This window comes from Pelophylax lessonae, assembly GCF_965119305.1.
Source record: "Pelophylax lessonae genome assembly, chromosome: 4".
NCBI classification, from domain to species: Eukaryota; Metazoa; Chordata; class Amphibia; order Anura; family Ranidae; genus Pelophylax; species Pelophylax lessonae.
The window spans coordinates 131,221,099-131,449,995 of NC_138771.1; the positions used below are offsets into that span (position 1 = coordinate 131,221,099).

Genomic DNA, 228,897 nt, shown 5'->3' on the forward strand with positions numbered 1-228,897 from the left:
TTTGCCAGTCAAAACCTCCATCTAGTAGGATCCATCAATGCGGAAACTGCTTTGAGAATTAAAGGTGGTGGTAAGTAGATAAAGTCTGTAGAGTAAGGTTTGTAGTCGATCCAATAGAACCACTTTGTCTAAATTGTTTATGACAATCCTACAAAGAAGATGTAAGCTCCTCCATTGTCATGATTTCATCAGTTTTGTGAACCACTGTGCAACTGTTGCAGGTAAGGGACAGTAGTACAGCTATTGACCAAGGCTTGGTAATACCTGTTGCCAACACATCAGAAAGCATGTTATATGTGTAGCACCCTCCTAGACAGGTGCTAGGTAAAGCATTTGTTATGCTCCGTGTGCTTATCAGGGGAACCTGATCTTTTAGTTAGGCCTGTTCTCTGTGCTCAGTGAGGTCTGAGGGAGTGTCCCCACTGTGTCGGGATTCGAACCCGTGACCAGCCACATCCCAGGCGGTAGCCCTGCTTACTAGGCTACCGTCCTCTCTGGACATTCCTCTTTGGACATTCCTCTCTGGACATTCCTCTCTGGACATTCCTCCCTGAAGCCTATTATTTCAACCTTAGTCTTGCCAAGCCTTGCTCATCACCCTTGATTCCCCACACCTGGTACTTCCCTATATAAGTCCAGCCCCTTGCACTCAAGCTTGCTGATTATTGAGCTCCTGAGCCTTGATCAAGCTTCTCCTCACCTGCTGCTCTTGTCTACTACCACAAATCCACTGCTGACCAGGAATTGACTACCGACTACTCTAACGACTGTTTACTGACTGAGCCAAGAATCTAAAGTACTAGTAATTTACAAGTCATTGCTATGGGTAACCCAGGGGATTTGGCTTTAAGCAGCTCCCATGGGAGTAGTGCTACATATGCAATTTGATGCACTGTCATTGACTTCTGTGGACCACCCAATGCACTAAAAAAGAAAAAATACAGACATGTCGAATTTTTCAAAATGCACTGTAGCACTGAGATAGGAACAATTTTTATTATGGCAAAAATTGCAACAGGTGCATTAAAGTGGTCGTAAACCCTTACATATACCCAGTGAAGTGACTGTTCTTAGGTGATACACAGACACAGAGATGAAACAAATCCTCCTACATAAGATGTACCTGTTTATCTGCAGTCCTCTCTTCTCTACATCCTCTCAAAGTGCTGAAATATAAAGCTTGTCTGAGAGTTGACGAAAAGGGCTTGGAGAGCTGAAGTTACACTTTGCAGAGCTCAGTGAGAGCTCTGTGAGCTGATTGGAGGGAAGGGGCACACCACCTTCAAACAGCAAATCGAAACGGGTCTGAGGCTGTAAATCAGCTGGAGGTCCCTCCACTGTCACCTTTTTTCTCTTGCTGTCAGGAAAACCTGTCAGAAATGAGGGATGCTGATAGCAGAGCAACAAAGCAGCAGACAGAAATGACACAAGAAATAAGACAAGTAAACACTATATATGGATATGCTTTGTTTATATGTCGTGTTTGAGGTTTACAACTACTTTAAAACACAGCAGTATAAATGGGCCTTTAATCTTTACAATCCTACCTAGCAGGATAACCATTCCTTATTATAAAACTGGCATACTATTTCTAAACAGACAAGAAAATACATTTGTCCAACCTCATTGTTTTTGCACAACATTGCCAGGATTCAAATATTGATCACACAGGGGTTGAAAATTCTGTTAGAATCCTATTGTTCCCTTGTGATAAGATCGTGTCTGTCTGCTCAAATGAGCGTTAATGTTTAGATGCAACCAAGCCAAGAGACGTGCCTCAGGGTTTGTTGGATTGCGCTTTTATGTCCAACAGTATCCTTTTACTATATTTAACCAGCTTAAAGTATAACTAAAGGCAAAACTTTTTTTTAAGTTTTGGATAGAGTGGAGATGGATTAGAACACCTGCCAATTTTTATTGCTATCTGTTCCCCCGCTAAGGAGATTCATCCTCTCTATATGCCCTGTTTACTATTATTATTAAAAGTGAAAGTAAAAGAAAATCCCAAATTTTGAGCTGTCCCCAGAAAAACAATAAAATGGAAATCTTCCAATGGGGACACTAGTTCTGGTGACCTGGGGGTCCCCAAGGAATTCCTTTCATTTGAAGGGATTTCCTCTCACTTCCTGTTTGGCTATGGCTAGGAAGTAAAGCGAAATCTCTGCAGTGGGACAAAAGTTTTGTCCATAGTTAAACTTTTAAGTCTAGTTCACACCACAATTTCAGTATTCCGGATGTGCTTCTGCATGCGTGTTTTAGATGCAATTCGATGCGCTTCTCCCCCTCTTTTTTCTTTCATCTTACTTTAGAACATGGGTTTCCAACCTTTTGGCTTCTCTGGGCCACATTGAGTGTAGAGAAATTTTCTTGGGCCGCATAAAAAATATATACTATAGTTAAGGTATGTAAGTAAAAAAACGCAGCCGCGCCCTTCCCGTGCTGCTGTGCCCCTCCCAACACTAATTTAACACAATTAGTGGATGATCCTAATTGGCAGCCTCTGCCTACAGTTAGTTGGAAGCCGCTGAGGCCATGCCCCAGACTCGACTTCTTTCCTCCCCAGCAAAAAAATAAAAATTGTCAGGGGGCAGTGGGCCGCATTGCCTGCGGTTCCAGTCGGCATGCAGCCCCCGGGCCACAGGTTGGACATGCCTGCTTTAGAATGTGTGTGTTCCAGTGGGTTTTGATGCATTTTCCTGTGTTCCAGATGCTTTCCATGCAGAAAAAAATGTAGCATGTTCTAGTTTTGTTGACTGCATTGGAACACACTGCACTGGTGTGATCTAGGACCATACATGAAATACATAGAAAACACAATGCATACATTTTTGATTCAGATTAAAAATGCACTGGACTGCATTTGGTGTCAACCAGCTATAACAATCACAGCTTCAATACATATTTCATGATACAGAATGGCTGCAAAGCACAGGTAATCTCCAATGAGCTCTTTCTGCTTGTAGGCAGGTGCAGTTTTCTTCCTCTGCTGCAGGTTGCACCCAACTGCAGCAGCTCTGCAGCTAAAGAGGATATCAGAAGGAACCTGGTTTCTCTATGGTTTCCTGGGTCACTGGGGAAGTTATTTGGTTGGATGATGTTGCCCCATGTGACTCCCGTAGCCTTCTTGGGTGAGGCAGAGCCTATTTAAGGCCCTGGCTCCTGGGATTGGGCAGCTTTATGCAAGTGGATAGTGCAGGGAAAAGTACCCCATCTGTTAGGGAAAGGTTCCTGGAGATGAAGGAAAGCGTAGAGTTGCATCTCTTCTGAACATATTCTTGTTTGGGCACGATACAGCCGGGCCGCATTCTGCCCCTCTCTACAGAAGCTGTCAATCTGGCTGGAAACTGTTCTATTTCCGTTGCTGTAACTGTGAGTGCACCTGCTTGGGCAGTCTTCCCACAGGATTGTTGTGAACGGTTGCTGCATTACTTCAATAAGTATTTATTATTGCACCTGACTGTGTAAATTATTGTCGCTGCACCACGCTGCACCCCACCTACTTACTTGACCTGGCCCCTTGTAAAACCATGCCAATAAGACTGAGGGTAGACTTCTGATAATCTCCTGTGAAGCAGTACCTAGCTATGGTCATGGGCAGAGAAGTGCTCTCCTGGATTTAATGAGGATTTATATGATAAAAGTACAATTTCTTATTGATTTGCTCTCCCACTCACCACCTGCGCTGTAGCCGAAAGACAGCTACAGTGTGGCTCTCTAGTTCTGGGAGGGCGTCATTGGACTTCCTCCCAGAATAACACCTCCTGTTTGCCCCCTGGGGCGTGCATCCAGGATGCTCTGTGACCACTGTGTCCTTTGGACACAGCTGATCACAGATCGTGGTAAAGGGCCAATCACAGCGGCCATGTGATCAGCTGTGTCCAATCACAGCTGGTCACATGTACACAGAGTTGCCGGTTATCGGCACTCTTTTCCTCATATGCTGTCTCCGTGTGAGGAAAGGAGAGCATCCTGGTTGAAAATTCTGTTAGAATCCTATTGTTCCCTTGTGATAAGATCGTGTCTGTCTGCTCAAATGAGCGTTAATGTTTAGATGCAACCAAGCCAAGAGACGTGCCTCAGGGTTTGTTGGATTGCGCTTTTATGTCCAACAGTATCCTTTTACTATATTTAACCAGCTTAAAGTATAACTAAAGGCAAAACTTTTTTTTAAGTTTTGGATAGAGTGGAGATGGATTAGAACACCTGCCAATTTTTATTGCTATCTGTTCCCCCGCTAAGGAGATTCATCCTCTCTATATGCCCTGTTTACTATTATTATTAAAAGTGAAAGTAAAAGAAAATCCCAAATTTTGAGCTGTCCCCAGAAAAACAATAAAATGGAAATCTTCCAATGGGGACACTAGTTCTGGTGACCTGGGGGTCCCCAAGGAATTCCTTTCATTTGAAGGGATTTCCTCTCACTTCCTGTTTGGCTATGGCTAGGAAGTAAAGCGAAATCTCTGCAGTGGGACAAAAGTTTTGTCCATAGTTAAACTTTTAAGTCTAGTTCACACCACAATTTCAGTATTCCGGATGTGCTTCTGCATGCGTGTTTTAGATGCAATTCGATGCGCTTCTCCCCCTCTTTTTTCTTTCATCTTACTTTAGAACGTGGGTTTCCAACCTTTTGGCTTCTCTGGGCCACATTGAGTGTAGAGAAATTTTCTTGGGCCGCATAAAAAATATATACTATAGTTAAGGTATGTAAGTAAAAAAACGCAGCCGCGCCCTTCCCGTGCTGCTGTGCCCCTCCCAACACTAATTTAACACAATTAGTGGATGATCCTAATTGGCAGCCACCTACTTACTTGACCTGGCCCCTTGTAAAACCATGCCAATAAGACTGAGGGTAGACTTCTGATAATCTCCTGTGAAGCAGTACCTAGCTATGGTCATGGGCAGAGAAGTGCTCTCCTGGATTTAATGAGGATTTATATGATAAAAGTACAATTTCTTATTGATTTGCTCTCCCACTCACCACCTGCGCTGTAGCCGAAAGACAGCTACAGTGTGGCTCTCTAGTTCTGGGAGGGCGTCATTGGACTTCCTCCCAGAATAACACCTCCTGTTTGCCCCCTGGGGCGTGCATCCAGGATGCTCTGTGACCACTGTGTCCTTTGGACACAGCTGATCACAGATCGTGGTAAAGGGCCAATCACAGCGGCCATGTGATCAGCTGTGTCCAATCACAGCTGGTCACATGTACACAGAGTTGCCGGTTATCGGCACTCTTTTCCTCATATGCTGTCTCCGTGTGAGGAAAGGAGAGCCGGTAACTGGCAAGGCAGAGAAGGCACAGTGAATACATTCTTTACACTAATAATCAGGGCAGTGATCATTAGTGCCCAGATTATCACTTCAGCCCCATCAGTGCTCATCAGTGCAGCTTATCAGTGCCCATCAGTGCTGCCTATGAGTGCCCATCAGTGCTACCTATCAGTGACCATCGGTGCAGCCTAATCAGTGCCTACTCATCAGTTCCCTTCAGTGCAGCTTATCTGTGCCCATCAGTGCAGCCTCATCAGTGCCCATCAGTGCAGCCTCATCAATGTCCATCAGTGCAGCCTCATCAGTGAAGAAGAAAAATTGCTTATCTGCAAAATTTTATAACAGAAACTAATAAAAATGTTTTTGTTTTTTTGATATTTTGTTGTTTATTTAGCAAAAAAAAACATAAAAAAACATTGGTGTTTAAATACTACAAAAAGAAAGATATGTCCATCTCAAAAAAGGAAAAAAAAAACGAATTTGGATATGGTGTTGCATGACCGTGTTATTGTCATTCAAAGTGCAACAGTGTAGAAAGCTGAAAATTGGCCTGGGCAGGAAAGAGGTGAAAGCACCCAGGATTGAAGTGGTTAAACTGTTAATGCACTATTCCAGCCAAACTTTAGGTTTTAACTATAGATCTGCTCTAACCTTTTTTCAGGGACTACCAAACCCTGCAAAAATAGAAAGTGGGTGGAGAAAATGTCTACCTATGGCTCCATGTCTCCGACTGAGCTAAAGCCAACCCCGAAGTATTCCCTGATGCTCCGTCCACCTACACGGTCCTCTGCAGCCATCTGGTAAGAACATCTATCACCCCTTATTGTTACTATGGATTATCCATTTATAGGCCAGAATTTCTATTTTCAATGGATATAATCTCTCCACTAACTGTAGACTGTGAGCCACACTTGCTTTTTGAGAATATTTAGATTGCTGGGAGGGGGGGGGGAGGGGTGCTGACTGTTTATTACAATGCTATTCGTATTCAATTAACTCTTGATGCATTACCGACTTCCAACAAAAGTTCATAATTCTGCATTCTGCTCATGTATTGCCCAATATAGTCATTAATATGGATATTGTTTGGTGTCCCTTTGGTTGCAGCACTATATAACATTTCTGGGTACAGAGACTAAACATCAGAGTACACTTAATTAGTGTTTAGGCAGATGATGTTTAATCCCCAGTGTTCAGCCAGTGCATTGGGATAAATGAAATCTTTTACACTTGGACTACATATATTCAACCTCTAAAATCTGTCTGAGTGAGATAAGAATGGTAATGTGATTGGATGTCCTGCTGGAAGATGAGGAATCCTGTACTTTGAACAAAAAGTTTGATTAGCTAAATCCTCCTTACATAAATGTTAACGCTAAAAAGTTCAGATATTCCTATGCTGTTAACTCTATCCTTCAGTGGAATGGCTCAGGCTGTATTTAGATAGTATTGATGGGAAGATGTTGAGGGCATGGCGCTAATTTCTATTGTTTCATTTATATGTGTATGTTACAATATTCTTTTTCTAGATCCAATATGTCATCATTGAGTTCAGAACTGCAATAATCATTGGTCTAGATCAATAAACAAATATTATTCCACAGACTTTTAACACTGAAGCCTCCCAATTATCTTTTTTTTTTACCGATTACCTACTAACACAATTGTGCCCATTGGTGAACATCAAAAATTGGGCTAGAATTGTGGTAGGATAACAGGATATACACTGCCTTCTCACTGGGTTATTTGTGAACTGTTTTTGCATTATTTCATTGCAATTTATTCAATTGCACTAGGACTGAGTGAGTTATTCAGTCGCACCGCGCTGCACATAACCTACATGCCAGACAGAATTTTTAAAACCTTTTATTTGTTTGCTTTGGCACTTGTCCCCCATAGCAGTACCACTACCCAGCCTATGCTATTTGTTTTGACAATTCCTTACCCTTTGTAGGCAGGTGCAGTCTATTTTCTCCACTGTAGGTTGCGGTCGACTGCAGCAACTTTGCAGTTGAAGGGGAAGTCAAGAGGAATATACAGTGCATTGCGAACGTATTCGAACCCCTTGAACTTTTCTACCTTTTGCCACATTTCAGGCGAAATTTATTGGATATTTCAAACTTTTTTAACAAATAAAAAACTGAAAAATTGGGCATGCAAAATTATTCAGTGCAGCAAACTCTCTTCAGAAGTTCAGTGAGGATCTCTGAATGATCCAATGTTGACCCAAATGACTAATGATGATAAATAGAATCCACCTGTGTGTAATCAAGTCTCCGTATAAATGCACCTGCACTGTGATAGTCTCAGAGGTCCGTTTAAAGCGCATAGAGCATCATGAAGAACAAGGAACACACCAGGCAGGTCCGAGATACTGTTGTGGAGAAGTTTAAAGCCGGATTTGGATACAAAAAGATTTCTCAAGCTTTAAACATCCCAAGGAGCACTGTGCAAGCGATAATATTGAAATGGAAGGAGTATCAGACCACTGCAAATCTACGAAGACCTGGCCGTCACTCTAAACTTTCAGCTCATACAAGGAGAAGACTGATAAATTATTAATAAATTTTGTTCCACTTTATGATTGTGTCCCACTTGTTGTTGATTCTTCAAAAAAAATTACAGTTTTATACCTTTATGTTTGAAGCCTGAAATGTGGCAAAAGGTTGAAAAGTTCAAGGGGGCTGAATACTTTCGCAATGCACTGTAGGGGAACCTATCCGATTAGATGCTGCCATCTTATATGACTCTGGCAGCCATCTTGTGTCAAGCAGAGCCCATTTAAGGCCCTGGCTTCCAGGCTTGGTGTGCATTTCGTATGTAAATAGTGCAGGGACAGCTCACACGGCTGACAGGGACAGTGATTGACGATAGGGAGAGGTTCCAGATGAGTAGGGAAAGGATAGGGACTCACCACCCTTCCTGTAGATCACCCCATTTGGGCATGGACGCATTCTGCCCCTCAAGACAGATGCTGCTGGCATATCTGAGATATGCTTTACTACACGTTGCTGTTGTATTCTGTGAGAGTTCCTGGATGGTTGTCTTCTGGACTTGCGAATTGCCAAACTTTAACTTTAATACAAGTTCTGCTTTCTGCAACTGGACTTCGAGTGTTTGCTGCTGAGGCACCGCACTGCATCTCCCCACATATCAGCCTAGAAAATGTGCATTACTATTTTTGGCCCGCAAGGTTTAGTCGTGTTCCCTTAGCTGAGCCCATGTACATGCGGGCCATCACTGGTCAAGTTTTTCTTATTGCCTGAATGTTCTGTACAATATGTAAAATGTTCATATAAAACCAATAAATTGAGATTATAGTCACAAAAAAGTGTAGCGCTCTCCTTCAATAAAGTGCATTCAAATTATAGTGCACAAATAATTTTCTATAAACCGTGTAAAAATCATCTATGTATAATAAATTATTTAATAACGTGAGTCCATCTTTTCATTTATTTATGCATACAATCCATCATTGATGGGTTGTATATATATTTATTTGTAGTACCCTACAAGGTAGGTGCTAGGCAAAAGTATAGTGGGCCTTGGCTGCCTAACAGCAGGGCCATGATTTTCAGCTGGGCTGTCATGTCTCCCAGGTGTTGCTATTGAGACTGGGGAGTCTCCCCACTGGCTCCATAAGAGGGTTCTTATTGGGCAGTGGAGAAAACCCAATCAGTGGCACATTAGGCTTGTATCTACTTTAGAAAGGCAGATTCTGACGCACAGGACCTGGGAGTGGGTATACGTTTGAGGGAAGCGCATGACACAGCATCTTTGGTGGTTAGCAGAGTCCCAGGAGGGAGAGTATGGCTGTCTCTCCTCCTGTCAGAAGGATCGAGTGTCCCGGGCGGCTTGCCTGAGAGTACAGAGAGAGCTGAGCTGAGCTGCAGAGAGGATCTGGTGTGCCGAGGACCAAGTTCGTGAGTACTGTAACTGCCCCTGGGGGTCTGCCTAGCTGTGAGGGACCGCTCCTGTGAAGGTCCAAGGGATCCAGGAGCTAGCTAGCGGTAAAGGGGGTGCCAGTGTGACCCTGAAGTGTCAGAGGGGGTTCCTAGTGAGAGGACCCTGAAGTGTCAGAGGGGGTGCCTAGTGAGAGTATGCTGAAAATGTAAAGGGGGCGCCAGCGGTTGGGCCCTGAAGAGTTGTGTACAGCATGCAGTGTGCAGTGTACAGTGTTGAGAGTTGCAGCAGCACAAGCAGTTATATGGAGCTACCTCAGCCAGTGAAGGGCTGGAGGCAGCTGTTCACAGTAATTTGAGCTAAATGCAGTGTTAAGAGTCAAGTCTTACTACAGTCCAGGATCTTTTGAGTTAACCAGAGGGCTAAAAGCCAAGTTCTAGTACAGTCCAGCAGGACAGCATTTTTCAAGCGCCAGTAAGCCTTGGTCGGCATTGAGCTGGCGTCAAGACAGCGCTGACAGGCATTTTTCTGCAAAGCGTCCCAGTAGTTTACCTAGTTGAGCCAGAGGAGTACCTAGTTGAGCCAGAGGAGTATCCCACTCATTCCCTTCTCCCATCCCCAATATAAAATAACCAAAACAAACCAAAGATGCTGGACTGGTCTTTGACTCAAATCTCACACTTGGGTATTCACCTAAATGGGCTGAAGGTGTTACTGATGACAATGGCAGACCCAAATCCTGCTACATATTTAAAAGAAAAGATAATTTATTATACATAGATGATTTTTACACTGTTTTCAGATATTTATTTATGCACTATAATTTGAATGCACTTTATTGAAGGAGAGCGCTGCACTTTTTTGTGACTATATATATTTATTGCATTTTTTACACGTGGTTGGATGCATAGTAGTGCTAGCTGCTTCCTTTAGCATACAGAGTTGAGTAATAGGTGGTTAATACACAGGGATAGCGTGGAATTTTTTTTCACATTTATAAATAAATTCAGATTGATCGCTCCAATGAGTTTATTTTTTTCTCCTGTGCCCCGTTGTAGAGTTTTTTAAATAGAAAGGTTAAAACTTTCCAGTGCGGACTAGGTTATTCATATACCAAAATGAATAGGCTGTCCACAATTGAGTTTTTATTTTAATTTATGTGTACACGGGACGTTTTAAAAAGTCCTTTGAACATTGGAATTTTACAGCTATGTAAAGGACGTTTAAAACATCTGTTGTGTCGCGATTGCAGCCGCGTTTAGCGGGCGTTTGCGCTCAGATACGTTTTTAGAGGTCAAAAAATCATTCCCCTTTAAAATGGAAAAACACAAACGCTAAACGCAGGTGATCGCGTTCGGTCGCATTCGGTCACGTTTTGCGTTTGAAACGCCGGTAAACACATGTTCTGAACATCCTGAGCGCAAATAATTGCTTTCCAGAAAACGACACTGAACTCAACTGCCTCTAAATGACTGTAAACGACCCTGTGTACATGGACAGATAAGAGAACATAGAGGAGGGTTCAGGGGCTTCTGAAAAAAACGCCCAACTGCTCCAAAACGTCCGTTTACAAGTAGCAGTGTACATGAGGCCTAAATGTATTATTATATAAATTCATAATGCAATTGGTACTAGAAAAAACGATTAGATACACAATGATCAGAATGCATGCTAAATTAGAAAGTTCTACATTTGGTGCTATTTATAAAGATTTGCTGCAGATGTAGCTAAAAATGACTTTGCTGTGCTCTACATTACACATTAATAATGCTAAGAGCACATTTCACATTCAGCAAATGGACATAAATTGCACATAGGTCTTTATATATGCGCTCCAAGTGACACCTTGTAATACACCACCGGTCATAGATGACATGAACTATTTGGTTGCAAAGTATAAATCAGCTTGCTATTGTGTAGATCTGGTATAGCGTTTTACAAAAAAGGGGGAAGTGATTTTCCTAACATTTCTTTCTTGAAGGGACAGGACAGATAGACATTTATTCAGTTCATTGACTGTGCCTTAGGTCACCAGGTAACCTAGTTTGTCCCAAACAAACAGCATCCAGGTGAATGTGATCCTTCCCTCACTACCACTCCCTGCAGGTGTACAAACTTTTAGCAAGAACAGAAAAAAAAGGGAGGGGGGAGCAATGAGAAGCGCATACAGACAGAAGACTGTATAGAAAAGGAGCAAGTGAATATGAAATGTATGGAACTGTGATTTTCTATTTCAAACATGCCGGTTCCAGCTGCACCACCTGCTGTCCCACCTGGGCCCCCTCGCCTGCGGTTAGAGGACAAGCTATTATCGTTAGAGTTCCGGCTCCTGGATGCCCAATTTAACGAGCCAGGACAGTACCAACTGCACCTTCGTGTAGAGAACCCTTTGCTAGATAACTCAGTGGAAGGGGTCACAGTGAGAGTCAACAATGGAGACATGATTCAGAGTAACCAGGCTGAGACAGACATTGCAGAGCAAGGAGATCTCACAGACACACTCGCATTTGAAAAGAATATCTTCTTCTTTGTCCTGCCGAAAGGTAATGTATTCAAACAATGATCTGATTCCTTTGTATATAAAAATAATGGGCATGCAAGCATTTCTAGGCCTCTTACACAAAAAAAAAAGCAGTGTTTGTAGCCATGTAGCATTTTTTTTTTATGGATCCGAACACAGGTGCATTGTTGTCTATGGGACAGTGCACATAGCTGTTATGCAGCAGTGCATTCAGAGCTATAAAAAAGCATTGAAAATGTTATTTTTGAATGCTAGAATTAATACGTTTATGGATGTACATTTGAGTTTATACATGTAGATTGAAACACTGGCAGCTAGAAGAGGATGAAAAAGAATTTGTGTGCATGGACACACATACACATGTTTTTTGCACCTGTATGTGTGTATGTGCAAGGTCTTTCACCACTTCAGCCCTGGAAGATTTTACCCCCTTTTTGACCAGGCCATTTTTTGCGATACGACACTGCGTTATTTTAACCACTTTACCACCGGAGGATTTTTCTGTCTTACGTCCAGGCCACTTTTTGCGATTCGGCACTGTGCGACTTTAACTGACAATTGCACAGTCGTGCGACACCGTACCCAAACAAAATTTACGTCCTTTTTTTCCCACAAATAGAGCTTTCTTTTGGTGGTATTTGATCACCTGTGCGATTTTTACTTTTTGCACTATAAACAAAAAATAGCGTAAATTTTGAAAAAATAACAATATTTTTCACATTTTTTTTATATGAAATTCCCCCCCAAAAAAATGTAAAAATCTAATTTTTTTAAAATTTTTGGCCAATTTGTTTTCTGCTACCTATGTTTGGTAAAAAAAATCACAATTAGCGTATTTTGATTGGTTTGCGCAAAAGTTATTGCGTTTGCTACCTAAGGGAAAGATTTCTGTCATTTTTGGTGTTTTATTTTTTAACGAGTAATGGCGGCGATCTGCGTTTTTTTTCGCGGGACTGCGACATTGCGGCAGACAGATCGGACCCCTGACTGACATTTATGACACTTTTGGGGGTACCAGTGACATTACTGCAGTAATCAGTGCTATGCATATGCACTGTTACTGTAAAAAATGACACTGGCAGGGAAGGGGTTAATTTTATTGGAGAGGGATGGGTTAATGTATGCCTGGTGCTTACTAATGTGTGTGGGGGGAGGTGACTGAGTGACACAGGGACAGATCGCAGGTTCAGCTATGCTGAACCCTGCAATCTGACCCTGCCTGTCACTCAGGAGATCCGCCCGCTTTGTTTACAGACTCGATTCCCCGATGATCGCCCCTCCTCCCCTGGCCCGACTCCCACTGTGACTGAAAACAGCGTGAGCGAGCCTCCGGCGGCACCCGCGCGCCGCCCACAAGGGGAGGAGTCCAGCGACGTAGGTTTACGTCGCTGGACGGGAACGAGCCACTTTGCCGCAGTACAGTCAACGTGACTGGTCGGCAAGTAGTTAAAGAGGTTGTAAACCCAATTTTTCTTTTTTTTTTTGCAACCTGAAAGAGAAACCCATAATGAGCTAGTATGCATCGCATACTAGCTCATTATGAAATACTTACCTTAGAACGAGCCCCCGCCATGCCGCCTGTCTTCCGGGATCGCGCACGGGAGCCGATGGTCACGGTACGGGGCTCTGAAGGAACGGCAACAGCGGCCGTTCCTTCAGAGCGCATGCGCCAGTGATGTCACTGGCTGCATGTAAGGTAAATATCTCCTAAAAGGTACATGTTTAGGAGATATTTACAGTACCTATAGGTAAGCCTTATCATAGGCTTACCTATAGGTACAACTTGCTTTAACTGACCATTGCACAGACGTGCGACGCTGTACCCAAATAAAATGTATGTCTTTTTTTCCCCACAAATAGGGCTTTCTTTTGGTGGTATTTGATCTGCGGTTTTTATTTTTTGCGATATAAACAAAAAAGGCTGACAGTTTTGAAAAAAAATATATATTTTTTACTTTATGCTATAAAACATACCCCAAAAAAATGTGCAAATCAAAATTATTTATCAATGTAGGTCAATATGTATTCTGCTACATTTTTGTAAAAAAAAAAAAAAAATACCAATAAGTGTATATTGATTAGTTTGTGCTAAAGTTAAAGCGTCTACAAACTATGAGATAGGTTTACGGAATTTTTTTTTTTTTTTACCAGTAATGGCAGCGATCAGCAATTTTTAGCGGGACTGGGACATTGTGGCAGACAAATCTGACACTAAGTGACGCTTTTTGGAGACCAGTGACACCAATACAGTGATCAGTGCTAAATAAAAGGGAACTGTCACTGTACTAATGATACTGGCAGCGAAGGGGTTAAGATCAGGTGGCGATCAAAGGATTAAGTGTACTCCTAGGGAGTGATTACTAACTGTGTGGGGGGTGGCCTAACTGGAGGAAGACGGAGATCCATGTTTCTGCTTAGCAGAAACACAACATTTCCATCTTCCTTTTTGACAGAACAGTGGTCTGCCTCTCCTCCGAAGGATCAGCAAGTCCCAGCGGACATCGCATCCGCCAGACCCGCTGTTTGGCTCCTGCTGTGTCCAATGAGTGGGGCAATCCTCAAGTGGTTAAGGAACATTGCTTGTATATTTTTTTCAGGAACTTGCTGCCAGCCTCTGCCAGGGAGATCCTAGGCATAAACATCACAAAGGCTTCATGCACATGGGCACTTGTACCTGTTCATCGTAAAAATGCTTCTTGCGCAAAGGGGTCCTGCATTCTGGACATTGTGGGGTTTATTTACTAAAAGCAAATAAACTGCAAAGTGCAGTTGCTCCAGAGCTTACAAAATGAGCTGAAGCTTTGCTGTCTTCCATCATCCAATCATGTGCAAGCAAAAATGCTGTTTTTTTTTTTCCTTGCATGCGATTGGTTATTCTTTGCAAAGCAAAGTTTTACCTCATTTACTAAGCTCTGCAGCAACTGCACTTGCATGGTGCAGCTGTACTTTGCAAAGTGGACAGCCGATTTGCCTTCAGTAAATCTACCCCAGTGTCTGTCACATGTGCTACTTTACGCAAGTAGCGCCACATAGCTGTGCACAGCCGCCTTCACCCATTTATGTCTGTGGGCGGCTGCACGCAGCACCAAGATGTCCCGGGCACAAAAATATACAGCCGAGTGTAGGCAAATGTTCTCCTCTGCATGGATGGAGTAAACTTTATAATATTTTTACCTAGTTCTGTAATACAGAGGCCGAATACGATTTCTGCAACCATTAAACAAAACAGAGGGTGCACCGGCCTAGTGCATTATCCTCAGATATCCTTTATTAATAAAATTAAAAATTGTAATATATACTCACAAACATGTGTACAAGCTGGTCAGAACATATCCAGGTACAGACAGCCATGAATCCTTACTATTAATATTATTGTATGAATATAAAAGGGTAACAATGGAATAAAAATAAAAATAATAATAATGTCTATTTAATAATAAAAAATGAATAATAAATACTAATAATAATGGAGTAAAAAGGTTTTTTTCAATGGGCTAATGCAATATAAAAGGTATAATAAATAATAGGAGGCGCTCTAGGGGTGCATCTATATATTATGCCATTTGGATATTTAAGTGTGGCTCTAAGCCACAGGTCTTTTGGCTCTGAGGAAGAGGGCCATTCCCTCGAAATGCATTAGCCTTCCAGACTCGTATTGTTCCTCTATGTGGTGTGCTATAAACATATGGAAGCCTGGCGGTCTGTACCTAGATTTGTTTTGACAAGCTTGTGCACAAGTTTGTTTGTGAGTATATATTACATTTTTTTATTTTATTATTAAAGGATTTTTAATGATAATGCACTAGGCTGGTACGCCCTCTCTTTTGTTTTATCGTTGCAGTTTATATTGGCTACCTTATTCTTAAGAGGGCAGAAATGCTTGGCTTTTCAATGAGAGTCAATATGACAACAAGAGATTAAGAGCCAGTACCACTTTATTTTTTTTCTTATTTATTTATTTTAATAGAAAGCTTTTATTGAAAATTCTGCGCAAATATTAAAAAAGTTGGTATAAAATGTATAAGTTTAACAAAATATTTAGGTCATAGACATAGGAGCAACAATCATCCAATGCAACTACAAGAAACGTTGCAAAGGAGTACGGGGTAACACCCGACGTACAGATTCAGATAATAACAACCCTTAGAAGTCTATGATCAGTTACATTGACATTTATATATATTGATGAGGTGTGGTCCCAAGAGAGGACCAACCCCACCAGTTGGCCAAAGGGGCCAATAAGGAAAGGGTATATAGAGCATAGAAGTAGAAAGAAATGAAGGAAAGGGGGGTAGAGTGGGGGGATAAGCATGAATAAATTCACATTAAACATTTATTAAGAAACACAAGATATACTCAATGTTTGGGAATAGCATATCAGTAATTACCGTCGAGATAGTCTAATTTGTTATTAATTTTGGATAATCATCAGAGAGCGTAAATATCGACCATGGTCTCCACATTTTGTGGAAAGATATGTAATTTTCCTTTTTGATAGCGATAATCTCCTCCATTTCATAAACTGAGTTCACCTTGTCAGCCCATTCTTTAGTAGAAGGAATGTTTTGCGTATTCCAGTGTAGGGGAATGTCAGTTGGGCATAATGTATGCCTGAACGGCATGGGAGTGTGGCTGCTAACACTTTTGTTTTATTTAAGCTAACCGCTTTTTGTTTCAGCGTAATCGCCGCTATTAAATTAGTATAGCGGCTTTTTGAACTGGGTTTTTAGGCGGGAAGCGCTTGGATTGGTTGATTCAATTCAAGCGTGGCAGGAAAGTCACGCGTCAGCCGGTTCGGAAACACGTGAGGCACGTGCGGCTACGTCATGGGAATAGGCCTATATAAAGGGCTGCGCGGCCTCAGTCTCCTCAGTGTCTCTGAGCGGCTTGGCGAGCTCCCCACCCCCCCACCCTGTCGTGGCACGTTTATGTGGTCTGTCACCCTTGGATCAAGGGGGGACTTATTTGAATCTTTTAAATATATATTTTGACTGGTCATCACTCGAGTCCTACGGCTGAGTGATATGGTTTGCTGGTTTTTTGAATTCATGAATATTTATGGATTATTTATTTATATTTATTAATATTTATGATTATTTATTTGATGATTATTAAAGTGGTTGAATTAATTTAATGAAACCAATAAATGTGCCGCGGTCAATTTTAATCCATCTATGAGTGGTCTGTTAATTATTGAGTGGTCTGGTTTATTTTAAATATTTTAATAGTTAAGTTTTAGAAATGGTATCATAGCAGTCTACAATCCCATGACAACTTTGGCTGCGTTAAGCAGATGTCTCGTTAAGGATTGTTTGTATTTTTTGTATGAAAAATTGTTGACATGCAATAAACAACTAGTAGCATTCAGCTCTAAGGAAGTGTCTGTAATAAGTTTTATCAGACTTGCCAGTACCACTATCAAGCGTAGGAGGTTGTTTTGTGTGGAATAAAATTCTGCCTGTGTTTGATATAATGTAAAGTTGCTTAACAAAATTTCCTGCAATGGAACGAACAAGTGGGGTAATATTAGAAATGGCATTATATGATTTAAAGCGGAGTTCCACCCTAAAATTAAACCTTCCTCCATCTTCTCGCTCCTGGTCACCTGAAAAACAAATGGATAATCGCAATTTTTTTTTTTTTTTACTTACCTTGTTTAGAAGATAATATACTTACCTTACTTCCTCTTCCTCCCCTTGCCGGCCACGGCGATTCGTCACTTTCTGGCTTTGCAATGATTCCTGGGAGCTGAACGTCATCCCTCCCAGGAATCAATGCGCCTGCACCGGCCCAGACGTCAGTTCCGGTGCAAGCGCCGTCATACCTTGCTAAACAGCTTCTGGGCATGCCCAGAAGCTGTGCAGGGATGACGCTGTGGCACCGGAAATGACGGCGGGGCCGGTGCAGTTCATCGTGGGACCGAAGAAGACGGAAGAGGACACAGAAGAGGATCGCACTGGCTTCAAGCTGCCCACACCTGAGATGGCAGCGCTGGACAATACATTTTCAAGGTAAGTATTTCTTCTTGCAGGTAAGTGCAACCTGGGACAGATCAGAGGCTAGCCATTGTGGAATGCACTATCCCTGACTGTCCCGGGGGTATTTTTATTAAAAAAAATGTCCCAGGGTGGAACTCTGCTTTAAAAAAACTAAGCTAAGAATGGAGTTAATAGTACGTAGTGGTTACTAAGCACCTAAAATTTTGTTTTAAAAAATAAAATTTTTTTTTACTAATCTACAAATACAAGACTGTAGCCTTCATTTATAAATGAATGAAGAGCATGTGGGCAGGGTCCCTCATGGGTACCTCTCCTCTCCTCTTGTGTAGACGCTCATCAATGCCTGGTACCAGGAGTGGGTCCACATGTAAAGTCAATGTTAAGGTGGAACTGCAGCTTAGAGATGAGCCATATACTGTGTGTAGATGCGAAATATACAGAGTTCCTCTGTGAGCATCGCGTCCATGTCACTACACACCTTCCTCATTGTATATCACATTCAGGAGGGACACCGCTGAGCCTATGTACACAATGTACACATTTGTATGTTTATGTGCTTTTGTATGGTTTAGTGTTTGCATAGCTTCAGTGGTTTTCATTTCATTATTTGTTGCCCTTCACGGTTAACTGATTAGCTTATTGCACCAGATGGAGATGAATCACTCTGCTATTTATTGTTCTGTTTCTGTTTGTAATAATTGTTATGAGTAAGGCAGATTAGGGTTGAAACACGTTAACTTACTGTACTAAGGTTGTGTTATTGTGGAGTAGCTAATAAAGTGAAGATTTTCTTAAGAGCAAAACACAGTTGCCTATCATCTATCCAGACTGTATTGAAACAGCTGTCAACTGTAGATCATGTACTCATTTGCTCAGAGGATTTTTTCAATTTACTTGGTTGCAGCGCTACATTTTACAAGCATACCACAGAGCCTATGCCCTCTCCACCAATGCAGCATAAATTTGCCACTTCACTTCCAGTGACAGAATGGGATTCCACCATGCACTATCGTGGACCTCATGCGTGCACTTCATTAACTCCTTCAGCTCTTCTGTACCATATGGCTAGGTACAGTATATGGGGTCTCCATACAATGGGTTTGGTCCCAGTTATATTTGGGGAACCGACCACTAGGGAGAGAGAAAGATCACCAACCCCCTTGCTGCCGGAGGACCTGTGACCTACACTAGGTACTATGCTTCTTGACTGGCTGCTATACATTCCCACCAGTTCATGGTTACCTGTTGCAACTACTCTCTTGATCTGACTTTTCTGCTGAGTTAATCCTTCGTAGTGACTTTTCACCTGTACCACGTGAGTGTATTACTATCCCTGTTCTTCTGATATGCCATGTTCCACCATGCACCCCTCCTAAATGACTTCAGACCAGGCTTAAGAACAGTTAATAAGATTTTTCTTAACGCTTAAAGAACACTACAGTTCAAAGTGAAAGCACAGTCCAGCTCCTATCAAACTATTCTGTGGCTGTCCAGGCATATCTGAAAAGGTGTGATTCTATTATTGGTTGTGCCCATGGCTGGTGAGTTCCCTTGGGACAGCAGACAAAGCTTACATCCTACCAGATGATATGGACCTTCCATCTTCTTTGCAGTCCTGTTCAGAGGCTCTCACTGGGCCCGGCCTTACTCCATCTTATATATATATATGGATCGGGAAGGAAGATAGGAGCCAAAAAAGCCTAAGAAACCAGCGATCAAGAACTTAACCCTTCCCTAACCTGGGCAGTCTAAGTTTGCTTGCAGTCATAGAATATTCCCCTTGTAGGCACCCGCCAACAAGCAGAATTAAAATGACGTTGATAGCCCAGCACAATACACGGGAAGAGCACAATTCTAGGGGAGAGAACAAGAGAATAATAATGCAAACATTCAGATGTGGAACTTTCACTTTAATGAGCCTTGACCCCCTGACATGCCACATCTTTGGGGGGGGGGGGGGGGGAGCGGGTATCTAGTTTTGACAGGTACCCGCTCCCACTTCCGCTCGGAGTGCCACTGCGCCTGGAGCGGAAGTTCTCCACTCCCCTTCCCTCCCTGCAAACTTCTAGGACACATCAGAGGTCCCAGAAGATTGCTCGGCCATTCAGGACACGCAGTGCACCTCGCACATATGCAGTGCTCCCCCAGCTATCAAGCCGAAAGCTGTTACAGCCAGGTGTCCACACTAGAGATGCCGGCACCGCAGAGAGGAGAAAGAGAGGAGCGAGGCTTCGGGTGGATTGTGGGATAGGTGAGTGTGTTTATTGAAAGTCAGCAGCTACAGTTTTTGTAGCTGCTGACTTTTTTAAAAAAAACACAGAAACCACTGGAACTCAGCTTTAACATACTGTAAAACTTGAAAGCCACTACTGGTGTCTGTAAGATGTCACAGAAGACAGTCCAAGAGTCTATATTAAGAGGGAAAGGCAGCAACATGCTCCAGTACTTCTTACCTCTCTTTGAAACAACTTGTTGGTTTAGAAGACCAATTCTCCTCCTTTGGCAAAAGAAGTACCAGTTTATCGATATTCCTGAGGTACAGTCACAACCCTCCTTAATTACCTTGACTTCTACCTATCTAATCTTTCCAGTTCAGTCTTTGTAAAAAGACCCATAGGCCAATGGTTGCGTTGGGCTTCCTTTTCTTTCAAGAGAACCACTTGTAAATTGGGTTTGCTAGTTTACCTTTTGCCACAACTTGAAGGTTGTAAAAGTATTCCTTTTTCCTACTCCAAAAAACACTGGATGCTGAACTTGCCTGTTGACACAGCAGTGCAGTGATGTTGACCTGAAACAATAAGGGGATTCTGTTCCTCAGTGAACAGATTGGACTTCCCTATGCAACCTACAACTCAAATCATTGGGTTTAATTCATAGAGTGTACTAGCCTTAAGCTGGCCATGCATTATACAATTTTCTTGTTTAATTTTCTTAAGATTTACCTTCCAACTATGTAGTGCATTTAAATATAAAGGAAAATTGTACATGAAAATTGTATAATGTATGGCCAGCCTTAGAGAGGTTGAGTCCCTTTGAAATGTTATCAGCCTCCTGTGAATACACTTCATATTGAACACATTATATACTGACCTCTTCCGCTTGTGAGTTTTTCTTGATGGGGCAGGCGCTTTATAGATGTGCCATCCACATCAATCTTTATGGTTCTCAGTATTGATTGCAAATTAATTAGCGACATGGATAAGCTCGTACAACAGAAGACCACGTCAAAAAGCATTCAAAACGGTTTGACTTCACCGAGGTGTTGAGTGTAAAAGTATTAGCTCTGATTTCATTATCAGACTCAAGATTAACCAGTTAAAATGTAGAATCAGTGTGAATTATGATGGGTTCATCATTCTTTCAATACCATCGAAACCTGCAGAAGTTTCTGTTGTCTCCTCAAACAATGAAACAGTGGAACGTTTGCTGAATGATGGCCATAATGGCAACTGGTTCTTGTCTGAAGTGGAACAAAACTCTTATAAGGTTGTTGTTCAGATTAAGCCTGGTGAGAGGAACATAATTGAACATTTGAGTCAAAGATCATTCTGATCTTATCTGGCTTGTGAGGATGGTACATGGCAAAACATGGGAGCTACCAACATTCCTCTCCTTCCTTGAGAGGTGGTGCAGGCTCAGCATGATCTCTCACCAACACCTTCTGCATAAAGTCAACAAAGTGTTTTTTTCATCTGAGGTTTTCTGTTCAGGGTGCGTTGTAAATTAGTGCTTCTAATTTGTGCTTCTGCATGATGAACATTTTTTGTAGTTTCTTTCTTGATGCATGAAATGGTAGTGGTGCCGACCCAGGTCTTGGAATAGTCCTGATTGAACTCTTTGCTCATAGTTTTTAGGAACTCCTTGTCTTCCATGGTGGCTGCCAGCTCATTATCTTTAGTTGTCACATCAAACACTGTGGTGCTGACCTTATCATTCCAGAAATGAAGGGCATTGTTATCGCCTTGTATAAAGTACTGTTGCATGCCTTTACTGCAGTCTTTCTTTGACATGGTATTTATGTGTGTACTATTTGAAACAAATAATGTGACCATTTGGCAGGACACATGTCTTGAAAGAAGAAACTGTTGAAGAACTCTTGACAGATGTTGCTTATGATGACCCACCCTAGATCCAGACATTAGACATATTGTACATTGATTTTTTGTGTACCCTTGGGATGTCTCCCCAAGAAGCAGAAGAATATAAGCATTTCTGTCAAGAGCTGGTATGTGGTCAATTTTGCCTCTCGAGTGAGAGTGGTGAGAGGCAGCTGCAATAGTTGGGATCTTCTTTTGTTGGTTGGAATTTAGGTGCACTCGATGAAAGTAGGCGATGGCATTTCTACGCTGCCATTCAGGGGGGCTACTACAAGACCAGTGGCTCTTCTGCCTGAAAATTCTGTGTTGCCACCATTGGTACACAGGGTGTATGGTTAGGCATCTCTTGTTATGTTTAACAGATCAAAAAGCTTTGATCTTGCAAGAGACCTAACCATCTAGAATAATATACAGTCTTAAAGCTTTTTTAGATTGATCTTTGAGATATACACAAGCTAAGCATATTTTGGTATGGGATTTGTCACAGAGTCCTTCTCCACAGACATCTGTGCATGTAGAGAAAATTGAAGTATGAGGAACTGTTTGATGTGTGCTCTACCCGCCATGCTTTGCCATTGGAGGATTACCTGTCAACAGAGTGGGACTGTACTGAAATGAATAAAGCACTTGCACGTGAACATTACTGTGCATTCTTTTAATAGTAGCCTTACGGTTTTTAGCATGGTGTCTTATGGAAGCATCGCCAACACCAACTTTCTTTAAAAGCTCTTTGCATTCTTACAAGGGTTTCTATCTGGAGCCAGTACACTTCCTAAGCGAGTGTGGTTTGTTATGTATATGACTTTGGTGATTTGGGGGTCACAATTTTCTTGTTCTGATCAGGCTTTCAGGTAAAATATCAGTAATTTTCACAGACACTGTACCTCTGTGGTTAATATGTGGAATGTGTGGAAATGCAGGCCTTGGAGAAGGGAGACCAAGAAAAAAAATGAGATAGAGAAAGATGGGGCTTTGCGGGCCAGTGGGAGTAGAAGGATCAGACACAAAACCAATTTATAAAACAATTAACCATTTTATTAAGTTAGAGGTAAAAAACATGGGCAACCATGCACATGTTCACAAGGACAAACTAACATGAAAGGAAATTCCTATAAAATCAATCGATATGAGTCATTTGCAATATAGAAATACATCCCGTGAGGGAAAAGAACCAAAAGCCTGTGTAGGATGGAAGGTAGGTCTCAGAGTGGAATGCGGTCAATGTAGGTCCCCAGCAAGCCGACGCATTTCGCTCAAGGCTTCCTCAGGGCCTGAGAGACCATAACAGACCGGTATTTCCTTGTTTGAAATGACTCAGGAGGTGGCAAGTTGTAGCGACACACAGACTGGTAAATATCACTGCTTCAGTATTCATATACAGCCTCCATGTTGTACCTACATTCATATGTTTCCATGTTTTTTACCTCTAACTTAATAAAATGGTTAATTGTTTTATAAATTGGTTTTGTGTCTGATCCTTCTACTCCCACTGGCCGCAAAGCCCCATCTTTCTCTATTTCATTTTTTTCTGTTATTCATATTAGGGGTAAGGGCCTACTTACACGGCAACTTTTTGTGTGTGTCAAGGTAGACCAAGAGGGATCTTCTCCCAAAGTAGAAACATGGATCGTTTTTAATATCTGCAGTTCTCCTAATGAACTCACTGTAATTGGAAAAGTGAGGAAAGGAAACTTTCTTCCTAGTACATTGATCCAAATGATGCCCATTTTTCCTTTATACCACAAGGAAACTTGGGCTTACTCTACGAGCGGTTTCTAGATGACTAAGGCCAGGTGAGTGAGTATCAACTTTGGTGAGTTGATGCTCCAAAAAGAAGGTCTCTGAGCTCTTGAAACTTTAGAATGTCTATGCCAGATATTTGTGGGACGTTTGGCAACCTTTTAAATTAAGCATCCTCAATGACAGCAACTTCTGGGCTGCTGAAGCTATGCTCAAGTCTGTCAATGTTAACAGCTTTGAGTCTTTTGATACATTCAGCAGACTTAGGACCTAGCCACTTGAAAAGCAGATCTAGTTCTTCTGTAGTTGTGATATCCAGTTCACTGATTGTGGCTGTGATGGTGGTTTTCCAGCCTCTATGGTTTTCAAGTTTGTAATCGAACTCAGTGAGACATGTCTTGGCAAGCTCTTTGTGGAGCAAACTGTGTGGATGCACAGCTGCCTGTGGAACAAAGTCATTTACATTGGCTGGTGTGCTGAGATTGACTGACTTTGGGAAGAATGGTGGTTCAAAAGCATTCATTGTGGTCTTGTGCTTTGACCATGAAACAGTATACTTGATAGGAGGTAATTGACTAGCCTCATGGTAGGATGCATTGTTGATTATCTGCATCCTGGTGTCTACAGTTTGCTTTGGTGAAAAAGTGTGGTGTACTGAGTGATAAGTAGGGAAATTGTCTTAAGAGGTGGTAGGCGCGATGTACTGATCTTGGTTGGGGGATACAGATGCTGTGGCCTGGGAGCTGACGTTTTGGGAAAGAGTGTGAGGAATATGATGCATATCGTTCAACTGTCTGCTGCAGTTACCTCCTTCATTTTCCCAAGCAGCTTACTTTAGAATCTTTACCCTTCCCATGGCTGTATTGTGCTCACATTGTTTCTCCAAAACGTCAATCTCTGCTTTTGCCCCTTCTTGCTGGCAGCTCCTGCTTCTGCCTCCACCTCGGTGCTTGCTTGCGTGCAGTTGCAGCGTCATCTGCTTCTATCTCTGCTTTCTTTTGGGCAAAGGTTGCCTGAATTTTAGATGCTTCAACATCAGCACAGGCCTAAATAAATTATTGTCTGAGAGTGGAAGATCTTGATTGTAGAAACTTGACAGATTTGGAGGAGTTAAGACAAAAAAGAAGGATGGCGCTCTGTTGTGCACATATAGTTAATCACTATATAAGTAATGGACCAAAAATAGTCTCAAGATAAGCCATAAAAGTTTAGTAACATAAGTCAAATTAAAATAAATAAGTGATCTTCCAAACCAGTCCTGGAACTTCCGGATCTCCTTGGGGTGCTGTAGGGATCCCTGATGGTAAATAGGGGAATCCAATGGCATCGGGTAACCCAAGATGAAAGAAGGTAATCCTGGATGATATACCTCAGCACCACGGTTGCAGCAACCAGAAGCTATTAGAAGCTTACGTGACATCTCCACAATCCAGCCCGGCTTCCTGTCAACCTCCTCGTCGTCACATCCGGTGACATCACTTACGTGCCACTTCTGGTCCCTATGGAGGACCTGGCTACGGAGGTCGCATCGGCTCTGGTTCGGTGTAGCGGCCGCACACAGGACCGAGTGAGCCTTCACCACCGTGGTGCTGAGGTATATCATCCGGGATTACCTTCTTTCATCTTGGGTTACCCGATGCCATTGGATTCCCCTATTTACCACCAGGGATCCCTACAGCACCCCAAGGAGATCCGGAAGCTCCAGGACTGGTTTGGAAAATCACTTATTTATTTTAATTTGGCTTATGTTATTAAACTTTTATGGCTTATCTTGAGACTATTTTTGGTCTATTACTTATATAGTGATTAACTATATGTGCACAATAGAGCGCCATCCTTCTTTTTTGTCTTAACTGTTTCTGAACACCATCCCGTGTTAAGGATTGGGCAGCCCAGGTGCAATCGATGAACATTTACCATAGCACAATAACATCTGGGTTTATGATTTAGCAGGAATCTGCATCAAGGACTAGCGCTTGAACCTTCTTTGTGTTTTTACAGATTTGGAGGAGTGTCTCATAGATGCAGAGCGATAAGATTTAGATTTATAATGTTGTGTGATTCTCACCTCTGCCTTATCTTTGTTTGAAATATTGAAATGCTGTCTCTCCCTAGATTATGCTCATCAAATCTCTAGTGCTTTTGATACAGAGCGGGCAAATGTCACGCTGACAGCAAAGACAGCTCTCTGCTGATTACAGTGAGAGAGTTGCTCTCCCAGAGTAACCTGCAGGACTGTGATACAAGTTTTACAGGTTGATATTTCACATTGCAGAAGATATCTGGGCGATATGGCCCAGAAGAGGCTTCTGCCCTAGCTACACCCCACCCAGCACAGAGCTCCTGGGCAAGCGCCTTTCCTGTCTCTGCTTTGGTCTGCACTGAATACAGATAAGTGATTTGTCACCACAAAATAAAATAGGAGTTTAAACGAAATGACAAGAGGACTATAATCCTTAGGTTTGTATGTTCTCCTTAATTGCGCTTGGATTTCCTGAGTTATTCAGTGTACTTTTACAGGCCTTCAACAAGCTGTAATAGTAAGGGAAGGTCCACTGGATGCGAAAGAGACTTTTTTGGTATGTATTCTTAGTGATCTGCCCTGTTGGGTATTTTCAGTACAGTACTTTGTATGAGCCTAGGGTGTCAGAGAATGCTCGGCAATTGCATGAAACATTTGTTGAGTGCCCACATTTAAAACTGTACATGAGGCATAAAAGTATTCTGATTGTGCCAAGTATGTCTCCATGGCTGGATTTGCCAGGAATTAATGTGAGAGGGTTGGTGTACTAAAAACTGTTATTGATATTAAGGCATACAGCTAAGAAATATGTTAGAATCTTTATCTTGAAAATGTCAAGACGTTAACCTTCTGATATTGGATCTCACATGTATATAATAATCAGGTCGAAGCAAACACAACCATCAGATATTATTTTATACTTAATTATGTCACTTCAGCTCTTATTTATTTATTTATTTTTTATTTTTTTTGCATCTAGGACTGTGTAAAAATGATAAACACCATGATGTCAGACTGTCTATTGATGTGCTCAAGTTTGGAACTGGTCTTCTTAAGTCAAGCAAAATTGTTGGACAAGCATTATTTGCCATCTACCCTCGAACAAATCAGCCTCGCATTAATCTGCGTGCAGCACCCTTTGAGCCACTCTACAATTATCAGGGAGTGCTTGCACTTCTAAGAGTTGGTGGTGATCATTTGGCAATGCATTGTGGACGTCTAGCATATAATGTATGCTTTAGGGAATACCAACCTCCAAAAATTGAGGAAATTCCAGAATCAGCCTCTCCACCTGTCATAAGAACTGGGAACTCGCATCCTGGAACCCCTAGAACTGAGCGACTCCAGCAAAGCACTCATCAAAATGTCACACCTAGAGTACCTAGTCCTAAATCCAGCATATCTAAGCCAGAAACTACCAGGTCAATCCCTACGCAAATTGATACTCCAACTCCAAGGTCACATCACAATATTCCTGCAATTTCTGTAGATCAAGAATCTGAGGAGTATGAATCTTCTGATGAAGAAGGACAGGGCAGTGTGTCACTCCAAAGGGGCCATTCACAGAAAGATCAGGTAAGAGCTGACCAGTCTATTTTGGTATATGTGAGGGTTGTGCAAGTCTTGCTCTACTGCAGATATCAAAAGACATTGGCTATTACCACTATTAGCCAGTAAAGTCTCCTCAGTGCCTCTCTCTGATTTAGTTTAACCCCAATACTGGGAATTCTTGACTTCATTGAATCAGGAAAAATAGCATTTCTGGTTGATAATACCAATTGCATAATTTGCAAAATAGAGTACAGGTTCGCTATAAGATTTGAAAACACTCTAACTGCACTTTTTGGATGGGCATATTTCAACAGGGTGGAAAATCCTTTATTTTGACATTTGAAAGGACATTCACAGAGTTGTCCATTAGCAACTCCTGTTATCTTGGCTATGTGGTTAGGGTCATTGTCCTGTTGGAAGATGAACCTTTGCCCCAGTCTGAGGAGCAGGTTTTCTTCAAGGATGTTTCTGTACATTGCTGCATTCATTTCCCTTTTGATCCTGACCAGTCTCCCAGTTCCTGCCACTGAAAAACAGGGATGCTATTGGCCAGGTAATGAGCGGTGCCTGGTCTCCTCCAAACATCCAAACATGATGCTTACCAATAAGGCCAAATAGTTTAATCTCTATTTCATCAGACCAGAGAATTTTGTTTCTCATGGTCTGAGAGTCTTCAGGTGCCTTTTGGCAAACTGCAGGTGGGCTATTGTGTCTTTTACTGAGGAGTGGCTTCCGTCTGGCAACTCTACCATAAAGGTCCAATTGGTGGAGTGCTGCAGAGATTGTTGTTCTTTTGGAAGGTTGTCCTCTCGCCGCAGAGAAATGCTGGAGCTCTGTCAGAGTGACCATCGGGTTCTTGGTCACCTCCCTGACTAAGGCCCTTCTCCCCCAATCGCTCAGTTTGGCCAGACGTCCCACTCTAGGAAGAGTCCTGGAGTTTCCAAACTTCTTCCATTTGCGGATGATGCGGGTCACTTTGCTCATTGTGACCTTCAATGCTGCAGAAATGTTTCTGAACCCTTCCCCAGATCTGTGCCTTGATACAATCTTGTCTCAGAGGTCTACAGATAATTCACTGTTAGCTGTGGGACCTTATATAGACAGGTGTGTGCCTTTCCAAACCATGTCCAGTCAACTGAATTTATTACAGGTTGACTCCAATCAGGATGTAGAAACATCTCAAGGATGATCAGTGGAAACAGGATGCATCCCAGCTCAATTTTGAGTGTCATGGCGAAGGCTGTGAATACTTATGTACATGTGGTTTTTTTTTGTTTTGTTTTTATTTTTAATAAATTTGCAAAAATTTCAAACAAACTTCTTACACATTGTTATAATGGGGTATTGTTTGTAGAATTTTGAGGAAAAAAATTAATTGAATCCATTTTGGAATAAGGCTGTAACATGACAAAATGTGGAAAAAGTGAAGCGCTGTGAATACTTTCTGGATGCACTGTGTATCTTCAGACACAGAGGTACAGAGATCAGTTTTATAAACTTTCATCCCAGCTAAAAGCATAAACTGCATTAATGGTCTAGCAAAGATGTCTTTTTTGGTACTCAGATTGTTGGCCAAACCTCTTGCAATCATGAATGTTGATTGATGGGTGATGTGTACTCTGACTTTTAAAGAGGTTGTAAACCTCAGAATTTAAAAAAAAAAAAACAAACACCTGAAAGATAAACACATAATGAGCTAGTATGCATCGCATACTAGCTCATTATAAAATACTTTTAGAACGAAGCCCCGCAAGCCGACCACTCACCTCTCTCACGGGTGACATGTTCGGTCGCCCTTCTTCCGGGTTTGCGGCATCCGGCCATCTCATTGGCACGCGCGCGGGAGCCAACGTTTACGGCACAGGGCTCTGAAGGTACGGCCCGAGCGGCCGTTCCTTCAGAACGCATGCGCCAGTGATGTCACTGGCTGCATGCAAAGTAAATATCTCCTAAACGGTGCATGTTTAGGAGATATTTACAGTACCTATAGGTAAGTCTTATCATAGACTTACCTATAGGTACAAGTTGCAGAGGAGGGTTTACTTCCTCTTTAAAGAACCTGTTCTGTGGAAGCTGGGTCCAAAAAAAAGCAAGCAGAGGACAAACTATTAGCCACCAGTATTTTTTTTTCAAATCCTGATCTTTTTCCCATTACTGACTTACAATGCCTTGTGTCATGCCATGCCTTGAAACTGTCCATCTTGGTAAAGGAACATAGCACTGCATCTTCATATCAGAGCTGCCCCAATGATGAGGAAGCAACAGGAAGTACAGAAAGTCAGATCCAGGGAATAGAGGAAGCAGAAGCAGAGAGATGCTGGACTTCAGGTCTTCCTGTACAGCTTTCTCTCCAGCAAGAAGAACAGTGAACAGCATAGTAGTGGCAGCACCAAATCTCACTCTGAACCCAGGAGCTGCCAATGCCTTAGATCAGGGGTGCAAACTTAATTTCATTGCGGGCCGCATCAGCAATAACCGGTTGCCGACTGCTCACTGTATATTTACTGCGGCAGTCAGCCCCGGCCAGGCAGAGTGACGTAGGTCTACGTCGCTCGCCTGTCACCCCTTTTAGAGCCTGTCACCCCAATTTAGAGCCTTTTAGGTGCGCGCCCGCCTCGGCTCGTTCACAAAGGAGTGTGGGCGTGTGACCGGCGGACCCGATGTCCGCCGGTCACACTACGATCGCCGGTACAGCGGGAGAAAGACAGAGCGGCTTATGTAAACAAGCTGCCTGTCATTCTCCCCTGTGTAAAAATGAAGATCAGACGGTTCTACTATGTAGAACCGTTGATCTTTGTTTTTACACTAGGAGACCTGTCCCCCTACAGTTAGAATCATGCCCCTAGGACACACTTAACCCCTCCCTGTCCAATACAGTAAACCCCTTCCCTGCCAGTGTCATTTTTGCAGTAACAGTGCATATATATAGCACTGATTACTGCAGTAATGTCACTGGTACCCCCAAAAGTGTCAAAAATGTCAGTCAAGGGTCCGATCTGTCCGCCGCAATGTCGCAGTACCGCAAAAAAAATCACAGATCGCCGCCATTACTCGTTAAAAAAAAAAACACCAAAAATGACAAAAATCTTTCCCTTTGTTAGTAAACGCGATAACTTTTGCGCAAACCAATCAAAATACGCTTTTTGCAATTTTTTTTACCAAACATATGTAGCGTAAAACAATTTGGCCGAAAATGTTAACAAATTTTGATTTTTACATTTTTTTGGGGGGGAATTTCATATATAAAAAAAGTGAAAAATATTGTTATTTTTGCAAAAATTAAGCTCTTTTTTTGTTTATAGCGCATGATCAAAAAATCGCACAGGTGATCAAATACCACCAAAAGAAAGCTCTGTTTGTGGGAAAAAAAGGACGTGAAATTTGTTTAGGTACAGCGTCGCACGACCGCGCAATTGTCCATCAAAGTCACGCAGTAAAAAAATCGCAAAAAACCCCCTGGTCAGGAAGGGGGTAAAATCTTCCGGGGCTTAAGTGGTTAAGGTTGCCTTAAAAGGTCCATTTGTATCTGTACTACTAGATTTCCAGAGCATACCGTCAAGAGTCCTCCACCGTCCCTTACATCACAGTACACACCCCCTTGCCTTGCGCTGCTGCTGGGAAGAACCTGGAAAGCAGAAAGTGCAGGGTCAGGAGGAGGACCAAAGGATGGCTGGAATCAGCTGCTGAGGTCTGCTAAATGCTGACACCAGGGGAGCCGGAGATGAGAGGTGCTGCGGCTGCACAGAGAGGCTTAGGACCTGTAGAAGATGTTCTGTCCACCTCTCTGCTGCCAACTGCTGAGATGGGGAAAGGGGGCAGAGACCAGCTTCTCACGGCTGTACAGAGAAGCACAGGATCTGGCGGATGAGCTCTTTCCTCCTCTCTTCTGCCGCCGACTGCTGAGACAAGGTGGGGGTGGAGACTAGAGGTGTGCCGCAGCTGCAGTAGAGATGCGAGGGCCACATGAAATGGCCTGGAGGGCCGCATTCGGCCCACGGGCCTTATGTTTGACACATGTGCCTTAGATAATCTCACACTGCCTAATATACAGTTATTAGGCTCTGGAACAATCACATGTCAGGAATGGAATAGCACCGTTAATTTTCAGCAGGATTTTAAAGCAAGGGGTAGATTTTCCAAGATATTGCGTACAACTTAATTTAGAAATGTCCTCTAAGATAGGAAATGTTCTCTTTTTAAATTTAGATCTATTTTAAAAGAGTGGTATGGCCAAAGTTGCTTTTGGCTATAGTTCTCCTATGGGTCATATGAGTGCATTTAGTTCTGCACTCCTGTGACATATTTTCAGCCGACAGAGGGCTTAGGTCTGCTGTCGGCTGACAACACTCATCCGGTCCAGGCTCTGAATTTATCTTGACTTTAACCACTTGCTGACTGTTCACACTGACAGTACTGCGGTAAAGTGTCTCGTTAAGGTCTGGCGACATAGACCTACGTCACCAGATTCTCCCCTCTCTCAGGGGCGAGCGCGCGCCGCCGGAGGCTCGCTCCCGCTGTATACAGACACAGCGGGAGGCGGGCCAGGGGAGGAGAGGCAGTGATCAATGTAAACAAAGCGGGCGGATCTCCTCTGTGACAGACAGTGACAGATTACAGGATTCAGCATAGCTGAACATGCGATCTGTGTCTCTGTCACACAACCCCCTCCCCCCACACACGTCAGTAAGCATGAGGCATACATTTAACCTCTTTATCACCAACAGTGTTAACCCCTTCCCTGCCAGTGTCATTATTACAGTAACAGTGCATATTTATAGCACTGATTACTGTATTAATGTCACTGGTACCCCCAAAAGTGTCAAAAATGTCAGTTAGGGGTCCGCCGCAATGTCGCAGTCCCGCAAAAAAAATTGCAGATTGCCGCCATTACTAGTAAAAAAAAATAGACAATAAAAATGACAAATCTTTCCCGTAGTTAGTAAACGCAACAACTTTTGCGCAAACCAACCAAAATACGCTTATTGTGATTTTTTTTTACCAAAATTATGTAGCAGAAAACAAATTGGCCTAAAATGTTAAAAAATTTTAATTTATAAATTTTTTTTGGGAATGTTATATATCAGAATGAAAAAAAATGTTTTGTAAATTGTCGCTCTTTTTTTCAAAAATTAAAAATTGCACAGGTGATCAAATACCATCAAAAGAAAGCTCTTTTTGTGGGGGAAAAAGAACACAAATTTAATTTGGGTACAGCATCGCATGACCGCGCAATTGTCCGTTAAAATAACGCAGTGCCGAATCACAAAATATAGCCTGGTCAGGAATGGGGTAAAATCTTCTGGTCTTAAAGCAGTTAAAAATACGCTCATAGAGAATTTTTTTGTCAAAGACATGTAGCTAAATACATTTTGGCCTAAATATATGACAAAAATTGAATATATATCTGATATTTTTTAACTGTCAAAGTAGAAAATATTTTCACAAAATTTTCGCTCTTTTTTTATTAATATCGCAAAAAATGAAAAGTGCAGAGGTGATCAAATACCACCAAAAGGAAGCTCTGTTTGTGGGGAAAAAATGACGTAAATTTTGTTTGGGTACGGCGTTGCATGACTGCGCAATTGTCAGTTAAAGTTGCGCAGTGCCAAGTTGCAAAAAGTGGCCTGGACGTTAAGCAGGAATCCCCCAGGGCTAAAGTGGTAATGTCGGGATCCACTTAGATGCCTGACTGGGAACTGGCTCTGCCTCTCAGCAAGCCACTAAAAGCCTGAGCCAGTCACTTCCATCCCCTAAAGAGCCCATCGTTCCAATGACCACTGGAGGGGTAGAGCAGAGAGCTGGTGTAACGTTAAAAAACCCTACCTCGTGAAAATTCCTTACCCTCGTCACTTCCGGTGCACATACGTCATGGAACAGCTGAGCAGCTTACCAGTGCGCATGCTCACAACTCCGGAGGGTAGGAAATTTTCACGGGGTAGTGATGTGTAACGTTACACCGCATCAGCTGTTGCTGCGGCTACATTAAATCATCACCGCTGCCACATTAAATCATCTCCACTCGTACTCCTGTGACTTCCCTTATCTCTGCTCCTTGTTATGGTATCGTGGGTTGGCACCCTAGTTTGTCAGGCCGCCATTTCGTTCAAACGCTGTCGCAAGCATCCATCTTGTGTTTCGAACTTAGTTGACAGTATTACAAACCAAATGGGTCATTTCTTACCAGCCTCATCCCCCAGCCTTTTGGCAGTGTTAATCACCCCCTGGATCACTGAATGCCAGGTTCCTGCGCAGCTGACACTTTTCACACCTTTAATATAAACAAGCAGACTGACCGCCCAGCCATTCCATCTCCTTGTGCTCTAGAGTTAATTGGTAATCTGAACACAGCCATATGGCTCCTAGTTCTAGGACACAGTAACCACAAACTTCATAATTTCATACACAAGCAAGATATGTATTTGAATGCCAGGTAAAATACCGATCGAATTAAGATCAAACTTGATCACTGTCGTTGCTAGGGGAGACAAGCTAGCGATCAGATGCCATACAGGTCAGAGGTTATTCCGAGATAACCCATGTTTAGTGTCTGTGAATAGGAGATTCAAAACCGTACAATCCAATGTCAGTTTCAAGCATGTAACCATTACATATTTCCAGAGTTATTTTAATAATCTGTCTAAAAGGGATGTGTCTTAGCATGTGTGAGCCTCCAGGGAAACTCACAGGGAAACTCCAGGGAAACCGCCTCTGGACCCAGAGCCTATTGGCCAAGTCCTTCTGGTGACACCCCCTGGAGGATCAGAGAAAAAGACAGGCACTGATAGAGAGTTCAGTCTTCAGTTAACATCCAGCAATAACATCGCTTTAAGAGAAGGACCTATCACATGTTCAGCTTCTGAAACTAAGGTAATACCAGGACCGTTTTAATGCAAGTATTTTCACTCTTTATATTCATAGTTCTAAATTGCTGTTTTGTGTTTCTATTTCTTTGTAACCCATTTTTCTGTAAATAATTTTATTCGCACCAAAGTGTTAACTTTGTCTCTAAGCTCTTAAACCCAAACTTACCCAAAAGAACCTGCCTCCTGAAAGCGCGCTACTGTTTAGGCTAACCTATCTGAAACATTCTTGTCTGAGGTGAGAGTGTGTGTTACAGACGGTTATTCTAAAGTCATAATTGATATTTGTAAAATCACGAGCGTCCTCTAGGCTCATTATAACGTAGAGGTGGTGGCAGAGAAAGGGTTAATTGTTTAATTAGCCCGGTGACAATCGCTCTCAGTCTGCTGGCATCTAGATTGTGGTCCCGCAAGCTGGACAATCTGTGTGCCGGGTGCAGGTGAGAGTGGCATTGTTACGCAAGTGACGGAAGGGTGTGAGATTGCTTGGTCTTTGGTCACGAGGTGGATGAGAAGGCCAGGGGTCTGATACCCGCCACCGTCACACTCCTAAATGTAAAAGCGGCGGGTGTATGAAAATATAAATCACGGAGATCTCGGCTCCGTGATTTATAATGTCATAGACCCGCCGCCACTTTTACATTTCGTAGCCAAGATCAGGGAAGTCACAGGGATAGGAGTGGAGATGATGTAATGTAGCCGCGGCAACAGCTGATGCGGTGTCACGTTAGAAAACCCTACCCCGTGAGAATTCCCTACCCTCCGCAGCTATGAGCATGCGCAGTGGTAAGCTGCTCAGCTGTTCCATGACGTAGGTGAAGAGGAAGTGACAAGGGTAGGGAATTTTCACGGGTATGGTTTTTTCACGGAACACCGGTGACTGATAGTCACCGGCTCTCTGCTCACTAAAGACCAAGAACAAATCAATTAGTGGTCATGTCTTGGTGTAGAGAAAGCGGGAAACAAGGTGCAGCTGGGATCAATGCTGCAGTCATCTATGTCAGTATAATTCTTTCCTTTTTTTTAGATTCCTAAACTTCTCTTTTAACACAGCATGTCTTATCAAATACAAACAATAATAGAGGCAGAAGAAACCAAAATACTTCTGAAACAAAGTAAAATAGTAGTAAAATAAGTGAATATCATGCTTTAAAAATCAGTGAGAACCAATTAATTCCATATTGTTTTCCAGGTTCAGTATCAGAAACACAATAGTAAAACAGAAAGAATTCTAAAAATGCAGGAAACAATGAGTCATCTTTGGGAGCAATCAAGATAGAATTGTATTTGCACTGAAAGAGGACCAAAGATAAAATGCAACAGGTTATTTTAAATGATTTCCTGTATACACTGGAATACATTTTACTTGTTAACAGCTCCATTTATTTCAAAGTAAAAAAAAAAAGTTAACCTTCATTGTTCAAACAAAATATATTATTTTGTTGTTATTCCTTTGTTGATGTGGATAGTTTTTGAGCTATAGCAACCATTTTTCATAGGAAGTAGAAATGTAGCCTGATTAAAGTATTTCGCTAAGCAATCCACAAGGAAAACCTGAGATGATGATTTGATACCCTCAGACAGGTACTCCCTAAACTGCCCAAGTTTTTGGCTCTTTTTCTCAAATGATACTTAAATCAAGTTTATTGGTTTGTATAGACACCCTAAGACCCCTTTCACACAGGCGGACCGTTCAGATCCGCCTGTTCGTTTTTTTGGCGGATCTGAACTGTCCCCCCATGCATTCCTATGGGGCATCGGATGTCAGTGGAGACATGTCCGCTGACATCCGACCCGATCCGATCCGTCAAATCTGGACGGATGGAAACCCTATTTTCCATCCGTCCAGCGGATCGGATGGGATCGGATGAGAACGGACCGACGGTCTTTTCCCATCCGATTTCCCCCATAGAGATGCATGGGGAACTGACAGCTGTGTCATCCCCCTGCTGAGAAAAGCAGAGTCCGTTTGACGGACACAGTGTGTGAAAGAGCCCTAACAGTTAAAGTGTATGTAAAGCCATAGATTTTCTGTAGCATGAAGAAGTGTTAAAATCCCTGTCAGGTTCATATTATTTCAGATGTGTCCTAGCTGCAGAGATTTACAGATTATATTTGTACAGGTGACCATTGTCTCCAGTGCAGGAAGGGATTGGAAATCCAACATTTTAGGCCCCATTTACACCTCAGGGTTTTGTAGCTTGAAGCTCGAAGCTCCAAAACACTGGAGGAGAAAAAAATCTATTATTCTCTATGGAGATGGTTCAAATCTCCACTTCAATTCGCCTGAAGCCAAAATCCCGAAGTTTCAAAAAAGTTCTGGAGCTTTTTTTTAAAGCTCGAATCAGGCAGATTTGAGTGTTTTTGGCACGGTTTAATTTCCATAGAAGTTATTAAAAATACACCATTTGTGCGTTTTTGTGTGCATTTGCCCGTTTTTGCTAAAAATCAGCATAAATAAATATTAAATAAATAAAATGAATAATAGGTTATAAATAAATAACAATTAACCCCTAACCTTAAAAATTTAAACCAATTATTATTATTATTAAAAAATTTTTGACAAACTGAAAGAATAAATTTAAGGTGTATGGTGTGCGGCCCACTTTACAATGTGCTTTAATAGCGTATCCACCCAATGCTTCCATATTAAAATGTTATAAATACAGTGTCTATTATATGATTCCACGTACATGTTTGTACAATTCTGTCCACACTCAATAGACTGCGCCATCAGATTGTGACTTGTGTGGCCAGGCTGTAAACATTATGGACATTCATTGTTCATCTGTTCCATGGAAAAAGGCTCCAACCTAACAGGCAGCCAGAAAGGAGATCCCGGCGCCATCTAGTGGTTATTGGGCTGCAGGGCCTTATTTTAGCATTTGTTCAATGTAGTGCACCACTGCTAAGTATAGACAGATTCCTGCACAGTGTTCACTGCATACAGCTTTTTAAGAACACATATAAAAACGGGATGCCCTACAAAAACCCTGCACTTGTATTCACATATAAGAAACGATGAGCACATGAGTCTGAATAGTGTTAATAGAATATCTTGAATTTACAGTAAATGGGAATGGGTCCACACAGGGGCAGATTCTGAATACAGTGGGCCTATGTGCAAGATCATAAGGTGGGCGATCTATGAGCCCACAACAAGGCAGAGCCATGGTATACCCCCCCCTTTTTCAGACAAACACCTCCCATACAAGTGCTCCGTGCTGAATTGTGGGTGTTGCCAGATTGCACTAACAGTGGGAGGGTCTTAAAGGGGCACAGTTAAACATCAATCTAACAGACACATACTACAGCCACCATGTTTTTTAGAAAATGAAACTCTTCCATCACGCTTTTCGGCCTACCTTAATAATACTCATAATAAAAAAAATCATCAAAAGTATTGGTGGTCAGGTGCTGCAAAAATGGCTCCCTCTCAGCATTGGTGGTCAGTGGTTGGCTGTAAAGACACATCTACAGCATTTGAGGTCAGTGGCTGGCTGTAAATATACCCCCCCATCATTATTGGTCATTAGCTGGCTGAAATAATAAACCCCCTTCTAAGTACCCGTGATCAGTAGTTGGCTAGAACAGCCTTTTTCAACCAGGGTGCCCAGGCACCCTGGTGTGCCTTGAGGTTTCTTCAGGGGTGCCTTAGCAAAATGCCCCAAAAATGTACCAAAAGTTGTATACAAGGCAGCGGGTGGATGAAGCCTGCCTTTTACGTTACACAAAGGCACAGGTTTTCATTGTGCACCCTTACAACCCTCTAGCTGCCAACCTGCTAACGACTTATGACATCATCAGTTGATAAGGACAATGTCAGTCTCCTGCGTAGCATCCTTGTTTGACTCTCCCCTGCTTCTCTCCATAAGTTTTGGGGTCCTATTAGATGAGTGATGGAGAAAACTGAGGAAAAAGAGAAACATTGGCATACTAGTCAGTACCAACTTGTACCTCTAACGTTGGGTGTCCTACGTGTGTGTATGTTGCTGCATTATGTAAAACGATTAGAATCATTTTTACATTTTAAGATGGGGTGCCTCAAAACTGTCCATAATTTTAACCGGTTGCCGACCGCCGCACGACTATATACTGCGGCGGTCAGCCCCGGCCAGGCAGAGTGACGTATCGGTACGTCACTCGCCTGTCACTGACTTGCGAGCCGCCGCGGCTCGTTCACAGGCAAGTCAGTGCGTGTGACCGGCGGACTCGATGTCCGCCAGTCACACTGCGATCGCTCCTGTGAAGGGAGAAAGACAGAGCAGCTTGTGTAAACAAGCTGCCTGTCAGTTCTCCCTGTGTAAAAGTGAAGATCTGACCGTTCTACTATGTAGAACGGTTGATCTTTGCTTTTACACCAATAGGAATGTCCCTACACAGTTAGAATCACGCCCCTAGGACACACTTAACCCCTCCCTGTCCAATAAAGTTAACCCCTTCCCTGCCAGTGTCATTTTTGCAGTAACAGTGCATATGTATAGCACTGATTACTGCAGTAATGTCACTGGTAACCCCAAAAGTGTCAAAAATGTCAGTCAAGGGTCCGATCTGTCCGCCGCAATGTCGCAGTACCGAAAAAAAAATCGCAGATCGCCGCCATTACGCGTTAAAAAAAAAACCACCAAAAATGACAAAAATCTTTCCCTTTGTTAGTAAACGCGATAACTTTTGCGCAAACCAATCAAAATACGGTTTTTGCGATTTTTTTTATCAAACATAGGTAGAATAAAACAAATTGGCCGAAAAATGTTAAAAAATTTTGATTTTTACTTTTTTTTTTGGGGAATTTCATATAAAAAAATGTGAAAAATATTGTTATTTTTGCAAAATTTACGCTCTTTTTTTGTTTATAGCGCGTGATCAAAAAATCGCACAGGTGATCAAATACCACCAAAAGAAAGCTCTGTTTGTGGGAAAAAAAGGACGTCAAATTCGTTTAGGTACAGCGTCGCACAACCGCGCATTTGTCCGTTAAAGTCACGCAGTAAAAAAGCGCAAAAAAACCCCTGGTCCTTTAGCAGCCAAATCCTCCGGGGCTTAAGTGGTTAAAGGTTGCCTCAAGACTGTCCATAATTTCTGGGGTGTGCTTCGACTGAAAAAAGGTTGAGAAACACTGGGCTAGAATAATAAACCCCACTGCCATTGGCGGTCAGTGGCTGACTGTAAAGACACATCCCCAGAATTGGTGGTCAGTGGCTGGTTGTAAATATACCCCCCCCCCCCCCCAATAGAATAATAAACCCCACAGGCATTGGTTGTCACTTGTCAGTAGCTGGCTGAAACAATAAACTCCCCTTCAAAGAATTAGTGTTCAGTGGCTGGCAGGAACAATAAACCCCTTTTCCCAATACTGGTGGTCAGAGGTTGGTTGGAACAATAAACCCCATCAGCATTTGTGGTCAATGTCTGAAAAGAATAGTAGCCCCCTCCCCCCCCAGCATTGGTGGTCAGTGGCTGGCTGTAAAAAATACCCCCCCCCCCCCGCATTGGTGGTCAGTAGCTGGCTGGAACAAGAACCCCCCTTTCTAGCATTGGTGGTCAGTGGCTGGTTGGAGGGGGTCCCTAATATTCCCTTATGGTACTCCTCTCTGATACCTGGAAGTCTCTACTGTGTATCAGAGGGAGACTGCAGCAATTCTGATGATTGAGCTGCAATCTGTCCAATGGGACACCTCACAGCACAGAGCTGCCTACGCCTGTCTCCCTCTGCAAGCATCTAATTGGGAACTGGACAGAGATTTCTTTCTTTCAGAGCATTCCAGTAACTGGCACACCACTGCCGCTATGCATATTGGTGCAAACAGCACCCATAATGTTTGCAGTGAGTGCACATTGGGAGACACCCCCCTTGGGGCTCATGTGTACTGCACACACCGCACACATTATTGATATGCCATTGGGTCTACACCCATATTTTCTCTGCACACAAAACTACTTGTAGGATTAAACATTGTAGTTTGGTTTGATGCTGCTGTAGACTATTGGTAGATATATACTATGTTACCAAAAGTATTGGGATGCCTGCCTTTACATGCACATGAACTGTAATGGCATCCCAGTCTTAGTCCATAGGGTTGAATATTGAGTTGTTCCACCCTTTGCAGCTATACCAGCTTCAACTCTCCTGGGAAGGCTGTACACAAGGTTTAGGAGTCTCTATGGGCATGTTTGACCATTCTTCCAGAAGCGCATTTGTGAGGTCAGACAAAGTTATTTTATAGGGTTGAGGTCAGGACTCTGTGCAGGCCAGTCAAGTTCCTCTACCCAAACTCGCTGATCTATGTCTTTAATGAGCTTTCTTTGTGCACTGGTCCAAATCATTTGGTGGAGGGGGGAATTATGGTGTGGGGTTGTTTTTCAGGGGTTGGGCTTGGCCCCTTAGTTTCAGTAAAGGGAACTCTTAAGGAGTCAGCTTACCAAGACATTTTGGACAATTTCACACTCCTAACATTGGGAAAACAGTTTGGGGATGCCCCCTTTTTGTTCCAACATAACTGCGCACCAGTGCAAAAAGCAAGGTCCATATCTATCTACATGTGAGTGATTCTTCCCATTGACCACAAATGCAAGAAACAATCTTCCCACCGATGAAATGTAGTCTGTAGTAAATCGGAGATAAAAATCTTCTGTCACTCGCTACACTGACCTTTCTAATGATGACAATGTAAATTTGCTTTGCGTCTTTATGTTCTTTGCTATATTACCAAACATTTTGGGCTAAAGAGGTTTATCAGGTGCAGTTCATTACTGTTATTATTATACAGGATTTATATAGTGCCAACTGTTTGTGCAGTGCTTCACAAAATAAAAAGAGGCGAGGCAGAACATCTACATTACAATTGCAACACAAGAGGATTAGGATGGCCTGCTCATGGGAGCTTACAATCTAAAAGGGAGGGGCAAGTGGAAGAAAGGGTAATAACTGTGAGGGATAAGCTGATGAATAAGGTAGAAGTACAGTTTATTGGGTGGAGGTGGGATAGGCTTCCCTGAAGAGATGAGTTTTCAGACATCGTCTAAAAGGAGAAAGCTTAACAAATAGATTTGGGGGTTCTAAAGGATGTAAGAGGCGCTGGAGAAGTCCCGGAGACAAGCATGGAAGGAGGTGATGAGGGGGGTTGAAAGCAGGAGGTTTTGGGAGGAGAGAATTATACAGTCTGGGTGATATTTGGATATGAGGTTGGTGATGTAGCTGGGGGTATAATTGAAAATGGCTTTGCATGTTGCTAATATTTTTTATGCTGGGGCACGTAGAAGGCAGTCTGGGGATTGGAAGTGAAGGGCAGGTGGATGAGTCTGGCAGCAGCAACTCATGATAGACTAAGGAGGGCATAGTCTATATAGAGATAGGCCAACTAGAAGGGTATTGCAATAAGTGAGGCAGGAGATTTTCAGAGAGTGAATAATAATAATAATGGTCGTGGGGTGTTTAACAAGTTTTTTATAAAAAAAAAAAAAAAAAAACTTTACAATTACTTTACCACAGCATGGCAGAGGCATGGGTATCCACTCCTGGGTCTCCCACCCAGCTGCCTCTGTCAGTCTCACAACAGGGCAGGGGCAGGAGGTGGGCCAGGTCTGAACAAAGGGTGAGAGATGCCCAACCTATTATGTTAACAAGTGGGTCATTACCTCTTGTTAATTTAAACTCCCCTGTGCAGATCTGCAGCACCCCCTGCCCTTTTTCCTGCTGTGAGGATGACAGCGGTGGCCGGGTGGGGTACCTGAGAGAGGACACTCAGCTGCTAAGTGGCAGGGCCGTGGTCCGGTCAGGACTTTCACTCGGTCCCGGTCCAGACCATTGATCTCGATGGTTAAGTTGGGGGAGCCAGGAGGGAGGATATCACAAGCTCAGTTTTTGACAAATTAAGTTTGAGGAAGTTGTATGATATTCATACTAATATGTCAGTTAGTAAATCAGCGATATGTAAGCGATTGAAGGGTGAGCTGATAAGTTGAGAGATAGATGTGGGTGTCATCAGTGTACAGATGATATTGAAAGTCATACAAGGTTATCAACTGGCCCAGGGAGGAAGTATAGAGAGAGAAGAGAGTAGTTTTTTTTTTATTTTGATTGAGAGTTGATTGCAGATGTAGCTGTAAGCTCTTTGTACTCTGGAATACTCCTACCGTGTTTCCCCGAAAATAAGACCGGGTCTTATATTAATTTTGGCTTCAAAAACCACACTAGGGCTTATTTTCAGGGGATGTCTTATTTACGGTTTTTACAATGACTATCTTCAAATGATTGTAACCCGAAAATAAATATCCTGATCCTTTAAAGCATGATAGACAGCACAGTGCTTGTGCTGTGTCATTTAACCCTCTCTATGTTCTAAAAAGCCTAGAATAAAACAATAAAATGTTAAAAAAAAGTTCTCCCCCTGTCAGCTCAGAAGTCAGCAATTATGACATTCTGTAATCCCAAAAATAAACCTTGGATAAAGTCATTGTAAAATTATGTAATCGATTTTGTAAAAAGATTATATAATGTGCAGTGTGTCTCCTTTTGTAACTTTATTGTGGAAAATACCTTATTTACAGTGCCGCTGGGCGCTCACGTGACCCTCTGGAGCTCTACTTTCCCTCTCTGAATACTGCAGAGGTAGGGGCTGAGATCAAGGATTTTACTAGGGCTTATTTTGCAGCCATCCCTGAAAATCATGCTAGGTCTTATTTTCGGGGTAGCTCTTATTTTCAGGGAAACGGGGTATTTAGATTGGAAGCTCCATGAGTAGGGCCCTGCTATTCCTTCTGTATTGAACTGTGTTGTGATTGTACTGTCCCCATTTATACTGTTAAGCACTGAACAAACTCTTGGCAATATATAAATCCTGTATAATAATAATAAAAATGTGTACTTCAATAAATGGAAGTTAGTGATCATGTCCTATATGAATTGCTATTGAATACAGGGCATGAAGGCTGGATATCGAATATCTGTGTGGAGTCTTTCCTTCTGATTGACTGTGGAGATTGTAGCTCTTCTGGTATTTTGCATTAATTTATAATGTTGCAAATTCCTTTATTTTAAACAAGATATTTTAAACATTATCTGCTAATGTTATATGACCCACCTCATAATTTATGATTAGTATCCTTTCAATATGTGCGTATTTTTTTCTTTTTATCGCATTTAACTCCATTTGCGTACAGGTTCATTAGAATATGAAATCTTTATGTTCTCATTGGTTACCATATAGACCTGAATTACAATTACCTGTTAAAATCAAGGGTAACATAAATCACTATCTATAAATTACAGGAATTAATTTATTTATGTGTGTTTTCCTTTTGTCATTGTATTCTACATACTGTATTATCTTTGTATACTTTCTGTTAACATTTGCCACTTTTCTCTCAAAGGATGATCATAAAGATGAAACTCATAGGACTTTGCCTCCTTCCGTGGTGCATCCGGTATCCCATAAGGCATCCCATGATGCTCCTTTGCTCCTCCCTTCTCCTCCAAAAACACCAGCCTCCGTCCGAAAAACACACGTGAGTATGCACTTTTCAAGGGCAAATTACAGCATCGATAAAAGGTGGGGACAGATAACTTTTGACAGTTATAGTCCAAAATGAGCTTACTCATACCCTATATGTATAGTTACTTGTCACTATAATGTAAGATAAATTTAGGAACTGCAAATCCCTTTCCATTTATTTGCGAAGTATGACTTTTCTATGATAACAAATTACCAGCTACCTATTTGTTGCCCTGTTTTTATTAGAGTAAAACTACTCTCTAAATGGGAGTAGCAATGGACATACATAACTACATAATATTTTGTTCTTTTTTTTTTAATATTGTAACTCTACATGTAAAAGGTAGCCATGCATGTCTCCATCTTCTGAGCGTCCATCACATAGTGTTGAGCAGCACAGAAGCTAGAAGCTGATCAATAGGCTACTTTTAGTTTCATGCCAACGCACACCCAACAAGCAGTCCACACGTCCTAGGGTGGCACTGCTGCTCCTGTAGAGGCGCAGGCCCTATCAGTGTTGTCATCCGAGGACAGGCCTTACTGGCACCATCAATGGTTTCAAAGTGAATAAATAAATGTGTGTGTGTGTAAGGAAGGTTATACATATTCTTTGAAAACAACAAAGACTAACAGCGCTCAGGGGCTCATAGGAACTGGTTGTAGAGAATGTATAAAAGCAAATAAACTGCGCTCCCTTAACAATGTGCAAAACCACTCAATATGCAAGTGAATAGGATTATCTTAGTGCATAAAATTGTCCATTAAACCAAAGTGCTCCAACTGTGCAATAAACGGGTTTGCAGGGACCTACTCTAAATCCTCCATGCAATGAACCGTGGCATTTGTGCTCTCACCCACCACCATCGAGCAAAGATTCTACTCACTAGAAGCAAGCATGGCTACTGGATGTAGAAATACTGAGAGATAAATCCCTCATATCAATAGATGCTCCCCTCTAGCAATCCACTCCAATCTGACTCCAAAGAGGGTAAACCATAAGATCAGGGAAAACAGAACAACAGACCCTTCATAGTGCAGTATTTTGTTATTTATTAATAGCATAGATAGCGCAAAGATAAAAAATCACTTACGATGTTGTAAATCAAATAAAGATTCTATATCATCTAGCAGGGACGCCGATATGAGTTCAACCTGTGCTCCAAGAAGGCAGAAGTGACTTGTCACGTTGATCCCACCCTACCCGTTTCGTCAAAGGCGTCTGACGTCATCAGGGGTCACCATATCACCAGTTTTTTCATTACACATTGACTGTGGATCATTGCAGCTATTTTCTACAACCAGTTCCTATTAGCCCCTGAGTGCTGTCAGTCTCTGTCACTTACATCTCTCTAGTATTTGATCCAATGCTACTGGACAGCAGCACAGTTGAGCTCTGACTATATTTTTGTGCTTTGTACTGCACACATTATATATAATCTTTTTTTTTTTTTTTAATGTTGATAAAACATGCAAATATCATTGAAAGTAATGGTTAAAACCAATTGAACTATAATTTTATCTCTAAAAGGCCACAATTGCAGGTGTCTTCAATGTGCCGCCCTGCTTCTCTCCAAACAAGACTGCCTGTGAGAAAAGGGTCTAAAGCCTGGTACACACTTATCATTTTTTTCAATTGCACCCATTGGATTGAATAAAAAAACTGTCAGCTCTGGTCGGAGCCGCTGTACTAATGATCTGACGTTAGTACAGCAATCTCCCCCACTGAGCTGTTGTGTTCTGACAGGGGGTGGCCCCCTCGCCAGAACACTCTGATCAGCGTTCTCAGCCATTGGCTGAGAGCGCTGATCTGGAGCCGGTCAGCTGCTGGTTTTCCAGCATGCTCGATCAGGAAACGGCCGGTTTCTGTCGGACTGGCTGGCATACACACGGCTGAATGTCAGATGGCATTTGGCCTGTGTGTACAGGGCCTAAGGCTTTGCTCACACCTATGCAGTTTGCTTTTGATCTGTTTCTGCAATGCTTTTTGCTGTGCATTCTGCGTTTTTGCACACATGTTTTTGACGCGTTTTTCACACGTTTTTTAAAGCATTTTGCGTTTTGCATTTTTTATGGCCAATTTTGTGTTAGGTGGATTAAAAAATGCAAACCACGGCAAAAACGCACTACATGCTTTTCTGCAGCTTCTTATTGAAGTCTATTGAACCAAAAACGCAATGTCCCTGAGCCCTAGTTCATACTAATGTAATGCGAGAAACGCACAAGATTTGCTGCGTTTCCCAGAATTGCATCACACTCCAAAGCAAGCACGCAGCATCCATGTGATCTGCTGTGGGTGTCAATGTTAGATTAACTACACCACGAAACAGATCCCAAAATGCAGTGCGATTGCCAAAATCGCATCGCATGGGTGTGAAAAAAGGGTCCTGCACCATTTCCGTGCGGATGCAATGCGATTTGAGCAATACAAAATGTCACTGCACAGACCTCGCATGTGATGTGCACAGGCATGCAGTGCGATTCCTGTGCAAGTCACATGCAGTGTTTTTCACGCACCAATGTGAACCCAGGCTCACCCAAAAATGCAGCGGCTGAAAAAAGCATAGATGTGAACGTGTCCCATAGGAAACCATGTTAAATGGCCTGTAGTGCATTTCTGCAAAAAGCATTAAAAAACACATAGATGTGAACCGAGCCTTAGGGTGGGCAGAAAGGGGCTAGATGTCACTACAGTCAGGAAATGAATAAGGAACTTTCTGGCTTACTGCACCTTCTAATGCACACTGTGTACAGCTCACAGTGTACAGTGAAATCAGAATTTGTATTTTTAGTACAAGAGAGGAACCTGTAAATTTGTGCAAGACTGAAGGAAAGGCTGGACATTAGCCTTCTTTGTAAGAAAAATACATTAACCACTTGCCGACCGCTCGTCGCAGTTTTAGTGCGGCAGGCTAGCGCTACTGTGCGAAACGACATAGAGGTATGTCAGTTTGCGCTAGTGGTGCTGGGGGGAGAGCGCATGACCACTAGGCAGCAGGGATGCCGATGCACAGGACCGGCAGTCGTGATTGCCGCCGGGCACCCACAATCGCTCCCCACTGAGAGAGAAGGATGGGCAGCTGTTGTAAACACAGCTGACCGTTGTTCTCTCTGAAATGATCACAGGGCGCCTGTGATCCTTCTTTATAGGATCACAGGTCTCTTTGATCATTTCACAAGCCCATCCCCCATACAGTTAGAAAACACTCCCCTAGGCTCACACCTAGCCCTTTGATCACCCCTAGGTTAACCCCTTCCATGCCAGTGTCATTATTACAGTAACAGTGCATATTTTTAGCACTGATTACTGTAGTAATGTCACTGGTACCCCCAAAAGTGTCAAAAATGTCAGTTAGGAGTCCGATTTGTCTGCCACAATGTCGCAGTCCCGGTAAAAATTGCAGATCGCCGCCATTACTAGAAATAAATAAATAAATAAAAATGACATAAATTTTTCCCCTAGCTGTAGACTTGATAACTTTTGTGCAAACCAATCAAAATATGCTTATTGCAATTTTTTTTTACCATAAATATGTAGCAGGATACCAATTGGCCTAAAAGGATGAAAAAAATAGATTTTTACATTTTTTTTTGGTAATGTTTTGTGAAAAATATTATTATTATTTTTTTTTCAGAATTGTCACTGTTTTTTGTTTATAGGGTAAAAAATAAAAATCACACAGGCGATCATATACCACCAAAAGAAAGCTCTATTTGTGGGGATAAAAATAAATTAATTTTATTTAGGTACATCATTGCATGACCACGCAATTGTCCATTAACCACTTTACCACCGGAGGATTTTGCTGTCTTCCGTCCAGGCCACTTTTTGCGATTCGGCGCTGTGCGACTTCAACTGACAATTGCGCGGTCGTGCGACGCCGTACCCAAACGAAATTTACGTCCTTTTTTTCCCACAAACAGAGCTTTCTTTTGGTGGTATTTGATCACCTGTGCGATTTTTACTTTTTGCGCTATAAACAAAAAAAGAGCGTTTATTTTGAAAAAATAACAATATTTTTAACATTTTTTTATATGAAATTCCCCCCAAAAAAGATGTAAAAACCAATTTTTTTAAAAATTTTTGGCCAATTTGTTTTATGCTACATATGTTTGGTAAAAAAAATCTCAAAAAGCGTATTTTGATTGGTTTGCGCAAAAGTTATTGCGTTTACTAACAAAGGGAAAGATTTCTGTCATTTTTGGTGTTTTTTTTTTAACGCGTAATGGCGGCGATCTGCGATTTTTTTTGCGGGACTGCGACATTGCGGCGGACAGACCGGACCCCTGACTGACATTTTTGACACTTTTGGGGGTACCAGTGACATTACTGCAGTAATCAGTGCTATAAATATGCACTGTTACTGTAAAAATGACACTGGCAGGGAAGGGGTTAATTTTATTGGAGAGGGAGGGGTTAATGTATGCCTGGTGCTTACTGACATGTAGGGGGGGAGGTGACTGTGTGAGTCATGGACAGATCGGATGTCCAGCTATGCTGAACAGTCCGATCTGTCACTCCCTGTCACTATGGAGATCCGCCCGCTGTGTTTACACACAGCGGGCGGATCTCCAGACTCGATCCCCGACGATCGGGTAAGAGCAGCGGCGATCGCCGCTGCTCCTCCCCTGGCCCGACTCCCGCTGTGAATGAAAACAGCGGGAGCGAGCCTCCGGCGGCGCGCAAGCGCCGCCCAGAAGGGGGAGTGTCCAGTCACGTTAATACTACGTGGCTGGACGATAACGAACCACTCTGCCGCAGTAGTATTACTGTGAGCGGTTGCAGAGTGGTTAACCGGTTGCTGACCGCCGCAAGTACATATACTGCGGTGGTCAGCCCCGGCCAGGCAAAGTGACGTACCGGTACGTCACTAGCCTGTCACTGACTTGTGAGCCAATAGCGTCTCGTTCCCTAACAAGTCAGTGCGTGTGACCGGCGGACCCGATGTCCGCTGGTCACTCGCGATCATTTGCTGGGAAGGGAGAAAGGCAGGCGGCTAATGTAAACAAGCCGCCTGTCATTCTCCCCTGTGTAAAAATGGAGATCAGACGGTTCTACTATATAGAACCGTTGATCTCTGTTTTTACAGTAGTAGCCATGTCCCATCACAGTTAGAAACACGCCCCTAGGACACACTTAACCCCTCCCTCTCCAATACAGTTAACCCCTTCCCTGCCAGTGTCATTTTTGCAGTAACAGTGCATATGTATAGCACTGATTACTGCAGTAATGTCACTGGTAACCCCAAAAGTGTCAAAAATGTCAGTCAAGGGTCCGATCTGTCCGCCGCAATGTCGCAGTCCCGCAAAAAAAATCGCAGATCGCCGCCATTACTCGTTAAAAAAAAACCACCAAAAATGACAAAAATCTTTCCCTTTGTTAGTAAACGCGATAACTTTTGTGCAAACCCATCAAAATACACTTTTTGCGATTTTTTTTTTTTTTTACCAAACATATGTAGCATAAAACAAATTGGCCGAAAATGTTAAAAAATTTTGATTTTTACATTTTTTTTTTTATATTTCATATAAAAAATATGAAAAATATTGTTATTTTTGCAAAATTGATGCTCTTTTTTTGTTTATAGTTCATGATCAAAAATAGCGCATGATCAAAAAATCGCACAGGTGATCAAATACCACCAAAAGAAAGCTCTGTTTGTGGGGAAAAAAAAGGACGTCAAATTAGTTTAGGTACAGCGTTGCACGACCGCGCAATTGTCCGTTAAAATCACGCAGTAAAAAATCACAAAAAAAACCCTGGTCAAGAAGGGGGTAAAATCTTCCGGGGCTTAAGTGGTTAAAGTAACACAGTGCCACACAGGTGATCAAATACCACCAAAAGAAAGCTCTATTTGTGGGGAAAAAAAGGACATCAATTTTGTTTGGGTACAGCATTGCACGTCCCCGCAATTGTCTGTTAAAGTAATGAAGTTCCGAATCGCAAAAAATGGCCTGGTCATTAAGGGGGCAAATCCTTTCCAGTCCAGAACTGGTTAATGCAGTGCACATGCATGGCAAACTAGTACTGCAACATCATTGTACTGTCCAATCAGCTGGATAAATTCTGGGATCGCTATCGCTATGCACCATGCAAGTAAATCAGACACCATGTGAATAATTACACTGCAAATAGATTGGGCAGAGCAGTCCATTTAAATTCCTAAGTGCCGAAGAAAGGAAGCCATTCCCATAAGGAACGTGTTGAAATGACGTAGAAGGACACATATCCCAACAAATGTGTAGGGGAAAGTGCACTGTGTATTCAGATAAAGGAAAGTACAAGATGTCCAAGGAACCGGCCTTTGTAACAGTGCTCATGATGAAAGATTAGATCGAAATGCAGATTGTAGCAAAGTATGAAACAGATCAAAAGAGAAATAACTCTAGAGAAAAAAAGAAAATTTATCACGCATTTGTAACTACCGGTATTTTTTTGGGGGGGGGTTTAAATAAAGTGGATAAAGATTACAACCCACAGCAGGTTCTGTTAGTGTCTGAGGCTCCAGTAAAGAGACTTCCCCTGACATCCTGTGCCAGGGACAATACTTTTACCAGATAGGAAATGAAGGAAAATCTCCGACAACACAGAAAGTTCTTGTTTTTTAAAGATTTTTAAGTTATGTGATGTCCTTATTCTCCCAAAATAATCCATACACGTGATTGTAAAGGCTGTTTTTTTTTTAACCACTTGATCTCCGGAAGATTTACCTCTCTTCCTGATCAGGCCTTTTTTAGCGATACGGCACTGTGTTATTTTAACTGACAATTGCGCAGTCATGCGACTCTGTACCAAAATAAAATGTATGTCCTATTTTTCCCACAAATCTAACTTTTTTTTGGTAGTATTTGTGCCGGTTCATACATATGCGAGGTCAGACATCACATGTGATTCTCACCGCACTGCTGTGCAAATCACATGCGATGTCTGTGCGATACGAATTCAGCCATGCATTCGCATCGCATTCAGACCAAAGTCGCACAGGACCCTTTTTTTGGTCCACACCAGAATCAGATCGCATTGGTGTTCACCCCTATGCGATCCGATTCCTGCCCGAACTGACAGTTCGCACTGCGATATGTGAACTAATCTGAGGGTGTCGTTAACTTTGTATTGACACCCCCAGCAGTTCCCATATGGCAGTGTGAGCTGCCTGCGAGTCGGGTGCAATGCGGGAATCCGCAGTGGATTCCCAGGGTTCCCGAAACGCACCAATGTGAACCGGCACTTTAACCAGTTCTGGACCGGAAAGGATTTGCCCCCTTAATGACTAGGCCATTTTTTACGATTCTACTCTGCGTTAATTTAACGGAAAGTTGCACGGCCGTTCGACACTGTACTCAAACAAAATTGATGTCCTCTTTTTCCCCACAAACAGAGCTTTCTTTTGGTGGTATTTGATCACCTGTGTGATTTTTATTTTTTGCGCTATAAACATAAAAATAGCCACAATTCTGAAAAAAAAAAAAAAAAACAATATTTTTCACATTCTGCTATATAACATTCCCAAATGAAAAATGTTTAATTTTGGTAAAAAATTGCAATAACCGTATTTTGATTGGTTTGCGCAAAAGTTATGGCAGTTTTTTTTACTAGTAATGGCGGCGATCTGCGATTTTTAGCGGGACTCCGACATTGAGGTGGACAGATCGGACCCTTGACATTTTTTACACTTTTGGGGGGACCAGTGACATTGCTACAGTAATTAGTGCTAAAAATATGCACTGTTACTGTAATAATGACATTGTGGGTAATCAAGGGATTAAATGTAAGCCTAGGGGAGCTTTTCTAACTGTGGGGGGGTTGGGCTTTTGAAATGATCTCAGAGACCTGTGATCCTATATAGAAGGATCACAGGCACTCTGTGATCATTCCAGAGAGAAGAACGGTCAGCTGTGTTTACAACAGCTGACCGTCCTCTCTCTGTGGGGAGCGATCGTGGGTGGCCGGCGGCAACCAAGACACGGCGTGACCCTGATCTTGGTAAAGAGCTAATGACGCCGCTCTTTACCCATGTGATCAGCTGTGTCCAATCACAGCCAGTCACATGAAAATGCAAAAGTGCTGTTTATTGGCGCTTCTCGCCTCACACTGTCAGACGAGGAGAGCCGATCAGCGGATCCTCCTCGAAGGTGAGTCCAGGACAAGTAATCAAGGCACTGATCATCAATGCCCTGATTACAGTAAAGGAAGAGCAGTGCCCATCAGTGACACCAAACAGTGCCCATCAATGACACCAATCAATGCCCATCAATGACACCAATCAGTGCCCATCAGTGACCCCAATCAGTGCCCATTAGTGATGCCAGTCAGTGCCCATCAGTGCCTGCTCATCTGTGCTGCACATCAATGCCCATCAGTGCTGCCCACCAGTGCCACCTATCAGTGCCCACCAGTGACACATATCAGAGCCACCTATCAGTGCCCATCAGTGCGGCATAATAATGCCTCCTCATCAGTGCCACCTTATCAGTGCCCATGAGTGCAGCCTATTAGTGCCCATCAGTGCCACCTCATCAGTGCACATCAGTGAAGGAGAAAAATTACTAATTTACTAAATGCATTGACAGAAACTAAGAAAACTTTTTTTTTCAACCTTTTCTGTCTTTTTTCTTTTTTTTAATAAAAAATAAAAAACCCAGCGGTGATTAAATACCACCAAAATAAATCTCTATTTGTGTAAAAAAAAATGATAAAACTTTCATATGGGTACAGTGTTGCATGACCGTGCAATTGTCATCCAAAGTGTGAGAGCGCTGAAAGCTGAAAATTGGCCTGGGCAGGAAGGGGGTGAAAGTGCCCTGTATTGAAGTGGTAATGGCCCTGTAATCCATTTTTCATTAAATCATTTCTTACTGTGTTTTTCTGCCTCCGTGTAATGTGAGCTCCTGAACCTCTCCTTTTCCCTCTCAGCTCCATTTGTTTGGAACAATCGGTGCATTGCTTATTGCACATTACAAGTGAGGGTCGCTACATTTCTGCGGGACCATGGAGAGTAAATGTAGCCACTTTCTAACAGGAATTCAGATCATAGCTTTTAAAAATACAATTTGGAGGAGGCTGAGAGCAAAAAAAATATTTTTTTTTAACCAAAGTTTAGTGTCACTTAACCGGTTGCCGACTGCCCACAGTATATTTACTGCGGCAGTCAGCCCCGGCCAGGCAGAGTGACGTAGGTCTACGTCACTCGCCTGTCATCCGCTTTAGAGCCAATAGCCGGCGAGCGCGCGCCCGCTGAGGCTCGTTCACGGAGGAGTGCAGGAGTGTGACCGGCGGACCCGATGTCCGCCGGTCACACTACGATCGTCGGTAGAGCGGGAGAAAGGCGGGCGGCTTATGTAAACAAGCCGCCTGTCATTCTCCCCTGTGTAAAAATGCAGATCAGACGGTTCTACTATGTAGAACCGTTGATCTCTGTTTTTACAATAGGAGACCTGTCCCATCACAGTTAGAAGCACGCCCCTAGGACACACTTAACCCCTCCCTGTCCAATATAGTTAACCCCTTCCCTGCCAGTGTCATTTTTGCAGTAACAATGCATATATATAGCACTGATTACTGCAGTAATGTCACTGGTACCCCCAAAAGTGTCAAAAATGTCAGCCAAGGGTCCGATCTGTCCGCCGCAATGTCGCAGTACCGCAAAAAAATCGCAGATCGCCGCCATTACTCGTTAAAAAAAAAACACCAAAAATGACAAAAATCTTTCCCTTTGTTAGTAAACGCGATAACTTTTGCGCAAACCAATCAAAATACGCTTTTTACGATTTTTTTTACCAAACATAGGTAGTATAAAACATTGTTTATAGCGCATGATCAAAAAATCGCACAGGTGATCAAATACCACCAAAAGAAAGCTCTGTTTGTGGGAAAAAAAGGACGTGAAAATCGTTTAGGTACAGCGTCGCACAACCGCGCAATTGTCCATTAAAGTCACGCAGTAAAAAATCGCAAAAAAAACCCTGGTCAGGAAGGGGGTAAAATCTTCCGGGGCTTAAGTGGTTAAAGAAAGGGGTGCTAGAACCCCTGTCAGCTCTTTATATTTCTCTGTTTTCCTGTGGCAGATTTTCCCTCATTTCCTTCCTGGTAAAAGGTTGTGCCTAGAACAGACAGGGAGGGAACTGTTTAATGGAACCCTGGATAGTAGTAAAACCTGACAGGGGCTCAAACCCTTCCCCACCATATGCCAAACTAAAAAAAGGTTTTGGATGTAGATACACTTTAAAGTATATTATAGCAGTCATAGTGAGTGATGTAGTGTTAAGGTAACCCTATGACCAGATATTTCACCATATTTGCCCCATCACAGTATGCTAGCCCACCTGGACGCCTCTTCACCAACCCACTTGGCTGCCTCTTCACCAGCCCACCTGGCTGCCTCTTCACCAGCCCACCTGGCTGCCTCTTCACCAGCCCACCTGGCTGCCTCTTCACCAGCCCACCCGAATGACTCTCTGGAGATCTCCAAGGACAAGGCCAAAGACTTAAGCACAATACTGTCTTCAAGAGACTTGCTACATGTGGCAGTCTCCCCCTTGTCAACCCCTGCACCGTGCTGAATGACTCACTCTGTCTTCTTGCTCCCACTGCCTCCCACTGCCCCCTTCTTTGCTGGAATGGCCCATATCTATTTATGAGATTTTCTCAGTCCCCTGTCAGCCCACTCCTGGGGATTGGCTGAGGTCCCATAACGATTCAAGGCAGCATCTCCTCAACCCCTCCCACTAACCCTGACCCAGTTAACCACTTCCCACCTGCCATATAGCAGAATGATGGCCACAAAGGGGTTAAGTTATCCTGACTGGGCGTCATATGACATCCAGCAGGATAAGCCACGCCGAGTGTCAGATTCACTCTGATACACCTCATCTCCGATCCCGGTAAAGAGCCTTTGACGTAGGCTCTTTACCATGTGATCAGCTGTGACTAATCCCACTAGTCACAACGTAACCAGGAAGTGCCGTTTATCAGCTTTCCTCCATTCATGCTGACTAGGCACGAGTAGAGGAGAGCCCATCGGGGGCTCTCCTGACAGGGGGGGGGGGGGGGGAATCAGCGCATTGATTATCTGTGCAGACCCATCAAGGATGCCCACTAGAGCCCACCAGGGATGCCAACCCGTGGCCACCAGGGATGCCAATCAGCAATCAGTGTTAATTAAAGATGCCAAAATATGCCAATCAGTGCCTATTAGGAATTCCAATCAGTGCCCATTAGTAATGCCTGTCAGTGCCTCATCAGTGCCGCCTATCAGTGCCCATCAGTGCCACCTAAAAATGCCCATCAGTTCCGCCTATCAGAACCACCAACAGTGCCCATTAGTGCTGCCTATGAGTGCCCATCAGTGCCCATCAATGTTGCATATCAGTGCCACCTATCAGTGCCCATCAGTGCTGCATATCAGTGCCGCCTTTTAGTGCCCATCAGTGTTACATATTAGTGCCTCATCATCAGTGACACCTAATCAGTGACTATCAGTGCCGCATCATCAGTGCCCCTCAGTGCAGCCTCATCAGTGCTCGTCAGTGCAGGAGAAAACTTACTTATTTACAACATTTGTAAGATAAACAAAGAAAAACTTTTTTTTCAATATTTTCGTTTTTTGTTTTTTTTTATTTGTTTAGCAAAAAAGAAAAAATCCTGAGGTGATCAAATACCACCAAAAGAAAGCTCTGTTTGTAGGGAAAAAATTTGTTTGGATACAGCATTGCATGGCCGTACAATTATCATTCAAAATATGACAGCGCTAAAAGCTGAAAATAGGCCTGGCCAGGAAGGGAGCGAAAGTGTCCTGTATTGAAGTGGTTGTAAAGCCCTAAGGTTTTTCACCTTAATGCATTATTTTTCTTACCTGAGCTTGATCCAACCCAGCAATGTGCATGAGTGCAGCGGCTCCAGCCGCTGTCTCTCTCCTGATTGGACAGATTGATAGCAGGGGGAGGCATTGGCTCCCACAGCTGTCAATCAAAAGCTGTAACACAGGAGCAGGGGGGTAGGGCCAAGTCCCGCTGTCTGTGTCAATAGACGCAGCAGCCGGATCCAGCAGCGAGCCCGCACAGGTGCCCCTATGGAAATTGGCTTTCCCTGGGGGCACCCGATGGAGAGGAGGGGCCTGGAGCACTGGCGGGGCAACCCCAGAAAAAGAGGAATCGGGACTGCTCTGTGCAAACCCATTGCACAGAGCAGGTAAGTAAAGCCATGTTTGTTATTTTTTTTTAAAAAGGAATATTTACAACCTCTTTAAGATTCACAAATTTACAGCAGGAGTCAGAGTTGGATTTTCTTACACTACACTACTAGTAGCACACACTAGAGGGTGCTATATTTGCATACCTTCTCCCAATAGCCAATCCACTGCTTGCATCAAGGCTGAAGGATCCCTCAGAGAATGTGAGGCTTGATGTTTTCAGGAAGCTATGTATAGCACCCTGTCATACTCTCCTATTGGTCATGATCTGTCTGCAATGCATAGAGAAGCACAGAGACCCAATGATAATATCTTGAATAAGGTATGTAATGAAAAGGGAAAGGTTTTATTTACAAATGTCATTAGCATGTTAATAGGGACGGGGGGCCAGGGAAGGTAAAAATAATCAGATTAAACTTTGGTATTAACATATTTTCTAAACTAGCTCTTTCTCATGCTAAGCATTTGTAAGAAGAACCTGCTGCTGCAGCTCTACTGTGTGTTTATACTTACATATACTTGGTTTATGTAAGTATATAGTGGTTCAAAGTGCAAATTTTAGTTGGAAAGCAGGCAATGACTGCTGGTCTTTTTCACCTACCCATTTCAATTTCTTTTATTTTTTTTAGGTTTCAGAGAAACCTCCAGCACAAGGGGACCTCGTACTTGGGGCTGATAGAGAGAACAAACTCTTACCCTTACCTGGAATGGAGAAGATTGTTGTTACACTCCACTCAGCCAGACAGATCCCATTAAATAGTGCTGGTTCTGTGCCATCCCCATTTGTCAGTCTGTAAGTATGAGGTCATCATCTCAGGAGCCCCCTGGGAGATTACATTTACAGCTTCATTTCCAAATTACTGGCTGCGGTGTTCTAATTTGTTATCATTCTGAAAATCTCTATTGTATCAAGGCTTTCTGGCAAATACCTAATCAGAAAAAGTCATTTGGAAAAACTTTAATTCAGTTAGATGAGTTTCACAGTTTATGTTTTATATTCCCTTTGTACTTGGAACCACACCGCAAGTAGATCAATAGCCAGCAGTAAATGTCATTGTCAGGACCCAGGTCCGAACCTGCAAACTCTGCTGTGTCTGGCGATGTCCCTTTTAGCTGAGCCACCTAGAATGCTGGACAGCTTCATAGGTAATTCCTTGAATGATCTTGCCTTGAACCCTGTTTTTCCTTTGCTCCTCTAATGAACTTCCTGATTTAAGTCATGTCTCGGCACTTCCTGTTTGCCAGTTTTTTGCGCTCTCTCCAGCCAAAATTTCACTCTTGTCAGTCCTCCTGCCATCCATATCTTTGCTACCACTCGTTGCCAACCTTTTTTTTTTTTTAATACTTTATTTTTACTGTATTTATAAACAAGTACTGTACAGATTATGCAGTATTTTATATACAAGTAACAAGCAGATTGTAAAAATAACAGACATTTCACAGGAGAGTGTAGTAATGCCATTAAAAGAAACATCTTCTGAAAAATGTAGCCCCACGTGCAGCTGTACATCATGGAACCAACATTCGTTGCTGACCTTTGGCTTGTTCCTTGACTACGCTTCTGCTTGATCCCAACCTGCAACCACTTGTTACTGACCTTTGGCTTGTTTACTGACTACACTTCTTCTTATCCTTACCTGCTATACCTGTTACTGGACTGACCTCTTGCTCTTGGTGGGGTGATCTTGACGACTGCGACCTGGTACTAACACGGAGCAAAACCGGCTCCACCATCAGGAGCTCTGCTGAACACTGGTTAGTATTTAGACTCCACAACTCTACACCAGGGTGACCTGCTTCTGTACTTATCCAGCTGGTCATTGGGTGCCTCTCTACTGCTATAGATACTGACCTCTGAGCTTGACTCCAGACTGTGAAAGTCATGGTTCTAACATTTTTACTTACTAGGGTTGCCACCTCATCCCTTTAAAACCAAACATGAACACATATTAATTACACCAATCTGCACTTAAATATCAGAAGTTGATATCGCAGCACTTTGTCCTGGCAGCAGTACAAACAACTTCCCATTTGCTGCCAGAACAAAATCAAGTTTTGTCTGAATGCTTCTCTGCCATGAATTGGAAGCCTTGTATTTTTATCAATGAATACAAGGCTTCCCGTGATTGGCCAAGGTGAAGAGGCAGGCAGATCACATTACAACGTCTAACTTCTGCCAATCATAGAAAGCCTTGTATTCATTGGTAAAAATGCAAGTATTCCCCTGAATGGAGAAGAAGCATTCATGCCAACTCGATTTTGTTCCTGCAGCAGATGGGAACTCGTCTGTACTGCTCCTGGAACACAGTACATAGTTACATAGTTGTTGAGGTTGAATAAAGACAATAGTCCATCCAGTTCAACTTGTGTAGGTGTGTGTGGCCGTAATCATCTCTCATACCCCTGAATGTTCTAATCCTTGAGATGTACGTCTAAGAGTCTTTTGAAAGTAGCCATACTTCCCGCAGAAACTACCTCTTGTGGTAGAGAATTCCACAATCGTGTAGCCCTAACAGTAAAGAACCCCCCACGTTGCCTGAGGTTAAAACGCTTCTCCTCCAGTCGCACTGTATGCCCTCGAGTCCTCATGCAATCCTTTCGACTGAATAGCTTTTTTTCTTTGCTGAGATCACCATTGAGGTATTTATAAATTGCTATCAAGTCCCCTCTCAGGCATCTCTTCTCCAGGGAGAATAAATCAAGAGATTGCAGACGCTCTTCATAATTAATTAATTAGTACTCTATGTAGCTAATTCTACAATATGATACAACGCACACAGCAGCTACATAGTTTGTAATAGAAATAGTTTGTTTGGGCCAGCTTGGCCCAAACTATCTATTTAGGCCTTGTTCACATAGGACGTATAAATCCATGCCCTTTGTGACAGATTTTCCACGCATCCAAGTGCTGGCAGTCCCATTGCTGTCAACTGGGACACAACTGCTGCTCCCAACATGGACCTGCACTTGCATGGTAGTCACATTGCAAGCAATGGATGTGATTGTGCACGCACTGCATCAGAGCTGACAGCTATGGGACTGCCTGCACAGGACACACCCATGTAAACCAGGTTTTAAGGTCAAACTAAAAAATTGAATTCTTCTTTAAGCATGCGGTATACAGCGTAAACTTTGCTCAAAATTACTTCTGAATTGGTCAAAATTTAAGCCAAGGGTGGCCTATAGGCACCACCTGTCTTAACAAATTTCAGTTGAACAATTAAAGGACCTGGGTGTGTAGACAGTTGCAGTTTACATTCCCCACTGCATGTGGCACTCAACTGCAGTGGCATTGCAGAGAGAGAAGAAATCAAGCGGAACTCTATTATTTTCTGGACCACAGAGAGTAGCTATCTGATTCGATGCTGGCATCCCATGTTAGTGTGGCAGCCATCTTTGGTCAGGCAGAGTCTGTTTAACTACGCTGTCGTTTTCCTATATGACGGGTGGGATCTCCTCTCATTCTGGGCCGATGTCATATGATGGGGTGCACAGTGCAGCGATCACAGTCGCGCCGTGTTCCTAGGACATGGCGCAACCCTGATCCCGGTAAAGAGCCGATCTTTAGAGCCAATGATGCTGCTCTTTAGAGCCGATTCTGCGGCTCTTTACCCATTTGATCAGCTGTGTGCAATCACAGCCGGTCACATGTAAACACAGAAGTGCCGTTTTTTGGCTCTCCTCGCCTCTCACACACTGAGAAGAGCCGATCAGTGACATCTCCTTACAGGGGAGACCTTTACAGGTAACCAGTGCCCTGATTATCAGTGCAGCCCCAGTCAGTACCCATCAATGACACCAGTCAGTGCCCATCAGTGACACCAATCAGTGCCCATCAGTGATGCCAGTCTGTGCTGTCTTTTAGTGCTTATCAGTGCTGCCCCTCAGTGCCACCCATCATTGCTGCCCATCAGTGCCGCCCATTAGTGCCCATCAGTGCCGCTTATCCATGCCACCTATCATTGCCATAAGTGCTACCTTTTTAGTGCCTATAAGTGCCACCTATCAGTGCCCATTAGTGCCACCTATAAGTGCTCATCAGTGCCACATATCGGTGAGTCGCCATCAGTGCCGCATATTAGTGCCACCTACCAGAGCCCATCAGTGCAACATATTAGTGCCTCTTCATCAGTGCCACCTAATCAGTGCCCTTCAGTGCTGCCTCATCAGTGCCCTTCAGTACCGCCTCATCAGTGCCCATAAGTGATGCCTCATCAGTGCAGGCTATTACTGCCCATCAGTGCAGCCTCATCAGGGCATATCAGTGAAGTAGAAAAATTACTTATTTACAAAATTTACCGACAGAACAAACAAAAAATAAAAACCCAGCAGTGATTAAATACCACCAAAAGAAAGCTCTACTTGTGTGAACATTATAAAAATGTATTTTGGGTACGGTGTTACATGACCAGGCAATCATCATTCAAAGTGAAAATTGGCAGGGAAAGTGTTTAGTGTCAGTGAGAGGTTCCAAAGGAGTAGGGACTATGCATGGACACGCCATCCTATCTGGAATCCTTCACCCTTGGGTACCAGGCCACATTCCACTCCTCAAAACAGAAGCTGTCGTCACACCTGAGGCCTACTTCTACTGTTACGTTGTTGTTACATGCTATGAATGCTCATTGTTAGGTTGCCTCACCGCAGTTCCTGTTCTGTAGTGCCAAACTTCATTTACAATATATTCCTGTTTCTCTGCACTGGGACTGTGTGTTTTCTGCCTCCGTACCATGCTACCTATCCCCAGGTGGAAAATTGTTGGCTGAACAGGGACTGCATCCCATTAGATCCTATCAGAAAACAAAAATAATACTAAATGGGTGGTGTTCAGTATTTCAATTCTCTTTACAAAGCTCATATTTTTTTGAAATTTAAAAAAATACTTTTTTTATTTGTCTTATGTTGCAGTGTTTAATAGCCTTTTTTCATTGTAATCTCTAATTATTATATCCTCGGACATTTTTTGGCACTACCATGTTTTATGCCAACATACAAAATGTGGGCAATGTGCCATATACAAAAGAAAGCTGTTCACCCTGATTTTATGTATATACAGTGAAGACTCCCTATCCTCATGTATGCTCACCATATCCTTATAAGCAGTTCCGCAGCAGGAAAATCACATTTGTCTACATGACCTTTTTCTCTATTTGTATATTACATTATGGTGCAGTTTACATGTACAAAGCATTTCCTAGTTTCCTGATGCCCTTTGTCACCATCTTTTTACTCGTTTCATGTTTTCTTTGCCCTTTTTTTCCTCCACCCTCCCCCACCTATGCTATTCAATTCTCTCCCTAGCACAGCGGTCGTCTCATAGGCCCGAAGCCTTAAAAACATTTCCTTCAACAGCAGCTAATCCACACAGAAAATTGTTTGTGTGGTGCTGCTAATGGGATATAGCTGCCCCTCCTTGTCTTCTCAAGGGGTTCAGTTGGCATTAATATTTCATCATGTTGGTCCACAGCATGCAGATCACATGGCAAGGACCCCAATCCAATACCTCCCCCACTCATTTGTCAGTCTCAACCTGATGATTGACAGCATGGACAAAAATAGAAGAAATGCATGATTTGCTGTTATAAAAATGAATGCTTACATGCGATAAAAAATTAGAAAAGGCAAGATAGGAAAATACCACTTCATTGCATGCCTGGCCATAAATGTTTGAAAAATCGTATGACCAATAATTGTTCATTTTTGATGATCACTAAAGTGTGAAACAATAACAGTCATATCTTAAAATGTAAGCAAAACACGGCATGAAATAACTTATAAATGTGTGATTTACAGAATGAGCAGCATTGATGAGAAGACACAAAGTCCAGCACAAAGTGTATCACATGTTGCCCTCACTTCAACTAACCACCCTGTGTGGGGGGAGACCCTAACTATGACAGTAAAGGAGGAAGAGGCAGACCAAGAAGGTACCCATCTATGCTCCTTCCTGACGTTGTTTATTTCAAAATCACTATTTTTCAGAAATGTAATTATTCTAGTAACTTTAAGGGCAGTCTACATGGAAGTGTTTTTTAGTTATTGGTGAATCTTGATGGGTTCAGCCCATGGATTTTTGGATAGTTGAAAAGTAAGCTTGTAAGCAGGTGTTGGGCTGTGGTTTGTCCTCCAGGCTGAAGGTGGTGCTGTTTCACTGTCTGAGACTGGCCGGAACTTGATTGGGACCAAGATATCCCTTATTATGGGCTTCAGGCAGTTTCCTTTTGGGGGAGACCGGTGTCTGTGCGAGAGTAGGTCAAGGACAGATCCTGCTGGGTAGGAAGAGAGTAGGAGCAGCATTAGGGAAAGGTACCTGATGAGAAGGGAAAGGACAGGTTTCTCCTTACAGGGCATCTCTTCTGCCAGCTTCTTGGAATGGTCTATTTAGGCAGAGGGGCTGTACAGTGTAGTAAAGTGTATTACACTTTTGCAGCCAAACTGGGATAACACCTACCTTATATTTGCTATATGTCCCCATTCACATAGCACAACTTAAAAGAAAATATTTAAAAATATCACTTTTTTAGGTGTTTTTTTCTGGAACGTCCAGCAAGGAAAATCCCACTTAGTTCTCTTTGTTAAGATGGGGCTGGGAAGCTGTGTTTGTCATAGCTAACACTATCTGTACTGCATAGCCAGATCTTCATTATTAAATAGATTTGAAGACTCAGTCCTAACAAAGAGTTAAGGGTTTTAGAGGCTGGGCTTTTTGCAATGTATGTTAATGAGGACAGACTAAAGGGCCGTACACACTTGATGAAAATCGGACGAAATATCCTCCGATTTTTCTCTCTCATGCTCACGTTCACAACCGTTTTTTGTAGAAAGTGCATAAATGTTCACAAAATTTCTCGTCCGATTTTTTTTTTTTTTTGGGACATTTGTTCCTAGACTTCTGGGTCGTCAGCAACTTCAGATCATGCGCGGCATTTCGTATCCGATTTTTCACGGACGTACTGCATACACATTAAACGAAAATTGGTTGTCTGGGGACGGACGATAAAAATTTTGGTGTTTGTCCCTCCGTTTTTTTTTGTTGAAAATGTTGGGATCGGCTGCTGAAGGTTGTGTACACACTAGCTGAAAATCCAACGATTTTACCTCGGGCGGGAATTTTTGGCAGATTTTCTACTAGTGTGTACCCCACTTTAGGACAGACTCACTCTGACATTTTTCTTGTAATAAGCCATGACACCTTCTATTATGTTCTTTTATAAATATATAACTATATTATCAATCTGTTCTAAAATCTTATAAGGCTTTACTATTAGTATGTCCACCAGCATCAAGTGTGTTACTACAAAAACAAGCAAAAAATGGAGCCATTTCAGATAAGGAGTTGCAGACTATACATTTAAGACAAGGATATCTAAAATGTTGATCAAATGTAAACAAATAAAATGTTATTTAAAGGTGAAGTGGGGCCAAAGCTCTTGTGGCCCTACTTCTCCTCTGGGTCACAGGATTGCCTTTCATTCTGCACTCCTGTGACCCACAAGAAAAATATTAGGGCCTAAAGGGCTAAAGCCCATTGTTGGCTGACATCACTCAGCTGGTACAGGCTCTGGATCGACCCCCAGCTGCAATGTATCACAGTGCTGAGGGGCTGAGCCAGCTGCTCCCACCCCCTTCACAGCCCGGCTTTCCAGTAAGCTCTCGAGGGGCAGAGCAGAGAGCTGGTGTCTGATGGTTACCGTCTCACTGAAGACCGAGAGCTGAGCATTCTGCGGTCTTTGATTGTTTAGTTCTCAGTGCAGAGGAGGCAGGGGACAGATGCAGCATTGTACCGATGATGCATCCACCTGGATGAGTATGTATGGTTTTTTTTTTTTAATACCACTCTTCTCTTTTGAATAGATTGTTCCTGTGATCACATACTGTAAATATATATATATATATATATAATATTTATCGTTTTTTATGTAGATCTTATACTGACTGTGGCTGATAATCCTTCCCAAGAATTTCTCCTTGACTACCGACTGCCTATACATATGCTGCAACCTTTCCACCCATATCATCTATGTCTGGTGCAGGTACTACAGGAGTGTGAGATTATCTGCAGTTACATATTCAGACCTAGTCTAAAATCCCCGATTACACACACAAAAAAAAAAAACAGATCAAAAGGTTCCAAAATTAAAATACTTTCAAGAGTACTTGTTATTTATGCTCTAAAATACATCAAAAGGATGATTGCTTCACAAGAAATAAAAATTTATTTTACATGACAAAAAGTCAGTCAAATGTTTTGGGGCCTCCAAACTCTTGTTTTTCTCAGGGCTTGAATACTGGTACTGGTAATAGATGCAAAGAGATACTGGGCAATATGGAATGCCTAAAATGGAAGCCACAGCACACAGGTTGATTTACTAAAACCGGAGAGGGAAAAACCTGGTGCAGCTGAAGCTGCTGCCTGTTCACTTCCAGGATTTACAGATACACAAAGCACACAGACGCATATACACCTACACATATATAAAGACACTCACACACGCTCACACACATATACAGACAGGCAGACACACTCACACCACTGCTTGCCTGCACAATTCTCCTCTCTTTCGATGAATACACATGGATCTCTGCAGTCTCCTCCTATCTCCACCCTTATGCTCTGCAGCTCTCCTTGGCTCTCCTATGACTCATCCCTCCTCCACCCCCCTGCTGGCAAACTCCCACGAGAATGAGAGAGAGAGCTGTGCATTATATCATTAGCCTAGGCTAATACAATGAATAAATAGTATTGCTCATTAATCGCACATAGTACATATATATATACACTAAGACATATTGCCACACCAGCATGTTGTGGGTGTTATAAATTGACCTAGACTTCGCTGTCAAGATGCATTGATAAATAATGGTTGTATGAACAAGTAATATAACAGATAGTGATAATTGCGTAGCATCGAAAAGGTCTCTACGTGTTTCGTGGGTTCTTTCCACTCATCAGGAGCCGATGCAGGGTAAATAGGCTTGTACCTGCAATAAAGTATATTTGTAGTCTAGTATTAAATGCAAAAAACAAGGGGGGGGGAAGTAAAAAGGGGGAGGGAGGAGCCTCCCCTGGTTACTCACAGGTCAGCTAAAGGTTCCAAATGAGGTGCTGGAGGCCGAAGACATAGTGGGGGACTCATCTCCGGGAGCTGTGGCAGTGGCCAGCGGCATGAAACCAACACAAACAAGGGTGGATAGACTGCCATGGGAGTGGGATCCCCATTAAAAATCAAAAATGGTGCTGAATGTGCCTAAAAGGACATTCTGTGGAGAGTAATAAAATATATATCAATGTAAATAATGCACATCTGATGATATATAGTGAGGACTGAAGCCCAAAAGCAAGGTGTCAGAAGGAGTAGACCCAGGTGAGAAATAAAAGTAGATAGTGACATGAAATGGAAACATATAGCTCTCACCAAAGGAATGAATGATATGAGAAAACCACCAAGAGACCAGTGAAAACAAAACAGCCAGAGTGAACAATGTAATCAAGTGATACCTGAATCCTGGGTGAGAGAGCATGATCCAAACAGGTGTGTAGTATAGCAGAGCAAGAAGCAGGAAGTGAATGCTTCACCTGGAAGTGATATTTGTAGTGAGGTCATGCCACTAAACCACTCCCAACGCCACGCTATTGGTGTGCTTGGCAAGGGGGGCGGCAACAGTTCCCAAGCAGCCATCTTTACTTGGCACCAAGGAGCGCTCCCCCCCCCCCCCCCCACACTACACAACATAGCACGCAGATGGCAAAGAGTACGCCAGCGCCAAAAGTGGTGCCATGCGCACAAGGTGAAGGCGAGGCGTCGATGCACATCGAGAGCCCACCAGTCCCCCCGCGCAAAAGTAAAGCGGAGGGGGGAAAAAGGAAGGCCCCAGGTGGGCATCGCAGCTCCCGGATATATGCGAAAACCCCAAAGTCTCCAGCAATCAGTCTCACCTGGAAGAAACAGCCAATGCAAGCAACTGCCACAGCTCCCGGAGATGAGTCCCCCACTATGTCTTCGGCCTCCAGCACCTCATTTGTAACCTTTACAAGCAGGATAAGAGTTGGCGCATCACACATACCTATATAGCATCAAGGGGTATGCAGTTCATGTATAGTCATTAGTCTGGTGTAGTTGATGGCTGAAATAGATTACACTCAGGGCCAGCTCAGCTGCAGAGAGAAGTCAGCTCTGAAAGTGAAAATAAAAACAAAAAGCAGAGCGCCTCTAAGTGTTATCAGTTTAATTAAAAGGGTAATGCAGGTACAGGAAAACTGCTCACATTTAAAACAGTATAAAATAGCTCATCTGTTAGGTGGTCTGCAGGAACACAGGGGTCCACGGCTGGATGTTAATAGCTCCAAGAGGTGGTGCAGGGGATGGTGAAGGAGGGAGATGTCTGGAGAGCCAAGAGACCAGATAGTAGGATGGTCAGCAGCTTCAGGAAGGTGTTCTGTTCCTCAGGGAGACACCTGGTGAGCCGAGAGACCGTTAGGTAGGATGGCTGTCGGCTTCAGAAGGGCACCCTGCTCCTCAGTACATCCGGTGCCAACAGATAGGGGAGCCCAGCGTGACAGATCCAGCAGCCAAACGCACAACGCGTTTCCGAGCGTGCGCAGTAGCCTCACAGGGCGTGCGTGCTCCTTTCTCAAGTGCAGTGGCATGACACAGAAGAGCTGAACAAGTTTATAGGAAGCCAGCACTCAAGCTGAGTGGATACAGATGGATTTAAAGTGGCCATCGTAAATGGGCTGGACAGTGGGACCCCAATACTTAAAGCGGCAATAAGAAAATAAACACAAGGGAAAAAAAAAAAAAAAATCGCATACAAATAAAATCGCATTAAAAAAAATAAATAAATGGTTATTTAACAAGGTAAAAAGACATACATCGGCTCTAATCATAATATGGTGTTAACATCTAGCTCTTCGTTTAAACCCTTGGGTGAAAGTGAATCCAGGGTATAGATCCAAAATGTCTCTCGTTGGCATAATTTGGCAAATCGTTCGGCCTCAGATGAAAGTTTGGGGATAGACTCTATTACCCAAACCTCCAATTTTTTCTTAAAAAGGAATACTACCATACACCTTATTTCTATCACCTTCAATAAATAGTATTGCTCATTAATCGCACATAGTACATATATACACACACTAAGACATATCGCCACACCAGCATGTTGTGGGTGTTATAAATTGACCTAGACTTCGTTGTCAAGATGCATTAATAAATAATGGTTGTATGAACAAGTAATATAACAGATAGTGATAATTGTGTAGCATCGAAAAGGGCTCTACGCGTTTCGTGGGTCCTTTCCACTCATCAGGAGCCGATGCAGGGTAAATAGGCTTGTACCTGCAATAAAGTATATTTGTAGTCTAGTATTAAATGCAAAAAACAAGGGGGGGGGAGTAAAAAGGGGGAGGGAGGAGCCTCCCCTGGTTACTCACAGGTCAGCTAAAGGTTCCAAACTAAAATAAAAACAAAAAGCAGAGCGCCTCTAAGTGTTATCAGTTTAATTAAAAGGGTAATGCAGGTACAGGAAAACTGCTCACTAGGTGGTCTGCAGGAACACAGGGGTCCACGGCTGGATGTTAATAGCTCCAAGAGGTGGTGCAGGGGATGGTGAAGGAGGGAGATGTCTGGAGAGCCAAGAGACCAGATAGTAGGATGGTCAGCAGCTTCAGGAAGGTGTTCTGTTCCTCAGGGAGACACCTGGTGAGCCGAGAGACCGTTAGGTAGGATGGCTGTCGGCTTCAGAAGGGCGCCCTGCTCCTCAGTACATCCGGTGCCAACAGATAGGGGAGCCCAGCGTGACAGATCCAGCAGCCAAACGCACTAATGACTCAATATGTGTATATGTACCAATAAACGTTTTTTACATTGATTTTCTACATCACGTTATAGCTGTGTGCTTCATTCAAAGTCCCAAACCTCCCTCCTCTTTTATTACAACTAGATCTCTACAACTAAGCCCTATTCTGTTAAACTCATTAGTCTGTGAGCAGGGCAGCTTGTATTGCCCCCAGCACCTGGGTTTCAGTGGCAGTGGAGAGCAGCAGCTTGAAGCAGAGCATATTTAAGTCCAAAGGATACTGGGCAATAGTTGAAAATCAAGTGGATAATGTGGTGGTGTATTTGAGTGCCAGTCTGATATGCAGACTGGACTCATTCAAGTTCTTGTGGCACTCCCATCCATTTGTACTTTTGACTACTCCAGGGACCCTCTGGGACACCCTAGTTGACAGAGAAGTGCCTCTAAACATTAGACTCTAATTTTAAGATTTGATCACTTTCGGCTTTAGTGCTCCATCAAGGCTTTTACTATTTGTATTCATGCTTAGCAGAGATACAAGTTTATTGGCTAGCAACAATTCCAAAAGGATATTCTTTGTAGTGGTTCTGAACTTAATTACATAATGAGACCGCCTATGATATCAGATATTTTCAACACACCCCTGGCATATGTCATAGTAGTTCTCAAAGTCTGTACACTGTTTATAGTGTTCTCTGTGTTCACCTATTCTTTTCTATTTTTTGTAGTTTTTTAAAATACACCTTCATAGAAGGCATAATAATGGCAAAAAATGTAAACAGGTAGAGGTGTCCTTTCACCTTTCCCAATACTCTTACCGCTAGATGAGAATTTATGCTGTAGGGCAATTAAAATGTTATCCCTTTCATGTGGTAAGATGGACGTTCTTTACATGCTCATAAGCACAAAATGATTAATTCCCTACTGATAAATAAATTATTCAAAATCTCATGTATGATTTCTGTGATCCTGATATGTTATATTCACTTCTCAGCCACATGATCAGGGTGCCGGTGAATGCCATCTTTTTGTCAGCATTGAACGCAGAAGTAGCTCTATAGCTCAGCAGAGAGGGTTCACTTATAGCGCTTTACAGGTAAGTTTAACAGGTCAAAACCATTCTGTGTATTGTGATTTACTCTATATATAAAACCTCTTTGGTTTCCCCACTAGGTTCTTCTTGTCGGGATAGAGTCTCCACTTCAGGGACATTCTCAATCTCTTTTGGCAGTAGCACGAATTGTTCCCAACTACAAAGATTACAGGTATTGATATACATATATATACAGATATTGTACATGGTACATCACATATGCAAACATTCCAATTCCCTTTTTCACTGTCTATATCTGCCATACTCAGAGTATTGTGGCACTATAGTGATCTTCCAGAGGTTGCCAGGAGTCCCTTGAGCTGTGGCTGAATGCCCTCCTATCTGATGCTGCCTGCATGCCTCTGGATCCAAAACCAGCATCATTATGACACCACTGATCTTTTTAGCTATTATTAAGAGTGGCATTATGACCACCACTGTAAAGGGATATTCTTCCCACTGGCCACCAATGTATAGGGCATGCTTTCCACTGACCTTTGAAAAATTTATTTTGACAGGGATTCCCCGAGACCTGAAAATTAATTCAAGGATTCCTTAGGGTTTAAAGTTTGAGAAATGCTGGTCTAGGTAAATAAGGAAAATAAAAGCATCATAAAGGTAAAATGTGTTGTCCTGACAAAACCAGATATGGGAATATTTATATAGTCTCAAGTCTACAAAGCTCAGTTATTCCATCAAATATTGCCTATATTCTACAAGTGAAATGTTAATCTCATATAAGCAATTCAAGTATAGGATTTAGACCTGAAGCCTTTAAAAGTCCCTGTAGGAAAGCAGAGAAAAATCAAGTATTTAACATGTTTACCTGCATTAAACAACCAATAGGTAGAGATTATAAATGATACCTCTAGAAAATAGGGGACTTTCAAGAAAGTGGCGTCATCATTGAGGTGAGCATATACACAAAAGTTTTCTTTCAAAAGGAAAAATTTTATTTATATAAACATGATAAAAGTAGTCTTCAAATAGACATAAAAACATATACAGTATACAGCTAAGGGGCAGCACAGCTCAGACTGTAGTGCATTAACATTGATATCCGTAGGTATACACAGGTCCAACGCATTTCGCAAAACACTTTCTCTGCTTCTTCAGGGAACTTGATTATGCATCTACATTATTGTAAATTTCAAAAATAGAAAACAACATATTATACACCATAACTACTTAAGTGTCTCATATGTGCACTTGCCATATAAATAACAAAAGAAGGTTTAAATCTGTGCTAATCAAAATCATCCACATTATATTGTTTATGTCTCCAGACAGCATGGCATAACCCCGGTCATATGACGACCAACTGACACCTGGTAATATACCAGGGTCAGGTCTGAAGGACACTGGACCATATCTAGCACATTCAAAATAGGCCACAATTATATCTTGACAGCTGAAAGAATCAGAGTAGAGCTATGCGTGGAACACCCGCACCTCAACACAATCACCAAATCAATTGTCACAACCAGAGAGAGTCCCTCACATATCCCACAACCAGGCACACCAACAAACAAACCCACACCAATACAGGCATCCCACCCCAACATATGTCACCGCAATTCACACCATCCTCCACACGACAGGAACATACTTCGCCCATCGTACCATAGATAACAACAGGCAAACTTATCAACCACAACACACCATCCAACCCACATCCCAACACATCATCACCACACATACAAAACACCACCACCTCATCAACAAACAACCACATTCATACAAAAGGCCACTAACAGTCCATTCTGCCCTCACCCCAAACACGTAATTCCAAGCAACTGATATCAACCACCGAAAATTACAAAACAAACACAATGGCGCACCGGCCTAGTGCATTATCCTTTGAAAGATTTATTTAAATAAAAGGTATAAGAATACTCACAAACGAGTTCTTGATAAAAGCAAGATCGAGATCCAAGGGTGTACCGTCAATTGAAGCTGTAAAGGCTTATGCGTTTTGAGGCTTAGCCTCTTCCTCAGAGGCTCTGAGGAAGAGGCTACCAAGAACTCGTTTGTGACGAAGAACTCGTTTGTGAGTATTTTTATACCTTTTATTTAAATAAATCTTTCAAAGGATAATGCACTAGGCTGGTGCGCCCTTGTGTTTTTTTTTGTCATTTTCAGTGGTCCCAGACTACCCTGGTCTTGTAAGGGGCTGCAAGGCTGAAGTTAACCAGAGTTGCCATGTCATTAGTTCTCAACAGCTGCAAGACTGAGGTGGATAGAGGAATACACCACTCAGAGCGCAAGGGATAGGGTCTTTGCACCAACGTTTTGTTAGTGACATCAACCACCACCAATTTATCACCCCCTTTAGAGAACCCCAGCACAACCTTCCGACCCTCTTCCAAACATCCCAACAACAACCCCTAGAACACATCCAGTCAACCTGGCCAGCCAGAGTCCAAATTCTCCCCCTCGCCAAGAACATCACACACCCGCCAGCCTCCAGCGTACATCCAAGTAGTAGTGTTACACTAGTAATTATGGCCTAAAGTATAGCTACAGCCTGTGGTCCTGTGTAAATCACTGTGGGATGGCGTGACATGAGAGGCTACCACACCGCATCGTGCCCCATTTCCTGCTGCTCCCACACTAAATACGGTCTCACCAGAAATTACAGGGCTGCACGTCGGCCCCTATGTCACATCTGGTGAGGGCGCCAAGGTCGGTGCGCATGCACGTGGCACCCGACACAGCCTTAGGACGGATACACCCAACAATTTCACTACAAATTCTGCTGGTGGCCAGCTGGATCTGTCCTGTTCCTGAAGGAAAGTGGAGACTACTTCCACTCCCTTATGATGTGGTATAGATGAATATAATACCTCAATATCAATGGCCATTAGCAGTGCTCCCTCAGGGATGGTAAGCCCCTCAACTGCCGTCAAAAGCTCCAATGTATCTTTGAGGTATGAAGGTAATCTAAGTAAATGTGGTCTGAGCTGGCTATCAACAAATCTGCTAGCAAACTCAGTCTGACAGCCAATTCCTGACCTGATGGAATTGCCATAAGGTTACACAACTGCCCAGAGGTGGTATTCTGTAGATCACAGTCAGTCAGGGATAAACTGGTTCACAGCCATTATCTCCCCTTGGAGAACTCTGAGGAAGCTGTGGGAGGGGTAGGCATCTTTCGGTGTGGGGAATGTGATCAATTTCCATGGGTCAGAGAGGGGAATATATTCCCACTTCCTAGGGGGGGGCAGGTTGACTGGATGTGTTTTAGGGGTTGTTGTTGGGATGTTTGGAGGGGGGTCAAAAGTTTGTCCTCGGGGGTCCTCTGATGGGGGTTATGTAGTGGTGGTGGTTGATGTCAGTTGCTTGGAAATACGTGTTTGGGGTGGGGGGAGGATGGACTGTTAGTGACCTTGTGTATATAGGAGGTTTGGTTTGGAGCCTTATTGTGGAGAGAGTAAATTAGTTTTTTTGTTGATGAGGTGGTGGTGTGTTGTATGTGTGGTAATGACATGTGTTGGGGTGTGGGTTGGGTGGTTTTGGTGGATGGTGTGTTGTGGTTGATGGGTTTGCCTGTTGTTGTCTGTGGTAGGAGAAGTGTGTTCCTGTCATGTGGAGGATGGTGTGCATTGCGGTGAGATATGTTGGTGTGGGATGCATGTATTGGCGCTGGCTTGTTTGTGTGCCTGGTTGGGGGGCAATGTGAGGGATCGTCTGGTTGTGACGATTGATTTGGTGATTGTGCTGCAGGGAGTGGATGTTCCACGTATAGCTCTACTCTGATTCTTTGAAATAATTTTTACTTCAGCAGTCCGGATATAATTGTTGCCTATTTTGAATGTGCTAGATGCGGTCCAGTGTCCTTCAGACCTGACCCTGGTATGCTACCAGATGTCAGTTGGTTGTCATATGGCCAGGGTTACATTTTTTTTTTTTTTATTTAAATACATTTTTTTTTTTATTGGGAATGTTATATAGCAGAAATAAAAATATATAGTTTGTTGGTGATCAAATACCACCAAAAGAAAGCTCTATTTGTGGGGGAAAAAAGACATCAATTTTATTTGGGTACGTATGACTGCGCAGTTGTCAGTTAACCACTTGCCGACCGCCGCACGACTATCTACGTCGGCGGTCAGCCCCTCACAGGCAAACTAACGTAGGGCTACGTTGCTTGCTTGTGAGGGTCTAGGGAGCGAGCGCGCGCCCCCGGGGGCGCGCTCCCGCTCCCGCGTGGTCACGGACCCCCCCGCGCGTGTGACCAGCGGACCCGATGTCCGCCGGTCACTCGGCGATCGGCGGGGGAGAGGGAGAATGTCAGGCAGCTTGTGTAAACAAACTGCCTGTCATTCTCCTCGCTGCAAAGACACTGATAAAACGGATCTGGTATGTAGATCCGTTGATCAGTGTCCTTACAGCTAGAGCCACAGCCAATCACAGTAGAAACCACGCCCCTAGGGACACACACAGCCCCTCCCTTCCAAATAAAGTTAACCCCTTCACTACCAGTGTATTTTTACAGTAACAGTGCATATGTATAGCACTGATTACTGTAGAAATGTCACTGGTAACCCCAAAAGTGTCAAAAATGTCAGTCAAGGGTCCGATCTGTCCGCCGCAATGTCGCAGTACCGCAAAAAAAATCGCAGATCGCCGCCATTACGCGTTAAAAAAAAAAAACAACAAAAATGACAAAAATCTTTCCCTTTGTTAGTAAACGCGATAACTTTTGCGCAAACCAATCAAAATACGCTTTTTGCGATTTTTTTTTACCAAACATAGGTAGCATAAAACAAATTGGCCGAAAATTTTTAAAAATTTAGATTTTTACATTTTTTTTGGGGGAATTTCATATAAAAAAATGTGAAAAATATTGCTATTTTTGCAAAATTGACGCTCTTTTTTTGTTTATAGCGCGTGATCAAAAAATCGCACAGGTGATCAAATACCACCAAAAGAAAGCTCTGTTTATGGGAAAAAAAGGACGTCAAATTCGTTTAGGTACAGCGTCGCACGACCGCGCAATTGTGCGTTAAATTCACGCAGTGCCGAATCGCAAAATACCCCCTGGTCGGAATGGGGGTAAAATCTTCCGGGGCTTAAGTGGTTAAAGTAATGTAGGGCTGTATCGCAAATAATTACCTAACCATTAAGGGGGGAAACCTTCCGGCCCAGAAGTGGTTAAGGAGGGAGTAAATCCATTAGGATTGCGAAAACAGATCTGTCTGTCATTTGAAGTAACAGGTAATGGTTTTCGGGACCAATGGGAAAGTAACCTAACCCAATGCTCCATGAAAATTATGGAAATGTTGAGAGATAAATATAAACAAGATATGATAGATTTGGATAAAGAGATTGATGTTACATGTTCTATTGGTAAGGATTTGCTTCAAACCCCAGATTTCAGAAGAAAGGAACAGGACTTAATGCAACATTTAGAAAGCTACAACAAACACCTGGTAGTTAGAAAGGACCAAAAGTTTTATAAGGACAAATTGGCCTTTACGGATGGATATGCATAAAGATAGCAAAAAGGATCTGGATCTAGGAAAATGAGATCACAAAGATATAATTTAGGATATGAGGAACAGTTACAGTATATTGATCTGAATCTGACTCATCTATGTTCTCATCTATTTACTCTCAGAAATCAAACACAACAACACAGAAAGGAAAATCTGGAAGAGGGCGTTCACGGAAATGTGGTAATGGTGAAGGGTATGACTCACAAGGCAATAGTAACAAAAAACGTATTGTCTCACCTCAAAATCCTCCAGTAAATTCAACTAAAAAAGTTGCAATAGAAAATTTGCGAAGCACACGCGGTGAACAGGTGATGGGACCCACACAAATATCTCTAATTAAGGACTATCACTTCTAATACACATTGGGAACTGGGTGCAGTTTCGAAAACATGTCAGGGATCACAGTCTATCAATTTGACTGGATCCCCTTTAGGCCACCAGCTTTGTCTCCACATGCACAAATATCACTATGAGACAAATAAATGGGAACATTAATGGGTGCATAATCAAGCACATGTAGAATCTGTATCCTTGGATGTAAATTGGGTCTAAGCTTTTGTCCCCTAGAAAAGTTAAATAATTTTTAATTAGTGAAGGACTTGCACTTATATTCGAGGAATTTAACCTTTAAATATATTTTTGATAAGGAACGGGGAACAGCTGGAACCCGCGTTGAGGACAGATATAAAGATTTTAGGGCTCAGGATTTTCGTACAATAAAAATATTGATCCAACTGCTGGATGAAAAAGCAAACTGGGGTGCATTGGGAGTCTAGATCCTCCTTCTCCAGTGACAAGGACTCTGACTCCCAATCAAGTCCCCCTAAATTCAGGACTAAATCCCAGAAATTCTCTAAACTTCAAAAATGCCCAGCAGTAAGGGCTTTTCTCAAACAAACAGTAAATGAAATTGAAAATCTATCTTTAAGAGCTGATCCTACCCCCAACGTTACACACTACCAACATAGGGCTTTGGACGACCTTGTCTGAAATGACCGGATTGTCATTAAGCCCTCCGATAAGGGGGGCAATATTACAGTAATGGACAGTAATTATTATGAAGATATCTGCTTAAGAATTCTATCAAATTCGGAATAGTATAGTGTAGTATCGCAAGATCTAATTAATGCCTTGGGAATACAGTTTAAATCCTTGATATGTGATGTATATCATTCACATATATATGACAGGAATCTTTTTGAGTATTTGAATGTAAAATGGCCTGTAACTCCTACCTTCAATGCCCGTCCGAAGGTGCATAAATGTCTAGAAAAACCTCCTGGCTGTCCCCTCATGTCAAGAATTGGGTGTCAGACTGAGATGGCTAGCAGATTTGTTGATAGCCAACTCAGACCACATGTACTTAGATTACCTTCATATCTCAAAGATTCATTGGAGCTTTTAAAGGTTGTGGAGGGCTTACCATCCCTGAGGGAGCATGGCTAGTGGACATTGATATACAGGCATTATATGTATCTATACCACACCATAAGGGAGTGGAAATAGTTTCCTCTTTCCTGTCGGAACAGGACAGATCCAGCTGGTCACTAGCAGAGTTTGTAGTGAAATTGTTGAACCATATTCTCACATCCAATATATTTGTGTTTAATGGGACAACTTACCTCCAGCTACAGGGGGTTCGATGGTGACATGCTGGGCCCCATCTTATGCCAACCTGTATCTGGGGGGTTGGGAGAGATCCCTATTTTTAGACGACGCTGCATCGATCTATCTGCACCACATTTTATTGTGGTGTTGCTACATTGACGATGTGCTGGTCGTCTGAATGGGGACTGCAATTGATCTGACACAATTTATGTCGTTTATATCTCACAATGACTATAACCTCAAATTTACCAAGCAGTTTGACACCCATAGCATTCCTTTCTTGGTTGTGTGAATATATCTACAATCAAATGGTTCTCTATATGCTACCTTATACCGAAAGGAGACGGCAGGAAACACAATACTGCATTCAACCAGTGCTCACCCTTGTTCCCTGGTTCGCAGTATTCCCTATAGCCAATATTTGAGGTTACAAAGGAACTGTGCCAGGGAAGATGATTTTGAATGGGAAGAAAAAGCTCTACATAATCGACTACGTAATCAGGGATATAGTAAAAAGATATTAAACAAAGCCTACCATAAAGCCAAACTTAATCAAAGAGAAGATCTGATCTTTGCACCCAAAATTCTGGAAAAAAAAAACGATACTGCTAAAGTGAATACAAGGTTTAGTGCCCCACCAGTTATGTAGTCATTTACAAACATCATTAATTGTTATAAAAAAAACCGAACTGTTCTGTGTGATGCTTATCACCAGATCACAATGTAAAGTGTAATTTTAACAATGGTAACAAAGACAGCATTTGTAACTATATAAGGCCTGTGCAGTTTTTCTTCCCTGCTATAGGTGGCGCTGTTTAGTTGGCCTCTGTGCAGAAGAAAATAGAGGTTGAGCAGAGCTTTGTTCCTCTGAAGCCTCCATAGGTGTCATCAGGGGAGCGCCCATCCAATTTGACTCTGCTGCACTGAATGACCTCAATGGTCATCGTTAGCGAGAGCAATGCTAATAAATAGCACTGCCCCACTGCTGTTGGCGTGCATTTGTGACTTGGATAGTGTGGGGACAGGAATCCTACTGCCTAAGGACAGTGCAGTTAGCACTAGGGAGAGGTTCTGGTCAGGTAGGAATAGTCCAGGGATACAATGCCTAGCTCTGCTATCCGGGAACTCTAGAAGGATCTTCCTATCTGGTTACTGCCTGCACCGCTGTTGTGCCTATCAGTCATACCCTTCATCAGATACTGTTTTGGTAACGTAGCCTATCAAATTGTCCTCTCAAGTACAAAGATTGTGTTAATTGTGCTGATATACCTGGGTTGCCTGTAATACTGAGGCTTTGTTGCCAAAAATTTTGGAATTGTAAGTGAGCAGCTTGCCGCTGTCTTTCACATGTCAATTGTTATTTTTTCTTTACACAATAATAATTGTGCCAACGTCCTTGGTCTCTGTGTGCCTTTAATCCATCTCGGGTACAAATCAACTAGCCCTGCCTACAGGGTTCTAACCTTTCTCCATATTAGAAGAATGGTCATAAAGCCAGTTTTGGGTAACCTTGTAGAAGTTTCACTTCCCTTCCTGTTCTGTCTGACAGCTATCAAATAGAAGTTAAAAAAATAAGTTAGAAAAACAAAGAAAAGCTTTATAAACAAAAAAAAGGTTCATAATATCCTTCCAACCCGTACCTTGTTTTTCACCTGCAGAAGATGTGCATTGATCATGGTGTCACTTGTTGCCCCAGTCATATTTTTTATCAGAAGTTTTTCTTTGTGTTTAAATGTGAGGCATGGTGCATGGCACCACATGGGTTAATTCATGACTTTTGACTGTAGTCTAAGAACTGACACTTGCTTTGAAGAAACTATATGTAGCAAGTTTTCCAGGCCTATGGCCTGATGTGGGCCTGACAGGTCGCCCCAGTGTAACCGGGGGCTAAAGGTCCCCAGGATCAGTGGGAAGAGCCTCAGGCTTGAAAGCCAGGGGTCCGGGGGGCCCTCCATGGTTTCTTGCACCGGGGCCCTGAAGGTTCTAGTTACGCCTCTGGTAGCAGCACTGAAAATGTGAAAAGCATGGCTTGTATTAGAACCTAATAAGACCTTTTTGCAGTGCAGATATGCTGACAGTAAAGATGTTTAGAGTAGGAGAGAGCAAGGTGAGCAGAGGGGCAACCTCATCAGTATCCTGCTGTTGCTATACTGTCAAGCTGGCAAATGTTCTGGACTATCCTGCATTGTGCTGGGGCTTAGGCATAGGACAGGATAAATGGCATTACAGCATACAAAAACGTTTAGCGCACACTGCTGCGTATATGGTCAATCCACCTAACCACAATGTCACAGTGTGAATCCAGTCTTAAAGTAACAAATAACATATTATATAATATCTTTTAACCAACAGCCAGACCCCCAAGCCTCCTGGTATGAGTGGGGTACCTCAGGTCACAGCTACGTTTCCAGATCCTTCTCCATCTTCATTCCTCGTGCCACAAAGAGCCACACAAGGACACCCACAGGTAATATTAATGTGCATAATCTGTTAAAATATTATTATTATATCGCTGTCTCTTCTGAGGCCTGGGTATTATTAGTCATGCTTTGATTATCTGTCACAGAACTCCGCTCTCTGCATCTGTTGGCATAGAACACATAGTTACAGATTTCAGAACATCCCACACATCAAAGGAATTGTTTATATTGTAAAATATTAATGGAAACCTGTGCCTGTCCTTCAATCCATATTTGTAAGCAGCTACTTTTCACCATCTGGGAATCCTAACACATTGGTAGATAATGATTTTTGGGAGCATGCATTAAGTATTGTTTGTCCTAAAAAGAACTGGGATGATCGCACTGACTCCTGCTCCATCCAAGTCTGGTACACTGAGGGTAATTTGCTAAGACTGGAGCAGCCAAAATCTGGAGTAGTTTTGCATGGCAAGTAATCAGCGTCTAGCTTTCATTTTCAAAGCTTAAAGTGGTTATAAATTCTAAGTGTTTATTACCTTACTGTATTTTATTTAAAAAATAGTCCACCACCCATCCTTAAACACTTACCTGCCTCCCATGACTATTCCAGCACTGTCCCTGCTGCATCACCCCTTCTTCTCTTCATGGTCTCACAGGAGACATAGGCAGCAATATGAGCGTTTGGCATCTGCTGCTGTCAGTCAAATCCTGTGAGGAGGGAGTAGGAGGCAAAGCCAAGCCACGCTGTGTGTGTCTGTGGATGCACACAACCTAGCTCGGGAGTGAGCTAAGGGGACACTCGTACAAAGGTGGAGAAGGGGGGGGGGAGCCAGCAGAGGACTCCAAAAAATGAGGTAAGGTGCCACACTGTGCAATACTACAGCACAGAGCAGGTAAGTATAACATCTTTTTTTATTTTAAATGAAAAAAATATAATTAACAATCTTAACTAAACAGGCTGAATATAGAATCTGATTGGTTACTACCCGGCTGCTTCAGATTCTGTCTGCTGCAATTTTAGGAAATCCCCCCTATTGCTTTTGAAGATATACATAGCAAACAAAATGAGATCTCTTTGTAATGCAATTACAGTATTCTTTAGTTCAAAAATCCATCTTCATGTACAAATGTACAAATATTTGATTCAACAAGCGACTGTACAGTTTTAAGCAACACTCCATGGCTTGAAAAAGAGCAGAGTGTTGCTTAAAACTGTACAGTTGCTTGTTGGATCAATAGATTGAATATTTGTACATTTGTATATAAAGATGGATTTTTGAAGTAAAGATTAATTGCGTTCCACAGAGATCTCATCCTCTTTTTTTGCTGTATGTCATCGGTGGATTGATTGGGAACTCATGGGGACCTCAGGGGTGAGAGGTGTATAACACGGCAGGAGTGACTTGCTCTACCTTAAGTATATATATATATATATATATTAGCTAACCAGCGTTGCTGAACTTGACAAATTAAATCTTTAGAGTCTCAACTCTCAACATCTCCACAGTGATTGTCTCCAGATTTCTTCAAGATCTCCCTGAGACAATACTTCCCTGAAACAAAAGAATGTCCACACTGGAGGAGACGTGCTCAAATCAGGATTCCTTAAAGAATTATGATGTTTCCAATATACAGATTTTCAGTTTTCAATGCTGCTCTGCCACAGGCAAAATCTACCTACAATTTTACTAGGAGAAACTTAGTGCCCATCAAAGTTGGCACAGTTGCCTTCTATTATTCTAGACACCTCATCCCAGAGAACAGAGCCCCTCCTAGGTCTGCTTCCCTCTTCCAACAAGCAACCAGTGGAGACAGCGCTATCCAGATATAGGTGATGTAAATAAAGCCTCCAAATGGTAAAGAGCCAGTGAAAAGTCTGAAAGTATTTATTAAACAAGCAGTTATTGGTATAAGGTAAAGGTAAAATACAATACCAGGCCAGCCTGGCTAGATGAAGCTGGGTCAATATCTGCTTATTCCCGTGGATGAGATGGAAAAGGCCTCTGTGGCATGGTGTCATACCGCTGAGTAAAGTCCAGGGGTGGACTGACAACTCATGGGGCCCCCGGGCAATCAGAGATCATGGGGCCCCCGTGTCCACACTCAAGCCACACAAAGCCCCACCTACAAATTGCAGCTCAGCCACATAGAGTGGGCATTTAAATCTACCACAGTATAGCTTGCATGGAAGTTCCTGGCTTCTTTCTGTAGTGTGTAGCCTCTCATGGGGCCCCCTACTGACCCTGGGCCCTCGGGCAGTGCCCTAATCCCTGAATGGTCAGTCCGCCCCTGGTAAAGTCACAGTCGTTCAGGAGCTGGGCCAGGCCTGGAGCTCCCCTTTGCGTTCCAGGCTGGTCACATCGGCTTCCTGCATCCGGGTATTGGCACTTCCACTTTTGAGTCTCTGGTCGCGGTGACGTCACAAAAGAGTGCCAGACTTAGCAGATATTGGCCCAGCTCCATATGGCCAGGCTGGCCTGGTATCGTATTTTACCTTTACCTTATACCAATAACTACTTATTCAATAAATACTTTCAGACTTTTCACTGGCTCTTTACCATTTGGAGGCTTTAGTTACATCACCTACAGTATCTCACAAAAATGAGTTCACCCCTCACATTTTTGTAAATATTTTATTATATCTTTTCATGTGACAACACCGAAGAAATGACACTTTGCTACAATGTAAAGTAGTGAGTGTACAGCTTGTATAACAGTGTAAATTTGCTGTCCCCTCAAAATAACTCAACACACAGCCATTAATGTCTATACATCTGGCAACAAAAGTGAGTACACCCCCAATTAAAAATGTCAAAATTAGGCCCAATTAGCCATTTTCCCTCCCTGGTGTCATGTAACTCATTAGTATTACATGGGGAGCAGGTGTGTTAAATTGTGTGTTATCGCTCTGACTCTCTCATACTGGCCACTGGAAGTTCAACATGGCACCTCATGGCAAAGAACTCTTTGAGGATCTGAAAAAAAGAATAGTTGCTCTGCATAAAGATGGCCTAAGCTATAAGAAAATTACCAAGATCCTGAAACTGAGCTGCAGCACGACGGCCAAGACCATAGAGTGGTTTAACAGGACATGTTCCACTCAGAACAGGCCCCGCCATGATTGACCAAAGAAGTTAAGTGCACTTGCTCAGCGTCATATACAGAGGTTGTCTTTGGAAAAAAGAAGTATGAATGCTGCCAGCATTGCTGCAGAGGTTGACGGGGTGGGGGGGGTCAGCCTGTCAGTCATAGGCGTGCGCACGGGGTGTGCCTGGGCACACCCTAATCACCCTGTGTCTGTTAGTGTAGGGCCGGCTGCCTCCCGAGATCTCCATCTTTGGCACTGAGGGTAGTGAGATACTCGGTGGAGAGGCAGCTGTGCTGTTGGCTCCAGCAGACAGTGAGGCTTGCCATGTGTGTGACACTGTCAGGTAATGTTACTGCTTGCAGGGAGAAAGGCAAGCTGTCAAAACTCAGCGGTGATGTCGGGGATGGGCGGGACCGAACAGCTATCAAACACCAGCCAATGGGATGGGGTCTGGGCGGCTGCTTCATTTATGTGGCTCCGCCCCTTTCTTAAGCAGCCCAATCATTGGCTGGTGTTTGACAGCTGCTTGATCCCGCCCACCCCCGACATCACCGCTAAGTTTTGACAGCTGGTCTTTCTCCCTGCAAGCAGCTACATGACAGTGACTGTGTCACACACACAGTGGGGTACCAATAGGGGGGCGCACTGGGGGGTATCAGCCAGCGTCCTCTGAGAGATCCTGTATGGCAGTGTGAAGGCAGCTGCAGTGGCAGCTCCTTCAATCCATGCTGCAAGCGGGGGGCGGAGACGCGGTGGGATGAAGGGGGCGGAGCCGCGGTGGGAAGAAAGGGGCAGGGCCTCAGCGGGAAGGAGGGGGCGAAGCCTCGACGGGAAGAAGGGGGCGGAGCCTCGTGGGAAGAAGGTGAGTGCCCATTGCCCAAGTGTGTGTGCTCTGTGTTGGATAGGAGGAGGATGGGGAAGCTGCATATAGAGGAATTCATCCTTCCCTATTCTTCCTGCAGCTGCTGAATAACTGATTGTCCTCCTCTCCCTCCTGCAGGAAGAATGGTGAAAGATCAATTCCTGTATATGCAGCTGCCCCATCCCCCTCCTATACAACTTCCTTTGCTGGCCCCCCAGTGCTCTCTTAACCCCCCTTCAGTGTTCTTATCCCCCCTCAGTGCTCTTAACCCCCCCCCCAGTGCACTAGACCCCCTGTTCTTTAGCCCCCCATGCTCTTCAGCTCCCCACAGTGCTTTTTATCTCCCCCCCCTATGCTCCCTGTCCCCCCCCCAGTGCTCTCCACCCCCCTGGTTTTCCCTGCCCGCCCCCCCAAGTGCTCCCTGTCCCCCCCAGTGCTCTCCACCCCCCTGGTTTTCCCTGCTCGCCCCCCAGGTGCTCTCCACCCCCTGCACCTTCCAACCCCCCTACAATGCTTTGCAAACCCCCTCTTAATTCTCTCCTGTCCCCCCCGCCCACCGTGCCCTTCACCTCCTCCAGTGCTCTCTGCTTCCCCTGTGCTCTCCGGCCCCCCTAGTGCTCTTCTATCTTCTATCATGTCCTCAGTCTCTGAGCATCTTCTGTATAACGTCTGTAGTCTCTGACCATCTCCTGTATCATGTCTGCAGTCTCTGACCATCTCCTGTATCACATCTGCAGTCTCTGACCATCTATTGTATCACGTCTGCAGTCTCTGACCATCTCCTGTATCATGTCTGCAGTCTCTGACCGTCTCATGCCAAGGTTCGCCATCACTGCTCTATATATATATATCGTACTGACGAAACGTACGTCGGGAAGGGAAACGTGAGACCGTAGCCACTTCCGGGTTAGAGGAGCGCTGTACGATCGGCAGTGCTCTCAACCCCGCTGTATACTCTGATGAGAAAGGCGATTCTTTTATGGTGATTCTAGTAAGTGCATTTCCTTTTAAATAAAGCGACATGTTTTGATTTACTGCACCATGAGAGTCTCTTTTCATTCCACCCATGTTTGCCACCTGATCCGAGATATGCTCTAAAGACTTATTGCTGGAACCTATTGTGTGACAGAGGAGCTGAGGATCGTGCATTGAGTTGGAGAAAATGTCTATGTGACCCCCTATAATCAAGGGGTCATATATTTCCGGTAAGGAGTACCTTACTAGATCACTGGGTGAAGTGTGGAGGTGAAGGCTTAATCTGCACTAACTATCAAGTCCCTGCCACATTGTGTGACACCAATGATATGTGGACTGGTTGATGCTGCATATGGACTGTTTGCACTTTACATTAATGTTGGGCACAGATTGATTGATGTTTTGAATTTTGATTGGTATTAATTATGAATTGTTGATTTAATATCTGCACAGGCACTTTATATTTATGTTTGAGCGCGACACTTTCCTTCTTTTAAACAATCGTTCAGCACATTTGCTTTTTTGTTGCTGCTCACTATAAGGAAGCAATTCCTTTAAATTAATAATAATAATTAATTAATTATTTATTAAATTATTTATTTATTCACATATATACATATATAATTTTTCTTATATACACGGTTGAACCATTTGCGCAGGTTTTTGGTTACACCAAACCCCTTTTTGATATATATATATACACACATGTGTGTTTGAGCTTTGGGGTGCACACCCTAATGCAATAGGCTGCGCACGCCTATGCTGTCAGTGCTCAGATCATACGTCGCACACTGCATCCAATTGGTCTGCGTGGCTGTCTTGATGCACAAGAAAGCACGCAAACAGTGCTGAAGACAAGAGGACAAGGATTGGATTACTGGAACCTTGTCCTGTGGTCTGATGAGACCAAGATAAAATGATTTGGTTCAGATGGTGTCAAGCATGTGTGGCTGCAACCAGGTGAGGAGTACAAAGACAAGTGTGTCATGTCTACAGTCAAGCATGGTGGTGAGAGTGTCAGGGTCTGGGCTGCATGAGTGCTGCCAGCACTGGGGAGCTACAGTTCATTGAGGGAACCATGAATGCAAACATATACTGTGACATACTGAAGCAGAGCATGATCCCCCTCCCTTCAGAGACTGGGCCGCAGGGCAGTATTCCAACATGATAATGACCCCAAACACACCTCCAAGACAACCACTGCCTTGCTAAAGAAGCTGAGGGTAAAGGTGATGGACTGGCCAAGCATGTCTCCAGACCTAAACCCTATTGAGCATCTGTGGGGCATCTTCAAATGGAAGGTGGAGAAGCGCAAGGTCTCTAACATCCACCAGTTCCGTGATGTTGTCATGGAGGAGTATAAGAGGACTCCAGTAGCAACCTGTGAAGCTCTGGTGAACTCCATGCCCAAGGGGGTTACAGCACTGCTGGAAAATAATGGTGGCCACACCACAAAAGTTTGACACTTTGGGCCCTAATATTGACATTTTCACTTAGTGATGTACTCGCTTTTGTTGCCAGCGGTTTAGACATTAATGGCTGTGTGTTGAGTTATTTTGAGGGGACAGCAAATTTACACTGTTAGGGCCGGTTCACACTTTTGCAAATGCGGCGATCGCATGTAATTTGGAGCGCACTGCTCCTTCATTACATGTGATCGAATGTGCGGATGCAAATTCAGCCATACACTTTGTATGGCTGAAATTCGCACTGCACCCGCACAAAAGACGCACAGGACCCTTTTTTCCAGCCGCATCAGGATCGGATAGCACAATGGTTCACACTTGTGCGATCTGATCCTGTGCGAACTGTCAGATCGCACTGGGATATGCGATCAAACTGGGGGTGTCGTTAACATTTAATTGACACCCCCTGCGTATCGCATATGGCAGTGTGAACTGCCAGATGTGCGTTTGCGATGCGGGAACAAGCTGCGAATTCGCAGCCTTCCCGCGTCGCACAAATGTGACCCAGCACTTATACAAGCTTTACACTCACTACTTTACATTGTAGCAAAGTGTATTTTCTTCAGTGTTGTCATATGAAAAGATATGATAAAATATTTTCAAAATTGTGAGGGGTGTACTCACTTTCGTGAGATACTGTATATCCGCAGAGCGCTGTCTCCACTGGTTGCTTGTTGTATGGTCATTTTGTACTCATTTCTGATGGCTGCACTGGATTAGTTGGGGACAGTATACAATGTGGATTGTCAGAGAGACAAACGCTTGGGACCATTTGCTGTCTCCTTCTTCCAACCACTAACTAGCTGCACCCCTCTCACCTTATATACCCTCAGTCTCAAGCCCAAGCACCTTGAGGGCAAGACATCAATTAAGAGGGAACTACACTGTCCTGCGTGTTTTAATAGTGAATTTCTATAGTCACATTATCAGTGTAATGGAGATAAACAAAATGTAACATTATTCAGTGCTTTAATAAGACCGAAATGTATTAAATTAATATAATCACTGACCTTTTTTTTTTTCTTTCCTTCAGATTTCCTCTCCTGGACTGCCGCCATCCCAACCTATATGGAACTCCTCCTATCTGTTTCAGGGAAGAGATGGGGTGACCCTCTTCAGTGAAGGTGCAGCACTAGTCCTGGAATATTACCCTGTCACTTCCGGTAAATCTGATGTGCTACTATATCATGTATACCAAAGAAAGCTTGAAAATATAAATAATTGCTGATGTTTATTAAAAAGGTGGTGTACACATTGCAAGGCCCATATACAAGATGACATCCTGATACATGTTGGGGCCTACAACACCCTTGTCACTATTAGAGCACAGCACCTTCCATACTGCATCATAGTACAGTTGGCCACTCTCTGTTAGTCAATTCATGTTAGGCTGTGCCCTTTGTAGCTACACAATTTTAAAAACAGACGATATCTTAGGGCTTGTTTACACCATATGTGTTGGGCTGCACATGCCTGTCACAAAGTACAGACATGGCAATTTGCCTTGAGTCCTATGAGTTTACTACACACAACTGTACTGCAGTGTTGTGCACTGAAAAAAAAGTAGGACATGCACTATCTTTTTTCAGTACAGTGTGTTGAGATGCAGTACACCGCATCACAATCCTCTGCAGTGAATAAGGATGCATGAATTGTTACTTTGTGACATTTTAATAAAGTTAAAAAAAAAAACAAAAAAAACGAAACAGTGCAATGTGTCTTAGATGCAGTCACTTATGTGAAAGAGCTCTAAAGGAAAACTATAAGGACTCTAAAACAATTGTATTGTTATTTTTCATTTTTTAATCTGATACTTGATACCCTTTTTAGTGTATACAGAATATACACATTTTTTGGTTACAAAAAAACATTTAACCACTTTAGCCCCGGAGGATTTGGCTGCTATATGACCAGGCCACTTTTTTTCAACTTGGCATTGCACGACTTTAACTGACAATTGCGTGGTCATGCAATGCTGTACCCAAACGCAATTTCCATCCTTTTTTTCCCCCACAAGCAGAGCTTTCTTTTGGTGGTATTTGATCACCTCTGCGCTTTTTATGTTTTGCGATATTAATAAAAAAAGAGCAAAAATTTTGCGAAAAATTTACATTTTCTACTTTGACTGTTAAAAAATATCGAATAAATTAAATTTTTGGCATATATTTAGGCCAAAATGTATTTAGCTACATGTCTTCGACAAAAAAATTCTCAATGAGCGTATTTTTATCCACTTTAAGACCGGAAGATTTTACCCCCTTCCTGACCGGGCCATATTTTGTGATTTTGCACTGCGTTAATTTAACGGACAATTGCGTGGTCATGCGACACTGTACCCAAATTAAATTTACATCCTTTTTTTCCCACAAATAGAGCTTTCTTTTGGTGGTATTTGAACACCTGTGCGATTTTCAATTTTTGAAAATAAGAGCGCCAATTTTGAAAAAAAAAACACGTATTTTTCACATTCTGATATATAACATTCCCAAAAAAAGAATTAAAAAATCTAAATTTTTAACATTTTAGGCCAATTTGTTTTCTGTTACATATTTTTGGTAAAAAAATCGCAATAAGCACATTTTGATTTATTTGCGCAAAAGTTATTGCGTTTACTAATTACGGGAAAGATTTATGTCATTTTTATTGTTTTTAATTTTTTTTTCTAGTAATGGCGGCGATCTGCGATTTTCTGCGTGACTGTGACATTGCGGCGGACAGATCGGACCCCTAACTGACATTTTTGACACTTTTGGGGGGACCAGTGACATTACTACAGTAATCGGTGCTAAAAATATGCACTGTTACTGTAATAATGACACTGGCAGGGAAGGGGTTAACACTGTTAGTGATCAAGGGGTTAAATGTATGCCTGATGCTTACTGATGTGTGTGGGGGGAGGGGGGGTTCTGTGACACAGACAGAGATCGCAGGTTCAGCTATGCTTAATCCTGTGATCTCTCCCTGTATGTCACAGAGAAGATCCGTCTGCTTTGTTTACACAAGCGGGCGGATCTCCTCACACTTTCCCCGACAATCGGGGAAGAGAGGCGGCAATCGCCGCCCCTCCTCCTCCGACCCGACTCCCGTTGTGTCTTACCAGAGATGTATAGTAACGAAGTAGAACTACTTAAGTACTGTACTTAAGTACCGAAATGCGGTATCTGTACTTTCCTAGAGTAGAATTTTTTTCTCCTACTTCTACTTTTACTTCACTACATTTTTTCGATGATTTCGATACTTCTACTCAAGTATTTTTTTTTTTGTGCTGCATAGTTACTCGTTACTTTTAAAAAAATTACCACTGCCAGAACAGTAGATGGTAGGTTGCATAAAGCTCAAAAAAATGTGTATAATGTCATTTGTAAATCAGCGCATACGAAAATAAAGGCTGTGTATAATAAAAGCTGCTATACCAAATCTTTCCAATAAAAAGAAAATATGAAACAAACAAATAAATGGTGCTACAGCACTTAAAGTGCATCAAGAAACTACTAACAAACACAGGTTAATCATTTAAATAAATCATTTGAAATAATAAAAACAATATGATGTTCAAACTTTTGACTTATTTCTTTAATAACTACATAACACAGTACTTGTACTTCTACTTTCAGTACTTGAGTAGAATTTTTTTTTCAAAACTACTTGTACTTTTTACTTTTAGTACTTAAGTAGCAAATTTTTTGAAAAAACTACTTGCAATACTTAAGTAAAAAAAATGTTGAATACTTTAGTACTTCTACTTAACCACTTTACAACCGGAGGATTTTGCTGTCTTCCGTCCAGGCCACTTTTTGCGATTCGGCGCTGTGCGACTTCAACTGACAATTGCGCGGTCGTGCGACGCCGTACCCAAACGAAATTTACGTCCTTTTTTTCCCACAAACAGAACTTTCTTTTGGTGGTATTTGATCACCTGTGCGATTTTTACTTTTTGCGCTATAAACAAAAAAAGAGCGTTTATTTTGAAAAAATAACAATATTTTTCACATTTTTTTATATGAAATTCCCCCCAAAAAAGATGTAAAAACCAATTTTTTTAAAAGTTTTTGGCCAATTTGTTTTATGCTACATATGTTTGGTAAAAAAAATCGCAATAAGCGTATTTTGATTGGTTTGCGCAAAAGTTATTGCGTTTACTAACAAAGGGAAAGATTTCTGTCATTTTTGGTGTTTTTTTTTTAACGCGTAATGGCGGCGATCTGCGATTTTTTTTGCGGGACTGCGACATTGCGGCGGACAGACCGGACCCCTGACTGACATTTTTGACACTTTTGGGGGTACCAGTGACATTACTGCAGTAATCAGTGCTATATATATGCACTGTTACTGTAAAAATGACACTGGCAGGGAAGGGGTTAATTTTATTGGAGAGGGAGGGGTTAATGTATGCCTGGTGCTTACTGACGTGTAGGGGGGGAGGTGACTATGTGATTCATGGACAGATCGGATGTCCAGCTATGCTGAACAGTCCGATCTGTCACTCCCTGTCACTATGGAGATCCGCCCGCTGTGTTTACACACAGCGGGCGGATCTCCAGACTCGATCCCCGACGATCGGGTAAGAGCAGCGGCGATCGCCGCTGCTCCTCCCCTGGCCCGACTCCCGCTGTGAATGAAAACAGCGGGAGCGAGCCTCCGGCGGCGCGCAAGCGCCGCCCAGAAGGGGAGGAGTCCAGTCACGTTAATACTACGTGACTGGACGGGAACGAGCCACTCTGCCGCAGTAGTATTACTGTGAGCGGTAGTAGAGTGGTTAAGTAACTTTTTCTGCAAGCACTTCCACTTCTACTCAAGTAATTTTTTGATCGAGCACTTGTACTTTTACTCAAGTAGAAATTTCGAGTACTTTATACAAGTCTGTGTCTTACACACCTCCGGTGGCGCACACACGTCGCCGAGACCACTAGGAGTCCAGCAACATAGGTCTACGTCGCTGAACCCAGGGGAGCCGCTGTGCCGCAGTAGCAGCACAGTGAATGGTCCTAAAGTGGTTGATACATGACTAAATATTTTCTAAATATTTCTGACTAAATATTGTGGCTAAGCTGAAAGAGATAGCACGACAAATGTAGCTCCCTTTTAGGCTGGCCCTATCTGAATTAAACTTAACACTAAATCGCCCTATAGGGACAAATTCTGTTAAGAGTGTAAGTTTCAGACTGAGCTGTTGATCTCCATAAACAACATCAGGTGGTAGGGAGAAACATGCTAAAACCAATATAAACTCCAGATAATACATTTGTTCTATATGGAATACTACTTACTAAAACTAAATTATAGCATTGCCTTTTCAGAACAGAAGGTATTTACATGTCCTCCTCACTTCCAGCACAAAACCCCAAAACAAGGAGCTTAGTCTTTGCTTATGGGTCAGTGGTGTGGAGTCATGCAAATCATTCCTTTTTGCCCCTTTTAGCCATCTGTGTCTCCAGCATAGCTGATGTATAATATCCATATAGCCACATGCATACAGCTGTTTCAGGCTTCTTAAGATTTTGCTGACCTCTGCAAGTTCAATGCTTGGTAAAAAGGGTGTGTTAATGATCTTAGACACTTTTATCTCACTGCATAGTCCTAACTACAAGATCTATTAGCTAGAGGTCAGGTAGTGTCCTGCCATAGTTTACGGCTGTCACTATGTGCCTAAAGAAAACTGTTAATTATTATAATAATGGCCACAGCAGGAAATGGACAAAGAATTCCATTCATGGATGTTGTCTCTAGAATTATGTCTTGGAAATGTTTTTAATACACCATATAATGCTTAACAGTGATTATTTGGGGATCAGTAAAATCAGTGTATTGATATGAAATGCCGTTTGTCTGCACTGAATACAAGCATATGCTTGAAGGAAGCAGCTTAAGGCTTTTAGTCAGTTGTTTGAGAAATAAAGCACACTTTTAGTTATTCATTAGGCATCCCTGAAAACCAATATACAATCGCACAGTGAAATGGAAGGGTAATTAAAGGTCATCTTTAAATAACCTCATTACAGATCAATCAATCTGTTCCCATAAAGATGCACTCCTGGTCACAAGGTTAATAGCTGCACTAACAAAGAGATGAAGAAATTAAAAAATTACACTTTTTGCATAACTCTATAGATATTTTAATCACATTTTTCTTTTGATTAGAATCCAGACGTGTTCCATGGCATCTTTCTCATTATTGTGGCTTCTCAGTTATCCCTTTGGACACAGAGATCTATCACAAGTTGATGTTGGGCAGTAGTAACAATGCTCTCACTTTAACTAGCGTGCCGATTCAGGTAAGTCTGGGTGAAATCAGTGAAATGGTCAAGAACTGTTAGTGTTAACAGGTGTTTGTTATTAAACTTGGTGCTGTTAAAGAAGATTTGCTCTATTTGGCAAGTATACTTCAAAGACATGCTGGTAGGTTAATTGGATCCTGTATAAAAAATTGGCCCTACTGTGTATGTATGTGAGTTAGGGACCTTAGATTGTAAGCAACTTGAGGGCAGGGACTGATGTGAATGTGCAATGTATATGTAAAGCGCTGCGTAAATTGACAGCGCTATATAAGTACCTGAAATAAATAAATACGTATATTAATTGCACAAAAGTGGAGCTGTTGTCTTTAGCACCCCATAAAGTATCATATGAAAGCTAAATTTAACATATGCCCTCAAAATGAGTACCAGTGTATCCAGACGATAGCATCTAAAATTATAACTGCCACCCCATATAAAAGTGTTTAAAGGAGCATTTGACTCTTTGCAATAAATAATAAATACACCCATACTACAAAAAAAAAGAAAGGGGGAATCTAAGTATTTTTTGCAAGCACTGCATCTGCGATTAGTCGATTGCGGGTGCATTAGTCTGGCTCCTACAGACTTTCAGTTATGGAGCTGGAGGAAGTATCAATAAACTACAAGTGCGGTGACATCATTGCATTTGTGCTGCATTGAAAACTAAAGGCCCTCTAATGTTTTTTAGTACGTAGACTTTGAAATAAATGAATACCGCCAAATTCAAATATGAAAAGTGCAGGCAGGGAAAACGGCCACCGTATTCTGTAAAAGGGGTTGGAGGGGTGGTTTTGAGATGGAGGGGGCTGCATTGTTTCATATAACACCCTAACATGTGTAACATGAAAATCGGTCAGAAAGATAGACATTATATGTGTGATGTTGGGATTCTTAGTATATATCAGCCTTCATCCATGTGCAAGACTTCTGCCCCTTTGACCCCTCCACCTCCCCTCTTAAACAATTGTAAAAACAAATTTTTTAAACAAGAAGTACCTTTTTTTGGGTTTCACCTTTCTGGATCCCCACCTAGATGAGAATGATGTATCCAGCTTGATTTCTCAGCATATCCCGCACATGCATGCTTCCTAATGCCCACTAGTGTAATGCCCACTAGGTCTTTCTACCACTGACCACAAATTTAAGAAGTTCTTTCTTTTTATCAATGTAATCCACTGACCACCATGTGAGGGAACATTACAATTTTCACTGTTTCTTTTCTGGTGAATATTATTTTTTCATTTCATTATTATTACTAAACTCATTTTCTTGAAATAAAACATCCCTGGGTGTCAAATATGCAAAATTGATTTTATATATTCTTATATCCAAAACATTCTGTTCTTTAATGTAACACGAGGCATAGATATAATAATTATCAGCAGGGGTTTCCTGAGATCGGAAAATTATTTCATGAGTTCTTCCATGTTAAAAATGTTGGAAAAGCACTAAGGCCATGATTCCAGCGAAAATTAAAGCAATCCTCTTGAACAAGGTTGAGAGATTTGACAAACTTTGGCAACCTTGGGTAGACCATTTTCTTCCCCTGAATTTTGATCTTTCCCTCCTATTGCCCTGAGCAACATTTTACGATGCTTGTAATTATCAGTGCTAGTCCTGTTCCCCCCCCCGGCGACTCTTTTTTCCTCCCCCCTCTGCCTTCCTACCTTTCCACCCTATACCTTTTTTTACTCCCCCCCCCCCCCGTTTTGTCCCCCCCCCCTCCTTCCCCCCTTCTTCCCTGTCCCTACCACTCTCCAATACTTATCTATGAAACTGTATATGCAACGCTCTGGCTATTAACCCTCCTAAAGGTGGTTACATCTACCCTCTCTCACTGAACTACCATATCCTCTCTTAGTTACTATTGGTTCCTTTTATCTCATTGCCTAGGTCATTGTCCTTACTGTATTTCCTTCAGTTCTCTTGGTTATGTTTTGTGACATCAGGTGACATAATTCGTACGCCTACTGTATAGACCACTGATGGCGCCACCACATGCAGGCACAGCAGGTTCCCTTTTTGGGGTGCCCGGGTGTTGACTGCGCCGGCGAGGTCCCTCCTTTGGGTCACCACCCCCATTGTTTAATTCCCGTATCCATTGCCATTGTTTGCATTGTTATTGTAACCAGTTCACCTTTGTTACCACTGATACGTCTGTACCCTCTATTACTTGTGTTGTACATGATGTGTTGTACTCATTTCCCTTTGTTTTCTCAATAAAATGTTTGAACAAGAAAAATGTTGGAAAAGTTTGGAATAGACTTACTAAGCTAATACCCCATCTTACAACTCTTTAGGGAACAGAATTAAAGACTGTATCAGGTGGGACTCCCACTGTGTCATTGCAGCTGTTGCTACTGAAGTCTGAGGTAAGAAGTGGAATGTTCAATTATTTATATAATTATTTCTATGTATTTTCACTGTTTATTTCATGTTATTTTCTTGGTTTGTATTTTCGTCTGTAATGTTAATCAGGTTACCAATTTAACAGTTAAATACTTAAATACAGTAGCTACCTTGCTGCCAGTTCATGCATGATCCAGTGGTTGGATCATTAAAGTGACACCAAAAAATAAGGCATACACATCCACTACTTAATTGTAATCTATATTTTATTTAATTGTTTCTTACTGTGTTTTTTTGCCTCGTTGTAATGTCCTCAGTGAGTTCCTTAAGCTCTCATTTTCCCCCTTCACTTTAAAATGTATAGAACAAGCAGTGTACGTCAAGTGGAGTAATGTGCACTGCACTATGCACTTACAAACACCATAGTTCCTAGTCAATCTTAGGAGTGAGCAAGAGAGGGTGACTACATTCCTACATATACTTGAACCAAGGAGAACAAACACAGCCACCCTGTAACAGGAAGTTTTATCAAATAGAACAAAGTTGGAGGTTTGGAGGAGGTTGAGCACAATAGAAAGTACTGTTTAAGTTAAGAATACATACTTGAATATAATATATATTTTTTTACCCTGAGTTTAGTGTGACTCTATTGTCCCAGTAAGCACTGTAAAAACAAGCTTAAATGCTTGTTCCTATGGAGATGGAATGGGAGAGTGACCAGGAACCAGCCTATCATGGTGACAAACCAAAGTGGTTGGACATGCATATTCCATCCCCAATGACTGACTTTCCATCTAAGAAGTCATGGCTAATGGGTGTCAAAGATAGCCTACAGACCTACAGAAATGTCCCAATGCAACCATAAACACCTGGTCAGGTTGTGATCTCTATTGTTTGTAGGAACCTTTACTGATACTTAAATTATGTGGAAGCTTGGCCAGAAATGTTTAAAAAAAAGTGCCCAGAACAACTGGTGACAGTATGGAATCTAACCACCTGTCAATCTCCTCTTCTCCCCTCCTTATGTTCCTTAGCTTTTCTCTCTTGTCTCATTTATAATCTGAACTAACAAGCTGTCGATATCTTTTCATATCACCCCTCAGGGCTAGTGGGAGGTGGACAAGGGGAAGCTTCTGCCTAATTTCCCCCATGAGACAGTACAGAGAAAAAAAGGAGGGGTCCTGTTGAATAATTCAAGGAGTTTCCTCCCCTTGAGCTGCAATAAATAACATCCCTCCTGCTCTAATGTCAGGCACTGAATTAATTCAGAGACACGCCACTTAAACTCAATTTTTATCATAGTGGAAGATAAAATGAGAGTCTGTGAAGAAATGTCTATACATTTGGGATATTTATAAAGCTAGTGGGATGGATAAGGGGGTTATACTTCTGAGTGTTCCTGTAGTCATTATGGTATGTATGGTGAGGCTAGGATCTCGTTCATAATAAGAGAAGGAACCCAGGTAGACAGGGTATGTTGTATACAAGGGAGGGATGGGTTACCGTGAGCAATCCGCAGACTTGAGAAAGAATTCATTGTGAATATATAAAAAGTGAATGCTGGTAAATATTATTTCTTTTTGTCCCTGTAGTACTCTGCCGTGAGCTTCCAAGTTAACCACTATCTAATGAGCGGAGCTCATGCAGGCACACACTGTGATCTGCACACAGACAAATACACTCCAGATGTCTGTCATTAGCTTCTGTTACCAACTAATGTTCCCATTTTAAGGGAAATCACAAAATATAGAAGAGCAAGATTGATCATTTTACTGTTGCAACACTAAACCTGTACAGACCAAGTATTTTCAATAAAAATAGCTTATTTTTAAACTATAGAAAATGATCAACATCTAATCAAGTTATGCATTCAATAAAAAAATCTTAAAACTATTTATAAATAGTAATGCAACCAGTTTTTATATCAGCCTGCTGTAATTCCCTGTGGAGCAGGATTGGGAGAGAAAGGGGCAGCAAGGTAAGCCAACACTGAACACTGCTGTCAGTCTAGCACAGAAAGCTTGGTAGTAGCAGGAGGAAGCACAGGGATGATTTCAGAAATGTGCTGCTGTTCTTTAGCTGTCCAATTACTAGCTGGGACAAATCATTTACAAATTGCATCACTTTACCTGCAGTGGAGAAAAGCGAAGTTAATGAACTGACTATGCTGTCTGACAGAATTTGGTGAATCTTAACAATTACCAATCTTCTGGTGCATAAAAGGTGCATATGTGTATTTCAGTTGTGCATGTACATAACTGCTAGCCTATGGTTATGCTGGTATTAGGACAATATCCCCCCGGAAAACATCCCCCTGGACAACATCCCCCCGGATAATATCCCCCCGGGACAACATCCCCCGGGTAATATGCACCAGGACATAGGGTTAGGGTTAGAGGGTTAGGGTAAGAGGGGGGATATTGTCTAGGGGGATAATGTCCAGGGAGGATATTGTCTGGGGGGATGTTGTTCCGGGGGGATATTGTCCGGGGGGATATTGTCCTAGAATCGGTTATGCTTTAGGTGCAGTAACTCATAGTGTCCAATCAGAACTACAAACATTCCAATTAGTTGCTGTGAGCTCCTGCACTTAAGAATTGCCACCAAAGAGCTAGATTTATTTATTGAACTAAGCCATTCATGCATATCTAGGTGGTCTACATTAACAAATTCATTGATTTTCTTAGCATCCAGAGGTTTTTTTGAGTCCATCAGAAGTGCAGTCTTCTATTGAACAACACCCTACAAACAACACACATGAGACCCTTAGAAATGCAAGCAGGGGAGAGGTGAGTGTGTGCCAGAAAAAAAAAAAAAAAAGACATATTATGTGTATATATAATGAAAAACCAATATTAAGGAAAAATAGAGATATTACATATTATATTTTTGTGGTCAGTATAACTGGTGCTGTGTCTGGCGCGTATCCTTTGCCTACATAGAGTGTACTAAAAGATGTCCAACCCCAAATTCAAAATGATCATTCAATGGGCCATGATGTGTTATGTGTGGTTCCTATTACACAATGGATTTTGTATTGTTTACTGCTATTCTATAAAATCACAATGTACAGTAGCTGTGTATTGTGAGATGATTCAATGAGTGCAAGACTACAGTCAACATCATAGCAGCCCCCCTCTAAAAGTGCACCAAATGCACAGTTTTCTTTTAACAATGATTGCAGCTGCACCAACGTTTCTATCACAGAAACCACATCAATTGAAACATTCAACTTTTTATTAGATTAACATAATATATTCTAGCAAAAGATACAAATTACATATTCATATAAACATATTGTTGTTCTTACAATCTATAGACACACCTGCCATGCTATATAACCAAAAGATAACATTTCTATCCAGTCTCAGCAACTCTGCAACTTCCTGTGTCATCTACTGGGATGTTACTGGCATATGGAGCTGTTAAAAGATCTATGGTCACAGCATACACTTTCATTTCATAGCATGGGCATTGTAATGACAATACAAATAATAGTTATATTTGACAATCCATTATAAGCTTACTTGAAAAATCTCAGTTCACTTTGTAAGTGCTGCCTACCTGTTGGCCATCTCTTTCCACAACTTACTGGATCCTCTGAAAGCTTTGCAACTTCTCCTCTGCTGTTTATTTTCAATTTCTAAGGACTACATATCCCATGGTACCTTGCTACCTGCAAGCTGATTTCTGTACCGACTCCGCCTCCTGAAACTCCCCCTCTCAGCTCCTTTGTAGTTCAGAAGGCAGGCTCCGTCAAATATGTGACACAACAGTGCCTACCCATAGGGCATAATAAACACAATACATTACAAAATTCAAAGAAGTGGGTATCTTCACAAAGTAAGTTTACATACTTCAAGATCATTCAGATTAGTAGGTGTAGGCTAAAAATGATAGAAATAGAACGTGGAAATGAATATATGGTTTTAATTTTTGACCGTAAATGCGCTTTAAATTTGGAAGCAGTATTGATATTCCCATCGCACACTTTCCTGGATAAGGCTTTAGGAGTAGCAGGTGCTGTAGAAACAACCAGCTGGAACTGGAAACGTCACAGATCAAATGTACATATTTTCCAGCACACCACGGATCACCAATTACGTCCAAATTTTTATTGAAGAATGATCACATCACAAAAGACATAGTGCAACGTTTCAAAACCACGCAGGACCCCTTCGTCAGGCACATGCCTGACGAAGGGGTCCTACGTGGCTCCTATGTGGCACATGCCTGATGAAGGGGTCCTATGCGGCTCCTACTTGGCACATGCCTGATGAAGGGGTCCAATGCGGCTCCTACGTGGCACATGCCTGATGAAGGGGTCCTATGCGGCTCCTATGTGGCACATGCCTGATGAAGGGGTCCTACGAGGCTCCTACGTGACACAGGCCTGACAAAGGGGTCCTACGCGGCTCCAAAACATTGCACTATGTCTTCTGTGATGTGATCATTCTTCAATAAAAATTTGGACGCAATTGACGATCCGTGGTGTGCTGGCGAATATGTACATTAAATTTGGAAGCAGCACCTGTGCAGGAGAAAACTATTTCCCACTTTAACCTCTTTTCATTTGCCTCACTATAATTCTAGCCCATCACTAACCCTCATACTGACCCCCATGTAGTCCTCTTTTGGGGGGTTATGAGAAATGGCCTTCCCCAAACAGAATAGTGTGCTAAATGTATAGGTAAGTAAGAGAACCAGAACCTTCTGTAAGTGAAAGAGTGGGGTTCATAATAAAGTTGGCAGCGCCTCAACCCAGGACAGTGAACAGAGGGATTTCCTTCCTTAGAAATTATTCAGTAATCTAATCAAAGTATTTGGAAGCAGAAGAACTACTGAAACCAGCATATACAATTAAGGTTATCCCATTTACAGTCACATATAAAAACTTAAATTTTTATCTAAGTCCAGTCCTGCATTAATCCCCATTAAATTCTGATTTGTCATGCAACAGGTTGAGTCTGAAGTATTAAAGTTAGTATACAGTAGACCCCGCATTATGCAGTAGAGAAATAATAATGGGAAAGAAAGTCGTATCCACCATCTCAATTGGCCAAAAATGTATTTTCACTACGCCCTTTTTGATATATAATGAATTCTAATGCTAAGGAGTAATCAACTGTTTCTCCCTATTTCAGCCCCCCCCCCCCATTCTTTTCCCTGCAGACTTTTGCCAGGCTCCATGCCAGTGGCCCTCTCTTGCCAGTGGCCCTCTCTCATATGTTACTTGTATGCTATGGGCTAAACCTCAGGTTGAAATGTTAAAGTACAAATTACAAAGCTATAATCAAATAAGGCATTACAATGAATACAGTTAAAAAAGGTGCTGCTGACCCACAGGAAACAAATGAAATCCCTATAGCTGGCCACACACTAGTACAATTTAATTTAAAAATGTTTGTTTCAAGAACATTTATTCCGTTTTCTGAGGGGTCAAATCAACATTTGTTTTCAATCGCAGCTGTGAAAAAAAAATTCTGGAACAAATAAATTGTTGTTTTTATTCAGGAAAAATAATTTATTCCAAAATCAAATGTTAAAAGCAAACATGTTTCAAAGTACCTAATGTGTAAACGAAAATCTATTAGTGTATGCCCAGCTAGATACTGTATGGTCCAATTTACTGCAACAGAAAAATAAAAATCCTTCCTGTTACTTAAAAGCAATCAGATAACTCCATAGATAAACAATGCATATTGCTATTTCTTTTTGTGCTTTTAGAAATGCATCCAGCCTGCTACAGCAGGTGCTCTGAAAGACTATGGCTGATTTTTCTTGCTCTTACAGTAAAGATCCCTTTCCATGCTTTAGTCCAATTGGTGCCTTTACTTCTAGTTCCTCAAAGAAAATCAATGGATCAATGTTCTATAATATTCTTTGTTCTAAATATCTTTTTCACATTTTTTTTTCTGCATAAATGTATTTTGCCATATTTGGATTGTACCATGCAGTTTACAGTTGCAAATATTATTTAAGCCAGTGAAGGTATGCTGTTCTTACACTGTCTATCTTACTTTAATGTGTGTCTATATCGAAGCTGTCAATTCAAAAAACAAACAGCAGAATTATGTTCTCTTTATACCCCTGACCGGTGAATTTACATGTTTGAACCCAGTATTTTTCTTTATCTACTGTAAAGCCGGTTATGCACATCGAGTTTTTTTTTTTTTTTTTCTTCAGCCAGATCCCTGCAGCAACACAAACAATGTTGATGCAAGGATCGCTCCTGCTGTTCTGTTGTATTTTAACAGATCAGCGCTTGCGGCCATTGGCTGCGAGTGCTGATGGAATGCTGGTTTTCCATCATGCCTGTTTGACAAAAGCTGGTCATTAGTCCAGATTCTGTTGAATAGAGAGCTGTATACACATACCAAAAGTTGGCCGGTTCCTGCTGAACCGGCTGACTTTTGTTGCTTGTGTACCTGGCTTTACTGTGCAATTTATTTTCTGAACAGTGGCAGCACAGTAACATTATCTGGATGCTTTGTAGGGAGCTCTTTATAATTGCAATGGTAACAAGAATGTTATAGTTACAAGACCCTCTATGGACCACACTGGTTGTGTTTCCGGATTTAATAAATGTGTGCACAGTAATGGCACTAAAAACACAGTGGGGGTGATTTATGAAAGGCAAACAGGCTGTTCACTTTAAAGGGAATTTTCACTTTGCAAGTGAATTTACACTTAAAAAAGATTTCCAGGTATGACATTTTTTGCACAGCTGCATTGGTTCAGCTTGGACCAATATAACTATGCATATACCATACCTGTGGGATCCCTCTAGAACAGGGTTTCCCAATAAACTTTTCTCGTGGAACCCTTTGACATGGTATAGCAAAAATTTGGAACCTCAACCAAAAAATGTGTGCAGTAGAGTAGCGTGGCGCAGTGCATACCTTTCAATGAGCAGAGTGTAATGTTCTCTTTTGCTGGCAAATTCTTTTTATATCTGGTTTAATTGTTAACAATTATATTTGCATGTCTGCAGTTGCGTTAAGTCGATTTCCCTCCTTCACCCCCTGTCTCCATCCTTCCATCACCCCCTGTCTCCATCCCTCCATCACCCCCTGTCTCCATCCCTTCATCACCCCCTGTCTCCATCCCTCCTTCACCCCCTGTCTCCATCCCTTCATCACCCCCTATCTCCATCCCTCCATCACCCTCTGCCTCCATCCCTCCATCACCCCCTGTCTCCATCCCTCCACCCCCCCCCCATTCTTCATCTCTCGTCTCCATCCCTCCATCACCCCCTGTCTCCATCCCTCCCTGTCTACATCCCTCCATCACCCCCTGTCTCTATTCCCCCTTAACCCCTTGTCTCCATCCCTCCATCACCCCCTGTCTCCATCCCTCCCTGTCTTCATCCCTCCATCACCCCCTGTCTCCATCACCCCCTGTCTCCATCCCTCCATCGCCCCCTGTCTCCATCCCTTCCTCCCTCCATTAAACTGTCCATTCAACCATCCCTCCATTAAACTGTCCATTCAACCATCCCTCCATTAAACTGTCCATTCAACCATTTCTCTGTTGTAGGTCCCTCCAACTACTTCACCCTCCATCATTTTCATCTTTCCATAACTCCTTTTATCTCTTGCCACATCCTACTTTCATGTCTGTCCTTCTCTGCTGTGGTGGCGAGGTGCCGCCGAGAACGAGTGCCTTTGATTTCAAAATGGCGCCAGGTAGCGCCATTATGTGACTGCGCATGCGTCCGCCTTGCCAAGATTTACAAGTTTTCTGGCAGGCGACGGAACGACGCATGCACCGTTACAATTTCAGCCCCACAACCATCTTCTTTATGGAAGGTTGGAATCACAGCGGGGAACCCCAATTTTGTTCTCTGTTCTGCAGGACACCAATTGGGAAACGCTGCTCTAGAAGTGGACATCGGTACTCCATTATTCTCCACTTGCTTCTGGATCCCATGCTGTGTGGCTGCTCTGCTGCACTCTCAACACAGGACTTTGGCTGCTCGGTATTGGCACCATTAAGAGTATATGCATATGCTTTCCATTTTCCTAATGAATGCAAAGAATTTTCTGATTAGTTGGGGAATGTTGCATCACTGCTCCTCCTCTCGACCTCATCCAATCAGAGAATGCTTTGCATTTATTGATAAAATGAATAGCATTCTCTGAATGGCATTCTTACTGAGCAGCCAACCTCCTGTGTTCAGTAAGCAGCAAGGCAGCAACTCGGCACGATACCCACAAAGTAGGGGAAATCATTGTAGTAGTTGTGCCTATTACAGTGATTTCCAGCTTCTAGAGGGATCCCGCAGGTATAGAAACATAGAAAGTTAAAGGCAGAAAAGGACAGAGTAGTCCATTGAGTCTGCCCATTTTTTTTTTTTTTTTTAAGGTATAGTATATGTATAGTTATGCTGGTGCATGCTGGACCAATGTAAAAATGCCATACCTGAAATTCTTCTATAGCTTGGCAAATGAGGTAAAAGTTCACTTTGCAAAGAATACAGTATTTGCGCTTGCAGGTTGAATGATGGAAGTCAGTAGAGCTTCATTTCATTTACTAAGCTAAGAGAATTTCCTCTGCAGAGTGAAAAGCCTATTTGTCAATGTAAACCTCAATGTGTACATGCATATCCTGTCACTTTAAGATCTTCGCCAACACATTGTACTATATATTGTGAGAATGGTTTACTCCTGCTTGCTCTTATAATATGCAGTTATTTTCCTGTATATCTGTAGCCTTGTACATTAGATCTTAAGCTATTAATGCTGAATTGCGGCAAGTCAGTGATGTGTGTCGCAGAACATACTGAGAAATAATTGTTGTGTTCTCAGACACTGCTTCATAGCCCAAAGCTGAAGTCTGTGAGATTACTTTACCAGTTAATGCTGTATTTTCCAATAGATGCTCTTTCCAGTGATATGGACAGAGATTGGCGCATGATGTATACGAAGAAATAGCTGCTTAGCTTTGTGTTCTTAACAGATTTTCAATGACATTGACAAAACACACAGGAAATTATCACTGAATTAGAAGTCGGATGATGGGGGAAAAAGAATGTCACAGTTGGGATGAGCTGAGGAAAGGGAGAAGAGAGGACAGGGACCATGCTTTACTAAGCTCCATCTTCTCTTCCTTGGGGTGTCTCCACATTTGGATTAGTTCACATAAACAAAGGATGAAAGGAAGGGATGAAAGGCAAACAGCAGCTTTACTGCTTATCGCTGGTGTACAGAGTAGAAAGTATATTCCTGCAGAGACCACTGAGACTTCTCATCTAGGCCTGCGTCTTTGAGGAAACTGCTGAGTCTGGTCTGTTGGGGCTGTTTAGCGTTCCTCTCTAATCCAGCTTCTCTATTTGGGCACATCCTATTGATATGACACTATTTAGGCTTAGATCGGTGTCGGTACACACATTCTGTTTGCTGTTAAACAAGATTTTCTGTGTATTTATATGCCTTTATTATGGGCTGCCACAGAATTACAGGCACAGTCACACTTGCATTTCCTTCCTGCTTCCATTCATAGTGTAAAGGTTTTTTACAGCAGAGTTCCGGCCACATTTTACACTTCCCATTATGTATAGCTTTTTTACATGCCCAATTTTGTTTTGTTTTTTCGGTTCCATTGCCTTATTTCTGCTGAAAAATCTCATCTCCTTATTGCGCCGCAGCCACCTACGCCATTTCCTGCTTTGCATTGGCTTCTGGGAGATGAGTGTCTTCAATCCTGCCAGAAACTCCAACTCATCGAAATCTCCAACCACGTCACTTCTAGTGACTGTACAGCAGGAATAATTGAAGATTTTGACCACTTGGTGTTTTCACAGAACACCCACACTCCAGTACATGCTATAATGAGTAAACATTGTTAGCCTGCCTGCAAATTGTCGCCGCCTTGGAGGCGGCCATGTTGTTGGTTACTAGAGGGCAGACGAAAAATGTCCACTCATTTTGGCGTGTACAGGAGTGTATACGCTGCTGCCTGTTCTGTGAAAACACCAAGTGGTCAAAATCTCCAATTATTCCTGCTGTACAGTCACCAGAACTGAAGTGGTTGGAGTTCTCAAGAAGTTGGAGTTTTCGGCAGAACATTGGCTGGTATCAAGCTGTGGGACTCACTTGGAATGCACTACACATGCGCGAGAATGGCAGGTGAATGCTGGGTAGCCAGCATGCACAGAATCCCGGAAGAAGAACGGTGTGGCTTCAGATGCCCAGACTGCAAATGGTCGAGCTGTACAGGAGAAGAATAAAGTAAGTGAGACATTGCTGCACAAAAACAAAAGAGGGGACAGTTTACAGGATAACAGTGTAAATGCACGGGCCCTAAATATACTAGGGTTGTTTTCATTAAAAAAAAAAAATTGGCGGAACGCCGCTTTAAGCTGCCCATCCATTCATGTGATGTTTTGAATATGAGTGTCTCATACCCAAGAATACACTGGGCTTTCATGAACAAAAGATGAAAAAAGATACTGGTTGCCGCAGTTGTAGGAGAAATTTTCCTTTTTATTATACATAAACAGCTGTGCATGTTTCAAACTTTCGCCATAAGTGACAAAACAAATAAGCTGCTTTATGCAATGTATATTACCACGTGGCATAGTGTATGTAAATGTGTGCGTATTAACGCACTGCACAGGTGTGACCTTAAACAAGTCCTCATTCACCTCTGTAACTATAGGCAATATGGAGAAAATAATCTTTTAAGTTCACAACAGAGGCACTAAAATCACTGCTTTCTTTGCTTTTATTTTGTATGGAGAACAGAGTTTTGCCAGCCTGCCAGCTTTCTAAAATAAACAAACACTGGGTGGTGTAGAAATCTACTGAAATCGAACTTCAGAGTCTTTTTCAGAACCTTCAATTTGAGGATGAATTATTTCACAGTGCACACAGCTAAAAAGCTCAAGAGTGGCTTGTTGTAAAAGTCTTTTAGACCTCATTCACATGAGTGTGTTGTTCCATACATCCGTGCAGAGGGCCATGTTTACCTGCAAGGCAGGTTCAGGTGTTCTGTACAGTTGTGGGCAGGGAGCATATTAAAATCAATGACAGGCAGGCGGCTGTACAGATTTTCATGGCTCTCCCAGTGCATCCATGAGTGTATGTTTATGCAGGACTGATGCACAAATCAGAACACATACAGACTGTTAGTGTTTGGCTGACTTTTTTCTGCCCAGCTTCTTTGATTTCTCAAATGAAGTTTGAAGAATCAGCCATAGTTCAACCTGTGTATGCCCAGCTTTAGCCACCAGAAATTCAAAGGTTACCCAAGTACTAACACATGTCTCATTCAGAAATTTGTGGAAAGACATTCTCAAATGCCCTGCCATGGTCTTCTAACCAATTCAAATGGCATACCTACTCATTCCCTTTTCTTCAAAGGAAAGAGAATGATTGGCATCCAATTATTTACAAAAAAATGAATAAAAAGAGAGAGGTATGTATGGCGCTGCCAAATACTGGTGTATGGTGTATAAAAAAATATAAATTCCCGTGCACTGTCCCTTTAAATTGAGTGGAACACAAACCTGAATGTTCCAACTGATTGTGCCCCCTTTTTTAAATGATGTGACTCTAAAATAAAATAAATATGTTGTACCTGCTACCCCTATTAATAAGTGCAAAGTGAAAGACATATGTTATTGTTGAAAATGAATAATATCACCTATCACATACACTATATTACCAAAAGTATTGGGATGCCTGCCTTTACACGCACATGAACTTTAATGACATCCCAGTTTTAGTCTGTAGGGTTCAATATTAAATTGGCCCACCCTTTGCAGCTATAACAGCTTCAACTCTTCTAGGAAGGCTGTCTACAAGGTTTAGGAATGAGTTTTCGGGAATGTTTGACCATTCTTCCAGAAGCGCATTTGTAAGGTTAGGCACTGATGTTGGAGAGAAGGCCTGGCTCGCAGTCTGCACTCTAATTCATCCCAAAGGTGTTCTATCAGGTTAAGGTTAAACTCACTCATTCATGTCTTTATTGACCTTGCTTTGTGCAGGGGTGCGCAGTCATGTTGGAACAGGAAGGGGCCAACCACAAACTGTTCCCACAAAGTTAGGAGCCTTAAACTGCCCAAAATGTCTTGGTATGCTGACGCTTTAAGAGTTCCCTTCACTGGAACTAAGGGGCCAAGCCCAACCCCTGAAAAATAACCCCACACCATAATCCCCCCTCCGCCAAATGATTTGGACCAGTGCACAAAGCAAGGTCCATAAAGACATGGCTGAGCGAGTTTGGGGGTGGAAGAACTTGACTGGCCTGCACAGAATCCTGACCTCAGCCTGATAGAACACCTTTGGGATAAATTAGAGCAGAGACTGTGAGCCAGGCCTTTTCGTCCACGTCCAGCGCCTGACCTCACAAATGCGCTTCTCGAAGAATGGTTAAACATTCCCATAGACACGCTCCTAAACCTTGTGGACAGCCTTCCCAGGAGAGTTGAACCTGTTATAGCTGCAAAGGGTGGGCCAACTCAATAGTGAACCCAGCAGGCTAAGACTGTATTGCAACTAATGTTCATGTGTGTGTAAAGGTAGGCGTCCCAATATTTTTGGTAATATAGTGTATATGCATAAATACATTTAGTCCTATAACATTGCAAATAAACTGCTAGTGTGCTGATAAATGAAAAATCACATGTGCAACCAAGCAAATTATGAGTCCACAAATATTTAAGAATAAAGGAATATCAGAGGTCCATATAAACTCCCCCAATCCAAAGTGACTTGTGCTTAAATATTTGTGCAGATGTAGCAGGCTGGTGAATGGGTGATAGGTGATATTATTCATTTTCAACAATAACATATATCTTTCACTTAGCACTTTTTAATAGGAGCAGCACATACAACATATTTATTTGATTTTAGAGTCACATCATGCTTTAACCACTTGCCGACTGTCGCACGACTATTTACGTCGGCAGTCAGCCCCTCACAGGCAGAGTAACGTAGGGCTACGTCGCTAGCCTGTGAGGGTTTTGGGAGCGAGCGCGCCGCCGGAGGTGCGCTCCCGCTCCCACGCGGTCACGGACCGCGCGTGTGCCCGGCGGTCGCGATCGTCCGTGACAGCGGGAGAAAGGCAGGCGGCTAGTGTAAACAAAGCCGTCTGTCAGTTCTCCCTGTGTAAGAATGATGATCAAACGGTTCTACTATGTAGGACCGTTGATCACTCTTCTTACACATCAAGCCACAGCCAATCACAGTTAGAAGCACGCCCCTAGGACACACTTAACCCCTCCCTCTCCAATACAGTTAACTCCTTCACTGCCAGTGTCATTTTTACAGTAAGCGTGCATATATATATATAGCACTGATTACTGTAGTAATGTCACTGGTAACCCCGAAAGTGTCAAAAATGTCAGTTAGGGGTCCAATCTATCTGCCACAATGTCGCAGTCCTGCTAAAAATCGCAGATTGCCGCCATTACACGCTAAAAAAAAAAACAACAAAAATGACAAAAATCTTTCCCTTTGTTAGTAAACGCAATAACTTTTGCGCAAACCAATCAAAATACGCTTTTTGCGTTTTTTTTTTACCAAACATATGGTAAAAAAAATTGGCCTAAAATGTTAAAAAATTTCGATTTTTAATTTTTTTTGGGGGAATTTCATATAAAAATATGTGAAAAATATTGTTATTTTTGCAAAATTGACGCTCTTTTTTTGTTTATAGCGCATGATCAAAAAATCACACAGGTGATCAAATACCACCAAAAGAAAGCTCTGTTTGTGGGAAAAAAAGGACGCCAAATTAGTTTAGGTACAGCGTCGCACAACCGCGCAATTGTCCGTTAAAGTCACGCAGTGCCGAATCGCAAAATAGGCCCTGGTCAGGAAGGGAGTAAAATCTTCTGGGGCTTAAGTGGTTAAGGAGGTGGCACAATCAGTTGGAACAAAGAGATTTGTTAAAGGGACAGTGCACGAGAATTTATATTTTTTATACACCATACACAAGTATTTGGCAGCACATACATACCTCTCTCTTTTTATTCACTTTTATATACTCCACCTTGGTGGGGGACTAGGGTAAGGCAGTAGCCAGACTAGAGATCCTTACTGTGGAATTTAATACTTTTTCTTAATTTACAAAAAAATGTTTGGGTGTGATAATATGTAATTCTGACAGTAACAAGCTTACATGTTTGTTCTCTAACTGGTATACAGACCAAACTTTATTTCATTGGTTGGGTGATCTAATCAAGCAATTGGCTTGCAAGGATTGAGCATGTATGGCGTTACCACATGGTAGCCTTCCATGCCTTCAATCAGGGGCAAACGCCATTGTAAAGCTTCCCTTCTCCAGAGAGAATTCAGTGCAACAATTCCCGTATTGTACATCCTTAAGGGCAAGCAGGGTCTTACCTCAAATCAGATACTATGTATGTACATGGCTGTCTGTAGCTAGTGCATCTCGAGAACAGATTTATGGTCCCCAGGGGAGATTCTGATTAAAAGCCGATTCTTAGTTTGTAAATACAGAGAGGAATAATTAAAGAGAGAGATTTATAGTGATGAAGGCAGGGGAAAGCCAGAGGAAGAGGTACAAGGGAGGGGTGCTGGTTTAGAAGAAAGGAAAAGCTACAGTGACAAAATATACATACTAAAGCAAGAGAACTTATTTATCTGTTTTTGATATGTTTCTGTTCCATTGAGTTAGTTCAATGTGTTTTAATGTCTTACAGACCAACCTGTTAAATATTCCATTTGTCTAGCTTTTATTAGCTTTTATTGCAAATATTTTATACTTTAATGTATTACTGGGCCTTTCCTGCCCCATATTTCTCATTATCAAAACAGAACTGATTTAAGATGTTGATAAGCCCTAGGCAAAGTTTAAATTACTGAGCCGCCTTCGATAATATATTCATCCACTCCTTTTTTTTTTCAGCTCTTCTGCTTCTCTTCCAGCAAAAAGAATATTTGCACTAAAGGCCTCACAGAGCAGCTTCATGCTGTGCGCCCAGGTCATGGGAGAGAGAGCTAGCACCATATAAATTGTAAAATGTCTTAAATGACTGAGGTATAAAAGTCATTATAATGGAGGACATTTAGTAATAAAAAAGGATGTATATATATCAATAAAACCATACATTTAACAACCAAGGTCTGAAAATATGTTTTGCAAACAACTGACTTCTAGTTGTGCAGACAGTGGATCAGCAAGAAACCAATTGTAGCCATGTCTGTAAGTAGGTTCAAATTAGATAAACCCTTATTGAACACACTCTAAACACTCGTGTGAGGGGTCAGCTTACAAGTCTAGAAACCACTTAACCCAGCTTAAATTGTATAGGTATTATAGACACAATATATTAATAATAAATTCAAATGTTAACACCATTGGTTATTACAACGAAATACTTCATATCCTTCCAATCTTTAAATAATATTACATCAATGTCCAAGTCCATCAAATGTGTCCTCCAAGATAAGGCTGACAGGGTGTAGAGGCCCATCTGATGATTCTTAAAGTCTGGCGATGTCCTTGGCGTTGTGCCTTGAGGTGTTGACTTTGTTGACTTTTCCAGACTTCTTCTCTAAAATATACTGTATGTATTGCTTTAAAAAGGAGACATCTCTAAAACGGCTGACATTGTTACCAGATAGCGGATGATGAGGTGATTTATCAAGGATCATCTATAATTTTCCTTCATAACAGTTAAAATATGATCAGACATCCCCGTCCCCATTCTCCCTTCCTCAATTTCTGCCCTCTGGTAATATTTCTTGATTCCCTCCCCTCTTTTCTACTGTTCCCTTTTCTCTACAAGTTTTCACCATAACCTGCCCTTTTCCACCCATTCTTCTCTTGCCCTGGCCTATATGCTCAACTAGCGGTCAAGACCACCTATTCCTGATTGTGGGCCCATTGTGTAGCAGCAATCTATGATAGATCCTGAAAGTTTACTGATCTATTCCTGATTGTGGGCCCATTGTGTAGCAGCAATCTCTGCTAGATCCTGAAAGTTTACTGATGCAAACATTTATTCACATTGCATGGGCATGACTGATATTATCCCTTCAAGAACCAAAAAAACAATTGTAACAGAAAAGAGATCAAACATATTTACTAGAACCAGTATCAGTTTCATAATATTCCCATTTGCTCAGTTGACATTTTTTCAGACAGTTTTTTTGAAAATCTAAATAAATATAAAGTGCAGAGTTAAACATAATAAATAAATAGCTAAAATTCATGCAATAAATCAAATAAAATAAAATACAATAATAATTCATCAATATATTATTAACTATTCATACCTAAATACCAATTCATACACAAATAAAACAGTCTGTGCAAAAAAGTATAGTACTATAGTAAAGTATAGTGAATCCACCAGTTCATAAAAGTAAAGAGCAGTGCTCCTCCTTTAATCACATCTGGGTTTTTAAAGTGATCTGCAAGTTTTCTCTGCTATTACCACAACCAGCATCCCGGACTCACGGAAACATAGGGCTGCATGTATTATAAGCAGCAAAAGCGTTCAGCGAAGTCACACAAACAGTAACACCACTCTTCTGGATGTGGTCCCTTTAAGTGGATCTCTCACTGGTTATGGCACTAACCGGGTTACCTTTGCCCAGGACAAGCAGGTAAGTAGCAGAGCTGAATGAGAAAAATGCTCATCAGCAGGAGCCAAACTTTTTATAATGTAGTATTTATTTAAAACCATCCAGGATACATAGAGCTAAAGCTCCATGCATTATCATTGGTGCTTGTATATATTATTATTATTATACAGGATTTATATAGCGCCAACAGTTTGCGCAGCGCTTTACAATGTGGGGGAAGACAATACAGTTACAGTACAATTCAATACAGGAGGAATCAGATGGCCCTGCTTGTTAGAGCTTACAATCTAGAAGGGAGGGTCAAGTGAAACAAAAGGCAGTATATATGTTTGGCATGTACGTCAATTGGCACTCTTTGACCCCTGATAATGCACTAGATCGCAAAACATGTTGGACAGAGTTAGAGTGCATACATTTTTTGCAGCAGCCATTCTTGCAAGTGCTGGTGACTTTTTTATCTTTATATGTTCTATACACCACTAAAAGGGACTGCATACAGAACAGAGGTGTTACTATTTTTGCTTTTGCTGCTTATGAAATTTATGCAGCCACATGTCCTGGTGAGTTCCGAGTGCTGATGGTGGTGATAGCACAGAGAAAACTTGCAGATCACTTCATAGACCCAGATGGGTTTAAAGGAGAAGCACTACACTTTACTTTTATGAACTGGTGGATTCACTAATCACTATACTTTACTATACTCTACTTTTTTGCACAGCCTGTTGGATTAATTTGTTTATGAATTAGATTTCATGTAGATTATTTAATCATATATTGATAAATTGTTATTATATTTTATTTCATTTATTGCATGAATTATATTTAATCATTTTTAGCATTATTCTTAGGCACTGCACTTTATATTTATTTAATACTCACTCAGGGGTATTTGGCGTATTGACCTCTGGTGCTAGCTGCTACTGTCCTCCACTGAGCGCTGACTGAACATATTTATATTTTTTGAAAATCTGGTGTCCCTTCTCATTCTCCCCGTGCACTTACCTTCCCTTTCTAACAAAACAGTTTATGAAAACAGAAACATACATATGTTTCCCACAGAATGAACAAGAAAAAATCCAATAAACTCCCCCATCCACCCTATACAGCACGGGTGGACAAATCCTCTATGAGGTTATTCATTTCATAGTGGCTGTCAGAATACCCAAACCGCCACTGCATGTGATTAAACGCAGGCGCAGTTTGGATGCCAATTTTCTGCCTACCTCCTTCGATTGGAAAAGTTAGGCAGGAGAGGGCTAACAATGCCACCTACTAATTGATATTTGGCTGGTTTATCAGGAACCAGACAAAATACACATAGTGTATAGCCCGCTTAAGGCTCCCATACACTGCTCCAAGTTTGGCTGGTTGAAGCTCAATAATCCTCCACAAAAATATAGAGTCACACACCCACCTAAAGCAACAGCTTATATGTACATCCCAAAAAAAAAAAATGGTTGTAGTTAACTTCATAATATCACAAATGGCTTCTACTGGCATGTAGGATCATATTATTACTGACTACTGTTTGGAACATCTCTATCTATATAGTATCTGTTCTGTGACATTCAGAGTCTCCCACCCTAAGTAAAATACTGGATTTAAAGTGATTGTAACCAAACAAAAATAAAAAAGTGATCCTGTTCCTTTAAAGCATGATATACAGAATAGCGTTTGTGCGGAGTCAATTGTCCTACTATAGGCTGTAAAATACTTGGTTGATCCTGCCTGATCCTGTATCCTCCTATGTGTGCTGACTACGGTAATCATGGCTGCTGAGCCATGATACTGCGGTCAGTTTACGTGCCTCTGTCATCCCGCAGTCTCTCCCTCTCCTTCTCCCTCCTTTCCTGTCAGCTATTTAGTCAGTGTCGATCTGCTCCCCTCCCCTCCTGCTGCTATTCTTTGTAAAATATCTCTGCCTAATTACTAGAATCCCCTCTGTTATATGAAGCTATGTTGCACAGTGTCTTTGTTTTATAAACATTATGCAGCTCAATATCTTATTGCAGAGCGTTGCAGGGAAGTCACATGACCACCCACCGCTCTGCTCCTGGCTGACATCAGAGGGGAATCTCAGTTCCTCCCGCTGTAGTTCTCAGATCAGGGAAGAAGAGTGGTGGGACATCAGGTGACTGCACACTGGTACTCGTAAATAAGGTATTGTGCTGCATAATTTTTATAAAACAAAGAAACTGTGCAACATAGCTTCCAATAACAGAGGGGATTCCAGTAAGAAGAGAGAGACTTTACAACCACTTTAATGACTTGGTAATTCTTAAGCCATTTTGAAATATGCTATTAGTTTGAACTAAATGCCTCCTGCTATGAATTATGCGTGCTTGCAGAACAGGCCATTGTTAAAGTATGAGGATTGGACATGTTCTCCTTGTAAATAAGCTTGTCCAGATATTATTTTGTTCAAGCAATGCATTCACTTGTGATGGTGTGACACGGCCCATATTTTCTTTAATTGTTTCTAAACTTGTCCTCTAATACCATTATTAGTAGTATGTAGCAGATCCCACACTGAGACAAGTTGGGAACTTTGTCTTATATGGTGTGGAATAATGGCCCCCACACTGCGTCCTGCACTGATGACCACCAGCCCTGGAGACAACTGACATTGGCTCTGGCTACTACACTCATTGGGTCCCCTATCAACAAAGTACTTTTGTTATGAACAATATTAATGATAAAACCATAATCCTTCAATTGATTAATAAATATTAAATTCATTTGAAAAGTAATTTGCCATTAATTTAATAAAAATGAATTTTCCCAAGTACATCTGAATTTCTGATCACTTTCCAGCCCACATTATTTAACTTATTTTACTAGTTTTGAATGTGAAGGATTTATTTTTCTATTGAGGAATGGGCAATGAGCTACTACCCAGGTTGCTTGAACTGAAATCTACTTTGAAAAATCTGCATCTGTGTTTTTCAGTCTGTCCTATCAAAAGCAACTGAAAGTTCGAGGATGCGGCTAATGCTTCAGGTAGCGTTAAAGCTTATCTTCATCTTTTGGTGAAGTTTAAACAGTTTATTTGGACCAAGCTGGTCCACCCTTCAATGCCTTCCATGAATTTTACAATGGGCACCACACAGTGCAGTACACACAGTAACGGTAGTGTTGCGCTGTGTTAAAAATTGGGCAACCTGTCACTGCCGTGGGAGATCAGCTGAGTGGCGCAGTATCGAAGGTATTTCACACAATTATAATACAGAAACACACACTGGACATTATATAAAACAGAAATAGAGTTGATTCTAGGATTTTACAAACATTTTTACTAGGTTCACACAAGGGATTCCTGACAGGCAGGGAGGGAGAGAAGACAGCACATTACACAATAAGATCTACCCCGAAAATAAGCCCTACTGTGTCTTTTGGTACCGAAATTAATATAAGACCCGGTCTTATTTTTGGGGAAACACGGTAGCTGGGCCTAGGGGGAGAGAGGCAGTGGAGGTTCCTGTATTCCAGAATGCCCTTTGAATAATAGAAAATAGCTACGGCCACTTCCTGTTTGTAGAGAGCAGCCATGTGGTTGCAATTTATGGTAAAGAGTATGGAAATGCCCCTTGTAAATGTTCTGCGAAACTATGGGATGCACCAAGTACCATCCCAACACCCTCCTCTTTGTCGCTGGGCCAATCTTTTCATGATCATCTTGAGATGGACCAAGCCAAGTGTCAGAGAGATCAATCATGCAAATCCATCTTGCTGAGAATTCACAAAAATTAGATGATTTCCTATATCTCGTTTCCCCTTTAAGCAATTATTAATGCTTCAAAAACTCAACAAAAATGGGTCAAAATGCTTTAGGCACTTTAAGCACTTCAGCTCTTGAAGATCTACCCCCCTTCACGACCAGGCCATTTTTTGCGATACGGCATTGCGTTACTTTGACTGACAATTGCATGGTCGTTTGACACTGTTCTTAAAGAGGAAGTAAACCCTCCTCAGGAAGTTGTACCTATAGGTAAGCCTATATTAAGGCTTACCTATAGGTACTGTAAATATCTCCTAAACATGTACGGTTTAGGAGATATTTACCTTTAATGCAGCCAGTGACGTCACTGGCGCATGCGCTCTGAAGGAACGGCTGATCGTGCCGTTCCTTCAGAGCCCCGTGCCGTGACCGTCGGCTCCCGCGCGCGTGCGCGGGAGTGACGTCACCGCGGCTCCGGCCAATCAGATGACCGGATGCCGCGATCCCGGAAGACGAGCGACATGTCATGTCGCCCGTCATACAGGTAAGCGGACGGCACGGCGGGGGCTCGTTCTAAGGTAAGTATTTCATAATGAGCTAGTATGCGATGCATACTAGCTCATTATGTCTTTCTCTTGCAGGTTGTAAAAAAAAAAAAAATTTTTTAAACAAGTTTACAACCTCTTTAAGTAAAATTGTCCTTTTTTTCCCCCACAAATATAGCTTTTTGTTGGTGGTGATCACCTCTGTCTTTTTTATAATTTTTGCACTATAAATAAAAGTCTAACAATTTTGGAAAAAATATATATTTTGTTTTTCTGCTATAAAGCCTATCCATTAAAAAAGTAAAAAAAAAAAATGAATTTCTTCATAAATTTAGGCAAAAATGTATTCTGCTACATATTTTTGGTAAAATAAATCCCAATAAGCGTATATTGATTGGTTTGTGCAAAAGTTATAGTCTACAAACTATGGGATATTTTTATGGAATTTTTATTTATTTATATTCGCTAGTAATGGTGATGATCAGCGACTTATAGGCAAACTGCCGCTCTGCCTCTGTACCACATGATTGGTGGGTGCCGGTGGACATAATTACAGCAGGAGCGAGCTGCCAGTGGCGTGCATTGGCTCCAGAAGAGCCGCATCACGTATATATACCGGATCCATTACACAGTTGCTGCTCTGTAGCAGTAAAACTGCTATGGGGCGGACAGCAAATTAATGAGCATTGTTTAACTCTTCATATTCAACACGCGTGTGAACAAGCACTAGAAAATAATTATATCTATATTTTACAGTATATTGTATAGTAACAATTTTATATAAATATACACTGCTCAAAAAAATTAAAGGAACACTTGGAAAACACATCAGATCTCAATGGGGAAAAATCTCATGCTGGATACCTATACTGATATAGACTGGGTAATGTGTTAGGGATGAAAGGATGCCACATCATTTGATGTAAATGAAAATTATCAACCTACAGAGGGCTGAATTCATAGACACCCTGGAAAATCAAAGTGAAAAAAAAATGATGCAGCAGGCTGGTCTATTTTGCTGAAATTTCATTGCAGCAACTCAAAATGGTACACGTGCTTGTGTGCATGCATGACAACATCGGATCATGCTCCTAATGAGGCAAAGGATGGTGTCCTAGGGTATTTCCTCCCAGATCTGGACCAGGATTACTGAGCTCTTGAACAGACAGAGGTGCAGCCTGGCAGCATTGGATGGACCGAAACATAATGTCCCAAATGTTCTATTGGATTTAGTTCAGGGGAGCGTGGGGGCCATTCAATAATATCAATTCCTCTGTCCTGGCTGCATACTCTCACCACATGAGGCTGGGCCTTGTCGTGAACCAGAAGGAACCCAGGACCCACTGCTCCAGCATAGAGTCTGAAAATGGGTCCAAGGAGTTCATCCCGATACCTAATGGCAGTCAGGGTGCCATTGGCTAGCCTGTAGAGGTCAATGCCCCCCCCCCCCCCCCAGCAATGGATATGCTTTCCCACCACCAAACCTGTCATGCTGAACAATTTTACAGGCAGCATAACGTTCCCACGACTTCTCCAGACCCTTCCATGTCTGTCACATGTGCTCAGGGTGAACCTGCTCTCATCTGTGAAAATAATAAATAAAAAGTGCAGCGCCTAATGAAAAAGTTCTATATGCATACAGACATGATATACATAAACCATAAAAACATGTATTGAGGTATCCAATGATGGACACAACCTAGGTGAATGAATGAATCAAATAAACTGAAAATGATACCGTTTTTGAATCGTAAAAGGAAGTCTCTGAGGAAAAAGGAAAAGAGTGATGACAGTAAGCCGCTCCCACTGAAGACTGATATCCACCAACACAATGTGAATGCCAAGGTACTCTTACCAGATCAAAGGCCAAACAGACATGTATGACAGAGATCAGCTTATGGTCATCAAACAGGCATAGGTGGTAGTGATCAGTAGCCCGGTCATCAGCCTCCAGAACCTCTCCAGAATCAGGGACCAGAATGTAGGTGAATGCGCTAGTAACATATGAGCTCCCCTCTGTTAATCCACCAGTCACAGGGCAGCATGAACCTCATGAGGAAAACAGAGGGCATCCGATTGTGTAATATGTTCAAATAATCAAGTTTATTAAAAGGTATAAGACAGGTACTCACAAAATTACTTGCATGAATACAGCATTGGAAATCCAAGATGGCCACGGCGGCAGCGTGCGTCATACGTGGCTGACACGTTTCGTCATCATAGACGTTGTCAAAGGCGTGGTTAACGTCTGCAAGCACGCCCTTATATGTACATCTGACCATCAATCAAAACTGCTACAGCCAATCGTTCGACTCCCGGAAATGCTAACTCCCGGAAGTGAACCAACATCGTGAGCTTGCACTCCACCAACTCTAAACCCGGAATTGATAATCAGAAAAACAGACCAGACAGCGGAAAACGGAAAAAAAATGCTACTAAGATATATAAAAAAAAAACTGATATCACAATCCTTATGAAGTTAACATATGGGTAGATTGGCTGATCGGTTGATAAGAGGGTCATAGGTGAGCATAGATAAAAAAAAGGCTGAAAGCCTTTATTCACCAGAAGAGTGAGTTCGCACTTGTATTTGGAGGTGGGATTGGCATTCAAAGGTGAATGTGTGTCCCGATCTGAGAGTATCTTAGACATCTCTTTTAGATAGGTCCCTTTATCAAAAATGACAATCCTACCACCCTTGTCCGCTGGTCTCACTACAATATCATTTCTGGCCTGTAGAGTCTCAAGGCCTCTCTTGAAGCTCTGATCAATATAAAACCTTTTAACATTGAGAGCATCCAGATCTTTAATGACTAGGTCTCTAAAGACTCCCAATGAAGGGGCTATAGATCCAGGGGGATTAAATAGGGAGGCATTCGAAAGACCAGAATGTCTTATACCCTCCCTAGGCACCACATTATCTGTGATGGGGTTGGAGAGAAGGTATCGTTTTAGATTTAATTTTCGGATATATTTATGGATGTCCATAAATGTTCTGAATTTATTAAGGAGTCTGGTGGGTGCATGTTTGAGGCCCCTATCCAAAACCACTAGCTCGTCATTGGTAAGAATGGAGCTACTCAGATTGAAAATACCAGCCCCTTTTAGACCCTTTTCCTTTTTTTTGTCTGATCCTCCTCCCCCCTCTGGTGCCTCTCTCGTATCCGTAATGGTCCTCCTGGTGCTGGTTCACTTCCAGGAGTTAGCATTTCCAGGAGTCGGACGATTGGCTGTAGCAGTTTTGATTGATGGTCAGATGTACATATAAGGGCGTGCTTGTGGACGTTAACCACGCCTTTGACAACATCTATGATGATGAAACGCGTCAGCCACATATAACGCACGCAAGCACGCTGCCGCCGTGGCCATCTTGGATTTCCAATGCTGTATTCATGCAAGTAATTTTGTGAGTACCTGTCTTATACCTTTTAATAAACTTGATTATTTGAACGTACAGTGGGTACGGAAAGTATTCAGACCCCCTTAAATTTTTCACTCTTTGTTATATTGCAGCCATTTAAGTTCATTCTTCTTCCTCATGAATGTACACATAGCACCCCATACTGACAGAAAAAACACAGAATTGTTGACATTGTTGCAGATTTATTAAAAAAGAAAAACTGAAATATCACATGGTCCTAAGTATTCAGACCCTTTGCTCAGTATTTAGTAGAAGCCCCCTTTTGATCTAATACAGCCAGGAGTCTTTTTGGGAAAGATGCAACAAGTCTTTCACACCTGGATTTGGGGATTCTCTGCCATTCCTCCTTGCAGATCCTCTGCAGTTCTGTCAGGTTGGATGGTAAACGTTGGTGGACAGCCATTTTTAGGTCTCTCCAGAGATGCTCAATTGGGTTTAAGTCAGAGCTCTGGTTGGGCCATTCAAGAACAGTCACGGAGTTGTTGTGAAGCCACTCCTTCGTTATTTTAGCTGTGTGCTTAGGGTCATTGTCTTGTTGGAAGGTAAACCTTCGGCCCAGTCTGAGGTCCAGAGCACTCTGGAGAAGGTTTTTGTCCAGGATATCCCTGTACTTGGCCGCTTTCATCTTTCCCTCGATTGCAACCAGTCGTCCTGTCCCTGCAGCTGAAAAACACCCCCACAGCATGATGCTGCCACCACCATGCTTCACTGTTGGGACTGTATTGGACAGGTGATGAGCAGTGCCTGGTTTTCTCCACACATACCGCTTAGAATTAAGGCCAAAAAGTTCTATTTTGGTCTCATCAGACCAGAGAACCTTATTTCTCACCATCTTGGAGTCCTTCAGGTGTTTTTTAGCAAACCCCATGCGTGCTTTCATGTGTCTTACACTGAGGAGAGGCTTCCGTTGGGCCACTCTGCCATAAAGCCCCGACTGGTGGAGGGCTGCAGTGATGGTTGACTTTCTACAACTTTCTCCCATCTCCTGACTGCCTCTCTGGAGCTCAGCCACAGTGATCTTTGGGTTCTTCTTTACCTCTCTCACCAAGGCTCTTCTCCCCCGATAGCTCAGTTTGGCCGGACGGCCAGCTCTAGGAAGGGTTCTGGTCGTCCCAAACGTCTTCCATTTGAGGATTATGGAAGCCACTGTGCTCTTAGGAACCTTAAGTGCAGCAGAAATCTTTTTGTAACCTTGGCCAGATCTGTGCCTTGCCACAATTCTGTCTCTGAGCTCTTCAGGCAGTTCCTTTGACCTCATGATTCTCATTTGCTCTGACATGCATTGTGATCTGGAAGATCTTATATAGACAGGTGTGTGGCTTTCCTAATCAAGTCCAATCAGTATAATCAAACACAGCTGGACTCAAATGAAGGTGTAGAACCATCTCAAGGATGATCAAAAGAAATGGAAAGCACCTGAGTTAAATATATGAGTGTCACAGCAAAGGGTCTGAATACTTAGGACCATGTGATATTTCAGTTTTTCTTTTTTAATAAATCTGTAACAATGTCAACAATTCTGTGTTTTTCCGTCAATATGGGGAGCTATGTGTACATTCATGAGGAAGAAGAATGAACTTAAATGATTTTAGCAAATGGCTGCAATATAACAAAGAGTGAAAAATTTAAGGGGGTCTGAATACTTTCCGTACCCACTGTATTACACGATAGGATGCCCTCTGTTTTCCTCATGAGGTTCATGCTGCCCTGTGACTGGTGGATTAACAGAGGGGAGCTCATATGTTACTAGTGCATTCACCTACATTCTGGTCCCTGATTCTGGAGAGGTTCTGGAGGCTGATGACCGGGCTCCTGATCACTACCACCTATGCCTGTTTGATGACCATAAGCTGATCTCTGTCATACATGTCTGTTTGGCCTTTGATCTGGTAAGAGTACCCTGGCATTCACATTGTGTTGGTGTATATCAGTCTTCAGTGGGATCGGCTTCCTGTCATCACTCTTTTCCTTTTTCCTCAGAGACTGCCTTACGATTCAAAAACTGTATCATTTTCAGTTCATTTGATTCATTCATTCACATAGGTTGTGTCCATCATTGGATGCCTCAATCCATGTTTTTATGGTTTATGTATATTATGTCTGTATGCATATAGAACTTTTTCATTAGGCGCTGCACTTTGTATTTATTATTTTGCTTATTGGATTTGTACTCCTGTTGTTCTGGCTGCCGTACCTATTGGTATTTAGTATATGCTGAGCGTTCATTTGTTTGGTTTTGGACATTACATTGGTCCATTTTCTTAGAGACTAGCGCAACTTTATCCACACATCTCATCTGTGAAAAGCACAGGGCACCAGTGGCAGACAGGGCAATTCTGGTGTTCAAAAGCAAATGCCAATTAAGCTCCATGGTGCCAGGCAATGAGCACAGAGCCCACTAAGGGACGTCAAAGGCTCAGACATTTACACCAGTGCCCTGCTGGAGGTAATTTTGTAGGGCTCTGGCAGTGCTCACCCTGTTCCTCCTTGCACCAAGGAGCAGATACCGGTCCTGCTGATGGGTTAAGGACCTTCTACAGCCCTGTACAGCTCTCCTAGAGTAACTGCCTGTCTCCTGGAATCTCCTCCATGCTCTTAAGACTGTGCTGGGAGAATCAGCAAACCTTCTGGCAATGGCATGTATTGATGTGCCATCCTGGAGGAGTTGGACTGCCTGTGCAACCTCTTTAGGGTCCGGTATTGCCTCATGCTACCAGTAGTGACACTGACCCTAGCCACATGCAAAACTAGTGAAAACAGTCAGAAAAGATTAGTAGGGGAAGAAAATGTCAGTGGCCTCCACCTGTAAAACCATTCCTGTTTCGGAGGTTGTCTCATTGTTGCCCATTTAGTGCACCTGTTGCTAATTTCATTAACACAGAAGCAGCTGAAACCAAACCCCTCTGCTACTTACCTGACCAGATGAATATCCCAGGAGTTTAATTGACTTGATGCTATACTCTGATAAAAAATAGTTCCTTAATTTTTTTTTGAACAGTGTATTTATATTTTTATTATATATATATATTTATATTAATATATAGTAATAATGATATATAATGATATATATGTTTAAATATTTAAAGCATCTATATTACAACCCAGAAGACATTCTGCAGGTGGTAGTTTAGGAAAAGGTTTTTTAATGCGCTGCCCTAGTTCAACTCCACATAAAAGGATAATTCCACATGGAAATCACCGTGTAAAAATATGTAGACAAGGGTGTGGAGAGGAGCAAAAAGAATCACATCATTTTTCATGCCTTCAATTCTCATCAGACCCATTGTAATACATTTGTTTATGGAAACATTGGCTTTTAAATCACCCTAAATTGTATTATTTCTTATAATAAAGGATTGCTTTTTCACTCAACATAAGGTGTTATCTTTACTAGGACCTGCCCCTGTTATTTAAATGATTTAATGTCTGCAATAATATTAAGGCTCTTACTGTTGAATATTGCACTGATGATTGATATGCAGCATGCAAGCTTCTAAACTAAAATCCTCTGATGGACATTGGGATCCAACAATTAGATGTTTTTCATGTCTGATGGCTTAGCACAGCTCAAGAAAAATCAAATCAGTAAACTATGTTCAGACAAAAACACTAATATGAGGTTGTATGTGGATGCCCTAAAGCTCACCACACACATTACAACTGATTGTACAATCTCCTTTAGATTTATCAAGAACTAACTAGTACAAAGGTCTGTCTGATTGAATACACATTGATACTGTAGCTTAGATAGGGCCTTATATTACATAATTTTGGTAAATCTAGGGTTAATTGTACAAAGATTGCATGGCCAGTTTTCTTTTTTTTTTGCATAAACATTTTATTACATTTTTAGAAGAGATAAAACAAAAATAAACTCCACATACAATACACAATTATGTAAATAGAAAAAGACAAACCAAATAAGTCAAGAAATCAACAAAGCCTACCACAAGGTAGGAGAAGGGTCTCAAACCAAAAAGACCAATAAGAGTATGGCAAACTTATACCAACATTACTAACATTTGACCCATATTATTGAGATGATCGGTAATTGACCACTATATAAAAGTGGGAAGCATATTTATTTTTCAAAGGTAGGTTGGTCAACTAGTGGTAAAATACATGAATATAGTAGGCGGCTATCTCAGTTCCTTCTCAACCCTGCTATTTACACCCACCGGGGCCAAGCTATGGGTCCAAAAAAAAGGGAGAAAACCAAAAAGAACAAAAAAAAGGGGGTGTGGGAGGAAAGAGGAGGGGAGAAAGAAGAGGCAAGAAACAAAAGCTAAAAAATGGGGAGGGGGTGGGGCCACCACCAACAACTGCCCTCTTCATCTATCTCTGATGAGAATGTGTAGGAATATCACGTCATAGGTGACATTCAGTTGAAACTACCACAATTCAGAATCATATAAATGTGACCAGATATCAATTGGTATCCTGTATTAGCTCCTGATATGAACGCGAACCTCGATAGGTTGTCCAGAGTGCCCAGATATCGGAATATTTGGAAACTTTATCAAGAGTGGGATAGATCAGCTCCTCCATCTCTGCTATGCGATTAATACACTTGAACCACTCCTTCATCGAAGGGGCTTATGGACCTCTAATGTACTGGGACGCATAGTCTAGCAACGTTAACCTTCCTAGCGGTATTCCCGAGCGTGGCTCGGGGTTAAATTTCAGAGCCGAAAGCGGTAACCCCGAGCTACACTCAGGGTACCGCCAGAAGCATAGCTGGATCCTGTAAAAGAGGTTACTTACCTTGTCACCGGGATCCAGCGATGTGACCGGCGGTGTGTAGAGGCGGTTCTTCCTCCCGATCCTCTCCATGCCCCGGCTTCCGTCTCCAGCGACGTGACGTTGACAGGGGGGTGGAACCGGCGGCAAATCCAAATGTAAAAACACACCAAACACACTGATACCATTCAAAATAAAATAAAATAAACATTGCCCCCCAGTGCCCTTTCCTGCAGTTTTACTGTACTTTTTATGTAAATATATATATATATATATATATATATACACAGTATATATATATATATATATATATATAGTATATATATATATATATATATGTATATACATATACATATATCTATATATATATATATATATATATATATATATATATATATATATATATATATATATATAATATATATATAATAAATGTATACAGTTGGTTTGGGCTGCTCATTCACAAGAATTACATGCAAAATACTGGTACCGCTTTCAGCACCTAAAATCCAAAAGAATCATACCGCCAGGGAGGTTAATGAGATACATAGCAACCGATTTGTAGTAGCGCTTGTTAGATATCTTGGAGAAATTAAGATGGTACTGTGCTGGAGAGAACTCCAACGGGAGCGAAGAAACCACCAATGTTGTATCATGCACCTTACGCCAAAAAGACTGAATTATTGATCATTTCCACCAAATATGGAGGGATGTGCTGTCTCTTTGCCACATTTCCAACATCTCTCAGGGACAGATGGGGCAAATTTATGAATCAGATCCGATGTTCTGTACCACCGCATTTTTAATTTATTTATTATAGAGAGATGTTCAGGGATCCCTTGTAAATATATAAGTAGATGCGCTTCCAGCCGACCTCATCTATCTCAATTTCGAATGCGTTATCCCAAAATGTGTCATCGGAGCAGAAAAGAGAAGCTGAATCCTCGAACATAGCTGCATAAAGCGCTGAGATCACATGATTTTGGGTGGAAGACCAGCAGCAGAGTGACTCTACTGTAGGTGCCTTGGTGAAACCTGCCCTAAGAGATGGACAATGCAGATAATGTTGGAGGTGGATATAGGGCCAGAAGAGAAATGAGTCTGTGTTAGATAACTCGGCAAGCTCAGTACGCCGCATAAATGGGCCTCTACAGAAAAAGTGTTTAGCCAGCATTTCTTGTATATGGTGGCCATTCCGCCGCTAGGAAGGTCCTAGAAAGACCTGGAGGAAAGTCTGGATTGTTTCACACTGGAGTGAGCGGACATAATTTCGCATACACTGCATGGAACATGTATCAAAGGCGTAAAGGGTAGCCCCAATAAGCGGGTGAGAGAATAGATTTGTCAACAAGCGTTCCTGGGGAAGTGAAGGGGTCCCCCGCAAATCAAAGTCCGAGACCAGATGTTCCAGAGTCACCCATTCTTTTCATCGGGCATAAAGCCTCCAGTCGGTCACCCGGCCAAGGTGAACTGCCCAATAGTATCGCTGCAAGTCCGGGTGTCCTATTCCGCCCCTAGTCCTAGGCATTACACGTTTCAACCAACGTATCCATGCAGGTTTATTACACCATAGAAAAGCTCTACACATGGATTTGTACAATGCAAAAAAGGATGGCGGCAAGTGGATAGGTATAGTCTGTAATTTATAGAGTAAGTGTGGGAGAATCGTCATCTTTATGATGGAATGCGCGACTGAACCAGGAAATAGTGGGTGCATCCCACACTTGGAGATCCCAATGTATGATTTGCAGTTCCGATGAAAAGTTCCTGCTATAAAGTTCTGATAGGTCCGCCAGGAGTTGTATATCTAGATAGGTGATGGCATCTGTTTTCCATTGAAAGGGGAAGTTAGTCTGACATTGCTTGGCTTGCGCTTTTGGGAGTGAGACATTCAATGCAAAAGACTTGGAGTAGTTGATTTTTAAATTTGAAAGAAATTTAAAGTGGTCGAGGACTTTCTTAAGGTTAGGGAGGGACGTCAACGGGGAGGAAAGGAAGAGTAGAACATCATCTGCAAAAGCTGCGACCTTGTATTCCTGATTGCGTACACCTATGCCTTTGATGTTGGGATTTGCTTGAATACAGCAGAGAAGGGGCTCAAGTGTGAGAATGTAGAGCAAGGGGGAGAGAGGGCACCCTTGTCTGGTCCCATTATGGATGAAAAAGGTTGCCATTGACTTTGGCTCTGTGGTTGGCATACAAAGAGAATATGAAGGTTCTCCTGTGTCTTAATCCCTAAAGCTCCTATAACTGCATCCATAAAGTCCCAGGCCACTCTGTTGAATGCCTTCTCTGCATTCATTGCAAGAAACAAACCCTCCTGCTGGCTAGAGGTAAGCCAGTGGTGAAGATTCAGGGCTTTAAAAGTATTGTCTCTGAATTCTCTTCCAGGGACAAACCCTACTTGATCTAAACCAACCCATGCTGGAACATGGTAGAACAAGCGGGTCGCCAAGATCTTAGAGAACAGCTTGATGTCCACCTTAAGGAGAGAAATCAGATGATAGTTGGCGACATTGGTAGGTTCTTTCCGTTCTTTAGGAATAACCAAGATATAGGCCTCAAGGAGGCTCTCTAAAGTGCAGGGTATAGTGGACAATGAATTAAAGGCCTTAAGAAAGCCCAAGACCAGTGAGTCGGAGAGCACTTCATAGTAATGTGCCAGAAAGCCATGCCCGGTTTTGTAGCCTTCAATGTCACTTTCCATTCTTCTGCCGTCAGAGGGGCTTCCAGAGCCTTTGAGTCTTCTACAGATTAGGCAGGGAACCATATTGTCGCAAGAACTCACGTATCAGAGCAGCACGGTTACCCGCTAGTGCCGGACCTGGCTCACTGGACTTTAGGTCATACAGTCTACTATAGAAACTTTGAAACTGATGAGAAAAATCCAAATTTTTAGACTGTATCACACCCGAGGCATCTATAATATGGTGGCTCGTGTAAGCAAGCGTGCGCTGATGAGTTGCCCTGGTCAGGACTAGAGCCTACCTGGTTTATTCCACCACTCATAGAACAGTTTCTGAGATAAAATATTACAGCGGCACGCCCTTCTAAAAAGTTCTTCTAGTAAAAGCATGCATGTTTCCTCTAATTCCTGCACCTGCAAACGTTTGTGTTGGACTTCCAATCTACTAATCTTGTCGGAAAGTTCCAATATTAGAGTTTGGCTTTCTTTTTTCTTCTGAGCTGCTATGGAAAGCAGGGGACCTCTTATGACACATTTTTGTGCCTCCCACTGTGTCATATAAGAAACGTCAGGGGTGTAGTTTTGGCGATTTAATTTGACACTCTCTCATCTAATAGATTGCAGATCAATTGGATACGAAAGGAGAGATGCATCCATTCTCCAAATTTTGAGTTGACTCTGTCTGGGAAAATCAAAGTTATAGTTACCATTCACCATGTTCTCTATAGTGCTATGTAGGTAGGACAGATCTGTTTGTGTAATGAAATATTGAATACCGATTATGCAGGTAAGAGAAGAAAGTATGATCTCTAGGGTAGAGGGTTCGCCAAGAATCGTACAATGTTAGAGAGGTCAACCGATTTTTTGACCTGACAAAGATCAGAAAAGAGGAAAGAAAGAGGAGAGTGTCTGCAAGAGGATTCAGGGGAACATTAATTACTTAGGAACCAGAAGGTTTTACCCCCTTAATGATCAGGCCATTTTTTTACGATACGGCACTGGGTTACTTTAACTGACAATTGCGCGGTCATGCAGCGCTGTATCCAAATAAAATTGAGTCCTTTTTTTCCCACAAATAGAGCTTTCTTTTGGTGGTATTTGGTATTGTTTTTTTATTTTTTGCGCTATAAACAAAAAAAGAGCGACAATGAAACATGAGACATTGTTTTTAATACTATCCATGTGAATGTGGAATCCATCATCAGTACAAACTATGCAAGTTTCTTTGAAAAAATTTGAAATGTTGAATTTTTTTGATTACTATCTATGTATGATCATGTATGTCCATTGACAGGCCTGTGTTCATGGGCTTTTAATCCTATCAGAATTTAATTCCCCCCTATACAGGTCTATAGGAATGCAAAAGCAGCTTGACACATTCTAGAATAATGTTAAATGCAGGTCAAAAGAAGATCAAATGCATATGTAAATTTATCATTAACTGATCTCAAATTTAATTTCTCCTGAAAGCATGCTGCATTTTACTATCCACACAAACCCACTGAAATAGGGCACAATTTAAAAAAAATCCTGGCACCCTAAGGCCCTTTTACATCGATAAGCCAACCCGGGGGTACACTGTGCTACACCCGTAGTGCAGTCGAAACGCACAGCATAAGTGTGAAAGGGGCCTTAGGGCTTGTGTTGTCTGTGCAAAGCGATCCATGGTGGCACACAATGGTAAGGGGTCAGCTGATAGGCAGTCAGTAGGTGACACTGCCACCTCCCAAATGCCTTTTTTTTTGTTACCACTTAATGGCCTTTTTGAATAGGAAAACTCATCCTTAACTGCAAGCTGCTTTTGGCTCACAGTTGTGGCGCAGCTTTATTTACGTAAATCATTTGTGGGGGTACTGTCTGCTGAACACAATCAGAGGGGTAATTTTTGCCACACCACGATGCAAAGGATCATGGCCACGGTGCATTGTATCACAGCCGTGGCATGTGTGCACCCCCATCCATCTGCGTTTGCAGGTTAAGGGGGGCAGTAAAACAAGGGTCAACCACAAGTGTAAACTAAGCCTTAAAAAGTAATTCCACGTTATGTACATTGCAAAGATTTTAACAAACTTTGTTTCAGATTCCTACCTTCTGTTATTTTGAATCAATCTGTGTATGTTTGTCTGTGTCCATGTGGTAAGTAAATCTAATCGGAGTGGTTTCTTATCAACCAGCTGCTGCACTTGCAGGGCTCTAGTGTGAAAAATTGCAAGGTCTGCATCCCTTTAGCTGTGATTTCCTATTGGGAGTATCTTACCAAAAATTACATTTTTGTTGCAGGGGATGCCAGAAATCTGACTTGTATTTTAGTGCAGACTTCTGGGAAAATCAGTGACCCAATCACACAAGCAGAAAATTATTTTTCTGGGGAGCGTTCTGTACACATTCTGTGTACAGAACACCTCCCGGGAGCCATATTGCATTGCATTTTACAGAAGATACAGAGTTGCAGATTGAAAAAGAAATGTCATTTTTTTCACGATATTCAAATTCTGTATGACTTGTGTCCAAATTGTATACGCTATAATATTTTTTTTATTTGCTATTTTTTCCCCACGAAAATGGAGTTACCCTTTAAGTTGCTTGTGTAACACTTAATAACAAGTGAAGATTATCAATATTTAGGAACTGCTGTGTCTGTACTCAATACTATACATACACACTATGCTTTATTGTCTGCATTACCACAGTTTATGTTGTACAAGGCAGAGATACTACAGTGTTTCCGTATTTTATATAAAGCTCAAATCAGTTGAACATATCTACAGAGCACTACGAAACAACGCGTTTCCACCGTAAATTTATGACCACCTGTTATAGAGCTACTAGAACTGATAATGCTATCTATAATTTGCAACGGTGCTAATGACCTCTCCCAGGTAACAAGGTGCTTTATGGCAAAGTTTATTTCCTAACTCCAAACTAACTGATCTCCTAACTTGGGATGTATGTATAGTAGTCTGTTTCAAATGGAACTTTATGCATTGACATACTTCTGTAGACCCAGTTTTTCTGGACAGTATAGTTACCCATTGATTTGGCAACATCCACGGGCAGCTTAACTCTTCAGTAAGACACAGAATTTTAATCCAACTTTTTGACTTCAGCTAATTGCAGTACAGAAGATGTTTTTCCAGTCTTTTTAAGTGTAAGAAGACAATGACTTTCCTAAGCCCTGTCTCTGTGAAGTACTAACACTGACTGAAGGAACAATAAAGATATGGGGAAGGTCTAGCTAGGACTGGACAAACCAAACACATCAGAGGCAGAATTCAGTATTAACCACCACAGACTGGTTTTACATGCGTACATCTATAACAAAATAAAATCTTGGATTGTAAGGGCTATGGAACTTTGGTGGATATTCTCTCAAAGATACAATACAAGATGCATACAGATTATTTATTTTCATCCTGAACATTTTTGTTAGTTTTTCTAAAAAGGTGATTTTTAAAAAAAATCTATATGCATCTTGTACTGTAGCTTTGAGAGACTATCTACCTTAAAAGTCATATATCTATTACAATCTCAGTTTTTTTTTATAGTTGTACGTATGACTGTACTAACTAGTACTATACAGAAGGGGAGACAAAGGGAGAAACCAAAATCACATAGTAAACAAATTTAACCACACCGACCAGCCACTGCAGATATACAGCGGCAGGTCGGCAGGAATGTTATATAGCAGATTGTGAAAAATATTGTTCTTTTTTCAGAATTGTCGCTCTTTTCATGTTTATAGCACAAAAAATAAAAATCACACAGGTGATCAAATACCACCAAAAGAAAGCTCTATTTGTAGGAAAAAAAGGACATCAATTTTATTTGGGTACAGCATCGCACGACCGCGCAATAGTCCGTTAAAATAATGCAGGGCCGAATCACAAAAATTGGCCTGGTCATTAAGGGGTCAAATCCTTTCAGTCCAGAAGTGGTTAAGATATATTATATACTGTATATGCCCAGCATCATGTCCTCAAAGCAGAGCTCCACCCTAAAAATGAACTTTGGACCGTCCGCTAGCTTAACCACTTAAGCCCCGGAAGATTTGGCTGCTCAAAGACCAGGCCCAATTTTGTGATTCGGCACTGCATGAATTTAACGGACAGTTGCGCGGTTGTGCAACGCTATACCAAAACAAAATTGACGTCCTTTTTTTCCCCACAAACAGAGCTTTCTTTTGGTGGTATTTGATCACCTGTACGATTTTTATTTTTTGCACTATAAACAAAAAAATAGCAAAAATAACAATATTTTTCAACATTTTTTATATGAAATTCTCAAAAAAAAATTTAAAAATCAAAATTTTTTAACCTTTTAGGCCAATTTGTTTTCTGCTACATATATTTGGTAAAAAAAATTACAATAAGCGTATTTTGATTGGTTTGCGCAAAAGTTATTGCGTTTACTAACTACAGGAAAGATTTATGTAATTTTGTTGGTTTTTTACTAGTAATGGCGCGATCTGCGATTTTTTTTGCGGGACTGCGACATTGCGGCAGACAGATCGGACCCCTGACTGACATTTTTGACACTTTTGGGAGTACCAGGGACATTATTACAGTAATCAGTGCTATAAATATGCACTGTTACTGTAAAACTGACACTGGCAGGAAAGGGGTTAACTTTATTGGTGATCAGTGGGCTAAATGTATCCCTAGGGGCATGATTCTAGCTGTGGGGGGAGCATGGCTTGTGATGTAACCACAGAGACATACGATCCTACATAGCAGGATCGCATAGCCTCTGTACTTACATCAGGGAGAATGACAGACGGCTGTGTTTACATCAGCCGTCTGCCTTTCTTCCTCTCCTGCGGAAGAATCGGGGACAATCGGAGCCGCCGATCACTCGCACAGGGATCTCAGTGAACAAGCGGGGGCGGGACGCCCCTCCGGCGGCGCGCGCTCGCCCCCCACAGGCGGCTGAGCGAGTGACGTACCCCAGTATATCTGCGGTGGGCGGTCGTTATGTGGTTAAAAAAAACCTGAAAAAGAATTGGATAATTACATTTTTTTTTTTGTTTCACTTACCTTGTTTTTAATGAAAATAAATGTACCTTCCTTCCACTTCCTCCCTCTGCGGCCACGGCCCCTGACATCATTTCCTCCTTGCATTGACTCCTGGGAGATGAGCGTCATCAATCCCAGGAACCAATGCGTCTGCACCGGTGTCCCTCGTCACTTCCAGTGCAGGCGCGTCATTCCCTGCTGAACAGCTTCTGGGCTTCTGGGCATGCGCAGAACCAGCTGCAGTATGGCGCCTGCCCCGGTGACGAGCAGGGCATTATGGGACTCCGACATCACCGAAGAGGAAACGAAGAGGACGCTCAAGCTTCAGCTGCCCACACTTGAGATGGCAGCGCTGGACAAAACATTTTCAAGGTAAGTATTTCTTCTTACAGGTAAGTGAAACAGGGGACAGTTCAGAGGCTATCATTGCTTAATTGCACTAGCCCTGACTGTCCCGGGGGTATTTTTAGCTAAACAAAATTTTTTTAGGGTGAAACTCCGCTTTAACCACTTCAGCTCTCGCACTTACCCTTTATGGATTATAGTATTTATTACATTTTAGCTTTGGGTCTATTCGTTTGCAAATAACTTTGTCATTATGTATTAATTAGCATAACAAAAAACAATGATTTTGGGCAAAATTTTCTTGCAAAAATTATTTTATTTACTATGCAATCCATAGACAAAAGATGTAGCAATATTTTCAAAATATGTGATTTTTCTATTTTGATCATAGTTACATAGTTAAAGGTGTTGTAAAGTCAGAAGGTTTTTTATCTTAACCACTTCCCGACCACCCACCGCCTATTGTCCAAAAGAACTTCATGTAATCTTTTGGCATGTTTAGTCTATGCCACAGCTTCCTATGCGTGATTTTTATTTAGATTTATGCTGGGTTCACATATATGTAAATTGGAATGCAGGTTTCCCTGCATCCAATTCGCATGACAGGCGAGTGTGACTGGCTCTCAATGGAGCTGGTGTTCCGTGAAAAAACCATACCTGTGAAAATTCCCTACCCTCGTCACTTCCGGTGCACCTACGTCATGGAACAGCTGAGCAGGTTACCATTGCGCATGCTCAGAGGTCCGGAGAGTAGGGAATTCTCACGGGGTAGTGTGTTGTAACATCACACCGCATCAGCTGTTGCCGCGGTAACATTAAAACATGTTGTCTGCAAGATGAAATCATCTCCGCTCCTACCCCTGTCACTTCCCTGATCTCGGCTACTAAATGTAAAAGCGGCGGGTGTATGAAAATATAAATCACGGAGATCTCGGCTCTGTGATTTATATTTTCATAGACCCGCCTCCGCTTTTACATTTAGTAGCCGAGATCAGGGAAGTGACAGGGGTAGGAGCGGAGATGATTCATGTTGCAGCCGACATGTTTTAATGTTACCGCGGCAACAGCTGATGCGGTGTAATGTTACAACACACTACCCCGTGAGAATTCCCTACTCTCTGGACCTCTGAGCATGCGCAATGGTAACCTGCTCAGCTGTTCCATGACGTAGGTGCACCGGAAGTGACGAGGGTAGGGAATTTTCACGGGTATGGTTTTTTCACGGAACACCAGCTCCATTGAGAGCCAGTCACACTCGCCTGTCATGCGAATTGGATGCAGGGAAACCTGCATTCCAATTTACATATATGTGAACCCAGCATAAATCTAAATAAAAATCACACATAGGAAGCTGTGGCGTAGACTAAACATGCCAAAAGATTACATGAAGTTCTTTTGGACATGTATAGCACCCCGAAAGTCCACACCAAAACCAAAATCTCAAAAAGTTATTTTTAGTTTTGGATGCTGTGGGCAAGGAATGGAAATGATAACTTTATTCCTGTTGGGCAGACTTTCTATCAAATTTTAAATGTTGTCTGTATATGATGTATGTCTTGAAATTTCCTTCACCTTCTGCTCTGACACCTATCAGCTGGACATGAAATGAGGTGAAAACCCCATCATGGAGACATGGACATAATCCAGACAGAGGTTCAAAATGATTGCCACCTGTGTCCTCTTTGGGAGTAATTACTATAATTTACTGTTCTAACTCAAAACAAAAACACAAAGGAGAATTTCCCAAATAGGGACACAGACAGCAATACAAAGTTGACAAAAGTTCTTGTTCAACCTTTCCTCACCGTAATTAAAGTCCACCTTTTGCAAAAAAAAAAAAAAATTACATCCACATACTGTATACTTACAGAAAAAAAATGTGCACATGAGCCTGCAAAGCATTGCAGATCAGTGAATTGCAAGTGCAATGCCAGGCTCCTGCATTCTTTTCCTCTAGCTCCATGTCTGTACCCGACTTTCAGTTAGAGAGCTGGAGGGTGCCAGTGGACTACAAGTGCAAGTGTATTTCACTGAGAACTAGTCTTGTCTGCCCAGTGGAAGATGGGACTTAAAGTTTATTCATTTACAGATATCTGTGAATAAATGAGGTGGATGTATGGGCGGAGCTTCAAAACTGACAGCTGTCGCATGGGGAAAGAACTCCCACATGCTGTCAGGGGGGGGGGGGGTGATTTGGGGTGGGGGTCCACTTGGCACCATGTCCACCCTGGAAAGTCTTTAACCCATTTTGCTGCTGCCGCTGTAGGTCATATGTCAGTGGCAGCAGGGGGGAAGGGAAGGTTTATACACCAAGAATGCTACATGCCAACTGTGGGCTTTCTGTGATCCCAGGAACTGTGCCCCACCCCACACTACCCTGGGCTTCCAGGTGTTTCTGGGTGGAGGTGGAAGGGAAGGGAGACCAGTGAACATCTCTTCACTGATCTCTTCTAGCTCTAAAGAACCCAGAAGCATAACGTCATTTCTCTTTTCTGTTGTCTCTTTCCCTGGCCAGTGTGGGAAGAAATTAAGCTAATGGAGTACTGGTATACAAATGGGCCAAACGCCCCCCAGTTCGGTTTGTGGCAGAACGTTCAAACATCGCAAAACGTTCGGAACCGAATGACGCACCCCATTGAAGTCTATGGGACTTGAACTGGAAAAACCAAATGTGTCCATTTTGAAGGCTTATATGCAAATAATTGGGCATACAAAGGGTATGAGGGTCCAGGTAATGCCCTGGGGGACATGTATCAATGCCTTTAACAATCAATCTAACATCAAATAACTATTTAACATCTATCATCTATCTAATTAGCATATATCAATCACTTTATCTTGAGTACTCACTACACAGATACACTCCACTGACACAATACAGAATACTGCAGTAAAACTGCACCGGCACACTGCAATAAACTGCAGCAAATGTGCACTAACACACTGAAATATACTGCACTGAAATATACTGCGTTAAACGTGCAATAACGCACTGAAAAATACTGTGTTAAACGGCACCAACACACTGCAATATACTACAGTAAACCTGCAAAAACGCACTGAAATATACTGCAGTAAACCTGCAATAATGCACTGAAATATACTGCAGGAAATCTGCCCTGACAAAATAAAATTACACTAAAGTAAAAATGAACAGTCCCACTACACTCACATTGCAATATCACTAGATTCACACTAAACACTCACAATCGAATCGCAATAGTACACTATAGCACATTAACTTGCTAGTAGCACTAAACAGAGCCTTGTACTATCTTCACGCCAATATCACACTGCAAATGGCCGCAATGGGAAAAATATTTTTATAGTGTGGGGTGGGACTAAGAACAATGAGACAAGATTGGATAGAGTCATCAGAACAGTGTCCAATCATGGCTCTCACAGTGCTATGTGCCCTGGTTGGGAAAATCTTTCATTGCTTCAGCCAATTAGCCAATCAGGGCTTCCAATGCAGTGTGTGGTGGTGATAATTCGGGTGTTGGTTGACTGGGTGAACAGCCAATGCTTGGCCCGCACTCATGCTCGGCCCAACTCTATACTGGTTCTGAAGTTTGTCATCGTTTTACGAGCTTTACATGTTGGGTATCTATTTTACAGCATCATCTTTTATATTTTAATTGGGTTATATATTGTGTTTGTGTGCTCTAAAATAAACTTAAGTGTGAAAATGTGTATTTGATAAATCAATGCACAAATATTATGTGACATAAAACATTGGAACTACCACCATTTTATTTTTCAGGGTATCTGTTTATATAAAATTTTGGGGGTTTTACCTAATCTTCAGGCCTAAAATTACTTTTTAAACTTGTGCAAAAAAAAAAAAAAAAAAACACAAATATGACTCTTGCCATGAACTGGTTAAAACTACAAAAAGGTTTTGGCTGGAGTTGAAACTTAATTTATCATTTTTTATAAATATTTCATGTATAAGAAAAAAAAAAAGCTATTTGATAACATTTTTTTGGCATGGACCTATAAAATATCAGGGGGGGGGGGGGTTTATGTGTTGGTATTCTTGTACCTGTTTTAGGCATTTCAGCTACACTTTTGAAAGGCCCTTTTGCTATCACCTCATGTTGCAGCCTGATTTGGTACAAATATTGTTATTAAATATGGACATGCTTGGTAATTTTCTCGATAAAATCAGACTCCTGTTCTTTCTTTGAATACAGGAACGAGCATGCATAGAAATAAATGGCTGAGCTTGACAAGGCTTGATTGCAGTGCTGTGAGCTTATTACAGGCTTGTGGCCCGGGCCCTGCCCTTTTCCTCTTGGTCACGGTTTCTAGGGAAACTCAATGTTGTGACAACCTGCATTCATAGCGAGATGTCTCTAAAGAATTAGACGACAGGAGAAAGCAGATATAGAGAAAAATATGAAAATATGTAGAAAGACAGGGTAAAAAATGATCTAGTGTTGACAAATTTAGGGACCAGACTACAAGGGAAGGAAAGCGAGCAGGAAGGATTGATCTTTTAACAGCAGAAACTAGATACATAGCCTAAGGCAGGGGGCGGTGGATCAGGTAAGCCTGACAAGGTATGAAGTAAACAGCCAAGAACTCCAGATAAAAGGTAGTAAAAGTAAATAAAGAACGGAACAGAAGGTGTGTATGTTTGCCTGTCCTCCTAATTCTGCCCTTAAGCATACTGACTGCACATCTTAACCACACTGGCTACTTTACAAAAGGTGAGTTGGATGGCTGAAGTTAAGCTGTGGTTGCTATTTGGTGTAAGGCGGAGGGTGTGTGTTTGGATGGGAAGGTAACTGTGCAACCCTTATCTCTCTAGGATACTGTGCAGGGTTGGGTGCTGTTATCCATTAGTCTATGACAGGTACACTGTATAGTCTAGGGGAAACATCTTCTATCATACGCACAGCATAGCACACACTTTAACTCATAATAACAGAAAGGCTAAACTACCTACAAGGTGACCTAATCTAGATATACACATATAGAGCAGCAGTGTGCTAGCTTGGACCTTAGAAGAAGGGGGTTCTAGTCTCAAAATACATTCATATCTGGGTTGAGAGTAAAGATTTTCAACAGGTAATGGATACACCTGTAAACAAAGCCTTTTAGATCTGTGAACAAGGCTAATTCTTACTATTTAGACCTGTGAGCAATATTATTTCTTACTATTTGGCTATTTGTTACTGATATTGCTTGGGATAGGCTCATTACGTGTAGAGGATCTGCTAACTCTCATGGATGGACAGTTTTTATAGACCATATTCCTCCTCTGTAAGTAATATTGTTATCAATGTTTTGTTCTATATGACTTGGTGTTTGAATGCTCATATTTTTTTTCCTTTTCTTTTTAGTTACAAAAAGATGGACCTTCTTTTCCTTCCTACAATGCACTGGCGGATATTCTTCCAGACCCATGGATTCAGCAGACACCAAGAGAACAGAAGCCTGCAGACGCTGCGGGGCTTCCAGAACTTTCCAACACAAGCCTTCCTCAACAACACCTGAGGTAGGATCAGCTTCATAACTTTACTCAATATATGACATAGGAAAAACATTCCTTTTAGCATTATAGTTTCAGAGTATGTTTAGAGACAGAAAATGTGTCTAGGAATGTCTTTTGTTAATCAAAATTCACATAGTGTCAGAACTGTGTTTTCCATAATAGCGCTCCTGGGGCCGTGCCTTAGGCAGTATGGCAGGGGCACAGAAATAGTAGAATTTAGTTAGAAATTTTTAATTTTAAGAATATTCAGTTGATTTTATAATTGTTAGTGGGGTCAAATCAATGCTTGTTTTCAAACACAGTGACAAGAAAATTCAAAGAAGCAGGATGAGAATTTGATTTGAACAGACACATTTTAATAGTACATGCAGTTTTTATTTTGGAAAGTCCATTCATTCCAAATTCGAATGTTAAAAGCAAATGAGGTTTTGAAGTCATTTTAAATGATTTTCATCAAATCATTGAATGTACTGAGGATTTTCATACAAATTATCATACAAACATTTGTTTGAATATCTATTAGCATCTATTAGCATATGGACAGCTATGTAGACGGGACTGTATTTACCAGAATGGTAATCCTGGGGCAGCGCCTAGGCAGTATGGTAGGGACTCAGCACTAAGCCTGAAATATATTAATTGCGATATTCCTTTTACTTATTTTGCCTCCTTCTGACCATCTCTGGACGTTTGTGGCCAAGGAAATATAGCAGGGAGTGTGCGGAGGAGATGCTGCACAAGTTAGAAGTTTCACTATAGTTAAGAAACATGAAACCATCTCTCCTTTAGCTTGTGCTGTTCTGTATATTTATTAGGTAGCTGGAAATATATGGCAGACAGCAGGTTTTTGATACAAGTTTTGTATCTAGGGCAGCATGAAGTATATATACTGTACATAAACTGTTAAGAGAACCATATAAAACTCACAATAAAGAATGACGAGAATAAACAAAATGTCCATCCTCCCTGATTGAATTTTTGAAGAGGTCCAGTTCTTATGTGAATATAGAAGTAAATATTTCTCTGTCGCTCATTGACAGACGCAGACTTCTTGATTAATATCAGTAGGGTTATACTGCCCCCTACAGGAGTAGGACACTAGGCAGAAAAAAAGTTCTGGCCACACCTATGGGCAGTCCCAGGGGGTATATCCTCTCTCTCCCTGCTATAGGATGTCAGTTTTTTTCTGCCTAGTCAGGAGTAAGGACCTAAGTTCCTTGCTGGGATCTCTGGTCCTGGCAAGCTTTTTTAGATAAATCTTTTTTTTTTAGTTAGCTTTTTTCTCCAGTTGTTCCTGTGAAATCTTCAAGCAATTATGCTGGATCTGGGCGACGGGCTGGATGTTGAGATCCAGTGGTCACCCCAGCCGGCCTACGAGCGCGTGCAGGCCCTAGCTCCGCGCTGGGTCGGCCGCGACATAGTCCCACTGGACAGGGACTGGCCCCACGAGTTAAACGTCTTGCCAGGTCGCCTACGACCAGTCGGAATCTGAGTCGCGGCGTCCGCAGTGGTGGGATTCAAAAATTTTAGTAACCAGTTCCGACTTTCAGTAAAGGTGTCCGATCTGTCCGCCGAAAATGTCGCAGTCCCGCTAAAAATCGCAGATCGCCGCCATTACTAGTAAAAAAAAAAAGACATAAATCCTTCCCGTAGTTAGTAGACGTGATAATTTTGGGCAAACCAATCAAAATACGCTTATTGCGATTTTTTTTAACCAAAAAGATTTAGCAGATAACAAATTGGCCTAAAATGATAAAAAAATTGATTTGTGTGAGTTTCACCTCAGGGGTCTCATCATCCCCGTCGGGCAGCAGTAGGTCCCCCAGAACCCCCTGTAGGGAAGGAGCTCCTGGTGGGAGATGGCCACGGAGAAGCCTTAAGGTGAGAAGGGGTCCCTGTCCAGGCCCCTGTCTCCAGGGGAGAAGGGGTCCCTGTCTCCAAGGGAGAAGGGGTCCCTGTCTCCAGGGGAGAAGGGGTCCCTGACTCCAAGGGAGAAGGGGTCCCTGACTCCAGGGGAGAAGGGGTCCCTGACTCCAGGGGAGAAGAGGTCCCTGACTCCAAGGGAGAAGGGGTCCCTGACTCCAGGGGAGGAGGGGTCCCTGACTCCAAGGGAGAAGGGGTCCCTGACTCCAAGGGGAGAAGGGGTCCCTGACTCCAAGGGAGAAGGGGTCCTTGACTCCAGGGGAGAAGGGGTCCCTGACTCCAAGGGGAGAAGGGGTCCCTGACTCCAAGGGGAGAAGGGGCCCCTGACTCCAAGGGGAGAAGGGGTCCCTGACTCCAAGGGGAGAAGGGGTCCCTGACTCCAGGGGAGAAGGGGTCCCTGTCTCCAAGGGAGAAGGGGTCCCTGTCTCCAGGGGAGAAGGGGTCCTTGTCTCCAGGGGAGAAGGGGTCCCTGTCTCCAAGGGAGAAGGGGTACCTGTCTCCAGGGGAGAAGGGGTCCCTGACTCCAAGGGAGAAGGGGTCCTTGACTCCAGGGGAGAAGGGGTCCTTGACTCCAGGGGAGAAGGGGTCCCTGACTCCAAGGGGAGAAGGGGTCCCTGACTCCAAGGGGAGAAGGGGCCCCTGACTCCAAGGGGAGAAGGGGTCCCTGACTCCAAGGGGAGAAGGGGTCCCTGTCTCCAAGGGAGAAGGGGTCCCTGTCTCCAGGGGAGAAGGGGTCCTTGTCTCCAGGGGAGAAGGGGTCCCTTTTCCCAGGTTAGAAGGGGTCCCTGTCCCCAGGGGAGATAGCGTGGGGTATAGGATGGTGTGTGGGGGATGGGGTCATCTCATTCACCTTTACCAAGCTGCAGGACACTCATCCACAGTCACCGACCTGGGCTTCTTCCAGCAGCAGCATGGATGGGCAATCAGCTCCGAGGGTGACCTGTGTATGACAGGGGGGAGGAGGGGGGCTGGCCTTGCAGACATCCTTGCTGTGTCCTCCGGCTCTCTTAGTGCACCTGGCTGTGTGCTTCAGTTCATTCACTTGCGCGGGAGCCAACCTGGGAGGAGGGAGAGGGGGAGCGAGGTCGGGACTCTGGCTGGGGAGGAGAGGAGACTGTGCTGCTTAGTGGAGCAGGAAGGGGGGGGGGGGACTCAAGACAAGGAGCAGCCAGCGCGGAGGTGAGCAGGAAGCTTTGCTGTCCACCCCCAGAGACGGCTCTTTAATCAGCAACTGCCTATTTAAAGAGTCGTCTCTGCCGCTGCTCTCGGCTTCCACCGGTTCCACGAACTTGTAAAATGTTAGTAACAGGTTCGGTGGAACCGGTGAGAACCGACTGAATCCCACCACTGGGCGTCCGTATTGGCGACAGCCCCCCCAACTCGGTGGAGAGGGGTTCTGTCAGGAGTTGGTGCCCGCCTGTTCCGGTATGGTGAGTAGAATGTTCCCCCTCTCCCCCTGTCGGGTTTTGGAGTAGACGCGGGCCCCTCTGTGGGATGGTCGGACCCTCATGATCCCGGGTTCCCCTCTATCCGGTGACACACTCCACCTATCTCCCCCTCGCTAGTATGAAATGGTGAGTAAGGTATACCACTCCAGGAGGCTTGGTTTGGGAGCTGACAATCTGTATGAGTCTGTCGCTGCAAGGAAAGACTGCATTGTAAAAAGGACTGAGGAATCCATGACTGATGCCTGTCAAGGATGGAGGCATGGCGCCGCTGGCGTTACTATTTAAACAATCGTGCAGAGGGGTGATATTATCAGGCACCTACCTATCGCACGGGAGTCCTCTGTTAGCTCTGAAGCCGCACGGAGGCGCCATCCTTCCGCGGGCCGCGCGGGGCCGCCATTTTGGCATAGCCTAATGTCTCCTGTATGGCGGCGGCCATTTTGATACACCCAGCTTCGCTGGCTTGAGTGCTGAGCAGCAGTGGGAGTGCCGGAAGGTATGTAAAGGGGCGGAGCCCCTCCCTTTACTCGGGTAAATCGATCCACAAGACTTCCTGTCCTGTAAAGACAGCGCTGACAGCAGTCCTGTAGGAACTTCGGTGCATCAGGTGGTGAGCCTTTGGGGGTCTCTCTTCTCTCTCTGTGGGGGTTCCAAAGCACATGGTCACTGAGGAGCGCTGTTGCGCTGGGGGATTACTTAAAAAAAAAAAAAAGTTTTTCTTTTTTCAATTTTGTCATTTGTTTGCTGACAGGTTTTCCTGGCTTTGCCATGGACCCTGCTACACATGTGTCCCCACCTGATCCCCTCGAGGTGACCACGGGACCCTCCAATTCTCCCCTTGCTATCAATGCACTTTCAGCGGTTTTGGAGTCTTTTGTATCCCGGATGGAGGTGGCCTGTCAGGGACGGGGGGCTAAAAAGCGACCCCCGCCTACCCCTATCTCGTCTGACACATCAGATACGGATTCTGAGCCTGTCGCTGCTGCTGCAGGTCCCTCCTCTGGGGCTGTTGTGTCGGGTCCCGTCTCCTCGGATAGTGAGGATGACGTTTCTGCCTCCGCCATAGCGCAAGACGAAGCGCTGGTGGATGCACTGATTGTGTCTGTCCGGGAGACCTTAAGACTTGAGGTTACACCGGAGGATGCAGTTTATACTGAAATTGCTTTTGGTACCCGCAAGCCTTCCAAAATGGCGAAGGTGTTTCCTTTGCCCAAATGTTTTGATGATATAATTAAAGAGGAGTGGGTCCGTCCAAAACGAACCCCTGGTATTTCCAAACGGATTGCTAGGCGCTACCCGTTTGAAGAATCCCTCCTTAAAAAATGGACGGTACCACTGTCGGTGGATTCGCCGATTTCCAGACTAAATAAAGCTACTGTTATCCCGTTGGAGGACTCTCCGTCCTTTCGGGATCCGGTGGATCGTAAGGCGGAATCTATATCCCGCTCCATATTCTCCCTGGCAGGGTCGGCCTTTAGGCCAGTGTTTACCATTGCTCTGGTTTCACAAACATTGACAGAATGGACCAAGTTGTTACGCCGTGACCTGGAGGGGAGAAGTCTCCCCCCTGCAGTAGCGGACTTGCTGGAGCAGATGGTACAAGGGCTACAGTTTGTCTGTGACGCCGCCCTGGACACCGCTCCATTGTTGGGGCGTGTATCGAGATCGGCGGTGGTCCTCCGGCGCACGTTATGGTTAAAGTGCTGGTCGGCGAATCAAGCTTCCAAAAGAGCTTTGGCTGATCTCCCTTTTCAAGGGGATCGCCTGTTCGGTGCTACCTTGGATGAGATTATCAAGGGTCTCACTGGAGGTCAGAGCACCTTTCTACCACAGGCTACTAAGGGTAAGGGACCTCGTCGCAGACGGGGACCTTCCTTTTCCGCTCATAAAAAGTTTTTTCGTTCCTCTGGGGCGGGTGATAAGGCAAAGTCCTCCAAAGCCCCCCCAGGGGGTTTCAAAGGGTGCTGGTCGGGTAAACAGAGGTCCGGCCCTTCCAGACCTGAAAATAAGACCACTACAGCCTGAAGGTGCGCCCCCACCCAGATCAAGGGTGGGGGGGCGTCTTCGCCGGTTCCCGGACCCGTGGCTTTCCAGAATTCAAGACAAATGGGTTTGCGAGGTCATACGGTCGGGATACAAGATCGAGTTTCTAACACTTCCACCGGTGCGGTTCTTCCCTTCCAAGATGCGACTATCCCCGAATCGCTTAAAGGCTCTGCTGGGGGCAGTGACGGACTTGATGCAACAAGGAGTGGTGGTTCCGGTTCCTTGGGGAGAACGTTTTCAGGGGCTCTACTCAAACCTGTTCACAATACCCAGGAAAGAGGGCAAGGTGCGTCCAATTCTGGACTTGAGGGCGCTCAATTGTTTTGTCCGGGTGCAAAAATTCAAAATGGAGTCCATTCGCACAGTGGTGGCCTCCCTGCATCAGGGGGATTTTTTGGCGTCCATAGACATCAAGGATGCCTATCTTCACATTCCCATTTACACCAGCGCTTCCTTCGCTTTGCTGTGGGAGAGAACCATTATCAGTTTGTGGCATTACCCTTTGGTCTCGCCTCTGCTCCCCGGGTCTTCACAAAAGTTTTGGCCCCGGTTTTGGCGCTGTTGCGACAGCGGGGCATATCGGTTCTAGGCTACCTGGACGACCTTCTTCTCCGTGCGGAGTCTCCGCAGGCTCTGTTGCTGAACTTGGAGATCACCAGGATCTCTTTGGAAGAGTTTGGGTGGCTGGTGAACCTGCAGAAGTCATGCCTGGTCCCCACCAAGAGGCTGGACTATCTGGGCTTAACTTTAGACACATCCTTGGCAAAAGTGTTTCTCCCTGCGGAGAAACTCCAGAAGATTCAGTCGACGACTCAATTGTTATTGTCCATCAACTGGCCTTCCCTTCAGACTTGCATGAGGGTTCTGGGACTGATGGTGGCTTCCTTCGAGGCAGTACCGTTTGCTCAGTTTCATACCCGAATTCTCCAAAAGGAGATTCTTCTCAAATGGAACCGGAATCCCGATTCCCTGGACAATCGGATCCGGCTGAGCGAGCGGACCAGGGAGTCCCTGGTTTGGTGGCTTCGGTCTCCGATGCTCAGTCAGGGGAAGTCATTTCTCCCGATCTATTGGACGATTGTCACCAAGGATGCCAGTCTATCCGGGTGGGGTGGGGTTCTCCGCAGGCTATCTGCTCAAGGGCTCTGGTCCCTGGAAGAATCCAGGTTACCGATAAATGTATTGTAACTGAGAGCGATCAGACTTTGTCTAGTTCACTGGACCGAGCAGCTCCGGGGCGGCCCTGTTCGGATCCAGTCGGACAATGCCACGGCCGTGGCTTACGTCAATCACCAGGGGGGCACCAAGAGTGTTCTGGCGGCCATAGAAGTGGCCGACATCCTTCGTTGGGCGGAAAGATTTGTTCCAGCTCTCTCCGCGGTTTTCATTCCGGGGGTGGAAAATTGGCAGGCAGACTTTCTCAGCCGTCAGATTCTGGATCAAGGGGAATGGTCCCTTCACCCAGAGGTATTTCACCAGTTCTGCCTTCGTTGGGGCACCCCGGATGTGGATCTGTTGGCATCTCGGTTCAACAGGAAGGTGCGGAGGTTTGTAGCCCGCTCCCGCGATCCTCTGGCGGACGCCGCAGACGCGCTGGTCGCTCCGTGGGGGCTGTTTCAGCTACTGTATGCCTTCCCTCCTCTCAAGTTGCTGCCGAAACTTCTTCGCAGGATAGAGGTGGAGGGAATTCCAGTCATCCTTGTGGCTCCGGACTTGGCCTCGCCGACTTGGTCAGGCTGGTCGCGGATGCTCCTTGGCGACTTCCTCTCAGGGAGGATCTGCTGTCTCAGGGACCGATCTTCCATCCTGCTTTACGATCGCTGGCTTTAACGGCTTGGCTGTTGAGACCCAGGTGCTGAAGGACAGGGGTTTGTCGGCTTCAGTTATTCCTACTCTGATTAAAGCGAGGAAAGCGACTTCCAGAAAGGTCTATCATCGCACATGGAAGTCTTACATCGCGTGGTGTGAATCCCTTGGGTTTCCTCCACGTTCTTACTCGGTGGCTCGGATATTGGCCTTTCTGCAACGGGGGGTTGAGCAGAAACTGGCCTTGAGCACTATCAAGGGTCAGGTCTCAGCATTGGCAATCTTCTTCCAGAGACCACTGGCTACTCAGTCCTTGGTGCGGAATTTCATCCAGGGGGTGCGGCACCTGGCTCCTCAGGTGCGCGCGCCCTTGCCACCCTGGGATCTTAATTTGGTGTTGTCGGTTCTCCAGAAACCTCCCTTTGAAAATATTAGGGAGATTCCCTTACTTACCTTATCCCAGAAGGTGGCCTTTTTGGTGGCTATCACTTCTGCACGCAGGGTGTCGGAACTGGCCGCATTGTCCTGTCATTCCCCATATCTGGTGGTTCATAGGGATAAGGTGGTTCTTCGTCTGAATCCATCCTTCCTTCCTAAGGTGGTTTCAGAGTTTCATTTGAATGAGGATGTTGTATTGCCTTCCCTGTGTCCTAAGCCCAGTCATCCTCGGGAGTTTGCGTTACACTCCTTGGATGTGGTTCGGGCGATCAGGGTGTACTTGGCTACTACTGACTCTTTTCGTAAGGCCGATTCACTTTTTGTGATCACGGATGGCCCGAGAAAGGGGTTGCCTGCGTCTGCCGCGACTATCTCCAGATGGATCAGACAGACGGTGGTACAGGCTTATTCTATTAAGGGTCGGGTTTCTCCGTTCCCTGTTAAGGCACACTCTACTCGGGCTCTTAGTGCTTCCTGGGCCTTCCGCCATCAGGCGTCTGTGCTTCAGGTTTGCAAGGCGGCTACCTGGTCGTCAGTTCATACCTTTACAAAATTTTATAAAGTTGATCTGCTGGCATCGGCGGATGCCTCTTTTGGCCGCAAGGTTCTGCAGGCCGCTGTTTGAGGGTACCGTTGGTCTACCTCGAGGGTTTTTTTGGGTTTTTCAGTTAGGTCTCATCCTTTTGTTCGATGAGTCCTTGATGCTTCTGGTTGGCTCCGGTTGGGCCTTCTGGATTGGATTTTTATTTCTGTTATCCCACCCCTCATTTGTGGCACTGCTTTGGGACGTCCCTACTGATATTAATCAAGAAGTCTGCGTCTGTCAATGAGCGACAGAGAAAATTGGATTTTTGACTTACCGTAAAATACTTTTCTCTTAAGCTCATTGACAGACGCAGGACTCGCCCCTCTATTTTTGAGTTGGGTTGGGTTGAATTCTCTGACACTGCTTTGTTACATAACTGACATCCTATAGCAGGGAGAGAGAGGATATACCCCCTGGGACTGCCCATAGGTGTGGCCAGAACTTTTTTTCTGCCTAGTGTCCTACTCCTGTAGGGGGCAGCATAACCCTACTGATATTAATCAAGAAGTCTGCATCTGTCAATGAGCTTAAAGGAAAGGATTTTACGGTAAGTCAAAAATCCAATTTTGCCCATGAAATTGAGTGCTCTACAAAGACATTTCCAGAATAATAGATCTAACGTTACTCTCACCTCTTCTGCTTTCTAGTAATAATGTGGAACTGCCAGCTGACCCTGTGATGGAGCATCAGGAGCAGGTGTGTGCTATACACTATGTGTGATGTGCATGTGTGCATATATCATCGTGTGTATATGTGTTTATGTATCTCTTTTCATTTTTTTAATTCCATATTTACAGCACAAGGCACAGCATAGAGCATTAGTCTGAGGTAGTAAACGGTTATTCCTTACCAGCCTGAGGGTTTAGCTGACCTTTCTTCTAGTGAAATGTGTGAGGTTTATATGAAAAGTTAATAGCTGAAAACAAATATTAAGCACGCAATGCATGTTAACCATGCACCCTCTTCTAGCTGCATAAGGTTTGCTATGTGGGATTTCATGTGTGCATTTGTTTATGTGTATGTGTGTGAACGTGTGTAAATATACAAGGTGTGACATTTACTGACCGGAATGGACTGTAAAAAACAAAAGTAAAAACAAATGTTTATGCAAGACAATTGTTATGTTGGACAATCCACTTGTCAATCCAAAGTTCTGATCTTTTGCTCCGAACAGATTCCCATAAACTTTTGAGAATTTTCAAAAAACAATGTTGGCTGACCGTCCTTGTATATAGATAGATAATGTAGCAAATACCTTGATCTTGCATGTCTGCCACCTGTTCCCACCTTCTTATGATGATGATTAAACAGTGGTTAGGAGGACTGGCACTGCCCAAATTGCAAACTCAATCTTTCTGACAAGGCTTTTGCAACATGCATAGAAGTTGTAGCTCCTGCATACATGCCAGGCTTACTGTACCAAAATTAAGAACATTCCAATGGATCTCATATGGTGTTTTGACGAAGGCTGTGGCTTTCCAAGGCTGCAAGTGGCAACCCTTAGACCCCTCACATGGGCATTCCGATCAAGTCTTTTTTAGGTGGATGTGATCAGAAGGCCCATGGAGCCCTGTGGACAGGCAGATGTAAATGTTCTTGTTTCTGTTTACACTCCCTACCCCCCCCGTGTATCCAATCAAATAGAATCAGACTGTGTCCTTTTCCATTTTGTGCAGACCAGATCAAAGGTAACCTGATGCAAATGGATAGCAGAGTCCATTTACACCTGGATGCCCTTCGAGCTGACAGGGGTCTGCCTGTTTCTGCCAGGCAGAAACTGAACAGGCATGGGTGTGACATCTATCCCATTCGGCTCCAATCAGCAGGGGATCTGCTATTAGGGCTGGTTCCCACCAGATACGTTGGAACTGCGTTGGGTGGCTATTTCAGTGCAGTCCCACCAAATGGACGAGGCCAAATGCCTTGCCTCTTATGTGCCCGGTTCACACCGCTGTGCTGCGGTGGTGTGTGGCTACTACGAGCTGAAAAAATATACTGCATGCAGTACTTTTATTTAAAGCGCAGCAAAGTGTAAGGCAATCCACTGCCTCATACAGCACGGCCAGCGATTGAACTTTATGAGATGTTTTTGTGACATCTCAACAAAGTTAGTTTGAAAAAAAAAAAGGGGAACAGTGCAATTTACCGAGCTCAGCACAATATTACTGCACTGAGCTCAGTCAGATCACACCACACAGTGCAGCAGAACCAGCCCTCAGATCCCCTGCTGATCGGAGGAGACACTGCTATGTGTAAAAGGAGCCTTAGGCTAGCCAGACATGGCTTTAGGTGAATTAGACCCTAATGCAGCCACCTCTTTTTTTTCTAATCGAAACCTTCCCTTTCTTTCTGCTACTCAAATGGCACTGATGGAGGCTCCCATTACGCAGGGTGAAATTCTGAAGGTCATTAAAACTTTAAAATGTAACTAGAAAAAAAAGTTTGAGACAAACTTTAAGTTGGCTTGAGAAAGCCTGACCAGAAAGTTTGAAAAGTTTAGATCGATCGATCGATAGATAGAAAAGGTTTGAAGATCGATCGATAGATAGAAAAGGTTTGAAGATCGATCGATAGAAAGAAAAGGTTTGAAGATCGATCGATAGAAAGAAAAGGTTTGAAGATCGATCGATCGAAAAGGTTTGAAGTTTGAGCGATCGATCGAAAAGGTTTGAAGATCGATCGAAAAGGTTTGAAGATCGATCGATCGAAAAGGTTTGAAGATCGATCGATCGAAAAGGTTTGAAGATCGATCGATAGAAAAGGTTTGAAGATTGATCGATCGATAGAAAAGGTTTGAAGATCGATCGATAGATAGAAAAGGTTTGAAGATAGATAGATAGATAGATAGATAGATAGATAGATAGATAGATAGATCGATCGATAGATAGATAGATAGATAGATAGATAGATAGATAGATAGATAGATAGATAGATAGATAGATAGACAGATAGATAGACAGATAGATAGACAGATAGATAGATAGATAGATAGATAGATAGATAGATAGATAGATAGATAGATAGATAGATAGATAGATAGATAGATAGATAGATAGATAGATAGATAGATAGATAGATAGATAGATAGATAGATAGATAGATAGATAGATTAGATGAGTTTGAATGAGTTTACATTGATTAGCATCAAAGCTTGATTGAGTCTAATGGGATTTGGAGCTTGGGTCATCTGAACATCCTGTCAATGAAAGTCTATGGGCATTTTTTGGGTTTTTAATTTTAATTTTTAGGAAAACCGTAACTCAAACCAGTCTGAAAAGATAGAGCACACCGAGTCAGAACAGTATGAAGGTCTGTGCCGAGTTTGGAGTATGTAGCTTGAACGGTCTAGGAGGAGTTAGTGTCCAAAAATTTTGCGGCCAGAAAAATAAGAAGAAGAAGAAGAAGAAGAATAATAAGTTTAAATACAATATTAGTAAGTTGGCTGTTCCAAGCCAACTTAATAAGAGACCAGGCCCTGATGGGTTCTCTGCACTCTACTACCAAACTTTTTCATTTGTTTTAGCCCCTCTTCTATCCAATGCTTTTAACTCTCTTCTTCATGGTACTTCTCTAGGTAGGGACTCCCTCACAGCTACTATCTGTATGATTCCTAAACCTCATGTAGACAATTCCATCTGGTATAATTATCGACCTATCTCCTTATTGAATTTGGATATTAAAATCCTGGCTAAAATCTTTGCTCAGAGACTAAATAACTTTATTGGTGAGATCATTCATCATGATCAAACGGGCTTTATACCCAGGCGCCAAACAGGTGACAATATTCGGCGTGCTATCTAATTGTCTCACATTGTTAAAAAACGGCGTATCCTTATATGTTTTCTATCATTGGATTTCAAAAAAGCATTTGATACTATCTCTTGGTCCTACATGAATTGTACCACCCTTTGTAAGTGGGGCTTTGGACCCCATTTCTTGACCTGGGTGGCTGCCTTATACAATAAACCTAGAGCCTACATTAAATATGCATGCTTTAAATCGGATACTTTTCTTGTACAATGGGGAACATATCAACGTTGTCCTTTATCGCCTCTACTTTTTGCCCTACTCATTGAACTGTTGGCCCAACATATTAGAATAAATACCTCCATCAAAGGTATTGAGCTGGGGGGGGGGGGTCCCCACCACAAGTTATGTCTATTTGCTGACAATGTGCTTGCATTTCTCTCCTCCCCACACATTTCTGCACCCAATCTTATTAAAACTCTTAATGAGTTTGCCCACATTTCAGGCCTACAGGTACATTTTCACAATTCTTCAGCTTTGAACATCTCATTATCTGGCAGTGAGCTTAGTCCTGCTCAATCAGCTTTACCCTTTTCATGGTCCCCACACCACCTTTCGTATCTTGGCATTAAACTCACAGGTAACACTTCTACCTTATTTTCATCCGATTACACCCCTTTGTTGAAGAAAATAACTGACCTTTTGAAGTTCTGGGCCTCTCTCCCACTTTCTTGGATTGGAAAGATTAGCGCTATCAAAATGTAAATTCTTCCCAAACTCCTTTATTTGTTTAGAGTTCTCCTGATCTCGGTACAGGCCCACGTTTTCCACGTCTTGGAGCGCAGAGCTTTCTCATTTACATGGGATTGCACCCAATGTGCGCGGCGGACTAGGTTTTCCTAACTTTTTTTTTTGTATTACAGGGCTGCCCAGATTGCCCCCGTTACAAAATATTATGCCACTAAAGAAATTCCACTTTGGATAGCTATTAAATCTACCGAACTTGATCCCTATTCAGTATTAAACCTCCTCTGGTTGGATCCTAAATCTCATCCACCTGCTCTGAACCCAATTACTAAACACACCCTTTCAATATGGGATCATGTGAAACCACATATGGACTTCAGACTGCACACAACCCCCTTCTTTCCTTCTTACAAAATCCATTATTCTATCCTGCCTGGGCTTCCCCAAGATCTTTCCGCAATTGGACCACCACCGGTCTAACTCACTTGTATAACATGGCCTCTCCCTCAGGCCTATTACCATTCCCGGATCTATGTGAAACCTTTCACTTGCCCAACTCTGAAATATTCCGTTATTTGCAAATCAAAAATTTTTATTTTTACGCACACGTCTAGAGATGTCCCTTTGAATCAGCTATCGCCCTTTGAACATATATGCTATACAGAGCCTCATGCCCAGGGGTCGGCAAGGTGTCCGCTCACGGACACTGGTGTCCGTGAGCGGTCCTTGGTGAGTCCGCCGCACCGCCGCTGACTTTTGGAGACTCACGTCAGGAGTCACAAGTCCAATCCCCGAGTCCCCGACCCGATGCGATGGCTCGGGGGCGGGGCCTCGCTCCCTTTGGTCTCCCTCGGCTCGGCCTTTTCCGAGTCCTGCCGAGTCCCTCCTTCAGCTCGGCTCTATCTCTGGCCGGCGCCGCCCACAAGTGGATTGATCTCGCGAGAGACACCTGTTGCCTGCGCGGCTGCGGAGTGATCTCTCTGTCTGGGCTCTGTCTGGGCCCTGGCTGGGGGGGGGGGGGGAGGGAGGGACTGTCTGTGAGAGTCTCTCTGTGCACTGTGTGCAGCGCGGGAGAACACTGGGATTCAGAATATATTCTTCCTAAAGCAGGGGGGACTGGAGTCTGGACTGGGGAATGGACTGGAGAGGCTGGAGGACTCGAGACAGTGGCAGCCTAAGGTAGGAAAAGTAATAAGAACTGTATTAAAGTCAAGTGATTTATTAAGAGGATTCTATGGGGGAGGAAGGGACCTGCCCTGCTTTAAGGGGATCTATAATGGGAGTGGGACCCTGGCCTGTTCTAAAGGGGGGGTCTATGGGGACCCTGCTCTAAAAGGGGATTTATGCCAAAGATCCCCCTTTAGAGCAGGCCAAGGTCCCCATAGATCCACTTTAGAGAAGGGGCCTCATAGAACCTCCTTTAGAGCAGGGTCGGACACTTCTCTAAAGGGGGTTCGATGGGGACCCTTCTCTAAAGGGGATGTATGGGGACCCTGCTCTAAAAGGGTGATCTATGGGGACTTTAGCCTGCTCTATTGCGGGATCTATGGGGACCCTGTTTTAAAGGGGGATCTATGGCATAGAACCCCCTTAGAGCAGGGTCCCCATAGATCCCCCTTTAGAGCAGGGTCCCCATAGATCCCCTTTAGAGCAGGGTCCCCATAGATCCTCCTTTAGAGCAGGCTAGGCTAGGGTCCCCATAGATCCCCTTTAGAGCAGGGTTCCCCATAGATTCCCTTTAGAGCAGACAAGGGTCCCCATAGATCCCCTTTAGAGAAGGGTCCCCATAGATTCTATAGGGACCCTTCTCTAAAGGGGCATCTATGGGCACCCTGCTCTAATGGGGCAACTATGGGGACTCTGCTCTAAAGGGGGATCTATGGGGACCCTTCTCTAAAAGGGGATCTATGGGGACCCTGGCCTGCTCTAAAGGCAGCTCTATGGGGGAACCCTGCTCTAAAGGGAGATCTATGGGGGATCCTGCTCTAAGGAGGGATTTATGGGGACCCTGGCCTGCTCTAAATGGAATTTTTGGGGACTTCAGAGCAGGGTCCCCATAGATCCCCCTTTAGAGCAGGCCAGGGTCCCCATAGATCCCCCTTTAGAGCAGGCCAGGGTTCCCATAGATCCACCTTTAGAGAAGTACCTTAACCCTAGTAGAGAGTAGTGTTTTTTGGTGGTTTTATTATGAAATGTACCTTGGTGTCCTTCACTAAGGTCTGTACTTTGGAAAATGTCCGCCACAGCCTTTGCCCGTGCCTATCCCTGCTCATGCCAGAGGCCTAATTTCAAAATTGTACTTGCAATTACTTACCAAACCTGATATTGGTCCCCCAACATAAGTGGCAAAATGGGAATCCGATTTAGGTCGCACCTTTAATGACACAATATGGTTTGACATCTGGACTAATACCAAATCCTCCTCCACCAACACTGTTGCGGTTGAAGCCTCCTATAAGGTCCTTATGTGCTGGTATCTGGTTCTTGCCAGGATTGCCAAATTTGCTCCTGACCATTCGGGACTCTGCTTTCGCAGCTGTACAGAGTTAGGCACACACCTGAATACTTGGTAGCATTGTCCGATTGTCACCTCATTTTGGGGTAAGATCTTTGATCTTGCATCCACAATGTTTGACACCCAAATTCTACCTGACCTGGTAACGGCTCTTTTGAATGCTAAATCGGATTGTCTTTCAACAATTTAGACTTTTTATCCAACTCCTCACAGCTGCAAAGCAGACGATAGTCAAAGCATGGAAATTCCCTTCTTTAAATTTCCTTGAAACCAAGCACCGTATGAATTGTGCCATGTTACATGGCTTTGGATAACGCAACCTTGAACAAATTTGACTCCATCTGGAGACCGTGGATTTCTAAAATTCTTCCTCCAGATTTTAATGAATCTGTGCTACTTTTTTGGTAGTGCCCTTATCCACACCGGCTCATGCGTCATGTGGATTCCTGCCCTATTCTCGAGACCTACTTTCTACCTTTCTTTCCTTCCTTTTCTTGACTCTGCAGCCTCTTGTCTCTATTCTTATTCGGCTCGCCCCTCCTTCTTTCTTTTTCTCTTTTCTCTTTCCTACACCCTTATTATATGGTTTTCTTTAAATACAATTATTTTTAGCTACAGTCATCTATTTTCGAAATACTTGGGTCCTATCTTATGGTGTCTACACTTTTCTGATTATCTTATTGCTCCAAAAGGAACATAATTATTCTTGATGCCCTATAATTCTCACGTTATTTTAGTTTGTATGTTGATTTTTTTACTGTATGGTCTCCCTCCGGGCCACAGTTTGATCCCTTTTGGGGTTTCCTGGAGGAGATCATGACCTTGCTCTCTCTTTCCCTTACCCCTTTGCAATATAGTTCTATACTTCAAACTTGATAGATATGTTTTGTTCCTGTTTGGACCCTATGCTATGCAATTTTCATGTATTTGGGAAATTACTTCCATATCCTTATCTATTTGTTATATGCTCTTAAACAAATAAAACATTTTGAACAAGGAAAAATGGACAAATGGAACGTCCTAAAGCTGGCCATATACTAGTAGATTTCAAACAAATATACATGTGAACATTTGCGAGAAAATTCTCATCAGTACATTTGATACCTTCATGAATGTACTTCAACATTTCCTTTGTGTTTATTATTTGATTTTGGTATTAATAAACTTTCTCAAACAAAACTACATTCAGAAAAAAATTTAATCGTGCTCATTTTGATATTAATTGTCACTGCGGTCAAAAATAAACATCGATTTGACCCCACTTATAATTCAAAAATTGAGCAAACATTCCTGAAATTAAAGTTTTCAAACCCTTCTAGGGTATGGCCAGCTTAAGTTGTGTTATAGGACCAGTGTGCTGAGCAATTAGTATGCTGATGACTATGTCCTAAGACAGTGATGGCAAACCTTGGCACCCCAGATGTTTTGGAACTACATTTTCCATGATGCTCAACTACAATGCAGAGTACATGAACATCATGGGAAATGTAGTTCCAAAACAACTGGGGTGCCAAGGTTCACCATCACTGCCCTAAGGCATTGCTTTATCTTTTGTTGTAAAAAAAAAAAAAAATGCAATTTTTTCCAAAAGAGCCACGAAAACTATGTGAGTGAATCAGTTATGTGCCTGAGTTTGCTAGGCTGGTGTTATTTGTGGAACAATGCATTTCTAATTTATATTTTATTATTTTCAAAATGTTTTTTGCATTGATTATCAGTAGATCAAAGGTAGATTGGAGTAAATTTGCAAATCTTCTTAAGTGACTCATCCCAAGACAATCGATCTAGTATTCTTAAGTGTTTACTGAAAATACACTATAAGTTCCCTTAAGAATTCTGGTTGGCTTTAGTCTCTCTGCAGGGGGTCTAGGGGCTTTGTCCATTAATGGCCGCTTGATTTTTCCCTTGTGAAATCAGATAGTATCCTTTGTCACCGCAATATTCAAAACTATGGTTCACCTCCAGTGCTGAACATAGATACAAATTCTGTATGAAAACAAGATAAAAAATTCAGCCTCTCATAATTCAACCTTTGGTCATATGGATAGGAAAACATCACAAGCAAACATTTCTAAAGGCCTTAACTATTGCAGTCAGTAACACAACAAGCTGAAAATACTGTATAAAATAAAATTATTCATGTAAATCACTGGCTTTTGCCAAACTATTTCTTCTTCTCTGGACGTGAATGACAGAAAATGTGTGCCTGGAAAATTGGGACATGCCAGAATTAAATGACTGTTGTGTCCATATGGCTCTTTGTGATTATTTGGAGAAAGAACAAATATCTTATCATTCTTTATATTAGACAAACTATCTCTGTATATTTGCCCAATGTAACAGTGCCAAGATTTTTTGTCAGGTGGTCACTGGTCACCGTTTCATTAAAGTGTAAACACTAACAATAATTTCGTTTTCTCCCTTTTTATCTGTTATATTTAGGCCTCATGCGCACTGGGCGTTATCAAAACACCAGTAGAAATCTGTAGCTATAGAATTCGTTTTTCAGCATTTTTGCAGTAGCCTTTTTTTAGGGTTTTTCAGCTGTAGCGGTTTTTAGCTTTTTTTAGCAAAAATATACTTCCTAAAAACTTATGGGTCGAAAAAATGCTAATGAACGCCGAATAGCTGCATTTTTCTGAATTTTTTTGGCGTTTTTCAGCGTTTTTTTAGCTTTTATCAAAGTTAGAGCATTTTTACAGCTGAAAAACTCCTCTCAAAACCCACTAGTTCTGGGGGGGTTTTTCCAGACAGAAAACGCTCCTGCCAAAAACTGCTGATAACAGCCTATGTGTGCATGGACACATAGGATAACATACTGGGGAGCTTATTGCTGAGGCCTTACCACTAAAAGCGTTTTAGTTTATCTGTTTAGTAAGTGAAAAATAAAAAATAGATGTTTATCCAGCTAGACATCCAGTGACCTAATAACTTCCTGTATTCTCTGCCTCAAGACTGTTATCAGTAAGCATTGTTCCTAGCTATCTACGTGGACTATATGTAGCACCCACCTAGTTGCTAGATGAGGTAAATTCAGTAAGCTCCTTTGTAGACAGAGGAGCAGGGGTTAATTTGTTTTTGGCTGGGCAGTGCTTCAGGTCTGTTGCTCTGTTACCGCACCCCCCCCCCCGGCTTCTAGAACTCACTGGATATTTCTAGAACGTAGAGGGTGGAGGAACAGAGGCTGCAGCCTGGATATTTATGGCGTTTCCATCAATCCCTGGAGATGCAAGGCTCAGTAGGTGGGGGAACAGTTCCACAAATACTCAGAAGCCTGGTAGTCTGGATGCAGAGTCCAGGGTTCAGTTGCCTGAAGGGGACCATTGTGCTGGGGGGGCTCTGAAGCAGGAGAAAGTGGGGGGAAGAGAGAAGGTGCTGCTGGAAGCCTCACCCTATTTGCCAGTTTCAGCTAGGTTTAGCTGGAGCCATCCTGACAGACAACATTCGGCCTGTATAGCAGAAAGCTTGTACAGCAGCCCCTTGGACTCCATTATTCACCAAAAAGGGACTGAGTAAGCCATTTCCTTGTCATCCCACCCCAAGCCTGTATAGAGAGCACATCAAGGTGCAATATTTTGCTCGGCTGTGACCAAGATACAGCTTAGTGCCAGTGCAAAGCAACCAGAAGCAACCCTACATCTCTAGCTTGGGACAGAAGAAGCCAAGTGCTTTAGCATTCCTGCAAAGAGCAGCACCTGCATTCTTCAGTTGGAACTCTTTGTTGTTATTTTAGCTGAGCCATCAATCCCACGGGTAGGCAGCACTGTTGAAGTTAGTACTTAGCAGACAGAGAAATTAGCAAGTCCTCTCAAGAGCTCATTCAAGTTCTACAATTCTGGGCATCCCATGCCTCCCAATTCCCTATCCAAGTTTATCCCTTAAATAAACAAAAACAAAACTGAAATCCCCTCGACTAAATATTTAGCCTGTTAAAAAGTTGCTAAATTCCCATTGCCTCTTTGTTTGTAAGGTGAGGACCTTAAAAAACCAGCAGCTCCTGCGGGGGTAGCTACATATACAACACCCCCCCTGTTATAGCGAAGAGAGGGAGGTGTTATGTAGTCCAAACACTGTCCTGTGCTGGAGTGATAACGCTGCTCAGTATGGTGCATACTCAAGGACAGGAAGTGTGTTAATGGCAGGATTACCAGATGAAAATTAAAAAAAAATAGTGTGAAAAGAAAATGATTGCAGCCACCGCATCTAAAGCTGGATACACAATTTTTGTTGTTTTATTCCCTTTAGATTTACTTTCAACTATGTAGTTTAAGGGCATGTCTGTTTGCATACAATTTAAAAGTGTTTAGGTTTGATCTCATATTATATGGTTTTTGTAGATCTAAAGGAAAATTGTACAATAAAATTGTATAAAAATGATATAATGAGTAGGTAGCTTAAGAATCTGTAAGCTGCAATACTAACAATTTTTGTTTTTGGCTTTAGATACTCTTTAAGGTTGCATTTTCAGGAAGTTTGTGTAGCTGTGCAGATGCAGCATGCTTCTAGATGCTTTAAACTTGTGAGATCATTATAAAATTTTATTATATCAATCACACCTGACAGGCTTGCCCAATGGTTTATGCAAAGGTGCTATCCTGAGTTGGTGGATGGCACCACCATGCTTTCATAGAAATAAGAATCTTCACCAGCACACTTTGATATAGTGATGATAGTGATGATCCTATGATTCACACAAAGCAACAGGTATCAAAGGCTGACATTTCAGGACCTCGCAGGATCCATTTTTAAAGGCAGAGTGATGACCTCGCATGTTCTCATTTTCACAGAAGAGTGATGACCTCATAGGATCTCTTTTTCAAGGCAGAGTGATGACCTCATAGATTCCCTTTTTTACAGAAGAGTGATAATCTCATAGGATCCCTTTTTGAAGGCAGAGCAAGGCCAGCCCTACCATGGGTCCCACTGGGTCCATTGGACCCAGACAGCACTTTGAGAGGGGCAGCAAAATGACGCCCAACATTTTTTTTTTCAGCAGTTTTTTGTGTCATCAGTTTGTGGCACCTTAACGGGTGGCATTTCACTATATCATACTGCCACCTGTAGTGCAAACTGAGGAGTATGAGGAGGCGGAGGGTCTCCTGGCAATGTCTCTCAGGTAATCGTAGTGTGCGCAATGACAGACATCAGACATCAGAGCACTCCATCTCACACAGGGCAGGCTGGATCTTCTAGGGCAGTGGTAACGGCACCCACAGTAGTGACAGGAGGAGGACAGACATGGGTGTTTGGTGGACTGGTCTGGTGGTGAGTTATGGAAGAAGATAACGGTATATATAATATTTTTTAAATGTTATATATATGAAATAATGGATGTGGGGGCTTTTTGGTGGACGTGATTTTTTATGTTTTGGGGAGGGGGGCAGCATTTCATTCTTGGACCCAGGCAGCACAATGTCTTGGGCCAGCCCTGAGGCAGAGTGATACCCGAACAGGATCTCATTTTCAAGTTACCCTTTTACTCTGCCTTGAAAATGGGATCCTGCAAGGTCCCAAAGCATTGGCTGTGATGCCTGTTGGTTTATGTGAATAAAAGGTAAAGATTATCACTATACCAAGGTGTGCTGGTAAAAATCCTTATTGTCCTATGAGATCAGTTTGAGGTGCTTCAGAATTCCACCCACAGGTACATTTGACCTGCAGCATGAAGTATTATTTTCAGACAATCTTTTATGACAGATGTTGTAACTCTCTTTCGGGGCGGTGGTGGTTGTCATTCCCCAAACATGATATTGTGCTAAACTTGTAGGTAAATAAGAGAACAAGAACCTTCAATAAGTGGAAGGGTGGGTTTGATAATAAAGTTGGCAGTGCCTCCACCCAGGACAGGGCCTCTATGAACAGAGAGGATTTCCTTGCTCTGAAATTAATAGGTATTCTAATCAAAGTAATTAAAATAATAATTTTAATTACATCTAATAATACAAGCATATAAGAAAAGATGAATAATGGCACATAGATCCAATGTACAAACTGTTATTATTAGCAAGGGGCCTGATAGTCTAGGTGGTATTGTGCACCTACACCCAGACATACATAATTATTATTAAGATACCTCCAGACGAAGGTTGCAGCAAAGTCTGAATACAGGGACCCCTGGGGATGATCACAATGCTGTGTTTTCTTGGTGTAAGAGACCTAAAGACAAGAACAGCAGTATTGGGGAGACCCTCCAGCCCTTGTCCAACGAGCCTGGAGCACAGCTTCCCATACGCAGAAACCATAGCGTGGCACGGGAACTCAGAGTCACCTATATACACAGTACTCTGCCTCTTAGACCCTAGTCGTTTCTAATCTGACATGCAACTGGATCTCCAACTACCAGAAGTGGCCATCAGATGCCTAACCTGGCTCTTGCCTATGCTGGTTATTAAGCCCTAAGCTAAAACTAGCTATAGAATCTCATACCAGAAGTGACAGGGTTAACTTAAATAATAGAAGCTGCATATAAACTCCTACTAATATACTGGAAGGTCACCAATACACACATAAAGTAGAAAGGACCTAACTATCTGGCCCTGTGCATGTGAGATAATAACAACAGGACAGAGATAAGTCCATCATAAGAATTCAGGTACACACTCAAGAAGCTATGAACAGCTGCATTTAAACTGTTAGAACATAAGAATACTTGCCTAATAGTATCTGCTTCTGGTCTGGGGAAAATACAGCAGCAGTAGCAGTTTCTGTGCGTATAAGGTATGTGGTTTAGTTCCACTTCCTCCTTCTGGAGTTTCTGACAAAGACACACGGAGAAAGGAAGTCATGTACAGAATAATCTCTGTGAACATTAAGCACTAAAGCCACTCACAGACAGTAGAGGGCAGCAGATCCCTACGTAACAAATGCCACCAATAGCAGAGTGTGTGCAGGGTGAACTTTTGCTGTGACACCTGTAAAAAAAATCCACTATATTGCAAGCAAAAATAGTTAAGGTAACACATGATTTTCAGGAAATCGTTTAAATTTCAAACATCGTTTGCACTTGTTGAATGTTGATACAGTTATACAATCACAACCAAAAATCATATTTTTGTTGTATTGGGAGAAAATTTCATTCCATGGCCATCCTTGATTTTAGACATTTTAAAGCTGGTAAATATTCTTTTGAAAGCACGTAACATGTTACTTTAGATGTAGACACTATGAGGTTTATACCTTTCCTGCTACCTTGATCTGCCTCAAAGATTTATGAAATATCTATTACTAAAACACTACAATGATCACATAAAGTACACTATAAATTCCCTTTAAACGTTGAAGAATATGTCAGCAGTGTACAAGTAAATACTGTTAATAAATAGAAATGCACACTCTGCACAGTTATGGATCTCCCTCTTATGGCCACAAACTGAACTTCAGTCAGTTTTACCTTTTTAACCAACTATGCTGATGACAGCGCAAGGCCATTACTGTATTTGCAATAAAGGCAATAGTAGGTCAGTGCCTAGGACAGCAAAAACGTATAAATTGTGACTATCATCTTTATTATTTTGCTTTCCTTTTATATCTACCTCTAAAACCTTGTGGCTGAAGTAAAAAAGAGAAATATATGGATTGCAGGGAAGTCTGAAGGTTCTTGGGGAGAAATGAAACAGTTTCTCCTTTCTGTTTCAGTAGAATTTTTTGAATTTTTACAATGTAGCAAGACAAATGGTACTTAGCATTCAATCAGGAGAAAATCATAAATGGTATTGTGGACTCTCTTTAACATTTAGGCATTGCGCAGCACTGAAAGTGTGCACCTGCAGGGGTGGTGATCTTTCCTGGATGACAATATTTGCATCCATGGGGCGATCATCCATCCTTAACCTCATGTATCCACAGCATGTGTGTTTACCTGCGGTCATATCTGGCCACTGTCAGCCTGTAATTCACATGAGAAGAGTGCCCACAGCTAAACCCACTGTTCCATTGATTCTTGCTGCCAGAATCACCCATGTAAATTAGGCCTTTTTGTTAAATATACAGAAGAGAACATCTTAGACAACCTGGTGAGCGCAGCATTTTTAATTAGAGCCTAAGTTTGCTAAAACAAAATTATTGTTGGTTGGTACCTCAAGCCAAGTTATGGGTGGGGACTTTTAAGGCAAGTAGTAATAATAGTGAAGATACATAGTAGTAAAAGTAAAACAAGTATTTAATATCTTGTACTCAGTAGTATATATACAAAGTACAACGATCAATTGTGAAGGGTTATAGACCCCAGTGAGAGAAGTGCAAAGTAGTAAAGAGTTTTGTGACAGGTGTTTATTTCTGTGACTGTAATAGGAGAAATCTCTGTCTTGTCAGAGACTGCGTTTATTTCCCAACGCGTTTCGGCTCTCAATTGAGCCTTTTTCAAGGGTGGTTTGTAGTCACTCGTTATCAATTTTTTCCTTCCATGTGTGATTGTGTTTTCCCTTTAGAATAGCGAGAACCTTAGCCACATCAATCAAAATTGGACGAGTGTTGCCAATGGAGGCATACACCTGTTCAATCCCTCCTTCAATATAGAGATGTGTGTTTATTCCCGATGGGACCCAAAACATATCAGTCGTATCAGAGACTTTATGTTTCTTAGTTCAGATATGGGATTCCTTAATTCCTCTATTTATTTAGGGGAGTGTCTTATTATGTGTTGTTTAGTTTTTGTTTTCCATTAGTTTGCCTCGGTTCAATCTTGGTCCCTTCAGTTTTCAGTCACTTTCGGGTGCTGGCTTTCTTCCGTCCTCTCTCTTCCCTGTCTGGTGGGAAGTGAGAGGACGGGAAGAGAGAGGACGGAAGAAAGCCAGCACCCGACCAAGATTGAACCGAGGCAAACTAATGGAAAACAAAAACTAAACAACACATAATAAGACACTCCCCTAAATAAATAGAGGAATTAAGGAATCCCATATCTGAACCAAGAAACATAAAGTCTCTGATGCGACTGATATGTTTTGGGTCCCATCGGGAATAAACACACATGAGGGATTGAACAGGTGTATGCCTCTATTGGCAACACTCGTCCAATTTTGATTGATGCGGCTAAGGTTCTCGCTATTCTAAAGGGAAAACACAATCACACATGGAAGGAAAAAATTGATAACGAGTGACTACAAACCACCCTTGAAAAAGGCTCAATTGAGAGCCGAAACGCGTTAGTAAATAAACGCAGGAGAAAGTCTCTGACAATACAGAGATTTATCCTAATACAGTCACAGAAATAAACACCTGTCACGAAACTCTTTACTACTTTGCACTTCTCTCACTGGGGTCTATAACCCTTCACAATTGATCGTTGTACTTTGTATATATACTACTGAGTACAAGATATTAAATACTTGTTTTACTTTTACAACTATGTATCTTCACTATTATTACTACTTGCCTTAAAAGTCCCCACCCATAACTTGGCTTGAGGTACCAACCAACAATATTATTGCAATTGGGACGATGGCAAAACCTGATTTCTAAATAGGTTGATAGAGATCAAAACTTCTCTCTTGCTAAAACGAAATTAGCACCCTCCCAGGTAGGTGCTAGCTAAGCAAAGCATATATGTGGCCCTGTTCTGCTTATCAGGAGGGTCTGATCTGTTAGTTAGCCTGTCACATGCTTCCAGGTGGGACCTGTTGAGTCTGGGGAGTCTCCCCACTGTGTCCAATGAGGGACCTTGTTGGACAGTGGAGGAAACCTAGCTAATAGCACACTAGGGTTTATAACTGTCCCAGTGGGTGGGCATTGCTGCAATGCATCCTGGGATTTGGAATAAATCTGGAGGGGGCATGTGACAGGGTGTCTTTTGGTGGGAGCAAAGTCCCAGGAGGAAGTGAACGGCTGTCTCTCCTCTTGCTGATGTGAGGAAGATGGCCCAGGCAGTTGGCATAGGGACCAGGGGTTAAGCTGTGCTGCAGAAGGATCCAGTGTACTGACCGAGTGGAGTTACTGAGCAGAACACTTTGGGAAAACAGTATAGTGAGTACTCAAGAATCTGCCCAGGGGTCTGCCTAAGAGAGGATACCACTCCAGAGGGGTCAAGGGGATCCAGAAGTCAGCTAACCCAGAGTGATACAGTAAAGGGGGTGCCAAGTTGTTAAGCCCTGAAGATTAGGGGGTAAAGGGGGCCTGAGGAAGGGCCCTGTTGTTGCTCAGCAGTGCAGTCTACTATAAAGGACAGCTACCTCAGGAAAGGAGTGCCTTAGGAAGCTAAAAGGACTCTTTCACAGTCAAAGGCAAAGTAAAGTAAGTGGCCTAGCCGTGACTAGCTCAAACAGCATTAACTAGCATCAATCATCATTTTTCTATATCGTCCCAGCCTATTGTGCATAGTTACGTTTAATTGGAGTATGCCACTCATCCCTTCTCCTATCCAAGTTCCTAATAAAACATAAAAAACAAAGAAACTGGATTGGTCCTTGTCTGAGGTAAAAACACTTGGAAACCTTTTAGAATTTTCTACTGTTGCTAATGGTAACCCGGGGAAACCCACACGCAGCAGCTCCCATTGGAGTAGTGCTACAAAAAAAAAAAAGAGAAAATAAGCACAATAGACATTACTTACCTTCAGTGTCCCCTGTGCTACTGTGTCCTCATTTAGCAGAAATATTCCTCCTCCAATGCCTTCCCCCCACCACCGCGGTCATACTCTTCCAGTGTGGCGGGATTTAGTAGAACTAAGGGAGCTTTTACAGGTGCTCACCAAGGGTGTCTAACTTTGCCTGCCCTTTTTATCCATCTCCTTCATTCATAGAATTCCATGACTGGATCAGCTAGGCGGAAAGGGTGGCCATAGTTGGGCACTCTGGATGAGTGCCTGCCATAGCCTCTTAGTTTAACAAACCCCTGCCACACCAGAAGATTACAGCGGGGGGGGGGGGGATATTGGAGGAGCAAGCAGCACAAATGACACATCTCACTGAAGGTAAATAATTGTGCTTATTCTTTATTTGTAATATATATATATATTTTTTTTTTTTAATTAAACTTAGGCTTTAATCATTTTAGGCCTGCAGTGGAAATATATTCAGTATTTATTTTCAAAAATGTTACCCTCTTGAAATAGGATAATAAAGGCATTATAAATCTTCCTTCCTGCACCTTGTGTTTTTCACCTGCATAAGATGTACATTAATTATGTAGTTTCAGGCCCCATTCACATAGGGGCGACGCTACTTCGCACCGCGACCTTCGAGGTCGTGGTGCGAGCAGCGCACCGCGACCTCGGAGCGGCCGCCACGGACTTCATAACATTGGAGTCTATGGCGGTCGCCTCCTGGTCGCCCCAAAGAAGCTCCGGACCCTTTTTCTAAGTCGGAGCGACTTGTGTCGCTCCTATTAGAACGGGTCCGCAGCTTCCCTATGGGAGGCGACCTACGGCGACCTGTGAGGCGACCAGGTCGCCTCACAGGTCGCCTTAGTGTGAACCGGGACTTAAGGTGTCATTTGTTGGCCTGTACGCAGAGCTGTTGGTAAAAATAAATCTTCACAGTCCAATGTCAAAGGTTTAAGTTCATGTAGACACATGAGCTTAGGTGTGCACAGCCTAATGCATTAGGGTGTGCGCCTCAAAGCTCAAACACATATGTGTGTGCATGTATGTATATATATACTGACGGTGTCAGTAGAGCAGTGAACAGTGTCAGTAAGGCAGAGATTGGTGTATTTCTTATTTGTATTATTTTATTTTTTATTATGTTTTCACACTTTTTTTTAAATAATTTTTACACGTTTTTTATGAGGCCCATTAGGGGACTTTGGTCAAATATCAGGGGTTTAAGCAGGGGGAATCTGCACCACCCAGAGTGATTAGGGTGTGCCCAGGCACACCTGGCACACCCTGTGCGCACGCCTATGCACATGAGGCATGCTGTATGGCACTGCACATGCTAATGCATGACCTCTGTAGTGTACGAATCAACACTTCCTACAAAGAAACTATATATATGCCACAATCCCTGGGTCTCTCGGTCATTGCAGGTAGGAGCTAAATAGTAATTAGATCAGAAACAGACACAGGCAAGCAGAGCAATTAACAGAGAGCCCAACATGCTTGAAGACATATTTTTTAATTACTTTAGTATATTAAATGAGAAATAAATGTACCTAAATAAAATAAATAGAAATAAGAAATGTTTTTTAATCACATTAGTATATTCCCGATGCAACACAGAGGAAATGACAAGATATTCATTGGATGCTGTGTGACCCAGAACTAGAAAGGACAATCTAGGTCCATGACTACATGGATCTAGGGGGTGAATCAGCTAAGACACTAGAAACTGCAGACACAACATGTGAGCCCATCATTACAAAGTAAGGCAAACAACATAGGAAGTATAACTACACTAATACCTAGTAAAACAACAACACATTTGAAAGTGTACAATGCCTTTAAAGTGGAATAGCTGTAGTGCAAAAAGTTTATAGTTAATCAATGTCATAGGAGAAATTATTAACAGTGCCTGAGACAAACTTTATCTCAACTGGAGTGCAACCAATCAGCTTTTACATTTTCATTTAAAAGCTGTGTGAAACAAATGAAAAATAGAATCTGATTGATTTTTATTAGCAATGGCACAGATTGAGATCCGGTAAAACTTGGCGCAGACACTTTGCTTTCATTTCCCCTATAGTGTTCATGTCAATAATCTGATGGGGAAGGAATTGAGGTTAGAGCCCACAGTTCAGTACTGAGAATCATTGTTGCTACTACCCTATCACTAATGTTATTAGTAACCAATGCTAGCGATTGGACTTGCCATATAACTAAACCCTGTGACTAACACCATATACTGTATACAGAGGGATTTAGCAAGTGTCAAACAAATTTAACATTTTGGAGAGATACTTAGGGCCAAATTTACACCTTGTGCTGTTCCTATCCTGGTTCACTGGATAACTTTAGTATGACTGAAAATCATGTCATAGTCACAAGAGGTATACCAATTATAGGAGCAGAAACTAAAAAAGACCGTGTGCCCACTCTACACCAATACATCTACAACGAATCACTGTAAGGTTAAGGCAAGTTATTGCCCTATTCTGTTTGGTTCTGGGTGTACAGATGCAGAGTGGGGAGACAATATACTAGGCCACTGCAAGAATAGCACTAACTGGGGTGCAGTGGCAGACAGGGCAGCAGTCTGGAACCATTATTTATAAAAGGGAATGTTTTACGACATGTGTGATTGGCTGCCATAGGCCTTGGCCTGTGTTGGCACTGCATAAATCAAGCCCTGGAGGCACTTTATGTGAAGCTTTTAAACCACCTTGCTGACTGGGCAGAAACATTTATAGTACTTGCTTTACTGGAATCTGGGGAAACAATTGGCACTTTGCATTAACATTGTTTGCAATCAAGCAACTAGTGCATTTAAGGGCCAGTGCAGTCTACTAATCATGTCTGAAAATGTAAATTCTCATTGCGGTTGATTTACTTAACCACTTCCATACAGGGCAGTTACACCCCCTTCCTGCCCAGGCCAATTTTCAGCTTTTAGGGCTGTTGCATTTTGAATTGCACAGTCATGCAACACTGTACCTAAACCAAATTTATGTCATTTTTTCCCACAAATAGAGCTTTTTTTTGGTGGTATTTGATCACCACAAGGTTTTTTATTTTTTGCTACACAAATAAAAAAAGACCGAAAAGTTTGAAAAAAAAAAAAGTTTTTTTTGTTTACCGTATATACTCGAGTATAAGCCGACCCGAGTATAAGCCGAGACCCCTACTTTTACCACAAAAAGATGGGAAAAATCATTGACTCGAGTATAAGCCTAGGGTGAGAATGCAGGGCGGCGGGCATGGTACAGGAGAATGCAGGGTGACTGGCATGGTGCAGGAGAATGCAGGGTACTGGCATGGTGCAGGAGAATGCAGGGTACTGGCATGGTGCAGGACAATGCAGGGTACTGGCATGGTGCAGGAGAATGCAGGGTGACTGGCATGGTGCAGGAGAATGCAGGGTGACTGGCATGGTGCAGGAGAATGCAGGGTGACTGGCATGGTGCAGGAGAATGCAGGGTGACTGGCATGGTGCAGGAGAATGCAGGGTACTGGCATGGTGCAGGAGAATGCAGGGTGACTGGCATGGTGCAGGAGAATGCAGGGTACTGGCATGGTGCAGGAGAATGCAGGGTGACTGTTATGGTGCAGGAGAATGCAGGGCGGCGGGCATGGTACAGGAGAATGCAGGGTGACTGGCATGGTGCAGGAGAATGCAGGGTACTGGCATGGTGCAGGAGAATGCAGGGTGACTGGCATGGTACAGGAGAATGCAGGGTACTGGCATGGTGCAGGAGAATGCAGGGTGGCTGGCATGGTGCAGGAGAATGCAGGGTGACTGGCATGGTGCAGGAGAATGCAAGGTACTGGCATGGTGCAGGAGAATGCAGGGTGGCTGGCATGGTGCAGGAGAATGCAGGGTGACTGGCATGGTGCAGGAGAATGCAGGGTGACTGGCATGGTGCAGGAGAATGCAGGGTACTGGCATGGTGCAGGAGAATGCAGGGTACTGGCATGGTACAAGAGGATCCGGGGTTGTGGGCATACTTCAGGAGATGCAGTGCTGTGGGCATGGTACATGTGGACCATGCCCGCAGCACTGCATCCCTTGTAGTGTGCCCGCAGCCCTACATAATGGCAGGTAGTGAAGCTGTTTCACTTACCTGTTCCAGAGGCGCCTTCATTTTAAAAATGGCGCCGCCCGGCGCCGACACGTCATTGCGCACGCGTCGCCGCCGCTCGTATACTTTCGGCGCCGCTCGGGAGAGGCCGGGAATAGCCAAAATTACATGAGCGGCGGCGGCGCGTGCGCGGTGACATGTATGCGACAGGCGGCGCCATTTTTAAACCTTAAACCCGTCGGACCGGACAGGAAATTTTTTTTTTTTCCTTGACTCGAGTATAAGCCGAGGGGGACGTTTTCAGCACAAAAAAATGTGCTGAAAAACTCGGCTTATACTCGAGTATATACGGTATGTTAGAAAATTTTGTAATTAGATACATTTTTTTCCTGTACCGATGAGCACTGATGAGGCCGCGCTGACAGGCACTGATGAGGAGGCACTGTTGGGGTGGCACTGATGGGGTGGCACTAATATGCAGCACTGATGGGCACTGATAGGCAGCACTGATATGAAGCACTGATGGGCACTGATATGTGGCACTGATAGGTAGCACTGATAGGCAGCACTGATGGGCACTGATAGGCAGCACTGATGGGCACTGATAGGTGTCACTGATGGGCAGTGATAGGCAGCACTGATGGGCACTGATAGGCAATAATGGGCACTGGTGGGCGGCACTGATAGATGGCAATGATGGGCACTGGTGGGCAGCACCGATAGATGGCAATGGTTGGCAGCACTTATGGGGAGGGCACCACTGGCAGGCTCCCTGAGCCCTGATTGCCTTCCCTGGTGGCCATGGTGGGCATCCCTGGTGGTCATGGGTGGGCATCCCTGGTGGCCATGGGTGGGCATCTCTGGTGGGTCTAGTGGCACCCCCCCAAGGGTCTGCACTGGTAATCAATGCTCTGATTACCAGCACAGACCTCCCCTGTCAGGAGAGCCGCAGATCGGCTCTCCTCTACTCGTGCCTGTCAGGCACGAACTGAGGAAAGGCGATCAACGGCTCTTCCTATTTACTATGTGACCAGCTGTGATTGGACACAGCTGGTCACATGGTAAAGAGCCTGCGTCAGAGTGACACACCACAGCACCGATCGCCGCTCTGTGCGCCCCCCGGGGCAGAGCGCATTATCCTATATGACGTCATATGACGGCGGGTCAGGATAATGCAACCACCTCCCCCCATCAATTGCCTATAGGGCGGGTGGGAAGTGGTTAAACTGGAGAGTGCAAAATCTGGTGCGGCTCTACATAGAAAAGAATCAGCTTGCAAATTTTTTTGTCAAAGCTTAACTGAACAAGCTAAATTTAAAAAGCTGATTGGTTGCCATGCATAGCTGCACTAGATTTTTGCACTCTCCAGTTTAAGTAAATCTACGTCATAGTATTTTTTTGTGTGTTTTTAGATATTGTGTTTTTTTGTGTGTATAGATATTTGCATTTTCATTGTTTGATGCTAAGCCTGTATCCACATGCAAAGATTTTTAAGCAGTGCACACGTAACATGCTGCACTGCATAGAGTTGAATAAAATGTCATTAAAGGTTGTAAACCTCAGACATGTAATATGAACAAAGCATATCCTGTCTATAGTGTGTGCTTGTTTCAATTAAGAGCACTAAGTGTAATTTCTGTCTGCTGCTTCGTTCCTCTGCTCTCGGCATAAATTACTTCTGGCAAGTTTTCCTGACACCAAGAGAAAAAAATGACAGAGGAGGGAGCTCAAACTGATTTACAGCCTCAGCTCTGTTCCTGTGCACTGTGTGAAGTATAAAGCATAAATATGGATAATATCCCCCAGATTGGGACTATGACGGGTAACGACACAGGTGGGTATAACCAAAGAAAAAGGTTTATTTGTAATAAACACAATAAAAAATATATATATACATTAATTGGCAAAAGGGCCAAAAATATTACACAATTGCACAATTTTGAAAGACAACGTTAAAAATTGAGCGACTCTTTATATTGGTAGATCCAATGATTATTTTGACATGGAGGAACCTGTAATGTGGTTTTGAAGACCCTACGCGTTTCAATTATACTCTTCTTCAGGGGTATTTTTAGACCTTGGTTCCAATTGACTGTTTTATAACTATTTTACATTGTTCTACAAAAACAGAAACAAAATTGTTAATTTTATATCATAGTACAACTTCTAGTTATATATCATTTGTTTTTAGTTGTATATTATTCACCATATCTCATCATATATATACCATGTCTTTTTTTTGGCATTCGATCTGTAAAGAGTCGTCTTTAAAAACTTGATCGTTTTAGCATTCTCCAGAACCACATGCTGGGAGATGTATACGGGGGTTTGTACTGAGAATTCAAACCATTCCTACTCAATCCAAAAAAGGGAAGAGAGAGATGGGTGAGTCAGTACTGGATAGGAAGCCGAGATAGGGACAGAGACGTGGGACGGAAGCACTGAGTCACTACAAGGGGTCCATACCCAAAAAAGAACACCAGCTTATTCAGTCCGCCATTCTAGAAAAATTAAGTTAGAAAATATAAATGTTGTATTCTTATTTGTTGGTGACATGCTTTCTTAGTTAGAGAATAACGGTATGAAGATATGTATCTCTTAACATATTTGAAGTTTAAATCAGATTTGTAGGATTTTAGGTTTACATATTCCTAGGTATTGAGTAATCATTTAAGCATTGTAATAGGAATGTGGGTTTTAAAACCAGATAGATATCATCTTGCAGGATATAAATTGTTCCCTTTGCAAAATACATTCGTGCTCTCAAAGGGATACCTACCTTATAAAGGTGTGTTGTCAAGAAAGGAAGGAGGCTTTGGAGGGTAGGACAGGTCAAACAATCACAATTGCAAGATATTTTCAATGGCCATATAGTTTCCAAAGAGACAGAGGAGACATCTATTTAAAATGTAAAGTTATATGTCAGTAGGTAAGTATGTATTTATTCATACAACAAATTTGGTGCATGATCATAGCCTGTACTTCTAGAAAAGGAAGTCAGACCAGAGAGTGCATCTATCCATAAGTATCTTCAATAGTTTTTATGTTTCAAAAATTACCTCCTGGGAAATGTCAGGCCGATTGCAGAGTGTGTGTCCCTCTCCTCCTGTGAGTGAAGAATGCCTAAATGGTTGTGGGAGGGATGGCTTTTTATATCTGAGTTTATGAGACTGGATTGACTGATCTAAGACAGGTGTATGTAGTGGGAGGGCCCCCTGAGGGGGCGGTGCGGAGGGCGGTCCCACGGGATGCCAGCCAATCGGGGCCAGCCGTCATGACACGTCAGGATGAAATCCGACCGTCTCCACGGCAACCCCGCCGTCAACAAACCTGGGATCGCGATCCGCATCGCTCCCCCACCGACGCACGAGAGGGGGAAACAGGGCGGTCAGTTTTGACCATCCTGACCCGCAAAGCCATCCATCTCTAAGGCATGGATTGCCAGAGATCGGATGGCTTACGTGCGCCGGGCAGTGACTATGCGGACCGCCCACTTTGGAAACGTCCCATCTCAGCTTCCTCCAAGGGCGGATGTGATGTCACACATTGTGTGGCTTACCCGATCTCCCCGCATACAAGTCCCAGAATGCCTCTGGGGAAGCCTACGATCTGTATGACAAGTCATAGATTAAGGAAAGCAAAAGGAGAGAAAGGAAGATGTAAATAACAACATATATTGGACATAATGTATTATATAAACCATACAGTGTATCTAACTATCGTTTTAGATTTGTTGGTATTTACATTACTGTTGATCATGTATGACAAAAGGGATGTATTTCCACATCATACAGTTATATTGACAAGATTTCTTTGTTATTGTTATACATTTACATACATTGATGGAGATAATATACATTTTTTTTTTTTTTTGTATCATTGCCTGTATTATGCCTAAAGATCTAGGTGATGATGTCACGCTCTAAACATTTGATGCCACTGGCCATATCTACTCAAAAAGTTCCCTGGGAATTTATGTAGTGACTGGGGAACAATATGACTATATATCCTATACTTTTATTTATTGAAATCTATTAAATTTAGCAGGCATATCGTTTTCAAGAAAGTGACAATAAAGATATCATTCGTGACATCATGACCCAAGATACGATAGGCAAAATAAAATCAGAAGTGCAATACTGCATTATAGAATAATTTCTTGTATTCAATGATATATTATTACCATCAATATATATGAATGTATATTATCTCCATCAATGTATGTAAATGTATAACAATAACAAAGAAATCTTGTCAATATAACTGTATGATGTGGAAATACATCCCTTTTGTCATACATGATCAACAGTAATGTAAATACCAACAAATCTAAAACGATAGTTAGATACACTGTATGGTTTATATAATACATTATGTCCAATATATGTTGTTATTTACATCTTCCTTTCTCTCCTTTTGCTTTCCTTAATCTATGACTTGTCATACAGATCGTAGGCTTCCCCAGAGGCATTCTGGGACTTGTATGCGGGGAGATCGGGTAAGCCACACAATGTGTGACATCACATCCGCCCTTGGAGGAAGCTGAGATGGGACGTTTCCAAAGTGGGCGGTCCGCATAGTCACTGCCCGGCGCACGTAAGCCATCCGATCTCTGGCAATCCATGCCTTAGAGATGGATGGCTTTGCGGGTCAGGATGGTCAAAACTGACCGCCCTGTTTCCCCCTCTAGTGCGTCGGTGGGGGAGCGATGCGGATCGCGATCCCAGGTTTGTTGACGGCGGGGTCGCCGTGGCGACGGTCGGATTTCATCCTGACGTGTCATGACGGCTGGCCCCGATTGGCTGGCATCCCGTGGGACCGCCCTCCGCACCGCCCCCTCAGGGGGCCCTCCCACTACATACACCTGTCTTAGATCAGTCAATCCAGTCTCATAAACTCAGATATAAAAAGCCATCCCTCCCACAACCATTTAGGCATTCTTCACTCACAGGAGGAGAGGGACACACACTCTGCAATCGGCCTGACATTTCCCAGGAGGTAATTTTTGAAACATAAAAACTATTGAAGATACTTATGGATAGATGCACTCTCTGGTCTGACTTCCTTTTCTAGAAGTACAGGCTATGATCATGCACCAAATTTGTTGTATGAATAAATACATACTTACCTACTGACATATAACTTTACATTTTAAATAGATGTCTCCTCTGTCTCTTTGGAAACTATATGGCCATTGAAAATATCTTGCAAGTGTGATTGTTTGACCTGTCCTACCCTCCAAAGCCTCCTTCCTTTCTTGACAACACACCTTTATAAGGTAGGTATCCCTTTGAGAGCACGAATGTATTTTGCAAAGGGAACAATTTATATCCTGCAAGATGATATCTATCTGGTTTTAAAACCCACATTCCTATTACAATGCTTAAATGATTACTCAATACCTAGGAATATGTAAACCTAAAATCCTACAAATCTGATTTAAACTTCAAATATGTTAAGAGATACATCTCTTCATACCGTTATTCTCTAACTAAGAAAGCATGTCACCAACAAATAAGAATACAACATTTATATTTTCTAACTTAATTTTTCTAGAATGGCGGACTGAATAAGCTGGTGTTCTTTTTTGGGTATGGACCCCTTGTAGTGACTCAGTGCTTCCGTCCCACGTCTCTGTCCCTATCTCGGCTTCCTATCCAGTACTGACTCACCCATCTCTCTCTTCCCTTTTTTGGATTGAGTAGGAATGGTTTGAATTCTCAGTACAAACCCCCGTATACATCTCCCAGCATGTGGTTCTGGAGAATGCTAAAACGATCAAGTTTTTAAAGACGACTCTTTACAGATCGAATGCCAAAAAAAAGACATGGTATGTATATGATGAGATATGGTGAATAATATACAACTAAAAACAAATGATATATAACTAGAAGTTGTACTATGATATAAAATTAACAATTTTGTTTCTGTTTTTGTAGAACAATGTAAAATAGTTATAAAACAGTCAATTGGAACCAAGGTCTAAAAATACCCCTGAAGAAGAGTATAATTGAAACGCGTAGGGTCTTCAAAACCACATTACAGGTTCCTCCATGTCAAAATAATCATTGGATCTACCAATATAAAGAGTCGCTCAATTTTTAACGTTGTCTTTCAAAATTGTGCAATTGTGTAATATTTTTGGCCCTTTTGCCAATTAATGTATATATATATTTTTTATTGTGTTTATTACAAATAAACCTTTTTCTTTGGTTATACCCACCTGTGTCGTTACCCGTCATAGTCCCAATCTGGGGGATATTATCCATATTTATGCTTTATACTAGCTAAAGGGATGAGGGTTTAAAACGACCCAGCACTTTTTCAAACCTATCCAACTCCCACACCCCCTCTTGTTATCTGTGCACTGTGTGAAGGGGGCTGTGTCCCTTCCCTCCAATCAGCTGTCAGAGCTCTCCTCACTGAGCTCTGCAGAGTGTAATTTCAGCTCTCTGCCCCCTTTTTCTGACAGCTCAGACAAGCTTTATAAATTCTGGACTTTGAATGGATGTAGAGAAGACTGCAGAAAAGCAGATACAACTTATGTAGGAGTATTTGTTTCAGCTCTGTGTATCACCTGAGGCCAGTCACTTCACTGGATATATGTGAGGGTTTACAACCACTTTAAAGTCGATAAACATAAAACAAAAAGTAAACAGTACAATGTATTGAAAGTGAAACAACACATTGCATTAATAATGCACACCAGTGTTCTTGGGTTATACAGAGCTGGTGCGAATGATCCCTTAAAGTTAACAGTAGATAATTAAAGACTTTGTAGATTGCCAAAAGCTTGTGCTGACACTTATCAAACGTGCCTATAGCGTTAATGCGTGTTAAAAATGCTCCCCCAAATGCCCTATGCGTGTTTGCGACATGGTTGACATGCATTTTTATCACGTTAAAACCGCACCACAAATGCCTATTATTAACAGTAATGTACTAACATGCCGCAACCGCACTGAAAACGCATGTTGATGCGTTTGCAGTGCGTTACCACTGACTTGAATGGAAGGAGTTGAAATTCTTTAATACTTTTCAAACTTGATATAAAGTGTCAGTTTTAAAGCAAAGCGACGCTAACGCTTCATGTTTGGATAAAGTGTGCAGCACTGTGCGCTCTACATATTATCAACTGCATAGGTGTTTGAGAAGCGTTAAAAACGCCCCTCAAATGCCTGCTTTCAATGCCAGTGTGAACAGGGCCTTAAAGCAAGTTAGGTACGGAATATCATTTACAGAGTTTATTGTTTTACTGCCTAACTGTACAGTATCTTATTTCTCATAAAATACATTTGACAATTAGAGCTGATTCACACTGGGGCGACTTGTCAGATGACTTAGTCGCCTGACAAGTCGAGCTCCATTAAGTACAATGGAACCGTTGTAATCAGAGCGACTCAAGTCACTCCGACTTAGAAAAAGGTTCCTGCACTACTTGGGGGCGACTTCGGAGAGGTTTGCATTGACTTCTATTAAAGAAGTCGTTTGCAAGCCATGCTGAAGTCACGCTGCAGGGGTCGGCTTCAGAGTCGGGCAGCTTTGAAGTCGCCCCAGTGTGAACAGGCTCTAATATGTGCTATTAGGTCACCGAACAGACAGGAGATAATTGTACATAAACAGATTACTAAGTACATTCCTTTAAAATGTTTCTCTTCCGCATCTTACGAATAGGAGTTGGCAAACTATCGGCTGGCAATGCAGCGTATGGCAGATGACATCATTACTCTTCGCCGTCAGATGAGTGGACTGGAGGCAGAAAACAGTGCTCTTCGTAGTGAACGTAGCCTAAACCAAGATCTGGGACGCACCCTCCTCAGTGACACAGACATTGATGTCATGACCAAAGCTGAATTAGCTGACCGATTGGGTGAGCAGTTTTGTTTTGTTTTGTTTTTTTGTTTTTTGTTTTTTACATTAAGGATGCATTCAGCTTTCCTCTTGTTCTATTAAAAGTATACCGAAAGGCAAAACTTTTTTTTTTGTTTTGGATACAGGGGAGAGGGATTGGAACGCTTGTCAGATTTTATTGCCATTCGTGTCCCCGTTAGGGTCCTTTCACACGGCCGCTCCGTGTGAAAGCTCCGCTGCGGGACTTTTTTTTTTTTTTTTCCACGGAGCGGATGACATTTCTGTCATCCGCTCCGTGTGCCCGCATATCATCCCATCCATTTGCGGATGATATGCGGACATAATGTAAGTATATGGCACTGCGGATGTCAGCGGATGACACCGCTGACATCCGATTTTCCTTCCTTTCCGTCTTTTACACGGAAGAAAAAATGGGGTTCTGTTCCATTCGTAAAAACTGAACAGAACTGAAAGGAGGAAAATCGGGTGTCAGCGGATGGTATTCCGCTGACAACCGCAGTGCCATTCACTTACATTATGTCCGCAAATCATCCGCAAACGGATGGGATGATTTGCGGACACACGGAGCGGCCGTGTGAAAGGACCCTTAGAGAGATTTACTCTCTCTATTTGTCTCATTTACTATTATCATTGAAAGTGAAAGTGAAAGTAAAAGAAAATCCCACATTTTGGGTTGTCCCCATAAAAGCAATAGAGGGGAAATCTTCCAATGGGGACACTAGTTCTGGTGACCTGGAGGGCCCCAAGGAATTTATTTAATTTGCAGGGATTTCCTCTCACTTCCTGTTTGGCTATGGGACAGGAAGTGAAGGGAAATCTCTGCAGTGGGTTACAGATGGAGAAAAAAATGACAGGGGTTATAACCCTCCCTAACTCTATCCAAAATGAGAAAAAAAGTTTTGCCTATAGCTTACTTTAAATGTGTTCCAAACCAATTTTATGTGCATTCCATACCAATTATAATTACATTGATTTGATTCATTTGACATTATTGATGCTTTGCATCTTTATTGATTGATTTTTCATGTTATTTATGTATTAATAAAATTATCGTATTTTATCTTATTGCTCTTTATTATTTATCTACACTTGCCAAGTGAACCTCACCTTTAAAGTCCCATTTTGGGTGTATCCTGTGTGTACATACGGGTCCCATGGGGCCAATCTAGGGTCCGTGGTCTTGGAGACACCTATTTCTTTCCAATTTCTATAATTACATTTGGTCAGTTGGTCAACATCTTAAATACATAGCAAGCCCAAATATACCATTCATAAGCATTTGGAGTTATCCCATTACTTATTAAAAAAGAATAGCGTGCAAATGCAAAAGAAATAACTACCAAATCTGAAGACAATCCATAAATAAAAATGGGGGTTTGGTCCCACCATATGGCCATATCGTGCTCAAGCCCACTACTGCGTCAAAGTACCCCATTATCAGTGGGTCCTACACTATCCATGAAAAAGAGATGAATCCAGCCTTTCTAACCCTTGGAGATAATACTCCTTGCTGGGAAGGATGTGCAAATGCACTACAGGGGACTCCTCCTATATCCACTTGATGGTGGACACTGATTGAGTACAGGTGTGTGGGGGGGTGGGGTGGGGAGGGTTGCTCAACCTCGATAGTCTGGTCAGACCGAATACATAATAAACAGGCAAAGAATTTTGGGGGAGCATACCCATGTATTTCTAAAGCTGCTGCAGCTATGAACCAAAAGACATGTATATTAAAAAAGAATAGCGCGCAAATGCAAAAGAAATAACTACCAAATCTGAAGACAATCCATAAATAAAAATGAGGGTTTGGTCCCACCATATGGCCATATCGTGCTCAAGCCCACTACTGCGTCAAAGTACCCCATTATCAGTGGGTCCTACACTATCCATGAAAAAGAGATGAATCCAGCCTTTCTAACCCTTGGAGATAATACTCCTTGCTGGGAGTCCCCTGTAGTGCATTTGCACATCCTTCCCAGCAAGGAGTATTATCTCCAAGGGTTAGAAAGGCTGGATTCATCTCTTTTTCATGGATAGTGTAGGACCCACTGATAATGGGGTACTTTGACGCAGTAGTGGGCTTGAGCACGATATGGCCATATGGTGGGACCAAACCCCCATTTTTATTTATGGATTGTCTTCAGATTTGGTAGTTATTTCTTTTGCATTTGCGCTCTATTCTTTTTTAATATACATGTCTTTTGGTTCATAGCTGCAGCAGCTTTAGAAATACATGGGTATGCTCCCCCAAATTTTTTGCCTATCCCATTACTTGTCAAAGATGTTTGACAATGTCCTTGATAAAAAAAAAAACTTTATTTAAGAAAAGCTAAAGCTTACAAAAGCATTACCTTTCCAAATGCAAATGAAATGCACGTCTTTTGTTTTTTTTTTTTTGTAATGCCAAACTGTTTATGTTCAGTTTTAAGAGAGGGGTGCACTTGCTTGCATCAGCTTGCAACATCCATGCACAAAAGGTCTATAAAAGGGTATAAAGAATGTTGGACCTGAGAATCTTTCCCAAAGTTCTAATGGCATGCACAGTAACTGCTTATGGAATACATTAGAAACGTCTTTTTTGCATTCTAGATTGTAAGCTCTAACGAGCAGGGCCCTCTAGTTCCTCCTGTTTTGAATTGTATTGTAACTGTATTGTCTTCCCTCACAATGTAAAGCGCTGCGCAAACTGTTGGCGCTATATAAATCCTGTATAATAATAATAATAATAGTTTCCAATTCTTCCAAATAAAAGCTGTATAGTAAAAAAAAGCTGAAGCATGAGGTTCGCTAGTTGGCTTGTGCACAGGTTTGTTTGCTAATACAGTATAAAGTTGAATCATGAAAGAGGGTGTCCTCTTCACAACTACAGGTGAGCAGAGAATAAAGTTTCTTTCCTTTTGTCTTCCCCTCATAGTGACTGTGAAACAGAAACTAGCAAGTGAAACATCGGAGCTGCGCAGCATGAGAGATCGGGTCCAGCAGCTGCAGAATGAATTCGTCAGGGTAAGCAATGTTATGTCCACTGTCAGGAAATCTTTGGACAACCAAAGAGGTTGTGCCAAGCTGCACCCAGTCTATTGATTACAGATGAAGGTCAGCAGACATATAGGTAAGGTTTGGGTTTCCCGATCCAACTCATACTTGGGATTTGATATTTAAAACAATTCACCATAAACACCTTTAGCTCTGAGACATCCAGGAATGCAGTACCCACACAATAATATAAAAAACAATGGGGCTGCCAACTAACAAATGTCATGGTTGCTTTGCAAGGCTAGAAAGCTCGCACTAGCAACTATGAAACAAAGGCATCAACTACTACATTAGCACAAAAAGTGACAAAGAGTAAGATGTAAATGCTATAAGCTTTAATGACAAATAACCACAGAATGATCTGCATATTCCTTATAACAAGAACTAAATGAAAGTATTTTACAATCAGTCAATGAGATACTACTGAATGAGATCTACCGCAGTAGTAGATGAAGGTTGAGGTTCATCCACAGACCTGACTCAGGCGCTCATTCCAACCATCATTCCAACCATCAGTTGCATCTGACATTGTCATGGGGAGGACTGAAAAGATACTTTCAAAGTGCCCAATGTATATACGTAAACACCACTCCCATGTGAGACACAAATGTAGATACTTGTAAGAGGTCATCACAGTTAAAGCACAAAGCTTCAGAAATTTGTTCCAAAAGCTGCCTTCCTACATATGAAAGTCTCACTGTCAACAAAGGATGGATAGTCAAATGGATAGGGAGTTCAATTGTCTGTCAGTGATATGCCTATGGTAAGAGCACCATCAATTTGTTTGATGACATGCTTGTTAAAGGTGGGCAGAGACCATTTAGCAATAAATTTCCTTTCAAATGGAAAAAGCTCCTTAAGGGGAGGGGCCCAAGAGTCTATAGGTTGTTTCCAGTCCTAGTGGTAGAATGTATTAAAAACAAGTGTATTGGGAATCTCATTGTAGTTGTAAGAGCTCTAAAAGACCCCAGGCCCAGAAAAGCAGTCTGATCCTGGTAATGCAAGGTGGAAAGTGCTACATCAATAAGCCCCTGCAAGCAGGTTTCTCCATTGCACAAACCAAAAAATAGAAATAAATATAAAGGGCCTTGTGGACACAGGGGAGGCCTAAGCCTCACCTGGCAGGGCTGCAGAAGACATCAATGAGGACAACCCTATCATATTGGTGGTCCCACAAACTAGGTTTCAGGTATCAGTTCATTTTGAGGATGCCTAGAAATTGTCCCAAGAAGTAGAAAAGGAGTGTGGGCTGTGGTCAGCCATTGCAGCAGGACTCTCCTCTCCATGTCTTTGAAAACACGTGTTGCATCACAACTGGGCCCAAAATGGGTCAGACCTCGCATACTTATACACTCAAGCAGCTGGTGCTGATAAGGGTAGCAGGTGACTAGAGGTGACCAAGTCACTGCTGTAGGTGGGCAGTGGAAAGAGACTGGAGATGGGATAATCCATGAGGTGCTTGAGTAGCAAGATGGTGCTTTTTTCTAGAAGGAATGGCAGAAGAAAGAGTGTGGAGTGTGTGTGCCTTACAATCCATGATAATAGTAGCCATTACTGGGGTAAGATGGCAGTGGCAGGAATTTATAGAATGGTGCCCAACGAGAAAACTGTGAAGTAGCTTTCAGCCCGACTGGCCTTCAGAGACTGGGTAACATTAGAGGCTGTGCCACGTTTCTGTACAGATGTCTGTAAAGCGCAACAATGCAGAGTGCCCAGGACCCAATTTTCACATTTCAGACTAGCCCTTCAGTCTCCCAATCCAGTGGGGTCTGGGTACGGCCTGCAAAGCTATTTCTGAAGATACACTAATCCAGGAAGCTGCTGTGTAGAGCTGTCTTGATTGAAGTCACCGAAAAAAAAACGTTTGAGTATCTTGACTGAAGAAGCAATACAATAAAAAAAATAAAAAAAAGGGATGAAAAATACAGATAGAGGTTTTCTCAGCAAAACTAAGGAAAAGGTGTCCAACTTCCTAGAACACTACAGTAGCAAAAAACCGAAGCCAGTTTAATGCTTCATGACTGCGACAGATTTTGTTTTTTCATTTAAACTAGTTATAAAGAAATGTCTCGACCTCCTGTAGGCAGCAGTGTAACCCGACTTTTTAAGAATTTCTACAATTTCTGTGTCCCTCAATGGACAATAAAGACATTTCTAATTTCCGCTACTTTCTGTTTCAGTAACAATGGTCACCATAACATATAAAAAGGGGTGACCCTCCCCAGGAAGGACACTCTAATACTAAAAAGTTTTACCTTGTACCTAGTACAGTTTAAGTAAGAATGTTATTCTTGATTCCCCTAGAAATATGAGAAATGTGTCAGCAAGAAATACTTATTATCTCTACATCTGTCAATGGATGGGTTGCTAATTAATACTATTGAGAGAGTTCATTTTGTGTGGAGTCTTTCGAACAGCTGCTCTCTAATGTTATCAGCAGTGAACAGCCCTGGAATAACTGGAGCAAATGACAAGGTTTTTTGTCTGCGCTGTAGTTTATGAGCTCCAGAGCTTTGTTATGTCTTGGCCAATAACCAGCTTATACACCAGCACAAGTCAATAAGAATCTCATTATAAATAATTCAGTATTTTCCCTTTACAGGACAATGTATTCACATGGAATTCAGTGTATCGATCTATTCTCAGCAAACTTTGTTATCTTAGCATTATGCATTGCTTGTGTTGTTTTCCAGAGAAATGATCGGGAGAAGGAACTACTCCTGCTGCAAAGAGCACACCAACAGCAGCAGACTGTGCTAAACCAGTACCACCAAAGACTGAATCGGGCTAAAAATGTACAGGACACTGTGCGGAAGCAGGAAAAGGTGAGGCACCTGGGTTAAGATGTAGTCTAGAATAATGCTTTAAAGCTTAGTAAATATATATATTTGTTGTACATCTCCTAAGGAGTCGCAGATGATTTGGTATCCCCCACTCTGCACAGCCAGGGACGCTGAATCTTCAAAGTCACTTCAGAGTCAGGAAATAGTCCAGTACTTTGGGGTTTTTTTGTTTTGTTTTATTGAGGGGATATAACTTGGATAGGGATTGGGGAAATTATGGGATGCCCACTTGACTTCAAACTACTTCAGGAACAACTTCTTCTATATACAGTCCTATTCACACTCCTCACTTCCTCCAGGCTACTTGCTTGCAGAATTTCAGTTGGCACACTACTTATATATGCAGCTGCCCCTTTCAGTAGCCCTCCTGGCTACTTCCCCACAGCCCTCCCAGACTGACACTCTCTCTCCATAGTCTTCCCAGACTGATCACTCACCAACCCTCCCAGCCGACTTCTCAGGAGACCACCTGGATGTGCTGACCTGCTCCTGCTGTTCTCCCCTTGCTCCCGTGCCTACAGAAAGGATTCCTCCATGTGTTGTAGAGGGTTCCACCAGCACCCAAGCCCCAGGCCCGAGGTCACCCCCCCCCCCCCAGATTAGGGGGCACCCTCAGGGGCCACCGACAGCCTCCACAGCACTTCTTCTCCATCTTCAAACTGCCCCGTGCTGGCCTGACCCATGAGCATTTATAAGGTGGCCTGTGCCCTGCCATCTGATTTTGCTGTGGATTGGCTTGGGCCCTCATTAATACTCTAAGCAGCTCCTCCTAGACTCCACCCTCCACTTCTGGAAGCTTCCCCAAGGTTCCAGAAAGCAGGGGGAGTCACCAGAGACGCTGCTTGCTGAGTCATCCAGCCTCTTTGAGTCACTTAGCCCTAAACTCAGATTTAACCCAGGCCCATATATATATTTATGAATTAAAGAGGCAGACCTTTCATTCATCAGCTCCCTCTATTCACAGAGTGCTTTTTATTGCATGAAGCTATAGTACAGCTTAGTCTGCACAGTTTTCGAGTGCATATGACAGGTCCAGCAGCTGTATTAAACCCCAAGCACCAGAAGTTTTTAACCAAAATGTTCTAAGAAGAAGGTTTTAACAAAGATGGCAGCCACTAGCATAAGGAACTCTTTTGATTAAATGTACAGTAGGTACAGTCCCTTGTGCTGATTTAAAAAGAGAAAAATAAAACTAAACTTAGACTTTATTAAAGAGCACTGCTGTACCTTCTACATAAAAGGGAGGAAGCATAACCAATAAAGGAATAAGGGAGGAAGCATATCTATTCGGGAACACAAAGATAGAATGAAGCCATGGCTTATGTTTAAGGAAATGCACAAAAGTACAGTAACACATGATCTACTATTCCTCTGAATTTAGTAAACTGAAGGAAGCTTACCTTGTTTTAATGAAAAACTCATGGGCAAAACATGGAGCCTTCTACTGTGAATCATTCCTTGTGAAAATGCTAGTCTTCTGACTGTTGAGCTTCAACACTTTGAGGTTGATTTACTAAAGGCAAATATACTGTGTACTTTGCAATTGCAGTTGCTCTAGAACTTAATAAATGAGGTAAAACTTCATATTACAAGGAATACCCAATCACACGCAAGGAAAAAAAACAGCATTTTTGCTTACACATGATTGGATGATGGAAGTCAGCAGAGCTTCTCCTCATTTACTTTGCTCTTGAGTAACTGCACTTGCTGAATCAAACTGGACTTGTAAAGTGCACAGTCTATTGGCTTTTAGTAAATAAACACCACTGGCTCATTTATCTGGAACAAGTATGCAAGATTTGGATCTTTGACTTTCGTGATCTGCTTAAATATTCTGAGTCAGTAACTGGTCAGCATAACAGCATTTCAGGAAAATCACCAATGGCAGACTCAGATTTTCTCATGACGGGTGCAGTTACAGACCGATAAACTAGACTTCATATATTATACAGACTTTCCAGTGCTGTCACATAATATAAATATAGTTTTATTTCCATGCTCAGATCATTCTACCTTCACATCATAACCAATGAGTACATTTCTTTATAACTAGTTTAAATGAAAAAACAAAATCTGTGTTTTTTTGTAAATGAAAACGCTCTTCTTTGTACTAGCAGATCGTTAGCCCTTATGTAAATGCAATAATGTGCATGCAGCCCTGAACACAGTTCTGATAGGGGGCACCCACATACCAGCATATCCTATTATCCTGCCTGTTCTGTGTGCAAAAGAATGGCTCTGTCCTAACAATCCACCCTTCTCATAAGACATTCTCCTCGGATTAACCTCCCATCACCCGAATTTTACAAACATCAGTTACCAGCCATCAGTCAATATTTCTCATTTACTGTGCTACATTTTCTGTGAAGATAAAAAAAGACATACAACAAGAAAACACTTACCTCTCTGTTCAATTCCTCGCCTAGCACAGATCATTTGTGTCTAATGGTAAATTTATGTTGGCCTTGTTTTTATCTAGGTAATTGAGAAAATGGAAAAACTCTTGGACAATAAACTCAGGGATGAGAAGAAGAGTCGTACTGACAAAGGAGATAGAGGTGATAATACCAGTACTGAATATAGAAAAGGATAGCTTTGACCACTGTTATGTTTATCCATCTAATTACTTTTGTCAACCTAAAGTTTACTTAAAGGCAAAACTTATTTTTAAGATTTGAATAGAGTGGAGAGGGATTAGAACACCTGTCAGTTGTTACTGCTGCCTGTGCCCCCATTATGGAGATTCACCCTCTCTATTTGTTCTGTTTATCATTATCATTAAAAGTGAATATAAAAGAAAAATTCTAAATTTTGGATTGCCCCCAGAAAAGTAACAGAGTGGAAAACTTCCAATGGGGAAACTAGTTCTAGTGACCTGGGGGTCCCCAAGGAATTCCCTTAATTTGCAAGGATTTCCTCTCACTTCTTTTTTGGCTTTGGGACAGGAAGTGATGGGAAATCTCTGCAATGGGACAAAGATGGCGAAAAACAATTTGACAGGGGTTATAACCCTCCCTTACTCTATCCAGAGTGAAAAAAACGGAAAATTGTTTCATACTTACCGTAATTTTCCTTTCCTGGTGCCTATCCATGGCAGCATACTAGTGATAGAGCCCCGCCTCTACTCCTCCCTCAGGACTAGTGAGTAGCATAAAAGAAAGGCCCAGCCCCCTGTCCCATCATTCTCTGTCATATAGAATACCAGGGGTGGGAGCATATGCTGCCATGGATAGGCACCAGGAAAGGAAAATTACGGTAAGTATGAAACAATTTTCCGTTTTCCTGGTGCCTCCATGGCAGCATACTAGTGATAAATAACTAGCAAGACAAATGGGTGGGTAATGCTAAATATGCAAATCTTTAATTGGGCAAAGACATGGCTGACTGAATAGTCCTTCTGCCGAACTCTACAGTTGTAAGCGACCCTGGGTCGATACAATAATGTTTGAAGAATGTATAACGTGATGACCATGAGGCGGCCCTGCAAACCGTCTCTAAGGAAACGTTGGCCCTTGCCGCCCAGGAAGCCGAGACTGCCCTAGTAGAATGAGCTCTTACTTGTGAAGGTGGAGATAGCCCCTTGACTTTATAGGTTTTCTGGATGAGTTTGATGATCCATGATGATAGAGTCCTCTTGGTGGACTCTTTGCCCCTGTTTTTCCCAAAGGGGATGACAAACAAACTGTCAGATTGTCTGAATGAGCTTGTGATTTCCAGATAGGCTCGAAGAACTCTAGAGATGTCTAGGTCCTGCTGAGTTGCATCCGCGTTTTGGAAAACCGGAAGGGCCCAAGGTTCTAGAAGATGGGAAGAGGAGGAGACCTTGGGGATGAACCCCTGTCTAGGGCGAAGTTCAACCCTGTCCGGAAAAAAGGCGATGTGATCCTCACTTATTCCCAGGGCATGTAGCTCGGAGACTCGTCTGCCGGAGGTGATGGCCAAGAGGAAGGCAGTTTGCAATGACAAGTTCCAAAGAGAAGCCTGTTCCACTGGAGAAAATGGGGGGTTACAAAGAACTTCCAGGACCCGGGAGAGATCCCACTGTGGAAAAGAGCGTCTAACAGGAGGGCGAATTTTCAACACTCCTCTTAAAAAGGTAACCACTAGAGGATCTTCGGCCCATCTCTTGTTGGTCGCAGCCGAGATTGCCGCTATCTGTACTTTGAGGGAGCTTAGTCCCAATCCTAAATCAAGGTCCTGTCTGTAAGAAGGCTAAGACTTGAGAGGTAGAGGGGAGGACGGGGTTGAAGTCCTGCCCCGCGGCAAACGCTAGGAATTTGTTCCACACTTTTGAATAGACCGCGTTGGTAGAGGGCTTCCTGGCTTTCAAAAGTGTCGTGATGACTTCAGGAGTACACCCTAAGGCCTGAAACCTTTGCCTTTCAGTTTCCAAACCCGCAGATCTAATCTCTGCGGGTTCGGATGATATAGTCCCTGCTGGGACAGTAGGTTGGGAAAAAGTGGAATCCTGATGGGGGGGTTCCACACTGAGATGGATGGCTAGAGGGAACCATGGTCTCTTCGGCCAAAAAGGGAGTATCGCCAGGACTTGTACTGATTCTGTGAGAAGTCTCCGGAGAAACTTCAGAATCAGTGGGCGGGGAGGAAAGGCATAGGCTGTCGAGAAATTCCACGGGCAGGTCAGTATATCGACTGCTTCCGACTGAGAGCAGGGAAGACGAGAGTAGAATCTGGGCAGTTTCGAGTTGTCCGGAGTGGCAAACATGTCCACTTGAGGAGGGTACCAGAGGTTGGTGATTTGGAGAAAAACTTGTGGATGTAGGGACCACTCGTTGTTGTCTGTGAACCTCCTGGATAAAGCGTCTGCCACTGTGTTCAGCCGGCCCGGAATGTAAACGGCCCTGAGATCTCGTAGGTTCCTCTCTGCCCACAGCATGATGGGTTCGACCTCTCGGAGGAGGGTCCTGCTGCGAGTACCTCCTTGTCTCAGCAGGTATGCCACTGCTGTCTTGTTGTCTAATCTCAGGAGGACTCTGTGGCCTTGGAGGAGGGGTGCCAAGGAAATCAGAGCTAGAAATGCCGCTCTTAGTTCCAGTACATTGGATACCACCCCTTTGGTTGAGTGGTACCATCTTCCCTGAAGCTTGACCTCCCCGCAATGGGCGCCCCATCCGTGCCCACTCGCATCGGACGTAAGGATGGTCCAGTTGAATGAGCCTAGGTGACGGGGGTTGGCAAGATTTTCCTTCTTCGTCCACCAAAACAAGCTTCTGCGCATTAAGGCGGTCACTTGGATTTTCTGGGAGAGGTGTTGTTTTCTCCATTGTGACAGAAAACCTGTTTGGAAAAACCTCAGGTGCCAGTGGGACCATGGCACCATGGGAATACAAGAGGACATTGTGCCGACTAGACTCAGACACTGAGAGGCCGTCAGATGAGTACTCCGAATTACAGTGAACATCCTCCGTATGATAATATCCATTTTCTGGCTGGGTAAGGACACTGTCCCCGCTTGGGTATTGAACATGGCTCCCAGGTAAACCATCTGTTGTGTCGGAGACAAGTTGCTTTTTTGAAAATTTATGAGCCAGCCGAACTCCTGTAAAGTCTGAAGGAGAATTTCCCTGTGGGATCTGAGTTGATCTGGATTGCTTGCCAACAGGAGAATGTCGTCTAGATAGTGGTACACTCTCAACCCCCTTTCCCTGAGGGGGGCTAGGACAGTTATCAAGGTTTTGGTGAACACTCGCAGAGACGTGCAGAGCCCGAATGGCAGGGCCTTGAACTGAAGGTGTATCTCGCCTACAGCGAACCTCAGAAATCTCTGATAAGTTGGGAAGATTGGGATGTGCAGGTAAGCATCTTGTAGATCGAGAGATATTAACCAATCTCCTGGCTGAATGACCTGAATGATAGTTTGCAGGGATTCCATTTTGAAGCTCTCGAGTTCTATATATCGGTTGAGCCTCTTGAGGTCTATCACCGGCCTCCAACCTCCCGTCCTTTTTGGCACTAAGAAGAGTGGAGAATATAAACCGGTGTAACGCTCCGCCAATGGAACCGGTATGGCTGCACCTTGAAGCTGAAGATCTGTCAGGAATTGGGATAATGCCAACGCTTTTGATGGCGAGGCTGGTATTCTTGACTCCTGAAACGATGCATGAGGAGGAGGATGAGCAAACACCCACCGGTGACCCTGATGGATTGTTGACAGAACCCAGGGGTCCTGACAACGCGAAGCCCAAATTGGGAGAAAAGCCTGTAGCCTGGCTCCGACTGGGAGGGGTTGCGATCTTCTGGCGTCAAAAAGGCTTCGTTGCCTCCTGGGGAGCGGTGAAAGCCTTGGTTTTGCGTGTGTTCAAAAAAGAGGCCTGGGTGCCTCTCCAGGGTCTTCTGTTATCCCTGTTCTGTCTGGTTTGCCTAAAATCTCTGGAATTTGAGGGCCGGAATCTAGACGAATAGACTCTTGTTCTCTTGACTTTCCTGTCTTGTGGCAGGAGACCAGACTTGCCTCCAGTTACCCTGGAAATAGCCTTGTCCATTTTTTCTCAGAAGAGGGTTTTGCCGTCGAACGGAATCTTACACCAACTCTGTTTGGACGCAAGGTCAGCTGTCCATGGTTTTAGCCAGAGGGCCCTTTTGGCCATTACTGTGTGGAGCATTGATTGTGCGGAACAACGTATGGTATCGATGGCGGCCTCTCCGATGAAATCGGCCTGAAATTTTCAGTTCCTCCAGTGCCTTGACAATGCCTTCTCTAGGGACATTTTGGCGTAGCGCTGTCTCAACATTTTCCGTCCACGCCCTGATGGCATTGGAGACAGATGTAAGGGCAATAGCCGGTTTACAGGCTGCGCCCGAGGCCAGGTAGCTCCTTTTTAGGTCCAGATCTATTTTCCGATCTAGCGGATCTTTGAATGAAGCTGCATCTTCCATAGGTAGTGTCACGTTTTTGGCGAGCCGAATGACTGCAGCATCCATCACCGGCATGGAATTTAATGATTGCGCTTCAGCCTCGGCTAGAGGGTAGAGTTTATTAAGACGGCCCAATGAAAACTTTTTATCCGTCTTCTTCCATTCCTCTTCGATAATTTCTCTTATCTCGCCCATAAGAGGAAAGAATACTTGTTTCCTCTTAAGGAAGGGAAAATACGTTTTTGACTTAGGAGTGGGTTCTTCAGGATCCTCCCAGGCAATTGCTGTTTTAACTGCCTGAATAAAAGGTGGGATTAAGGCATAGTTAAAGCCTGATGGGTCCGACTCCTCTATGGATTCTTCTGAAAGGTGACCTGAAGATGCCTCTCCAAGTAATGGAGCCGCAGCACGTGAAGGGTTTAGCCCAGAGGGGCCTGGAGCGCTATCATCCCTGTCCGGAACTTGAGCTGCAGAGGGAGCCGCCTGTGTGGGTACTAGAGTTGTCAACTCCGAAAGGGAATCTTTCATTGTCTGCTTTAGCAGATCCACCACTTGTTGGTTTTCCAACTCCCGGTTGGCTGCGTAGTCCCGAAAACAGTCCTAGCAGACTAGTTTTCTAGGTAAGGGTACTGCGCCACAAGCCCAGCACTTCTTCCTTGATGAATGTGATGGCGGAGAAGGAGAGCGACGGTATCTTGACCTAGATCTTTCTGAGGATCTATAGTGGGAAGATCTTGATCTGCGATCTGGACTGTCATGGTCGCGGTGCCTCGAAGACTTCCCGGATCTTTTGGAGTGTGTTGGGCTGGAACAAAGGACACTTGTTAGTCCATACAAGCACTCTTTTCCTTCTTACTTCAATACTTACAGAAAGGTGGTCCCATACCTATTGTGAGGATCTTGGTTACGTGATGAGTGGCTCATCGTAGGGCGTTGCAGAAGGACCGGCTGTGAGAAAAAAACGCAAGAAGGAAAACAGAAAAAGGGAGAAAAAAAGAAGGGCAAAAAAAAAAAAAAAAAAGAATGGGAGAGAAAAAAAAAAGTTTTATCGAAGACAAATAACAACTGAATAAATGGGAATGATGACGGAGGAAAAAAAAAAAAAAAAAAGTATTATAAAATGCTACCTACCAAGGGCTTTAACAAGTCGGTAGGAGCAGGGAAAGATGCTGTCTTTCGGGTGGACAGCAGGTGGAATGGCCCTTTAATAGGCAGAGCAGCCTAAGAGAGCACAAAACCCCTCCCCTTAGCTTCTGTGGGAACTCAGGGCAAAATTACACCTGGTTCCCACATCCAAGATGGCCGCCCGAGCCTCAACCGCACTGCGCATGCGCGGGCGCATGCGCAGAACGTTCCTCGTGCACGGCCCTACTCCCCGCCTTACGAGGCGGTCCGCAGAGACGCCGAGACTCTGTGGAGCAAGGGGCGGCCTCGATTTGCATGGCGCTGCAGGGGGAATCCCAGGACTGGGAGCCAAGTACACAGGATCGGATGATTTCAAAGAAAACTTAAAGGGACAGGCTGAAAAGGTAAGACAAAAGGCAAGAAGGGAAAAGAAAAAGAGGGAAAGAGAAGGGGAAGATGACAATGAAAACGAACACAAACAAACAAACACACAAATAAGTACTGGGAAACCTAAAGGGGAATCCAAGCTGAAAAGAGGAAAAAAAAAAAAAAAGACGGTCCTTGTGCAAAATCCTGCAAAGCCAAACATTTAAAGATTTTTAAAGAGACAGTAGCAGTATGCGTTCCTATGAGGAAACACTGCAATTTGTACCCCAAAGATCCACAGAAGGGGGTTCCCGGCCTTATTAGTGCTTTGAGCGACCCAAGAACCGGGACTGCGCACAGGAGAGGCTGAACCCGGCGGAAAGCTGCCTGGAGGCAGAGGTATGGACATACTGCTTATTCTTCACCAGTCAGGAAGGTATGAGGAAAAAAAGGAGAATGATGGGACAGGGGGCTGGGCCTTTCTTTTATGCTACTCACTAGTCCTGAGGGAGGAGTAGAGGCGGGGCTCTATCACTAGTATGCTGCCATGGAGGCACCAGGAAAGATGTTTGCCTTTAGTTCTACTTTAAAGATGTTCCTTGAAATCTTCATTTATTTGTCCCCTGATACTCCTGTAGATGTGATCTTCTGGTGCTGCAGGGGATTAATATGGATGGCTCCACCTGTCACAGGCACCCAACAAAAATGCCCGCCCATTCCCCCTGCTCCGTTCATAGGAGTCATACTATCAGTTCCCGCAATTAAAAGCCCACTATGAATGGAGCAGGTGGACCTTTCATTTATCATTTATCTGCCTGTTCTCCATTCATAGACTGCTTTTCACTGTGGGAACTGATAGTACGGCTTCTATGAATGGTGCAGAGGAGTGAAAATGGCAGGCATAGCTGGCACTTTTGCCAAGTGCCTGTGACAGGTGGAGTGGCTCATATTAACCCCCGCGCACCAGAAGCTCACATCTACCAGGGGTATCTGGGGGGGGGGGGGGGGGGAATTTCAAGAAAAAGAACAGCCACCAGCACATGGAACACTTCTCATTCATGTAAGTACTGTCTCTGGTGCTGATTTTCAAAAACTCACTAAGCTTCATCTTATCTAAAGCAAAACCTTGTTTTTTGTTCTGAGGTGTTAATACCCCTGTATGTGTTTTTTTTTTATGTTTTTTTAACACCCCTGTATGTTTTTTTGTTTTGTTTTGTTTTGTTTTAATTGCTGTCTGTCCCTGTTAGAAAGACTCGCTTTTTCTATTTCTCCTTGAATAGAAATGAGGGGAAAATCCAAAAGTAAAGGGACACACATGGCAAAAAAAAAACTGGCAGGGGTTTAATCATTTCCTGCCCTATCTAAAATGAAAACTATATATGTGTGTGTGTATATATATATATATATATATATATATATATATATATATACACACACAGTATCTCACAAAAGTGAGTACACCCCTTACATTTTTGCAAATATTTTATTATATCTTTTCATGTGACAACACTGAAGAAATTACAATTTGCTACAATGTAAAGTAGTGGATTTACAGCTTGTATAACAGTGTCAATTTGCTGTCCCCTCAAAATAACTCAACACACAGCCAGTTTTAAACCGCTGGCAACAAAAGTGAGTACACCACTAAGTGAACATGTCCAAATTGGGCCCAATTAGCCATTTTCCCTCCCCCATGTCATGTGAATGATTAGTGTTACAAGGTCTCAGGTGTGAATGGGGAGCAGGTGTGTTAAATTTGGTGTTATCGCTCTCACTCTATCATACTGGTCACTGGAAGTTCAACATGGCACCTCATGGGAAAGAACTCTCTGAGGATTTGAAAAACGAATTGTTGCTCTACAAAAAGATGGCCTAAGCTTTAAGAAGATTTCCAAAACCCTGAAACTGAGCTGCAGCACGGTGGCCAAGACCATGCAGCAGTTTAACATGACAGGTTGCACTCAGAACAGGCCTCACCATGGTTGACCAAAGGAGTTTAATGCACATGCTCAGCGTCATATCCATAGGTTGTCTTTGGGAAATAGACGTATGAGTGCTGCCAGCTTTGCTGCAGACGTTGAAGAGGGGGGGGGGGGGGTCAGCCTGTCAGTGCTCAGACCATACGCCGCACTCTGCATCAAATTGGTCTGCATGGCTATCGTCCCAGAAGGAAGCCTCTTCTAAAGATGATGCACAAGAAAGCCTTCAAACAGTTTGCTGAAGACAAGCAGACTAAGGACATGGATTACTGGAGCCATATCCTGTGGTCTGATGAGACCAAGATAAACTTATTGGGTTCAGATGGTGTCAAGCCTGTGTGGCAGCAACCAGGGGAGAAGTACAAAGACAAGTGTGTCTTGCCTACAGTCAAGCATGGTGGTGGGAGTGTCATGGTCTGTGGCTGCATGAGTGCTGCTGGCACTGGGGGAGCTACAGTTTATTGAGGGAACCATGAATGCCAACATGTACTGTGACATACTTAAGCAGAGCATGAACCCCTCCCTTCGGAGACTAGGCCACAGGGCAGTATTCCAACAAAATTACCCCAAACGCACCTCCAAGATGACCACTGCCTTGCTAAAGAAGCTGAGGGTAAAGGTGATGGACTGGCCAAGCATATCTCCAGACCTAAACCCTATTGAGCATCTGTGGGGCATCCTCAAATGGAAGGTGGAGGAGTGCAAGGTCTCCAACATCCACCAGCTCTGTGATGTCGTCATGGAGGAATGGAAAAAGACTCTAGTGGCAACCTGGGAAGCTCTGGTGAACTCCATGCCCAAGAGGGTTAAGGCAGTATTGGAAAATAATGGTGGCCACACAAAATGTTGACACTTTGGGTCCAATTTGGACATTTTAACTTAGGGGTGTACTCACTTTTGTTTCCAGCAGTTTAGACATTAATGGCTGTGTGTTGAGTTATTTTGAGGGGACAGAAAAATTTACACTGTTATACAAGCTGTACACTCACTACTTTACATTGTAGCAAAGTGTAATTTCTTCAGTGTTGTCACATGAAAAGATATAATAAAATATTTACAAAAATGTGAGGGGTGTACTCACTTTTGTGAGATACTGTATGTATATATATATATATATATATATATATATATAAAATGTTACGCTAAAAAAAAAAATGACCATCTATCATCTGAACAGTAATATAAAATAAGTGCTAAAAAATAAACAATAAAAAATAAAGTCCGCAATGATCCCAGTGATCCAGTATAAATCCGTGATATAAAAAGTGCTGTGACAATTTTCAATAAAGAAAGAGTTCTGTGTCCAAATCTTCACCCAGTGATTAAACACAAGGCTTACCGGACAAAATTGACCACCCACTACAGATAGGTCAATTAGCGCATGTGTTGTAATGATATCTTTAATTCTTGAAGATGATAAACTGCCATGGGCAATACCACTGCACACCTCTGTGACTGATAACTCCGCAATATGTATAGTGGAGATAAACAAAAAGACCTCACATAGCATAACTCTGTATATATGTACAGTAATTTATTGGATACAAAGTAATAACACTCATATAACACACAATTAAAATTTGTGGATACACAAAAGATAGCTTCCCAATCACTGCCAGTATCGACATAGTGATGTCACAACATGAGGAGCACTCTTTCTTCATTGAAAGTTGTCACTGCACTCTTTATATCACAGATTAATATTTGAAATATGGTACTAGGGGTTCGTCAATAGTTGGGTGAAATCAGCTGATGTTTGTTAATAGAGCCAACAGGCCCAAATGCAAGTGAGTTTAGAGGGGGTTTTGTGTGTTATATGGATAAGCTCTTCCATTTCTGCAACTCTTTGAATACATTTAAACCAGTCAGAGAGCATTTGGGGTCCATAGAGCCCCACCTTCCCGATATGCACCTTCTAGCTGCATTAACAAGATGCATTGCGAGGGATTTGAAGTATGCCTTTTTTGAAGGGGAGAAATAGTGAAGGAGGAACTGTGCTGGAGTGTAGTCTAAAGGACTTCCTTTCAAAAAGGTTGTAGAAATTGGGCAGGACCAACAAATATGCAAAAGGGTACCAACTGCCTGTAAGACCGCACTACCATGCCGGAATCTTGTGCATTGCACATGGTTGCAGTGTGGCTCCTATTGAACTCAGTGGGTGAGTTTGACAAGCATGCCATTTTTAGCTGTACACCCCGAGTTACAAATACCAAAGCCCGTTTTTGCCACCCCTGACAGCCTGTCTAAAAGAGACCTAAGGATAAATTACAGGTTATATTGGAACTTCCTATCCCATAAAAATATTGACTATATATTTCAGCCTTCAAGCTGCTGACATTCAACCCTTAGCTTTTTAGACATACAAGCAGCAGAAAAAACAGAAAAAGAAGGGTGACGACAAACTCCAAAATTCATTTGATCATCCAGCTAGTAAAGAAAAGGTTGGCACAGTCATTGCATGATCCCCTGATTTCATTGGCTCAGGTTCAAGCCTGTTTGCCTTCAGGCAGCGCTTGTGGTCTTCCTGAGGCATCTTTTTTATGAGTCCCATAGCAGCTGGTCAGAATGCATGGCCTTTTAAAAATGCAGTGAAGTAGACTTTTTAATACTCTGTATTTGTGACAGTGATGACTTGTTTGACAGTTTCGTTATACTATGGATAAAGCTTTGCTACTCAGCCAGAACTGGTGTAAGATGTATAGCTTGCCATAAGCAGATGAAAGGGGACATTAATCTTAAACTAGAGGGTAAATGTGTAGTTGGAGAAATAGCTTTGTAATAAGGCATAATACAAATGAAAGAGAACACTGAGAGTGACAGCTGGAAGTGAGCACATTAGGGAGCATGTTTAGCGTGGAAACATTGAATATATCATTGTACATTCATGCCTGACATCTGAAGGATTTCTCTTCCGTTGTTTTAGCACTTCTGGCATGTTTCAGCCAGTTCCATACTGATCAGTTCTGCAATCATAACCTAGGTGGCTTACCAAAAATCTTAGATTTTAGACAGGCAGCTAGTGAGAGAAACATTTTAGGGGCTATTGCTAGGTCAAGAATGTAACATAGTGCTCCCTAATTTGTAAAAATGCAATTATTATAAATGGTCGGTTTAAATAGTTTGGGTCAATTTTAATTCAACAGTTTTTTATGTTTTAAAGTTTTAGAACTCCTTTTTGCTATATGCATACAATCCTTATTTTTTTACATGGAAACTGGACTCTCAGAGCACCTTAAAGCCTAGTACGCACAGGCCGAATGTCGGGCGACATCGGCCAGTTCAAAAGAAACCAGCTGAAATTCGGTCCATGTGTACTGCAGTCTGTTCGACAGAAGCTGGCCTTCTTTCGAAGGGGCATGACCAAAAAAGGCTTAGAGCGCTGACTGGAGTGTTCTGGCAGGAGGGCTACCCCCCCCCACAATAGCACAGCAGGGGAGATTGCTGTACTAACATCTGATAATTAGTACAGCGGCTCCTCCTGAGCTGTCAGTTATTTTTGTTCAGCCCTGCTGGGTTGAACAAAAAAAAACTACTAGTGTGTGTACAAGGCTTAAGTTAGGTAATGTAATGGTAAAGTGACAGCAGAGCATTAGCAGCCTGCCTTTTGTCTCCTTTTCTTTGATTGAAACCCAGTACTGAGTCACCTATTAGGGGATAGGCCAATGCCATGAGTCATTCACTTGTGTGTATAATATCCAGCTGGAGTTATTGAGTACAGTAAACAGGCCTTTTTAAGCAAAGTTGGTATGGAATGATAGCTAAATATGTAAAAAGAAGACTAGAGGTATACGTGCTGGCTGTATGTACAAATTTATTTTATGTTACCCTAACTAAAAAATTATAAAGTAGGTTTTTTGTTTTTTTTTTTTAGTCCTGACCATAATAAAAAGAAAGACAATCTATAGTCTATGAAACCATTTCACATTCCTTTTAAAGGTGTCATTGGATATCAGTAACATGACGGCCATTAACTTTGACTTTAACATCTACAATGTCTATGGGCCTTTGTTGTATCAGATTGATTGGATATATTTGGTAATAAAAGACTGTTCTAAGTGCTGTAATAAGAATGCAGACATGGGTCTGTAAATTTTCACACCTGTAACCTGGTGAGCCAAAAACAAAAAGCAGCACAGTGAAGTCCTCAAAGGTTAAAGTGACCAAGCTCGGGTACACGGGTGGGGGAGCAACTCCACTATATACAACAGCAACAAAACACTCAACTCAAAAATGGATACTGCTCACCCCTACCCAAGTGTGAAAATACATGTGCAAAGGAAAAAAGGGGCTCTTACATATATTAAAGGTCCTAGTGGACTCATAGAGAGGAGGGGACACGAGAGTATGGGAGTAAATAATGAATAATAATGGATGTGATGCTGTCTCCATTCACATAGAAAAATCGACCTTTATTGCAAACAATCTTTAAAAAACACACATCACAAGACATAATAAAAACCAGAAACCCAGCCAAACCTGCTCCAAAAAATAGGCTCATGGATGTTTTGACATCACTATGAGTCCACTAGGACTATTAATATATTATAGAGCATAGAGCCCTTTTTTTCCCCTTTGCACGTGTATTTGCACACTTGGGAAGGGATTGAGCAGTATCCATTTTTGAGTTGAGAGTTTTGAGACTGGTGAGCCAGAATATTGGTTTTATTGGTGTAAAAATATGTTTTTTAGGTTGAATTCAACAAACACCCAAAACACCTTGTATCGGCTAACCAATAAATCAAAAGAATGGAAAAAAACACTAAGATACAGCAGAGATACACCAGGGTAATAGAGTTCATGGAAGTGTTGATAGGAGGGAATATGGTATAAAAAAGTGAACAAGGTTATGATACATATTAATAGTAAGCAAAAACCTAGAAAAAAAATTGTGTGCATACAAATACAGTATTAAACAAGACAGCACTGTTAAAGTGTATGTATAGTCATGGCTTGTGGACAGAGTAGGGAAGGGTTTAAATCGCTGTCAGTTTATTTTTTTGTTGTCCACATGGGGACACATGACTATAACAAAAACCTGATGGCTTCTATCTCTTTTCCATTCCAAACAAAATGAGAAAAAAACATTTGGGCTATACAAACAGAATACAACAAGATCTGAGGTGAAGGGTGAATCATGAAGATAAAAGATGTGACTGATAACCCGACTGATGGCACAGCATTTACACTTATGTGGTAATTGTTTAACTCATTTTCAGGGGCTCGAGTTGATGTTCTGCAGGGAGAGGTTTATTCTGCGTTGCTAGCTGAGAACACACGTTTAAGGGAAGAACTGGATAAAGCTCGACAACCCACGACAGTGTTTACTCAAATCCTACCGGTGAGTAGGATAATTGGGTTAGATTTGCATCTTCATGTTTTCTTGCATTTTATAATGCGTTTTTGATGTGCATTTTGCACATGCATTAATGTGTGTTTTTATGCATCTTGCATTTTTTATGTTGGCCAATAACCACTCATTTTGGTTTGTAATTATGGGGTCAGATTGATTGCAAAACACATCATGCATTACTATTGACATCTATGTTCCTCAAAGTGCCTAAAAGGGGACAAAAAAAAAAAAATGAATTAGGATATTTCAAACAACGTGCTGCAGCGCAGTGCACAGTTGTGAACAGGCTCCCTCTATAACATTGCCTTTAATGACACATGAGTTTTAGTGTGCTCTGAGCTGCAGGGTAAAATGCAAATGTGTAAGCAGTGCCTTAGGATGCAGTATGACATGCTGATGTCAAAAGCCACCTTTTTAAAACCAATAGAAGACAAATAATACTCAAATAAGAACGCAGGCCAAAAAAATTAAAATATTAAGAAAGCCTTCACATTCTATACAGTTGACAAAGCTAACTGTAATTTATATACAGTATATTAAGCTAATAGTGCTGGGATAAAGGGCACGCTGTAAAGCATTTCATATGCTCCAACACCACTGCTGTGCATCTGGTACCATGCAGCGTCTAATGCACCTAAGAAAGCTGAAGAAATTTTAGTAAGCAGTACAAAGTGCAGTGATTGGTTTGCAGAGTGTGATAGCCAATAGCAACCAGTCAGGTTTCAGTGTTCTGAAATCAAATGAAGAAAACGGTGATGTCTCATTGGTAGCAGGGATAAGCTCAGGCATTTTCTGATGCTCGTCCTAACCCACCTGAGCTATCAAGCCAGGGAGCTGACACTGCGGACCGCCAATCATAAGCAACAAAGGCATTTTCCGCAGCCTCGCATATACCTCAGCCGCCTATGATTGGCTATTCACAGTGACAGCTTCCTGTTGGATAGCTCTGGTGGGTTTGGACTATGATCTGCGCTCATCCCTAATTGGTAGTCAGAATTTACTATTCTTTAACCTTTCTTCTTTATTTAGAACAATTCTATTTATAATTTTGTTGGCCCAGACTGCAGAATGTTCTTGTGCCAAGCAGTTTAACTAGGCCTGGGTTCTCATCAATTGTCTTTAATTCTACAGATTAAAGTACACCATTGGGTAAATTCCCCTCCCTTCCTGTACTATAGCCATAACAGGAAGTGAGAGAAAATCCCTTCAAAGTGAGGGAATCTCTGGTGTCACCAGGGTCACCGAAACAGGTGTCCCCGTGGGAAGATTTCCCTTTCTATTGATTGATGGGGAACAACCCATAATTTGAGATTTTCTTTCACTTTCATTCTCACTGATAATGGTACATAGGACAATTAGTGAGGGTAAATCTCCCTAATGAGATCACAGGCAGTAATAAAAACCTGCCAGGTGTTTTAATCCCTTTCCACTCTATCCAAAACTAAAGACAAAATGTCTTTAGTTATACTTTAAGCCTAGTCCTGTGAGACTGACCCTGTTAAACCTTTCATTTACCTTTGACTGCAAGGCACAAAGGTAGCATGTCTACCCTTCTATCCTAATATAATCAGTCTTATCGTTTATCTGCTCAACTTTGAAATGTTTCATTAATTCAGTAAGTATAATTTTGCACTTATTTTATGATACATAATTGGAGAATCAAATATTTTTTCCAGGCTCCTGAACAATTAACCGACAGTGAGAAGTTTTCTCTTCTAAGCAAATTGGAAAAATCACAAGCAAGAGTACAGAGCCTAGAAAGAGAGGTTAGCTCCCATACTATACATAAGTATATAGAATATTATATATAAGTCATCAGTGAACTAATATACGTGATTCTGTTGTTATAGTTTTGTGTTCTAACATTATCATGTTATTTCTCCTACTGTCAGCTGGAGGATTCAGCCCGGCGATGGGGCCGTGATAAACAGCAACTCCTTACACAGATTTCAGAGCAGGAGATGGGATTCAGCCGGACCCAAACTACTATCTTGCACCACTTTCCTACTGTAAGAAATAATATATATTAATATTCAATTTCTCTTCTGTGCTTAATGACGGAGTATTTTCTGAAAGTGTCTAGTCCTGAGTTTCGAGAATAGACATTTTCTTTTTTCTTTAAAGTTACACCAAACGATATCCTTATTCCATAAATCCAAAAATCCATACACATCCAATAGTTAAAGCAGAACTATAAGTAAAAAAAAAAATGTGAACAGGCAGGTTTTTTGTTTTATAAGGAACATTCAATGTTGTACAATACAATACATTTACCTGCCTGTTCATAATGCTCTGAAGAATGTAGACAGAGCTGTACATTTCCCACCCCGTGCCAGTGTGCCAGGATGGCTCCCGAACATGCACAGGAGTGACGTTATCTCACACAGGGCAATTAGGACCCCAATACCAGCACCTGGAAGAACCTGGGGAGTAGATACCCAGTCTGGCGGGCATTAACATTGGAGCATGGATGAGTATTTCTGCCTTTTAATCTGTTTTAAAGCGGTTGTATACCCATAAAAAAAAAAACCCTGTAAGACAAAGGCATAATGAGCTAGTATGCATCGCATACTAGCTCATTATGAAATACTTACGTTAGAATAAAGCCCCTGCGCGGTCGTCTGGACAACGCTGAGGGAGCTGACATGCTCCCTCGGCGTCTCTTCCTGGTTCGGCGGCTCCGGCGATGTGCGCGCGGGAGTTTCACTTTCCGGCAAAATCCGGCAAGGAGCTCTGAAGGTCCGCCGGACCTTCAGAGCGCATGCGCCGCAGACGTCAGAGGCTGCATGCAGGTTTAATATCTCCTAAACCGTGCAGGTTTAGGAGATATTAATTGTACCTACAGGTAAGCCTTATTATAGGCTTACCTGCAGGTAAAAGTCAAATAGCGGAGTATACTACCGCTTTAATGGCCCTGTAATCTATTTGTCATTACATTTTTTTTGTGTATGTGTTTTTCGGCCTCCTTACAACATAAGATTTTTTGAAACCAGGATTTAGTGTCACTTTAAAACAAACCTAATGCCTAGTACACGCAAACAGAAAATTGGATGAAAAATACTCCTTTCAAAGCGATCGTACCATAATCTGATAGTTAATACAGAGCTTTCGATAGCCGACCACGACAGTTCATTCAAAATTATCTGAAGGGACAAACTTGAAAATTTTTCTCGTACAATACCAGATCGTACGATTTTCAATTAATCAGTACAGCTTTCGTCTGAAAAAAATCGGAAGAGAAAGACCACGTATGCTCGGAAATGAAAGAATACATTACAATACGATACAACACATCACATCACTTCCGAAGTTGTATTCTGTTGTAGGAGAATTTTCATAAGTTTAGTAACCTGATCATTTTTGATACGAGACTAGCATGCAAAAAAATGCATGATCATTCATCCGATATTTCATTGTGTGTACGAGGCTTAAGTCTGAAAACAAAGGTACCAAAGTTTACCACCAAAGCACTAAAAGTCAAAAAAAGCTCAATTATTTGTAGCAAACTTGTCCACTTATTTTCTTCTGTTCTTCTATATCTCAGTAGTTCTTTCAACTCTTACAGTGATAATATCAACTTTCTCTCTAGAGAGTTAGCGTCTTTCCTCTGCCTTGCTTCTGTCACTCCTATGACATTCACCTCCATACAAGTAAACCCAGCCATCTTGACAAACGCTGACAGCATTCTTGGTGTAAAAGCCAGTTAATAAGAAAAAAAAAATCCTTCAACAAGTATCTCCTAGTTTTCAAGAGACTATCATACTTTGAAGACCATCTGTACTGTCTCCTTGTAGATCAATCAGATGTCAAGTGTATACCTAATCGCCTTATACTGCCCGTTCTAAAGCCATTAATCCATAAGATCTTGAAGAAACAGACGCATTAATTCAACAATCATGCTGAACTGTTACACAGTACGCAAACTGTCACTTTCAGCCTTTCCACCACATCCTGGCATGGCTACTGACTTTGTTAGTAAGTTGCTAATGCTGGCCGTAGCTGTAATAATATAATCATTAGAATATATAGAATTATATACTCACAAAAATTAAAGTGGTTGTAAAGCTCAGACAGGAAATCTGAACAAAGCATTTCCTTCTATAGTGTGCACTTGTCTCAATCCAGAGCGCTAAGTGTCAATTCCGTCTGCTGCTCATTCCTCTGCTATGTGCATGAGTCACTTCTGACAAGTTTTCCTGACACAAAAAAGTAAAATGGCATCAGGGAGAGTTTTATGCAATGAGCCTTCTCTCTCTTTTTTTTAACTTCCCTAAATGGACCTTCTTTTCTGAATTGAAGTGTCTGGGAAGATCTTAAGAACCAAGTAATTCCTGTGAATTTGAGGATTTCCATCCTGGGCTGTTTGACCATTTTTTAAATAAGTGGTCAAATAAATCTGGTAAATGAGTTGAGCCACTGGGTGTATTGTTAAAGTGATTGTAAAGATTTAAATTTTAGTTAAAAAACAAAAAACAAACATGTTATACTTACCTGCTCTGTGCAATGGTTTTGCACAGAGCAGCCCCGAGCTTCCTCTTCTCGGGTCACTTGTGCTCACTCCCAAACTTGGCCCCACCCCCTGCTACCTCCTCACTGGCAGTGATTGACAGCAGCAGGGGTCAATGACTCCCCTGTTGTCTCTGAGCCATTGAGGAGGGAGAGAGCCAGGAGAGCCTCAGCTGCATGCAAAAAGTTTACCTAATGCTTAGAATTCATTAAAAAAAAACTTTCTGCATTTAGAACCATTTTAAGGGTGTGAAGCACAGGCACTTTACCACTTTGGATGTGAAGACTGCTGGCACATTTTTTCACTTTTGTGTAACTCATTACTCAAACACTATTTGGTGTGTAGACTTCCTACTGGCTACATCTGATATATTTTATTTCAACTATTATATGTAATGTAAATGTATTAATCATGCACATTTTGTGAATCTTCACTGTAGGATTTATGTGGACTACATTGGCATTTTATGTATTCAGTTATTTTTGTGGGTAACACTCTATGCTTTTTATATAATCTTATGCTAATATCCTAATACAGCAGCTTGGTCTTGTTGTCTGTCTCATTAGATTTTTTGGTTTTGATTTAATAATACAATTGTTTGATAGAACAATCATTTTGATGAAGAAGAACTGTATCTTTCAGAAACTCGACTAATTGGGAAGCTTCATCAATGAATTTGAGTAAAAATGGCAACCAATTCTGATAGAAAATTCATCTGAAACTACTCAAACTAATCCTTTTCCTTTTTTGTGTGTGTTCAATGATTGCTTTTGAACAAACGGTCCAGTAAAATGATCATATCTGTGCCAATTTAGTGTTACATATATGGTAACCTAAGGCCTCCATCACACAGGCATACACCAGGTTTCAGCAGTAAGAATCAGCACATTATTTCAGCTAGAATGACAGGTGCATGCAAATAGCAGAGAACACCCAGCCTGAACAAAGTAATGACAAGGCAACAGCAGCTGTCACTGCTCACATGTAGCCACTCTTGTAGGGGGCCAAAGCACACAAGGGGGCCCAAAGAAGGGGGGGATTAGTGACAGACAACAATTGGGTTTGTCTTCCTCCAGCAGATGAAAGCTGGTCTCTCCCTACCTTCCTGCTGCCAGGTTTTAGCTGCTGAAGGAAGAGAGAGACGCAATGGTCGTCCGTCACTAATCCTCCTCCCTGTGTGGCCCCCCGCTGGCTCTAATGTTAGCTCTGCTAGGTGAGCTTATTACCTTCTGTAACTTTGTTTCTCTCCCTGCAGTTTGTCCCATCTCATCTTTCTAATCCCAGAGCTCCAACTGCCCAGAGTGTGAATATGTTTTACCCTTTCTCCTCCATTGCTCTGTCTTCCTGACACAGTCACAGCTGATCAGCTGTATCCCCATGGTGTGAAGAATTTATTGTTACAACGCTTCCATAGCTGCCTTTTATCTTGTCCCAGTGCAGTTTAGTGTGCTTTATGTAGCTGAGCTTCCCACTCCTCTCCTCCAGACTGCTTCCTGATCTATGCAACATTGCTTCTTCTCCCCTACACTGTCAGTTCCCTCTGCAAATCCATGTATAAACGCCTTCTATTTAACCATTCACTAAGTGATCTGGCAGTAGTAAACTCCATTTTGTATCTTGTATCTGAAGGTAAGCCTATAATAGGGCTTAACTGTGGATACAGTGAGTATCTCCTAAACGTAGCAGCCGGTGATAGCATGTGCACTGCGCTCTCAATGGACAGCATACCATCCATTGAGAGAGCTGTGCTGTGACCATGACTCCCGTGCGCATGCGTGGGAGTTACATCATCAAAGTTTGGCCAAACGACTGGAGCCCAAGAATCCAGAGATAAGACCAGACAAAGATTGAATCTTTCTTAGTAGTGACAGCACGCCACTGGAGAGATCTGTTTTTAGGTAAGTCTGTCATGATGATATTTCACCAAAGCCTGCCTCACCCCCCTTCCGAACAGGCTTGGTAAAAATAAATTGTTAGAAAAATATAATTAAGGGTTCATTAACACAGGTACTCTGGCTGTGGGAAGGAGGGGTTTGGGCTGGAGCCGCCTGTCATTCTATGGGGATGCAGCTCCTGTACGAACACAGCCGCAGGTCCTAATTTGACAGGTGTGAGGTAAGTGGCCCCCGAATGCACACTGTCTGTGTTCAGAGCCGTACACCTGCATCCCCACACCTGTCAAATTAGGACCTGCAGCTGTTTTCGTACAGCTCCAGGTGGCTCAAGCCACATAAATTAACTAATGATTCACACTGTACAGACCACTGCAACCATGAGCATGAGCCCCAAGACATTATCCACAAAGAGCTTTATTAACTCAGTTTCATCTAGATTTAGCAGGAATTCTGTTAGTTTTATTGTATTTGTGTCTGCTAATAATGATTTTAGTGTATTTTTATCTAAATATAGCTTTCATATTTTCTTGGGGGGGGGGGGGGGTTGGTTCTGTCAGGTAGTCTGTACGACGGGGCCCTGCGATTTTTATCAGTAGCCCTGTGCGCACCAAACATTTACCTTTGGGTAGATTTAGACTGAGTGACCACAGCTATGTGCATACAGTCTAAACCTAGCCCAGATGAAATATAATCCATTAGAAAAGTTTTTAGTAACATCCAAAGTGTAAGTATCTTATGATAAATCCCATAAATCGTTGGTAAAGGATTTAATGTTTTATTATTTGACTTGTGTAGTGGGTAGCATTAGTATTTGTGGGGTTTTACACAATTTTAGGAGAGCATTTTTAAAATAGTATAGTATTATACTGTCCTTTTCATCACCTGACGGGTTTTTCTTTAAAATACTTTGTGAGTTAACATTTATTTACGGAAGTTAATTGGGCATTATTAACAGAGGTGCAACTTTAAGACATTCACACACACTTGATTTATTTATTTTTTCAGTAGCTGAATTTACTTTAATTACTATCTACATACCCTTTTTTATCTTTCCTTTTCAGAAGGGCCAAGACCATCCCATGAAGAGACATGTCAAGCTTGATCCTTTAATTTGACTTTTACAGAACTACAAGAGAGCAACACTCCTAAATGTTTTTTAAACTGTTACAAAGCAATGGAGAGATACTGTTATCAACGTGATAAAGGATTTTACTGGAATCCATTTAGAGCTCCCATTCCTGGAGATATAATAGAAAGACTATAAATGATCATGAAATATGTATGACACCACCCTGGAAAACACAGAGCAAATCCTATGACTCCAGATCCTGGGAAGTGCATTGAATGATTTAAATTATTTATATTTTAAACTTTTTTTATTTAATTAATGCCGAAAGGGGTAAAATAAATTGTTTCTTTATAAGGCAATAGTAACCATCTTGTTATTAATACAGAACACAGAATGACTTGTTCACATGCACAAATAAAATATTACAATTTTGTTGACCCTATTTCTAATGTAAACCCTTAAGATTATTAAAGTTGGGGAAAATTAGAACTCCTAAATCAAAATACTGATATAGCCCTACTTATAGTGAGGCAGCTAGCTTAAAGTTGAACTATAGGCAAAACTTTCATTTTCGATAGAGTAAGAGAGGGTTATATCCCCTGTCAGATATTTGATAATGGTAAACAGGACAAATTGAGAGGGTGAATCTTCCTAACAGGGGCACAGACAGCAATAAAAACTGCCATCTTCACTCCATCCAAAACGAAAAAAAAATGTTTTTTGCTTTTAGTTATACCTTAAAGCTTAGCTCCAGTTTGGACAGACCCCCAACTCCCACTCATTGGAGAGATCTCATCACTTTGTAGTCCCCTTGCATTCCTTTGTTTCCTTTACATTACATACCTTGTTTTGGAACTGTCATTGGTCTGATCACATAAAGCCCCCAGGTCCAGTTCTTCTTCCACACTGTTCTCTTCATTCTCCTGTGAACCCAGGGTGTCATTTAGCCTTAGGGGAACAACAGCTGGAACCAGAGGAAGACATGGAGTGCTGCTCTGGAGTGTGAAGATAATGAGCACTGCCAGGGCCGATCCTAGGGTCACAGGCGCCTGGGTGCAGAAATTTTTCTGGCGCCCCCATATGGGCGTGGTCATCTTACTAGCTCCTCCCCTTTACACATGTTTCTATGGCAACGACTCAAACACAGAGATGCTCCCCTAAGAAGTCTTCCTTACCCCGGGACCCTCCTACGATCTCTTAACAATAAACAAATTACAGGAAGAGAAGCAGAGTACTCTAATGGGAACTGGAGGGGGGTCTATCTAATGGACACAGAGAGGGCATCTGTTAGAGAGTCTGTTAGACAGAGCCCCCAGACAGGAGATGGTAAGAGACTGAAGACTTGATACAAGAGATGGTCAGAGACTGCGGATATGATACAAGAGATTAATGCTATGATGCAGCCTCATCAGTGCCCACCAAATGCAGCCTTATCAGTGCCCACCAAATGCAGGCTTATCAGTGCCCACCAAATGCAGCCTTATCAGTGCCCACCAAATGCAGCTTACCAGTGCCCACCAAATGCAGCTTACCAGTGCCCACCAAATGCAGCTTACCAGTGCCCACCAAATGCAGCCTTATCAGTGCCCACCAAATGCAGCCTACCAGTGCCCACCAAATGCAGCCTTATCAGTGCCCACCAAATGCAGCCTACCAGTGCCCACCAAATGCAGCCTCATCAGTGCCCACCAAATGCAGCTTACCAGTGCCCACCAAATGCAGCTTACCAGTGCCCACCAAATGCAGCCTACCAGTGCCCACCAAATGCAGCCTTATCAGTGCCCACCAAATGCGGCTTACCAGAGCCCACCAAATGCAGCCTTATCAGTGTCCACCAAATGCAGCCTTATCAGTGTCCACCAAATACAGCCTTCCAGTGCCCACCAAATGCAGCCTTATCAGTGCCCACCAAATGTAGCCTACCAGTGCCCACCAAATGCAGCTTACCAGTCCCCACAAAATGCAGCTTACCAGTGCCCACCAAATGCAGATTACCAGTGCCCACCAAATGCAGCCTACCAGTGCCAACCAAATGCAGCCTTATCAGTGCCCACCAAATGTGGCTTACCAGAGCCCACCAAATGCAGCCTTATCAGTGTCCACCAAATGCAGCCTTCCAGTGCCCACCAAATACAGCCTTCCAGTGCCCACCAAATGCAGCCTTATCAGTGCCCACCAAATGCAGATTACCAGTGCCCACCAAATGCAGCTTACCAGTGCCCACCAAATGCAGCCTTATCAGTGCCCACCAAATGCAGCCTACCAGTGCCCACCAAATGCAGCTTACCAGAGCCCACCAAATGCAGCCTACCAGAGCCCACCAAATGCAGCCTACCAGAGCCCACCAAATGCAGATTACCAGAGCCCACCAAATGGAGCCTTAACAGTGCCCACCAAATGCAGCCTACCCCCCACCCTGACCACACGCTCAGATACCCCCCACTCTGATCACACCCCCCAGATACCCCACCATCCGGATCACAAACACCTCCAGATACCCCCACCCTGATCACACGCCCAGATACCCTCACTCTGAACACGCCCCCCAGCTACCCCCCACTCTGATCATACCCCCTACTCTGATCACGCCCCCCCCCAGATACTCCTTCATCCTTATCGCACACCTCCAGATATCCCCACTCTGATCACATGCTCAGATACCCCCTACTCTGAAAACACCCCTCATATACCAGCCCCCACTCTGATCACACCCCCCAAATACCCCCCCCCCACTCTGATCACAGCCCCCAGATACCCCCCATACTCTGAAAACTCCCCTCATATACCCACCCCCACGCTGATCACACCCCCTTAGATACCCCCTCACTCTGACCACCCCCCCTCCAGATACCCACCACACTCTAAACACACCACCTAGATACCCCCCCACCTAGATATCCCACCCCACTCTGATCACACCCCCCTAAATACCCCCCAGTCTGCTCACACACTACAGTCTTTCTTTACATTACAGTATCTCCCCTGTCTGGGGACACTTACTTTTGTCAGGCTCCAGAATGAGGACACATCATGGGACAGCCTCAGACATTAGGCTCACTACAGGCTCCTGGGGGAGGAGCCGAGTGCAGAGGGGTGGAGCCCTGTCCATAGTGCTGCATGTGGATCTTCTGATTGGCCCTCCGCTGTGGCCAATGGAGACAGAATAGGCGTGGACTAAAGCATGTGAGAGACACCGGCCGCTCTCTCTTCTCCCGCACTGATAAGGGAGGGGGAGGGGGGGCACTCTGACAGCCCGCAGCTCGCCTCTCCCCAGTGTCACAGCGCCGGCCCTGTGTACACCTCTGGAGGAGGAGAGGACAGACCGGCGCCGCAGCTAGTCTCTCCCCTGTGTCACAGCGCTGGTCTGTGTACGCCGCTGGAGGAGGAGAGGACTCAGTGCCACTGGAGCTTCGGCGCCCCTCCCCCGCCTCAGCTCGCGGCGCCTGGGTGCGGTGAACCCCGTGAACCCGCCCAGGATCGGCCCTGAGCACTGCTTTTGGACCCATTTTTTTTTTTTACAAAGGTTGTCTTTAGAGGATAGGTGATGGCGCCCCAGAACCGCTGCTTTTGCGCACCCACGGGGGCATGCAGTGCAGCGATATCGGCCGTGCCGTGTTCCTAGGACACCCTAGGACATAGCGTGACCCCAATCTCGGTAAAGAGCCGATGACACGGCTCTTTACCTATTTGATCAGCTGTGTCCAACCACAACCGGTCACATTTAAACAAGGAAGTGCTGTTTATTGGCATCTCCTCGCGGGGGAGACCTGTACAGGTAATCAGGGCAGTGATCATCAGTGCCCTGATTGTAGTACAGTCCCAGAAGTGCCCATCAGTGACACCAATCAGTGCTCATCAGTGACACCAATCAGTGCCCATTAGTGCTGCCCATCAGTGCCGCCCATCAGTGCTGCCTATCCGTGCCGTCTATCACTGCCTTAAAGTGCCACCTATCAGTGCCACCTATCATTGCCGCCTATCAGTGCTCATCAGTGCCACCTATCAGTGCCCATCAGTGCAGCATATTAGTGCCTTCTCATCAGTGCCCTTCAGTGCTGTCTCATTAGTGCGCATAAGTGCCACCTCATCAGTGCCCATCAGTGCAGCCTATCAGTGACCATCAATGCCGCCTCATTGCACACATCAATAAAGGAGAAAATGTATTATTTATTTGCAAAATTTACTGACAAAATTTTAGCAAAAAAATAAAAAACCCAGCAGTGAATAAATGCAACCAAAATAAAGATCTATTTGTGTGCAAAAAAATGATAAAAACTTAATTTGGGTACAGTGTTGCATGACCGCGCAATTGTCATTCAAAGTGTGACAGCACTGAAAGCTGAAAATTGGCCTGGGCAGGAAGAGGGTAAACTGTGGAAGCTGTGCTGAAAAAGGCAGGCAAAGGGCAAAATACTAGTTACCAGCCTGTGGTTTTCCTACAGCTGATCTTTCCCCGATTACTGACTCGCTATACCTTGTTTTGCACTTTGTCTCTATGCGGAAGCAGCCATCCTAGTAGAGGCCTTATTTCACTAGTTGTCTGATGAGTAGTGGGGGAATGTTCATGAAGCAACAGGAGAGGTGGAGAAAGCAATGATCTACAAATTGAATGAAGCAGAAGCTCCTTGCACTGCAGGACCTCAGATGCAGCTTTATCTACGGCAAGCATTGAGGAGAACAGTGAGCAGCACAGTAGTAACATATGAAATCTTACTCTAAATCTCGTGAGACTAGCAGTCAGAGGCAGCAATGTCTTAGATTCACACTGCAGATATAGGTTACAAGGCTTTAGCCTAGGTTCACACTATTGTGGGTGTGGGAATCGCCCCCTTTTCTTGCACCTGCAACCACCCGCAGCCAAAACACGCTGCTCTTTAAAAACACGCAAAGCTGCCATTCATTCTTAAATGGAAGCCCACTCATCTAAAAACGCAGCAGATTAGTGTGAACTAGGTCTCAGGCACAAGAGTGCATAAGCACAATCTGACGTCAGGAAGTGCACTTCTTTTTTTTTTAAAGATAAATAATACATTTGCTAAGGCACTGCATAGGTAGAAACAATATGCCCTATAGCAGTGATGGCGCACCTTGGCACCCCAGATGTTTTGGAACTACATGTCCCATGATGCTCATGCACTCTGCAATGTAGTTGAGCATCATGGGAAATGTAGTTCCAAAACATCTGGGGTGCCAAGGTTCGCCATCACTGCCCTATAGCATAGAATTGTAGCGCTACCCCTATGAGGATCTGTATCCCTGACCTTGCAAGACCTCTGACACTCTGGGTTCTGACATTCTTGTGGTGTTAAAATATATTTAGAAACACCCACAATCAAGTAAAGCAATTGTATCTTATTTACTGAAGGATTATTAGCAATGAAGTTCAGTAACATAAAATTGTCACTTGCTAAGTATTTACTACAACAAATAACCCTGACAGCAGAAACAGTCAAAGAATGATAACTGATGGCAGTATAATATGAACACTTACACAGAACCATTGAGGGCTTGAATTGAGCTCTATGGATACAGGCAGAAGGAATGACCAGCTTTTGTCAGACCACTTCCTTCTCTTTACTGACACCACAGTCCCAAAGAACCATATAAATACTGTATTTAGTTCAATTCAAATGATATAGCCCTTAAGTCTTTAGACCTGCTCTTTTAGTAGATAGAGTCGTGGGTGGAAGTATGGGCCCTTATGGTGCGAATGGCTTTTATCCCTTGTGGGAAGGGGGGGGGGTGATGTTGTAGTCTCTCAAAAAAAGAGAGGCCTTGCGTCTTCAGCTAGCTCTTTAACCTCCCTGGCGGTATTCCGGAGTGTGGCTCGGGTTGGAATTTCAGTGCCATTAGTGGTAACCCGAGCCACACTCGGGGTACCGCCAGGGAGAAATCGTTGGATCCTGGTAGAGTTTACTTACCTTGTCCCCGGGATCCAGCGATGTACTCTGGCAGTGTACGGCGGCCGGATCTTCCACCTGATGCTGTTTCCCCCGACTTCCGTTCCTTGCGAGCGTCGCGTCGCAGGGGGGGTGGAACCGGTGGCAAATTTAAAAAGTAAAACACACAAGCACACTGATATATTGTAATCCTATTGGATTACATTACTAAATAAAATAAATTGACCTAAGTTTGCCCCCCAGTGCCCTTGCCTGCAGTTTTATTGTACTTACAAATACATATGTATATATATATATATATATATATATATATACGTATATACAGTATATATATATATATATATACACAGTATCTCACAAAAGTGAGTACACCCCTCACAATTTTGTAAATATTTTAACATATCTTTTCATGTAACAACACTGAAGAAATTACACTTTGCTACAATGTAAAGTAGTGAGTGTACAGATTGTATAACAGTGTAAATGTGCTGACCCCTCAAAATAACTCAAGACACAGCCATTAATGTCTAAACTGCTGGCAACAAAAGTGAGTACACCCCTAAGTGAAAATGTCCAAATAGGGCCCAAAGTGTCAATATTTTGTGTGGCCACCATTATTTTCCAGCACTGCCTTAACGCTCTTGGGCATGGAGTTCACCAGAACTTCACAGGTTGCCAATGGAGTCCTCTTCCACTCCTCCATGATGACATCACAGAACTGGTGGATGTTAGGGACCTTGCGCTCTCCCACCTACCATTTGATGCCCCACAAATGCTCAATAGGGTTTAGGTCTGGAGACATGCTTGGCCAATCCATCACCTTTACCCTCAGCTTCTTTAGCAAGGCAGTGGTTGTCTTGGAGGTGTGTTTTGGGATCTTTATCATGTTGGAATACTGCCCTGTGTCCCAGTCTCCGAAGAGATGGGATCGTGCTCTGCTTCAGTATGTCATAGTACATGTTGGCATTCATAGTTCCCTCAATAATGAACTGTAGCTCCCCAGTGCGGGCAGCACTCATGCAGCCCTAGACCATCACACTCCCGTTACCATGCTTCACTGTAGGCAAGACACACTTCCCTTTGTACTCCTCACCTGGTTGCCACAGCACACGCTTGAACCCATCTGGACCAAATAGGTTTATCTTGGTCTCATCAGACCACAGGACATAGTTCCAGTAATCCATGTCCTTAGTCTGCTTGTCTTCAGCAAACTGTTGGCGGGCTTTCTTGTGCAGCATCTTTAGAAGAGGCTTCCTTCTGGGATGACAGCCATGCAGACCAATTTGATGCAGTGTAGGGCGTATAGTCTGAGCACTGACAGGCTGACCCCCCACCCCTTCAACTTCTGCAGCAATGCTGGCAGCACTCATATTCCTATTTCATCTATTACAACCTCTGTATATGATGCTGAGCACGTGCACTCAACTTCTTTGGTCGACCATGGTGACGCTTGTTCTGAGTGAAACCTGCCCTATTTAACCACTGTATGGTCTTGGCCACCATGCTGCAGCTCAGTTTCAGGGTCTTGGCAATCTTCTTATAGCCTAGGCCATCTTTATGTAGAGCAACAATTCTTTTTTTCAGATCCTCAGAGAGTTCTTTGCCATGAGGTGCCATGTTGAACTTCTAGTGACCAGTATAAGAGAGTGAGAGTGATAACACCAAATTTAAGACACCTGCTCCTCAGTCACACCTGAGACCTTGTTACACGAATGGGTAACATGATACCGGGGAAGTAAAATTGCTAATTGGGCCCAATTTGGACTTTTACACTTAAGGGGTGTACTCACTTTTGTTGCCAGCGGTTTAGAGATTATTGGTTGTGTGTGTTGAAGTATTTTGAGGGGACAGCACATTTACACTGTTATACAAGCTGTTAACTCACTACTTTACATTGTAGCAAAGTGTAATTTCTTCAGTGTTGTCACATGAAAAGATACAGTATAATAAAATATTTACAAAAATGTGAGGGGTGCACTTACCTTTGTGAGATACTGTATATATATATATATACATATATATATACTTCAACTTATTTATAGTTATTTATTATATTATAATTTATGATTTTGTGTTTCAAAAGTTATCATACCCGAGACGTTATAAAGAAAAACGCACAGTAAAAAAAAAATCATATAAATAGTTGGTTTGGGCTGCTCGTCCTTAAGAAATAATGGTACCACTTTCAGCACCTAAAATCTGAAATAATCATACCGCCAGGGAGGTTAATGTTGTCAAGGGTTATGTAAAGTATGCTTGTGGTGTCCTGACAAGCAGAGGGAACACTGTTGCTGCTCAGCAAAGGGTAAGTGCAACACAAAATTCTCCTACAAGTTTAGTCAGAGAGACAAGACAACAGTGTCTGCATGCAGTGTCCTTTGTTATAGGAAGATGGGAAAGTGTCCACTCATCAATTCCAGTGACCTTCGGTCTTGTTATTCAGTATTTCCATCTTACGTTTTTTTCTTTTAAAAATAAGAGTCTGGAGATCCAAACCTGCCCGATGAAAGAAACGATTCCATTCTTTAGAGGAAGTTTCAAGTAGGCCGTCCGGGGGGGCCACATCCCACCTAAGACCCCTACTGATGATCCCTTCTGAAAGGTAGGTCTCTATTGTGCAAATATTCCACCAGACCCTCACTTGTTTTTCAAGTGTTCCAGATAATATTTTGAGGGTTTTAGAGATATCCTCATCTCCCGAAGTAACCAGATTGGGATTAAAATTAAATATATTCTTTAGATCAAGTTGCCTGGAGCTCAGGAACTTAATTGCCTCCATAGCTGCAAGGTAAAAATTATGAAATATATATAACACAACTGATCTGATGGCCACCTCTCCTTAGTGATCCTATGTGCTTAGGAGTGTTAAAAATACCAAAGAAAAAAGGAAACAAAAGAAATGCTGCTACTTAAAATGATGATATCTATATAAAAGATAATATAAATATATGTTGCTGCACAAGACAGCAGCGATACTAATATTTATCTGTAGCGCATTGATGGTTAAACTTCTACCAACATTCAGTAAAACATAGACACAGGTAAATATAAACAGGTAAATATAAACAGGTGTGTACCCACTAATTACCATCACTTATATTATGCACGCATATTGAACCATAAAAAGTCCATAAATAGTCCCTAAGATAAAAAGCTGTTATCAAATCCTTTTGCTTATCAATGTGATTGAAAAAGATGATTCCTGATATTATAGGGATCACCACCACGCTCCACCACCTCTGTGTTGGGGTTAGAAAAATTGGCCACTCACCAACTTTCAGTGCCTACCCACTCTCATGGATTAGGAGGCACTGGCATGTCCTGGGAATGGACAAGACTTTAGGCCCAGTTCTGCCGAGTGTCCCTTCATTCATTTACAGGAGAGCTCCCAATTTCGGTGACCGTATTGTACAAAACATTTTGGACTCTCCTGATACCTTCTTCCCAGGCAGGAAGGGTTTCCACGCTTGTGGGAGGTGTAGAGCTTGCTTTTTCACTCCCACTAACCCTAAAAGGAGGACGGATTTTTCTGTTACTGCCATCAATAAAACTTTTAAGAATTTAATCACTTGTGATACCACCCATGTGGTGTATGGGCTTATGTGCCCCTGTAAAAAGGTGTACATAGGCCGTACTAAAAGAACAGTAAAGAAAAGAGTGGGTGAGCATATAACTAATATATTGCTGGGAAAAAAGGAGCACAGTGTGTCCGCTCACTTTAAGTGGCATCATCAAAAGGACCCAAGAGGCCTCCAATTTTTGGGGATAGAAAGGGTGACCCCCATCTTGGAGCCAATTGGGTCAGAGAATTATCTAAGCGTGAAACGAAATGGATTTTTCTAACACAAGCATTAGATCCATTAGGGTTGAATATTGAACTGGACCTGAATTGCTTCATTAGTGATGCTTAAATTATGTTCCTTTGTGGTTAATATCTTATATATGCTTTTAGGCTTATACATTATATGCTATGCACCCAGGATTTCCTATATTTTATATGTCGATTTTAGTCTGGAGATTTTTATTTACGTGGATATCTCTATGTATGTGTATATAGTATATATACAGTTAGAGTTATATTTTATATTGGTTATTTTATATTTTATGCTTTATATTCACTTTATGTAATGCATACATGCTTTGTATGACATACTAATTGTGTGATTTATGTGCATTTTTAATCTTGGAATGCTGCTACTGGGTTGTTTACAATCCCTAGGTGCTCTCATAACCCCCCTGTTTTCTTATATACATCATTTTTAAATTTATGATTAAATACACATTTTTTATATTTAGCCAAAATATAGGCTGTAATATTGGGAGATATATGTGGTGTATGAGGCAGCGTTGTGCTATTTATGGCTGTGTAAGCTGCCCTTCTCCTGTTGAGTGCTTTGGTGCCGTTTGGGCATTGAGGGGGTTAAAAGCACTGATGGATAAAATGTCCATTCAGGCAAGCAATATCGTTTGCCAGATCTCCTTGGGAGTTATGGCGTACCATTGTAGGGCAGTGTGTGCTACTCCTGTCTTGGGATATTTTGCAATCTATATCTAAATTGGCATGTGTGGGGTTAAAAGCACAGATGGATAACTCCATCTGTGCTGTTTGTAGCATCTAGTGATGACCTATGAGCCGCATTTCCAATGTACCAATCCGCGCTTGCTCGTGGGGATAGGGAGAGTAGTGGTGCAATACAAAAGTGGAGCAGCCGTGCCGTGTAGCCACGCCCCTGGTGAAGAAGTCAGGAAGTGACGAAACGCGTCGAGGCGTGGCTAGACGGCGTCCACAACACAGTTGCATACGGAGAGGAGACAGTCTGAGCGGTCCCTGGCGTTCGGCATGGAACTAACTCCAGACCATCTGATGACCAAGGATTCTTCGTATGACGCTACATGCATTTACTTTATGTTTACTGTATGTTGTACAAGTGCAATATGATTTTATTCTAATAAATTCATATGTTAAAAAGGTTATTACGCTATTGGCGGTCCTTCTCTCTTTTTCCATACATGAGGGGGACTATAGTATTGGATGGAATATTATGATTGGATGATTGTTTGATGAATACCTTTGATGGATCTACTGGTTGTAAAGTTTGGTGAGCCTAATCCATGAGAGTGGGTAGGCACGGAAAGTTGGTGAGTGGCCAATTTTTCTAACCCCCAACACAGAGGTGGTGGAGCTTGGTGGTGATCCCTATAATATCACAAATCATCTTTTTCAATCCCTTGATAAGCAGAAGGATTTGATAACAGCTTTTTATTTTATGGACTATTTATGGACTTTTTATGGGTCAAAATGTGTGCATAAGATAAGTGATGGTTATTAGTGGGTACACACCTGTTTATATTTACCTGTGTATGTTTTACTGAATGTTGGTAGAAGTACCACCATCCATGCGCTACAGATAAATATTAGTATCGCTGCTGTCTTGTGCAGCAACGTATATTTATAATATATTTTATATACATATCATCATTTTAAGTAGCAGCATTTCTTTTGTTTCCTTTTTTGCTTTGGTATCTTTAACACTCCTAAGCGCAAAGGATCACTAAGGAGCCGACCGTGAGAGGAGGCCATCTGATCAGTGGTGTTATATAAGTTACAAGGAGCTACCTCAGTCAGTGAAGGGCTGGAGGGAGTTATTCACTGGACTTCAGAGCTAAACAGAGTTTCAGGAGTCAAATGTACTACAGTCCTGGATCTTCTGAGTTAACAAACATCTTAAAGTCGGAGTTCTAGCATTTTTGAGCAGATTAAGTATTTTCAAGCACCAGGTAGCGTTGGCCGGCATTCTGCTGGTGTCAAGACAGCGCCAACAGGCATTTTTCTATACAGTGTCCCAGTTAAACCTAGTTGAGCCAGAGGAGTATCCCACTCATTCCCTTCTCCCATCCCCAATATACTGTACAATAAACAAAACAAACCAAAGATGCCGGAATGGTCATTGTCTCAGTTCTCACACCTTGGTTCACAACTTAAATGTGTTTGAAGTGTCACCGGTGACAATGGCAGACCCACCTCAGGCCCAATGCCTGGAAATATTGCTACACTGTTTTATTAAGAACCTGAAAAATGGCAAGGAAAAAAATGTATGTGATTATTATTTATGTGCACGGGGACTAGGAATATCATTGTTATTCACTGGTTGTTAAGGACGCTGGCCGCTGCCTGATCCTTAACAAAAACAATACCGCTCCTAAACACTGCAAAAACCACTATGTGTTCTTTCAACATTTTTTTAAACATCTAGTGTGCATGGAGCCCTAGTTAATAAGAATGTGGGTATAATTATTTAACAAGAGGATTATGGGGCAAATATCATTGTTACACATCTCATGTAATGTATTTGATCTGTTTTTGATAGGAATATGGGTATAATTATTATTCTACATGGTTACATTTAACAAGGAACATATTTAACCACTTCCAGACTGCCCCACGCATAGGTTATAAAAGGTTCCTTCCCCCAGAGCCTTTTGCAGTGTGAAGTTTTAGATAGAGCAGGGCTCAGTGAGAATAAAGTTTTAGCAAGCTAGTTAGTGTGAGTGTAGTGTGAGTATAGTGTAGTGTGAGTGTAGTGTGAGTGTAGTGCAGTGTTTAATAGCATTAGGTTTAATGCTGTATACAGTGTTGCCCTCTTTTTTTAATTGTTAGCCTCAGTTAGTCTTACTGTGATGCTGGTATTCCCCCTTTTTTTTTAGTTTTCAATTTGTATCATCGGCAGTCCCGAAATGTACACAATTTATAGTGCACCAAGCACCACATTTCATTTTTTTTGTCACTGTGTCCTTTTTTAAAAAAAATATTGTTGTTGTTTCCCTGCCACCTTTTTAAAATTGTCAGCCACAGTTTTTCCTACTACGACACTGGTGTTCCCCTTTTTTATTTTTATATATATATATATATATATATATATATATATATATATATATATATATATATATATATATATATATTTTTTTTTTTTTTTTTTTTTTTTTTTTTCGTTTTTCAATCAATTTAGTCTATAGTGCACCAAGCGCCAGATTTTAAGAAATAAAGTGCATCCAATCACCCATTTCCTATTATCTAATACATTTTGGTAAAAAGCCCCCCATCATGCCTGGGAGGCCAACAAGAAGAAGCAGACATTCCCATGTCACTATTAGGGGGTCCGCAGCATGTGAGTCCAAAGGCAAAGGTCCACCTGGTCTGTCCTTTAGGCAGGCACGTTTGTCTCTTTTTACTGTTGTTGCCTATGCTATCCTGCCATAGCATGCAGTGAAGTTAGTGGACTGGCTTACTAAACCGTCCTCTTCCTCCTCATCCTCTATCACCCAACCTGACACTAGTTGGCAGTCCACTGCAGCTGCCAGAGTTGCCCATTCTGCCTCCTTGTCCACAGCTTCTCCTGCCATAGCCCCCTCATCATGCACGGAGGAGTCAGCTGAATTATTTGAACACAGCATCAGCCACTTGCTCCTTGAAGATGCACAGCGATTACTAGATTCTGATGTTGGTTCTGAGGTTGAAGAAGGGAGTAACATGAGCTTACAGAGAGGGGATAACACTGATAAACAACAAATTGGCAGTTATGTTCCTCCAGCTGCAGTGTATTGCCAGGTTGGCTCACGTGATGAGGATGGAGGGGATGATGATGATGAGGTCACTGAATCTACTTGGGTGCCTGATAGAGCAGAAAAGGAAAGTGAGGGGAGGCATAACCCCAACTAGGCAGGATGTCCTCCAGACGCAGCCATTATGGAACAGTAGGGAGCAGCCAGACCTATTCCATCAGATTGTAAAGCTCTTATCTCCTGGCCCACTTCCCGGAGCTCAGTCGTGTGGGCCTTTTTTAGCACATGTGCAGCCAATAGCACTGTTGCAATTTGCAATCTCTGCCGAAAGCAGATCGAGCATGGCAAAAACACCAGCCATTTGAGTACCACATACATGACAGGTCATTTTACCTCCCACCTAGCCCGTTGGCAACAGCACATGAAAGCTACACAAAAGGCTCCCCTTCTTCTCCTCACTTTCATCCCTACCCCCACTGTATATTATGATGACCTCTCAGCAGCCTCTACTGACAGGGATGATGGTATAGTAAAGGGTATCACAGGTCCTTCAACAAGTCTCCCAGCAGCACACCACCAGCTGTAAATTGCTCTACCCCAACTGCTGCAGGGAAAAAAATATAATTCCTACCACCAACATGCCCGGGCTCCAAATTCCAGCTTGACCGAATTGCTGGCTTTAAAACTTTTGCCTTTCGATCTGGTTGATTCTGCCCCCTCCCGTGAATTTTCAGAATGTGCTGTACCCCAATGGCAGGTTCCAGTCACTAGTTCTTTGCATATAAGGCCACTCCAGCTCTGTACCATCATGTGGAAGGCAATGTTCTGGCATCGTTGGCCAAGGCAGTCAGCTGCAAGGTCCACATTGCTGCGGACAGGTGGTCCAGCAAGCATGGTCAGGGGCGATATATTTTTTACACAGCACACTGTGTAACTCTACTTACAAATAGGAAGAAAACAGGACAGGGCTCAGTGCTGGAGCTTGTTTTGCCACCATATCTCCATACAGCTGATGTTGATGATGTGAGGACTGTCAGCATAATCCCCTCCACCTCAAGGCTCTCTTCTGCTGAATTGTCCTATGAACCACCAGTACTCCCTAAGCGTACAAGTCAGGCTAAGAGATGGCATGCAGTCCTTTAGCTGGTCTGTCTAAGGAACATATGCCACACTAGAGCAGAAATTATTTCAGTTCTGCAGGGGCAGGACCAAAGGTGGTTAATGTCATGGTAGCTTAAGCCAGGAATGGTGGTGTGTGATAAAGCAACTAGCCTTCTGTCCTCCCTTCGACAGGTAAAAATGACACATGTACCATGGATGGCACATGTCTCTAATTTGGCGGCGGAGCATTTCTTAAACAGATTTGCAAGATCTTCTAAAGCAGGCCAAAAGAGTCTGTAGCCATTTCAGACGGCCATACATTCCACCTGCCCATAAACCGTCTGATTTGTGACATGCCCACCAGGTGGAACTCAACTTTGGCAATGCTGCAGCGGCTGCACATGCAGCAGAGGGGCCATCAATGAGTACCTGTGTGAGTGTGGCACATTGACAGCCTAAGGGCGACTCTGCTTTTTTCCCCACGCCAATGGCTGCTGATAAAAGATGCATGCACTGTACTGTCACCATTTGGGGAGTTGACAAAGATGGTGAGCCATGACAATGCATGCATCAGTGATACTATTCCTCTTGTGTTCCTGCTGGAGCATGCTCTGCGCTTGCTAACCATCAGCCTGTTGCTTTAATCCTGCTGCTGACATTGGAATGCTGTTTTGTTGAAGCTCTAATAGTCTTTATTAAAGTCATCTCTTCTAAACAGACTTCACGATGGAAGTGTATATACTTTTGTTTCTTTGGTCTTATCACATCATTAACTGCTGAGTGGTGAACACTTCTCTCCAGTGGAAGTTGAACCTGTGACCATTCCATGCACTTCTGGCCATTATAACTTTTGGCCCAACTGTTCTGGTAAGAGGCTCATGGTAATTACTACTATCCGATGGTGGAGTTTCCATATGCACAGATGATTTTTCCTGGAGCATCTTACACTGTGAATGTCTTATGATGGGACTTTTATTTATTGACTATATACATCCATTAAATGTTTGATGAATTTCAGATATTTGTTTTTATATGCACTTTTTTGCACTTTATTTGATGGTTTTTATTTCTTTGCCAGGGCTGGCCCAAGACATTGTGCTGCCTGGGTCCAAGAATAAAATGCTACCCCCCCTCTCCCCCCCAAAAAAAAAATCACGCCCACCAAAAGTCCCTCACATCCATTATTTTATATCATGATAATTAAAACTAACATTAAACGTACTGTATCAGGAATTCAGATTTACATGCAACAGCACCTTGTCTATATGCAAAATTATATCACATACCACAATGCTACTGCTCTCCCATCTTGGCGCCCTAGGGCATCCATGGGTGCAGTGTGTCAGCACAGTGGGGCCCCCCTCCTCAAGTCTCATGTGCAGTAAACACGTAGCGCCCATGGATGATATGCCACTGGGATAGGGCTGTATAGGGGCGGGCTAGGGCAGTATATGGACAGTCTAGGGTAGTATATGGACAGGCTAGGGCAGTATAGGCAGGGCCGGCCTTAGGTGTTCAGGCGCCCTGTGCGAGCTAATCCTGTGGCGTCCCCCCCCCCCCCCCCCGCACATTTTCTTGCACCTTTTTTGCACTTTATTTGACTTTTCTTTTTTACGATCACTAATAACTTATCCCCCCATACATTAGAGACCCCCCTTACATCAGAGACCCCCCACACAGCCCCCCTTACATCAGAGACCCTCATAGAGCCCCCCTTACATCAGAGACCCTCACAGAGCCCCTTACATCAGAGGCCCTCACAGAGCCCCCCCCTTACATCAGAGACCCCCTTATATTAGAGACCCCCACAGAGCCCCCCTTACATCAGAGCCCCCCACAGAGCCCCCCTTACATCAGAGACCCCCCACAGAGACCCCCCACACAGAGCCCCCTTAACATCAGAGACCCCCCCACACAGAGCCCCCCTTACATCAGAGATCTCCCCCACACAGAGCTCCCCTTACACCAGAGACCCCCCCACACAGAGCCCCCTTAAATCAGAGACCCCCCCACACAGAGCTCCCCTTACATCAGAGACCCCCCCACACAGAGCTCCCCTTACATCAGAGACCCCCCACACAGAGCCCCCCCTTACATTTGTTTCAGGAGAGAGAGCTTACTTACCTCAGTATGGAGGTTCACGCTGTCTGCAGCTTTTCTTTTTTTCTTTAAACTTCCCGCCCACACATCCCCGGGCAGTGTGGGCAGGGCAGACCAGGAGGAGAAGGGGCGGGAGGAGGAGGAGCTGACGATCTCTCTCCTTTGGCATCCTCGCAGAGAGGAGGAGGGGATCTGGCAGCGGCGGCTCTGAGGCTGAGCTGTGTGAGATATACATAGCTCAGCCCTGCAGCTATAGGAGACCTAGGCACAGCCGCACAGTGGGAGGTAAGCCGTGGCCGTGGCTTGTGTTAACCCTATCCTGGCTGCGGTCGCCGCTTACCTACCATGGCACCCTGTGCGGCCGCACAGCTCGCACACCCCAAAGGCCGGTCCTGAGTATAGGGTCGGGCTAGGGTAGTATAGGGTAGGGCTAGGGTAGTATAGGGTCAGGCTAGGGTAGTAAAGAGGCCGACTAGGGTAGTATAGGGATGGACTAGGGTAGCATAGTGGTGGACATGGGTTGTATAGGGGCAGACTAAGGTAGTATAGGGGCAGACTAGTGTAGTATAGGGGCAGGTTAGTGTAGTATAGGGGCGGACTAGGGTAGTATGGGAGCAGGCTAGGGTAGTATAGGGGCAGGCTAGGGTAGTATAGGGCAGGCAAGTGTAGTATAGGGAGAGGTTAGTGTAGTATATGGGCGAACTAGGGTAGTATATGGGTGGACTAGGGTAGTATAGGGGCAGGCAAGTGTAGTATAAGGGGAGGTTAGTGTAGTATAGGGGCGAACTAGGGTAGTATATGGGCGGACTAGGGTAGTATAGGGGCAGACTAGGGCTGTATGGTGATTTTTGAGAATGACAGGTTATGCAACATTTGGCCATCCAGCAGATCAGCAGTCACTACTAGAAAAAAATTATGTACACCCTTTGTGTCTTGTCACAGAGAACTATTACCCCTTGATGACCTCCCTTGGACAATGTGTCCAATCACAGCTGATCACATGTAAACATATGTCAGTTACCAGCATTTACTTTCATCAGCGCTGTCACTGTCTAAGGAAAGGGAAGCCAATAAGCTGCTTTTCTGTGACAGGGGACATTTGCACTGATAATCAGTGCAGCCCCATCAGTGCAGCATATCTGTGTACATCAGTGTAGCATATCAGGCCCCATTAGTGCCAACTATTAGTGCTGCATATCAGTGCCCATCAATGCCACCTTATCAGTGCAGCCTCATCCGTGCGGTCCAATCAGTGAAGCCTCATCAGTGCCCATTAGTGCAGCCTATTAGTGCCCACCAGTGCAGTCTAATCAGTGCAGCATCATCAGTGCCCATCATTGCAGTCTAATCAGTGTCCATCGTTGCAGTCTAATCAGTGCAGCCTCATCAGTGCCCATAAGTGCAGTCTAATCAGTGGAGCCTCATCAGTGCACCCTAATTGTGCCCACCAGTGTAGCCTCCTTAGTGCCCATCAGTGCAGCCATCCAGTGTCTATCAGTGCCACCTATCAGTGCCCACCTGTGCCCCCTCATCAGTGCCCACCAGTGCAGCTTAGCTGTGTTCATCAGTGCCACCTCATCAGTGCAGCTTATCAGTGTCCATCAGTGCCACCTCATCAGTGCCCATCCGTGCAGCCTGCCCATGCTCCTCAGTGCCACCTCATCAGTGCCCACTAGTGCACCCTACCAGTGTCCATCAGTGCCACCTCATCAGTGCCCACCAGTACAGGCTATCAGTGCCCACCAGTGTAGCCTATCAGTGTCCATCAGTGCCACCTCATGAGTGCTGCCTATCAGTGTCCATCAGTGCCACCTCATCAGAGTCCATCAGTGCAGCCTATTAGTGTCTATCAGTACCACCTCATCAGTGCCCACCAGTGCAGCCCATCAGTGCCCATCAGTGCCACCTCGTTAGTGCCCACCAGTGCAGCCTATCAGTGTCCATCAGTGCCCCCTCATCAGTGTCCACCAGTGCAGCCTATTAGTGCCAATCAGTGTCCATCAGTGCCACCTCCTCAGTGCCCACCAGTGCAGCTTATCAGTGTCCATCAATGCCACCTCCTCAGTGCCCACCATTGCAGCCTATCAGTGTCCATCAATGCCAACTCTTCAGTGCCCACCAGTGCAACCTAACAGTGTCCATCATTGCAGCCTCATCAGACAATCCACAGGCAGTCAGTTTAATTGCACACATGATTGGGGAGAAATACCTACCTGTAAGGATATTGCTAGGTAGGAAAAAGACCAGGGGCTTGACCCCGAAGGTAAATTTGATCACATGACGTCCCTTTTAGACATCAGATGGGGGTGTAAAGATCAGCTCCAGGGAGCCTTACACGGCGCTGGATAAAAGGTGAGTGTAACACACCAATTAGAGCATTTTGATAGGGAGACACCTCTGGACCCCTTTACATTACACAGCCCCCCCCCCCACACCTTCGGACCCCTTTACATTACACAGTGCCCCCCCTGCGCCCCCCCTACACCTCTGGACCCCTTTTGCATTACACAGCCCAACACACACACCTCTGGACCACTCTTGCATTACACAGCCCCTCACACACACCTTTACATCACACAGTCACCTCCCCACACCTCTGTACCTCTTTTGCATTACACAGCCCCCCCCCCAAGGTTGTACCGAGTACAAGGTTCAGGAATGCGTTACGTACAGAGGGCAAGGTTCAGGAGTGCATTGTAGGGGGTGCAAGGTTCAGGAATGCATTTTACAGGGTGCAAGGTTCAGGAGTGCTTTGTAAGTGGTGCAAGGTTCTGTAACGCTCCTGCGTTTCATGTATGGTGTGGATTTTCAGCTGCAGAAATATTCCACTTCAGTAGTCATGTAAGAGAGATGCTGAGATACCATTCCCAACCTCAATGACTCATCATGTGTGGAAGGTCTTAATTCAGCTAGTAAATACACACACTCAACAAGCTGGTTCCTAGAGTGACTTTATGTATGTAGTAACACAGTGATGAAGATTTAAGAGACAGGTTGAGTGGAGGTGGTAGGTGACAGACACTTGAAGGTAAGACAGTAGCAGATGGATGCAGGTAGGTTTAGCAATCATGTATGGTAGCAGATGACAGAGTAGCAGGTACAAGAGTGATCAACCCAGTGCAGGAATAAGTAGCAGTAGTCCTAAGAGCTAGCAATCTAGATATGCAGATGTGATAAATAGTCTTTACTATGCAGAGCTAGATAGTGTAAGCTTAGTATAAGTTTATAGAGGGTTCCCCTGCGGGGTACTTAGCACTAATAGCAATACAGCCGAAGGTTGGTTCAGGAGGAGCGGATGATCCAGAAGCGGGATGCAGGGATCAGCGCAGCGAGGTTCCGTCAGTGAGGTATGCTTGCAAGCACGAAAGCTTCAAGCCAAGTTAGCATCCAGGTAAGGGTGTTTGAACGAACACATGTGAGTGAGAACCTGCGCTTTAAATAGCCATCTAGTCCGGCGCTGAGTGATGACAGCTTCAGTCTTAAAGGTGTATGCGCACCTTTCCAAAAGAGAATGGTGGGGCGCATACACTTGTGAAAAGAGTAATTTAGGGTACCAAAGGTACCGGAACATTACAATACCCCCTCCTTAAGGCCGGCTCCTGAAGGCCTCTGGAGCTGGTTTGTCTGGGTATCTCGCATGAAAATTGCGGATTAATCTAGGGGCATGTATTTCAGAGGTGTTTAGCCAGGTGTCGTCTTGGGGCCCATAGTTCTTCCATCTAACCAAGTACTGAAGTCTTCTTCTGTAGATACGAGAATCCAGAATCTCTTTTATCTCGTATTCTTCTCCACCTTCGACTTGTACAGGAGGCGGAGGTGGAATATTAGGCCTTATTCCGTGGTCCGGAACATGGGACTTCAGTAGCGACACATGGAAAATGGGATGGATTTTTAGGTCTATTGGCAATGTAAGCTGTACTGCAGCTTTTCCAATAAGTTTTTTGATTGGGAAAGGTCCCAAGAACAGAGGTCCAAGCTTTTTGCTAGGGATCTTCAGTCTTAAATTTTTTGTTGAGAGCCAAACGAGGTCCCCGATAGTGTACTGTGGAGAAGGTCTTCTGCGAAGATCATAGTACTTCTTTTGTTGACTGTGAGCGTGTGCAATCGTAGTATTTAATAAACCCAGAGAATCCTTTATTTGGGTAAGATAGTCTGAGGCTACTGGGTTGTTTGAAGGAAGGATGCGTGGTGGAAGAATAGAGGGATGAAACCCATAGTTCAAGTAGAACGGACTCTGCTTGGTTGTACTGTGGGTTGCGTTGTTGTAGGCAAATTCTGCCAGAGGGAGAAGATCCACCCAATCATCCTGTTGGTAAGAAGTGTAACAACGTAAATACTGCTCGATGCATTGGTTGACTCTTTCAGTCTGTCCGTTGGTCTGCGGATGGTAAGGAGAAGTGAGCTTCCGCTCGATCCGTAGTATGTGACATAGTTCTTGCCAGAACTTAGAAATAAATTGGGATCCACGGTCAGACAGAAGAGTATTTGGGATACCATGTAATCTAAAGACATGTTTCATCAGGAGTTCTGCCGTTTGTTTGGACGAAGGTAGTCTGCGAATAGCAATGAAATGTGCCATCTTTGTCAGATGGTCCACTGACACCAAGATGGTATTAAATCCTTTGGAAAGAGGCAATTCTACGATGAAGTCCAAGGACAAAACTTCCCATGGAGTTTGGGGTATTGGTAGACTGCATAGTAGACCGGATGGTCTCGTAGTGTCAATTTTGGACCTGGCACAGACATTGCATGAAGAGACGAATTTTTGTATAGATGTTTTCATGTCAGGCCACCAGAATTGCCGGGAAATCAAATTAAGAGTCTTTGTCATACCCATATGTCCTGCCATAGGCACATCATGAGATAATTCCAAGATCTTGGTGCGTAGGGTAGGTGGTATGTAAAGTTTGTCGTTGTAGTAGAGGAAGCCTTCTGCATCAGTATTTAGTTGTGGTGGGGGTGAATCCAAACTTATACCATGCAAAACCTCTTCCTTCAAGGAACGGACAACTCCAATAATGCGTTTGTGAGGTATTATAGGAACGGAAGGGATTTCAAAGTAGTTTTCTTCAGTTAGTCGTGATAGTGCATCCGCCTTTTTGTTTTTATCTGCAGGTGTGTAAGTCACTAGGAAGTTAAACCTTAGAAAGAATAGTGACCATCGTACCTGTCGGTGCGAGAGACTTTTGCTAGTCTGAAGATATTGGAGGTTTTTATGGTCCGTGTATATAAGTATTGGTAATTGGGTGCCTTCGAGTAAATGTCGCCAATTCTCCAGAGCCAATTTTATAGCAAGCAGTTCCTTTTCACCCACGGGGTAATTTATCTCGGGACTGCTTAGGGATTTAGAAAAAAAGGCGACTGGATGAAGTGGTGAAGTGTGGGTTGGTCGTTGGGAGAGTATTGCTCCTACTGCCATGTTTGACGCATCTACCTCCAGAATGTATTGGAGGGATGGGTCTGGATGGCGTAATATGGGAGCGGAAGTAAACCTTGTCTTTAACAAGTGAAAAGCTTTACTGGCTTCTTCTGACCATTTGAATGTTTTTTTTATGCTAGTGAGCTGTGTGAGGGGTCTCACAATAGCAGAAAAGTTTTTAATGAACTTCCTGTAGAAATTTGAAAATCCCAGGAATCGCTGTAGCGCCTTGCGTGTGGTTGGTGTAGGCCAATCCTGAATGCAGGATATTTTACTCATGTCCATCTCGATTCCTGTTTTGGATATGATGTAGCCTAGAAAGAGTACCTCGTCTTTATGAAACAAGCATTTCTTCAGTTTCACATAAAGGTTATGTGCGAGCAATCTCGATAGTACAAGTCTTACATGTCTTATGTGTTCAGACAGGGATCGTGAATATATAAGTATATAGCCCAGATATACCACAACACAGACATCTAGTAAGTCTTTAAAAATATCGTATATAAATCGTTGGAAAACTGCAGGGGCGTTGCATAGCCCGAATGGCATCACAAGATATTCGAACAATCCGTATCTGGTTCTGAATGCAGTCTTCCACTCGTCACCATCACGGATTCGAATGAGATTGTATGCTCCTTTCAGGTCCAATTTTGAAAAATAGGTAGCTCCACGCACCTGCTCAATGAGCTCAGGGATAAGCGGTAGAGGATAGCGATCTTTTATTGTGATAGCATTCAATTTCCTGTAGTCGTTGATAGGTCTGAGACTTGAGTCCTTATTGCGAACAAAAAAGAGTCCTGCTGCTGTGGAAGAAGTGGAAGGTCTAATAAAACCTTTTTCCAAATTCTCATCCAAATAGGTTTTGAGATGGGAAAGTTCATCCTGTGAAAGAGGATAAACATGACCGAACAGCAATTTGCTATTTGGGAGTAGATCAATGCTACAATCATAGTCTCGATGAGGAGGTAATGCTTGAGCATTTTTCTCAAGAAAAACCTCAGAAAGATCCTGATAACATAGTGGTGCAATCTCATCTGTCACCATAGACAGAATCTTCCCGGAAGACGGGAGGTTACACGTATCCTCGCAATAGCAAGAGAGGAAGGCCAAGGACCGTTCCTTCCAATCTATGGTTGGTTGGTGTGTGTGTAACCAGGGAAGTCCCAACACAATGGGAAAGTGGGGTGAAGGTATTAAATCGAAGGTAGTAGTCTCCCTATGAGACTCGTTAATAGTGACTAGAAGTGCTTGTGTCTGATCGGTGATTGGACCAGAGGATAATGGAACACCGGTAATAAGACTTACTGAGACAGGTTTAAGTTTAGAAATAATAGGAATTTTATTTGAAGCAGCAAAACATATATCAATATAATTTCCACAAGATCCTGTGTCAATCATGGCCTTAGTAGTAATCCTGTTCTGGTCCCACTGTAGTGTCAAACAAACAAAAATGTAAGGGTTAGTGAATGAAGTTGTCAATCCCCCTAGGAGGACATGTGAACACTCACCCTTCTTTTTGTTGACTAGGGGACAGACATTTATCTTGTGATTCCGGGGATGCACAGTACAAGCAGAGATTTTCATATCGTCTTTTGGCTTTTTCCATAGTTGATAGCGGTGGGCGTATGGTTCCTACCTCCATAGGAACGGGGTTAACGGCCGGAATCCGGGAGGAAACGGATAATGGAATTCCCATTTTCTCAGCCTTTCTTTCTCGTAGTCTTCTATCTATGGTAATACTGAGTTGTATTAATGCATCCAGGGTTTTTGGTAGATCCGCTCGGGCGAGCTCGTCCTTAACGGCTTCTGATAGGCCAAGCCTAAATTGGGTTTTCAGAGATGCATCATTCCATTCTGAATCAAGGGTCCATCTCTTGAATTCTGCAACAAAGTCTTCTACAGGCCTCCTTCCTTGTTTCAAGGATCTTAATTGAAGATCGGCAGTACTCTGCCTATTGGGGTCATCATATAGGCTAGTGAGTTCTGCTAGGAACAAGGCGTAGGAGTTGAGAAGCTGGTCGTTTTTCTCAAAAAGAGAGTCTGCCCAGGCTCGAGGATCGCCTGTTAGGTAAGAAATAATAGTACAAACCTTAATGTGATCAGTAAGGTAGGTACGAGGTTTTAGCAAAAAAAGTAACTCACATGCGTTTTTAAATTCGCGAAATTTTTTGCGATCGCCTGTAAATACCAAAGGGGGATTTATCTTGGGTTCAGGGGACTGAGCAGAGGTAAGTTGTGTCAGTCTAATTACCTGCTGCGACAGAGCCTGATTGTCTTCTTTTAATTCAGCAAGTGCGTGTATTAACGCAGTTACTTGCTGTTTTAATTGTGTCACCTGAGTGGTTATTTCTGCTGAATCCATTTGTAGGTTCGTTCAATCTGTAACGCTCCTGCGTTTCATGTATGGTGTGGATTTTCAGCTGCAGAAATATTCCACTTCAGTAGTCATGTAAGAGAGATGCTGAGATACCATTCCCAACCTCAATGACTCATCATGTGTGGAAGGTCTTAATTCAGCTAGTAAATACACACACTCAACAAGCTGGTTCCTAGAGTGACTTTATGTATGTAGTAACACAGTGATGAAGATTTAAGAGACAGGTTGAGTGGAGGTGGTAGGTGACAGACACTTGAAGGTAAGACAGTAGCAGATGGATGCAGGTAGGTTTAGCAATCATGTATGGTAGCAGATGACAGAGTAGCAGGTGGACATACAAGAGTGATCAACCCAGTGCAGGAATAAGTAGCAGTAGTCCTAAGAGCTAGCAATCTAGATATGCAGATGTGATAAATAGTCTTTACTATGCAGAGCTAGATAGTGTAAGCTTAGTATAAGTTTATAGAGGGTTCCCCTGCGGGGTACTTAGCACTAATAGCAATACAGCCGAAGGTTGGTTCAGGAGGAGCGGATGATCCAGAAGCGGGATGCAGGGATCAGCGCAGCGAGGTTCCGTCAGTGAGGTATGTTTGCAAGCACGAAAGCTTCAAGCCAAGTTAGCATCCAGGTAAGGGTGTTTGAACGAACACATGTAAGGGAGAACCGGCGCTTTAAATAGCCATCTAGTCCGGCGCTGAGTGATGACAGCTTCAGTCTTAAAGGTGTATGTGCACCTTTCCAAAAGAGAATGGTGGGGTGCATACACTTGTGAAAAGAGTAATTTAGGGTACCAAAGGTACCGGAACATTACAGGTTCAGGAGTGCATTGAATTGGATGCAAGGTTCAGGAGTGCCTTGTACGGGGTGCAAGGTTTAGGAGTGTGTTGTACGGGGTGCAAGGTTCAGGAATGCGTTGTGCGGGGCGCAAGGTTCAGGAATGCGTTGTACATGGTGCAAGGTTCAGGAATTAGTTAAACTGCAAAGACACTAATTAGTTAAACATTGCACACTTATTGTAAAATCCTGATTAGCAGCATACAGGAGCTCAGAGAACAATGGCGGCATTAGTTGGAACATAAATTAGTGCAGCCGAGCAGGACATGCAGAAGTGTATCATCTATCCAACACAGCCAGGGATTGGTGGGCAAGCCAGGAGTGGCTGCAATGAGAGTGATTGGAGCTGTCAAATTGAAGCAGTGATGTCAGGGATGAGTGGGGCTGGTATGCGGATCTCCGCCCCTTTGTTCCAGCCGTAATCGGCGGTGTGTATACAGTGCTGGCCGAGGAGGAAGGTGGCAGGGGGCAGGACCATTTGTAACAACCCCTATGTGCACCCACAGCGCTGTATAATTCAAGTTTAGTATACACCGCTGTGGAGGCACATAGAGTAGATACAATCGATCCCGCCCTCTGCCACCTTCCTTCCTGACCAGCGGCTGTTTGCCTATAAAGTAAATGGGACAAAGGGGCTGGGGCCCACATCGGCCCGCCCACCCCGGCATCGGTGCTTCATTTTGACAGCTCCACTCACTCTCATTGTGGCCACCCCCTGCTTTCTGTGGACTACTGCTGCCTCAATGACAGTGGCATCTCGAGGCGCGGACCGGTGCCAAAACAGTGACAGGGACCAAGGACCCGTGTAAATATGGTCCTGGTGCTCCCCCTCCCTAGTTGCCGCCTGGGTCCAATGGACCCACTGAGACCCATTGTAGGGCCTGGCCCTGTTCTTTGCACTTTATTAGTGGATGAATAGTTGCTTGCCATATTAGCTTGCTTGCCATATTGGCTTTGATGTTTCACATTGATTGCATCTTTGCACTTTATGATGGTTAACATTTGTGCACCTTATTCATCTATGAATTATTATTTTTTTTACATTTGTAGAACCTTTGTAAAATGTGATGATTATTTCCACTTTTTATAATTGTTTATCATATGTAGCGCTGCTTTTTGCTTTATATTCCAAGGGACATATCTAACCTATTTCTGAAAGGACTATGCATATAATTATTTTTCTACATCGGAATTATAGGGGAAATGCAGTGGGGTATCC

The 228,897-nt window shown here is 42.9% G+C and overlaps 1 protein-coding gene across 1 annotated transcript; it reads left to right on the plus strand.

Annotated features, from left to right (window-relative positions):
- Nucleotides 1-11,410: 11,410 nt before the first annotated feature.
- CCDC33 (coiled-coil domain containing 33) lies at nt 11,411-202,691 on the plus strand (the record flags this gene model as incomplete). The annotated part of the gene is made up of 23 exons (XM_082254937.1): nt 11,411-11,714; nt 26,531-27,126; nt 43,332-43,466; nt 56,268-56,431; nt 61,432-61,565; nt 63,562-63,671; nt 68,432-68,533; nt 68,611-68,702; nt 77,992-78,106; nt 85,484-85,613; nt 90,589-90,722; nt 93,026-93,097; nt 95,762-95,863; nt 135,458-135,612; nt 144,504-144,552; nt 173,147-173,342; nt 176,259-176,347; nt 179,071-179,202; nt 181,700-181,778; nt 194,783-194,904; nt 196,593-196,682; nt 196,809-196,925; nt 202,380-202,691. The coding sequence occupies 23 exons, from the start codon at nt 11,411-11,413 to the stop codon at nt 202,431-202,433; spliced, it is 3,273 nt and encodes a 1,090-aa protein (XP_082111063.1). The 3' UTR covers nt 202,434-202,691.
- Between the last annotated feature and the right edge of the window lie 26,206 nt (nt 202,692-228,897).